Below are 229,565 nucleotides of genomic sequence, written 5' to 3'. Positions count from 1 at the left end.
TGTAGCGCAAAGTGTCAATAAGCAGTGGTGGCAGTGTTCCAATTGTGGTGTTTCTTTTTAATTCGTAGGGAACTGCTCTGTAGCTGCAAGAGAAAAAAGGAGAATGGACTCCACAAAAAATCATGATATATATATATATATATATATATATATATATATATATATATATATATATTTATACATACCAGGATCCTGCAAGCATTGTGGCAAAATAATAATGTAGGATGTACCACTTTCCAAATTATTGTGCAAATTATACTTACGGTAAGTGTCATAAAGATGTAATTAAGCTCATGGATGATAGTGTCGCGGACTCTTTTGATCACTTAAATCAGTTTCAAACACCTATGATAATTAGTTTGCCAAGCGAGTCCAATTAAAGGAAAATTATCAAGCAATATTGGGGAAAAAAAAGGATCTCTCTGCTGCCAAAAAGCTTGAAATAATGCAATGGCTTGGACAAGGTGCGAAAAATTAAAGGGGATATCCGGGACTTTAAAAAAAAATAAAATGTGCCTAAGCACTAATGGGCATGTAGGTGACTATCTGTTTATTGTACCCGGCGCCGGTCATTGACCGCTCCTGCCAGAGATTCAGCTACCTGCTGTCAACAGAGCAGCGGTTTCTCTTCCTGTTGACAGGGTGGGACTACTGGTGTCATGCTGATTGACAGCCAGCTTCCCCCAGTTAGACAGCGAGGAGCTGGCAGTCAATCAGCATGACACCAGTAGTCTCACCCTGTCAACTGGAAAAGAAACTGGCGCTCTGTTAACTTGACGTCATCGCAAGTCTGACCACTCGGCGGAGAACAGCAACAGGCAGGTAAGTAGCTTTTTTTTTTATTTTTATTTAAGTCTTAGAAATCTCCTTCAGGTATGATCATCGTACTGCAAAGAGATTTGTGGCTGATACAAAGTTTTGTGCCAGACAAATTTATTGGATTAAAGGCCCCGTCACACTGGACGATATCGCTAGCGATCCGTGACGTTGCAGCGTCCTGGCTAGCGATATCGTCCAGTGTGACAGGCAGCAGCGATCAGGCCCCTGCTGGGAGATCGCTGGTCGGGGAAGAAAGTCCAGAACTTTATTTCGTCGCTGGACTCCCCGTAGACATCGCTGAATCGGCGTGTGTGACACCGATTCAGCGATGTCTTCGCTGGTAACCAGGGTAAACATCGGGTAACTAAGCGCAGGGCCGCGCTTAGTAACCCAATGTTTACCCTGGTTACCATCGTTAAAGTAAAAAAAAACAACCGCTACATACTTACCTACCGCTGTCTGTCCTTGGCGCTCTGCTTCTCTGGTCTGGCTGTGAGCACAGCGGCCGGAAAGTAGAGCGATGACGTCACCGCTCTGCTTTCCGGCTGCCCGGCGCTCACAGCCAGAGCAGAGAAGCACAGCGCCGGGGACAGAGAGCGGTAGGTAAGTATGTAGCGGTTGTTTTTTTAATTTTAGGATGGTAACCAGGGTAAACATCGGGTTACTAAGCGCGGCCCTGCGCTTAGTTACCCGATGTTTACCCTGGTTACCGGGGACCTCGGGATCGTTGGTCGCTGGAGAGCTGTCTGTGTGACAGCTCTCCAGCGACCAAACAGCGACGCTGCAGCGATTCCGGATCGTTGTCGGTATCGCTGCAGCGTCGCTTAGTGTGACGGTACCTTAAGAGAGCAGCTGCTAAAATACCATTACAAGCCAGCAAGCAGATACTTGAGGCTGCCGTTGCCTCTGGAGTCCCACAAACCACAAGGTGTAGGATCCTCCAGAGGCTTGCATTTGTGCATAGACCTACTATTCGGCCACCCCTAAACAGCGCTCACAAGCAGAAACCATTGCAGTGGGCCCAAACCTCCATGAAGTCTAATTATAAAACAGTCTTGTTTACTGATCAGTGGCCCACAATTCTGGATGGTCCAGATGGATGGAGTAGTGGATGGTTGGTAGATGGCTGTGATGTCAGGAGGAGGTGGCGGAGTCATGCTTTGGGCCAGAATCGTGGGGAGAGAGCTGGTCAGCCCCATGAAGTTAGATGTGAAAGTGATCTATGTGAAGTATATAATAGTGTTCCTGACTGATCACTTTTTTCCATGATTCAAAAAGAAAACGTGTTAACAAAATCATCTCCATGTATGTGACAATGCACCATCTCATGCTGCAAAGAATACCTCTGCATCTTTGGCTGCTACAGGAGAGAAACTCATGGTGTGGCGACCAATCCTCCCTTGACCTCCACCCTGATGAGGTCCTACTCATATTGTGTTTTATGATAACAACTCCCACTAAAAGTATAGAAAATATACACAATCAATGTAAATGGAGATTATCAGCAAGAAACAATACCGCCTTGTAGAAAACAGCATAACACATAAACATTGTAGCAGCATAACTAAAGCGTTGGGTTTCTCCATTCCACCATCCCTCTGATCTCCATTTGCACTTAAACGGGTGGTCACAAACTAACATTTTATTAATCCTAAATGTCTATTTAATGTTATATTCTAATCTCTTCTAATATGTTTTAATTAAGAAGTCCCTACTACTCCCTCACTGTTACCTAATTGCTTTATATTTTTTTATCTTCCTGTTTGATGACACTTCATGTGAGAAACCCCAGTGTATGCAGAATTACTCAAACAAGTCACCATCAGGGAGCTGAGGCTGCAGTCACTTTCACAGTGACGTCACTGCGAGGGCAACATGCTTTTCCTGCATGCCGGATATTCTCCTTATAATGCACACTGACAGTGCCCTTTCTTACCTGCAAGGGAGCGCACTGTCACTGTCCATATTGCACAATGATGATAACAATACTTTGCATAAGTCAGAATTGATAACTGACACATGCTCAGTATATCAGGTACTAGCCCAGCCCCGGAAACGGACGTCACTAATGACGCTTCGTTTCAGCACCCCCTAATGACAGCTCGGGGGTTCTCAAATGAAGCATCGTCAAACATGAAAAAGTTCAGAAAATAAATCTGTAAGCATTGTGAGGGAGCGGGGAGAATTTTTAATTAAAGTATATTTGAAAAGAGATTAGATTATTACATTAAATGGACATGTAGGATTAAAATAAATGTTTCGAACCACCCCTTTTGTCGATCAAGTGGTGTTGTTAATTATCATTCACATTGATTGTATATAATTGTTATACTTTATTGAAAGTTGTTATCATAACACATATTAGGAATATGATAGCTTCCATTATTATGTTGGTGGACTGCAGTGGGTTTCCTCATAATTATCATATTATGGGGACATGTTCCTATAGTGTGTTTTTGACTATGAAAGTCATTTTTGGAACAAGGACAAAAGCTTCAATTTGATGAATTTTAAATGGGTTATTTAATGATAAATGGGAAAAATTGCAAAGCACTTTTAAGAATAAGTAACTTTGATATGTACCTGTTATTAAGCATGCTCTTTGTCCTGAGGAATTTTATGGTTTACCATTCGTTACCTATAGTCGTGGCCAAGTTTTAAGACTAGATATCAGGTGCTTGTGCAAATCCTGACTAATGGCAACCCAAACTGGTCTAATCGGTACTTGGCGTTTATCACAAGTTCTGTGATTTTGTTTGTTCAGACTAAAAGATCTAAAAATAAAGAAGCAGCAAACTTTGTAAAAAATCTAAATATGTGCCATTCTCAAAACTTTGGGTCATGACCGTAGGATAGTTGTTTCCAAGACGAGCAGCGCAGCGATTGTAATGCTCTTTGCTGGCTGCTTTGAAGTTGGCCAGATTGCCATTTCCGACCAACTTCAATTCCCCAGTTCAGAACAAGTGTGTTGTTTATAAAAAAAAATAAAAAAGTTCCTGTGCTGAGATAATTGTATAAATGTGCCCCTGCTGTGTACTGTGTAATGGCTGTGTCTGACAATGCAGAGCTGCTCCAGGTCATTGTCAGTGCATACCACAGCTCAGAGACTGGGTTGGAGGTGGAATAATTCACTTATAATAAGAAGGTATACAGATAGAAAGCAGCAGCTATGAGCCCCTGAAGTTTTGATGTAACACATTTCCCTGCCCGGGGTAACACATTTCTCTGTTTTATCACAGGAGTGAGTGCTTCTACCCCTGTTACCAGTCCTGTGAACTAATCCTAAATGAAGTCTGTGACTGCAGCTCACGGCCGCTATGTCAGTGATTTGATTTATGAATGATGAGCACTGACTGCTGGCATGGCAGAAACACTCACTCTTGTGACAAAACAGGCAGGGAAATGTGTTACCTCAGAAAGTGACATCTGCAAGCCCGTGCTGTTTCATATGTATACTCTCATACTCTCATCATAAGTGCATTATTTCTCCTGCAGCCCACTACCAGAGATGTGGTATGCAGTGACAATGAACTGGAGCAGCTGTGCATGGTCAGACACAGCCATTACAGAGTACATAGCACGGGCACATGATAAGATTAACTTTGCTCAGTAAAATTAATTTAACCTATATAATTGATTAAAATGTATTTTGTTTATTGCACAACCTCTTTTAAAGGGTTGTTCTTATATTCTACCAGCTTGCTTGTTGGGAGGCAACGCACTTCTGAATGATTGACAGTTCAGACTAGTGGTATTGTCACACTGCTGTCTTGAACTGCTCTTCAATGCTGCTAACAGAGGCAGTTTTACTTCAGCAGCATGAGGTCACTCATTTCCCTTGATGTTTTGTCACAGGAGTGAATGTTTTTGCCACACCAGCTCTCTAAGCTCATCATAAGTCAAGTAAGTGTCATAGCGGCTCCACGGCTGTGAGCGGCTGCCACTGGCTTGATTCATGACGAAGTGACTGATGATGTGGCAGAAAAACTCACTCCTGTGATAACACAAGGAAATGTTACCCCAGGCAGGGAAATATGTTGCCACAGAAAGCAGCAGCTCCGAGCTCCTGTTTTTTAGTCTGTATTAGTGTTCAGCCACCTCCCTAGAGTTCGGGTTCGGTTCGTCGAACAGGGAGGTGTTCGCCGAACTGTTCGACAAACACCGTCGAACCCAGTTGAAACCAGGCAAACACAAACACATAGAAAACACCTTAAAAGGTGTCCAAAAGCTGACAAACTGCTCAGAAGACACAACAAACACATGGAAAAGTCACAACTACTATAGTCATGCGAAAAGAAAAGAGGTGGAGGAGGAAAAGGAGGAGGAGACACAGATATAGGCATGTCATGCCCTTCTAAAATCAAGAAAGGCTGGAGTAAAAATCTAAAATCACTCTACCAACACCCAGACGTCTTGACAAAAAGAATAAATATCTTTAGGTAGAATGGCGGCGGGTCCATTTAGAACACTTTCCTTAGAAGACATAGTGGTACCCCCGTTGGGAGTTGTGCCAAAAAATTAACCCAATACATTCAGACTAATCCACCATTTGTCATATCCAAGGGGCAGGTCAGTAAACGACAACATTGACGCGGAACCAAGTACAGTACTATATACTGTACCTCCTTTGATGAGGCAATCATCAAGAAGTTGGTAAGGTGCACCCTAATGGCCAAAACAGACATTTTGGGGGGTGTTCCGGTTACTACCTGTGCCTCCGAATAGTGTCCTCCCATTGGGCTGCTTCTGTGAAGGAGCATACTACATAGATCGTTTGCCCATGGGGTGCTCCATATCCTGCTCACTATTTGAGGCATTTAGTTGCTTCCTCAAATGTGTCATCATGGACGTTTGTAAGGCGGCACATATTATCCATTACCTCGACGACTTATGCCTGGGCCCAAAAGATTCGCCACAGTGTGAAAACACGCGGTAGTCCACCTGTGAGAAGGAGAGAGCTAGAGGGAGAGTGGACACCCCAGAGCCTAGGGGTTAGATTGAGAAAGAAAGAAGGCGGTGTAGCTTGCTTCATGGGTGGGGTACTCTGCTGAGTAGCAGAAATTGCTACCAGGCCCAAAAGGATTTCCTGGGCCATATGCCGTAAAAAAATACTACTTAGGTAAACAGGCGGTGTAGCTTGCTTCATGGGTGGGGTACGCTGCTGAGTAGCACTAAATTCTACTAGGCCAAAAAGGATTTCCTGGGCTAGATGCCATTACAAAACAGTTAGGTAAACAGGCGGTGTAGCTTGCTTCATGGGTGGGGTATGCTGCTGAGTAGCACTAAATTCTACTAGGCCCAAAAGGATTTCCTGGGCTAGATGCCGTTAAAAAATAGTACTTAGGTAAACAGGCGGTGTAGCTTGCTTCATGGGTGGGGTACTCTGTTGAGTAGCACAAAATGCTATTAGGTACAAAACGATTTCCTGGGCTAGATGCAGTTAAAAATTTGTAATTAGATCAATATGCGGTGTTGGTTGCTTCATGGGTGGGGTACTCTGCTGAGTAGCACAAAATGCTATTAGGTACAAAACGATTTCCTGGGCTAGATGCAGTTAAAAATTTGTAATTAGATCAACAGGCGGTGTTGGTTGCTTCATGGGTGGGGTACACTGCTGAGTATCACTAAATTCTACTAGTCCCAAAAGGATTTCCTGGGCTAGATGCCGTTACAAAATAGTAGTTAGGTAAACAGGCGGTGTAGCTTGCTTCATGGGTGGGGTACGCTGCTGAGTATCACTAAATTCTACTAGGCCCAAAAGGATTTCCTGGGCTAGATGCCGTTACAAAATAGTAGTTAGGTAAACAGGCGGTGTAGCTTACTTCATGGGTGGGGTACGCTGCTGAGTATAACTAAATTCTACTAGGCCCAAACGGATTTCCTGGGCTAGATGCCATTAAAAAATAGTACTTGGGTAAACAGGCGGTGCAGCTTGCTTCATGGGTGGGGTACTCTGCTGTTAGGTACAAAACAATTTCCTGGGCTAGATGCCGTTAAAAAATAGTACTTAGGTAAACAGGCGGTGTAGCTTGCTTCATGGGTGAAGTACGCTGCTGAGTAGCACCTAATTCTATTAGGCCCAAAAGGATTTTCTGGGCTACATGCCGTTAAAAATAGTACTTAGGTAAACAGGCGGTGGGTCCCTGGGCTACACTGAAGCTTTGGAGCAGACCTCTGAATCCCAGGCCATAGTATGAGGAAACAACTCTGCAGATGACCCCATCCACCTGGAATTGACGATGGCAACACCATGTAAAACTCCACAAGGGGACTAAATAAGAGTCTCTTTTTTTTCCAAAAATTCAGCCACAGACACCACTTAAGTGGCATCAATTTCGCCAGAGTTTATTACAATGGTTTGTGAGGTGATTTTCAAAAATCATCAAGCTTTTTAGTCTCCCCAAGATGACACAGGGGTAGAAAAGTCCTTGCAGATCCAGGACCTTGGAGATATGATCCCTTCCGCATACGACTCCTATTCCTCCTCCTCCTCTTGTTCCACCACCTGACTCCGAACACTGTGTAAGGTGTGCTCCAGCATGTAAATCACTGGAATGGTCATGCTGATAATGGCATCGTCAGCACTAAACATCTTCGTTGCTATTTCAAAACTGTGCAGAAGGGTGCATAGGTCCCTGATCTGAGACCACTCCTGCAGCGTGATTTGCCCCACCTCTTGATCTCATTGGCCCAGGCTGTACGTCATAACGTATTGCACCTGCAACGTGCAGAGTTGAATTCCACCGTGTGGGCACATCGCATTTCAGCCAGTGAACTGGCAAGCCCATCGACTTCTGTAGAGATGCAAGTCGTTGAGCTGCGGGATGCGAACGGCGGAAGTGAGTACACAGCGACCGTGCCCTCTGCAGAAGCCCATCTAGTCCGGGATAATGGGATAAAAATTGCTGTATAACCAGGTTCAAAACGTGAGACATAGAAGGCACGTGTGTGACATTGCCCCGACGAAGGGCCGCACCCAGGTTTTGCAGCATTGTCGCACACAGGCTTCCCTGGCTGCAGGTTTAGTGGAGACAAGGATTGATGGAACTCGGTCTCCAGAGCTGACCACAACTCTGCTGTGTGACTCACATTTCCCAGACATTTCAATGTAAACACTGCCTGATGCCGTTGAGCCCTGGTGACAGCATAGTGAGGAGGTGTGCAGGATTCCTTCTGCGCAGTTACAACGCGGGTGGCATTACCAGACAGGCTTTGGGTGCAAGTGGAGGACCGAAAGGAGTTTGAGGAGGCAGAAGCAGTGGAGGAACTTCTAGATACAGAGGATCAACGAGCAACTCGTGGAGACGGCAAGACTTGGACAGCAGCCCCTTCTAATGTCGCCGTAGTTACCCAGTGCCCAGTTACCGACATGTAATGCCCCTGTCCATGTCTACTCGTCCAAGTGTTTGTGGTGGAATGCACCCTGTCACACACAGAGTTTATCAAGGAAGCGGTGATGTTGTGTGCGACATGCTGGTGTAGCGCAGGCACAGCTTTCTTTGAGAAGTAGTGGCGACTGGGCATCTGGTACTGGGGCACTGCGACGGACATAAGATCTCAAAAATCCTCTCTGTCCACCAGGTGGAAAGACAGCATTTCTGTAGCCAATAGCTTGCTGATGGAGAAATTCAACCTCTTAGCTTTGTCATGGCTAGGAGGAAATGGTCTTTTACTTGTCCACATCAGAGGGCTGGCTGCCGTGCTTAGACGGAGTTGAGTAGGATGTCCCCGGCAAACTGCTGGTCTGAGGAAGGTGCAGGCGGAGATGTTATGTTGCCTTGATCAAAATGTGGTGTCGATGTCGGAGAGCGCTCAACACCAGCAGGTCTTTCCACTAGCAAATGTCCTGACGACCTGCCAATCACACTGGCTGTTGCGGGTAAAGAGGTGGAAGGTCTGCATCCAAAACCATGTGCGACTGCTGTCCCCACAGTCACAGAGGATGAAGAGGATGCGGATGCACTTCATGGGGCAGACGGTGGTTGACCCGGCCCACTAGGCCGCATTGTAGCACAGTGAGCTTCCCACTGCAACTTATGCCTCATATCCATGTGACGGTTCATGCATGAAGTACTCAAGCTAGTGATTTTTTGGCCTCTACTGAGATTTTGTTGACAAATCTTACAGACAACATGAGTTGGGTCATCCTTTGTGATGTCAAAAAATGCCCAGGCTATGCAAGGCTTAGAGCCCGTGCGACCTGAAGAGCCACCACGACTTCTGGTCTGAGGCACAGTTGGGGTTGAGGATGCAGTTGTTGACGTGCTTCCAGTACTCCGTCTCTGTCCAGGAAGGCGCACCGTTACCTCGTCGTCAGACTCGTCACTAGCATCCTCCACCTCCTCTGCTGACCTCATGGACTGGGGGATGACAGTAAGTGGGGTCTACAACCTCGTCATCATCATCCTGTGTGTTCTCACACCCGTCGTCCTCAGAGCCAACCTCTTCCTGCCTCGACCGAAAAGTGAAGTTTTCGTTCCAATCCGGTATCTCAGTCTCATCATCATCTTCCTCATTGTCTCCACCAACAGGATTTACAGTTTGGGAGCGAGGGTCTACGTTATGCTCAGAACCTTCTTCATCTGGGCCTGGATCCGACTCACAAAGATTCTGGGCATCAGTGCAGATCATTTCCTCGTCTGGATTCACAAAAGCTCTGGAGCAGACCTCTGATTCCCAGGCTATAGTATGCATGAACAGCTATACAGACTCAACCATGTGTGTTACCCCATGCTCAGACGAGCGGCTGGAGACTTGGGAGCTGTGAGGAAGCAAGTGCGATTGGGGTGACAACTCTGAGGAATGGAGTAGTTGTGATGTTGAAGTTGACATGGAGGAGAGCCCACTTGAACGAGCACTTGATATCCGTTCAAACACCTGCTGTTTTTGTGCCTTATCTGTAATTTTTGGCGATGCTTGTAGCGATGGTCATAAGAAAGGGATCATATCAGATTGTCCACGAAAAGAAGTAGACATCTTACTTTGGCTGGAAGATGGTCTTTCTTCTGCAGATGTTACTGTTGCTTTACCACCTACCCCACAGACACAACCTTTTTTTCCTTTTCCAACACATCTATTCCCCTTTCCACCAGCAGCAGGCCTTTTGCCACTCATTTTAGTGCTTAAAGGGACTCTGTCACCTTAATTTGGAGGGAACAATCTTCAGCCATAGGGGCGGGGTTTTCGGGTGTTTGATTCACCCTTTCCTTACCCGCTGGCTGCATGCTGGCTGCAATATTGGATTGAAGTTCATTCTCTGTCCTCCGTAGTACATGCCTGCACAAGGCAATAGTTTTTGTTTTCTGCCTTTTGGAGTTTTCTTTTTTTTATATATATATTTTTTTTAATTTAACAAAGTAAGGCCATGTTCACACAGTGCGTTTTTTACCGCGGAACCGCGGCGGTTTTGCCGCTGCGGTTCCGCAGCTGTTTTCCATGCAGGGTACAGTACACTGTACCCTATGGAAAACAGGACACACTGTGCACATGGTCCGGAAATTGTTAAAAAAAAGACGCGCTGAATAGCTCCCGGAAAAAAGAAGGAGCATGTCAATTCTTTTTCCGGAGCCGCAGCGGTTCTGCACCCATAGACCTCCATTGTGAGGTCCAAACCGCAGTAAAACCCGCAGATCAAAAATATATCTGCGGGTTTTACTGCGATTTGATGTGCAGAACCGCTGCAGCAGGAAGTGCGGGGAGCGGGCGGAAGTGCGTGGGCGGGAGTGTGGCTGCCCCCCCCGTGTTCCGATCCCGCCTCCCCGTGCTCCGATGCCCCCCCCCAGTGCTCCGATGCCCCCCCCCCAGTGCTCTGATGCCCCCCCCGTGCCCTAATCTCCCCCCCTTATACTCACCCGGCGTCCCGGTGTCCGTCCGGCCGTCTTCTCCCTGGGCGCCGCCATCTTGCAAAATGGCGGGCGCATGCGCAGTGCGCCCGCCGAATCTGCCGGCCGGCAGATTCGTTCCAAAGTGCATTTTGATCACTGAGATATAACCTATCTCAGTGATCAAAATAAAAAAATAGTAAATGACACCCCCCCCCCCCTTTGTCACCCCCATAGGTAGGGACAATAAAAAAAATAAAGAATTTTTTTTTTTTTTTTCACTAAGGTTAGAATAGGGGTAGGGTTAGGGGTAGGGTTAGGGTTTGGCGGTAGGGTTATGGGTAGGGTTAGGGTTAGGGGTAGGGTTAGGGGTAGGGTTAGGGGTAGGGTTAGGGGTAGGGGTAGGGGTAGGGTTAGGGTATTTTCAGCCATTTTAATCCTAAAAAAATTCCTAGAAAACACACAGACTCTGGCTAGAAAACTGCATCAAAAAAACGCATCAAAAAACGCATCAAAAAACGCATCAAAAACGGACCAAAAAAGGACCAAAAAAAGGACCTGCGTTTTCTGCCAAGAGCTGCAGTTTTTTAAAAAACAGTCAGGAAAAAAAAAGGATGGAAATCCTGAACGTGTGAACATACCCTAAATCGAAAACCAATTATTTATGTTTAAAACAAAGCAGATAAAGTGTAAATGAATGCCGTCCATATAGACTGTAAGGCCCTATAGACTGTAAGGCCACCACTTACACTCATGGCCAAAAGTATTAACACCCCTGCAATTCTGTCAGATAATACTCAGTTTCTTCCTGAAAATGATTGCAATCACAAATTCTTTGGTATTATCTTCATTTAATGAAGCAAAAAGCAAAACATTGATCTTTTCACACACAACTCCAAAAATGGGCCAGACAAAAGTATTGGCACCCTCAGCCTAATACTTGGTTGCACAACCTTTAGCCAAAATAACTGCGATGAACCGCTTCCGGTAACCATCAATGAGTTTCTTACAATGCTCTGCTGGAATTTTAGACCATTCTTCTTTGGCAAACTGCTCCAGGTCCCTGATATTTGAAGGGTGCCTTCTCCAAACTGCCATTTTTAGACCTCTCCACAAGTGTTCTATGGGATTCAGGTCTGGATTCCTTAGAAGTCTCCAGTGCTTTCTCTCAAACCATTTTCTAGTGCCTTTTGAAGTGTGTTTTGGGTCATTATCCTGCTGGAAGACCCATGACCCCTGAGGGAGACCCAGCTTTCTCACACTGGGCCCTACAATATGCTGCAAAATTTGTTGGTAGTCTTCAGACTTCATAATGCCATGCACACGGTCAAGCAGTCCAGTGCCAGAGGCAGCAAAGCAACCCCAAAACATCAGGGAACTTCCGCCATGTTTTACTGTAGGGACCGTGTTCTTTTCTTTGAATGCCTCTTTTTTTCTCTCCAGTAAACTCTATGTTGATGCCTTTGCCCAAAAAGCTCTACTTTTGTCTCATCTGACCAGAGAACATTCTTCCAAAACGTTTTAGGCTTTTTCAGGTAAGGCTTCTTTCACACTAGCGTCGGAATCTCCCCGTCGCAATGCGTCGGGGAGAGATTCCGACGCTAGCGTTTGCTGCATTGCACAATGAGTGCAGCGGATGCATTTTTCCGGCGCATCTGCTGCCCCATTGTAAGGTGCGGGGAGGTGGGGGCGGAGTTCCGGCCGCGCATGCGCGGTCGGAAAAAGCGGTCCGTCAGGAGAAAAAAACTTTACATGTAGCGTTTTTTTCTCCCGACGGTCCGCAAAAGCACGACACATCCGTCGCTCGACGGATGCGACGTGTGGCAATCCGTCGCAAATGCGTCATCAATGCAAGTCTATGGGGAAAAAACACATCCTGCAAGCACTTTTGCAGGATGTGTTTTTTCTGCAAAACGACGCATTGTGACGGATTGCAGAAAACGCTAGTGTGAAAGTAGCCTAAGTTTTGGCAAACTCCAGCCTGGCTTTTTTTATGTCTCGGGGTAAGAAGAGGGGTCTTCCTGGGTCTCCTACCATACAGTCCCTTTTCATTCAGACGCTGACGGATAGTACAGGTTGACACTGTTGTACCCTCGGACTGCAGGGCAGCTTGACCTTGTTTGGATGTTAGTCGAGGTTCTTTATCCAACATCCGCACAATCTTGCGTTGAAATCTCTTGTCAATTTTTATTTTCCGTCCACATCTAGGGAGGTTAGCCACAGTGCCATGGGCTTTAAACTTCTTGATGACACTGCGCATGGTAGACACAGGAACATTCAGGTCTTTGGAGATGGACTTGTAGCCTTGAGATTGCTCATGCTTCCTCACAATTTGGTTTCTCAAGTCCTCAGACAGTTCTTTGGTCTTCTTTCTTTTCTCCATTCTCAATGTGGTACACACAAGGACACAGGACAGAGGTTGAGTCAACTTTAATCCATGTCAACTGGCTGCAAGTGTGATTTAGTTATTGCCAATACCTGTTAGGTGCCACAGGTAAGTTACAGGTGCTGTTAATTACACTAATTAGAGAAGCATCACATAATTTTTCAAACAGTGTCAATACTTTTGTCCACCCCCTTTTTTTATGTTTGGTGTGGAATTATATCCAATTTGGCTTTAGGACAATTCTTTTTGTGTTTTTTCATTTAAGACAAATTAAATGAAGATAATAAGACCAAATAATTTGTGTTTGCAATCATTTTCAGGAAGAAACTGAGTATTATCTGACAGAATTGCAAGGGTGTCAATACTTTTGGCCATGACTGTACACTCCTGTTAGGCCACAAAGTCATTCTGTTAAATGCTTTCTCGTCATTTTGAAGATTTTCACTAGGTGTCGTTTTTATTAAGGAGATTTCGGGTTTCCTTCCATGTGTTTTGAGCTGATAGGAAAAAGGAAGTCCGTAGTCGTTTCTGTTCTTCCCCCTGTTCATTTGTGCAAAGGAAATGAGGAGGTTGAGTTGTGTGTTTATTGGTTGACTAGATGAGGATCTCCGTGGCCAGTCCAGATCCTGCGGCAATGTCCACATAGCACTTGTCTAGCTTTCTATCCATATACAAGGCTTGAACCTGTAGTGTCTGATGAGGTGCTACCGACGGCTCTGACAATGCTCCTCTCTGGATTTGTCTTTATCCTTTTGATGGCCCACGCAGGAGCGGTATATCCACTTACTATGGTAGGTTCATCTTTTCTTATGTTGGGAATATTATTTGTGTTCCTAAGTTATTTATGAAGGGGCATGGGCTCTGATTAGCAATGACTGTTGCATTACAGTGTGTTATCTGTGGTGTTACCCAGAACTTGCACCTTGTCAGTATACTTACCTGCTGGGTTCCTCTTTGTTTCCTTGCCACTGTTGTCCATATTCCCTACGATCTCTCGTCAGGTGAGTGGGACAGCAATGCTTAGGGTATATTTCCACATACAGGAAACGCTGCGTTTTTGACACTGCATTGAGCCGTAGCGTCAAAAACGCAGCGTCCGGATGTTACAGCATAGTGGAGGGGATTTCATGAACTCCCATCTCCACTATGCATTAAAAGACGCATGCGGCAGACCCGCGAAAACGGACATGCGGCGCGTCTTTTAAGAATGCAGCATGTCCTTACATTGCAGAAAAAACGCAAGGACAACGCAGGTGACCTGCCAGTGACCTCAGGTGCAGATTTGGTCAGGATTTTACCTGCATAAAATCCTGACCAAATCCTGATGCAATCCTGAACGTGGACACATACCCTTAGGGTAAGTTCACACTAGGCGCTTTTTCAGCATTTTTTTTCGGTAGCAAAACCTGATCTCTTGGCAGAAAAGAAGCTTCAAAAACATGTTTTCCTTTGGTTTTTCTTGCGTCTTTTGCTGCAGTTTTGGCATGCTAGATTTGTCTTTTGTGCATTCTGATAAAGTTTAGTCTTGGGAAAAAAAGTCCTATTCCATAGAATCAGGTTTTGGCACAAAAAAAGCCGCCAAAACCGGATACCTGTATTTTTTCAGCGTTTTTTTCACCACCCATTCAATTCAATGGGTGAAAAACGTTGAAAGAAGTGACATGCTGTAGGTCCAACAAACCATGCAAAGCACAAAATACTGAGGGCAAAAAAACAATGTGTGTGCATGATATTTCTGAAAACTCATAAGCTTTGCTGCTACTGTAAAACGTAGCTGAAAATGAGCATTAAAACCGCAGCAAAAACGTCAAGTGTGAACTTCTTCCTACAGGTAAAATTCACTGAGGCAGACCGGATCGCTGACTTGCTGTCTGACGGCCATATAACCGGAAATGGGATCAGCAAGTAACACTAAATGTCTGGTCATAAAAACCATCTGCATCGTTGCTTCCCATATTCTTATTTGCCTTGGCAGCAGCTGCCTGACACTAATTACTACAAATAAGTTTACTGTTCTCTTTTCCCTTTTCCCTACTATTTTACCTGGTGTTTTTCTTATTTAGGAAGTCATTCTGCCGTGTATCTCCCTTTACATCTAGATAACTTTACATGTGTCAGTGTTGAACCTCTAGCAATTTCTCCACCCGTTAAGAGTATACGGTCTCCTTCATTGTGATAATTACTAGTGATGAGCGAAGGTGATATCTGAGCATTCTCGGGTGCCAACAGAGTGACTTCGGCATTCTCGAAAAATATGTTTGAATCTTCGTGGCTGATCGACAGTCGCGACATATGCCACATTACCTGTTCGACAGCCACAACACATGCAGGAATAGCCTAACAGCCGCCGGGACTCTAACATCCTTTTCGAGCACCCTGAAGTCACTCGGTTAGCACCGAAGCATGCTCAGATAACACCTTACCCAAGCATGTTCGCTCATCACTAATAATAATTACTTTAAACAGTGCAATATCATGCAGAAATTAAAATTTTGCTCTATTATTTTGGCACCCCACCATTATTAGTTACCCTATATGGGTACGTGTTAATAGCCACCCTCCGCTTTCTATAAGCCACTCATCTTTTCTCCCAGTCTGTTTGCTGCTTGGAGAAATCCAGTTTTCCTTCCATCAGAAAACCATGGAGGATCTAGGTCTATAGAAAGCCGTTTATACCAAGGATTTAGAATAAGCAATTAGTGACTTTCTCATAGATAGCGGGGGACTGATCGCTCTCATATCACGTCAGAAATTCTGTTCCCAACTGATAACAGGATTTCTACTCATTGAGCATCTGTCGTTAAAATGAATATATTTTGCATTATATGATGAAAATTTTCGTTTGTATAACTCCTTTTTTGATTTTCCTGAATATCGTCTTGGTTTCTTAATAAGCTCCTCAAGATGTGTACAATCCCCTGTACATGGACAATTCCACAAGTAATACGTTTCCTGAAAGCGCACACACAAGCAGGAACACACGGTACACTCATGCCGAGATAGGGATTTATCTACGTGGTCGTCTTGTGGTTGAGGTTTGCATGGAGCTGTAAAAGGGCTGACTTAGAAGGGTTCAGTGGGAATGTTCAGCTCTTAACTCTGATCCATGTGTAAACCTGTGTAAGGCTATGTTCACATGTCCAGTAGTGATCAGAACGGATCCAGCAGCAATCCGCTGGCAAAAAAAGTTGTCCAAACACAACTTTTTAGTCCATTTTTAAATAACTGGATCTGTTTTTTGTAACATTGAAGTCTAAGGAAAATGGATCCGTTAATCAGCCATCCGGTTTTCTTTCATTTGTAACTGATCCATTTTTTTGCTTACTGGATCCAGAGCTGCTTATCATTTCAATTGACTGTTCAGAGTAAGCTTTCATGTGGGTACATAAGGAATAACACTATTTTTAGCCGTAGCATAATTCCTTCATATGTATCCCTCATTTTTTACCAGTTTTCTCCTGTGCAGACTCTTACATTTTCAGCTGTCTCTGAGCTAGTAGGTATAGACTAGCTGCTATGTTGTTGCAATATGCAGCTCCCACTCTTCCATAAAGACCGCGTCTATGGAGTCTATGGTGTATTGTGGTCATATGGACAGATACTTTTGGTCTCTGTGCTGCCTCTCTGATCAGTGTCCTCCTTTTCCAGGCTGAGAGTTTTGATGGACGGCATGTTTTTTATTTTACCATGTTTTTTTCCACTTAATGATAATGGATTTGATGGTGCTCCGGGGGATCATCAGATATTGGGATTTTTTTTATAGCCTCACTTTGACTTGTACTTCTCAACAACTTTATCCCTGACTTTTTAGGAGATCTCCTTGGTCTTCATGGTGTTTGGTTAGTGGTGCCTCTTGTTCATGGTGTTTGGTAAGCGGTGCCTCTTGTTCATGGTGTTTGGTTAGTGGTGCCTCTTGTTCATGGTGTTTGGTTAGTGGTGCCTCCTGTTCATGGTGTTTGGTTAGTGGTGCCTCTTGTTCATGGTGTTTGGTTAGTGGTGCCTCTTGTTCATGGTGTTTGGTTAGTGGTGCCTCCTGTTCGTGGTGTTTGGATAGTGGTGCCTCTTGTTCATGGTGTTTGGTTAGTGGTGCCTCTTGTTCATGGTGTTTGGTTAGTGGTGCCTCTTGTTCATGGTTTTTGGTTAGTGGTGCCTCTTGTTCATGGTGTTTGATTAGTGGTGCCTCTTGTTCATGGTTTTTGGTTAGTGGTGCCTCTTGTTCATGGTGTTTGGTTAGTGGTGCCTCTTGTTCATGGTGTTTGGTTAGTGGTGCCTCTTGTTCATGGTGCTTGGTTAGTGGTGCCTCTTGTTCATGGTGTTTGGTTAGTGGTGCCTCTTGTTCATGGTGTTTGATTAGTGATGCCTCCTGTTCATGGTATTTGGTTAGTGATGTCTCTTGTTCATGGTGTTTGGTTAGTGATGTCTCTTGTTCATGGTGTTTGGTTAGTGGTGCCTCTTGTTCATGGTGTTTGGTTAGTGGTGCCTCTTGTTCATGGTGTTTGGTTAGTGGTGCCTCTTGTTCATGGTGTTTGGTTAGTGGTGCCTCTTGTTCATGGTGTTTGGTTAGTGGTGCCTCTTGTTCATGGTATTGCAGCCTATGTGGCCTTTCAGAAAAGGTAAAGTGTACATATACTGACATCCGTGTGACACTTAGACGTCCTTTCACTAAGCATGTGACGTATGAAGATAATTGCTTGCATACATTTTTAGGAGCTTCAGAATAAAAGGGGTGAATACATATGCACATTATTAGTTATTTGATCCCATAAATGTAATTTATGCCTTTATTTTTCTTACTTCAGCAACATAGACTCTTTAGAGCTGATGCAGCAGACACAAATCAGATTACAAAAAATATTTTATATTACAGTTTATAATATAACAATCTGTGTTAAAAGCCAAGGGGGTGAATACTTGATGAGATACGGAAGGGGACACAAGGAAGTGTGTGCTAAATAATGCAGCTGACAAATATAGCCCAAAAATTCAAAGTAATCAAACACCCCTAGCTAAAATAGTTATCTCCCCAGATGTATCCCCGCACGAAGCATAAAGGCGAAACGCCTGTCGCGTGGGGTGGATCTCGCATCTCTCTGACCATTTCAGTATTCTCTTAGCAGCAGCTCTCTTGCGAGTACTTGTTCAACGATTATCGGCCAATATAAGAGGGCCTTTGACATAGGTATTATTTTTCGATTTCTCTCCATGTCTGGTGACCTTTTGTAACTACATACAAAAATACTGCTGAATCTGTCATCATCTTTTGAATAATCAGTGATCAGGCAGGATATATAAAACAGAAGTGAATGTGAGAAGTTTAAAAACTTGCAGCAGGAAAGCACAACCATCTTTAAAAACATTAATGTCCCTCAAATTCAGTCCTCAACAATTTCTAACGGGTCATATTTTTCTTGATCTCAGAAATACTGATGATCTCAGGATTTTTTTTTCATCTCAGGAGTGGCAGCGAAACGTTAGAGGGAAACTTGTACCAACTGATCCCATAGTTTTCAACTGGCTCATCAGTTGTGCCCGATCACAAAACTCTGCATTTTGCAATTTTTGATCCGACTCCCCAGTTTGGCAGTGGAAACTGGTAAATAGTAGTTGACCTACAGCACCTGGCAGTAACTACTACACACTGAACGGAACTGGGCAGTTCAGCTCTGTTTAATTCTTACATCTGGCTGCCAGTGTAGCAGAGATCAGCTGATCAGTGGGGGGTGTCGGATATCGGACCCTCAACAATCTGATATTAATTACCTATCCTGGGGACAGGTCATCAATAATACAGCTCTGGCAAAAATTAAGTGACCACCACATCAAAACCCTGTCATGGGCAGCCCAATCTCCAGACCTGAACCCCATTGAAAACCTCTGGAATATAATCAAGAGGATGATGGATAGTCACAAGACTTCAAACAAAGAAGAACTGCTTACATTTTTGCGGCAGAAGCAGTGTGAAAGACTGGTGGAAAGCATGCCAAGACACATGAAACTGTGATTAAAAATAATGGTTATTCCACAAAATATTGATTTCTGAATTCTTCCGGAGTTAAAACATTAGTATTGTTTCTAAATGATTATGAACTTCCACGGTGCTGGAAAACCAGGACACCTTTGTTGGGTCACTGATGGGCTTTCAGAGAGAGCATGCTTCTTTAACATCTCAAATTCCTTAGTTTCTGTACCCCATAGCATCCAAGGGATTAAAGGTAATCTGTCATGTAAATAAAATGCTATTAACCTGCAGATATGGGGTAAATCTGCAGGTTAATAGCGCTCTGAAACTGCCTGGTGCCCACATGGAGAGCCCCGCTGCTGGGAGGAAATAAACTGGATTCGTGCACTGGATGCGTCGTGTTTTGGCGGACCGTCATCTCGAAAAAATGTAATGTTTGTTCGTATGTCGGATCCGCTGTTTCCTACCGTGCATGCACGGCCGGAACTCCGCCCCCTCCTCCCCGGGACTTTACAATGGGCAGCGGATGCGTTGAAAAACTGCATCCGCTGCCCACGTTGTGCCAAATTTTCACAACGTGCATCGGTACGTCCCGCGGACGCTTGGCAACGGACCCGTACCGACGCAAGTGTGAAAGTAGCCTAATACTAAAAGTCCAGGAATTAAGTTAATTTCCTCCTGGCAGCAGGGCTCTCGGTGCGGGCACTGGGCTGTTTGGGAATGCCAGTAACCTGCAGATTAACCCAATATCTGCAGGCTAATAGCATTTTTTTTACATTACAGGTTCCATTTCAGAAATTGGAGACCTAGTTTGTTTTCTGATTAGTGTCTCGATGGCTCAGGCTGTTAACAGCAAATAACACTGAAATCTCCTGCTTAAGTGTCCCAGTTAAAAAAACAAACAAAACATGGTAGATCAGAAGAATTCCCCTAACTTGCCATTATTAAAAGACTATGATATGGTCATTAAGAAGTTCAGTATGTAGCGCATTAGACAAAAACTGGGACTGAGCGCAGCATCAATGATTGGTTGTAAATTATGTTCGAATGCTGTAGTTGAATGAAGGATTGTACAGGTAAGCATGAGATAGTCATAAAAAATTTATCTGATCAGATCTCCGCCTCACATCATACATAACAGTGCTGGATGTTACCATATATGAAAAAAAGTCAAAAAGTTTAAGGTGGCTACTAAGTATATGTAAAGAGCTGGACATATTGCCCCGTTCCACCTTGAAGACATCAGTGCTGTGTACAATGTAAAGTGTAATGTGAATTGTTGTGATGCAAGGTAGTGTTCTGCCCAGAAACAGTCGGTGAGTAGCGTAAGATAGTTAAATGTTGGGACTAGCCCAGAGAAAAAGGGACTATACAGCAGAATCAGAATGGACTTCTTGGTAGTGAGTCAGACAGGGCCTAGCTTGCACCTAGAGCAGACATTTGGTCTGAGTGCTCAGCAGGGCCGCATGCAGTGGGTGTTTTTTGGAAAGAAAGGAGATTGTGACAGAGATAGCGTGATCCTGAAGAACAGACCGAGACACAGAGATGCAGAGAGGAGGACAGTCCCAGCTCAGAGGACTGACCAGAGAGCATTGTGACGAAGTGAGAAGGGTCTGGAGAAGGTACACCTAGCAGCAAGGCCCCGAGTAGCTTACTGCTCTTAAAGGTAACGGGCCAGGATGGAATAGAACGTGAGATGAAATGAGGGCCCTGGGCAAGAGTTCCCTAAGTGTCAGAGAGCTTGAAGCTGATTCCAGCCATATTGACATTATCCATTTAAAAGGGAAAAGGCACAGAACGGCGGGAGGAAAAAAAATACTTTCACAGACCACAGACTGTACTGTTGTGGTGAAGGACATGAGACCAGTGGAGGCAGGAATGTGTGGAGCGGAGGTATTCACGAGACAAGGCTTGGACTGGCCCACAGGAGAATCCTCCGGTAGGCCCCTGGGCAAGAGTGGGCTGCCATCCTCTTATATGGGCAGTACTTAACACCATATACCGTGTATCCGGTACTTATTATCTCCAGAAAATATCATATGCCATAACAATAAAATCACCTGGGTCAAAACAGCTCTGACACATCAAGCTATTGGCTCTGAGGATGTCCTGTTGTATCTAGCAAAATGATAGCAGCCTTGGGAGGTGCGATCTCCATGGATAAGATTTGTCTTTTCAATTGGATTAAGATCTGAGGAGTTTGGAGGTCAAGTCAACACCTTGCACCTTTTATCATGTTCCTCAACAAACTTCCTGGACAATTTTTGTTGCGTGATAGGGGCATTATCTTACTGAAAGATACCACTGGCATTTGACAGTAGGGCTGCTATAAAGGAATGGACTTGGTGTGCAAAAAGTGCAATGTAGTTAGTACATAACAACGAACATATTCATAAATGACAGGACCAAGGACATCTTTCACCACTGGTAAGTAGTGATGAGCGAGTATGCTCGTTACTTGGGTTTCTCAGAGTATGCTACGTCGACATAAACTAAATCTCCGAGCACGCTGAAATACTCGAAGTCCACCCGAGCATGCTCAGAGAAACCCGAGTAAGGAGCATACTCGCTCATCACTACCGGTAAGTGATGCATACGCATTGGCTTTACACATGACACCAGACCACCTTCTACTACCTCATGATCTGGTTCTGAGATTCACATGTCCTTTTAGAGGCGCTCTTGGTGATGAACAGGGGTCAACCTGTTTTACTGGTTGCCTTTCTGTCACCGGCTCTCTTTTTTTGGTCACTTTTTGCAGGTACTAATTGCTTCATATCAAGACCACCCCAAAACAGCTGTTCTTTGGAAATTATCTAACTTGGATACTTTAACCATTTTCTTCTTTCAAGCTCATCAACTTCAAGAGTACCCCAACATAGTCAATAGGGTCTGTTGTGTGCCACAAGCATCTGGCAAGGAGTCCAGCTCCTATGGAGCAGAACAATGCAATAAAATAATATTGTGAACCGAGCTTAAAGCCGGCCATACAGATTAGATGGATACTAGCCAAACGATTCTTCAACCGATCATTTGGCCAACAGCCATCTCAGCTGACATACAAAGGCGCGCTCATTTGGCCAAATGCTCATGTGTTCTCTTTGAGAAAGCTGCTGGCTGACACGTCAGCCAGTGGTAACTTATTTGCAGGAGAGCAATGTGATCGGCAGTCCGAAATTGGACATGCACGATCGACAACTCTCCCAACTCATCAGTTGGCTGGCCCCACCATACATTAGACCATTGGCCGAACCCATCGATATTGGCGGGATCAGCCTATATTAGTGTATGTATGGGAGCCTTAACCTGCTTACGTTTGCATTGCTTCCAATTTTCCCCATATATTCACAGGTTGTATTCTAAAAAATTTAAATGTGGGTAATTCCAGAGGAGGCAACTTACTACTTACAACTTACTACTCACATATTTATGATATATGCTTGGACTTTCGATGTGGACTTTTTACACTGAGATCATCAGTGTGTCTGCTATTGCTGGAAATACTTTTAGATGGGTGCAAACTGTTGTAGGTCATTTCAGGATTGCTATGATCAGAGTTCCTTCAAGCTTATTTTTATTGTATTATATTCACATTCTTTATTACAGGTAAAAAGTAAACGTTGTGATGAGAGAAAAATGCTATTGAGTGAATCCGAATGCATGCCCTGTGCTGTTGCTGACAGGTACTCCTGTCCTAAAGGTACTACAAAGAAAACTTCTGCAACAGGAAATCCTGGATGCAGGTAAGAATACCTAGTGCTACATATAATGGAGATTAAAAGTCAACACACCCAGGTTGAAATGCCAGGGATTTTTTTCATGTTAAAAAAAAAAAAAAAAAAAAAAAAAATCATACCAAGAGAAGAATCATTTCCGAATTAATTCCACCATTAATGTCGCCTATAATATGTACAATTGAATTGAAAAATAAGAATTAAGAACTAAAATGTTGTTGCATAAATATTCACATCGTTAAACTAATACTTCATTGAAGTACCCTTTGAATTTGTGATAGACTCCTACCCAAAACTGCTGAATGGCACATCTAGAAATGACAACCTATGCCCACTCTTCCTTGCAGTAGCGCTCCAAACCTGTCGGCGCCCTCTTCAGGTCTCCCACAGATTTTAAATTGGATTTAGGTCTGCTCTCTGGCTGGGTCATTCCAAAAACTTTATTCTTCTTCTGGTGAAGTCATTCTTTCATTTATTTGGAGAAATGCTTAGGGATGATGTCATGCTGAAAGTGATCTTAAGCCCTTTAGCAGATGCCTAAAGGTTTTGTTGCAAAATGTACCTCATTGTTACTGTTTATAATTTTCTTCACCCTGACTAAAGCCCCAGTTACAGCTGCCGAAAAACAGCCCCAAAGGATAATACCTCCACCATGCTTCATTGTGGGTATGGTGTTATTTTGATGCACAGTGTTGGCTTTGTGCCAATCATACCTTTTGGAATTATGGCCAAAAAAGTTCAACCTTGGTTTCCTCAAACCATAGCACTTTTTCTTCACGTGCTTTTTGCAGACTTGATAAAGATTTTGGCAAAACACAGCCAGTCTTGGATGCTTTTCTTTGTGAAAAAAGGCCACCCTACCCCACAGGCCAGACATGGAAAATATGGGAGATTGTTGTCACAAGCGGTACATAATCATTACTTGCCAGAAGTACATGCAGCTCTTGTAAAGTTGCTGTAGGCTTCTTGACTGCCTCCCAGTCCAATTTTCTCCTTGTCTTTCATCAGTTTTTGAGGGACGTCCAGTTCTAGGTAATGTTGCTATTGTGCCATATTTAAGCTACTTCTTGATGACAGTCTTCATAGTTTTCACTTGTATATCTCACACCTTGGAAAAATGTTGTACCCTTTTCCTGACTGATACCTTTCAACAATGAGATCCATTGCTGTGTTGTAAGCTGATTGCTGACCATGGATTTTACTGTGAAGTGCAGCTAAAAAAAAGTCATTAAAATCCTACTGGAACAGCTACATTTTATATGAAGATAATCAGAATCACTGTAAATGATGGCAGCTGAAAATGATTTCATTTTTTCTAAATGGCTTTGTACCAATTTATGGGTGACATTAAAGGTAGCAAAAGTTCTGAAATGATTCTTCTTGGTGTAATGACCAGAGGTCCGAATAAGATCCAGTGAGTCACAAACCAAGACCAAGGCAGAAATCTCCAACGGTATTTACTCAAAGGCAAATTAATCAAGGTAATATGGAGAATATTAAGGCAGATGCACCCCAAAGATACACTAATTCAGCAGCAGCTGAAATCACTGTGCCACTCCAAGGTCTCCTGAGAACTGTGTACTACAACAGACTAGTAAGAAATTTACCTAACAGGCAACTAAAAACAGGAACAAGTGTAAATTGAATGTAGTGTTATTAAGGGAGCCCCTGGAATGGCACATTGAGTATAACTTACACAACTCTAATATAAGATACACCTCTAAAGTAACAATTTTACACTCTGAGCAGAGATACCCGGGTATCTATAACTATGGTACCGTATCCTGAAATGGATTTCCTCTCAGGCAGGAATCCGCACAGGCTGCAGCCAATCCTTATCTTCAGCGCCAATAAGTTACAGCAAGCTCCTCTTGTCTTGTCGGCCGATGCCGAGCCCAAACGCCGGGGACTTAGTTAGTGGTCTCACGATGTAGTCTCTGCTTCTGTAGCTCCTAGGAATGCTTCCACGACAATCCGTCCGTCTCTGTATCAGCAGTCTGTCCAGACTTGTTCCTCCACTCAATGCACAGGGAATCCACAGACTTCCAAATTCGTACTGGGTTCTTAGCAAAGTCTCCGTCTTTACTTAGTTAAAGGGTTAGCTCCTCTCCAGGAAACGTTAGCAACACAAGTCTCTCACAGAGTTAAACAAAAGGTTAGCTCTTCTCCAGGGGAACGTTAGCCACACAAGTCTCTCACAGAGTTAAACAAAAGGTTAGCTCTTCTCCAGGGGAACGTTAGCAACAAAAAGTCTCTCAAAAGCTTCTTTTCCTCCAAAAACACTTGCAGTAAATCCACACAGTCTCTTTTTAAGATCTCACAGCAGCTTCTCCTTTTCTTCCCGCCTTTTCTCTCTCAGCTCTCACTTCTCACTTTCACTTTACACTCGAGACACTAGACCCCACCCCGCAGCACACATTGTCTCTGGGAGGTCTGTCCTCTGCTGCAACAGGCAAAAACCACAGGGTCCTAGTGCCCTCTCAGTGGGACTACAGTTCACCCTCTTACATGCCACCCCACTAGAGGTTGGCGTCCTCGACATACCTTCCCACTCAAATTCATCTTGAGCATATCGCTGAGGCGGTATTCCTGCCGTAGATCGTGTAGTTCTCCTGAGTCCTACATCAACAGGTGCGACCTTAGAGGGAGCTAGAGTCTCTTCCGTGGTCGTGTTAGTGGCCGTAAGTGGAGTTGTCTCCTCCTGCGGCTCGATGTCCTGTGATACAGCGTCAGGACCAAGCAGTTGACCTGATGCACTCTCCTCAACAACATCCTCCATATCCCCAACATTCTCATCACCCGAGGCCAGATCGGTCACAGGGGGCAAATAAGCAGGCGCAGGAGTAAACACACCATCAAACTCAAGATCATTCAGAGCTTCCGCCCCTTGGAACATGGCCTCTGGCTCTAGGGGAGTAGGCGCCGAATCTTCAAACCAGCACCGTTGTAACATGTTACGATGCAAATTACGGGTTGGCCCCCCTGTCCCCACCGGTTTGACCTCGTACACTGGAATCTCAGGGTTCACCTGTTTTTTTATCAGATACGGTATCGCCTCCCATCGGTCACTCAGCTTTCCTGACCGTCGTTTTGTCCTCACCAACACTCTGTCCCCCGGAGAGAACAGCTCTGTTTGTACAGGTCGCGTGTCCTTATGGACCACCTGTCGAAGGCGGTCGCCCACCACCTGATGCACCACCCTCAACCGCCGCCGATGCTCTCGTACCCACTCGGATGCAGTCCGAAGGGGGGCGGAGGAGGGATCTGGCATGTTCAAATCCTCAATGTCTCGGCCAGGTCTACCAAACATCAACATGTGTGGTGAGTAACCAGTAGTACTGTGCACCCTGTTATTGTAAGCCCACATCAATTCGGGGAGATACTCAGGCCAGCATGTCTGTTGCTGACTCTCTAAGGACCTCAACATTTGCAACAGGGTCCGATTAAAACGCTCACACGCCCCGTTACCCTGAGGGTGGTAAGGCGTTGTTCTCGACTGCTCGATACCATAGAGCTGGTGCAACTCTTTCATCAGCGTCCCCTGAAAGCAGGCCCCTTGATCTGAATGTATTCTCTGCGGACACCCGAACACTTGGAAGAAATGTCGGCACACTGCCTCAGCCGCCGACTTGGCCGTCTGATCTCTTGTCGGCACCGCTACAGCATACTTGGTAAAGTGATCTGTCATCACCAGGCAATAGGAGTACCCTGACGTAGAGTACCCTATCAACACGTAGTCAATCATGAGTAGCTCCAGTGGAGCTGAAGTCTTAATAGACTGTGTGGGAGCCCGCTGCTCAGGGCTTTTGTTGAGCCCACAAATTCGGCACTGCCGACATGCGTCGGCCACCATCCCTCCCAACTCAGGGCAGTAGAGGACTCGCTGCAACCACTGAAGTGTCTTTTCACTTCCAAAATGGGCCCCCTTCTCATGCGCCTCACGAGCGACCACCGGCCCCATCCCCACAGGAATTATCAGTTGGTACCGATGCTGCAGCTCCGATGGCAGGTACACCTTACGATACAAAAGACCTTGCTCCACACACAATTTATCCCATTGTCGAAGGAGTTTCATTCCTTCCATGGACAACTGAGCCTTGTCCTCTGCACTGGGCCAGGCCTTGTTTTGTACCCAACGGCGCACAAGTACAATGTCCGGACACTCATCCTGGACTCTTGTCCAATCTGAGGGTGTTTTACCCAGTACACAGGGCATCCCGGTGGCCACCCCACTTGAGTGTACCACACTTTGGAAGATAGGTATCTGCCCCAAAGCTGGAGTTTCAGTGTCCTCAAGTTGTTCGTCAACATCTTCCCCGGATGACCCAAGGGGCACCCTTGACAATGCATCTGCATTGCCGTTCTCTCGACCAGAGCGAAATTTAATGCGGTAATTGAACTTGGCCAGTCTGGCGACCCACCGCTGCTCCAACGCCCCCAGTTTTGCATTCTCTAAGTGAGCTAGCGGGTTGTTATCTGTCATGACTAGCACCTCAGCTCCTGTTAGATACTCGGCGAAGCGTTCTGTCATTGCCCACACCAGGGCCAGCAATTCCAGCCGGAATGAGCTGTAGTTAGCCGGATTTCGCTCGGAGTCTCTTAAAGATCTGCTGCCATAAGAAATCACTCGTTCTCGGCCGTCCTGCACCTGTGCTAGTACTGCCCCCAACCCATGAAGACTACCATCGGTATACAACAAAAAAGGGGTGTCAAACCGGGCGTAGGCCAGCAATGGGGCACTCGTTAGGGCGGTTTTCACTCCATCAAATGCCTTTTTCTGTAGGGGCCCCCATGGAATGGGGCGATTTCGAGGACCCAGCGCTGTCCCTCTCAAAAGTTCATTCAAGGGACTCACCACTTGTGAGAATTTAGGCACAAACCGCCGATAGTATCCTGCTAGGCCCAGGAAGGCCCGCACTTCTCGCAGGTCACAAGGAGGTGGCCACTCTTGTACTGCCTTAATCTTACTGGCTAAAGGTAGTACCCCGTCCGGGGTCACCAGATGCCCCAAATATTCAATCTGGTTTCGTAACAGTTGACATTTTTTTGGCTTTATTTTCAGGCCGTAGCTCTTGAGCCGCCAGAGAACTTGACGCAGCTTCTCCAGATGATCTTCAAATGAGGTTCCGAACACCACAATGTCGTCTAGATATATCAGGACTGATTCAAAATTTAGATCGCCCAAGCAATGTTCCATCAGGCGTTGGAAGGTTCCTGGGGCGGTAGCGAGGCCAAAGGGCATCCGGTTGAACTCAAAGAGCCCCATTGGCAAGACAAACGCCGTCTTGGCCCGATCTTTTTCAGCCATTGGGACCTGCCAGTACCCGCTTGCCAAATCCAACGTTGAGAAATACTTGGCCCGACCCAGGGCCGACAGGGATTCTTCAATACGGGGTAAAGGATATGCGTCCCGTACGGTGTGGGCATTCAATTTCCGATAGTCCACACAAAATCGGAGTGTCCCATCCTTCTTGCGGACCAAGACTACAGGGGCCGCCCAGGGACTCCGGCTCTCTCGGATCACTTGGTTGTCCAGCATACTGGCCACCATGCTCTTCACCTCTTGATAGAGCGCCGGAGGAATTTGACGATATCTTTCTCTAATGGGTGGAGTATCCCCCGTTGGAATCTCATGCTCAATCGTCTGGGTACACCCAAAGTCCTCTCCATGTCGGGAAAATGTCTCTTGATGTTCCCACAAAACTCTCTCCAACCGCTCCAACTGCACGGGGGTCAGCTTCTCCCGATCCACTCCCATCTGCTCCATGATCACATGAACATTCCATTCCTCCGTAGGAGGTTCAGTCCGGCCTACCTCGACCGCGAATGTCCAGGATGACTGTTGGTCTGGTCGCAATTCGAACCCTGCATTTTCCGGCACCTTCTCTGCCGGCACGAACAGTTCAGCCAGTATGGTCCCAGCGGGAATTGCAACAGCTTCATCTAAAACATTGATGCATCGGACCGGCACTCGTCCATTCTTCACAATCGCCAAAGACCGGGCCACATGTACCTTGGCAAATGAGGAACCCTCTCGGGCGGGCTCAAGTAGCACTTCAAGCCCATTCAATCTCTGTGCAGCTCCCACAGGCAGCATTAAGAGTTCCTCTTGTCTGGGTCCCAGCAGGATCGGGGCCCTCGAAGTCACTCGGACCCGGCCCACCCGGCCACCTGGGACCGCACTTTTCAGCAAGTCGCAACTCAGCACTAGACGGTGTAGAATTCTCTGTGTGGGTCGGTGTCTTGTCGCACGGGCCCAGTATCGGGGTCCTTCACTGGCATACATCTGGTGATTCAAATCTCGCAGCACGTTCATTCCGAGCGTCACTTCCATCCCTCTTCTAGGGGGGTGATCCACCAGTACTACCCCTTTCTGCCCCAGCTCTTGACCAAACATTTTTAGTTGCATCCACACGATCCCTTTGACTGACAATTGACCATTATTTGCAGCGGTCAGTCGTATCACTCGGCCATCCTCTGGAATCACTAGTCGACTGAAGTATCTCTCATATACTTCTAGAGGCATTATAGTACATTCGGATCCCGTGTCAACTAAGCACCTCATCTTCCGCCCTTCAAACTCTGCTTCTATCACTGGACTACATGCAAACAAATCTTGTTCATTCCGTCGAGGGCTTTGTGTGGGTGGGGCCGCTGCTGCTTGCCCTCTCATGGCAGCGGCCGGAAGTTTAAAGCCGGCGACGGGGTTTCTGGGGCTGTAAGCACCCGGCAGTAACGCGAGATGTGTCCCTGGCGGCCACACTTCCAGCAGGTGATTGTTCCTCGTGGGCGAGGGCTTGACTCATTCTGATAGGACGACCTGGCCATTTGCGGGGTCACCGTTCCAGGGGGTGGGGCAGGAGGTTCCCGCGAGGGGGTAGAGGCGGGATCAACTGTCAGTTGAGACAATTTCAGCTTCAACTCCTTCACCTCAGCACGCAAAGCTTGTACCACGCTTACCAGCCCCTCTCCCCCCGACCCTGATGACACACCTTCCTCCAGCTGGGCACTGTTCACTGACCCCTCGGGAACATAGGCTGATTTCTCTTCCCTTTCCACTGCAGCTCGGTAAATCTGCCAGAAAGATAACTCTGGTGCAACCCGGGCCATTTCCAACAGCTTGTCCCGGAGAAGTCTATGGGCTAAACCGGTGATGAATTGGTCCCGGAGCAAGCGGTCTACCTCCCGGAACGCCCCCATGGCCCCCGGGTCTAGTCGCTGCATCTCATTCAACATCTCTTGTAAAATATTAGAGTACTGCATCAGGGACTCACACTCTCTCTGGGGACGATTAAAGAATAGGGACCGAAGCTGGGCCACACGCGCTCGGCCCCCCAAACTCCCCTCTAACAGTTCCAAAATCTTTTCTAATGTATCCCTCTCTGATTCTGGGCGCACCATCACCATACGCCTAATATCACCCTCCAGTGCATTTAATGCCAGCTCAGCGCGTAACGCGGGGGTCAAATTACACATGCGCAGAATACTCCGGATTCTCTCAGCCCAATCTTGCAACGCCATATTGCGCCCATCGTATTTCGGCATGTGCTGAAGTAAAGCTCCTACAGGCACATACCCTCCCGGAGTCGCAGCGGCTGCCAGGGGAACCCCAACCCCCGAGGAGGATGCGGATACAGCGGGGTCATTTCCACCCTCGCCTCCGTCCATGACAAACACTGGATCCTGCCGACTACGCCAAAAATGTAATGACCAGAGGTCCGAATAAGATCCAGTGAGTCACAAACCAAGACCAAGGCAGAAATCTCCAACGGTATTTACTCAAAGGCAAATTAATCAAGGTAATATGGAGAATATTAAGGCAGATGCACCCCAAAGATACACTAATTCAGCAGCAGCTGAAATCACTGTGCCACTCCAAGGTCTCCTGAGAACTGTGTACTACAACAGACTAGTAAGAAATTTACCTAACAGGCAACTAAAAACAGGAACAAGTGTAAATTGAATGTAGTGTTATTAAGGGAGCCCCTGGAATGGCACATTGAGTATAACTTACACAACTCTAATATAAGATACACCTCTAAAGTAACAATTTTACACTCTGAGCAGAGATACCCGGGTATCTATAACTATGGTACCGTATCCTGAAATGGATTTCCTCTCAGGCAGGAATCCGCACAGGCTGCAGCCAATCCTTATCTTCAGCGCCAATAAGTTACAGCAAGCTCCTCTTGTCTTGTCGGCCGATGCCGAGCCCAAACGCCGGGGACTTAGTTAGTGGTCTCACGATGTAGTCTCTGCTTCTGTAGCTCCTAGGAATGCTTCCACGACAATCCGTCCGTCTCTGTATCAGCAGTCTGTCCAGACTTGTTCCTCCACTCAATGCACAGGGAATCCACAGACTTCCAAATTCGTACTGGGTTCTTAGCAAAGTCTCCGTCTTTACTTAGTTAAAGGGTTAGCTCCTCTCCAGGAAACGTTAGCAACACAAGTCTCTCACAGAGTTAAACAAAAGGTTAGCTCTTCTCCAGGGGAACGTTAGCCACACAAGTCTCTCACAGAGTTAAACAAAAGGTTAGCTCTTCTCCAGGGGAACGTTAGCAACAAAAAGTCTCTCAAAAGCTTCTTTTCCTCCAAAAACACTTGCAGTAAATCCACACAGTCTCTTTTTAAGATCTCACAGCAGCTTCTCCTTTTCTTCCCGCCTTTTCTCTCTCAGCTCTCACTTCTCACTTTCACTTTACACTCGAGACACTAGACCCCACCCCGCAGCACACATTGTCTCTGGGAGGTCTGTCCTCTGCTGCAACAGGCAAAAACCACAGGGTCCTAGTGCCCTCTCAGTGGGACTACAGTTCACCCTCTTACATTGGCATGATTTTTTTCTACATGATTGAAAAATTTATTTTTAACACTGGTGTGTAGACTTTTGCATCCACATTTTATAACGGTTGTAACCTGGCTCTGGTTACTGCCATATTGGGGCCGGTGACCTCATGTGTACAGATTTCTGCCTGCTTGTATTTGCAAGCGGCAGGTTTTGCGCTTCAAATAGAACAGGTACACGATGCATTCTGCTAGCCCGATATCTGCACATGTGATGTCCCCAACCTTACCTCCTAACACGGAAATGAACGAAGCCGGATTAACCCTTTGAATTCCAAAAGAAGACAACCCCGAGACACATTTTTCAGCTGAAAATTGTTTAATCGCTGCAGGTATCTGGACTGCAGTTACTTCATATAAATTATGTCTGCTTGGGTCATAGATATTCGGTGAATATGGGCGGAGTGGTCCTATCAATGCAGGGCTGTAGCCACATGTGCCAGACCATTGTTATTCAACCTCAATGCTGCAAAGGATACTGGGGCACTTCATGTATCGGTACGTACCCTTATCTCCTTCGCAAAATGTAACAGAGCTAACAAATAATTTTGCTACCAAGTATTGTTTTAATCGAAATTATCATTCTTTGAGTTTCAGATATTTGTATGGAGCATTGCGGCTTTAAGTCTCCTCATCTCGGCATGCTTAGCATGTCAATCTCCGCAAGGAGAACCGATACTTCTTGGATAAGTCGGATGCCTCTCACAGCCAAACCAGATCTCCGCTTTGCACTGACGAGGGGCAGTACCCCGAAACACAGTGTCTGCAAATTGAGATTCTGGTTTGGCTATTATCCTAAGTCATGTGACAAGGCTCGTTAAAGGGTCAACATCGGCTTGTAGGATTCCTACCTTCCGATAGGTGGCACTAGAGTTCTAGTTCTCTTCTTCTCTGAAGAGACAATTTGCTTAATTAGCATATTACCCAGAGGAACATTGCGGCTTTAAGTCTCCTCATCTAGGCATGCTTAGCATGTCAATATCCGCAAGGAACATGTTCATCCAACATCTCATCTAGACGGTCAAACCTAGTACATTTTTTGGGAGGAAGAGGCTTCAGGAAACGCTATTTTTTTTTTTGTTTTTTTTTCTGAAGCATCTTTTTTTTCCAACATAAGAAAACCATCAGCTCACCAGACAAGTAACGGCTTCATCCAGGGTGATCGGCAGCTTGAGCAGAGCTTGTCAATATAATCGAGTCGGAGAAAAGCAGGCACCCCGTCCTTCTTGAGAAAACTTTTGTTTCTTGTAACTTTATTCCATAGGTGCTAAAACCACTGAACACCCATCCTCAAACATCTGACGCGTTTTGGAATTCACCTTTCTTATTCATAATAAGGAGGCTTGCTTCTGAAATGTGTTAGATGATTGAGGATTTGTTTTAGGGTTTTTTTACACTTATGGAATAAAGTTACAATAAACACAGAGTTTTCTCAAGAAGGATGAAGTTCTTGATTTTTTTTTTCTTTTTTTTCTTTAGCGTTTCTTTTTTTGGAGAAGATGGATTAGTTTCTTGAGCACTTTTTTGGGCGTTTTTGATCCTTGACTTTAGCATTATTCCAGTATTTCTGTTGCATCTTTTTACTTACATTTTCCGGTCATTCTTTTTTTTTAACTCTAGTCAACAATGAAGAAACCGCTAAACACTCAAAATAAGACGCTCGGGTGTATTCCGAGACATCCCATTGACTTCGATTGTGGAGTACAGAGCATCTTCAGCGCAGAAAACTGCTGGAGGATGATCGGGTTACTACTTTTAACCGCTTGGCGTCTTTAGAGACCTGAAGCAGTCAGAAGACGTTCAAAAGTCTGATCATACGAAAAGAGAGTCATATCTACATAGATATGCAATGTTCATTCTTTTGAGCATTTTCTGAGCATTTTTTCAGACTCTTTCTGGAGCGGAATATGCCTGAAAAAGACGTCGTGTGCACGTACCCTTAGACTGGTTTCACATTTCCGGCTTTTGCTGTCAGAGTACGGATCACAATGACCTGGTTTTTGACCCAACAGTCGTTTAGGTATATAATATATCATTACGTTGAGTTCGGGTCTGGAGACCCACAGCTGGTCTGGACAATGCTTTTTTTTTTTTTTTAACGTCAGATTGAGATATGATTTTCAGAAATAGGAGGAAAAATATGAATACAATGCTGAAAATCTGCATCTCTCCTAACCTATTGTCATGTAAAACGTTCACAGAATGTCCTGGAGGAGCTCTAAACCCATGCAAAGGTCATGGGACGTGCATGGATGGACTGCAAGGAAATGGGACATGTATATGTAATGTAAGTGCAAGCATCTGGGGAAGAGACCTGCTTCCTATAATATTAAAATGGCAAATATTCATTTTTTGGGCCATGCATAAGTAGATGAGGCATTTGCAGTAGCTTATGCCGGTAATCATGTTAATGCAAGGAAGTAAACTCTATAATGGGATATACAATAGACAATCACAATTATCTATTATGGTCATCGGTGGATTTTTTCCTTCATGGTCCCAAAAATCTAGGGATTCTGTTTGCATTAAGAGCAAAACTTCTTAGATTTTTAAGACACTGGATGATAAATCTTATATAGCTGTTGTCAGGGTCACGTAAAGACCCTCTAAGTTAATTTTTGGCAAATGATCTAATGTGTATGGGCAGAGAAAAGAGACTGCAGCACTCTAGAAAATGTAAGTCCTGTTTGTACTCTGACATGTTGCAACGTTTCATCCCCTCTTCAGGGATCTTTATCAGACAATGTACAAAATTTCCTAATGCAACACATTTATATTGTATAGCCATGACATTATGGCTTCCACTTCTGAGTGCTGCAGTCTCTCCATTTTTGCTGTACTAAGGGTTCAATCATTCTTACAGAATCTATCCCATTTCAAAGACAATGGACTTTTGAAAACCAACCGTGAATGATGTGACTTGGATGACTAGTCCAGGAGGCGGGTCCTCAGCGGCTTTTCTCTGCCGCGCTCCCCTTGACTGACAGGTCTTCCCTTATACACAGAGACATGAGGAGAGATCAGTCAGTCTAGTGGAACAGGACGAGTTAAAGATGTGAGGAATCTGATGCTTGGATTAGTCATCCCAGACATATCATACCTGGCCGGCGCTCAAAACTATGGTTTTACGAAAAATGACGGGACTACGAACGTAAACTTCTGCAATGATGGAGCCGTTATCCGATTAATGCTACCCGTGGTTTGGGTAACAATCTGTTGTTTCCTTTACAGGAAGGATTCTCTGGTTTCTCTTGCGATGAATGCTCCGACCCCTTTCTGTACGGAGCAAACTGTAATGTTGGTAAGTCACTGCACAATGCTGTGCTAGTATTATTCTGCCTATTAAAGGGAACTTGTGAGATTTAGGCTGCCCGTAGTTTAAGGGGGTTCATCAAGTGCTTCGGAGAACTATGTGTCTTGGATGACTTGTCTGATGCAAATCCCCTCCGCCCTGACCCGTGTGACTGACAGGTCTTTCCCTATGTGTGTTTCGGGCTGCGTGAATCTTATGGCAGCTTCCTTTTAATATCAAACTTTATGACAGTAGTTTTCGTTACCAAATTTATCCAGATCTATTAAACTGTGACATGTTTTTGATACAGCCTGTCCGTGCAAACATGGAGTTTGTAAAAATGGAATTTCCGGGGATGGAAGCTGTATCTGTGAAGCCGGTTATATGGGCTTGACATGCGAATTAGGTAAGAAAACTATTAATTAATCTAGATGAAAATATATCTAATTTGCGCGCCTATTGTCTAATTGTCAAAAACTGTATGGAAACCTTATTGATAAAAATAATTTAATTTCTGTAGAATCCTTATCATGCCAAGAAAAGAACTGTGGTCCAAATGCCCGCTGTGTGGAGTCGGCAGAATTGCTTAAATGTGATTGTATGCCTGGGTACTACAGGAAGGGCAGCACCTGCGAGGGTGAGTTGTCTTCTCCACCTCTGTTAAGCGAAAAGCTTCTAAACCAACGTTGATAAAAGTGTGATCATGTTCATAGTTAGTTGTTGAGGGTCAAAAGTCCATCAAGTCCAACCTATAATCTTAACCCGAGTATCCAAAGAAAGGAAAGTCCCCAAGAAGCGGATGATAATTTCCCCAGCATCCTTCCAAATATAGCATCTACTAAATCTCAGGATCAAAATCAAATTTCCAGAAATCTAGTAACAAGAAAACCTGTCTGATATTGAAAAAAAAGACATCTAGGTCCTCTGAGACTGTATGCAGTGAATCGGAGAGTTTCGTAGTCTCTCTGCTCGTACAGTAAAAAACCCCTGTCCTAGATCATGGTGAAACCTTCTATTCACTAGATGTAGAGGATGCCCAGTAGCTTCACTTGAATTGTAAAATCTCCATTGGAACTCCCAACCATCACATGTCGTAATTTTAGTAGTCTTTTAATGTGGCCAAAGGACATTTTGGGCTCCCCTAAGCTCCAGGGCCCTAGTGCGGTTGCAACTCCTGCACCTTCTATCGTTACACCCCTGAGGATGCCTTCTTGTCGTCATTGCACAGCGCTATATTGTTTTCTTCCGCGAGCAATCCGTAAATCTGAAGAAGGTCTTATCGTTAAACAGAAAGATCTTTTTTTGTTTGGATCTCTCCACAATGAAAAAAGAATTTGCAATATATTTTTCAGTGTGAAATTCTTTCTCCGTATTAGATTGGGGTTAGGATCCTACTAGTGCACCTGTAGTGGCAGGAGTGCCATGTTCTTTAAAAATGTATAATCCAACCTAGTGTTATATATATAGATGGATAGCCAATAGTGATGAGCGGACACCCTTGGATAAGGTGTTATCAGAGCATGGACGGGTGCTAACTGTCACAAAATAGCTGTCAGGTGACCCTGGACCAGGGGCTCCTTCCCTGTCCCTAACACTAGGAGGGGCCCTAGCTCGCCCTGCTCCCCGGGATATTTCAGATGGTGAAGATGCCGGGGCCTCCGCCTTTGCTTTATCTCCTGAGTTAGCCCTCTGTATGTTCTCTTCCCCCACCCGGGGAAGAGGGGGCGCTACTGTGCACCAACCCGACAAACAAGGCAACACAGACAAGGGTTAACAGAAAACTCCAGGCATACAAAATATTTACTCACATATAACAGCGGAATGCACCGGGGTGTGGAGGTAGGGGAATAAACCAAAATAGAGAAGGATAAGGAATCACCACTTATACAAACCAAGCAACAGTCACTAATAGCTCCTCCAACTCTCCTTCTCATATGTGCTCCTCTACCTCTGTTAGTCATGCGGCAAATGCTAGCTCTGACAATAATTATTAACAGAGCCCAGATTATAAAGGGGAAGGCTAGCTGAGCACAGCTGTGAGCACAGGGATTTCCAATATGGCCGATTAACCCTCGTTCAGCCAGAAGGAATAAATACCTTTAAAATGAGGGAGAAGTGCTTCTTCTCAGTGCTGCAGTAGGAGCAATCAGATGCTGTGATTGCATAACAAATAGCAAATCCATGCACGTGTTGTGGCTGTCGAACAGCTGCGAGACATGCAGCCGCGGGGACTAAAACATATTATTTGGGCACGCTGAAGTCACTCTGTTAGGCTAGGTTCACATTGCGTTAGTGCAATCCGTTTAGCGCATATGCTAACGGATTGCGCTAACGCAATGTCCAAAAAGGGATTGTGTTTAGCGATCCCGCTAGTGCAGATGCCCGATCTGCGCTAGCGAAGAACGGACCCTGAACACTGCAAGCAGCGTTCGAGGTCCGTCCGAAAATAACAGGACATCGCTGACGCATGCCAAAAAAGGCATACCTTAGCAATGCGTTAGTACATTGCGGTCAATGGGTGCACTAACGGATCCGTTACATAGCGTTAATTGCGCCATGTAACGGATTCCGTTAGCGGACACCCACTAACGCAATGTGAACCTAGCCTTAGCACCCGAGCATGCTTGGGTAACGCCTTATCCGACCACGTTCTCTCATCACTATTTGCATCATTAAGTGATGGGTCCCATCTCCTTTTACTATGGGGCCCAATGACTACACCCCTGCTGCATACGATGAGCATGTAAATAAATAATCTGTTACTGGTATATACTGTAGGTCCAGAAATATTTGAACAGTGATTTCAGCTCTGCAGTAGTGATGAGCGCGTGTACTCGTTGCTCGGGTTTTCCCAAGCACGCTCGGATGGTCTCCAAGTATTTGTAACTGCTCGGAGATTTAGTTTTTGTTGACGCAGCTGTATTTTTAATTTGAAATGAAACAGGTGAGATGCAATTGAAGAGCAGACTTTCAGGTTTTATTAAAACGGTTGAACAAAAATATCCTGTGAAACATTTAAGAATTGCAACCATTTTTCTACAAATATATACCCAAAAAACCTGGGAGCAGTATATTAATATTCCACGATAAGAAGAGATTCAATCAATAGTAACCCCTTTGCGACATGTGCCGTACATGTACTGGGCTTGTCATGTCTTCTCTCTTGATGTGGGCTCCGGTGCTGAGCGCACATCTTTCCCGACAATGTCGACTGTTTTGAACAGCTGACATGTGCCTCTAACAGCCGCAGGTGGAATCACAATCCACCCGCGGCTGTTAACCTGTTAAATGCTGCTGTCCATCTGCTGGAAATCTCGCCCATCTGTGACCACGTCACGTGTTCGTGGGTCACCGATGGGTTGGCATGACAATCAGGTCTCCAGCAGACCTCTATGGTTGTCATAACTGGATTGCTATGAGCACCGCCCAATGTTCGGCGCTCCTAGCAAGTGAGCATTTCTGATACATACAAGCGATATGATCATCGCTTGTATGTAGCAGAGCCGATGGGACAGCTGCAGCTTCTAATCTCCCATGGTGACTATTGAAGCATGCACAGTGTAAAAAAAAAAAAAAGGGTTTAAAAATATAAAAAAAAAATAAATACATAAAAGTTCAAATCACCCCCCTTTTGTCCATTCAAAATAAAACAAACAAAGAAAATCAAACATAAACATATTTGGTATCGCTGCATTCAGAATTGCCGGATCTATTAAGCTATAAAAAGAATTAATCCTTGGGGAAAAAAAAAGTCAAAACACTACAATTACCGTATATAGCTGAGATTTTCAGCCCAAATTTTTGGGCTGAAAGTGCCCCTCTCGGCGTATACTCGAGTCAAGGTGGGTGGCAGGGTCGGTGGGTGAGGGCGATGAGGCATACTTACCTGCTTCCAGCGATTCTGGCGCTCCCCGCCTGTCCCACGGTGTTATGTTTGCTAATGACAGGTGTTATGAAGGCAATCCAGAAACACAGTGTGCTTAGCGATCAGAGCGCACACAGTGATCTGACAAATACCCAAAAATACAAGAACGAGCTCTGAGACGTGGAAACTCTGTAGACTGCACACCTGATCCTATCCTAAACACAACTAAAAGCGGCTGTGGATTGCGCCTAACAACTACCTAGGCAACTCGGCACAGCCTAAGAAACTAGCTAGCCTGAAGATAGAAAAATAGGCCTGACTTGCCCCAGAGAAATTCCCCAAAGGAAAAGGCAGCCCCCCACATATAATGACTGTGAGTAAGATGAAAAGACAAAACGTAGGGATGAAATAGATTCAGCAAAGTGGGGCCCGATATTCTAGGACAGAGCGAGGACAGTAAAGCGAACTTTGCAGTCTACAAAAAACCCTAAAGCAAAACCACGCAAAGGGGGCAAAAAAAACCCACCGTGCCGAACTAACGGCACGGCGGTACACCCTTTGCGTCTCAGAGCTTCCAGCAAAACAAAAGACAAGCTGGACAGAAAAAAAGCAACAAAAAAGCAAAAAGCACTTAGCTATACAGAGCAGCAGGTCACAGGAACAATCAGGAGAAGCTCAGATCCAACACTGAAACATTGACAAGGAGCAAGGATAGCAGCATCAGGCGGAGTTAAGTAATGAAGCAGTTAACGAGCTCACCAGAACACCTGAGGGAGGAAGCTCAGAAGCTGCAGTACCACTTGTGACCACAGGAGTGAATTCAGCCACAGAATTCACAACACACGGTCTCCGGTGCTGCAGTTCTTCCACTGTTCAGCGGTCACGTGGGACCGCTCATTAGAGAAATGAATATGTGGCTCCACCTCCCATAGGGGTGGAGCCGCATATTCATTTCTCTAATCAGCGGTGCCGGTGACCGCTGATAGAGGAAGAGGCTGCGGCACCGAAGACAGCTGTCCGGGAGAAGGAGCCGGACGCCGGGACCAGGTAAGTATCGCATATTCACCTGTCCACGATCCAGCCGCCGGGCGCCGCTCCATCTTCCTGGCGTCTCTCCGCTCTGACTGTGCAGGTCAGAGGGCGCGATGACGCATATAGTGTGCGCGGTGCCCTCTGCCTGATCAGTCAGTGCGCAGAGACGCCGGGACCGGACGCTGGGAGCTGCAAGCAAGAGAGGTGAGTATGGCTTTTTTTTTTTTATTGCAGCAGCAGCAGCAATGGCACAGATTTATGTGGAGCATCTATGGGGCAATATGAACGGTGCAGAGCACTATATGGCAGCTATGGGGCAATATGAACGGTGCAGAGCACTATATGGCAGCTATGGTGCAATATGAACGGTGCAGAGCACTATATGGCAGCTATGGGGCAATATGAACGGTGCAGAGCACTATATGGCACAGCTATGGGGAAATATGAACGGCGCAGAGCACTATATGGCAGCTATGGTGCAATATAAACGGTGCAGAGCACTATATGGCACAGCTATGGGGAAATATGAACGGTGCAGAGCACTATATTGCACAGCTATGGGGCAATAATGAACATGCAGAGCACTATATGGCACAGCTATGGGGAAATATGAACGGCGCAGAGCACTATATGGCAGCTATGGGGCAATATGAACGGTGCAGGGCACTATATGGCAGCTATGGGGCAATATGAACGGTGCAGAGCACTATATGGCACAGCTATGGGGCAGTATGAACGGTGCAGAGCACTATATGGCACAGCTATGGGGAAATATGAACGGCGCAGAGCACTATATGGCACAGCTATGGGGAAATATGAACGGTGCAGAGCACTATATGGCACAGCTATGGGGCAATAATGAACATGTAGAGCTCTATATGGCACAGCTATGGGGAAATAATGAACGGTGCAGAGCACTATATGGCACAGCTATGGGGCAATAATGAACGGTGCAGAGCACTAAATGGCAGAGCTATGGGGCAATAATGAACGGTGCAGAGCACTATATGGCACAGCTATGGGTAAATATGAACGGTGCAGAGCACTATATGGCACAGCTATGGGGAAATATGAACGGTGCAGAGCACTATATGGCACAACTATGGGGAAATATGAACGGTGCAGAGCACTATATGGCAGAGCAATGGGGCAATAATGAACGGTGCAGAGCACTATATGGCACAGCTATGGGGAAATATGAACAGCGCAGAGCACTATATGGCACAGCTATGGGGAAATATGAACGGTGCAGAGCACTATATGGCACAGCTATGGGGCAATAATGAACGGTGCAGAGCACTATATGGCAGAGCTATGGGGAAATAATGAACAGTGCAGAGCACTATATGGCACAGCTATGGGGAAATAATGAACGGTGCAGAGCACTATATGGCACATCTATGGGGAAATAATGATCTATTTTTATTTTTGAAATTCACCGGTAAATGCTGCATTTCCACCCTAGGCTTATACTCGAGTCAATAAGTTTTCCCAGTTTTTGTGGCAAAATTAGGGGGGTCGGCTTATACTCGGGTCGGCTTATACTCGAGTATATACGGTACTTTTTTTGGTAGCCGCAACATTGCATTAAAATGCAATAACAGGTGATCAAAAGATCGTATACACACGAAAATGGTATTATTAATAACATCAGCTCAGCATGCAAAAAATAAGCCCTCACCCGGCCCCAGGCCCTGAAAAATAGAGACGCTACGTTTCTCAGAAAATGATGCAATTTTTTTTTCTTTTTAACAAAGATGGAATTGTTTTTTCACCACTTAAATAAAAAGTAACCTCAACATGTTTGGTGTCTACGAGCTCGTAATGACCTGGAGAATCATAATGGAAGGTCAGTTTTAGCATTTGGTAAACATGGTAAAAAATAATGCAAAAAACATTTGTGGAATGGCACTTTTTTGCAGTTTCACACAACATGGAATTTTTTTCCTGTTTTCGAGTACATAATGTGGTAGAACCAATGCTTTTGTTCAAAAGTACAACTTGTCCCGCAAAAAACAAGCCCTCACATGGCAATATTGACGGAACAATAAAAAAGTTATGGCTCTGGGAAGAAGGGGAGCGAAAAACAGAAACGCAAAAACGAACAAGGGCTCCGTCATGAAGGGGGGTAGACAAAAAAATATTTTTTACTGAGTTAATACATAAAACCAAGCATAAAACAGGGAAAGCCTCCAAATGGACACACAAATGCCTGAAGAACCAATAATGTAGTGCAGAGATCCACCGAAGGAGATAGCCACAGGTATTAAATCCTAAAGTGCCAGTGCTGTGCTATAAATATAGGGTATAGTGGGACTCAGCCTGGAACTTCTTAAGTGGCACATTCTTTATAGGCAAACTACTTTCTCATATACATTGATTTATATGTATGACACTCTGAGGTTGGTGTGGAGGATCTCCTTAGATTAGCTCTACAGTGGGTACGGAAAGTATACAGACCCCTTTAAATATTTCACCTTTTGTTTCATTGCAGCCATTTGATAAATTCAAAAAAGTTCATTTTTTTCTCATTTATGTACACTCTGCACCCCATCTTGACTGAAAAAAAACCTAAATGTAGTAATTTTTGCTAATTTATTTAAAAAGAAAAACTGAAATATCACATGGTCATAAATATTCAGACCCTTTGATCAGACACTCATATTTAAGTCACATGCTGTCCATTTCCTTGTGATCCTCCTTGAGATGGTTCTACTCCTTCATTGGAGTCCAGCTGTGTTTAATTAAACTGATAGGACTTGATTTGGAAAGGCGCACACCTGTCTATATAAGACATCACAGCTCACAGTGCATGTCAGACCAAATGAGAATCATGAGGTCAAAGGAACTGGCCAAGGAGCTCAGAGACAGAATTGTGGCAAGGCACAGATCTAGCCAAGGTTACAACAGAATGTCTGCAGTACTCAAGGTTCCTAAGAGCACAGTGGCCTCCATAATCCTTAAATGGAAGAAGTTTGGGACCACCAGACGTCTTCCTAGCCCTGGCCGTCCAGCCAAACTGAGCAATTGTGGGAGAAGAGCCTTGGTGAGAGAGATAAAGAAGACCCCAAGATCACAGTGGCTGAACTCCAGAGATGCAGTAGGGAGGTGGGAGAAAGTTCCACAAATTCAACTATCACTGCAGCCCTCCACCAGTCAGGCCTTTATGGCAGAGTGGCCCGACGGAAGCCTCTCCTCAGTGCAAGATATACAGTTATATGAAAAAGTTTGGGCACCCCTATTAATCTTAAGCTTAATGTTTTATAAAAATTGTTTTTTTTTGCAACAGCTATTTCAGTTTCATATATCTAATAACTGTTGGACACAGTAATGTTTCTGCCTTGAAATGAGGTTTATTGTACTAACAGAAAATGTGCAATCTGCATTCAAACAAAATTTGACAGGTGCATAAGTATGGGCACCCTTATCATTTTCTTGTTTTAAATACTCCTACCTACTTTTTACTGACTTACTAAAGCACTGTTTTTGGTTTTCTAACCTCATTGAGCCTTGAACTTCATAGCCAGGTGTATGCAATCATGAGAAAAGCTACTTAAAGTGGCCACTTGCAAGTTGTTCTCCTGTTTGAATCTCCTCTGAAGAGTGGCATCATGGGCTCCTCAAAACAACTGTCTAATGATCTGAAAACAAAGATTATTCAACATAGTTGTTCAGGGGAAGGATACAAAAAGCTGTCTCAGAGATTTAACCTGTCAATTTCCACTGTGGGGAACATAGTAAGGAAATGGAAGAACACAGGTACAGTTCTTGTTAAGGCCAGAAGTGGCAGGCCAAGAAAAACATCAGAAAGGCAGAGAAGAAGAATGGTGAGATCAGTCAAGGACAATCCTCAGACCATCTCCAGAGAGCTGCAGCATCAACTTGCTGCAGATGGTGTCACTGTGCATCGGTCAACTATACAACGCACTTTGCACAAGGAGAAGCTGTATGGGAGAGTGATGTGAAAGAAGACGTTTCTGCAAGCACGCCACAAACAGAGTCGGCTGAGGTATGCAAAAGCACATTTGGAGAACCAATTTCTTTTTGGAAGAAGGTCCTGTGGACTGATGAAACCAAGATTGAGTTGTTCGGTCATACAAAAAGGCGTTATGCATGGCGGCCAAAAAACACAGCATTCCAAGAAAAACACTTGATACCCACAGTAAAATTTGGTGGAGGTTCCATCATGCTTTGGGGCTGTGTGGCCAATGCCGGCACCGGGAATATTGTTAAAATTGAGGGACGCATGGATTTCTCTCAGTATCAGCAGATTCTTGACAATAATGTTCATGAATCAGTGACAAAGTTGAAGTTACGCAGGGGATGGATCTTTCAGCAAGACAATGATCCAAAACACCGCTCCAAATCTACTCAGGCATTCATGCAGAGGAACAATTACACTGTTCTGGAATGGCCATCCCAGTCCCCAGACCTGAATATCATTGAACATCTGTGGGATCATTTGAAGAGGTCTGTCCATGCTCGGTGACCATCAAACTTAACTGAACTGGAATTGTTTTGTAAAGAGGAATGGTCAAAAATACCTTCATCCAGGATCCAGGAACTCATTAAAAGCTACAAGAAGCAACTAGAGGCTGTTATTTTTGCAAAAGGAGGATCTACTAAATATTAATGTCACTTTTCTGGTGGGGTGCCCATACTTATGCACCTGTCAAATTTTGTTTGAATGCAGATTGCACATTTTCTGTTAGTACAATAAACCTCATTTCAAGGCAGAAACATTACTGTGTCCAACAGTTATTAGATATATGAAACTGAAATAGCTGTTGCAAAAAAAAAACAATTTTTATAAAACATTAAGCTTAAGATTAATAGGGGTGCCCAAACTTTTTCATATAACTGTATAAAAGCCCGCATAGAGTTTGCTAAAAAGCACATGAAGGACTCCCAGACTATGAGAAATAAGATTCTCTGGTCTGATGAGACGAAGATATGCCCTTTTGGTGATAATTCTAAGTGGTGTGTGGAGAAAACCAGGCACTGCTCATCACCTGCCCAATACAATCCCAACAGTGAAACATGGTGGTGGCACTATTATGCTATGGGGGTGATTTTCAGCTGCAGGGACAGGACGACTGGTTGCCATTGAAGGAAACATGAATGCGGCCAAGTACAGAGATATCCTGGATGAATACCTCTTCCAGAGTGCTCTGGACCTCATGCTTGGCCGAAGGTTCACCTTCCAACAAGACAATGACCCTAAGCACACAGCTAAAATAACAAAGGAGCGCTTCAGAACAACTGTGACAATTTTTGACTGGCCCAGCCAGAGCCCTGACCTAAACCCATTGGAGCATCTCTGGAGAGACATAAAAATGGCTGTCCACCAATGTCCACCATCCAACGTGACGGAACTGGAGAGGATCTGCAAGGAAGAATTGCAGAAGATCCCCAAATCCAGCTGTGAAAAACTTGTTGCATCATTCCCAAGAAGACTCATGGCTGTACTATTTCAAAAGTGTGCCTCTACTCAATACTGAGCAAAGGGTCTGAACACTTATGACCATGTGATATTTCAGTTTTTCTTTTTAATAAATTTGCAAAAATTTCTACATTTCTGTTTTTTTCAGTCAAAATGGAGTGCAGAGTGCACATTAATGAGAAAAAAATGAACTTTTCTGAATTTACCAAATGGCTGCAATGAAACAAAGAGTGAAAAATGTAAAGGAGTCTGAATACTTTCCGTTCCGTACCCACGGTAGGTGTAGAAATAACTATACCCTAGATTTATAGCACAGCACTGGCACTTTAGGATTTAATACCTGGGGCTATCTCCTTGGGTGGATCTCTGCAATACATCTGCGTGTTCTTCACTTGGGTGGATGTTTGGAAGGGATTTTTCTTCAGCATTGAAAGGACTTTGCGATAATCCACCACTGTTGTCTTCCATGGACATCCAGGCATTTTCGAGTTCCCAAGCTCACCAGGGCATTGTTTTTTTTGTTTTTCTTTTGCAGAATGTACCAAACTGTTGATTTGGCCACTTCTAACTATTCTGCTATCTCTCTGATAGATTTATTTTTTTCAGCCTAATGATGGTCTGTTTCTCTTCGATTGATATCTTCTTTGACCGCATGTCGTGGGTTCACAGCAACAGCTTTCAAATGCAAATGCCACACCTGGAATCCGTTCCATACCTTGTACCTGCTTAATTGATGATTTCTTAATGAGGGAATAGCCCACGCAGCCCATTAGAAATCTTTTGAGATAATTGTATAATTGCCTTTAGACCCTTTGAGAAGAGGCAGCTGCATATTAAAGAGCAGTAATTCCTAAACCCTTACTCCAATTAGGATGAGAATACCCACAAATTAAACCTGAGCATCTGCACTTAAGCCCATATTGGTTATATAACGTTACCTTGAATATGTTTTGGCAGACAGCCTAATGCCAAAACCTGTCACTGTGCAAATATTTCTGGACTTAACTGTAAGTACTCACACCGGGTCTAATATGTAAAAGCTAGTTCAGAGTAGATCTGAAAGTGCAAATATTCCCAAATTTAAAAAAAAAAGCAGATTTGCAGTAACATTTGCTTTCTTTTAATAGCCAAGGACCCATGTAGACCTTCACCATGTAGTCCGTATGCTGTGTGCAAATCAACTGGGCCTCAACAGTACACATGTGAATGTAGAAAAGATTATTATGGCGATGGGAAAACGTGCCTCGCTTATAATCCATGTTCTTTTAACAATGGAGGGTGCCCTGAAAATTCAACAAAATGTGTATATAGAAGCCCTGGCAAGGTAAGTATTAATGACCATTTTCTTTAATCTTTTACACATATCATGCCATATTTAAAGGGAACCTGCTGTGTGATTCACCCTGCCTGAATAATCAGCGGCACGAGTCCGAGTCATTTATTCTAGCTGTGTATGTTTCACTCTGAAATTCTGCAATGTTTCAGGACAAACATACTTTGAAAAGCCTTCTGGGAACCATGTGTCTCAGATGACCAGTTCAAGGCCAGTCCTGGCGACAACTTCCCTTCCCATCTGCCAGTCTAAGGAAGGCCACCGGGGACCTATCTTATAAAAGGCATCCGAGACACATAGTCCCTGGCCGGCCTTTCAAAGAATGTTCATCCTGAAACGCTGCAGCGTTTCAGTAAGGCTACATTCACACATCTGTTTTATCCATCCGTGTGCTCTTTTTTTTTTTTTTCATTTCTGATAGAGATTCGTTGATCCATAAACACAACTTTATTAAAAACGGACTCCTGTCTCCAGTCCATGAGACTCGGAGCAGGTCCTTTTCTTATCCTGACCCTTTTCTGACCATTAAAGTTTATAGGAATCTGTGAGATATGGATGAAAAATGGAAGATATCAGTGTTCCACTTGTGTTTAATTCATTTTTAACTGATCCATTACTAAGAGTCAATGCATAATAATTAAAAAAAAAAAGAAATAGTATTCCTGTTTCGGTTTTTAAACATGGACACACGCGAGAAAAATGTTTAAGAAATAAAAAATAAATGCATGTGTGTGAATGTAGCAAAAAACACACACAGCTACAATGAGGTATCCAGTGTCTGATTCATGCTGTCCTTGATTAATGGCTTCAGCATCGATGTCAAAACAGACAGTGCGAGATGCCTTAGGCCAGTGATTGGCTGCCTCGGTTATTGGCTGTAGATTTGCTGTGTCAAAATGCAGTGGTGGATGAGTAAAGTTAATTTTCAAAGACCGTCTAAAGAGTGAGAGGAGAGCCCTTGAGTCCAAGTGTATTCAATCTATCCTCACCCTGACTGGCTGATAGCTCCTCACTGCCCCTCCTCCCTGCTGCTGCAATGATCTCACACTACTCAGTACAAGCTGCGGCTGTTAGTAAGGCTGGCTGGTCAGAGATTGAATGCACATGGATTCACGAGCTCTCTCTCTATAGCTTTTTGTTTTCTCCATTCTAGAATGAGTCTTTTGGTATAAAATGGGAGCATGAGGACTATTGATACTTGGTAGATGTAAGACAGAGGATTTAAAAAAAAAAAACCAAAAAAAAAAAACTTACTCTCTTCACGCATAAAAATGAAAATGCTGGCCACACTGAAAAAGAGATGAAACGAATGACTATTGATTATCAGCACGTTGAGAATTGTCCCCTACATTGGCGTAATGGGCTATAGAATGAAATATGCTGTGACATTGCTTTTCTTTGTACTAACTATAAGTAATTACCAGTCTTTTTGCAGTTGTTTGCCCGGAATGATAACCCGAAATGTTTCTATGGGGTGTTATTCACCTTTCGTTTGTCGCATTTCAACATGCGGTAAAAGTGCACTGTGTGAAGAAGTATCTCCCGGAGTGCACAGGTAAGTCTATTGGTAATGGATAACAACCGTTTACTATTTGCTAGGCCTGACTGTAATGTTTTGTATCTAGGATTTGATTAAATTAGTTAATGAGCAGTTTAACAATGTCACCTTAAAGTATATCTGTGCCTTCTGTAGTAGTTCAACTAACGTGTCTGTATACGGAGTTGGAAATAGGCACACCGTCTCTTTAAATCTTTGATTGGTTTATTATTATGCGGCATAATCCAACAAGAAGGAAAAATAAACACAACCTTTCAGGCAAAAACAGGAGAACAAAAAAAAAACAAAAAACAAAATGCTGCAACACAGTCCATACGTATGCGGTTAACATCCCGCTCTGGAGCACGACAGGTTCAGTCTTTCTTCAGGACACAAAAACCACTGGAGAACCTCTCTCTGTTCTTGCTGACCAGAGACTGCCTCTAGAGCCCAGTTATTTAAACCCCAGACCATGTGACTAAACACATGACTGTGACATCACACAGGTCCTGCCAGCACACGGCGGTGCCAGGCTGCTGATGGAGATAAGGTGGACATCCTCCCACCCACTCTATGGATGTCCACATAAAATGCAGCCCATTTATGCAACTTAGCCTCAAAACCTCAACACCCAGTGTGCTGGAGGAAAATATTCTGGGTTTCACATCACTGACTCCACCAAGCTTAGTGACATACATCTCCCCTCCAGTACTCTACCAGTGTATTTGTCACACTTCACACAAAATCTGCAGAGAAATACGGTAGATTTACCAGCCTTTTTACCCCACAAAAAGTTAAAACTTACTTTGGTGCACACATATCAGTCTAATTTATCTTGGAATTGTCCAGGTTCTCATGCACTGTAACTTTGTCCACTCTGCCAGCACTAAATGTCCTAGAACTTCCTTCCCCCTTACTTCCCAGCATTCATAGCTCCTGCCATTGTCCAATGGCCTAAATTGAAAGCTCCTGCTCTCCTGTATGTGGTTTGACAGACAGGAGAGCAGGAGCCGAGATACAGAGTCCTTCCCCCATTTTCTGTAAATTGTCCAAGTGGTAGATATGTAAACTTTCTGGCTGAATTGAACTTGGGGTATAGTAGTTCGGCTCCAGATACTATTGATGACCAAGGACAGACCAGTTCAGCAGTTAGAGCAGTTTGCAGCATCCCCCAATTCCATTTTTTTCAGTAATACACCAAATAATTCCGTGTTATAGGTGCATTATATTGATAGCCTCTGTAAAAAAAAATAATAATAAAAATAAAAAAGGTGAAATAAATGTAATAACTTTGTTAATTGTACAAACTTCAAGTGAATGAAATAAGAAATTCTGTGTTCCATAGGTGTGTTTGTCACGAAGGAGAGATTGGTGATGGCAAAAACTGCTATGGAAACCTTTTATATGAGATGCAGAAGCTGAATATCGATGATCTGAAAATGAGGAAGCAGCCGGGTGCACTGAGACTTTTTGGTGAGGCTAAATTCGACGGGTTTACCTTCTTGCGCCATGTGGGTCCAGTATGCAAGTATATGGCTTTAACCCTTTCCCGATGTGGCCAATTTCGGTTTTATTTTTTTGCATTGTTTTGCTCCCCTTATTCCAAGAGTCATAACTTTTTTTTATTTTTCCATTGACATAGCCATATGAGGGTTTGGTTTTTGCCAAACGAGTTGTACTTTTAAATAACGCTATCCATTTTATCATGTGATGTACTGGAAAGCGGGAGAAAAAATTCCAGTGTCGCAAAATGGCAAAAAAGCGCAAATCCACAGTTGTTTTTTTTAATTTTTATTTACAGGGTTCATTTTACAGTAAAAATGACCGATCAGTATGATTATCTAGGTCCGTTTGACTACACAGATACCAAACATGTATAGTTTTTATTTCACTTAAGTGGTGAAAACAATCCATACATTTGTAAAAAAAATATATAAATACGTTTTTTTGATTATGTCGCCATTTTCCAAGAGCCGTCACCTTTTCAATTATTGGGATCTGGAGCTGTGTGAGGAATAATTTTTTTGTGCCCCCAGCTGATATTTTCATTGATATCACTTTGGCGTAGATACGTTGTTTTGATCGCCTGTTACTACATTTTTTGTGTTGTTGTGGTGGCTGAAAAACCTCAATTTTGGCATTTTTATTTTTTTCTCTGTACGCCATTTACCTATCGGATTAATTTATTTTATATTTTCATAGATTGGATTTTTACGAAAGCAGCGATACCAAATATGTGTAATCTTTAATTACAATAATTTTTAATGGGGGAAAAAGGAGGGTGATTCACAAACATTTTGTTTTACTTCTTACTGTATTCGTTAGTCCCCTTAGGGGACTTGAATCTGCGATTGTCTGATCGCTTGTGTTATCTACAGCATTGCTGTAGATAGCAAATATCACGGTCTCCTATAGTTGCCAAGCACAAGCTGGTTTTTAAATGACAGTCTTCAATAGAATCCCTTTTGCCATGGAAGCCTATCCGTGCCACACGATCATGTCACGGGCACACCAATGGAAGCAGTGAATGAGTCGCTGCCCCACTGATGTGTGTTAAATGCCGCTGTCATAGATTAAAAGTGCTATTTAAAAGGTTAACCTCTGCGGGCAGAGCTCCTCTCCACCCATGGCTGTTAGAAGCACATGATGGCTGAATAATACAGCCATCATCTGCTGGGAAATATACAAAATCAGTATGCGATCCCACTTCAAAGTCAGGGAGTTGGCATATGACGTACCAGTATGTTATATGACGGTAAGGGGATAATAAAGCGTTTGAAGGGAGAGGTAATATTTTTCTTAATTGACCGGGTATGTTTACTTCTCAAGTTTCTTAATAGAGTAACATATAAAAAGTGTCAAATACTTTCCCGTGTGACAAAAATTTTGGATAATCTTTTCTTATGAATCTTCGTTGTGCCATTTCTCTGTTATTCCACTGGGTGTTACTAGTTCCCTGGTATAGGGGTGTGTCCCTACAGTGTGATTGTCAGCCCTGATTGGACAGTGTCAAAGTGTGCAGGGACACACCCTCAACTGGTACCACCTAGTTGTAAATGTATTCACAAACCTCTAGGAGGACTAACAGAGGAACGTTTTAAGGAAAGATTCTCCAGAATTACCGTACTAGAACTTAGTAAATTAGATAAGGTTCTCTTTAAATTCCTGAGTGGTGTTCTCTGGGCTATGGTTGCATGAATTGCTTCCCTGGGGTCCCCTGATGAAGCCACAGCGAAACGTGCCTTGGGTGTTTGGTGGATGAGCCCTTTTGTTATTGTATACTTATTTTAATTATTTGTGGGTTTATTATTTATTGGCACTCTTTGTGCAGACACTGTTTGATAATCATATCTAACCATATATTATTGATTGAATATTTGAGTACTATTCAATATTACAATTAATATAACAATTTGTGTTCTGTACCAATTATCTTGGGGTTCTCAGTATGGCTCACCCACCAATTTTAACCTTTGTTTGCATTGCTGGATCTATTGGTTTTTAATATTTGAATAAAGTTTTTTTCTTCTTTTGATAACTGGTTTATTTCCCTTTGTCCTGGCACCCATTCTTCTCCTTCGGTCATCTTTATTGCATTGGTGCCTTCTGGGGACATGAATACCTATCACCTTTCAGGTTCACAATTTTTAGTCCTTATCTTATATTTTATTCATGCATTATAAATATTGGGATATGCAATGTCCTGTAATAAAAAGCGATATCATGCTGTTCTTCAAGCACCACCTTTGTTAATACGGAGCTTATGTTCTCTTGCTTCTGTTTGATAGAGGAGGGGTGTGGATTGAGTTTGCGAAAATATGGTCCATTCACAGTGTTTGTTCCCCTTATAAAGCAACGTCACATGAACGTAAGTACAGACGGTACAATTGGTGACCTTATTGTAGAATATTTGTCCTTACGGCGCGGGTTACACATGGAGATTTTGGTGTTACAATCCAATATTGCATCTAATGGTTGTGAATGGAGTGGCCTTGTGACCCGCAATGCAACTGTCGCAGAACATCCAACAATCTTGGGGGGGTTTTGCCGCAAGATTTTACCCCATTGACTTTAATATAAGTTTAATTGTACAAATATTTGGACTAAATACATTTCAAAATATTGAGTACCTGCACACAATAGTGTGATTTTATGACAAAAATGTATTTCTGGAAATAAAGGTGATCTTGACATTTTAATAACCACTTATAATTTTTCATTTATTTTTCCTTTTCATTGTTCATTCTTCTGTATTTGATTTGCAACCTGTGACTTACATGTGACGCGTCTGTAATTTTATCTATTTTTTTTTTTCTCAGCTCAAAACTTGTCACAAGTGGAATCTCACACCCTTCCACTATCCCTCTTACAGAGAAAGCACAAGATCTCTCTCTTCCCTCTAATCCAGCACTACCGCGTAATAAATGGTAACACCATTACCGTTCGGTGACAGTTTAATAAAGAACGTGACAGCTCTGGATTAGTGCAAAGGAGCGAGACTCCCCCCTTTGACTGCAAGAGGGGCAGTTGAGGGTTGTGTGATCACGTTCTACGTGCCGGGATCCCACAATACAGAAGTTTGGAGTCAACTTTTGCTAGAAAGTTGGGCTCTTTCTGGGAGGCCCTTTGGTGGCGGACATTAGGGACCCTTCTGAGCACTTTACCTAATAGGTGATTCTTTGTAGTAGCATACACTCTGAATGTCCACTTTATTAGAGACACTTGCCCTTTAAAGATCAGAGCTTTCCAGTAGGGAAATTAGACCCGTGATCATAGGTGTAGCCTAAAATCAAGTAAGCAAGTTGTCCGCTGATCAGTTTCTGTGTGAATTCACATTTTAACGAGGAAGTCTAGTGATATGAACAACTCTGAACAAGTATTTCTGAAACAGCCAACCTTATAGGGTTTTCTCAGTAAATGGCGGTCAGAGTATTTCTATAATGGTGTGACCGGGGAAGAACATGCAGGTAACGAGGACCCTGTGGATATAAAGGACTCATCGAGGAAAAGGCAGCCCACCACTGATGTCCTTCCTACCTGGGCAGCAGGCTGGGTATGTCCCCCTGACTAAAACTGGCAGAAGAGTATTTTACCTCAGTATTTGATCAGTGGTTTACCTCAGTGTTTTAGTATTTTACCTCAATATTTGGTCAGTATTTTACCTCAGTGTTTGGTCAATATTTTACCTCAGTATTTAATCAGTATTTTACCTCAGTGTTTTAGTATTTTACCTCAGTGTTTGGTCAGTATTTTATCTGTGTTTGATCAGTATTTTATTTCTAGGTTCTTCAAAGTAGCCACCTTTTGCTTTGATGACTGCTTTGCACATTCTTGGCATTCTCTTGATGAGCTTCAAGAGGTAGTCACCGGGAATGGTTTTCTCTTCACAGGGGTGCCATGTCAGGTTTAATAAGTGGGATTTCTTGCCTTATAAATGGGGTTGGGACCATCAGTTGTGTTGTGCAGAAGTCTGGTGGATACACAGCTGATAGTCCTACTGAATAGACTGTTAGCTGCTTTTTTCTTGCCATAATACAAATTCTAAGTAAAGAAAAACGAGTGGCCTCATTACTTTAAGAAATGAAGGTCAGTCAGTCCAAAAAATTGGGAAAACTTTGAAAGGGTCCCCAAGTGCAGTGGCAAAAACCATCAAGCGCTACAAAAAACTGGCTCACATGAGAACCGCCCCAGGAAAGGAAGACCAAGAGTCACCTCTGCTTCTGAGGATACGTTTATCCGAGTCACCAGCCTCAGAAATTGCAGGTTAACAGCAGCTCAGATTAGAGACCAGGTCAATGCCACACAGAGTTCTAGCAGCAGACACATCTCTACAACAACTGTTAAGAGGAGACTTTGTGCAGCAGGCCTTCATGGTAAAATAGCTGCTAGGAAACCACTGCTAAGGACAGGCAACAAGCAGAAGAGACTTGTTTGGGCTAAAGAACACAAGGAATGGACATTAGACCAGTGGAAATCTGTGCTTTGGTCTGATGAGTTCAAATTTGAGATCTTTGGTTCCAACCACCATGTCTTTGTGCGACGCAGAAAAGGTGAACGGATGGACTCTACATGCCTGGTTCCCACCATGAAGCATGGAGGAGGACATGTGATGGGGTGGGGGTGCTTTGCTGTTGACGCTGTGGGGGATTTATTCCGAATTGAAGGCATACTGAACCACCATGGCTACCACAGCATCTTGCAGCGGCATGCTATTCCATCCGGTTTGCGTTTAGTTGGACCATCATTTATTTTTCACCTCCAGGCTGTGTAAGGGCTATTTGACCAAGAAGGAGAGTGATGGGGTGCTACGCCAGATGACCTGGCCTCCACAGTCACCAGACCTGAACCCAATCGAGATGGTTTGGGGTGAGCTGCACCGCAGAGTGAAGGCAAAAGGGCCAACAAGTGCTAAGCATCTCGGGGAACTCTTTCAAGATTGTTGGAAGACCATTCCCGGTGACTACCTCTTGAAGCTCATCAAGAGAATGCCAAGCGTGTGCAAAGCAGTCATGAAAGCAAAAGGTGGCTACTTTGAAGAACCTAGAATATAAGACACAATTTCAGTTGTTTCACACTTTTTTGTTAAGTATATCATTCCACATGTGTTAAATGATAGTTTTGATGCCTTCAGTGTGTGAAAAATCTTTAAATGAGGTGTGTCCAAACTTTTGGTCCATACTGTATATATATTATATACAGTATAATATTTGTGTGTAAATTTATGTTCTTTATATATTTTTCACTGTTTTTTTTTTTTTACATATTTTATTAGTCCCCCTAGGGGACATGAACCTGTGATTGCTTGGGCAATACTGTAGAATTGCAGAACATTGTAAAATTTCTCCTCTCTGAGGAAGCCTAGCCACTGACTGTACTTCAGAACTTTACAAACATGGCAGAGACAGGCTGCCTAATTATTCTGCACACCTCGATAAAGGGTGTTGATATCCTGAGGGCCCTTTCTCACTGCATTCTTCTCCACGTTTAGTGGTCCCCTCAGGGCTTGCGTTCGAACCCCCACAAAACGGGATTCAGGCACGTGCGCTGACAGGGCTGTGGCCTATAATGGTGCCAACGAAGTCAACATGTGTTCTGTCATGCTTCGATTTTGGGCATATACGTAGCCCATAGTATGCGTCTGGCTGTCCGCCTCCAGTAGGCACGCCTGAAAATGAGGCACCACAGTGCACACGTTAGCTCAGTCCGCACCATTATAGTCAATGGCCCCTTCGGCACATACACCCGTATCCCGTTTTGTGGGGGAGGGATTTTGAAGGTAAGCCCTGACAGGACCAAGGACATAGGACAAAGCAAGCACCTATGGGTAACACTCTACCTCATTCCCAAATTTACATCACCTGGTCTGCTTCATCCAATAAGCATTCAGGTTTATACAGCTTGGAGTTGGAAAATCTGCATAAAAATGATGATATGGTCAAATTACTCAATTGCCTAACAATTCTGCACATGAAGGAGACGTAAAGCAGTACGGGCATGATGACATCCTGTTATATCAAATAGCACTGGTCTGTGCGCGTCGGGGCTGTTGCCCTGCTAATCACAACGTTTCTTGGCTTATGCCGTTTTAATTAATATAATCCTGTTTTTTTTAGTCTTTATTAGTAATGATGAGCGAACGTGCTGGGATAAGGTGTTATGTGAGCATGCTCGGGTGTTAACCGAGTGTCTTCGTTTAGTTATTAGTCCATATGGCCAAATTGAGAATATTCTTATTTTCAGGAAACGGAAGCCAAACAGTTATGTAAAGTTCACATCATTCCTGGCCAGTACATGGCAAGAGATTTAACGAAAATTGGCAATCTGTGGACAATAAGTGGGGAAACGTTGGAGTTTTCGCAATTGGTAAGAAACTGTGTCAAACCGTGCAGGAGAAGTAAATGTAACTGTATATTGGGGGAAATTCTAGAAGGGTTTCAGTACCAATCAATGTTTGGTCCGGATCCATACCATTGCACCAATAGAAGTCAATGGGGCCATGTTATCTCTGCATACAAGAAGAATTTCAAGTCTGTGTAGGTATTTTATACATTTAACACTTATACTGTTGTTGTTTTTTTATCTTTTATTGAAGGATTTTATGAAATCCTCTGAACCTGCCAAAACCTATACATTTGTAAAAAAGGACTTACCAGCCATCAATGGTGTTTTCCACGTTATTGATAAACTTATAACAAGCCCCGCTGTGGAGACCATTGGAAACCCACAGGTAACTGACTCTACTTTATAATTTCGTTAGATCAATCGTACAGATTTCATTTTTTTTTTCTTAATAAATGGATAAAATTATTCCATTTCGCCTCCACATTCAGTGCATGGATCAGTTTTGGCAAACCTAGGGATAGCAAAAAGAATCTGAGGTACAATGTAACGCCGGAAAAAGTTTAAGAACTTTTTTTTGCTTTCTTCATAATTCCGTTTTAAAATCCCCAGCAGATGTGAAGTACAAAATAGTTAAAGGGATTGTACATCATGGGGACATTTTTTTTTATTACTTAAAGAGGTTGTCCACTACTTTCCATAGGATAGGTCATCAATGTCTTATCGGTCGGGGTGCGACCTCCAGCCAATCAGCTGTTATCGTTGTCGGTGCGACTGCAATTGCTCTTTTACGGAGCTGCACAGCTCCATCAACTGTATAGTGGCCGCGGCTGGGTACTGCATATCCGCCCTCTATTCAGATCAATATGGCTACTTTCACACACCAGGTTTTCAGCGTCAGGCTCAATCCGGCTAATTTTCAAAAAACCGGATCAGGCGAATGTTGCCGCCGGATACGTTTTTTTTCCCATAGACTTGTATTAGTGGCGGATTGTGCCTGATGACCTTGCGTTTCATCCGCTTTTCGCCGGATCTGGCAAATCTGCCGTTTCCGGTTTCTTTAAAAAACGTCCATAGCAACGTTTTTTGTCTCTGGCGAAAAGGCCGGCTCTTCCGGCTGTTTGCTAGAATGGAAGTCTATGGGAGCCGGAAGATGCCAGATCCGGAAAATGACGGATTCCGTTTTTTTAAACTGAGCATGCTCCAATTTTTTTTTTTTATCCAATAATCTAGATGTGCTAGCCGGATCCGTCGCATCACTTTTCTTACAATCTGCGCCGGATCCAGTTTTTCCAACATTCGCCGGATTGTGCCTGTTGCAAAAAACCTGATGTGTGAAAGTAGCCTTAGGGACGGCTTTGCAGTACCTGGCCGCGGCCACTATTCCGCCGATGGAGCTGCGCTGTGCAGCTTTAACTGAGCAGTTTCAGCCAACACGAAGAACAGCTGATCGGCTGGGGTGCCGCCGGGTGTCACATTATGTGAGTAGCTGTTACTTTTAATATTACAACATTTAAAAAGGGGTCATCTTTGTAGTGGACAATCCCTTCTATTTTGTGTTTCTCATCTGCTGTGGATTTTAAAATAGATTTAGGAATAAAGCTAAAGGATTTCTTTCTACTTTATCCGGTGCTAGATTGTGCCCTTCATTTTTGTGGTTATTATGCATGTAAAAGCAAGAATTTGACTTTTTTATTTTGCTGAATTTGCCACTCAAAATAAGCTGACCATTGTCTTGCTTTCTACATGTCGGCTTTGCTGTGTAGACTAGGACAGAGTTGGCACAGGATGGTCGGATTTAATTATAGAGACATTGCTTTCTTTAATAGCAACTTTGTTACGGAGATGCAGAAAGATTCAATATGTGTGGCATGAGAAATCACAAGTTTATATGAATTTGGCCTTACGGCGGCGGCATCATGGATAAAATTTTGGGAAAAAGTGAACAATGTGAATTCCTAATCAGCACTGAGGATACAATATCTGCCTCCTGTTAATTTATGTGGATATGCTTCGGGTGGACGTACCCTAATCCAGCTGTGTGTACAACATAGTAAGTCATAAAATGAATGTTGGGATGATCTGTGTGATCTAAACTCCTCCGTTTCTGTTTCCACCTTTTTTTTCTAGATGACAATAGGTGACATTCTTGCCACAACAGAAATATTTAGTAGATTCCAAACGATGTTGGAGGTAAGATATGTGACTATTTCAGCAACTGGACTATGCCTAGATCACATTACTTTCTTGCCTATAAAAATAAGGCAAATAAAGAACACACTCAATATGGATGGTGCACAATAAAAAAAAAAATCCTATTAAATCATTTTTTTATCAATGTATAAGTGTTACTAAAACGCATTTTTTTGAAAAAATCGTGTTAGAAAAGTATATACCGTAGTATTGCAGTATACAGAACAAATCACGGTCTCCTATGAAGCTCAGTCTTTGGCATTTCCCCCTTGTTTGTGAAACTATTAAATATTCTAAAAAAAAAAGTTTTGTGTTTTAAATAAAAACTGTAAAAAAAAATCCCAGTTTTCACTATGAAAGGGTGGGGGAAAAATTGACCCTCAAAAGACACATGCTTATTATCTCTGCATCCATAGCGACCTGCACTAAAAAACGCTATACGGTAATTACTTATACCACGTGATGATCAGTGAAAAAAAATATGACCGAATTACCACGCAAAAAAAAAAAAATGCTGTGTGCATCCTACATCCTACAGCTCCTTATCCCCCCCCCCCCCAAAAAAAAAAAAAAAAAAAAAAACACTCTCATGGCTATCATTATATGGAAAACAAAATTAATTTAAACAAAACTTCTAAAAAACACAGATTTTTTTTGTGCATTTGTTGTAAATTATAAAATAATCACTGTAGTGCTATAGAGCCATACTCTAAATTTATATAATTATTATTTCAACTTCTAATGAAAAGATTTTATTGATCTATAGTATTGATAGGTCATGAGTATAAACATAAAGGACGGACCCTTTAATTTTGCATTTATAAAGCTAAAGTATTTAAAAATTGATGGAAATGTGCCCGAAAATGTCATAATGTAAAGATATTCCATATATGTAATTCTTTTATTTCTATGTGCAGAACTGTGATCTTCCTCCGATATTACATGGACCCGGATCCTTCACTGCATTTGTTCCAACTAACGAAGCTGTGGATTCTTTAAGAGACGGACGGTTAATCTATCTCTTCACTGAGGTAGGAAGCTGTTTCTGGATGCTTGAAAGTCTGGTTGTGATAGTGATTTATTTTGGGCAAGGATAAAGGGGCTTTCTAGGATCCTCTAGTAGTGACTTTTTCCTAAGAGAGTCCTCCGATATGTGATCGGTGGGTTCCACCTTGAGTAGCGGCTCCGTGACACGTGTCCTTGTACAGTGTCTGGTACTGTAGTTCAGAACTGTTCACCTAAGAGGGCTGCTGTGCAATCAAGACATTTATGGTATTGCTGTGAATGGTGGGGATCCTTGAGGTGGTACACTAATTACACACTTGATATATATGTATAACTCATAAAAAACCTTTGAAGGGAATCTGTCAGCAATTTTTTGCTACCTCACCTAAGGGCAGCATAATGTAGCTAAAGAGACCCTGAATCCAACGATGTATCACTTAGATTACTGAGTGCAGCGGTTCTGACACAATCAGACTTTTTAGATTTAGCAATGAAGCAGGGTTGAGAAAGCTAACCCCGCCCACACTACAGCTAACCCCACCCACACCATAGCTAACTCCATCCACACCACAGCTAACCCCGCCCACACTACAGCTAACCCCACCCACACCACAGCTAACTCCATCCACACTACAGCTAACCCCGCCCACACTACAGCTAACCCCACCCACACTACAGCTAACTCCATCCACACCACAGCTAACCCCGCCCACACTACAGCTAACCCCACCCACACCACAGCTAACCCCGCCCACACTATAGCTAACCCCACCCACACCACAGCTAACTCCATCCACACCACAGCTAACCCCGCCCACACTACAGCTAACCCCACCCACACCACAGCTAACTCCATCCACACCACAGCTAACCCCGCCCACACCATGCTTTCTGTGTATTTAATCTATAGACAGTGAGTTGCTTATCACAGAAGGGGGCGGAGTCGGACTAGGGCTCACGTGCTTCTGTAGTCCCAGCAATGATAATCACAATAAGTAAAGAACACCACACAGCCGGATATGTGACACATCATTGAATTCTGTTTTAACTCCTACCTCTTTGTACCTCAGGTTACGAAGCAAAATTGTGCTGATCGTTTCCCTGCACTAAAGAAGTGTTTTAATTTATTTACAGGCAAAACACAAATTGTTGGAGCTGGTTAAATACCATATTTCATCTGTGGCTGCTGTAAGTAAATGAATCCAATATTTTCACACTTTTCACCCAGGAAGCCTATTTTCACCTTCCTGACCGGGCCAATTTCAATTTCAATTCTTAGCAGTGTCACTTTATGAGGTAATGACTCTGGAACGCTTAAACATATCCTAGTGATTCTGAGATTGTTTTTTTTTGTGACGCATTGTACTTTATGGTAGTGATAAAATTTGTTTGATACGACTTGCGCTTATTTGTAAAAATATCAAAAATGTAGAAGATTTCACAATTTTCAAAGTTTTACTTTTTATGCCCCTAAACCAGAGAGTTATGTCCCACAAAATAATTAATAAATACCATTTCCCATATGTCTGCTTTACATCAGCCACGCCACATTGATGCAGTAATTGCAATAGGAGCCCCGACCAAGTATTGAGCGCATTTACTGAACATACATTTCAGTAGGCCAACATTTCAGATTTTAAAATCATTTTTCAAGCTGTTGTTATAAAGTATTCTAATTTACTGAGATAATGACTTTTGGGTTTTCATTGGCTGTAAGCCATAATCCTCAACATTAACAGAAATAAACACTTGGAATAGATCACTCTGTAATGACTCTATATAATATATGAGTTTCACTTTTTGTATTGAAGAACTAAAATAAATTAACTTTTTGATGATATTCTAATTTTGTGAGATGTACCTGTATTTCTATAAAACCAGGCAAATTGTCTCTTCAAAGAGGACGAGGACTAGAACTATAGTGCCACCTATTGGAAGCAGCGATGCTAAAAGTAAGTATCGACCCTCTAACGAGCCTTGTCACATGACTTCAGATTAAAAAAACAAAATTCCAATTTGCAGACACACTGCCCTCGTCAATGCAAAGTGTGAAATCTGGTTTGGCTGGGTGACTGTTAGGATTGCTACTTCTAATAGGTGGCACTAGAGTTCTAGTCCTCTTCCTCTCTGAAGAGACAATTTGTATATTTTCAGAGGAACATTGCACAGGATAAAAGTCTCCTCACCATGGCATATCAGGCTTGACATGTCACTCTACGCAAGGAGAAACGTTACCCCTTGGATACTGGTCAGACACCTTTCACCTAGGCAAACCAGATCTCACACTTTGCACTGACGAGGGGCAGTACCCCGAAACATAGTGTCTGCAAGTTGAGATTTTGGTTTTGACTTTTATCCTAAGTCATGTGTCAAGGCTCGTTATTGACTTTTAGGATTGCTACTTCCAATAGGTGGCACTAGAGTTCTAGTCCTCTTCCTCTCTGATGTGTCAATTTGCATATTTCCCAGAGGAGCATTGCAAGACTTAAGTCTCCTCACCTTGTCATATGAAACCACGAGCGTTCTTGCAGCCATTTACTGCTTCTTATTGCCTCTTTTTTTCAGGTTACTGTAGACAGACTTATCACCATGCCCCAAGTTATGACTTCTTCAAATGAAGTGATTAAGATCAATGTGACGGAAAATGTAAGTAGCAAGTGCTTCATTTATTGCGTTTTTATGTCTTTTATTTTATTTAAAATTGTAGGTGCACAAACTGAAACCATAGCTTGTGCGTCAGTTCGTAACACGCAGGCAAGAACTGCACAGCAAGAATTGAGCTTAGATTTACCATGGATTGCTGCCTTTATGCTGTTTCCATCATTGGCTTCATGTGTTTTTGCTTCAAAACATGCGACCCACAGTAAGGAAGCATTGGGCGGAACCACATGCCAAAAATCACATATCATTTTACTATCCCTGCTCCACCGATTCTGGAACAGGTTTTCGTTCTCTTCTGCACCCCTCCATTCCAAAGTCCCTCCCACGAAAAAAGTTGTAAATTTTCCCTTTAACAACTGGGCGTATACTACAGAACTCCTTAATGGGCGTGGCCATGTTTTGATTGGTTCACACCAGAGAAGAAAATGCAGACGCCCACAAAGAACTTCTGTGGTATACACCCAGTTGGCTGAAGAGAAAATATGCATCTTTATTTTCGGGGGACATAACATTGGAACAGAGAGGCTCAGAAGAAAAAGAAAATATGTTCCTGAGTCAGTGGAGCAATTGGAGGAGGTGCACAGTTTAAATTAAAAAAATCAAATAAAAAAATGGAGTGCCCTGTAATGATTTATTATGAAGTCCCTCACTCTTTTTATCATTAGTATTTAGTTCTGGTCTTTGATCATTTTTCTTTATCTAGCAATGAATATCAATAATCCTGGTGCAGAGATTACTAGGAAAATTCTATATATTTTAGTATTTTCAATGTACAACTGTGTTTTTAAAACTGTAAGAAGCAAATCAGCATCAGAAACTGCTTTTAGACCCCCATACACATTAGATAAAGGTCGGCTGTACCTGCCAATATGGATGATTTTGGTTGACACTCTAATTTGTATGGAGCAACGGAAACTGGTTTGTCTAGGGAGATGTTGATCGGGCAGATAAGATTTTGGACTGCCGTTGTGGGTGCATCTGCGATGCATGATGCGCATCGTTAAACGACCACTGTTGGTAACATATTTGCCTCCGGTCTCTGGTCGTTTAATAGCCTGTTTGCAGTGGCAGACTGTTGTTCAGATGTGCACTGAATGGTCAGTAGTAGAGCGTTCAGTGCACATGTGCTGCCGAGAATGAGAATCTTTTAGTAAAACAAAATGATTATTTCACCCCACAAATGAGCATCTTGCTTGTTCGGCTTGTGATCAGCAGCAAGTTCGATTATCAGGAAACTAGCGTTCCTAGGAAAGCTCCTTCATGAAAAACATGCAGTGTAAATGCCCCTTTTGGGTACATTATCACTCCACAGATTTGTTGCAGAAATTTGTGTGACTGCTCCATTCATGTAACAATATTTGCACTTATGTCACATGTATAGAACAGATTTTCATTTGGATAACGTTCAACAAATTTGGTAATATACCCTGAATTATGTCTTCGATGTGAGCATTCAAGGAGTCAAAGCTCCATATCTTGGCTTTCCACGCCTTTGTGGAAATGTTTGCTGTCATTTGTGTATCCCCAGTCCTCCGTCCTGCGCTCCGTCTCCTCCGTCCTGCGCTCCGTCTCCTCCGTCCTGCGCTCCGTCTCCTCCGTCCAGCGCTCCGTTTCCTCCGTCCTGCGCTCCGTCTCCTCCGTCCTGCGCTCCGTCTCCTCCGTCCTGCGCTCCGTCTCCTCCGTCCTGCGCTCCGTCTCCTCCGTCCTGCGCTCCGTCTCCTCCGTCCTGCGCTCCGTCTCCTCCGTCCTGCGCTCCGTCTCCTCCGTCCTGCGCTCCGTCTCCTCCGTCCTGCGCTCCGTCTCCTCCGTCCTGCGTTCCGTCTCCTCCGTCCTGCGTTCCGTCTCCTCCGTCCTGCGCTCCGTCTCCTCCGTCCTGCGCTCCGTCCCCTCCGTGCTGCCCTCCGTCCTGCGCTCCGTCCCCTCCGTCCTGCGCTCCGTCTCCTCCGTCCTGCGCTCCGTCCCCTCCGTCCTGCGCTCCGTCTCCTCCGTCCTGCGCTCCGTCTCCTCCGTCCAGCGCAGCAGTGAGTAAACATGTGCAGTGAGTAAACATGTGGACTTATTTCTTATCTTATTAGGGCAGGATTCTGTTTGGAAATAAAGGAATCCCACTTATGCACAGTGATATTGTTGCTTCTAATGGGATTATCCACGTTCTGGATGGGATTTTCATTCCTTCTACTATATTGCCAATTCTGCCAGCTAGATGCAATGAGACCGTGGAAGAAGTTGTACAGGTAGTCGCATGTTTCTCTTTCCATTGTTACAATTATAAGCTTCTATGACCTTTAACCAACGATCACTGAGAGGTTCCTCATAGGAGGAACATTTTCCTTATATGTATGAATATATCTTCCCTTCCTATGTCCTACGTACCAGATCTGCGGCACATTTAATGCCTAGCACAATGTAGTACTATATGTTCTGTGCTGCCTTTTGCCTAGTCATATGTTCTTCTCCTTTGGACACATGATGGGGGCAGCTCCCTTTATGTTTTTAGTGGGGTTTTTTTGTTTTCTTGATTTGTGATCCCATGTAAATGCCTCTTTATAATGTCTTGAACAGACTACATGTTCCACATGTGATTCCATACTGCCCTGTCCGGATGGCAGCACTGACCAGGTAAAAAGAACTTTTATGCAGTAAGATTTATTTTTTTTACTGTAAACGTGAAGTTAGAATTTACTTACTTGAGTCTCTTATGCCCTTAGGGAACCATTGATAGAGGATGTCTGTATGAAGACCATGGTACCATCACAAAAGGCTGTGCCAGAAACTGCAGCCGCTCTCGTATTGTAAGTATTGCGATGATACGTAACAGGTTTTCACTGAACACCTTTATTACCGCTCCGCAGGATGGGTGATAGCTTACTGATCGGCGGGTGACCAACTGCTGGTACCTGCACCGATCGGCACAATGGGGAATCTCTATCCTGACTGGGCACATAAAAGACCCAGAAAAGAAAAGATAGATACAGAAATAACTGGGGGAGACAGAGAAAAATAGAGACAGAAAGAAGCAGAAAAAATGTATAGACAGGTAGAGAAAAAGATAGAAGTTGTGAGACAGAGGAGGGACACAGCAAAAAAATACAGAGAAAAGAACAAAGGAAATGAGAGGAGAGAAAGAAAAAGAGAGAGGCTATCTTTGCACAGACGTTTGTGTTTTTATTTGAGAGGGGTTTTTTTTAAGGCAGATCTGCTGGAAAATCCACAATGCATTTTTTCCTGAACTGGTTTTGAAAAACACCCGGTGGACAAAAAAAAGGATCCTGGAGAAAATCTCTCCAAACTAGAAAATGTCAGTTCAAAAGCCTCCAGAAACGATTTAGGCCACGTGCACACGTTGCAGATTACTCTGCGGATTTTTCTGGACTGATTTTGGTAAATCCGCAGGTAACCCGCACTGCACATTTCCTGTGGAATTACAGCCGATTTACCACAATTTTTTTGCGGATTTTGTGCAGATTTCACCTGCAGTTTTACACTTGCGGATTCCTATTATGGAGCAGGTGTAAACCGCTGTGGAATCCGCACAAAGAATTGACATGCTGCGGAATAAACAACTATACGTTTCCGCACGTATTTTTCCACAGCATGTGCACTGCGGATTTTGTTTTCCATAGGTTTACATGGTACTGTAAATGCATGGAAAACTGCAGCGAATCCGGTGTGGATCCGCAGCAAAATCCACAACGTGTGCACATGGCCTGAGGGGTAAAACTATTCAAAAACTCTTCTGGGAGAAGAAAAACTCCTTAACAAAAGAGGCGTTTCCTAAAGCAGCGTCCGCTTGGAAAACTCGTAGTTCTTGAACGCCTCCGATAGAGAGAGTTAAAGTAATCACAAGATGGAAAAAGAGTGAGACACATAAAATGAGAGCGTGATTGAGAAAGAGAGGCATACAAAGAAAGAGAGTTGTAGAGAAAGACAATGAGAAAATAAGGGATAGATATAGAGGGGGTAGAAAAAGTTGGTGTTCAGTATTTGTCAAATCCAGGAGAGGGTGAAAAATACAGAAGTGGTGACGTGTTTCTATTATACTTTAACTCATTGTTCCCCTCCTGGTTTTGGCTTCCAAATGCTGAGGTAAAAAACTCCCCAAATACTGATGTAAAATACTGACCAAATACTGAACGTGTGAACCTGGCCTTAGGCAAACCTACAACCAGATACAACTATACTAATGGATTTATGTGGGTTCTTTTAGGTGAATGGATGCTGCAAGGGGTTTTATGGTCCTGACTGCAAGCCGTGCACTGGTGGATTCTCAAATCCATGCTATGGACGAGGACGTGTAAGTATGTTCCTGCTTGGTTTTCTGACACCAGGTGCTCAAATCGTTATTGCATTTGCGCCTGTTTTTTTACAATTATACTCTGCAAAGAAAAAAAAAATAATTGGACAAATACGCTATGTGGCCAATATATGAACATGATATGTCAGCCCACTGCGAGTAATAAATAGGGATTTTTGTGTACTCACCATAAAATCCTTTTCTCCGAGCCATTCTTTGGGGGACACAGACCGTGGGTGTATGCTGCTGCCACTAGGTGGCTGACACTAAGTGATACAAGGAATGTTAGCTCCTCCCCTGCAGTATCCACCCTCCTGCTGGCTCTCCGCTAACCAGTTCGGAGCAAAAGCAGTAAGAGATCAATAGCAACATATGCGCGTATAGCATGTCATATTATATATGAGAGTATAGCATGTCCGATTATAAAACAAGCCTAAGCTAATAACAAGGTGGGAGCGGTGTCCCCCAATGAATGGCTCGGAGAAAATGATTTTACGCTGAGTACACAAAAATCCCTATTTCTCCTTCGCCTCATTGGGGGACACAGACCGTGGGACGTCCCAAAGCAGTCCTTGGGTGGGGACAACATCAGATCAGGCCCTGTGTAACCGCTACTTACAAGTGCGCCACCGCGGCCTGCAGAGTCCGCCTGCCCAGACTCACATCTGTGGAAGTGTGGGAATTATAATGCTTCAAGAATGCATGCGGACTGGACAAATCCGCAAGGTTGCAGGCATGCTTTGCCCACGCCTGGTGCCTAGAACCCTCGATAGACAGGGAGATAGGCTGACATTTAATACGGAAGGACTCCTGGATGGTGAAACGAATCCACCAGGCTAACATGGCCGATGAAACGGCTAAACTCTTACTGTAAACGTCAGGAAGCCTTCCTCTTACCATCAGGAAGCCCAAATAAAGCGTCCAACCTTCGGAAGGACGCCGTCCTCGAGACGTACCTACTCAGAGCACTCACTTCGTCCAGAATATGGGGAACTCATTCCATTTTGTGGACTGGTGCCGAAAGAGATGAGGGAAGAACCATGCCCTCATAACAGTGGGAATACATTACCACCTTGGTAACAAGGGACGGGGATGGCCTGAGGACAACCTTGCCTTGAAGGTAATAAGGGAAAAAAGTCTGAAAGAACAGAGCAGCTAGCTCCGAAGACTCGTCAGGATGAGGATATCGCAGAGAAAAAAGGGGCGACCTTCCCTGATAGTAAAGTCTGTCCGGATCAAAATGAGTCTACTGTAAGACTCCCAGGACCATTTAGGTCCCAATGATCTAACGGTATGCAATAGGGAAGCACTACGTGTGAAAACTCCCTGCGAGAAAGTCCCTACTTGCAGTTTTGTTGCAATAGGGAGAAAGATATTAGCTCCGCAAACAAAAAAACTGACGTGGTTCAGTGCGGATCTCCGAGGATCACTGGGGCCCTTTCTGCTTCCGAAAGTAGTGGAAGGGAAGTTATGGAAACTGGTACCACAGAAGAACCAGAGCATGCAGTGCGATGGCTTTTGGATATCGAGGCCGAACCACGAACTCGAGTACATTGGCGTTCAGTCTGGACGCCATCCGATCTACAGCTGAAGATCTCCAGTGAAGGCACAGCTGATGGAAGACTTTCGGGTGAAGTTCCCACTCACTTGAGGCGTAACCCTGACGGCTGAATATGTTTGCCGCCCAGAGTTCTACTCCTGGGATATGTACTGCCGAGATCACTGAATGATAGATCTCGGCCCATCAGAGAATGTGAGGTACCTCGGCCATGGCGCCTGATCGTGGGTACCTGCTAGATGATTGACGTATGGCACAGCCATGGCATTATCCAATTGAATTCGGATGGGGTGACCCGCCAGGAGGCAATGGACCTGCTGTAAGACTACTGTTCGGATCTCCAGAGCAATGATCGGGAGAAGAAGACTGGCATTGGTAGTTACTAATAACCATTGAACCGAGAGAAAGGCCCTGGATGAAGAAGGAGCTCAGAGACTACTGTCTGAAAGTCTGTTTGACTTGCTGAAAATGAGCGGAGCGAAGGAAACTGCTTCCATTGTCGTCACCATTTTTCCTCAGAACCCTCCTAGCAAATTGAATGAAATGAGGGAATGAGTGATCAAGTGCGCAAGCTCCCTGTTGAAGGGCCATGACCTTGTCTCGAGGGAGAATTACCATCCTTCTGGAAGTGTGCAGGATCATCCTCAAAAAGGATATCTGCTGGGCTGGAAATGAGGAGAACTTGTCTAAGTTTAGCTGCCAGCCCAGGTGAGAGGGTATCGCAAGAGATATAGACGACTCAGCGCAGTCCTGGAAGAGCAGCTAGACAGTCGACCAAACAGGGCAGGACAACCACATCTCTAGGTTGCAAGAGGAACATGACAGCCGCCATGACCCCTGAGAATACCACACCTCTGGGTGTGGTAGCAAGACCAAAGGACAAGGTTGTGACTTGAAAATGCTGTTCACGAATGGAAAAGCAAAGGAATTTTTGAAGAGGGGAAAAATAGGAATGTGAGGGTAAGCATCCCGAATGTCGATGGATGCCAGTAACTCCACCTTTTTCTGTTAAAGTAATGGCTTAGCGGAGAAACTCCATTCGAAGGAGGACCTTGTCAAAGGTTGTTAGAAGTTTGAGGTCCAGGATCGGTCTTACTTTTCGTTCCCCTTTTTGGAACCAAGATCCCTTGGATCTAGACGGTCCTGGACAACCCTTCCACTGCCGGTTGGGTCTGTAGGAAACATACGAACCTTTGTTAGTCTCCCGCTCAAAAGATTTGATTGGCCAGTTGTACTGTCTTCGGGAAAAGGTTACTGGTGTGAATCAAAGTAGTTAAGGTCTCCAACCAGGAGACCATTGCTCTAGCAATCCATGCGGTGGCTAGGGAGGGTAGAGTGCTGAACCCAAAGCCGCAAGACGGAACAAACCAGATTTGCTATGACAGTCCGTGGTATTTTTAATTGATGATACATCAGGCAGGCATACTGGTAGGTATACCACAGGAGATTCTACCTGGTTAATATGCCAAGTGGCAGAATGCGCGGCTGCATCCAGCAGGTCATCGTCTCTTGCCATCGCCGCTCTCTGACAGTGCAGAGTTAAAAATTAGGAACCCTCGATCCATCATCCTCGTAACAGGGAAGTGGAAAGGGATCGTCCGCCTTCTTGCATCATCTGCTAAATAGTGGTGATGCAGAGGGGGGTGCTCGGATGCCAAAAAGGGTGCCTCTGTACATCCACAGAGTTCAGGTCTCCGGGTGGACAAGACAGGCTGACTGGCGTTAGGCCTGGATGCAGAAGAGGATACATGGAGGCGACAATCCATTTGCTCGTTTGTTGAAGGTGTGGGGAGATCGGTGCCCTTTAAAGGACCCGTTGCCTTTAAAAATCAGACCAGGCATGGCATCCCACGTAGAGGCTTCTGTCCAGTGAGTCGCTTATCCGGACTGAATGGCAAATGCTCTGCGAGGGAGTTTAGTCTCTTTATGAGGGACACTGCGTAGTCTAGAGCAGAACCGGAGTCCTCGTCAATGTACAGAGATGGAGATGATATAAATAGGCAAGTTCATCCTTTTCTGAAGCTCTGGCAAGTCCAGATCCAAGACATTATCCGATCCATATTCAGAGTCTTGTTCTCAGCAAATCATTGGGGAGAGAGATCAGGAAATGAAAACTTTCGTTTTCTAGATGCCTGTACGTTTCTAGACACCTGTACGTTTCTAGAATACTTGCGGCCCCTGCTAGCCGACGGCTCCCATGTAGGAGAGTGACCATGTATATCGATCCTGCGAGCACTCCGAGCCACAGAGGGATCACGGAGGGATTCAATCTCTTGGTCAGAGAAACCATGGATTGCGGTCAGTGACGAAGTCAACTGAGGGAACTAGGTACTCTGGGATAAACTGGGATCAGCGGCAGAGAGCTCCTGAGCTCATTTAGGGTGACCGGCTTCGGATTGGTCATGTGCCTTTAAGAACAGGGAATACTGGTCATGTGCCTTTAAGACCAGGGAATACCGGTCATGTGCCTTTTAGACCAGGGAATACTGGTCAAGTGCCTTTAAGACCAGGGAATACCGGTCATGTGCCTTTTAGACCAGGGAATACTGGTCATGTGCCTTTTAGACCAGGGAATACTGGTCAAGTGCCTTTAAGATCAGGGAATACTGGTCATGTGCCTTTAAGACCAGGGAATACTGGTCATGTGCCTTTTAGACCAGGGAATACTGGTCATGTGCCTTTAAGACCAGGGAATACTGGTCATGTGTCTTTAAGACCAGGGTGTTGCAGAGTCGTTGTGCCCCTTTAATCTAAAGTTGTCGCCCCTGTTTGAGCCGGCCAGGTGGACCAAGATGGCCACCGGGAGTTGCAGAGATGATAAAATCTCGCAGAAAGCGAGAAGCGCCAATTCGGGGGGCGGAGCCACAGGCACGATGTGGGCGGAGCCTCAAGACTTCCATGGATAGGCCCAAGCCAGGGCCAAAATTTCTGCTGCCGGCGTGAGCGATACCAGCGGTAGAAGTGAGGGGAGTTGTAGTGGCTGAGAAAACTGAGCTCTTCCATGCCAGGTGAGAAGCGCCATAGTATGGGTGCGGCTTCAGGGGTGCAGCCTACACATTGGCCGAAGCCGGAGGCTACATTTTTGCAGCCGGCCGGAGCGTTACCTGAGGGAGGTTGGCCACAGGAAAGCCTGAGGCTGCTTCTCCGCATGTGAATATCCCTCTGCAGAGGCCCACCGCTGACTGGATCCACTCACCATTGGTGCACGTCCCGGCATGGAGCCACCACGAATTACTGCGTTTCAGCGCTGAGTATTGTTCTGCTGCAGGTCAGGTATTGTAGCGTGGACGGTGCAGGGATAGAGGGATAAACCTCAATCCATCATCCCTTTGCTAGGGATGTGGAGAGGGACCATCCGCCTCCTTGTGCCATCCGCTTTAACAGTGGTGGTATAGTGGGGGCTGGTCGGACGCCAAAGAGAGGGGCCTCTGTACATCCACGGAGTTCAGCCCCCCGGTGGACCGGGCCAGTTGTCCGGCATTAGGCCTGGCTGCAAAAGAGGGTACGTGGAGGCGACACTCCATGTGCTTGTCTGTTGATGGTGCAGGGAGATCGGTGCCCTTGAAGGGGCCCATAGCCCCTAAGAATCAGCCCAGGCTTGGCATCCCACATCGCAGGAGAGGATACGGAGAGGCGACATTCTCCGTGCTTGCCTGTTGATGGTTCGGGGAGATCGGAACCTTAAAAGGATCCGTCGCCCCATTCATCCATGGAAAAAAATAAAATCAAAAGATAAAAATAAAATAAAGAGTTTTGGGTCTGAATAGCAGACCCGTCCATGTGCCTCCTACGGACACTAAGCAAGAACTGGTTAGCAGAGAGCCAGCAGGAGGTGTATACTGCAGGGGAGGAGCAGAGAGCCAGCAGGAGGGTGTATACTGCAGGGGAGGAGCGAACTTTCTTTGTATCACTTAGTGTCAGCCTCCTAGTGGCAGCAGCATATATCCACGGTCGGTGTCCCCCAATGAGGCGAAGGAGAAATACATGTTCTCCAATATTGCTGTACACGTCAAAACATGTAAAGGTACTCAGTGTTTCTTGATCAAAGAGTGCAACAGCCTTCCAACCACGTAAAGGTGACTTTTTTTCTATGGTTGGTCCCTAACCACTAAACAGTTGTGGCCAAAAGTATTGACACCCCTGCAATTCTGTCAGAAAATGATTGCAAACACAAATTCTTTGTTATTATTATCTTCATTTTATTTGTCTTAAATGAAAAAACACAAAAAGAATTTTCCTAAAGCCAAATTGGTTATAAATCCTCAACAAACATAAAAAAGGGGGTGGACAAAAGTATTGGCACTGTTTGAAAAATTATGTGATGCTTCTCTAATTAGTGTAATTAACAGCACCTGTAACTTACCTGTGGCACCTAACAGGTATTGGCAATAACTAAATCACACTTGCAGCCAGTTGACATGGATTAAAGTTGACTCAACCTCTGTCCTGTGTCCTTGTGTGTACCACATTGAGCATGGAGAAAAGAAAGAAGACCAAAGAACTGTCTGAGGACTTGAGAAACCAAATTGTGAGGAAGCATGAGCAATCTCAAGGCTACAAGTCCATCTCCAAAGACCTGAATGTTCCTGTGTCTACCGTGCGCAGTGTCATCAAGAAGTTTAACCCTCCGTCACATACAACTGATCTGACAGGCGCTTCTCTTTTACTTTCATTTCTCCTTCCTCACCAGATTGTGAGGAAACCCCCTCCCTCCAGGTAGTCTCCTGTCTCTTGAAGGTCTGTGAAACCTGATATCACAGTTGGATTTCAGAGCTTCAGGGGAGAGGATATAGCTGCACAGATCTCTCAGGCTCATTGTATGTGAATACGCCACATTCAGTAAGGTTGGTATTTTATGTTTTTATTCATCACAATAGTTTATTTAGCTTGTTTTGTGAATGTATAGCACAAAATGTGAGGATATTTCATAGAAATAAGGGAGATTTTATAAAAGAAAGTGTGCTGCTCAGGCATATACAGTAGTTCCCTAACATATTCCTTCTCTTGCTTCAGATTATCTGCTGAAATGGAGAGGAAAATGTACAATTTATCCAAACAACTTGATGTTGAGGAAGTAACAAACATGCTGTTAGATGATAGAGACCTCACACTGAATGAGGATTTAGGAGAGGAAAGTGAGATTGATTCTCATGATGAGGTGGAATAATGTGTCTTGGATTCTGAAACAGAGCAAGATGGTTACAGTGGTGAGGATGAAGAAGTTGGATCATATTATATTGGAAAAGATAAATGTCATAAAGCAATTTGCCTGACACATGCAAAAATGGTGTGTAATTCTTGCTATTTGCTCTGCAAGTGTGACTTTTCTGGGGAAACCTCAGCATCTACTTCTGATTGAATATGTTTTTAATAGTACTTAAGGTACCTTAAAATTAAGTTTGTGTTCAAAAATTTTCTTTGTACATTTTTTTGAGAGAGTCGCACTGGGGACTATTTGGCGGGAGTTTTGAAAAGTTTGTATTTCATAGTTATTAGTTTTATGTTAAGTAAATGTTTTTTTTTGCAACTGATTATGTGTAGTCTCTTTTATTACATCCCTATGAAGGTCACTGATCACTTTTAGAGCACTGAAATTGCAAACATTAGATATTATAGGTATTTTTCCAGCAGGCGCCTGACAGGCACATTGTATGTGAACTCGTTAGTCCGAATATTGTATGTGACGGAGGGTTAAAGCCCATGGCACTGTGGCTAACCTCCCTAGATGTGGACGGAAAAGAAAAATTGACAAGAGATTTCAACTCAAGATTGTGCGGATGTTGGATAAAGAACCTCGACTAACATCCAAACAAGTTCAAGCTGCCCTGCAGTCCGAGGGTACAAAGTGTCAACCCATACTATCCGTTGGCGTCTGAATGAAAAGGGACTGTATGGTAGGAGACCCAGGAAGACCCCACTTCTTACCCCAAGACATCAAAAAGCCAGGCTGGAGTTTGCCAAAACTTACCTGAAAAAGCCTAAAACGATTTGGAAGAATGTTCTCTGGTCAGATGAGACAAAAGTAGAGCATATTGGGCAAAGGCATCAACATAGAGTTTACAGGAGAAAAAAAGAGGCATTCAAAGAAAAGAACACGATCCCTACAGTCAAACATGGAGGAGGTTCACTGATTTTTTTTTTTTTGGTTGCTTTGCTGCCACTGGCACTGGACTGCGTGACCGTGTGCATGGCATTATGAAGTCTGAAGACTACCAACAAACTTTGCAGCATAATGTAGGGCCCAGTGTGAGAAAGCTGGGTCTCCCTCAGAGGTCATGGGTCTTCCAGCAGGACAATGACCCAAAACACACTTTAAAAAGCACTAGAAAATGGTTTGAGAGAAAGTACTGGAGACTTCTAAGGTGACCAGCAATGAGTCCAGACCTGAATCCCATAGAACACTTGTGGAGAGATCTAAAAATGGCAGTTTGGAGAAGGCACCCTTCAAATATCAGGGACCTGGAGCAGTTTGCCAAAGAAGAATGGTCTCAAATTCCAGCAGAGCATTGTAAGAAACTCATTGATGGTTACCGGAAGCGGTTGGTCGCAGTTATTTTGGCTAAAGGTTGTGCAACCAAGTATTAGGCTGAGGGTGCCAATACTTTTGTCTGGCCCATTTTTGGAGTTTTGCGTGAAATTATCAATGTTTTGCTTTTTGCTTCATTCTCTTTTGTGTTTTTTTCATTTAAGACAAATTAAATGAAGATAATAATACCAAAGAATTTGTGATTGCAATCATTTTCAGGAAGAAACTGAGTATTATCTGACAGAATTGCAGGGGTGTCAATACTTTTGGCCACAACTGTATATCCTACCTCTCCATGTTTCAAATCAGCCTCATGTGAATAGGCAGAAAAAATAAAATGTACTTTAGTAGTCCCACCTGGAGTAATTGCATATATGCCTGAAATTTTGCGCATACTTATGCAGATCTTTAGAACTTTTCTCACTACACTGTATGTTGTTCTTCTTTTCCAAAACAAACCTTAAGTCCATTTTTGCCCTTGATCACACTTTACCGCTTTCCCATACAGTGCAATGATGGTGTCAGTGGGAACGGGAAGTGCGTGTGTTATCATAAGTATAAAGGACTTGCATGTCATATCTGCACTGAACCTAACAAACATGGCGATGACTGTGAGGAAGGTGAGTGAGCAGAGGAAATGTTAAACATGATATACATCAAACACAGCACCTTCGTTCAAAGGGTTTTTCCACTTTCACAAAAGTGGTGCCCAAGCGATTGTACAGGCAGACAGTAGTCTCCTTCCTAGTGTCCAGTGCCGGTTCTGTACCGCTGCTCTGGTCCATATGTTTTGACTGCAGCATGGATGTCACAAGCACAGTACAGAGCAGCATGGTGGCTCAGTGGTTAGCACTGTTGCTTTGCAGCACTGGGGTCCTGGGTTCAAATCCCACCAAGGACAACATCTACAAGCAGTTTGTATGTTCTCCCCGTGTTTGCGTGGATTTCCACTGGGTTCTCCGGTTTCTTTCCACTCTCCAAACACATACTGATAGGGAATTTAGATTGTGAGCCCCAATGGGGACAGTGATGATATCTGTAAAGTGCTGTGAGTCCTCATTAATTGATAACTTTTAATGGCTAACTGAAAAGATGGTAACGATTTCTATCTACTGGCTAACACGGTACAAAGATATAAATCTTTCCTATAAAGTGCTGTGGAATTAATGGCGCTATATAAGTGAGTAAAATAAATAAATAAATGCACAAGACCGCTGCAGTCAGTCACTGCGCTTACCACATTTTGAGAGCTATAATTTTTATCCATATTTTGGTCCACAGAGTCATGTGAGGTCTTGTTTTTTGCGGGACGAGTTGACGTTTTTATTGGTAACATTTTCGGGCACGTGACTTTTTTTTATTACTTTTTATTCCAATTTTTGTGAGGCAGAATGACCAAAAACCAGCTATTCATGAATTTCTTTTTTTTGGGGGGGCGCTTATACCGTTCTGCGTTTAATAAAATGGATAAAGCAGTTTTATTCTTCGGGTCAGTACGATTACAGCGATACCTCATTTATATCATTTTTTTAATGTTTTGGAGCTTTTATACGATAAAAACTATTTTATAGAAAAAATAATTATATTTGCATCGCTTTATTCTGAGGACTATAACTTTTTTATTTTATTGCTGATGATGCTGTATGGCGGCTCGTTTTTTGCGGGACAGGATGACGTTTTCAGTGGTACCATGGTTATTTATATCCGTATTTTTGATCGCGTGTTATTCCACTTTTTGTTCGGCGGTATGATAATAAAGCGTTGTTTTTTTGCCTCGTTTTTTTTTTTTTCTTTTTACGGTGTTCACTGAAGGGGTTAACTAGTGGGACAGTTTTATAGATTGGGTCATTATGGACGCAGCGATACTAAATATGTGTACTTTTATTTTTATTTTTTTTTTAGATATAGAAATGTATTTATTGGAACAATATTTTTTTATTATTATTATTTATTTAGGAATTTATTTATTTTTTTTACACATGTAAATTTTTTTTTTTTTACTTTGCCCCAAAGGGGAACATGACAGTAAAGTGACAGATCGCTGTTCTGACACTTTGCAGAGCACTGTGTCAGATCAGCGATCTGACAGGCACTGCAGCGACGCTTGCAAGCGCTTGCTCTGAGCAGGCGCTTGTAAGCCACCTCCCTGCAAGACCCGGATGCAGCCCCGTGTGTTATGATGAGGTAATTCAGTACCACAATGGACATAGAAGTCAGAGCACATACAGTGATCTGACAATAACCCAAAAACATAGAACAAGCTCTGAGACGTGGGAACTCTGCTGACCGCAATCCCTAATCCTCTCCAACAACACTAGAGGCAGCCGTGGATTGCGCCTAACGCTCCCTATGCAACTCGGCACAGCCTGAGAAACTAGCTAGCCTGAAGATAGAAAATAAGCCTACCTTGCCTCAGAGAAATACCCCAAAGGAAAAGGCAGCCCCCACATATAATGACTGTGAGTTAAGATGAACAGACAAACATAGAGATGAAATAGATTTAGCAAAGTGAGGCCCGACTTACTAAACAGAGCGAGGATAGGAAAGGTAACTTTGCGGTCAACACAAAACCCTACAACAACCACGCAAAGGGGGCAAAAAGACCCTCCGTACCGAACTAACGGCACGGAGGTACACCCTCTGCGTCCCAGAGCTACCAGCAAGCAAGAAAAAACAAATAGACAAGCTGGACAGAAAAAAAACAGCAAACAAAATAGCAAAGCAGAACTTAGCTATGCAGAGCAGCAGGCCACAGGAACGATCCAGGAGGAAACAGGTCCAATACTAGAACATTGACTGGAGACCAGGATCAAAGCACTAGGTGGAGTTAAATAGAGCAGCACCTAACGACTTCACCACATCACCTGAGGAAGGAAACTCAGAAGCCGCAGTACCACTCTCCTCCACCAACGGAAGCTCACAGAGAGAATCAGCCGAAGTACCACTTGTGACCACAGGAGGGAGCTCTGCCACAGAATTCACAACAGTACCCCCCCTTGAGGAGGGGTCACCGAACCCTCACCAGAGCCCCCAGGACGACCAGGATGAGCCATATGAAAGGCACGAACAAGATCGGGAGCATGGACATCAGAGGCAAAGACCCAGGAATTATCTTCCTGAGCATAACCCTTTCACTTAACCAGATACTGGAGTTTCCGTCTTGAAAGGCGAGAATCCAAAATCTTCTCCACAATATACTCCAACTCCCCCTCCACCAAAACCGGGGCAGGAGGATCAACAGATGGAACCATAGGTGCCACGTATCTCCGCAACAATGACCTATGGAATACGTTATGTATGGAAAAAGAATCTGGAAGGGTCAGACGAAAAGACACAGGATTAAGAACCTCAGAAATCCTATACGGACCAATGAAACGAGGTTTAAACTTAGGAGAGGAAACCTTCATAGGAGTATGACGAGAAGATAACCAAACCAAATCCCCAACACAAAGTCGGGGACCCACACAGCGTCTGCGATTAGCGAAACGTTGAGCCTTCTCCTGGGACAAGGTCAAATTGTCCACTACATGAGTCCAAATCTGCTGCAACCTGTCCACCACAGTATCCACACCAGGACAGTCCGAAGACTCAACCTGCCCTGAAGAGAAACGAGGATGGAACCCAGAGTTGCAGAAAAACGGCTAAACCAAGGTAGCCGAGCTGGCCCGATTATTGAGGGCGAACTCAGCCAAAGGCAAAAAGGACACCCAGTCATCCTGATCAGCAGAAACAAAGCATCTCAGATATGTTTCCAAGGTCTGATTGGTTCGTTCGGTCTGGCCATTAGTCTGAGGATGGAAAGCCGAGGAAAAAGACAAGTCAATGCCCATCCTACCACAAAAGGCTCGCCAAAACCTCGAAACAAACTGGGAACCTCTGTCAGAAACGATATTCTCTGGAATGCCATGTAAACGAACCACATGCTGGAAGAACAATGGCACCAAATCAGAGGAGGAAGGCAATTTAGACAAGGGTACCAAATGGACCATCTTAGAGAAGCGATCACAGACCACCCAAATGACTGACATCTTTTGAGAGACGGGAAGATCTGAAATAAAATCCATAGAGATATGTGTCGAAGGCCTCTTCGGGACCGGCAAGGGCAAAAGCAACCCACTGGCACGAGAACAGCAGGGCTTAGCCCGAGCACAAATCCCACAGGTCTGCACAAAAGAACGCACATCCCGCGACAGAGATGGCCACCAAAAGGATCTAGCCACCAACTCTCTGGTACCAAAGATTCCAGGATGACCAGCCAACACCGAACAATGAACCTCAGAGATAACTTTATTCGTCCACCTATCAGGGACAAACAGTTTCTCTGCTGGGCAACGATCAGGTTTATTAGCCTGAAATTTTTGCAGCACCCGCCGCAAATCAGGGGAGATGGCAGACACAATTACTCCCTCTTTGAGGATACCCGCCGGCTCAGATAAACCCGGAGAGTCGGGCACAAAACTCCTAGACAGAGCATCCGCCTTTACATTTTTAGAGCCCGGAAGGTACGAAATCTCAAAGTCAAAACGGGCAAAAAACAGCGACCAACGAACCTGTCTAGGATTCAACCGCTTGGCAGATTCGAGATAAGTCAAGTTCTTATGATCAGTCAAGACCACCACGCGATGCTTAGCTCCTTCAAGCCAATGACGCCACTCCTCGAATGCCCACTTCATGGCCAGCAACTGCCCACATCATAATTTCGCTCAGTAGGCGAAAACTTCCTGGAAAAGAAGGCGCATGGTTTCATCACCGAGCAATCAGAACTTCTTTGCGACAAAACAGCCCCTGCTCCAATCTCAGAAGCATCAACCTCGACCTGGAATGGAAGCGAAACATCTGGTTGACACAACACAGGGGCAGAAGAAAAACGACGCTTCAACTCTTGAAAAGCTTCCACAGCAGCAGAAGACCAATTGACCACATCAGCACCCTTCTTGGTCAAATCGGTCAATGGTTTAGCAATACTGGAAAAATTGCAGATGAAGCGACGATAAAAATTAGCAAAGCCCAGGAACTTTTGCAGACTTTTCAGTGATGTCGGCTGAGTCCAATCATGGATGGCTTGGACCTTAACAGGGTCCATCTCGATAGTAGAAGGGGAAAAGATGAACCCCAAAAATGAAACCTTCTGTACACCAAAGAGACACTTTGATCCCTTCACAAACAAAGAATTAGCACGCAGGACCTGAAACACCGTTCTGACCTGCTTCACATGAGACTCCCAATCATCCGAGAAGATCAAAATGTCATCCAAGTACACAATCAGGAATTTATCCAGGTACTCTCGGAAGATGTCATGCATAAAGGACTGAAACACTGATGGAGCATTGGCAAGTCCGAATGGCATTACTAGATACTCAAAATGGCCCTCGGGCGTATTAAATGCAGTTTTCCATTCATCGCCTCGCTTAATACGCACAAGATTATACGCACCACGAAGATCTATCTTGGTGAACCAACTGGCCCCCTTAATCCGAGCAAACAAATCAGATAACAACGGCAAGGGGTACTGAAATTTAACCGTGATCTTATTTAGAAGGCGGTAATCTATACAAGGTCTCAGCGAACCATCCTTCTTGGCTACAAAAAAGAACCCTGCTCCCAATGGCGACGATGATGGGCGAATATGCCCCTTCTCCAAGGACTCCTTCACATAACTCCGCATAGCGGCGTGCTCAGGCACAGACATATTAAACAGTCGACCTTTTGGGAATTTACTACCAGGAATCAAATCGATAGCACAATCACAATCCCTATGCGGAGGTAGGGCATCGGACTTGGGCTCATCAAATACATCCCGGTAATCAGACAAGAACTCTTGAACCTCAGAAGGGGTGGATGACGAAATAGTCAGAAATGGGACATCACCATGTACCCCCTTACAACCCCAGCTGAACACAGACATGGATTTCCAATCTAATACTGGATTATGGACTTGTAGCCATGGCAACCCCAACACGACCACATCATGCAGATTATGCAACACCAGAAAGCGAATAACCTCCTGATGTGCAGGAGCCATGTACATGGTCAGCTGGGTCCAGTACTGAGGCTTATTCTTGGCCAAAGGCGTAGCATCAATTCCTCTCAATGGAATAGGACACTGCAAGGGCTCCAAGAAAAACCCACAACGCCTAGCATACTCCAAGTCCATCAAATTCAGGGCAGCGCCTGAATCCACAAATGCCATGACAGAATACGATGACAAAGAGCAGATCAAGGTAACGGACAAAAGAAATTTTGACTGTACCGTACCAATGGTGGCAGACCTAGCGAACCGCTTAGTGCGCTTATGACAATCAGAGATAGCATGAGTGGAATCACCACAGTAGAAACACAGCCCATTCAGACGTCTGTGTTCTTGCCGTTCAACTCTGGTCAAAGTCCTATCGCACTGCATAGGCTCAGGTTTAAGCTCAGGTAATACCGCCAAATGGTGCACAGATTTACGGTCACGCAAGCGTCGACCGATCTGAGTTGCCAAAGACATAGACTCATTCAAACCAGCAGGCATAGGAAATCCCACCATGACATCCTTAAGGGCTTCAGAGAGACCCTTTCTGAAAATAGCTGCGAGCGCACCTTCATTCCATTGAGTGAGTACGGACCACTTTCTAAATTTCTGACAATATACCTCTATATCATCCTGAGCCTGACACAGAGCCAGCAAATTCTTCTCTGCCTGATCCACTGAATTAGGTTCATCGTACAGCAATCCGAGCGCCAGGAAAAACACATCGATATTACTTAATGCAGGATCTCCTGGCGCAAGAGAAAATGCCCAGTCCTGAGGGTCGCCACGTAAAAAAGAAATAATGATCAAAACTTGTTGAACTAGGTCACCAGAGGAGCGAGGTTTCAAGGCCAGAAATAGTTTACAATTATTTTTGAAACTCAGAAATTTAGTTCTATCTCCAAAAAACAAATCAGGAATAGGAATTCTTGGTTCTAACATAGATTTCTGATCAATAGTGTCTTGAATCTTTTGTACTCTTGCCGAGAGCTGATCCACACATGAAGACAGACCTTTAATGTCCATCGCTACACCTGTGTACTGAACCACCCAAATGTCTAGGGGAAAAAAAAGGCAAAACACAGTGCAGAGAAAAAAAAATGGTCTCAGAACTTCTTTTTTCCCTCTATTGAGAATCATTAGTATTTTTGGCCTCCAGTACTGTTATGATGAGGTAATTCAGTACCACAATGGACATAGAAGTCAGAGCACATACAGTGATCTGACAATAACCCAAAAACATAGAACAAGCTCTGAGACGTGGGAACTCTGCTGACCGCAATCCCTAATCCTCTCCAACAACACTAGAGGCAGCCGTGGATTGCGCCTAACGCTCCCTATGCAACTCGGCACAGCCTGAGAAACTAGCTAGCCTGAAGATAGAAAATAAGCCTACCTTGCCTCAGAGAAATACCCCAAAGGAAAAGGCAGCCCCCACATATAATGACTGTGAGTTAAGATGAACAGACAAACGTAGAGATGAAATAGATTTAGCAAAGTGAGGCCCGACTTACTAAACAGAGCGAGGATAGGAAAGGTAACTTTGCGGTCAACACAAAACCCTACAACAACCACGCAAAGGGGGCAAAAAGACCCTCCGTACCGAACTAACGGCACGGAGGTACACCCTCTGCGTCCCAGAGCTACCAGCAAGCAAGAAAAAACAAATAGACAAGCTGGACAGAAAAAAACAGCAAACAAAATAGCAAAGCAGAACTTAGCTATGCAGAGCAGCAGGCCACAGGAACGATCCAGGAGGAAACAGGTCCAATACTAGAACATTGACTGGAGGCCAGGATCAAAGCACTAGGTGGAGTTAAATAGAGCAGCACCTAACGACTTCACCACAACACCTGAGGAAGGAAACTCAGAAGCCGCAGTACCACTCTCCTCCACCAACGGAAGCTCACAGAGAGAATCAGCCGAAGTACCACTTGTGACCACAGGAGGGAGCTCTGCCACAGAATTCACAACACCCGTGGCCATTTTGGATCCGGGGCCTGCAGGGAGAGGAAGATAGGAGACCCTCGGAGCAACACAATCACATCGCGTTGCTCCGAGGGTCTCAGGGAAGCACGTAGGAAGCCCCCTCCCTGCGCAATGCTTCCCTATACAGCCGGAACACTGCGATCATGTTTGATCGCGGTGTGCTGGGGGTTAATGTGCCAGGGGTGGTCCGTGACCGTTCCTGACACATAGTGCCAGATGTCAGCTGCGATAGTCAGCTGACACCCGGCCGCGATCGACCACGCTCCCCCCGTGAGCGCGGCTGATCGCTCTGGACGTACTATTCCGTCCTTGGGAAGTAGTGCCCACCCCACATGGACGGAATAGTACGTCCAATGGTAGAAAGGGGTTAATACAGAGCAGTCATATTATACAGCACTGTGTACTTACTATTGCTCATTTTGCCTTTCTACCCAGCTAATTCTTCTTTTTTTTCTATTAGGTCTATGACATCATGTGATTAAAAACTGACTAACTGAATCCTTCTAAGCCCTTTGTAGAAATAGGAAGTCTCTTTTCCCTGCGTGAGTCATAAGTTGCTGCAAAAGTCCCTGACAGGGGTGAGGAGGAGGAAGCAGCTGGGTCATGAGTTGAAGAGGGAAATAATAAATTCAGGGACAAGAGACTTTCTTTTTCTACATATAATAGTGGAAAGAGAAGAATTAGCTGGTAGAAAGGCAAAATGAGTAATTGTAAGTACACAGGGCTATATAATATGAGGATTACAATATACACTGTTAAAAAAAAAAATTAAGGAAACACTAAAATCCCAAATCCTAGATATCACTGAATGAAATATTCCAGTTGCAAATCTTTATTCATTACATAGTGGAATGTGTTGAGAACAATCTATATATATAATTGTCTAAGGGTTTTTCCGTCTGTCTGTCTGTCTTTCTGTCTGCCTGTCTGTCTGTCCTGGAAATCCCGCGTCTCTGATTGGTCGAGGCCGCCAGGCGACGGGCACAGCGACGATTATGTCATAATGGTTGCCATGGCGACGATGATGTCATAAAGGTTGCCTCGACCAATCAGCGACGGGCACAGTCTGCCGCGAATTCTGGAATCATCATTGTCCATATACTATGGGGACATTCATATTCTAGAATACCCGATGCGTTAGAATCGGGCCACAATCTAGTAAAACATAAAAAGGATAATTGTAAATCAAAATTAATATCCCACGGAGGTCTGGAGTTGGAATGATGCTCAAAATCAAAGTGGAAAATTAGATTACAGGCTGATCCAACTTCAGTGGAAATGCCTCATGACAAAGAAATTATAGTGCGTGTGGCCTCCACGTGCCTGTATGACCTCCCTACAATGTCTGGACATGAATGGTCTCCTGAGGGTTCTCCTCCCTAGACATGGATTTAAAGCATCTGCCAACTCCTGGACAGTCTGTGTTGCAACGTGATGTTGGTGGATGGAACAAGACATGGTGTCACAGATGTGGTCAATTGGATTCAGGTCTGTGGAACGGGCGGGGCAGTCCATAGCATCAATGCCTTCATCATTCAATTGACACACTCCAGCCAAATGAAGTCTGGCATTGTCATGCATCAGAAGGAACCCAGGGCCATCCGCACCAGCATAGGGTCTCACAAGGGGTCTGAGGATCTCCTCCTGGTACCTGATGGCAGTCAGGGTAACTCTAGCTAGCACATGGAGAAGGAAATGCCTCCCCACACCATTTTTTTTTAAATCACATTTTCTTATTGATTTTTATAAAGATTTACAAAAAGGAAGAAACAACAACAACCAGACAAACATTAGAGAAACACAGTTCTCCACCCCCCCAACCTTAAGAAGCATTGAACATGAGTTATTTATACATCTTGGCTCTGCAAAACCAGCATAATTAGAAAAATAAATATTTGAATATAGTAACAATAGTCAACCCAGTTACATATAACTTGCGGAAATACTAATAACATTTTAATTAGTTTTCAAACAAGTTTAATTTGTGGCATCAGATAAACATAACTCAAAGCAAACCGAGGTGAAATCTCCTCAGTTCCTTGTATGTCAAACCAGAGCCTTCAATCCATAGACCCCATATCTTGTCAATCTTAGAGGATAGCATCTCTTTTTAGGTATATGGCCTCCCCACACCATTATTGCATTACTGATCCACTGCTAAACCGGTCATGTAGGAGGATGCTGCAGGCAGTAGAACAATCTCCACGGTGTCTCCACGTCTGTCACATGTGCTCAGTGTGAACCTGCTTTCATCTGTAAAGAGCACAGGGTGCCAATGTCGACTCTGACAATCTTGGTGTTCTCTGCAAATGCCAATTGCCATGCACAGTCTTGGGCTGTAAGCTCAACACCCCCTTATGGACGTCGGGCCACGAGGAGTCTGTTTTTGATAGATTGAGCAGACACATGGATGTTGGCGTCCTGCTGGAGGTCATTTTGCAAGGCTCTGGCAGTGCTGCTCCTGTTCCTCCTTGCACAAAGGACTGGGTAATGGCCCTGCTGCTGGGTTGTTGCCCTTCTACGGCCCCCTCCACATCTCCTGGTAACTTCTGAATGCTCTGGGCACTGTGCTGACAGACATACATACCCTTCTTACCACTGCTTGCATTGATGGGACATCCTGGATGAGCTGCACTACCTGAGCAACTTCTGCGGGTTGTAGTCATCGCTTCATGCTACTATACAGTACCTCTAGGGGTGAGGGCAATGAAAAAATGCAAAAAGTGACCAAAACAGCAGCCAAAAAGGATGAGAACATAGAAATGATCTGTGGTCACCCACTGCAGAACCACTCATTTATAGGGTGTCTCTTTCCATTAAAGCCAGCATGTTTATGGTTATGTATTAAAATAATTCTAAAATTATTTCTGTGATGTTATATATTTAGCAACCAAAATATCATTGCACCTTTATTTTTGGGGGGATTTTTTATTTTATAGAGTGCCGGTGTGTGCATGGAATCTGTGACAATCGTCCGGGGAGCCGCGGAGTTTGTCAAGGGGGCCGCTGTACGGAGGGTTATACTGGAGAATTTTGCGACAAGCTTTCTGCACCATGTGCATCTTTAAACTTGACGCAATACTGCCATATAAATGCAGTGTGTGTAACTACAGACAACTATACAAGGTAATGCCAGGGATTTATCAATGTGTCCTCCTTTGCGTTAAAGGGGTTGTCTTAGTTTCTTTAGGCTGTGGCTACACATTGACATTGGCCGCAGCACCTGGCTCGTGATCCAGGTTCGCTCTGTGCCGCTGCTACATTGCAACACAATGCAAGTGAATGGAGTCGCGTTGCGATTCCAAGGGTACACTGCCTAACAGAAGTTATGTCGCTTATCCATGTTAGGTAAATAAAAGCTTATAACCTGACGTTAAATTCATCCATTGGTTGTATAAATTATTCTTTTGAAAGCTGAAACCCTCCGCATTGTGGTTTAGGTTAAGAAAATAAATTGGCATCAATGCAGAAATATTGATCAGTTAATGGGCACAGAATGGTCAGATTTTGGCAAGACAAAAGTTTTGTTGCCTGGTCATATAATGCACCCAATCCTAGTTTACATCCTCACCTGTGCTCAGTAAATGATCAGTTCATTAGTGTGTGTGTATAAAAAGAAACCCAGCTCCCAAGAACTTCAGTTGAACTGCAACTTGAGCTCTGACAACATGACAAAAATCCACCCTGCGACCAAAGCCTTGATTATCAAGAGGCTGAAGACCAGATCCACTGCAGAGGTGGTTGGCACCTTTAATGTGTCTTAGCGTCAAGTACAAAGATTTAAAAAAAGATTTGAAGAGACTGGAGATGTGTTTGACAAGCCCAGGTCCGGCAGACCCCACAAGACAACTGCTCAGGAGGAATGCTTGTTGGTTAGAAAATCCAAAGCAAGCCCCTCTTCCACTGCAGCAGAACTCCAACAGGCCTGGTCACCTCAAGTCCCTGTGTCAACTAGAACAGTTTGTAGGATTCTGTCTCGAAATGGTCTCCATGGTCGAATTGGTGCCTAGAAGCCAGCACTAAACAAAAGGCAAATAAAAAACCGTGTGGCATTTGCAAAGTCCCACAGCCTACTAAACAGATGGACGCTGGAAAAGTGGCAGAAGGTGGATTTCTCTGATGAATCTTCAGTAGAATTACACCACATCGGCCGCAAATACTGCAGGAGACCTACTGGAGCCCGTATGGATCCAAAATACACCCAGAAAACAGTTAAATTTGGTTGTGGAAAGATCATGGTCTGGGGTTACATTCAGTATAGGGGTGTGAGAAACATTTGCAAGGTGGAAGGCAATATCAATAGCCTAAAATATCAAGAAGTATTAGCTACCTCTTATATTCCAAATCATAAAAGGGGTCAAATTCTGCAGCAGGATGGTGCTCCATCTCATACATCCATCTCTACAACAAAGTTCCTCCAGGTAAAAAAGACCAAGGTGCTCAAGGACTGGCCAGCCCAGTCACCAGACATGAACATCATTGAGCATGTTTGGGGTAGGATGAAAGAAGAAGCTTGGAAGACAAAACCAAAGAATCTAGATGAACTCTGGGAGGCATGTAAGAATGCATTCTTTGCTATTCCTGATGGCTTCATTAATAAATTGTATGAATCATTGTTGAACCGCATGGATGCAGTCCTTCAAGCTCATGGAAGTCACACAAAATATTAAATATGACTCTAATAGCACCATAACTTCATGCACCAATATTATGCAACATATATTTGTATTTTAGGTTAATTATTTGTTTGAATATCACATTACTTTCTGTGGGCGACAAAACTTTTGTCTTGCCAAAATCTGACCATTCTGTGTCCATTAACTGATCGATATTTCTGCATTGATGCCAAGTTATTTTCTTAACCTAAACCACATTTTGGAGGGTTTCAGCTTTCAAAAGAATAATTTATACAGCCAATGGATGAATTTAACGTCAGGTTATAAGCTTTTATTTACATAACATGGATAAGCGACATAACTTCTATCAGGGAGTGTACTGCGAAACGCAAGTACAAAAAATCCCACAAGATTGGAATTCTTGACACTTGCTTGTAGCTGTACCATCAACTCACCCCATTCACTTGTGATGTAGCAGGGGAATCGAGCGAACCTTGACCATGAGATGGGTGTTATAGCCAAAGTCCAATGGTTGTGTTGTGACCTTGGTCCAATAGTTTGTAATAGGACACATGCTTGGGCTGTTCTCTCCCATTTTTGGGACTCACAACTAACAGATATTTGTGATATCGCCTATCATCAGGCTACAGTCCGAATGCTTGTCTGTGTTTCATTTGTCTTTCAGCTGTCTCTGTGACAATGGATATGAAGGCGATGGAACGTTTTGTCAACCAATAGATGAATGCAGAATGCCAGACAGAGGGGGTTGTTCAGAAAATGTAAGTACACCTCTTATCTTGTGAAGTTTCATATTCTGGTAATGTAATGTGATCCCATTCACCACAATTAAGCATACATACCAATATTCAGATAGTTGCGGAATATTTTGGTATCCACACTCATTCTCTAGGAAATATTTGGAATTGCTTATAACGTCCTTGTAATGCAAATTTTCAGAACTTGCTGGACATTATTGTATTTTATTACATGTTTGTATCTAGATGTATGTTATCTTATGCTGATCACCATTTGATTGTTTTCATCACTAACTTTTATTCCCAGGTATTTTATCTAGAATGTATTTATAGAATGTTAGATAGGTTCTAGGTGAGATATTATTTTTCTTCCTAGTTAGTTATTGTCTGTTTAAAAAAATATTTAAAATGTGCTTAAAAAGGACCCATCACTTTCCATGATTATGCATTTTTTTGCCTTGGTGTAAATGTAGCAGTTTTCCTGAGTCTGGTGATGTTCTTCTTTTGTTCCTGCATCTCTCCACTCCACTAAGATATGGCCCTCTCTTCCCTGTATATCAATTCTCCGATTTCACACTATATACACATGGTCATGATAAAGCATCACTTTTATTTCAACTCATCTCAAAAATCTCAAAAGTGATAAGAATATATAAAAACATATATAACAGACCACTATATATGTCTGGGAATGTGCCGTGCAAAAAAGGGGCTCAAATAACCCTGATAAATATCTGTATTGTCCCTATCTTGCCATAGAGGTTGGCACCCTACCCAGTACGCAAACGGAGTGCCTGCCCCACGACAGCTTTCCTGGACAAAAATGTAATACTAAATAACTTGCGAGGATGAACCATATATGCAGGTGTGTATATTAAGTAAATTTTTAAATACAAAACACAAAGTTTCATTGGTGTCCTGTGTCTTCATCAATAGGCCTAATGGATTGATCCAAAAGTTTCCTATATATAACATGCTTGGCTGCAGGTCAATGATAAATGCAGTTGTTCCCCATAGTGTGTTATGGTAATAAATACATGGATAAGTCACTGATGAATCTCATTCCAAAGTATGCATTATTTTCAACGCTTTTCCCCTAAATAAGTTCATCAGAAGAACATACTTAGTGTCACTAGACCTACCTTTGTATTGTCCGGCGACATCAAGCCCCCGGCTTAGTAATAAAGAGGCGTCTATAAGACCCCTATCCATTACTAATCCTATAGTTATATTGTAAATAAACATAGTCAGAATTAAGTACTTTATATGAAATAAAAAAACACATTTTTTACTTTTTTATTTAAAAAAAAAAAGTTATACTCCTCTAATGCCCATTTCATTGAAGCCATTGTTTCGTGTAAAAAACATAAAATAAAAAACAACAAAAATACTCACCTAATGCCCATTTCATTGAAGCCATGGTCCCCTGTAAAAAGAAAAAAAACAACAAAAACATATCTCTCACCTGTCCATCGTTCTGTCCCGCACTGTAATCAATGTCTGGGATAAATAGTTTCAACCGAGACAGTGCCAAGATCTGACTGTCCAGGCTGAGAACCACTGATGAATGAGCTGCTGTGAGCACAGCCTCAGTGACTAGTGGTGATGTCACTGGGTCACAGGTCACTGAGGCTGTGTTCCCAGCCAGGCCAATGAACTGCAGTGACCTCAGTGAGATCACCGCTTGCACTGTGAGAAATTTCTCACTGTGAACTCGCTGAGCTCAGTGCTGCACCATGAGACTTTTTCTCACTGTACTAGCGGTGATCTCACTTTGGTCATCGAAGTTCAGGGGTCCCGGCTGGGAATGCAGCCTCAGTGGCCTGCAGTAACATCGACGATGTCACCGCTAGTTACTGAGGCTGAGCTCGCAAGGTGTAGTAGTCTCATCAGGCAACGCCTATGGCTGCCTTCACACTAGCAGTATTTGGTCAGTATTTCACATCAGTATTTGTAAGCCAAAACCAGGAGTGGGTGATAAATACAGAAGTGGTGCATATGTTTCTGTTATACTTTTCCTCTATTTGTTCCACTCCTTGTTTTGGCTTACAAATACTGATGTAAAATACTGACCAAATACTGCTAGTGTGATGGCAGCCTATGACTCTAGGTAAACATTTTACCTCCGGTCACAGCTGCGGTCACTCTGTCATGTGACAGCGTGGAAGCCGCAGTTCTCTGACTGGCGGTAACGATTTTACCCCCGATTAGAGGAAATGTTTGCTGCGCTGTCATGCACATGACATAGTGGCAAACACTGGATGCTCGGTCCCCTTATTCATGTGAATGGCGTTAGGGTTTGGGTATTGTTCTGGTTCCTGAACCCAACTATTTTTTAACTGTTTGGTGAACCCGCTGCACCCGAACATCCAGGGTTTGCCCATCACTACTCCTGATTAACCTATTTAGGAGAAACGGGTGGAGAATAAGGCATACTCTGGAATGAAAGTCATCTGTGATTTATCCATGTATTTATTAGCATGACACGCCATGCCTGGGGAACAAGTGCATTTATTATTGACCTGCAATCAAGCACATTAGCACATGTGGTGTTAAGTTTTTGTCTGGCTGTTAGTACTTTTGTCCGGTGATAGGACCCTATAGGGACAGTGAGGGAAAGCCGTCATGGAGCGGAGGTGCTGTATGTGTTCTGTGTAGGGTGCCAACCTCCGCGGCAAGGCAGGGACAATACAGATCATTATCAGGGTTATTGGAGCCCCTATTTTTCATGGGACGTTCCCAGACATATTTATTGGCCTGTTATATATAAAAACATTTACTTTTCCCTTTTGAGATTTTAATGCGTTGAAATAAGAGATGTTTTATCATGACCATTTATACAGTATATAGTGTGAAGTCGGTGAATTTGATTAATATTCGTTTTACATCTATACTCTGCGACTTCCTCTCTTCATTGAATGTAAATCTTATCTCGTTATCCAACTGGACGTGGTCCTCCAATAAGACACCCATTGAGAAGAGTTGAGATCCACGCCGTTTAGGTGAAAAAACAGCTATATATACAAGGAAGAGGGGCAATATCTCTAGAATTGAGAGGCGCAGGAGCAAAAGGAAAATGTCAGATTCAGATTTTTTTGTGTTTTTTGACACTAGGTAGAAAAAAATACATATTTATTACAAATAACAGGTTCTCTTTAATAAAGTTATTCAAGTAACTTATATAGTTCACATCTGAATGGTGCCTCTATCTACAGCCACTAGCTCGGGTGCCGTGTGCGTAACATTGAATGGCTCTGTGTGTGACATTGAATGGCGCTGGGTGTGACGTTGAATGGCTCTGTGTGTGACGTTGAATGGCGCTGGGTGTGACGTTGAATGGCTCTGTGTGTGACATTGAATGGCGGTGGGCGTGACGTTGAATGGCGCTGGGTGTGACGTTGAATGGCTGTGTGTGACATTGAATGGCGGTGGGTGTGACGTTGAATGGCGCTGGGCGTGACATTGAATGGCGCTGGGTGTGACGTTGAATGGCTCTGTGTGTGACATTGAATGGCGGTGGGTGTGACGTTGAATGGCGCTGGGCGTGACGTTGAATGGCGCTGGGTGTGACGTTGAATGGCTCTGGGTGTGACCGTTCCTGTTTGACTGCTCAGTTCAATAGCGAAGTCAGTCCCATTCTCTTTCTATACATTGGTTGTGATAGAGACGGGGACTGTCTTAGATATTGAAATCAGCAGCCAACTCCCCGAAATCAGCAGCCATCCCACTCCTCACAGGGAATTGGTAATGTGCTGACACAAGAAAAGCTGTCTTGTCAGAGACAAACCGGAAGGCCACCACCCAAGACTGGAGAGCAGGGCATCTTTCGGGGCAGGTGCTCCTAACCTGCATGGCCAAGAAATGCCACCTTTACACTGAGGCACATATAACAGCAATATTTTTAGGTGGACAAGCCCATTAACAAATGTTCCGTTTGATATACATATGTCCTAGATGTCAGCTCAAGATGAAGTATATTTGCAGTCCTATAGAACCCCATGTGTAGGACCCCCAACCCTATAGATAGGACTTTTGGGTATGTCATTCATTCATCTCGTAACACATTCTACTTTGGGGGTATGAATGATGTGATTTTATTCTTATGGAAATTTATATCATACATGTTTTTTTCTTGAGACACACCGACGTAATAGATGTAATACTTTCAGGCTATCTGCACCATTGCACCCACTGGAGGGGCCACATGTCAGTGCAATCCAGGCTGGACTGGAGATGGCATAGAGTGTATTCCCATTGACAACTGTGTCCTGGAAAACAGAGGCGACTGCCATGTTAATGCTGATTGCAAATTTACCCAACCGGGACAGGTAAAGATCACACCTGTATCGTTCTGTTACTGTGAGCTAATCTTACCTGTAACCTCTTCTGTTTTCTCTTACTATTCTTAAACGCACCGGACAACTTGGCTTCTTACACAGCTCATAGATGTTGTACTATTTCCGACCACCATTGCATATCCCGTAAAGGAAAATATGCGTGACAGGAGACTGGGTAATCCTGTTCTACTGATGAGGGATAACATCCATGCAATTATTGGCTGGAATGTTCTTTGAGAGGAACCATCGAAGAAAAGATCTGAAAGGCCAAGAAAAACACTAAAGTGGACAGCAGGAAAAGCAAACTCCCTTCCCTGCCAAGGACATGGAGGCCATGCAGAATATTATAGCACCTTGATGAAGCTCCGCCTGAAATCATGGAGAGATTATTGGCACAACGAGGGATTCAGATCAGACTCAGATGAAAATTCCTTCGTTGTTGAATCTCCATTATACAACGTGTTTTAGGGCTCATTCAGGCCTCTGAATAAAGTATAGAAAGAAATACAGGGGCCATAGGCCCAGTCAGCTCACCAACAGACCACAGGAGCACGTGAACCCGTCCTGACCCAGACATAGCAGCAGCTTGAAGACGTAAGAAATGTGAAGATTGTTCCAGCTCCTTTTCGATTAAAAGTCCTTTATTGATCCATATCCTTAAAAATCATCCCTGCACAAAAGGGAATGTGAACTGCGACAAAATCCTGCTAATAGCAACGCGTTTCGATCTAAAAGATCTTCATCGTGGCTATGGATCAATAAAGGACTTTTAATCGAAAAGGAGCTGGAACAATCTTCACATTTCTTACGCCTCTGAATAAAGTGACTGAGATGCTATGTGCGCCTTTTTGCTGCTTGCCCTCTTTAAAGGACATGAAGACTCATTTGGCCATCTTTTAGAATAGTGGTGCTCTGGTTTTCAAAGGCCAGTCAAGTTTTTCCTCACCAAACTCCCTCACCCACCATGTGTTAATATAGACTTTACTTTGTGCGCTGGGCACAGTCATGTGGAATAGTGATGAGCGACTGTGCTTGGATAAGGTGTGGCGCTAACAGTGTCTTTGGCTTGCTTGAAAAATATGTCCGAGTCTCAGCGGCTGGATGTCTCGCGGCTGTTCGACAGCCACAACACGTGGGGACTACCTGTTTGTTAGGCAATAATCCCTGCATGTGTTGCCCCGTGACATGCATGCGTGGGGACTCAAACATATGTGGCATCAGTACTATTGGGGCTGGAATTTTTCAGTCCGAACCTGTGTTCTTTTTACTTTAATTTCTACATTATTGCTGCAGGTTCTCGGTCAAGACGCTAACAGACTGATATATTGTTTATTACGTTTCTTCCTTTACAGTTGCTTGCTCCTAATGGTTAAAGATTCTCTTGAGCCCCATCCCTTACTAGTAAGGGCAGGTTTCCAACACTTATGGGGGTGTTTTACTGGTTCACAGTTAGGGGAGTCGGAGAAGGGGGTTGAATGCTTCTGAACCAACAATGCTTTTAAGAGCCAGAAGAACGGCTAACTCGCAAGGATCATCCTCTTACAAGGGTGTACTTAAAGATGGGTACTATGATTGATGTTATTTCTTGGAATACTGGTGGGTTGGGCAATAATTCCAAAAGATTTGTGATCCTTGAATACATCAAAAGATTCAACCCCTATAATGCCGTATATCTGCCCCCAAACCGATCTGCAAGATAAGAAAAAGACCTTTAATTACACTCCCTTCTGGGGCGGTCCGGTCCAAGGGGTGTCGATATTCTTGGTCTGGAACCAACCTTCTTCTTGCGATGCTGTCCTCCTTCTTGCATCGTGGGGATGACGCATTCCTACATCATCCACACAGTCTCCCCAACATCACGCTCCTGCGCAGGCGTACCCCTCTGTCTTGACTAGGGCAGAGTAAAGTACTGCAGTGCGCTTGTGCCGGGGCTCTTAGACATTTTTTGGTTCCGGACTTCCAACAGGCTTCTGGACTATGTTGTACAAGCAAAAGCAACTCGAGGACACATTTCATTAATGTAAACATCTTTGCTATCTAATATTTTAAGATATACCATGGTTTTGATCAGGCCTACATGGGAAAGGGATATAGGGCATATTTCCTCTGAAGAATAGGAAGATATTTTGTAATCTCCTGGCAGCATGGTGGCTCAGTGGTTAGTACAGCAGCCTTGCAGTGCTGGGGTCCTGGGTTCAAATCCCCCAAGGACAATCTGCAAGGAGTTTGTATGTTCTCCCCGTGTTTGCGTGGGTTTCCTCCAGGTACTCCGGTTTCCTCCCACATTCCAAAGTCATACTGATAGGGAATTTAGATTGTGAGCCCCATTGGGGACAGCGATTGTGTGCAAAACTAAAGCGCTGCGGAATATGTTAGCGCTATCTAAAAAAAATATAATAATGTGGCACAGAAGAACACAATTATTTCTTATCCATTTCTTGTCCAACACTCCACCTACAATAGAGGAGGGCGTAAAGTGCCTACTGTCCTAATGGAGAAAAAGGTTGATCTTAAAGGGACCCGGTCACCTCAAATTGGCGGGATATTTAAATGACTTTTTACCTGTCCGATGGGCGGCGTTTCATCTTCATTTCTCCACCTCATCCATCCCTGTTGTCCGCAATATGTTAGTGAATTAGAGTACTTGTGCTCCATAGTTGGCGCGTGCGCAATGCAATCTTCGGTCGCGCATGCGCAGTATGCTTTGCCCAACTATGGGCAAAGCCGAAAAGCATTACTGCGCATGCGCCCGCGCACTATGTCCTGGAAGTATTTTGCTGTGTTGCGAACCTTTTTTTCTGCAGCTTCTTTCCTGCCAAGAGATCAGGTTTTGCTGCAGAAAAAAAAACTCTGAAAAAAAACGCCTAGTGTGAACTTAACTTAATCCCTCCAATAAAAAGTTTTGCAAAAAAAGTAAACAGAACACGTTAGTTGATTTTTTTTTTCTTTTTGTTTGTGCATAGAATGACTGTGTTTGCAAGAAAGGTTACACCGGTGATGGCTTCTCCTGTGACCCCGTTAACGTATGTTTGGAAAACAATGGCGGCTGTCACCAAATGGTTGGTAACGTCAATGGTAAAAAACTAAAATGCAATTACTATTCATGCCGCACCCCGGCTAGTTTCTACTAAAATGGGAAGGAGCATTAAAGTGAGCAGCGTGTCACTGCAGCTTCTGTTGGTCATCTCCTCACATTCAGGATGGTTCAGCCTTTTATAAAAAAAAATCTCCTATGCCACTTTTTTCACATATAGTAGCATTATAGAGCGGTCACCAAAAGCTTTCAAATATGAGATGTTTAGGAGTATTCCCATTTCCAATAACCTATCCCAAAATGTAGTAGGTGTAGTAATAATAATATTTGCAAATACCTCCAATTAGGAATGTAGTATAGTTCTTCTGATTCACTACGTTGCTTACCTCTTGAGCAGGGCATTGTAGTAGCTGAAGTATCCATGCTTATGACCACTGAAATAGTGACAGTCAGTTAGCAGTTAATGGTTGTAGGCATCATGGATTCCTAAGCTACTGTAATGCCCTGCACATGAGATAAGTGGCATAGCTAATCAGAAAAACTACACTACAGGTCAAATGGAAATATTTGCTGATGTTATTATTATTTCACCCACTACACATTGAGATAGGATCTGTAAATAGCTGCTTGCAGTGCAGAAGATGAGGACACAGCGGTAACTTAACCAAAGATTGGTTATTCTTCTAACACAGTAATTTAAATGATTAGCATTCAAAATTAAACCAGGGTAGCAGATTATTAGAGATCAATAAAGTGTTTTGTAATCTACGTCTTCAGATAGAAGCAGCATTCACAGTTATAACAATTAAACCTATTATACAAAGCACTGAACATTTACGATAGATACAAGCATCTCTACTCTGGTTCTGTGGTGTGTCACATTCAGATATTTATCTGCCACTGAATGTTCCCGGTCACTTTGGTGGTAGTGACACACGCTGTCCAGGCCCTAACGGGAGTCTATACTGATACACTAGGGTTAGGCCGCAAGTCCTACCTTGGTGGGTCGCCGCTAGCGCACGTTGCACTGGCTGCCTTGGTTCTCTGAAGCGCAGCCCCGGTCCACTGTGTATTATTATACTTCTGCAGATCTCACTAATGTTCCTCTAACATTACCTCCTTGCTTCTCTTGACTCTGATCTTGCTCAATCCGTTCTGGCCCCGATCACTTACCTCTGTTCCCGGTCTCTCGGTCCTTTAATCCGATCTGGTCACTCTATTCCAACCTTGCTGCACCACACGTCCATTCTGCTACAGCTTCCGACGCCGACTCTTCCTCTTCACTGCCCTCCTGGGTCTTTTATAATTACTAACAGCGCCACATCTATCACTTGACCTGGTGTCTCCTCCAATTTCTTCCCTCAGGGAACATACACTTCACTCTTCGGTTCCTACTAATGTCATTCTCTCTGCTTTCTCTTTTTCTATTATCTTTTGACCAGCAGATGACAGTGTTAACTTGCCGACACTCGACTAGGCTTTAACTGTGTGAGTCTTCTCACTTGTCCATTTCCTTAGGCTACGTTCACATTTGCGTTGTGCGATGCTGCGTCGGCGACGCAACGCACGCTAAAACGCATAGTTTTGCAACGCATGCGTCCTTTTTTGCCGAATTTTGGACGCAAAAAAAAATGCATCTTGCTGCGTCCTCTGCGCCCTAACTCTTGCAGCAAAAAAACCGCATTCATCGCAAAACGCATGCAAACGCATGTCCATGCGCCCCCATGTTAAATATAGGGGCGCATGCGTCGCCGCGGCTGCGCCCGACGCAGCCCGGCAGAACGCAAATGTGAACGTAGCCTTACAGATCTTGGAGATGGCAATAGCCTTTTAAACCATTTCTGGGTTACATAATCTAGTCCATTAATGTCCATAATTATCGCTCATCTTAGGCTACCTGCATGCCAACTTCTGGAGGAGAGAGAACGTGTCTGTGCCCCAGTGGTTTTGGGGGGGATGGAATCACGTGTTATGCAGATGTAATAATGGTAAGTATATACAATTAATGTAGCTGGGTAACCTGTGAGACTACTTATATCGTGTCATTGTTTTGTGTATACTGAGACATAAGGGCGCATTTACACGTCCGTATAAATCAGACCACAGTGCACAGACTGGCCGCCCTTCTCCCTACCTGAGAGTGACAACTGCATAGAAATAAATGAAGCGGTCATGCTCGGATAGGGAGAGGGTGGTCAGTCCATGCATTATGGTCTAATCTTGCTCTGATTTAATACAGCCATCTAGCTGCGCCCTAAAATTGTATGTATTGCACTAACCTCTTACTCTGACTGCAGACTTGTGAGTCCTCACATCGAGCACAGCGCATGCTGTCAGGATTCTCTGGTGCAGTCACCGGGAGCGGGCAGTCCTTGACCACAAGTATGCGGTTGGCATCCTTCAGCCACATTCCAACTAGATGTGTCCAGCCTCACTCCATTCACTAGTATTGAGCGAAGCCGTGCACGTCTAGTCGGCAGGTGACTGCATGTGTGCAAATCTCATCCTTGTGGTCACGTGCCCTCCCGCTTCAATCTTGGACAATCCCTTTAACAAGGATCGTTTAGGGTATGTGATTCATCTGCTGCAAAAACTAGTGTTGGCAGGAAAAATGCACGTTTTTTATGCTTTTTGGATCCTTTTTTACATCTGTTTTTTTCCCCATTCATTTGAACGGCTGACAAATCCTGTAAAAACGCTGGAAGAATTGACATGCTACAGATTTGGAAAAAATTCTTGGAAAAGTCAAATCTGCAAGAAAAAAGCATGCGCAGGAGATTTCAGAAATCTCATTCACTTTGCTGGTACTGTAAAATGTTGGGGGCTTTTTTTCCCCCTGAAAAACCATGCCGAAAACGCAACGTATGATTATAAAGAAAGCTGGAAGGATGAAGAGCACAATAGGGTTTTATCTGGGTTAAAAAGATCAAAGGCAGAGAAAATGCTCACCTGGTGGAGTTGTGAAAGTCACGACCCCTGAGTTAGTATGGAAAGGTGTAGGCTGCCGCAGATCCACGATGGTGTATCATGTAGAAGCTGGAGAAAAGTGGGGGTAAATTCACGCGGCCAACGGAATCAAATGCAGAGAACATGGAAATTCAAATGCGGCTTTTATTCAATGCGTTTCGCAGCACATCTGCTTCTTCTCAGGACAAGTAACACAGATAAAAGTACAGCTCACGAGATATGAGTATAAGCCGGCAAATAAAAACGCAAGGTATGAACAAGCCCTTATTCTGAGAATCTGTAGATGTCGGGGCAGTATAATCGCAACCAATGAGGAAGGAAAGGTATGTCCTAACAATATACTATTACTTCCTATGGTGGGAAAACCTTTTTTTTTAGAAATGATAAGATGAGCAGAACTGAACTGTCCTTGTCGTGCCTCTTTTAATTCATAACATTATCCCACTGGCAGACACAAACAGAAAAGGGCCCATGTGCAAGGACAATTTATGGGCCCTTTACCATCCAAAACCTCATCAATATGCAGAATTCCACCTGCTTTGGAAGTAGAAATGGCCCCCTTACTTTTTGGGCCCCCGTGTGTCTGCACATGTAGCACTAGTGATATGTCCGCCCCTGCATTATCCTGTTGGCTTTTGCAGCAGCTGACTGACATTGTGCTGACGCTTAGGCTGGATTCATACATCTGGGTTTCGCCGTCCGTAACTCGGATCAGGCAGCGTGGACTGACCACCGGCTTCATGTCCCAAACTCAACAGCCTCATTTGTGCCCATGAGACTGTCGAGTTCTGCTAATGAGATCCACTGCCAGTCCACACATCGTGGTCCAAATACGGGCCACAAAACATGGATGTATGAATCAGTCTGTGACATGCAGATATACCCAGATCCTTCTATGTCAAGAACTGCATGAGTTCACAAACGGTGTAATTCATTAGTAGACCTTTGTATGCTTTGTTAAAGGGGTTATTCACCTTTTGGGACAATTTATTATTATTTTTTCCTAAATGCATGTACATTGGATTAAAAAAAAAAATAAAATTTTGCAATTGGGTTTCCCTAAAACTTTTGCACCTTTTGCCTTATATAGCCTCTGTGTTGCATTGTCTATTGCCGACTAGAGAATGAGCAAACTGAGTTTGTAACTCTTCCTTTTCTTTTTCTGACCTGCTCTCAGCTGATTTATGACCACATTAAAGTTGAATATGCAATGAAAAATAAGAGTCTGTAAAAGCCAAAAGGTGCAACATTTTTTAATAACATTCTGTTGTAAAAATAGGGGGAGGGGGAAGTTGGCTTCGAATACATGCATTTATGTAAAAATAAATAGGTAAATGCTCCCAAAGGTAGACAACCTAAATTGTGTGCTGTAGAAGCTGACATAATATTAGTAATTAATAATGATAAATCATATATATGTCCTTATATTTTAGGAACTATTCGGCATCCCAGAGGTAAACATCTTCAGTGAATGGATCAAGGTATGTTCTGCTGCGTTTTGATATGTAGATGTGTAATGAAGTCCATCAACACCGACAGGTTTCTGCACCCGTTGTAAGGACTGCGGGGAGTCTGCTCATGAGTGTTAAGAGTCTTCCCGTCCGCTTCATTGGGGGACACAGGAACCAAGGACCAGTAGCCTGGTGGAGAGGAGTCAGATATGTATTCTTAGTGTCAGCCTGTAGGTGGCAGTATGGACGCTCATGGTTCCTGTGTCCCCCATTGAAGGCTACAAGAAAGAAAGTTTATGCAGAGCACCAAAAATCTTTATATTCTAACATTAAAAGTGATCACCTATCTGGGGGATAGGGTACAACATGCAGATTGGTGGGGACCACTGTGACTCCCACCGCTCATGGGAACAGGGCTCTGAAATGTCCTGCTGGAATAGAGGTGTCCAGATACTCGGCAACTGCTTCCTTCATTGTCTACGGGACAGTTGGATCTGAATAAGTACAATGGCTGTATCCAACAATCCCAAGAAGTCCACCAGGGTCTTCTCCACCGTGATCTCGATAGTATGAACTTATCGGGTCGCTGGTCTTCCTCTTCACCTTGTTCCTTCCGTTCGTCCCCCCATGATGTCTTGCTCCAGTGATTGTTCCCTTTGTGTGATGTTTCCAAAGTAGGCAAGTGGTAGCTTGGTGATCCTTGCTCCCAGGGACATGTCAGGCTTGATTTGCTCCTAGCAGCTGCCATGTTTGCTCTTTGCACCTGGTCTTTCTTCACATTTATGACAAGATTGCTCTGTTTCTTCCTTCCTTTCAGAACTCTGAAGTCTCCATTTCCCGGACGAGTAATGTCACCGCTTTAGTCCCTTCTAATGCAGCAATTGGCGCGTTTCCTGCCAGTGCTAGAAAATTTTGGATGGACAAGTTGCCTTTTCTGGTCAGGTAAAAAGAAAAATCTTTGGGTTTCCTGGTATTTTAACTTTTTTTATTTTTATAGTCTGGCTGTTCAGGCCACATGCCAGATCGTATTCACTTTAGCGACTTTAGGGAATATTAACACGAGCCCCAGTCATGTCAGGACAATCCCACAAAAATATCGAAGGTTTAGATGCACTGGGCGACATCTGACTACCGGACGACAGGCCATCGCCTCTTCAGTGAATGTCCTCTTTTTTTTCTCATTGCGGTATTTGGTGATTGGGTTAATTCATTTAATATTTGATACATTAGACTTGGCAGAAATATGATATTTTTTTTAAACTATTTTAAAGGGGGGAAAAAGGTGTATGATTTAAACATTTTTTTTTTTACTTTTTTTTAATGCTATTTATCTGTTGAACCTGTGATTGCCCAATCTCTTAGACTACTTAATACAATACATATTGTATATAATATTGTATATAATAATACAATATTGCAGTATATTGGGTAAATCGTGCTCTCCTCTGAAGTGCAGCATGCGGCTCATACAGAGACTGACAGCAGCGTTTAAATGGTGATTATCTGCAGCCAGAACTCTGCTCCAGTTGAAGCTGTCAGAGACAGATGTTGGCTGTCTAATACAGCCTGCATCAGCCTCATGTGAAGGAAGGTCGCTCCTGAGCCCCTCCACTTGTGGTCCCCCCCTAGCACAAACTTATAGTCACATCCATATTCCCAAGGGGGTAAGAGAGTAATCATCATTTTAATTTTTTATTTCGTAAACTCAACTTTGTAATATGATATCAGAGAAATCTTGATTCTTTCTCTGCTTGTCACCTGCATGAAGATGAAGTGAAGATTTTCCCTTTTCTGAAGTTGTAGTTTGTTAGTTGGTGCTCATAAGATTCTATGGAGGGGGTAGAAACGGCAGGAGATAGAGGCAGTCACAGAGATTCCGCTGCCAGTTCTCCATAGAGTTTTATGAGCACCAACTGTCATCTTCTCTCTGGGAAGGTCTGTATTCACTATAGACAGATTTTACCCGTGAATTGAAAATTTTGAGAAGGAGAAAAAAAACGATTTCTCTGATAAGATACATTATATTCTATTTTTGCCCACTATTGATTTATGAAGAGTAATTAAAACGACTGTTACTCTTTTCATGCTTTATTTTCTGTAGATTTTTGTGGCCAAAAACATCTTAGGGTATGTGTCCACGTTCAGGATTGCATCAGGATTTGGTCAGGATTTTTCATCAGTATTTGTAAGCCAAAACCAGGAGTGGAACAATTAGAGGAAAAGTATAATAGAAACATATGCTCCACTTTTGCATTTATCACCCACTCCTGGTTTTGGCTTAGGCTAGGGTCACATTGCGTTAGCGCAACCCGCTAGCGCTAAACGGATTGCACTAACGCAATGTTTTTAACGGGGTCGCGGTAACGTCCCCGCTCTCGCAGATCCCCGATCTGCAAGAGCGGGGAACGGACGGCGGGCGCGCCTCGGACGCTGCAAGCAGCGTTCCCATTGCCGTGAATTGGCGCGCTAACGGACGCGTTGCACGGCATTAATTTCGCCGTGCAACGCTGTCCATTAGCGCGTTCCCATTAACGCAATGGGAACCTAGCCTTACAAATACTGATGAAAAATCCTGACCAAATCCTGATGCAGTCCTGAACGTGGACACATACCCTTAGGCGTGCGTTGGATTCCTTCCCAGTTGCTAATTGTCCCGTTCATGTTCTGACTGTCGCAGCTTTTCCTTTATTTAAATGGAAAAAAAAATCTAATTATGGCAGGGCGCACTTTCTGCGAGGAGCCTTCACATCCGAGCAACTAAAGGAACAAGTTGGTGAAGAACTGGATACAATCGAACCAAGGACAAAGTGCGAGATTGGTATTACAAGAGGCGTAAGTCTGTCTCATTTAATGACCCAGTTATCCAAAAGATACATTATAATAACTACCAGCAAAAATATTTCATGTTCATTCACTAACTCAACATTGTATATTCTTTATTTCAGAACCTAACCGTTAATAATGCCAGTATCATTGTCCATAACATTCCAGCTTCCAATGGATATATCTTCATTATCAACCAGGTTAGTGATTATCATTCTGCAATGTTCATGAACCATATGACTATTCTTGTTATAGGAGAGATGTTTCACAATTACATATATATTATATAGATTGTAAAAGAATGATATTTACAATTTATATGCGGTTACAAAATAATATTGTGAGGCCCTCTGACATTTACGCACATATCTGGTGTTCAAAGTGTACAGCAATGTGCACGTCCACCCAAAGAGATGAATGAACATGCTCACACATTCCTCCCACGGCCCGGTCTCCACATAGTGATCCTAGGTTCACTAAAGTGTAGCCATTAGAAAGAGATTTTTATCCTGCAGTGCCATCTGCAGTGGGAAAGGCAGTTTAGCTGGAAAGCTTCCTACAGCAAGATAAATGGGAAGGGAATTTAACAATAGCTGCCAGAGGGGGAAGGACACCTCCCTGAAGAACAAAGAAAAAAAAATACATATACAGTTAGGTCCATATATATTTGGACAGAGACAACATTTTTCTAATTTTGGTTATAGACATTACCACAATGAATTTGAAACAAAACCATTCAGATGCAGTCGAAGGTCAGACTTTCAGCTTTCATTTGAGGGTATCCACATTAAAATTGGATGAAGGGTTTAGGAGTTTCAGCTCCTTAACATGTGCCGCCCTGTTTTTAAAGGGACCAAAAGTAATTGGACAGATTAAATAATTTTAAATAAAATGTTCATTTTTAGTACTTGGTTGAAAACCCTTTGTTGGCAATGACTGCCTGAAGTGTTGAACTCATGGACATCACCAGACGCTGTGTTTCCTCCTTTTTGATGCTCTGCCCAGGCCTTCACTGCGGTGGTTTTCAGTTGCTGTTTGTTTGTGGACCTTTCTGTCTGAAGTTTAGTCTTGAGTGAAATGCTGCTCAATTGGGTTTTGTTTAAAATTCATTGTGGTAATGTCTATAACCAAAATTAGAAAGATGTCTCTGTCCAAATATATATGGACTTGCATATGTATATGTGTATATTATTTTAATATCAAATGTTCTGAAAAGCTTTCAATAGCCATTTTTAGTCATAAAAATAACACATTATATATATATATAGAGAGAGAGAGAGAGAGAGATATTATATATATATATATATATATATATATATATATATATGTGTGTTATTTATAATATATATAATAGTCTTATAGTCTTTATAAAATGATGCCAAGTTGTTTTTTTTATACAGTTCCTTTTTACACTCGTGTTTTCATAGTTAGAGACTACAAACCAAAGCCCTGTGTGGTTTCCATCCGTTCCTTACTTTTTATGAACATTTATTTTTCACTAAGGACATTTCTGAGGCAGTAATTTAACAATGTCTATAAACATGGACATGCCTTTTTTAAGTTTTTCTGCAATTTATTACAAAATAAAACATATGATAGCATTTGCAGCAATCATGCTAATGAGATGTGTATTTTCGGTCTGCTTATGTTCCTGTATAGTACTTGATTTTTGAGTTAATGATGTAATGGACAAAAAAAAATTAAAAACCTTTTTGCATCCCCAGGTTTTGATCCCACCACTGGGAGCCATACCACCAGCACGGCCAGGTCTTAACAAAACTCTAGAACAAGTTCCTGCATTTGAGAAGTTTAAGCAGGCGATCCAGGTAAGATAATCTGCTGCAAAAGACAGAACAATGGCTCTGACAGATGGGAAGGTGGAGGAAATGGATGACAGGTGACTACCAAAGGAAAGAGGCCAAGAGCTTTTGGATGCTAAACATGAATGATCGGAAGTTGAGATTTCCAGGATGTGACACGTGATACTGGATGTTTCCTGCGAGGAAGTGCAGGGTTACTTGTACTAAGACAGCAGTGATTGTACATTCTGACACTAAGCTTCAACTAAGGAATTCGGATATAATGAATGAGTGGTCCACTTTATACAATCTTGGTGTTTTGAAGGGTTTCCTAAAAGTATCAGGATTGCAATATTTTAATCTGTTACTGGGTCTTAAGGAAAATTTTGTAAAAAAGTGTGAAATTTCCCTACAGCACCAGATTCATTTTAAAGGGAACCTGTCAGCAGCAGGTTTTTGCTACCTCATCTGAGAGCAGTATAAAGTAGGCAAAGAGAAGCTGAATCCAATGAGGTATCACTTAGGTTACTGGGGGCAGCTGTTCTGACTCAATCAAAGCTTTTAGATTTAGAATGAAGCAAAGCTGATAAAGCTAGCCACACCCACACCACAGCTAACCCCGCCCACAACAGGCCCTGTATGTACAAAGTCCATGGACAGTGAGCTGCTTATCTGCTTATCACCGGAGGGGGCGTTGCCAGACTAGTGTAGTCTGTAAATCTCTTAGCGATAAATCCTTCACAGTTTGTAAACAACAGCACAGACTTTGACAAGTGACACATCCCTGAATTCTGTGTTTCAGCCTCTATCTCCTGCTGTCTTCAGATTATATAGCAAAAACCTGCTGACAGATTCTCTTTATGTGTTGCAATGAATTAAAAGGGTCGTCTAGGCTAATGATATTGATGAACTATCCCTAGGATAGGTCATCCACCTCAAATCAGCGTGGGTCTGACACCCAATACTGCCACCAATCCGCTTTTATCAGTTCTGGTGGCATCCAGATCTAATCATTGAATTCAGCTAAATAACACGGCTCCATTGATTGTTTAGTGGCCGCCGCTAAGAGAGTTCATCAATATTATAAGCCCAGACAACCCCTTTAACGAAACAACTTTTAAAATATAATATACCTACTATACACAACATTTATAAAATGGTGGCCACACTTTTGAAGGAGCTTTCACACAATGGGCATTTATTACCTATACATAGGATAGATGATAAATGTTTGATTGCTCGGAGCCCCCAGAGATCACAAGAACAGTTGTCCGAAGCCCCCCGTTCCTCCACCTGCAGTTGCGCCTCGGTAGCTGCATTTGATGATCATGGAGCTGATGGAAACGGATGAGAGGTGCAATTGGTTTGGGGGACAAGATGCATTCTCAACCGCTGGTCCCTTAAATCTCCGGCCCACTGGGGTCTATGATGAGGAACTGGGAGCCCAGGAGCCCTATTCTAGTGATCCTGTGGATAGGTGATAATGGTTCATTGTGGCACTTGTCCTTCAATCAGTCAGTAAACGCAATATTTGATGACTATTCACTCCCAAGTCCAATCTCAGAAGCCTAGCACTAAAGGTGCCGTTACACTAAACGACTTACCAACGATCACGACCAGCGATATGACCTGGCCGTGATTGTTGGTAAGTCGTTGTGTGGTCGCTGGAGAGCTGTCACACAGACAGCTCTCCAGCGACCAACGATGCCGAAGTCCCCGGGTAACCAGGGTAAACATCGGGTTACTAAGCGCAGGGCCGCGCTTAGTAACCCGATATTTACCCTGGTTACCATTGTAAATGTAAAAAAAAAAAAAAAAAACACTACATACTCACATTCCGGTGTCTGTCACGTCCCCCCGCCATCAGCTTCCTGCACTGACTGTGAGCGCCGGCCGTAAAGCACAGCGGTGACGTCACCGCTGTGCTCTGCTTTACGGCCGGCGCTCACAGTCAGTGCGGGAAGCTGACGGCAAGGGACGTGACAGACACCGGAATGTGAGTATGTAGTGTTTTTTTTTTTTTTTTTTTACATTTACAATGGTAACCAGGGTAAATATCGGGTTACTAAGCGCAGCCCTGCGCTTAGTAACCCGATGTTTACCCTGGTTACAAGTGAAGACATCGCTGGATCGGTGTCACACATGCCGATTCAGCGATGTCAGCGGGTGATCCAGCGACGAAATAAAGTTCTGGCCTTCTAGCTCCGACCAGCGATGTCACAGCAGGATCCTGATCGCTGCTGCGTGTCAAACACAACGATATCGCTATCCAGGACGCTGCAACGTCACGGATCGCTATCGTTATCGTTCTAAAGTTGCTCAGTGTGAAGGTACCTTAAGACTGAGAATCCAGTAAAGCTCTACATACATTATTACAGCCGAATACTTCTGGCATAGGGCACACACGATATTAATGGGGAAGTAATAGTACGTTAATACTGAACAACAATCTCTCTTCTTTATGCAGGAAACAGAATTAATTAAAGAAATTGAATCCAACAAACAGAAGTACACGGTTTTTGTGCCGAACAACTTTGCAATGACAGAGTTTTACAATCAGTCTGGATTTTCCTCTTTGGTAAGAGTTTGGTAACTGAAACCTGTGTATATAGCCTAATAAATCTAGATAAACTGAAAGGGAAGAATGTCAGAAACTTTTACTCCTCCCCCCAAAACCATCACCATGTCTGTTGTAGGGATTCAAGCTCTCTGGTAGGCATTAGGTAGCATTCACACAGACAATGCAGTTTTGGTCCAAGCATGTGCAGTTTTTATTGCTTTCCACAAATTGCACTAAAAGAAACTCGTAAACATAAATCCCTAGCCTTGTCCTGGCACTAACTAAACAGAACAGACCCTGGCTACTCATACATGGCTGAGCTAGCCCCAGCCCGGTCAAACACAACAGCTATTGTCCATAGCAATCACTGATACTTGTAGTTCTCTATACACGGCCTGGGCAAACTTTTATCAGACAAGGATTCTGTTCTGACTCTCTCTTCGGCTCCAAAACACATCCAGTCTGGTCAGCTTCCCTGAGAACAGCCAGTCTAGTTATATGCAGGGTTAGCCACGTGATTTAATCAGAACCTGTAAAGCTAGGATTTAATCCTAGCCTACCTGGCTTTGCTACATTGTGTAGCCCTTTAAACGATAAATAAATTGATCTCTTGATGACCCCAAAGTGATGTTCCAGCAGTGATAAATCCTGTTTTATAGTTCTATATGCGTGTGTGGAAGTGCATTGGGACGTGATGATGCACTTACAGCGTCTGAGCCTCACGCCATATTTCCTGCCCAGCGCCACTTTTTTCTGGTGAATTGACAGGTCGTTTTGCTGTGGTACACAGCCACAAGGGTTTGGTAGTACTAGGTAGGGAATACAGCAAAAGCTAAGAAGGCGTCCCTGCACAATTTTCGCCCAGCTCTGACACAGTAGGTGGGACGGGAACATGGCGACTACTGCAACCCCACCCACAAGATTACGACTAGACATTTCAAGACTGGAATGATGTCACTGCCGGAGGTAATTTTATTTTCTGAATGTTTTTTTTTTTTTTCAGAATGCCAGCACAATAAAATATCACGTTATACTTGGAGAGAAACTATCACCTTCAGACATAAGAAATGGGATGCACAGGAGCAGCATGCTGGGATTGTCTTACTGGCTGATGTTTTACAAAAGGTACAACCAGGTACAGTGCGCTCATCTTATAGGTTTCTATCAATTACTGATTTACACATGTAATAAAATCATTGAAGTAGCACTTCAGGTTTGTTTTTTTTAAATTCAGCCTGTCTTTAGCTTCTCAATAAATGTTGGTTAACGAGATTTATCTTATTTAGTTATCCTTTTGGAAATTTGTGGTATATTTCTGTTAAGATAAGTCGTATTATTACATCGTGGCTCCCTGGGAAAGACATGTTTGTATGTTCTCTGAACATCACAATAATCAATTCTTTCTGTATGATGAAATTGTATGCACTGTAGTTCTTTATGGTGGGATGAGTGGAGCCGAAGCTTCTATCACAGATAAAGATGATGACTGCACAGTGCTTGTCACACAGCTGTAATGTGGTTGATCACAGTTTGGCCTCCCTGATTGCATATTTGTAATCATTTAGTTTATTTAGGAGGCTATAGAGGGAAAGATGATCACAATGTCATCCCAGTAGGCAGAGACGGTACTGGCTCTAGCGAGCTCATCATGCGGTGCTGTTATGATGCATCATGGGATTGATAGCAGGGCATAGAGGAATAACATGCCCAATGAAAGTTAGGAATGAAAATGGAGGCTTAAAGGAAGGAATCAGATCAATCTACATAAAATAAGTTCTTTGTAAGGCTTCTTTCACATTTCCGTCAGTGGTCGGCCGTCACAAAGCGTCGGCGCGGCGTACCGACGGACGTTTGGGAAATCGTTGCAGCGGATGCAGTGTTTCAACGGTCCGCCGTCCGGAATGCTAAAGTCTAAAATCCCGGGGGGGGAGAGAGAGATTTCCTGCCGGGCATGCGCAGTAGGAAACACAGGATCCAACGTACAGAAAAACGTTCCCTTGAACGTTTTTAGCTGACGACGTTCCGCCAAAATGCGCAGGATCCAGTGCACGACGGACATAACGTGTGCCCATACGTCGCTAATACAAGTCAATGGCAAAAAAACAGGATCCTGCATACAAATTTGCAGGACCCTGATTTTTCACAAACCGGCGTATTTCGACGTGTGGAGGAAGACGGAAATGTGAAAGAAGCCTAAGTAACCCCTCAAACAACATTAGGGTATGTTCACACACGGTTGTTATGATGCATTTTTTTTTTCTGCATGAAAAATGCAAGATGTGGCGAGAAAACTGCATCACAAATTCTGTGCATTTTTTATGCAGTTTTTTTATGTGTTTTTGTTGAGATTTGGCGGAAAGCCATTTTGATCTTAATGGGTGAAACTGCAGTAAAAACACTGAAAAAAAGTCGGAGAAAGCGCTGAGAAAACGCTCAAAAGAATCGTCCTATTAATTTGTAAGGGAAAACGACTTTCTGAGCATATGTTCAGACTTTTGGGCGTCTTTTAAATGCTTCAGAGTTTCAAAAGCACGAAGTTGTTAAAAGAAGTGAGCCGATCATTCTTCAGGCGTTTTCCTTTAAGAAGAAGGTGATCGATATTTGACAATAGAAGTCAATAAGACACCTGGAAACCTTTTTGATTTTTTTTTCCTGTTTTTGCCACATACAGTTTGTTTAATTTATTGATTTTAGTGATGAGCGAATGTGCTCAAATAAGGTGTTATCTGAGCATGCTCAGGTGCTAACCGAGTGTCTTCGGCATGCTTGAAAAATATGTTAGAGTCCTGTGGCTGCATGTCTCACGGCTGTTAGACAGCTGCAACACATGCAGGGACTGTCTGTTTGTCAGGCAATAACCCCTACATGTGTTGCAGGTGTCGAACAGCCACGCGATGTGCAGCCGAGGGGACTTGAACGTAATATCCGAGCATGTCGAAGACACTTGATTAGCACACAAGCATGCTCAGATAACACTTTATCCAAGCATGTTCGCTCATCACTAACTGCTTTATGAATTTCAAAAAAGTCACGATACGGCAGTAAAAATAAGCCAAAAACCCCCGAAACAACCAAAGGTGCTAAAATAAGACACTTTTGGTTTACAGAACCCAAAGAGAAAATGAGCAGTTCCTAAAGCATCTTTTACTTGGAAAAAGGATGATTTTCACTGCTGAAAAAAATGCAGTGTGGACTTGTCCTTAGTTGACCATAGGTTGATGTCAGGACTCACTAGATCACCAATGATCCTGTATAGATCACATAAGAAAGATGGAGTTCTATAGCACTGATTGATGGTTTTCTACATCTGACAGGTACAATGCATATACAGGAATTTCCATATGGTCTGCAGTGACCTGATAACGTCTTCAGCCGTACAGTCAGCATGTGATGTAGACACTTAATCTGCGTTTCCTTTCCGAACAGACATTCGTTCATGATGTTCCTCTGGACGGCAGCTTTTTTGAAACAGACCATGGAATGCTGATGGGAATATCCGAGGTGATAGAAATCCTGAAGAATCGCTGTGATTATACCGAAGACACTGTGAAAAAGGTTTGATTACGTGAATTATTAGCGCTGAAACAAAATATTCCACTTTCTAAATCTCTGGGAATTCCTGTATTCTGTTTAAAAGGGAATCTGTCAGCAGGTTTTGCTATAGAATCCTTGAGCAGCACTATATAGGGGCTGAGACCCTGATTTCAGTGATGTATCACGTACTGGATTGCATGCTGTAGATGTAGTAGTGGTCAGAATGCTGAGCTGTGTCTAACCCCTGATTGGCTGCTTCCTGTGTACATTGTCAACAAGCTGCCAATCAGTGATGGGGGCGGGGTTATATAGTGCAGATGGACTGCCTGGCACGAGACTCCTAGTCCTTTAGTGATAATCTCCTGGTGATAAAACACTGATTATATTGAAACTACAGCAAGCTGCTGAGCATGTGACACATCCCTGGAATCAGGGTCTCAGCCCCTTCATTATGCTGCTCTCAGATGAAATAGCAAACACCTACTGATGGATCACCTTTAATATGTTCTTACACTCTGGACAACTCTATAGGAAAGCTGATCATTGATGGTGGGATCTTCTGTGATCAGCTCATATCACTAAGGGAATCTCTTCATCAGTGATAATTTGACTATAGTTACCGTACATAGGTTGAAATCAAGTTCAGCCTTTCTCCACCAATTATACATTTTGACAGTAAATTATCTGTAACCCACAATCTTACATGTACTGAGGAAATCATCCAGCGCTTTTTTAAAAGCTATTATAGTGTCTGCCATTTACCTCTTGTGGTCGGCATTCCACAGTCTGACTGCTCTAACTGTAAATAACCCTCTCCTACTTAGCTGCCAGAATCTCCTTTCCTCCACCTGTAATGAGTGTCTCCTGGTCCTCAGTATGGGCTTTGAAAGGTGATCCATTTTTATTTAGGCTAGAAATACATGGATTTTTGTCAAATATTTTGTCCTACGTTTACTAAAGTCGGTACCGCTCTAAAGAGAAAAAAAATAGTTGGCGTGAAAGGAGCACGTCTTTTGATAAATGTTAACTTTTCAGACTGTCTACAAGTCAGAAAATCAAATCTAAATCTGTAGGGAGCAGGTGCAGATTTCACCCCAAAATTTGCACATTTTCATGATTAACAGTAATCTGAAAAGAATGACAAATTATTTTTCAAATTTTCAATTTGTGGATAAAATCTGTATTCAGTGTCGACAGTATTTTACACTACGGAAATAGATGACGGTTAATACCGGTAAGATTCTGTGTAGCGGGAAGTGGGAGGAGCTAGAGGCAGAGCTCCTCCCTCCTTGTGACCCCTCCCCTTTACATAGAATCTCATCAGTACCAACTGTCCTCTGAGCTTTCTCACTCTAACTACACTCGTGCTCCTTTTAGACAAAATAGAACACAGCAGCACATGTGCATGAATCTAGGCCATGTGAAAAAACAAAAAAAATAAAAAAAAACATTCAAAATAGATTATACTTTTCAAAAATATAAAAAAAATTAAAAAAAATTTACTTTTTTTTTTTTTTTTTACAAAACTTACAGTAATAGATGAAAATGAAGGTTCTTAGTGCATAAATTGGCCAATTCATGTATGCCCATCAACCACGGCAAGGTGACCTCCCTTTGATGGGTCCTACTCTGCTGTAACCTTTTAGTAGCGTATTTATACAGTGATTATGACAAAACTTTTCAAAGTACGTACACCAGCCCCATCAAGTTTTAGATATACATTTATTATTATACAATCTGGCGACAGATCTGCTTTCATCTTTAGCATTAATATAAATACAGTAGATCGTATACTTACCATATTTAGGGTAGGAGGAAGGAGGAGCTCTGCCTCTAGCTCCTCCCTCCATAGAAGCTTATCAGCACCAACTGTCATCTCCTATTTCAGTAATGTAAAAAAATGAAAGATCAGTTCTGGCAGAGAGAGACCTTTTCATGTGTACTATTGATTTCTGAAATAAAAATTGAAGTGACGGTTACTCTTTAAAAGAGAAAACCTTCCATATAACTTTTCAGATTTGGGTGATGAAGAAAGTTATAAATGTGTGTGCAAATTTGGCATCTGCCGTGATTTGCAAATTTTTTGAGGCACATGATAGAATACGGTATAAATTCTTTACCTGAATGACAACCATGGTACGATGGTTTTTCTTGTTTTTGTAACAGCAAAAATGTGGCGCTTGCGATAAAGGAATTCAATGTTCACAAGACACCGTTCTTAAGGTAAGCTGCGGTTAGCCAAACTATATACTGTTAGGATCTGGTAGATCGCCACAAATGCATTGCCGTACTATCATATGGCAGTCATCAGAGGAGATCTCCTGCTCGGGTTCCTCCGTTATGAGTCTTGGGGAATTCCAGCTTTGGAGGAATCTGCATGACCATGTAAAACATTAAAGAGGTCGTCCACTACTTTTACACTGATGACACCCGTCATCCCAGCGAATCAGCTGCTATCGGCGGCGGCGGCCACAAATACTCACTTGCGGAGCTGTCCGTCTTCTGATAGTGGTGCGCCGCAGGGTACTATTGATTTCCATAGGAGGCAGATGTGCAGTACCCAGCTTCGGCCACTACCAGAAGACGGAGCAGCTCAGCAAGTACGGTAAGTACTTCCGTCCAGTGGCTGCCGCAGACACCGGAAACAGCTGATCGGCGGGGGTGCCGGGTGTTGGACCCCGGCAGATCAGACATTGATAACCTGTCCTACGGATAGGTATTCAATGTAGGAGTAGTGGACAACCTCTTTAATGTAATTCCCATCATTTCGGAATATCATTTATGTCACTTATCAATAACTAAGCGCCTAGAGTTTACGCTGAAGGGAATAACTACTGTCTGTTTTTGGCATAGGAACCCTTGGGCCGTGGGTCAGGGGGCTGTGTATATAAAAGAAGAGCCAGATTTGTGCTTGGTTGCATGTTCAGCTGCGTTTCTTCATCAGTTGTAAGTACCGTTCATCATCTGTCCTTCCCTGTACTGTATGTATAGCCTTCGAAGATTTATCATAATCCAAATCGCCATCACATTTAGTAATGTAATCGTACGTACGCCAAATCTAACTGGTGACCGGCGGCATCGGTATCTAACGAGGCAATATGATTAAAAATCATTAACCTCCATCTCAAATTAATTTCCATTATAGGATCCATCTAAAGCCTCGTTCAGACGTCCGTGTACGGTCCGTGATGCAAGGACTGGTCGCGGGTTTCCTGACCTTTAACTTGACAGCGTCATCTTTTCCTACGAGGCTGTCAGTAGACCCGGACGCAGTCCGTGCATAACGGTCCGTACACGGACGTCGGAACAAGGCTTTAGACTTAGATCCCACGGTGCATATTTGGCATATTTTTTTAATTTGCTGATTTTTGTACCAATTAGCTAATTTAGTCTACTTGCTTTTTTTATGCTTATTTTTATTTATTTTATTTGTGTTTTTATTGCGGTTTTGTCTCTTTTTGGTATGTGAAGTTTTAATTTTTTTTTTTTGGAAACTGTTTTGTTTAATAAAGTCATGTGCACGTTTCATGCATTTTTACTGCCCTTATGCTGCAGAAACACAAGAAAAATGCATATATATATATATATATGATATATATATATGCGTTTTTCTTGTGTTTCTGCAGCATAAGGGCAGTAAAAATGCATGAAACATTTATATATATATATATGTAATATATATATATATATATATATATATATATATATATATATATATATATGTGTGTAATATATATATATATATATGTAATATATATATATATATATATATATATATATATATATATTTATCTATCCTCTCAATAATGTAAAGGGCTACGGAATATGTTGGCGCTATATAAATAAAATTATTATTATCTGTGGATTTTCCCGCTAGCCATTCACATCTATGGTGAAAATCCACAAAGAATACACGTATTTACCGCATGAGAAATCGACATGCTGCAGATTTCAAAATCGCACAGCGTAAAAAATACCACGATGGCCATAAGATTCATATAAATCTCATCCACTTTGCTAGAACTTTGCTCGCGCCTTTTCCGCAAGCAAAAGAGTTTTAGAAAAAAATGTAACATTTATGCACCATGGGAATTTTGCCGAAGGACTCATTCAGAGATATTTTTTTTTTTTTATGCAAGTCTTAATGTCGTTAGTGTGTTTCATCAGTAATTTTAACATGTAAAAAAAATAAATACGGTAAATAAATTACAAAGTGTCTCCTGTGTGTTACTATGTCCATCACGGACAGCACACGGATTGTACACTGACGCCATCCATCCGTGATTTACATGGACCCATACACTTGTGTAGATACTTTGGATCTGTGACGCGGATCAAAAACAGACGTCTCCATGATTATTTAGCGGATATATGGTCCACAAAAAAATAGACCTGTGCACAGCTACTTACACTATAATGGGTATGGGTTCTATCTGTGTAAACCACGGGTAAAGCACATATGTGCAAAACGGATGTCTGAATGAGCCCTAGAATTGACTTCTGGTAGCAGTAATATCCATCTGGCATAAATGGGCCAGCTTGGTGGTTCACGCTACTTATTAGGCTTTGTTCCCCTGTTTCTAGGAGCTTCAGTGTTGTGAAGGGTATTATGGGCACCAGTGTCTGGTATGTCCAGGTGGAATGGACAACGTCTGCTCAAATAATGGAAAGTGCCAAGATCGGATCAATGGAAGTGGAGAATGTATATGCAAAGAAGGTTTTCATGGAACGGCTTGTGAAACCTGTGAGGCTGGAAGATATGGAAAAGACTGCAAATCAGGTGATTTTGCCTTTCGAAGAAAAAATCTAAAAAATAAGTATTGACGATGTCTTATGGCACTGATGATTTGTCACTACTTGCAAGCATGTCCCAGACAACAGAAATGCTTAGCTTAGGTAAGGTGCACACTAGGTCTGTTCCCTTAGCCTTAAATATTCAACAGCGGCTTTTCCCAATGCACTTTCATGAGCAAGACTAAGCAAACCCTCTTAGATTTCTATCGTTCTACAAACCAGGACCTAATAATAAAAAAATCTGTTCAGAAGGACTTAAAATTAGGTTTCTATAATCTCAGATGAACAACACATGACAAAGTACGCTGTATCATTACTGATTTAAGAAAAACTGGGCCAAAATGAAGAAGCAGTGTGTTAACAAATTTAAGTACACTCTTAATACTTTCATTGTAATTAACAAGGCAGGTAGCAGCTCGGTGTCGCTAAACAAATGCCTTTAATTAATTGTTCATCAGCAAGTGTCACTGACTCAATAAAAGCAGAAGTTTGGGCAGTTTGCTGGGCTGGAGCATTCAGGCTTTTGTTAACACACTGCCAAGGAGGAAAGACAACAACAAATATCTTAGATAAGTTATTGCTGCCCTTCAATCTGAGAAGAATTATAATGCTGTTTCCAAACAATTTGGAATCTATTATTCATTCTATAGTGAGAAAGATTCTTCACAAGTGTAAAAACATTCTAGACCGTTGACAATTATTATTATTATTATACATTTTATAGCACCATTTATTCCATGGCGCTTTACATGTGAACGGGGCAAATATAGACAAGTACAATAAACATGAATAAAACAAGGCCCACACAAGTACAGGAGGAGAGAGGACCCTGCTTGCGAGGGCTCACAGTCTATAGCGGGTGGGTGGGGATACACTAGGAGAGAGTAGAGCTGGTCATGCAGTGGTTCAGTAGACAGAGGATCACTGCAGGCTGTAGGCTTGTCAGAAGAGGTGGTTCTTCAGGCTACTTTTGAAAGTTTTCGTGGTAGGCGAGAGCCTGTGTTGGGGTAGAGAGTTCCAGAGTATAGGGGAAGCACGGGAGAAGTCTTGTATGCAATTGTGGGAGGAAGGGTAGAGAAGGAGATCATGAGAGGATCGAAGGTTGCGTGTAGGTAGGTACCGGGAGACGAGGTCACAGATGTGTGGAGGAGACAATATTCCCAAGAGTGGACAATGGTAGAGGGGAGATTATTTGGGCTTGCTGTTAGAATCTGTTTTGTTTTTGACCATCTGCCATCTTGTTGTGGTTTTCTGGCTGCTGGTCTTTTTCCCCTGCTGCTGGGTTGTCTTAGGTCAGGTGATTGTATCACCCTTTATTTCCCAGCACCTGCCTCCCAATCCTTGCTGGACAACAGTGTTAATCTGCTAGAGTTCTGGCTAGGTGCTTTGATAGCTTTCTGTGTTGGATTTTATGGAGTTCTGGGACCTCTGGTTCTACTATCCTTAGTTTCTGTTTTCAGTTGGTATCTGCAGCCTTCTCTGTATTTTCTATTAGGAGGTGACCTGTTTTTATACCCAGTCCTTAGTTCTTTTAGGGTACCCCTTCCCCTTATCTATAGGTCTTCGCCTGAGTTTAACCTATGATCGTCGGTGGCTCTATTCGCTAGGAATGGGTCGCCCACTCCATCGTAGGGTATCAGCCTAGTCTCAGTGCAGGGTCAGTTTTCCCCCTTCTATCCTAGTTCTGTGTTGCAGTTCCGTAACACTTGCTTTGCAATCACAGGACCTGGGTATCTTCCAGTCATTAAGTCAACCATGAACTCCTCTATGTACCAAGGTTTTCTAGTGTCAAATATGAAGTCATCAAAAGCTAAAACTTCATCAAATGTAGGTCATGCAACAGGGCAGTGATCCTGTGCACAGCAGCAACTTTACATCTGAATGGTTGAAAAAGAAAAGAATGAAAGTGTTGCAATGGCCCGTAAAAGTCCAGACCTCAACCTAAGTGAAATGCCATGACGGGACCTTAAGAGCTGAACTATTTTAATGGCACATGCAACATTCTTGAACACTGACAAATAACAGAAAAGTTAATTGGTGACATTTTTTTTTTACTTACAGAATGTGATTGTGTTCATGGAAAATGTAATGATGGACTGAATGGAGATGGATTCTGCCAGTGTGACAAAGGCTGGACTGGTTATACTTGTGAAATCGGTAAGTATATCACAAGGTTTTGTAGATGTGCAAACAGCATATAGGCTCGCTAGTGCCACCTATTGGAAGCAGGAATCCCATAAGTCAATGTTAACCCTTTAAAGAGCATTGCAACATGTATATAAGAATGAACCAGAAGCTTCACTTTGCAGACAGCTGCTGTTTTGGGAGTTTTTGCCTCTCATCGGTGCAAAGTTGGAGAATGATTGGGTGAAAAGCCTTCAACAAGTGAGTTTAAGGCAGTGGGGGTAAATATATAAAGTTTCATGCAATAGGGATTAAAGAGTAACATTTCATGTAATGCTTCCTGGGAAATATTACCTGCAAATAGTCAATTCAGAAAGCGAGAAGGATCTCTAGTACCACAAAAATGTGTCACATAGGGACTGTGGACACCTACCCGATCCCTCAAACTAGGGTCCGCCCTAGGCTATCCCTGTCCCCTTGATTACCCTGGAAGGTGGAGATGCTGGGGTCACTTACCTTGCTGTGCTCCTCTCTTAAAAAAGAAAGAAATGTCCAGCTTCACCGAGTCCGTAAAAAAGCGATTTCTTTATTAACAAACTTTAAACATGGAGGATACAGACTTCAGCACAACCATATGGGTAAGAATCTCAACGCGTTTCTGGAGACTAGGCTCCCTTAATCATGACCATGATTAAGGGAGCCTAGTCTCCAGAAACGCGTTGAGATTCTTACCCATATGGTTGTGCTGAAGTCTGTATCCTCCATGTTTAAAGTTTGTTAATAAAGAAATCGCTTTTTTACGGACTCGGTGAAGCTGGACATTTCTTTCTTTTTTGGATCTTGCAAGCCTGGACACAGCGGGTCCGTGCTGCCGAGGTTTGGTTGCTGAATTACGGGTGAGCTGGTTTATGTTCCTTCTTACTAAGCTCCTCTCTTAACCCTCATCTGTTCCCTCCACCACCCAGGGAGGTGTGAGGCCGAAGTATATAGGATTACACTAACTAGACTGACGGGTAGAAAGACAGGGATAAACGAAAACTACAATCCTACAAAAACACTCGCACAACTACAGAATGTGAAACGGGAGAAATAGGAAGGATAAACCAAATGGCAAAGGATGAGGATAAGATTGAAAACCAATTCCATACAGCAATCTCCTGAAAAACTCTCCGCCCACCTACTCCAAACACTGAACTTCTCCTTCATCACCAAACCAGGAAGTGTGAACTATCACTGGCAATTCCCAAATACCAGTGTTGAGCATATATACCAGAGGGGAGTGGCCAACACAGAACAGCTGAGACAATTCGGGATGTAGAACTCCAGGACATCAACTCAACTGAATAAACTTTGCAATGACAGAGCAACAAAAACCTGCACTGTTTAATAGGATGGTAAAGCAGTTCTAATCAGGGCAGGAGTTTATTTAACCAGACGGTGGTCTCTTCTGGCCCTTCCACAGTATCCCCATGACAAAATCTCTGTAGCTTCAAAATGTTAGGGTTTGTAAACCTATGCTTGTATATCAGGATGTCGCCTGAATAGAAATGTCCTAATATACGTGTATTTGTATTCCTTGCAGGGAAACTGGAGTAGGATTGCAAAGAAAAAATCTCTGTATTTTCTTCATAGTTTGTTATTGTTAAAGGCAGCAGTTCTGATGTTAGGAATATATTAGTGAATAGTTTTTTTTCTGCATTCATGAATCTGCATTTTATCCACTCATTGTTCCTTACTTGAAATGTTATATGTTGATATTAATTCTTTATTTGCTTTTTAGATCTCAAAACAGATTTGTGCAATGGCAGCTGCAGCATTTATGCCAAGTAAGTAGGTAATGATAAAAGCGTGTACCAGTACTGGAAACTGTGTGTTATTGGTGCTTGCCGCACATGAGCTATTGGGAATCGGCAGGTACAGGGATGGTGCAGAAGTGTAACAACATTTTAACCCCTTTTGAATGTAGGAAATCATAGTATGTTCTAATTCTGGCCCAAATGTATGGATCAGGCTCAGAAAGGTGCACCATGCCCGGGAGACGTCGGCTGTGCAGCACATCCAGCATCTGCTCGTACCAGAAACAAGGTCCGAGTGCTGCTGTTTATTTAAATGCAGCGGCACTCACCGACAGATGATGCCGGTGCACACATGCTCTGACTTCTATCAGCCCCCCTGTGACACAATCATGGGTTATCGATGTATTAGCAGGATATTTGGAGGCCTCCTGATAGCCCCCATAACTGTCATCTTAGTCCTCCTGTAAAACTGGAGCTGGGCTTCATATTAGAACATCATTTTCTCTACATAATGAAATACTAGCAATCAAACAATTGCAGGTTGAATACCCCAAAAGAAACTAAAAAAAAAGGAAAAATTAATTAAAAATAAATAAAAATAAATATTTTACTAAATTGAAAAGTTCACTACCTTTTTTCTCAGTTTTTTTTTTAAATATTGATAAATGTATTTATTACTCATCTATCAATGTGTAAAATGAATTAACCTGCACAATGAATGCTGTAAAGTGAAAACCAAATGAAACTACAGTACATAATTACAGTTCTTCAGTCGCCAAACCCTCCCTAAAAAAAATGCAGTTGAAATAAAAATGTAAGCTTGCCATGCAAAATTACAAGCCCCCACACAGGTCCACCAATAGAAAGGTTATAGGTCTCAGAAAGCCACATTTTTTTAAAATTTTCCCCCAAAAAATTACCATTTAAAAAAATAATAATAATTCTGTGCGAGTTTATTATTGCTGTAATTTTACTAACCTTTAAAATCATGTTGTTGGTCATTTTTTTCTGCACATTGAACCCCATATAAACAAAACCAAACAATGGCAATTTCTATAATTTATACCGTATTTATTTTTTTACTTCACTTTATTTCAAAACACTTGGAATGTTTCCCCATATTCAGAACGTTATATGGTAAAGTCAATGTTGTCATTCAAAACTACAATTAATCTCATGGCTATGTCGATGGGAAAAAGCTATGGTTCTTGGAAAAAGGGAAAATAAAAATTAATATTGGCTCCGGCGGAAAGGGGATAATATTGTATAAATAGATCTATATGACTGTACATATAAATACCGCACTTATATCAGATATGTAGATACCTGCAGCGTGAAATCATTACCCACAAAGGTATTTAGTAGTTTGAGGCTGCACCCTCAACAGGCTTTCTTTAGGCTATACTGCTGATCATTAATCATTGCCATATTAACTGATCACATCCTTGCTTCAAGATTTTAGTAAGGAATTATCTTTTTTTTTTAACAGCTGCATTCCAAATACTACAAACTCAACTGCAAAATGCTCGTGCCTTGCTGGTTTTGCAGGAAATGGGACACATTGTACAGGTATGTTCACAGTGCATTGGTATGTTCGCAGGGCGCAGGTATGTTCGCAGGGCGCAGGTATTTTCGCAGGTATGTTCGCAGGTGCAGGTATGTTGACAAGGCGCAGGTATGTTCGCAAGGCATAGGTATTTTCGCAGGTATGTTCACAGGGCGCAGGTATTTTCGCAGGTATGTTCGCAGATATGTTCGCAGGTGCAGGTATGTTGACAAGGCGCATGTATGTTCGCAAGGCGCAGGTATGTTCGCAGGGCATAGGTATTTTCGCAGGTATGTTCACAAGGCGCAGGTATGTTCGCAGGGCGCAGGTATGTTCGCAAGGCGCAAGTATGTTCGCAGGGCGCAGGTATGTTCGCAGGGCGCAGGTATGTTCGCAAGGCGCAGGTATGTTCGCAGGGCGCAGGTATGTTCGCAGGTATGTTCGCAGGGCGCAGGTATGTTCGCAGGGCGCAGGTATGTTCGCAGGGCGCAGGTATGTTCACAAGGCGCAGGTATGTTCGCAGGGCGTAGGTATTTTTGCAGGTATGTTCGCAGGGCGCAGGTATGTTCGCAGGGTGCAGGTATGTTCGCGAGGCGCAGGTATGTTCGCAAGGCGCAGGTATGTTTGCGGGGCGCAGGTATGTTTGCGAGGTGCAGGTACAGTTAGGGCCAGAAATATTTGGACAGTGACACAAGTTTTGTTATTTTAGCTGTTTACAAAAACATGTTCAGAAATACAATTATATATATAATATGGGCTGAAAGTGCACACTCCCAGCTGCAATATGATAGTTTCCACATCCAAATCGGAGAAAGGGTTTAGGAATCATAGCTCTGTAATGCATAGCGTCCTCTTTTTCAAGGGACCAAAAGTAATTGGACAATGGACTCTAAGGGCTGCAATTAACTCTGAAGGCGTCTCCCTCGTTAACCTGTAATCAATGAAGTAGTTAAAAGGTCAGGGGTGGATTCCAGGTGTGTGGTTTTGCATTTGGAAGCTGTTGCTGTGAGCAGACAACATGCGGTCAAAGGAACTCTCAATTGAGGTGAAGCAGAACATCCTGAGGCTGAAAAAAAAAGAAAAAATCCATCAGAGAGATAGCAGACATGCTTGGAGTAGCAAAATCAACAGTTGGGTACATTCTGAGAAAAAAGGAATTGACTGGTGAGCTTGGGAACTCAAAAAGGCCTGGGCGTCCACGGATGACAACAGTGGTGGATGATCGCCGCATACTTAATTTGGTGAAGAAGAACCCGTTCACAACATCAACTGAAGTCCAGAACACTCTCAGTGAAGTAGGTGTATCTGTCTCTAAGTCAACAGTAAAGAGAAGACTCCATGACAGTAAATACAAAGGGTTCACATCTAGATGCAAACCATTCATCAATAACAAAAATAGACAGGCCAGAGTTAAATTTGCAGAAAAACACCTCAAGAAGCCAGCTCAGTTCTGGAAAAGTATTCTATGGACAGATGAGACAAAGATCAACCTGTACCAGAATGATGGGAAGAAAAAAGTTTGGAGAAGAAAGGGAACGGCACATGATCCAAGGCACACCACATCCTCTGTAAAACATGGTGGAGGCAACGTGATGGCATGGGCATGCATGGCTTTCAATGGCACTGGGTCACTTGTGTTTATTGATGACATAAGAGCAGACAAGAGTAGCCGGATGAATTCTGAAGTGTACCGGGATATACTTTCAGCCCAGATTCAGCCAAATGCTGCAAAGTTGATTGGACGGCGCTTCATAGTACAGATGGACAATGACCCCAAGCATACAGCCAAAGCTACCCAGGAGTTCATGAGTGCCAAAAAGTGGAACATTCTGCAATGGACAAGTCAATCTCCAGATCTAAACCCAATTGAGCATGCATTTCACTTGCTCAAATCCAGACTTAAGACGGAAAGACCCACAAACAAGCAAGACCTGAAGGCTGCGGCTGTAAAGGCCTGGCAAAGCATTAAGAAGGAGGAAACCCAGCGTTTGGTGATGTCCATGGGTTCCAGACTTAAGGCAGTGATTGCCTCCAAAGGATTTGCAACAAAATATTGAAAATAAAAATATTTTGTTTGGGTTATGTTTATTTGTCCAATTACTTTTGACCTCCTAAAATGTGGAGTGTTTGTAAAGAAATGTGTACAATTCCTACATTTTCTATCAGATATTTTTGTTCAACCCTTCAAATTAAACGTTACAATCTGCACTTGAATTCTGTTGTAGAGGTTTCATTTCAAATCCAATGTGGTGGCATGCAGAGGCGTAGCTAGAGCTTTTGCCGCCCGGGGCTGTTCCCGAGTTTGGCGCCCCCCCCCCCCCCCCCCCCGGCTCAATACACACAAAGGTTACCAAAAACGGTTTTCCTGTTTTGTAGAACTTAAACTGGGCCTAATGGTGTCACCCCCACATGCCACACCTGTGACTTAATACCACCACACCATGACCAGGCCACATAGTGACCGAATAATACTACATACAAGGGACAAATACCACAACACCATTTCCAGACCACATATTACCACCACATAGTGACTGAATACTACAATACTGATCAGTAATAAAAAAAAAACCACAATACTATCACCATAAGTGCCAGTATTCACAGGAGATCTGTACTTAGTATGCAGTGTCTGTGTAGAGGTAATACAGAGATCACTGGTGACATTATACACAGGACCTCTATATAGTATACAGTGTATAGTGTCAGTGTATAGGTAACACTGACTCACCAGTGACGTCTCTAGGTGAAGTCCTTCATCTTTCAGCCAGCACAGACCGCCATCATTCCTTCCAGCCAGGACTCGTTTCTGCAGGAAATAACACAGTTATCTCGAGCTCCGCTTGCAGAACACATTACTTAATTTTTCACAACTTCTACATTACACCACATGAAGAAAAAAAGGTGATATAGTGTCACTCTGCACAGTAACAGGACCGCCCCCCCATTTAAAACAGTATACTCAAAAAATAAAATAAATACATCACTGCAGTAATAATATCCCTTAATTAGCCCCTATGGTAATAATATTCCCTACCCTGGCCCCGTTTCTCATTCCTGGCTCCAGCCATATGTTCTCGCATCCTGCCCTCATGAGTATCCATTCTACCCCATATGATCTCCCCATCCTGCCCCACCAGTCTCCATCGTATCCGTCCTGCCCCATGATCCAATCCTGCCCCGTGTCTCCAATCATGCCCCGTATCTACATTCTGCCCATGCCTCAAGTCCTGCCCCCAGTGTGTCCAGCATATTACCCCCAGTGTGTCCAGCAATCTGCCCCAGTATGTCCAGCACTGCCCCCAGTGTGTCCAGCAATCTGCCCCAGTGTCCAGCCTTTCCCCAGTGTGTCCAGCAGTCTGCCCCAGTGTGTCCAGCATATTACCCCCAGTGTGTCCAGCATATTACCCCCAGTGTGTCCAGCAATCTGCCCCAGTGTCCAGCATTGCCCCAGTGTGTCCAGAAGTCTGCCCCAGGGTCTCCAGCATTGCCTCAATGTGTCCAGAAATCTGCCCCAGGGTCTCCAGTATTGCCCCAGTGTGTCCAGCAATCTGCCCCATGGTCTCTTGTATTGCCCCAGTGTGTCCAGCATTCTGCCCCATGGTCTCCAGTATTGCCCCGGTGTATCCAGCAATCTGCCCCATGGTCTCCTGTATTGCCCCAGTGTGTCCAGCATTCTGCCCTATGGTCTCCAGTATTGCCCCGGTGTGTCCAGCAATCTGCCCCATGGTCTCCAGTATTGCCCCAGTATGTCCAGAAGTCTGCCCAGGGTCTCCAGCATTGCCTCAATGTGTCCTGAAATCTGCCCCATGGTCTCCAGTATTCAGTGTGTCCAGCAATCTGCCCCATAGTCTCCTGTATTGCCCCAGTGTGTCCAGCATTCTGCCCCATGGTCTCCAGTATTGCCCCGGTGTGTCCAGCAATCTGCCCCATGGTCTCCAGTATTGCCCCAGTATGTCCAGAAGTCTGCCCCAGGGTCTCCAGCATTGCCTCAATGTGTCCTGAAATCTGCCCCATGGTCTCCTGTATTGCCCCAGTGTGTCCAGCATTCTGCCCCATGGTCTCCAGTATTTCCCCAGTGTGTCCAGCATTCTGCCCCATGGTCTCCTGTATTTCCCCAGTGTGTCCAGCATTCTGCCCCATGGTCTCCTGTATTTCCCCAGTGTGTCCAGCATTCTGCCCCATGGTCTCCTGTATTGCCCCAGTGTGTCCAGCATTCTGCCACATGGTCTCCTGTATTGCCCCAGTGTGTCCAGCAATCTGCCCCATGGTCTCCAGTATTGCCCCAGTGTGTCCAGCAATCTGCCCCATAGTCTCCTGTATTGCCCCAGTGTGTCCAGCAATCTGCCCCATGGTCTCATGTATTGCCCCAGTGTGTCCAGCAATCTGCCCCATGGTCTCCTGTATTGCCCCAGTGTGTCCAGCAATCTGCCCCATAGTCTCCTGTACTGCCCCAGTGTGTCCAGCATTCTGCCCCATGGTCTCCAGTACTGCCCCAGTGTGTCCAGCAATCTGCCCCATGGTCTCCAGTATTGCCCCAGTGTGTCCAGCAATCTGCCCCATGGTCTCCAGTATTGCCCCAGTGTGTCCAGCAATCTGCCCCATAGTCTCCTGTACTGCCCCAGTGTGTCCAGCATTCTGCCCCATGGTCTCCAGTACTGCCCCAGTGTGTCCAGCAATCTGCCCCATGGTCTCCAGTATTGCCCCAGTGTGTCCAGCAATCTGCCCCATGGTCTCCAGTATTGCCCCAGTGTGTCCAGCAATCTGCCCCATAGTCTCCTGTATTGCCCCAGTGTGTCCAGCAATCTGCCCCATGGTCTCATGTATTGCCCCAGTGTGTCCAGCAATCTGCCCCATGGTCTCCTGTATTGCCCCAGTGTGTCCAGCAATCTGCCCCATAGTCTCCTGTACTGCCCCAGTGTGTCCAGCATTCTGCCCCATGGTCTCCAGTACTGCCCCAGTGTGTCCAGCAATCTGCCCCATGGTCTCCAGTATTGCCCCAGTGTGTCCAGCATTGCCCCAGCCCCAGACAGTCAGACATAAAGAAAAAAAAAAAAGTAAAATCCTCACCTCTCCCGTTCCTAGCGCAGGTCTGGTGCAGTCAGCGTCTCTCCGGCTCTGCGACGCTCAGGACAGAGAGGCAGAGCGGCGCGCACAGTAGTGACGTCATCGCGCCCTCTGCTCTGAGACGTCGCAGAGTCAGAGGACGCTGCAGCTGCCGGCGCCGCAGGAACCAGGAGAGGTGAGTATAGAGCGGGGGGCGGGGGCGGGGGCGGGACCCGGGGGTGGGGGGAGCTGGCCCTGGTCGTGGCGGCGGACGGCGCCGCCCGAAGATTTAAAGGGGCGTCTTTTTTTTTTTTTTTTTTTTTTTTTTTCTTCTGCAGCGCCGGCCGCCCCCTGCATTGTGCCGCCCGGGGCGGACCGCCCCCCCCGCACCCCCCTTCCTACGCCACTGGTGGCATGCAGAGCCCAACTCGCGAAAATTGTGTCACTGTCCAAATATTTCTGGCCCTAACTGTATGTTTGCGAGGTGCAGGTATGTTCGCGGGGCGCAGGTATGTTCGCAAGGCGCAGGTATGTTTGCGGGGCGCAGGTATGTTTGCGGGGCGCAGGTATGTTTGCGGGGCGCAGGTATGTTTGCGGGGCGCAGGTATGTTTGCGGGGCGCAGGTATGTTTGCGGGGCGCAGGTATGTTTGCGGGGCGCAGGCATGTTTGCGGGGCGCAGGCATGTTTGCGGGGCGCAGGCATGTTTGCGGGGCGCAGGTATGTTTGCGGGGCGCAGGTATGTTTGCGGGGCGCAGGTATGTTTGCGGGGCGCAGGTATGTTTGCGGGGCGCAGGTATGTTTGCGGGGCGCAGGTATGTTTGCGGGGCGCAGGTATGTTTGCGGGGCGCAGGTATGTTTGCGGGGCGCAGGTATGTTTGCGGGGCGCAGGCATGTTTGCGGGGCGCAGGCATGTTTGCGGGGCGCAGGTATGTTCACATTGGTACAGGTATGATCTCATTGGTACAGCAATGAGTACATTTCACAGGTACAATCACATTGCACAGGTATGATCAGAGCTCTGTATTATAATCCACCAACCTGACTATTCAGGTGACTAGTTAATAACTGACATATAATGGTCAATAAAAAATATCTCATCCTAAAGTGGCATCATAGTAACTATCACAATGAACCAGAGCAGGACAATAACATGAATTAGGTCAAAACCATCTGCACCTATGGACCAGTTTTTCTCATATGCAAAAGTAAAATAGATGTTTCCCAAGCATCGTTCTAGCAAGCAGAAAGAACTCTGATAGAATCCTTTTGCTTCTAGGTTTTTTTGGACTCAATCACCTGAATGGGCGAGTTTGGTTTGTCTGGACCAGGCTCGGATATTGCTCTATTTTTTATGCCATTTATGACTATTTCAGTGTAGCACATGATGCTTTTCTTGTGATTTCAGAAGTAGATCCCTGCACCGTGAACAATGGGGGATGCTCAAAGTACGCAAACTGCTCTAGAGCTGCCTTGGGACAGGCGCGTTGTACCTGTATTGATGGCTACAATGGAGATGGGGTCATCTGTTTTGGTGAGAGACACAGATTTAGATTCTTCTTCTTGGTCATCTTTGTAGATTGTGAGCCCTCGCGGGCAGGGTCTTCTCTCCTCCTGTACCAGTCGTGACTTGTATGGATTAAGATTCTTTTACTTGATTTTTATTATGCATACCCCTCCCCACATGTAAAGTGCTATGGAATAAATGGCGCTATAATAATAGTAATGTTTGTGGTCTTAGCATGTAAATAAGTTTGATATATTATACATGATATAGAAACATGTCTTCTTATACTGGGGAGGTCCTAAAGTGCAATAGGACACATATAGCTTAGGTAAATGTAGTTTTATTTATTTTCTTATGAAGCCTCTAATATATTGCAGTTATATTATACTTGTGTACTTACAATTGCTTATTTTGCCTTTCTATCCAGATAATTCTTCTCTTTTCCATTAGGTCTATTACATCATGTAATTAAAAACTGACTAGCTGATTCTTTCTAAGCTCTATGTAGAAACAGGAGGTCAATTTTTCCTGTATGAGTCATGAGTCACTGCAAAAGTCTATGGCAGGGGGAAGCAGCTGGGTCAGAAGTTACAGAGGAAAATGATAAATGCGGGGACAAGAGACTTCCTGTTTCTAAATAGAGCAGAGAAAAGAGAAGAATTATCAGGGTAGAAAGGGAAATTGAGCAATTGTAAGTACACAGTGCTGTATAATATACCGTAATGACTCCAATATAGTAAGAGGATGAAAACTTTGATGGGAGGAGGAGGAGTGCTTTTTTAAGTGGATTGTGACGGACAAATGAACCACCATGGTGGTGGCTTTATTGTCCTACACTACTAGATAGGAGAGCATAATCTGTTGTTTTTTTGTAACATAACTATTTTGCCTTTTTTCCCCCATTTTAATATAGAAATTAATGCATGCCTGAAAAATAATGGTGGCTGTCATTACAATGCAGAATGTATCAAAACTGGGCCGAACATGGTAAATATCCATCCTTAAATTTACTGATAATTATCTAAATGTTTTTGTAGAAATATTCATTTGTTGTATGTTTTGTTTTTTTTGTAAATTTAGGACAATATTGTTTTTAAATGAATATTGCATTGTTATTATTTTTATTATTTTAGTAACGTTTGTGTCCCATGAATGAACTTTATCATTAATAACTTATATTCTCATATTATGAAAAAAAGCGACCAGGGAATACTGGTCACGTGCCTTTAAGACCAGGGAATGCTGGACCTGTGCCTTTAAGACCAGGGAATACTGGTCATGTGCCTTTAATACCAGGGTCATGCCTTTATCATGCCATTGCAGAGTCGTTGTGCCTCTTTAATACAAAGTCGTCGCCCCTGTGTGAGCTGGCCGCGTGTACCAAGATGGCCACTGCAGAGGTGATAAAATCTCGCAGAGAGCGAGAAGCGCCAAATTGGGGGGCGGAGCCACAGGTACGATGTGGGTGGAGCCTCGAGACTTCCATGACTAGGCCCAAGCCGGGGCCTAAATTTCTGCATCCGGCGGGAGTGATACCAGCGGTACAAGTGAGGGGCGTTGCAGTGGCCGAGAAAATTGAGCGCTTCCGTGCCAGGCGAGAAGCGCCAGAAAAGCGGGCAGAGCCATCTTAGGGCGCCATAGTGCGCTTCCTGGGTGCGGCCCACACATAGGCCTAAGCCGGGGGCTACATTTTTGCAGCCGGCCGGAGCATTATCTCAGGGAGGTGGGCCACAGGGAAGCCTGAGACTGCCTGTGAGTATGTGAATATCCCGCTGCAGAGGTCCACCGCTGACTAGATCCACTCACTGTCGGTGCGCGTCCCGGCATAGAGCCGCCACGGATGACTACAGGTCAGGTATTGCAGCGTGGACGGTGCAGGGATAGAGGGATAAACCTCAATCCATCATCCGTTTGTTAGGGAGGTGGAGAGGAACCGTCCGCCTCCTTGTGCCATCCGCTTTCATAGTGGTGGGACAGTGGGGGCTGTTTGGACGCCATAGAGAGGGGCCTCTGTACATCAACGGAGTTCAGTCCGTGGCCAGTTGTCCGGCAATAGGCCTGGCTCCAGGAGAGAATACATGGAGGCGACACTCCATTTGCTCGCCTGCTGCTGGTGTGGGGAGATCGATACCATGAAGGAACCGTCGCCCCTGAAGTGAGCTCAGGCATGGCTTCCCACGTCGCAGGAGAGGGTACGGGGAGGTATACTCGCCGTGCTCGCCTGTTGATGATTCGGGGGAGATCGGAACTTTGAAAGGAACCGTCGCCTCCTTCACTCCGTTAATTAAAAAATACAAATTTACAGAAGAGTAAAAAAATAAAATAAAAACGTTGGGGTGTGAACCAGACCCATGTGCCTCCTACAGACACTAAGCAAGAACTGGTTAGCTGAGAGCCAGCAGGAGGGTGTATACTGCAGGGGAGGAGCCGAGAGCCAGCAGGAGGGTGTATACTGCAGGGGAGGAGCTGAAAGTCAGCAGGAGGGTGTATACTGCAGGGAAGGAGCTTAGAGCCAGCAGGAGGTGTATACTGCAGGGGAGGAGCTGAGAGCCAGCAGGAGGTGTATACTGCAGGGGAGGAGCTGAGAGCCAGCAGGAGGGTGTATACTGCAGGGGAAGAGCTGAGAGCCAGCAGGAGGGTGTATACTGCAGGGGAGGAGCTGAGAGCCAGCAGGAGGGTGTATACTGCAGGGGAGGAGCTGAGAGCCAGCAGGAGGGTGTATACTGCAGGGGAGGAGCTGAGAGCCAGCAGGAGGGTGTATACTGCAGGGGAGGAGCCGAGAGCCAGCAGGAGGGTGTATACTGCAGGGGAAGAGCTGAGAGCCAGCAGGAGGTGTATACTGCAGGGGAGGAGCTGAGAGCCAGCAGGAGGGTGTATACTGCAGGGGAGGAGCTGAGAGCCAGCAGGAGGGTGTATACTGCAGGGGAGGAGCTGAGAGCCAGCAGGAGGGTGTATACTGCAGGGGAGGAGCTGAGAGCCAGCAGGAGGGTGTATACTGCAGGGGAGGAGCCGAGAGCCAGCAGGAGGGTGTATACTGCAGGGGAGGAGCCGAGAGCCAGCAGGAGGGTGTATACTGCAGGGGAGGAGCCGAGAGCCAGCAGGAGGGTGTATACTGCAGGGGAGGAGCCGAGAGCCAGCAGGAGGTGTATACTGCAGGGGAGGAGCCGAGAGCCAGCAGGAGGGTGTATACTGCAGGGGAGGAGCCGAGAGCCAGCAGGAGGGTGTATACTGCAGGGGAGGAGCCGAGAGCCAGCAGGAGGGTGTATACTGCAGGGGAGGAGCCGAGAGCCAGCAGGAGGGTGTATACTGCAGGGGAGGAGCCGAGAGCCGGCAGGAGGGTGTATACTGCAGGGGAGGAGCCGAGAGCCGGCAGGAGCGTGTATACTGCAGGGGAGGAGCCGAGAGCCGGCAGGAGCGTGTATACTGCAGGGGAGGAGCCGAGAGCCGGCAGGAGGGTGTATACTGCAGGGGAGGAGCTGAGAGCCGGCAGGAGGGTGTATACTGCAGGGGAGGAGCTGAGAGCCAGCAGGAGGGTGTATACTGCAGGGGAGGAGCTGAGAGCCAGCAGGAGGGTGTATACTGCAGGGGAGGAGCTGAGAGCCAGCAGGAGGGTGTATACTGCAGGGGAGGAGCTGAGAGCCAGCAGGAGGGTGTATACTGCAGGGGAGGAGCCGAGAGCCAGCAGGAGGGTGTATACTGCAGGGGAGGAGCCGAGAGCCAGCAGGAGGGTGTATACTGCAGGGGAGGAGCCGAGAGCCAGCAGGAGGGTGTATACTGCAGGGGAGGAGCCGAGAGCCAGCAGGAGGGTGTATACTGCAGGGGAGGAGCCGAGAGCCAGCAGGAGGGTGTATACTGCAGGGGAGGAGCTGAGAGCCAGCAGGAGGGTGTATACTGCATGGGAGGAGCTGAGAGCCAGCAGGAGGGTGTATACTGCAGGGGAGGAGCCGAGAGCCAGCAGGAGGGTGTATACTGCAGGGGAGGAGCCGAGAGCCAGCAGGAGGGTGTATACTGCAGGGGAGGAGCCGAGAGCCAGCAGGAGGGTGTATACTGCAGGGGAGGAGCCGAGAGCCAGCAGGAGGGTGTATACTGCAGGGGAGGAGCTGAGAGCCAGCAGGAGGGTGTATACTGCAGGGGAGGAGCTGAGAGCCAGCAGGAGGGTGTATACTGCAGGGGAGGAGCTGAGAGCCAGCAGGAGGTGTATACTGCAGGGGAGGAGCTAACTTTCTTTGCATCACTTAGTGTAAGCCTCCTATTGGCAGCAGCGTACACCCACGGGCTGTGTCCCCCTATGAGGCGAAGGAGAAAAAGCAGTATCATAGTCTTTCTATTTATTTATTTTATTATTTTATTGATCTTTTATGATGGTACTAAAAGATTCTTTCCATATCTCATCAATGTGCAGAAGAAATCCCATATGTACTAATGGTGATGTGTCTGGTTGTGTGTTTCCTTATTTGTGAATGATACCGAAATATTTAAATACCATACATTTTTTATGTACCGTGATTTTTCTTCTTACGCTCTTTGCAGGTTGCTTGTAATTGTCGTCCAGGGTACAAAGGAGATGGCGTAACGCTTTGTACAGGAATCGACATTTGCAAAGAGGTTTGATATTCACTTATTACTTATCACTAGAGACGAGCGAATCAGTTAAAGGCTAATGAAATTTGCCTCAAATTTGTAAAAAATTTTGGATTTTTACCACTACGGAATTTTTTGGTGATTTTTCTTTGAGCGAATTCAAGAAAATAGCATCCGCCGCTGTTGTGTTGCAAGTCCAAGTACAGACTTCCCGGAAGTAATAATTAGTGAAAATGATTAAAAAAATAATGTTGGGGAACCCCAGAGCATAATAAATGTAGTGTAAAAGAAAAAAACTAATATTCACCTCGACTTCACGTGTCCTAACACTACAACTCCCCATCCAGTTTTTAGCGCAACTCCCTCTGGTGTCTTTTTTTCCTTGCAATGCCCGCTTCCTGCTACTTCCCTCTGGGCTTCTAATGTCGAGTACGCCTCTGACATCACAACGTGTTGCCTGGGGCTCTTGTGTAATGGATGTTGTGACGTCAAAAGCCTACTTGGCGATGGAAGCCCCGATGCCGAGGGGATAATGCAGGAACAAGACGTCATATATGGTGTCGGAGGAAAAAAATGACGGGGGGGAAGCTGCATGGAATCTCAGAAGGTGCTGCAAAAGCAGGAAAGTAAGAGCGGCAAGGTGAGTTTTATTATAATTTTTTGCATTTATAGAGGTCTAGGGGCTCTCTAACTTTTTAAAAAATATTTTTCAATAGTTATTTCTTCTGGGAAGTCTGCATATGGACTTTCATTTTAACAGCGGATCTCAGGTTAAAAAGGAAATCTGGGGATTTAAAAAAACGAGCTGAAGACCATATATTATAAAGTAAGAAACTAAGCAATAGTCACATCTTCAAGTCCCAGCTGTGATGACTTTATCTATCATTTATGTGACCGCTGCAATCAATCACTGTCCTCAGTGGTGACACTTGGATGCACGAGACATGATCGCTCATTGGCTGCAGTGGTTATGTGAATGATGGACATGTCATTGTTGATGGATGGGTAGGGACCACCACAATGGTTGGGTCTTTAATAGGTATATATTGGCTAATTTTATGATTGTATAACTTTTCCTACTATTTTTTTTTACCTTTTTTAATTGCGTAAAACGTGTACTTTTTCATGTAATAAAAAGGAGAGGGTGCTTTATTACTAGGATTGTCTGGCTAAGACCAAATATAGACAACTGTATGTCATGGTCCAAGTAGGACTGCAAATTCAGGAGTGACCCCAGGTCCACTGCCCCGAGCTAGGCGGCCTTATGTTGTATCTGCCTATGAGGCTGTTGAATTCGAGTCAGGAGATCCGCCGTCAGTCTGGGAATCGCGATCTGTACTGAGACTGGGATATACGGATGTCTGAATTCAACCTAAAGGGGTTGCCTTATAGGACAACACTTGTGCACGAAGACCTATGAGGCACAGTATGCAAACTGCCTCTTCAGAGAGGAAGAGGACTCGAACTGTATAGTGCCACCTATTGGAAGTAGTAATCCTAACAGTCAACATAAACCCTTTAATGATCCTTGTCATATGACTTAGGATAAAAGCCAAACCAGAATCTCAATTTGGAGGCACTGTGTTTTGGGGTGTTGCCCCTCATCAATGCAAAGTATTTGTTTTGGCTGGGTGAGGCTTCTGACTGGGATCTTAGGGGTAACGTGTCTCTTTGGGGAGAGTGACATGCCTGGTTTGGCATGCCAGTGTGAGGAGATTACTGACGTGGCTAATAGACGGGTTCCTGCAAATCGATTTGCACCAACTCTATATACTATCCAATATGATCTCATTCACTCACGCATTTTATTTATACATCTTTTCTTTCTTCGCAGAATAATGGAGGATGTGGGCAATATGCGATATGCAGTTACACTGGCCCAGGAAAACGTTCCTGCAGATGTTATTTAGAGTTTTTTGGAGACGGCTTCAACTGCACAGGAAAGATTGCTCAGGTTCTCTACCAAATTTATCTAGATGGCAGATTGTCACCTTTTCCGTTGTTCTGTTGTTGTCTACCTTTTATTGCAGGTAGTGTAGCCATAGGGTGTGCAAAGGTAGCAGCACCAGCTGGACCCTGGTGACCTAGTGGCCTATGGCATCTAACGCACATAAGTAACATGCCATTACTAGAACTGCCCAGTTATAGATTTTTATTGTGACCCAAGATCTTCAAATTACACTCATAAGCACATAACATCATATTACACCAGAACCCGGCATATGACACATGTAAGTCACAACTCGCACATCAGGAAGGGTGAAATGGTTGGGTTGCTGGTGCATGCTTCCATTGGCGCCCCAATACCCAATTACAGGTCTGCTGAAGACCCCCGTTTCTGCCATCCAGACACTTATCTGAAGCCCAGCCTTTTGCTTCATAGGAAAACATCACTTTCTCTATATCATGTAATACTGTTGTACTGCAACATATAGGAGAAGCGAGTAAATTATTGCAGGCTCACATTTCCCCCAGGTGAGTAAAAAGGATAAAAAAAGATGTTTTTAGAAATATTTAAACAAATTAAAATTAAATCAAAATTGTAATTATTCCCCTTCTTTTTAACATCTTACCACCTATGCCTGTAAAAATCCGGTTGATCAAAATATAAAATGAATTAACTCTTGTAATAAACAACCTAGTGGTCATTCATCAGTCATCGCACCTCCCTAAAAAAATGTATAAAAAGCAATCAAGACCTTGTATGCGCGCAAAAATCGTATCAATAAAATTGCAAATAAATAAAAAAAAAACTGAAAAATAAGCCTTCACACAGGTCAATCTATGGGAAAATAAAAAAGTTATGGGTTTCATTAAATGATTACAAAAGTATATTTGTGTGCTAGGGTCAGGTTATTTTTGCATGTAACAGTGGGCCCCAAGAATCAATCAATGTTACTGGTGGGCCTTGGCCAACCCAATTTAACACTGGTCCTAAGGATTCATTTTCATTATCAAGCTCTTTAAAATGAGTGGGTTCTTAGTTCTAGTTTCATATCTCAATATTTTAGGGTCTACTTATCTGAAAAGGTCCTATAAATTATATTGAAGGGGACATATTTGATGAGGTGTTGAGTAAATTACATAATTTTGAGCCCAAAGTCCTGGATTACCCCACATAACCACAAGCTGTGAGCCAGATCTGCTGGGTTTTTGAAGTGGGAACGTGCTCCTGTTGCCATATCAAATTTTTAATATTGTTTGGAGCCTTTTCTTGGAAGTCTGTATTTTCCTACTAAACCTGAATGATTAAGGGGATGTGTAATTTTCACGTAGTTATCATGTGTAAGTAATAAATTGGAAGGCTTTTCCAGATAATTGCCCTGCAGACATCATGGCTATGCTTCCTTACCATGATTATCATAATCATATATTAATATAATATTTTCTAGGTGCTTCAGTATATTACAGAATCCTATGTTTTCCAGCCTCTTCTCCGGGTCAGTAATATTATTGCACAATACAAACGGACAGTAAACAATTAGGAAACATATTGTAATTTGTGACTTTTGTCATTTTTTGCATAGAGTAATTTTGCTCCAGTAGGAGACGGACCTTTTACTGCATTTGTCCCACAGAACCAGGTTCTTGCAAACAGCACCGAGGTAAGAACTGTACAGTTGCAGGATTTTATTTCTACTTCTCCTGGTGGGTAGTTTGTGCAGATGGATTCACTAGACTCTGTCCAGGGGTCAGTAATCTGTGGCCATTGGATGGGAGTCCTGAGAAATGCCCCCTACGTTCCCAGCATCCACGGCTCTTCTTTTCGATTAACGTGTATCATGATGTCGCGACAGGACAGCTAATCAACAGAAGAGCCACGGATGGGACAGTTCTCAGGGCTCCCAAATGATGACCACAGATTACCGACGTGCAAATATTGCAAATCGATTCGCACCAACTCTACTAATGAGCACTTGAAAAACGGTATCAACAAAGGGTATTGTTTCCTGGACCTAAAATGTTCCCATAGTCTGGTTGTCCTAAATCAGAATTTTCTCTATCGCCTCATTGGGGGACACAGGAACCATGGGTGTATGCTGCTGCCACTAGGAGGCTGACACTATGCAGATAAAAAAGTTAGCTCCTCCTCTGCAGTGTACACCCCACCGACAGGAAGTAGGATATTCAGTTTAGCTTAGTGTCAGTAGGAGGTGGACACGGGTCTTTTATTAGACCCTTATCTACCTCAATGTGCGTTGTTCCTTTTCAGGTACCACGGAGGGATACAGGGTGAACAGTCACACCTGTACTCCCACAAAGAGACTATGAGTACGGCGTGTACTGCCACCCCGTATCCTCATACGTCTAGTCGGCGGGACCCCAGCCCCTAACACAGAAGCGTGTTCAGGTGATACGGACCTGGTCCTGCCTTCGTCGCCCACCCACTCGCTCACCAGAGCCTGTCGGTCTGAGGAGATGAGGACGTCTCACATCGCAGGATTTCGGACGTCTGATCCATGCTGGACGGGGAGGTACTTTTTTTTCTCCCCAGGTTCTGACGAAGTCAGGAAGAAGATAAGAAGAAAGATCCTTTATTTCTTTCTTACCTGCGGCCCCCCTTAAGCCATCCGTTCTGTAATTTTACAGAGGTTTTTAACTTCGGAGGCTTTCCGTGCCTTTGCCGATGGTAGTGGGGGCACCGGGTATCCCACCGCGGCGTTTTGAGGCCTCTGCGCCCCCCCCCCATGCTTGGCGGTCACTTGCTGCAAATCTAGGTCCCGGCTTTTCTCGGGCCTAGTTACAGCGCTGGCTCCGCCCCCATCCTCAACATTCGGGCGGGCTTTTCTCCCACCTGACTCTGTCTGTACCCATTCCTGTGCAGGGCAGCTAGCTCCGCCCACTACTCCCAGCCGCCCAATCGGCCTGGGATTGCTGCCATCTTGCTGGGCAGCGTTCTCCTCCAGACCCAGTGCCTATTCCCGCGCCCCCTTCCGACCTCTGAGAGCGGGTCCTTTCCCACCAGCGTGCGTTTTCACTGGCACAGGTCCCCGCCTCCATCTTCCTGCTGGTGCCCTGGACCTGTGCCCCGATGCCTGTCGCAGCTACAGCCTGGGAGCAGACTACAGGATACTACACCTGCTGTGAGTAGCACTGCTTAGCAGTCTGGCACTCCTCTCTGCATCTCTCCTGTTCCCCTCAGCTTCTGGCATTCTTTAGTAGGTCTGCTTACCATGCCTAATCCTAAAGGGGAGCGTTATCATCCTCCTGCTCCCTCTTCCTCCTCTACTCCTGTCAGACACTTTGTGTGCTCTCTGGGAAATGGCAGGCTCCCTTTAGGTTAGTCCTCTTCCCTCTCTCAGAGCTGCAGAATCTCCACTGTTCCCATCCCCCAGGAGTCCCCTCCTACCCCGGGTGAGCCCGAGACCCCTATCTCTGGGCGGTTTTCCTTTCTGTCGCAGTCTGTAGCGGACCTCACCAGGGTGTCACAGACCCTGGTGTCCGTGCTTGACAAATTGTCCCTTCCAGCTTCCGCAGTTGCCAGTGGGTCACAGGATTCTCCGCCCGACCCCTTTTCAACACAGGCTGCAAGAGATCCAGACAGGAGTGTCATTCTAAGTCTTTTTCCTGCTCCACCTCGCCCTCCGGTTTGGCACGGCGAGATCCCTCTTCCAGATCCTTCTCTCCTGAGTCAGGTGAGGCATCCTCGGTCGCGTTTTTCAGAGGATGATTCAGACTTGGATTCAGTACAGGCCTTTAACAAGAGAGATATGGTACAGAGTCTTCTTGTTGTGGTCACCAGACCTTTGGCATCACAGATACCTCTATAGAACCTGCAGATTAGGTGGTTTCGTTTAGACGGTCAAAACCAACTTCCAAGGTCTTTGCCCCACACAGTGAATATGTGGAGGTACTTGCCAGGGAAAGGGTGAATCCTACCAGACGCTTTCAGAGAGGGAAGCGTCTCGGCATCCTATATCCCTTCTCCCCTGAGCTCACCGCTAACTGGTCTTCCCTGGCAGTGGACCCGCCAGTTTCCAGACTGCCCATCCACACGGTCCTCCAGCTCTCTAATGCAGCATCCCTCAAGGATTCCAATAATAGATTTATAGAATTGCTGGCAAAGTCAGCCTTTGAGGTGGTTCCTCCTGCATTGTACCGGGCCTCTGCCTCTACCTTGGTCTCAAGGGCCATAGCTAGAGGGGCCTAACAGCTTCGTAAGGACATCCTGGCCGGAACACCTCTGGGGGAAATAGCCGACCTTGCGGACCAGATTTCCTATGCATGGAAATATTTGATATCTGCCTCCCTAGATGCTGTGTATTGTGCAACTAAAGCGTCCAGCAATATGGTGGCCATCCGGCAGAATATTTGACTCAAGGTATGGCAGGCGGACTTGTCGTCAAAGAAGTCCATTTCCAGCCTCCCCTTCCAGGGGGCCCGTCTGTTTGGATCCAATCTGGATCAAATTATTAAGAATGTCACGGAGAGGCACGAGTTACCTCCTTCTTTAGCCCAACCCTCGCCAGCCTCCCCTGAAAAGGCAGTTCCGCTCCGTTTGGTCCTTTTGTGCCATTTTGCGGTGACGGAAGATTCTGCTGGCCAGCACAGACCGCAGACTCGCCAGGTTTATAAAAAAAAAAAAAAGGGGGCTTCCTTCAAGTCCACCCCTTCCAGGCGTTCCCAAAACTCCCATGGTAGGTCTGCCAGGTCCAGACCCGGCAGATCTTCCTCGGTACGACTCGTGTCAAGAGCCCAGCATTTCTCCCAGGTTGGACGGGCGTTTTCTATTTTTCAGGGACGTTTGGGCTTGCCTCGGCGGAGAATGCCTAGGTCAAGGAGGTGGTATCCTCAGGATACAAGTTAGGGGTTGCTTCGTGGCCCCGGGATCGCTTCTTCAAATCCCGCCCTCCAAAAGATCCTGCTCTGTTCCCAGGTTTCTTTGCGTCCATCCCTCTCTACTTAGTTCGGGGGTTATCGTTTCCGTCTCAGAGCGGGAACGCTTCACAGGTTTCTATTCAAACCTGTTTGTAGTGCCGAAGAAGGGCGGTGTGGTTCGGCCCATCCTAGATCTGAAGTCAGTGAACAGAAGGGTTCGCCTGCGGCATTTCAGGATGAAGTCCCTCCGTTCAGTAATTGCTTCCATGTAACCGCTGGAATTCCTGTGCTCCACAGATATCAAGACGCCTATCTCCATGTTTCTGATTTTCCCAGCACTCCAGAGGTTCCTGCGTTTCGTGGTGCAGAAGAATCATTTCCAGTTTGTCGCTCTGCCCTTCGGTCTCGCGACCGTTCCCAGGGTCTTCACAAAGATCATGGCGACATTGATGGTCATTTTGAGGCTCAGGGGCTCATTCCGTACCTTGAAGACATTCTCATCAAGGCTCTGTTTTTTTTCTCAGGCCCAGGAGAGTTTGCCCATCGTCCTCGACTCCCTGTCTCGTTTCGGGTGCCTGGTCAACAGAACAAAGTCTTGCCTTGTCCTGATTCAGCACCTTGTCTTCTTAGGCATGCTGTTCTACACATGTCAGTTGAGGGTTTTTTTTCTCAGGGCCTCGCGGCAAGGAGAGGCGAGCAATTCTCCAGGAGTTCGCTCTCTGCAAGGCCCTCGTCTTCCTTCCTTCCGTTCAGCAATGAAGGTTCTGGGACGAATGGTAGCAGCGTCGGAAGCGATCCATTTTGCGCAATTCCATTCGAGACCACTTCAGGCCATCCTTTTTCAGTGGGACTGGTCTGTGCTGTCTCTCTATCGTCCGATTCGGCTCTCCGTAGTCAAATGGTCTCTCAGCTGGTGGCTGTCATCCCCTCTTTTTCTTCAGGGCCAGTCCTTTCTTCCCACCCATTGACAGGTGGTGTCGACGGACGCAAGCTTTCCGCCTGGGGTGCGGTTTTTCGCCATCCGTCAGTGTATAGGGCGTTGGTCGGAGCAAGAGTCCTCTCTGCCGATCAACATCCTTGAGATGAGAGCCATCCTTCTGTTTCTCCGTCACTGGGAAAGACTTCTCTGAGGTCTGTCAGTCAGAGTCCAAACGTCCAGTCTCTTGGCAATGGCGGAGGTATCCAAGATCCTCCTCTAGGCAGAGGCGACGTTCTGGCAATATCCGCAGTGCATTTTCCCGGCATGGACAACTGGGCCGCTGTTTCTCTCAGCCACGAGGGCCTCGCGGCAGGAGAGTGGTCCCTGCTTCAGGAGGCCTTCCATCAAATTTGCCTTTGATGGGGAACTCCGGACGTGGATCTCATTGCATTCCGAATGATTAGGAAGGTTCCACAGTTAATTTCCAGATCCTTTGATCCTCTCGCAGTGGACGCCGATGCTTCAGCCATTCCTGGGTCACAATTCGTACTTCCCTATCTGTTTCCTCTCCTTCCCAATCTGTTGAAGAAGATCAATACGGAGGGGGTGCCTGTCACTCTGATTGCACCGGATTGACCCAGAAGGCTCTGGTTCGTGGAGGCTCCCAATCAGGCCACATCTTCTGTCCACAGGACCGTTCTCCCACCAGAGTTCTCGGTCGCTCAATTTAACAGCGTTGCTGTTGAAACCACGATTCCTGAGAGCGTCTGGTTTCTCTCATCGGGTGATACGCACCATGATCCAGGCTAGGGAGTCGTTGTCTTCCAGGTTCTATTTCTGGACCTGGAAAGCCTATTTTGACTAGTGTGAGTACCATTACGTTCCGCCACTGACCCTGTCTCTTCCTTCCATGTTGGCTTTCTCCAGGTGGGACTTGATGCTGGCCTTGCCCTTAGTTTTCTAAAGGGCCAGGTATCAGTCCTTTCCATTCTATTTCAGAAGTCTTTAACCTCCCGTTCTCAGGTCAGAACTTTTCTTCAAGGTAGTGAAGCATGCTGCTTCCCCGTTCCGGTCTCCCGTGGATCCCTGGGACCTCAATCTCATTCTGGAGGCTCAGTGGGGTTTCTCCCTTTGAACCTCTCCACCAGGCTCACGGTCTGTTCCGTTCGGGAAGGTGGCGTTTTTTGGTGGCCATCACTTCCATTAGATGCGTCTTGGAGTTGGCGACTCATTCCAGTCGCCCCCATATCTTGGTTTTTCAACATGATAAGGTGGTTTTGTGGCCTCCGCCTTCTTTTCTTGCCAGGGTGGTGACCTTTCACTTCAATGATCGTGCTTCCCTCCTTTTGTCCTGCTCCTGCTCATTCTCTGGAGCGTTTGCGGATCAGGCTAGACCTGGTCAGGGCGGTGAGGATCTTTGTATAGGACCGTCTCCTTTAGGAAGACAGACCGTTTGTCATTCCAGATAGTGCGCGAAGAGGCCTACCGGCCTCCAAGGCTACGATTGCTCGCTGGATTGGAACCGCTATTCTGGAGGCTTACCGGGTTAACAGAGTGCCTCCTCCTGGGATAAAGGCTCACCCTACCCGGGAAGTGGGCGCCTCCTGAGCCGTACACCATGGGGCATCCGCCCTACATCTTTGCAAAGCGGCAACCTGGTCTTCCACACATTTGCCAAATTTTATAAGGTCCATACCAATGCTTCGGCAGATGCCAGTCTAGGCAGAAGGCTCTTGCAGGCGGCAGTGGTGTTCTCCATCCTGAATGGAGTTTTCTGCTCGTCCCTCCCCAGGGACTGCTTTGGGACGTCCCATGGTTCCTGTGTCCCCCAATGAGGCGATAGAGAAAACAGGATTTTTTGGTTGCTTACCATAAAATCTGTTTCTTGGAGCCTTCACTGGGGGACACAGCACCCTCCCAAGATGAACAGCTCTGTTTATTATGTTATATTGCTTCTCCTACTGCTTTTTCACTACCTGAATATCCTACTTCCTGTCGGTGGGGTGTAGACTGCAGAAGAGGAGTTAACTTTTTTATTTGCATAGTGGCAGCCTCCTAGTGGCAGCCGCATACACCCATGGTTCCTGTGTCCTCCAATGAAGGCTCCGAGAAACATATTTTACAGTAAGCAACCAAAAAATCCTGTTTTAACTCCTATTCCCAATTATCTGCATGGGTATATATGCCGGCGATCACCTGACAAAAACAAGCAAAATGCTCATTCATTAAAGGGAACCTGTCACCCCCGTTTTTTGAGATTGAGATATAAATACTGTTAAATAGGGCCTGCGCTGTGTGTTACTATAGTGTATGTAGTGTACCCTGATTCCCCACCTATGCTGAGAAATACATTACCAAAGTCGCTGTTTTCGCCTGTCAATCAGGCTGGTCTGGTCAGGTGGGCGTGGTGACATCGCTCTTTTCTTCCCCAGCTTTCCGTTGGTGGCGTAGTGGTGTGCGCATGTCCAAGTTCCGAATTCCCTGCGCGAACGTGAAGAAACAGTGCGCGATCTGCGCTGTTATCCCTTTCATCGGTGGGGGGCGGCCATCTTCCTGGGGCCGCGCGTGCGCAGATGGAGTGCTCTGCTGCACGGGGCTTCAGGAAAATGGCCGCGGGATGCCGCGCGTGCGCAGCAGAGATCGCGGCGGCCATTTTCCCAAAGCCGAGTTTGCATCTCGGCCGCCCCCACCGATGAAAGGGATAACAGCGCAGATCGCGCGGTTTCTTCACGTGCGCGCAGGGAATTTGGAACTTGGACATGCGCACACCACTACGCCACCAACGGAAAGCTGGGGAAGAAAAGAGCGATGTCAGCACGCCCACCTGACCAGACCAGCCTGATTGACAGGCGAAAACAGCGACTTTGGTAATGTATTTCTCAGCATAGCTGGGGAATCAGGGTACACTACATACACTATAGTAACGCACAGCGCAGGCCCTATTTAACAGTATTTATATCTCAATCTCAAAAAACGGGGTGACAGGTTCCCTTTAAGTGATCGGATCATTTATGCCAGCAAAAAAAATCATTCTTATTGGCAAAACGTCGTCCCACATAAACGGTAGATTTGCTGCCAATAACATGATACAGTATGGAGACAGTGATTGTTCTGTTCCCATCATTGTTTATAGGCCTCTGTAATCAGGTTGGTCATTAAGCACTAATTGATTTTGTTTTTTAATCAATACATTTTTATTGAAGTTTGTAAATATAATATAGAGAGAAAAATAACTGTGATACATTCACTTGTTACATTATACAACAAAGAAAGAAGTAATTATACTCCGTTAACATTCTAACAAACAGACAAAAAAAACTTAGTGGGGGGGTTGGGGGGGCGGGGGGGAGGTGGGTTGGGGAAGACCAGAGAAGAAATCATATTTCGTCCATTCCCCGTTGGGTAGTTCAATCAGAATTCTGAGAATCAGAGTTTGTCATCCGAGATACGGGTATGGCGAAAGGGGTATGGTTTGCATATTCTGCCCATGGAAGCCAAATAGGTTCAAATTTACGCACTTTGTCTGTGAGTATAGCCGATAGTTTTTCGTTTATCATGTACCAAGAAAGACATGATTTAACTCCAGATAGATCTAAGTTTGTTTTTTTCCATGTCGATGCTATAGTTTGTTTAGCCGCCAAAAATATAAATGTAATGAGGGCTCGGGAGTATTTAGGAATATTTGGGATATGCTTATTTAATAAGGCTTCCCAAGGGTTTTTCTTGAGGTTAACATTTGTTATAGAGAGGATCAGGTGATATATCCTGGTCCAAAACCTACGTACGGTTGGACATAGCCACCAGATATGAAGCATATCTCCTATAGAGTTACAACCTCTAAAACAATTTGGGGAGTAGTTAGCGACTGCCTTTGCTACCCTGGCTGGGGTCAAGTACCATCTAGTCAGCACTTTGTAATTAGTTTCCAACATGAGGGTATTTAGCATTCCTCCAGTGGAGGAGGACCAAATTTGGGCCCATTCTGAGTCTGTCAGGGTAGAACCAATATCTGACTCCCAGCGAAATGTATAGCCTAGGCATCGCCTGTGGACCGATGAGTTTATGTGTGAATAAATAAGAGATATAATGCCTGGAGCATGTGGGTCTTGGCGGCATCTCAGTTCAAAGGGGAGTAAGGAGGGATAGAGTTTTTTAATAGAGATTGGACAAAGTTTTTAAGTTGTAAATAGCGGAATATTTCTCCAGGAGGGAGGTGATATTTTTCGCTCAGAACCGAAAATGGAACGATCAAATCTACATTGAAAAGGTGATGAACCCTTGTTATTCCCGCTGCAACCCACAGGCGAAAGTTCCTGAGCTAATCCACGCCTGGGAGAAACTGGGTGTTCAGAGTAGGCATGGTACAGAGTCAATTGACCCAATTGGGCTGCTTGGTAATATTTAGAGAGGTTTGGCACCCCCAACCCTCCCTTTAGGCGGTGGCGGTAAAGGGTGGCTCTATTTACTCTGGGGAGGCCACCCCTCCAAACAAAGGTATTAACTGCTCACTGAGCTATTTTAAGATATTGGGTAGGGACTGGGACTGGCAGGACTCAAAATAGATAAAGCAGTTTAGGGAGGATGGTCATCTTTAATGCACGCACTCGGCCAAGCCAGGAGAGATGCAGTTTACCCCATGATTGTAGTATTAAACGGATTTTACGGAGCATATAAGGGTAATTAGCAGTATATAAGGAGTTATAATCTGGAGTTAGTCTCACTCCCAAGTAGTCCAAGTGGTTGGTGGTCCATTGAAATGAAAAATCGTGTTTTAGTTGTGCGATAGGATAAGAGGGGAGAGATATATTCATAGCATAAGATTTAGAGGGATTGATTTGTAGGCCAGAAATATGCTCAAAGTTGCTAAGAGTTTGAAGTAGGGCTGGGAGGGATGACTGGGAAGTCGTTAAAAGAAGCAGTATGTCATCAGTGAACAAAAAAAGTTTATGGGGGACTGAAGCTATGTTGACTCCCTGAATGTTTGAGTTGAGTCGAAGATGTATCGCTAGGGGTTCGAATGCGAGAAGGAATAACAAAGGTGATAAGGGACACCCTTGGCGGGTGCCTCTATGAATAGAGAAGTGTGTGGAGGAGAAGCCATTGTACCGTACATATGCCGATGGGGAACTATATAGAGCATGAATCCATGAGAGGAAGTGATCAGGGAATCCCCATCTTTGCAGGACCGCAAACAAATAAGGCCAAAAAATAGTCAAAGGCTTTTTTGATGTCAAGCCATAATAACATGCTTGGTATATTACGCTGTTTGCAGTGATGCAACAGATGAGAGACCCTTCTTATATTGTCCGATGCTTGTCTATTAGGTACAAAACCCACCTGATGTCTATGTATTAAGGTTCCCAGGCCTGAATTTAGACGTTGAGATAAAATTTTGGCTAATATTTTAAGATCTGTGTTGATTAGGGATATTGGTCTACAGTTGGACCATAGTAATTGATCGGAGTTGGGCTTTGGTATCATAGACACAGCTGCTATCAAAGATGCCTCTCCTGGTTTATTGCCATCTCTCAGGGAGTTGAAATAGTTGGTGAGATGGGGAATTAGGAGTGAGGCATATTTCTTGTAGTATAAGGCCGTAAATCCGTCCGGGCCAGGTTTTTTTTTACTAAAGGTACCTTCACACATAACGATATTGTTAACGATATCGTTGCTTTTTGTGACGTAGCAACGATATCGTTAATGAAATCGTTATGTGTGACAGCGACCAACGATCAGGCCCCTGCTGGGAGATCGTTGGTCGCTGAATAAAGTCCAGAACTTTGTTTCGTCGCTGGACTCCTGCTGACATCGCTGGATCGGCGTGTGTGACACCGATCCAGCGATGTCTTCACTGGTAACCAGGGTAAACATCGGGTAACTAAGCGCAGGGCCGCGCTTAGTAACCCGATGTTTACCCTGGTTACCATCCTAAAAGTAAAAAACAAACAAACAGTACATACTTACCTACAGCCGTCTGTCCTCCAGCGCTGTGCTCTGCTCTCCTCCTGCACTGGCTGTGAGCGTCGGTCAGCCGGAAAGCAGAGCGGTGACGTCACCGCTCTGCTTTCCGGCCGCTGTGCTCACAGCCAGTACAGGAGGAGTGCAGAGCACAGCGCTGGAGGACAGACGGCTGTAGGTAAGTATGTACTGTTTGTTTTTTTTTACTTTTAGGATGGTAACCAGGGTAAACATCGGGTTACTAAGCGCGGCCCTGCGCTTAGTTACCCGATGTTTACCCTGGTTACCGGCATCGTTGGTCGCTGGAGAGCGGTCTGTGTGACAGCTCTCCAGCGACCAAACAGCGACGCTGCAGCGATCCGGATCTTTGTCGGTATCGCTGCAGCGTCGCTTAATGTTTAGGAGCCTTTACTTTCAATTGCTGGATGGCCCATTCTGTCGTTAGGTGAAGTAGTTTGGTTTAACAAATCAATCAGGTTCGAACCAAGAACTGGGAGAGGAATAGAATCTAAGAAGGCGTCCAGTTCATCTGAATTTACAGTGGTAGTGGCGCTATATAATTGTTTTAGCTTCTGCTGAAACTGTTGAGTAATCCGTTGCGGGTTGGATGTAATTCCTGAGGTTGTACGTAGGCGTATCGGGGACGAGGTTGGGGTAGACATTTTAACCGATGTGCTAAATTGGAGTTGTTTTTATTATTGAGAGCATAGAACCGTTGTTGAGACCAGCGTATAGCTCGGTCTGTGTTTTCGGATAGGCATAGATCGAGTTCTGTTCAAGCATGAGAGAGGTCTTTGTATGTGGTAAGTGAGGGTGAGCTCTTCAACTGAGTCTCCAGCACAGATACGCTTTCCTCCAATTCAGCTATCCTCGCACCTCTGTCTTTTTTTTTACGAGAGGCCTCTTGAATACAGAAACCTCTCAGTACTGCTTTATGGGCTTCCTATAAGGAAATTGGTGAAGAAGCTGATTGGAGGTTCAAAGAGAAATATTCTTCGAGGTGGTTTTTGAGCGGTTTCAGGGTTGGAGAGCAGGGAATCATTCAAAGTCTAATTAAATGAGCGAGGTTTAGGATGTAGTGTAGAACATGTGAGTTGAATTGGGGAATGATCAGACCATGGGGTGGAGAGAATGGAGATGTTTGAGACATTTGGGATAAAGGGTGGATGGACAAAGATGTGATCTAGTCTAGTATAAACTAAATGACGTGGGGAAAAATACGTATAGTCTTTATCCAAAGGATGCATGTCCACCCAGTGATATTGAGAAAGAAGTTTGTTAAGAGAGGTCGAGTCCGCCGAGGGATATGACGATGGGGGTGTAGGAGATTATGTATTGGTAGACCTATCAAGGCCAGATTTAAGTATGCAGTTGGAATCGCCTTATAATATCGTGGTTCCTTGAGCATGTTCGGAGACTAATTTGCATAATCGAGAGAAGAAAGCAGTTTGGTGGGTGTTAGGGGCATAGTATGAAACAATGGTTACCTGTTAATCTGAAATGGAACCTGTTATTAAGTATCGACCTTCTTTGTCGGCAACTGACGATTTAAAGACAAAAGGGACAGACCTTTTAAAACAAATGGCAACGCCTTTAGTTTTGTTCGGGTCGTTAGCTAAGTAAAATAGCGGATATGAGGCAGACAGAAACTTTGGATAGGAGCTGGCCGAGAAGTGCGTCTCCTGGAGGCAGACCACGTCAGCCCGTTGAGACCTATAATAGCGAAAGGCCTTGGTAGGTTTGTGCGGGGAATTGAGGCCCCGCACATTGTGAGAAATGATCGTTAGCGGCATGGTAAAGAGACTTTAGGTTTGCTTATGATGGCTATCGGTCGTGGCTTAGGGCAGGAAATGTAAGAGCCTCTTTGGCTTGGGTAAAGTAAAAACTTTTCGCTCGGGTGGAATATGGAAAAGAAGTATTGGGTGGTTGGGGCATCACATGTAAGGTGGGTCGGGTACAACAGGAATGTAGGGATAAAACGTGAAACTACAACATTGGCTAAGCACGACGTGCTGAGCAGCAGTGTATAGAGACACTGTAGGGACATATGGATTAGTCAGGGACAACGTGGTTTTTAGAGTATAACTAGTATATATGGGCGTATAGGTAGGGTGGGATGGGTAAGGGAGAGCTGGGTATGTAGAACGCCGGTATAACTTAACATAGTACTGGGTCAACATTTTAGCTCCAAATTGAGCTAACTTCATGTAGGTAACCGTAAGGAGAGATGGTTCAACCATTCTAAAAATACTATATTCACTGTGTAGCATATATTCAACAATTATAACATGAAATTAGGGATAAAACATTGATGCATAGTGAAAGGAATAAACCTCCACGAGTACTTGTGGTAAATAGGGTAACCTGTCAAGTCTTGAATTCGGATAAGTGTCCAGTTGAGGTCGCGTGCTCTGGAGAGTCCTAAGAAAGAAACTAAAAAGTCAATCTGAAATCGTAATATGTACAGTAAATAGTATGCATCAGTAACTTAGGCCCGTATGATCTGTCCAACTGTAAAAAATTAGAAAGGTTTAGGTTAACAGTTTCGCCAAAGGTCCCTAAGACAACATGCAGAAATTGCCTTGGTATGATTCCGAGCTCCAGATAGAGCTATAATAATTATAATGTCTCAAGAAGGGGCCGGTGAAGCTTGTGGTTCAGGACGACTGCCCCCAGACTGTGACAATGATGATGATGACGGTGGGGTGCGCGAGGGGGGATTCATGAGCTGCAATTTGGTGAGGCAGCGGTTTGCGCCCTCAGGAGAAAGGACCGTGTGAACCACTTCACAATGGGTAAACATCAGCTTAAAGGGGAATCACCAACGGTACTTAATATTTTTAGAACGAAGAACTTCTAGATAGGGCCTCATTGCACGTCTTTTAGCAATAGTAGTAGGAGCCAAGTCTGGGAACAGTTCGTAGGGGTGACCCTGGAAGACCAATGAAGCTGCTTTTCTTGCTGCCTGGGAAAGTTGGTCTTTAGTTTTGTAAAAGTGCAGCTTTAATATTATGTCTCTCGGAGGGCCATCAGGTTTCCTTTTACTTAATGCTCTGTGAATGCGGTCCATCTCAAGACGTTCGATAGAAATGCCAGGTAGAAGTTCTTGGAACAGAGCTGTCGCCGTAGACTGGAGGTCTGTAATGGACTCAGGCAAACCTCTGATTCTAATGTTGCTTCTGCGGGCTCTATTCTTGAAGTCCTCCAGCTTGTTATTGAGGGTATAATTCTCGACATGGAGCGACTTAATATCTTTTTCATGAGTGGCAAGATTAGCGAGAGTAGAGTCCATTTTATCCTCCAAGTCAGAGGTACGAAAGCCCAGCTCCCTAATCTCTTTAGTTAAGTCTTTAGTCAATTTATCAGACATTTTGGATAACTCCGTATGTAAAATAGACTGAAACTGTGAGAGTAGGGCAGCATGATCTGGAGTTGGAGTGTTTGGGATCCTGGTAGTAGAGGCTGGAATCATTTCAGACTCTGTTCCATAGAATATATTGAGCACTCAAGGAAGAATGACACTGTTCACGTGGGTGACAGAATAACATTTCACCATATCAGGCGGTTTATTGTTCTTACATGGTTTTATAGGTGCATACAGAAAAGAAAAGGGGTGGTTAGTTCATTAACATACAAATAAGCTGCTATATTATTGGTTGTAGGAATACATGAAATATTCTGGCTAAGGCCTACCTAGCAACAAGCTGATTTATCACTCTGAAAGTAGCTGTCACTTTTTTCCTGCTATTTCAGCAAAAATCTAGACATCAGCTTAAGACACCTGGTGTTGGTTCCTGTTTTTGGTGTCTAGAAAGTACCAAGGAACTGTCTGGTGTGAGCTGGTCTGGCTCATGGGGTCAAGTTAAGCAATTGATTATAATAATATATTAGCTGTGGGTATATATGAGTTTATATGCAAGTGAGATCTATATGAAATATATATACCGTATATTTCCATCACAATGGTCTACTGATAATCCTAACTCTACTATTTGCCCAGCACTGTATTAGGCTACTTTCACACTAGCGTCGGAATCTCCCCGTCGCCGTTTGATGCGCCGCACAACGGGTGCAGCGGATGCATTTCTCCGGCGCATCCGCTGCCCCATTGTGAGGTGCGGTCGGAAAAAGTGGTTCGTCGGCTGCGAAAAACGTTACATTTAACGTTTTTTGCTCCCGGCGGACCGCCACAACACGGCGCAACCGTCGCACGACGGTTGCTATGTCTGGCAATGCGTCGTTAATGTTAATCTATGGGGCAAAAACGCATCCTGCAAACAACTTTGCAGGATGCGTTTTTTGCCATAAACTACGCATTGCGATGTATTGCAAAAAACGCCAGTGTGAAAGTAGCCTAAGTTAATTATTTGCTCAGATATCCTACTAGAAATCTCACAGACAGCCAAATCCATCAATTGTCCTAAATATTTGGGGTTTCTCCAGTCTCTTCCCCAACGGCAGATGCCAGGGGAGATGAGAATCAGGTGGTTGGATTTCAAGCAATAAGCCTCCACTGAAGATTTCTGGCAGTATCTTTCTCCCCTCTATCCATCCAGACGACATAAATACTTAACATGTATGTTGGGGGTGCGTCGGCGAAATAGCTGATAGCTGAATTACTGTATAACCAGCCTTGTACAATGCTTATTGCTGGTAGAAAGTGTTTCTAGCAATGGTGCGTGTAATTCGGTGACTTGCAGATCTATGTTGTACCTATTCTGCCAAACAGAGCTTCAATTATTTTGTTTAGTCTTCTGCACATTTTAATGAGACACCCAATGATCATGAATTATCCGCGTCCTCGGCGTCTGATCATCGCGTTGCGCTGCCGTGTTACTACAGGAGAGAAACTGTTGTGCTGTATATCATATTTCAGATTGCAGAGTGGACGAAAAATAATCTTCTGATCCATTTACTCCGACATCACATAGTAAGCTGTCAAAAGCTTCTTAGTGACGACCTTCAAAAAATATCATCTTTAACTACAATTCCTGGTGGTACCATAAGATTTTCTACAAAGAATGTAAGTAAAGTAATAATAAACCTATGGTAATAAAGTTAATAATAATAAAGTGATGTTTCTGCATCTTCTGTGCAACCAACAATAAACCACATTCATGCTGTGTTTTATCACCTTTCATGAAGAGAGTGAGAGCGATTGTGCCTTGGATGTGGATATTTGGGATTAGATGTTGTCATTTAACAGCCGTGGACTCTTACATGGGAAGTATAAGTGACAAAGCAGAGGTTATAGAAGGAAAACATTGCAACATTCTTGATGAAACCCAATTGCAAAAATGATTTTTGGCCCCAAGAACATGCAATTAAGTAAGAAATAAAAAAGTTCCCAAAGGTGCACAACCACTTTGTCATCTATACATACTAATGTGGTCCAAACCCAAAGGTTAGACATGTTGGATTAGTGAGCCCCTTTGTTGTTTTTCTGGGATACAAGCTGCCACCAGAAGTGTCAGGCAGTGGCTTACTCAATCTCTGTCGGCTAAGCCAAGCATGCATGTGTTTGAGGGAGTCTGGATAGACCGCAATCAGCCATTGCTATCTAAGGTGTAACCTCACTCATGGGAGCACCCAGATCCTGAAACAAACCATTACAGTCTAGCTGTGGCTGGTTTCCCATATAAAAGCATAGTGCTTGCAAGCTCTTTTCTATCGATCTTGTATGCGCTGACCAGATTGCTGAATCCGACCTCCAGATAAAACAACCTCTTTTACTATCGTATTGTATTGCAGTCCAATACAACACATTGGATCACATGCAACGTTGTGGAGTGCAGAATGATATCAGTCAGACGTACAGTTCAGTGAAAAGATTTGCAGGTCTCTGGTCCGGCGTCCACATTGGTACTCAGTGGCAGTCTGACCAAGTTAGTGCAAACTTCTTCAGCCACCATTTGTATTTTGGCATGACGTCATGTGAGGGTTAGTCACTAGACGTCAGGTATGATGCACGTTGTGGGATCTTGTAATCACAAGAGGCGACCAGGATGCTGACCTTCGAGTTCTGGCAGAGGATGAACCCAGCACTACTTGGTCTAGCTGCCACAGAGTACCGACATGCTGGACCACGATTTGCAAACTTTTTTGCTGATCTTGAGTCATAGGTGCTACATAAATTCTCAGGATAGTTTAACCTTAAAGGGTTTGTCCGGTTTTAAGTTACAAGTCTACAGACACTCTGTGATGGCAGACTTGTGAATCTTCACATTACCCACACTGCGCACAAAGAGGATTCTCCAGTGCCAGTGCTGGAAGCAGTCATGTTACCAAAAGTATGTGATTTGCATATTTCCGGCCACATTCCGACAAGACTGAATCCTGCCTCACTCAATACACTTTCCTTGAGCAAGGCTGGATACAGTCTAGTCTGCTTGTGACCGCAAGTATGCAAATCACATACTTGCAGTCATGCTCCCTGCGCAGGCAGTGGAAAACCCTCCAAGTGCACGCAATGTGAGGATTCAGAAGTCTGCAGTCACATATAGCGACTGTAGACTTGTAGCTTAAGACCGGACAATGCCATTAAAGAGCAATGAAACGGCACATGTTTGGTGTAGGCTCATTTACTTCACTCCTGATTTTCCTTAATATAATTTCCTTGAGACTTGCACTAATACACAAGTTTATTGAAATTCTTTTTTTATTATTTTTAGGGTGAAGTGTACTTAAATGATTTTGTAAGAATAACGAAGAGTGATATAATAGCAACAAATGGAGTCATTCACATTATTGACCAGGTTTTGATCCCAGAAGTTCCTATGAACAGTAGTTTAAATATGGTAAGTATATGATCTACTCTATTTATATTAATACTAAAGATGAAAGCGGATCTGTCACCAGATTGTACATTATAAATGTATATCTAAGATTTGATGGGGCTGGTGTACGTAGTCTGAAAAGTTTGGTCATAATCACTGTATAAATATGCTATTAAAATGAGCATGAGTGCAGTTAAAGAGAATGACAGTTGGTACTGATGAGATTCTATGTAGAGGGGAGGGGTCACGAGGAGGGAGGAGCTCTGCCTCTGGCTCTGGCTCCTCCCCCTCACCGCTACGTAGAATCTTATCAGTACCAACTGTCATCTCCTATCTCAGTAATGTAACGTTCCTTCTTCACTGAATACAGATTTTAGCCATGAATTATGAATTTTGAGAATGAATGATCTGTTCAGGAGGAGAATGATAATATTTATTATTCTATTGATTTATGAAATAAAAATTAAAATGACGGTTACACTTTAAGGTGCATTTGCAATGAAAGATTATCGTGAATGTCCCTAGGAACGCTCTTTTGACAATAATCTAGAAGTGTAAACTGACGAGAAGCTTGTTCGTAAGGTGAAATGATGTTTTGTGCTGAACAAAAGATCATTGTTCTCAGGAGCACATTGCCTGTGTAAACAGAACCTGTGCTGACGAGAAAAAAGGCAGCCTAAACTCACTGGATGATCTATATTATGGGTCTTTCAAGGAGCATCTGAGGCCGGGTTGTCCTCTCATAAGTCAGACATTTCTTATTTTATCCTGTGGTTGGGGGGTTTGATCTCTCTGTTAAAGCAAGGAATCTGCAGCTCTATATCAGACAAACAGTTAGTTTGGCAGCTTTGTAGATGACTGGGTATAAATGTTAACTTGTAGGATATGGTGTATATTGTGTTTGAATATTTTTAATTAATTTATCTGCAGTTAAATATAACCGAAGTTGCGGATTTCTACGGGTATTCGAAATTTATCCAACTTTTGCAGGTAATCCTTGCTTTATTTAGAGTTTTTTTTTAATTATTTTTTCATAATGTACTCAATTCAGAATATTTTGTTTGACGAGTGATGTAAATGAAACCATAATGCTCGCCTGCAGCGATGGATTGTATAGGTCTGTAGAGACAAAAAATGAGGGCACTACTATAAATATAAGTAAATGGGATCACTGACCACGCGCTAAAGAAATATGAGCAAACAAAGAAAGTAACCTGTAAAGGCAAGGATCACCATTGAATATACAAGATTTAACAAAATTATCTTTATTCAAAATTAGACAAGCAAAACAAGTCGTGATTTAAAAACAATAAAAAAACCCAAAGGTTTTTAGTTTAACAACAACACGGAAGGTCATGTAAGTACCCTCCAGACGCCTCCACTATGTGCTCCGGGAGTGTGCTGAGGTCAGGCACACTATACAAAAAAAAAAACATATAAACAGTACAAAGTATGCAAAGCTCAAAAAAACTCCAAAATTACAAAATATGAAAATACATCCTTTGACTGTAAATAATTGAACCCCTTTAACGGGAATATAATAATTCCTGAGAATGGAAAGAGTAAGGAAGTATCCCTATAAAGGGAAATAATAAACACAAGTCAGAGAGAAAGAAGAAAGGGCCAATAAATAAGGCTGTATAAGACCTGTTGGAATCTAAGAAGAAGGGTCACCCGGTCACATCATAGAGGAGAGGGATTGTATAGGTCTATGTGCCTTAAAGGGTATTTCTCAGCCGCTGCATTCAGTCTTCATTGGAGCACACGGAGAACCATGGGATAGTCTTCTGCCTCCTAGAGGCTGACATTATTACTACATTCTAAATAAAAATTGGCTCCTCCCCAGCAGACTATACGTCGCCTACTTGCCGCAGGCTCCCTCAGTTTTGTGTAGTGTCAGTTGGAGCCAAGGTCTGTCCCATACCGGTCCTAGTCGTTAACCGTCTCTATTTTTTCAGCTGGATCTTGTTTAGGGTAACGGGGTTTAATTCTGCGCTCTGTTTCACCCACGCATACTCTCGCGGCAGTATGGCTGGACCAGAATACTTTAACACTGTCAGAGGTCAAGTACTGGGTTAATGGTCTGTAAGCCATCCAGCTCCTGCCCACCCACCCCACATAGCGTGCATTTGGCATGGAGCAGAAGACTAGTTTCGGATCTGTAGCACAGGTGAATATAGCCCTGTTGCGACTCTGTGTGACTCCACCTCCTCTCCCCCTCCCTCATTTTTTTTCCTTCCCCCAGTCTCTGTCTTATAGGGTAGTTTGGGAAAGCGGGAAAAGCTAGAACTGGGGCTGGTGATTTGGAGGCTCGGCTCGGCGCTGTAATGCCCGGCTGCCAGGTCCTGTCAGTGGCTCGGAGTTCTGCTGCGCTGCCACATGTGCTAGACAATTCGCTGCTGTGTGGCGTGTCATTTCGGTCTGCCCTGCTGGTCTTCAGAGATTGCCCCCTACTCTTTCTGTGCTGAGTTCGTAAGATTACCTCGGTCAGGTGGCGTGGACTGCGTGGCGGCCATTGCTTGATAGTGCTGCCTATGCCCTGCTGTGGCGGTCCTGTGCCTCTGGAAATACTGCAGCGCTGTGGCAGCGCTGTAGTTAATCCTTGGGCGTCCTGCTGGCCATTGGGATTCTCCATCGTGCCATGGTCAATCCGTGCCGCCACTGAGCCCAGCCAATAGCGTGTTCGATGGTCATATGCGTTAACTTATCCGCAGCGCTTCCCAGAACCCACCCCATTAGCCTCACCCCTTTTTATTCCGACAGTGCTATACCGCACGGCAGTATTTTGAATACAGCGCCTGTATGGGATCCTTAGTTGCATCGTCCTGTTTCTGGCACTCACCAGAGCACAATGGACCCCAGTGACAGGGGTGCTCTTCTGGGACCGCAGAAAGGGTAGGGTATTGACATCTGGAGGCTGATATATAGTTATTTTCAGTAACTTTTCTTAAAGCACTGCTCACTGTCGTTTTTTCAACCGCTCTCTGGCACTTATAATGTCTAAAGATGACCGTGAATGCCCATCAGCGCAGCCCGCACTAGTCACTTATTGTGCATGTTTAGCCTGCAATAATAAGTTTTCCACTGAGCGATCGGTGACCTACTGTACCCTCCTGTACACCTCCACCTCCCTCCCTGATTACATCTGCTCAAGGAACCTCTGTAGTGTCAGAAGAGACTTGGGCTTGTGATCAAGCCCAGTCAGTAGCCAAACTATCCAGGGTGTCCAGGATGCTGGTTCCTGTTGTAGAGCATTTGCCAATGGCAGTTGTCATCCCAGTGGCTCCATCCACTGCTGTGAGTGAGTTGGACTCTCCTGCCACACCACACCAGTATGGCCGGTCTCGACCGAGATCCAAGCCGCCTCGCTTTACCTCATCCTCCATGTCTACCTCTCTGGGAATACAGCCAAGATCTTTCTCCCTCTCTCAGGAAGTACACTCTACCCCCCCCCCCCCACGCTCTGACTCTAGTTCCAGCTCAGAGTTTGCGTTAGACCCAGTGGAGGGAAATGGTGGAAAGTCTGGTGTCTGCTGTTGACTCCTCTCAAGGGGTGATGTCAGATGACCCCCACCCTCCACTGAAACAGAGTTCTTTAGCAGAGACATGTGCGTGGCTAGGTCTTTTTCTAGCTATGAAGAATTTGGGGAAGTCCTACAGAAGGAATGGGAACACCCTGAACATTCAGGAACCCAGTCAAATTGAGGTGGTATACACAATTCCAGTGAAGTTGGTGGCATCCTGATCCGCTCTGCCTGTGATAGATACTCCCATATCTCATCTATGTAGGAGAACTACCTTACCTTTTGCTGAAGTAGTGGCACTTAGAGATCACACAGGCAAATGTATAGAGTCTGTTTCAAAGTCCGCCTTTGAAGCAGCGGGCTTTGCCCTCTACCTTGCTTTTGCTGCTGTTTGGGTATCCAAGGCAGTTACTGCTTGGTCAAAACATTTATGGTGCGGTATTCTGGCTGGTTCCCATGAGGCAGAGCTAGCTGATATTGCAAACCAGATCACGCAGGAAGGCAGCAGATATTTATGTTCGGCACCATTAGATACGGTTGATTGCTCTGCCCAGGTGGCTAACAATTATGTGGCCATTCCTCATCGTATCTTATGGCTCAAAGTATAGAGAGCAGATTTGGCTTTGAAAAAGTCTCTTACCGATTTATCATTCTAGGATTCACACCTCTTCAGTACTAAATTGGACACGATGATTGCTGACGCCAGAAGTGGCAGAAGCACCCTGCTTCCCCAGGCCAGGGCCCATACGTCCATTTAGAAGATGGGGGGGGGGGAAGGGGCTTTACAGTTCTGCCTCTTTCATCAGTTTCCAGCATCGGAGGTTTCTGGCTATCAGGTAAGATCCAGTGACTCCCAGAGGTCAAGGATGTCATCCTTTAAATCTACTCCCGCTGGGCGTTTCTTTGGTTCAGGTGGTAAACCCTCTGGTTCAAGAGGCAGTACAGGAGTTAACATCTGATGAGCGACCCCCACTCAAGGATTTTTCTCGGGTGGGTGGCCGCCTCCTACTCTTCAAGGAGGCTTGACTGGGGGAAGTCATTGATATATGGATCAGAGAGGTCATCTCTTCTCGCTACTGGATAGAGTTTGGCGCTCTTCCGCAAAATAGTTGTCCCCCCATATCTCCCAGTATAAGAGCCAGTTTCAATGAAGCTATAGCATCCCTGCTTCAAGCAGGATAATCATGAGGGTTCCTCCTGCAGAACTCTTCAGAGAGGTCTACTCCAACCTATTCGTCATCCCCAAAAAGGATGGTTCGATACAACCCCTTCTGGATCTGAGACGACTGAACAAATGGGGGCGGCTGTGTCACTTCAGGATGGAGTTGCTCTGGTAAATTGTGGCATCTATGGAAGTGGGGAGTTTGATAGACATTCAGGATGCCTATGTTCATGTATCTATCTTTCCAGCTCATCAACAATTTCTTCTCTTTGCAGTCAACCAGGATCACTTTCAGTTCAGGGCCCTTCCATTTGGGCTGCAAGGGTGCCAAGGGTGTTTACAAAGGTTCTGGCCCCAGTTATGGCTTCACTCTGGACCAGGGGGCTGGTTGATATTCTGATCAAGGCGCCTTATTTTCCCAGAATCTGGAGAGTTGGCAGATTGTTCTAGATTCTCTGGAACAATTTGGTTGGAGTGTCAACAGGGCAGTGTCCGCTTTCATTCCAACATGGTGGCTTTGGTTTCTAGAGATGATATTCAACATGGTTCAAGTGCTAATCTTCCTTTCCAAGGGTAGAGACTAGCAATCCTCTGCCCAAATTCTGAAATAGCCAAATAGATATTCTCCCTGGTTTTGCATGAGAGTTTTGGGGAAAATGGTAGTCCTGTTTCCACAATTTAATTCAAGGCCCCTACAGAACACACTGTTGGCCTTTTGAGACAGGTCAATTCAATTAATCTCTACACCATTCAGTCTTTCGGATGGTGGTTGATGTTACCCCTATTAATACATGGTCACGTATTCCGCCTCAACTAGTGGCAAGTTTTGACCACGGATCCCAGAGTTTTCAGATGAGGGCTCACCTTGCTCCATGGACATATCATTGGTGCAACATCTGTGGCCGCACGAGGTTCCAAGTGGTAAGGGGTTTCATTTCTACCTCCAAAGCAGGTGCAATTTTGCTTTTTTAGTAAGTCTTGAGCTGCAAATGGCCCATATATTGTTCTTGCACAGGGGCTCTTTTCTGTCTGTGTCTACCAATGACCTAGTTATAGGTATGCCCATCAGGATCCAGTCAAACAATGCCATGGCAGTGGCCTATATCCACCGTCTAGGAGCGATGTCAGAGGTGGAAAAGATACTGAAAGATTCCTCTGATCTCAGCAGTTCATATACACAGAGTGGACAAGTGGGTGGCAGACTTCTTGAGCCATCAGCAGGCAGAGGCAGGTGACTGGGCTGTTCATCCAGATGTGTTTGAGCAGATTTGCCATCAGTTGGTCACCAGATGTAGGTCTGTTGGCCACCAGATTGCACCACAAGTTACCAAGATTTGTAACAAGATCTCGGGATCCTCAGACAGTTGCTGCTGATGCATTGGCAATTTCCTGGTTCAAGTTCTCCCTTCCTTACCTATTTCCTCCTTTACCTTTTCTGTCCAGACCTCTCAAGAAAGTCAAGCCAGAGGTGATTCCAGTTCCAGTTATTCTCATCGTACCAGACTGGTGCTGGAGGACCTGGTACGCGGACGTGATAAAACGTTTGGCTGATGTCCCTTGGACTCTTCCTCACCGTCTAGATCTTCTGTCTCAGGGTCCATACTACCGCCAGAATTTACAGTTACTCAATTTAGCTGTTGAAGCCGTGATTCTGAGGGCAGATTTGTCAGAATCAGTCATCCAAGCTATCATAGGGACACAGAAGCCCTCCTCGCTGCCCATCTATCACCGCACTTGGAAGACCTGCTTTCGCTGGTGTGAGTCCTCGGGATTTTTCTCAAATGTCCTTTTCTCTGCCTGTACTGCTCTCCTTCTTGCAATTGGAGGTTGTAGTCAGGGTTGGTGCTTAGTTCTGTCAAGGGATAAGTTTCCATCTTGTCTGTTTTATTTCAGAGAGATGTGGCCTCTAGACCACAGATCCAGGACCTTTCTTCAGAAAGTAGCACACTAGACCACCCTATCACCCCCTTGATTTGTGGGACCTTAATCTAGTCTCGGAGGCTCTTCAGTCTCCACCTTTTGAGCCCTTCAGACAGACTCCGTGCTTTGTTTTGCTTATAAGGTAGCTTCCCTTATAGCCATCACCTCTATTAGGTGAATATCGTAGCTTGTGGCTCATTCTTGTCAAGCTCCTTACCTTATCCTGCACCAGGATAAGGTAGTGTTGAGACCTGTTCCATCCATCCTCCCTAAGGTGATTTTGTCTTTTCATCTTAACAAGAACATTGTTTTGCTTTCCTTTTGTCCTGCACTTTCTTATCCCATTGAGAAGGCTCTGCATAAAATAGATGTTATCAGGACTGTATGGTGATATTTATCAGCAACCACTCCATTTAGAAGGTGAGATTACTTGTTTGTCATACCAGAGGGCCCTCACAGGGGTCTGGCCACCTCTAAGGGTACCGTCTCACAGTGGCACTTTTGTCGCTACGACGGTACGATTCGTGACGTTCCAGCGATATCCATACGATATCGCTGTGTCTGACACGCAGCAGCGATCAGGGATCCTGCTGAGAATCGTACGTCGTAGCAGATCGTTTGGAACATTCTTTCGTCGCTGGATCTCCCGCTGACATCGCTAGATCGGTGTGTGTGTGACACCGATCTAGCGATGCGTTCGCTTGTAACCAGGGTAAACATCGGGTTACTAAGCGCAGGGCCGCACTTAGTAACCCGATGTTTACCCTGGTTACCAGCGTAAATGTAAAAAAAAAAAAAACAGTACATACTTACATTCCGGTGTCTGTCCCTTGCCGTCTGCTTCCCGCACTGACTGACTGCCGGCCGTAAAGTGAAAGCAGAGCACAGCGGTGACGTCACCGCTCTGCTTTCCGGCCGCTGGGCTTACACAGAGCAGAGAAGCAGAGCGCCGAGGGACAGACAGCGGAAGGTAAGTATGAAGTGTTTTTTTTTTTTTTTACTTTTACGCTGGTAACCAGGGTAAACATCGGGTTACTAAGCGTGGCCCTGCGCTTAGTAACCCGATGTTTACCCTGGTTACCAGTGAAGACATCGCTGAATCGGTGTCACACACGCCGATTCAGCGATGTCTACAGGGAGTCCAGCGACCAAATAAAGTGCTGGACTTTCTGCAGCGACCAACGACATCACAGCAGGATTCTGATCACTGCTGCGTGTCAAACTGAACGATATCGCTAGCCAGAACGCTGCAACGTCACGGATCGCTAGCGATATCGTTCAGTGTGACGGTACCTTTAGGGTTAAGGTGAACTCTACGCTTCCTGGGAGGTTCGCCACCAGGCATCGGTCTTCCAACTCTATAAGGGTACCGTCACACTAAAACGACGCTGCAGCGATATGACAACGATGTCGATTGCTGCAGCGTCGCTGTGTGGTCGCTGGAGAGCTGTCACACAGACAGCTCTCCAGCGACCAACGATCCCGAAGTCCCCTGGTAACCAGGGTAAACATCGGGTTACTAAGCACAGGGCCGCGCTTAGTAACCCGATGTTTACCCTGGTTACAAACGTAAACGTAAAAAAACAAACACTACATACTTACATTCCTGTCGCGTCCCTCGGCGCTGTGCTTCTCTGCACTGACAGTGAGCGCCGGACAGCCAGAAAGCAGAGCGGTGACGTCACCGCTGTACTTTACGGCTGGCCGGCGCTCACCAGTCAGTGCGGGAAGCTGAAGGCGAGGGACATGACCAGACACCGGGAATGTAAGTATGTAGTGTTTTTTTTTTTACATTTACACTGGTAACCAGGGCAAATATCGGGTTACTAAGCGCGGCCCTGCGCTTAGTAATCCAATGTTTACCCTGGTTACCAGTGAAGACATCGCTGAATCGGCGTCACACACGCCGATTCAGCGATGTCAGCGGGAGATCCAGCGACAAAATAAAGTTTCAAACGTTCTGCTACAATGTACGATTCTCAGCGGGGTCCCTGATCGCAGTAGCGTGTCAGACACAGCGAGATCGTAAGGATATCGCTGGAACGTCACGGATCGTGCCGTCCTAGCGATCAAAGTGCCACTGTGTGACGGTACCCTAAAGCAGCTACTTGGTCATCAGTACAATACTGTACCTTCTCCAAGTTTTACAGGGTCCACACATGTGTTTCTGCAGATGTAAGTCTTGATAAGAAGATTTTGCAGTCGCTAGTTGCTCAGGCTTCAGCCTGAGCAAGAGTGAAGAATTTGGCGGTAACATTCTATTATTTATTTTCCCACCCCAGGGACAGCTTTAGAATGTCCAATGGTTCTCTGTGTCCCTCAATGAAGCAGCTGAGAAATTAAGATTTTTGGTACTCAACGTAAAATTTGTTTCTCTGTTGTCTTCATTGGGGGACACAGCACCCACCCTAAGTTTCCCAGTTGGGCATGCCTTTATGTAGTGTTCCACTCTCAGGGTGTAATTGAATTATTTTTTCAAATGCATTAGGTTTTTTGTTTCTCCTAGTACATAGGACAAGTTGTGATGCACAGATCAATTATGTACATGCCTACCTGACATGTTGAAAATGCTGCCGGTAACATGGCAAGGTTGGCAGCGCAGGTGCATTACATATATAGGGTTTTTTTTCAGTGAGAAATATCAGTTTAACTTGCACTGATTCATATCTCGGCTTAATCTGAGCTTCTGAGTCAGGTAGGCGGAGCTGATCACATGGCACTACTAAAGGGAAGATCAAAAAAAAATTTTATCGCCTCTCATTGGGGGACACAGGAACCATGGTGTATGCTGCTGCCACTAGGAGGCTGACACTATGCAAATAAAAAAGTTAGCTCCTCCTCTGCAGCCCACCGACTGGCATTATACTCTTCAGTTTAGCTTAGTGTCAGTAGGAGGTGGACACGGGTCTTTCATTAGACCCTTATCTACCTCAATGTGCGTCGTTTTCTTTACAGGTTTCCTTGCAGGGATACAGGGTGAGCAGTCACACCTGTAGTCCCACAATACGGACTATGAGTACGGCGTGTACTGCCACCCCGTATCCTCATAGATCCCTCTCCAGGACCAAGATCCTAGCACACAAGCGTGCTCAAAAGTCCGGTCCTGGTTCCGACCCCCACCCACTCGCCCACCAGAGCCTGTCGGTCGGCGGAGACGAGGACGTCCATTAGCCCCTGGACGTCTCACCCCCTTTTAAGGTTAGTACCGGCGTGGGATGTTTTTAGGTGAGTATTCTCCCCCTTCCCATCCCAGATCTTTGATAGGGGGGTTCTTGTTTGGGGCTCCCTGTCGACCGCTTTCCCGGCCATCGTCTGTATCTTCCACGATGGCGCGGCCGGTATTCCGTCTTTCTCAGTGCCCCTTTGACCACTTTCTCGGAGCTACAGACCGGCGCTGCAGTTTTTCTTCTCTGGGCACATCCTCAGCGGGGCAGCCCTGCAGGCGGTCGCGCCGCTTCTCGCTGCGGTGCATTGTGCTGGCGCCGCAGGAGGTTGTTATCTGCGGCCCCTTCTGCGACGCAGCCCTGCAGGCGGTCGCGCCGCTTCTCGCTGCGGCGCATTGTTCTGGCGCCGCAGGAGGTTGTTATCTGCGGCCCCTTCTGCGCAGCCCTGCAGGCGGTCGCGCTGCTTTCCCCTGCGGCGCATCGCCCTGGCGCCGCAGGAGGGTGTTTTTTCTGCGGCGTCCTTCAGCGGCGCAGCCTAGCAGGCCGCGGCTCCTGCGGCTCAGCCTTCCTCTCGCCGCATTGTTCCGGCGCGCTATTTCGGCGCCGCGGCTTCTTTTCTCGGCCACCGGTGCCTAATTTAGGCCCCGGCTACTGCCGGGGCCTACTTCCGATTTTTCGGCCTCTCCATTTCCGCTCCTGCAGGCGGGCTTTTTTCCCGCCCGACATTCTGCGCCCTGCCCACCGGCGCCTCTGCGTCTGGCTCCACCCCCCCTTCCTCGTGGGTCTTTCGGCCGGTCTGCACCGCTTCTCAATCCTGGCCAGAGCAGCAGCAGCCTCGCAGTGCCTCACACAGCGCGCCACGCTCCTTCACTCGTCTTCTGTGGCTCAGCATCGCAGAATCAGCTCCTCAGGGAAGTTCTCCGCGAGGACAAGTGGGACATCTTCCAGGACCGGGTCCGTGAGTAGCTGCACTGCAGACTGACACCCTTCTCTGCCCCTCTGTCCCCTAACCCACTGGCATCTTCAGGGATCTCTCAAAATGTCTTCTAAAGGGGGCCGCTCTCGCCCCCCTACTTCTTCATCTTCTGCCTTAGTCACGTACTTTGCATGTTCGTCCTGTAACAGCAAACTTCCCTCAGGTCAGTCCTCCCCGCTGTGTCAGTCCTGCAGCAACCCGATTGTTCCCACTGCCCAGGATCCCCCGGCTGTTCCGCCCGAGAGTGATCCCCCCATCCCAGGCTGGGCCGCCTCTCTGTCCCAATCGGTGGCCGATTTAACACGAGTATCTCAAACCTTGGTGTCCGCGCTGGATCGGTTACCCCTGCAGACCCCTGCCGTGGCCAGCGGGTCGCAGGAACCGCCACCCGAGACCTCCTTGCCAAGCTACAAAAGGTCCAGACAGGAACGTCGGTCTGAGTCCTCTTCGCGTTCCATCTCGCCGCCCGGCCCTCCCCTGCGGTTGGTGTCGCACCGATCCTCCTCCCCTGAGTCAGGCGAGGCTTTATTGGATGCGCCCTCAGAGGAGATTTCGGAGCTGGATCCTAGCCAAATCGCCACCATGAGTGAGTCGGTCCAGAACCTCATTCGGGCTATAAACCAAACCTGTGGCATTAAGGTTCCCTCTACGGAACCCGCAGATCAGGCGGTTTCGTTTAGACGGGCCAAACCACCTTCAAAATTTTTCGCTCCTCATCCTGAATTCGAGGAAATCTTGGCCAGAGAGAGAGAGAATCCGACCAGACGTTTTCAGAGGGGAAAACGCCTGGGGGTGTTATATCCTTTTTCACCAGAACTTACCGCCAATTGGACGGTCTCCCCCTCGGTGGATCCCCCTGTTTCCAGGTTGTCCACCAACACGGTGCCACTGTCCGGCGGAGCATCTCTGAAGGATTCTAACGACAGAGTTATAGAATCCTTCGCGAAATCGGCCTTTGAAGCGGCTTCAGCAGCGCTATGTCCAGCTTTTGCTTCCACTTGGGCTTCAAAATCCATCTCAAAATGGGCCAAGGATCTACGGCGAGGTATCCTGGACGGGGCTCCTCCCGCGCAATTAGCGGAACTTGCCAACCAGATTTCCCACGCTGGTGAATACCTGGTTTCCGCATCCCTGGATGTCGCGTCTTGTGCGGCTCAGGCTTCCAGCAATGCCGTTGCCATCCGCCGGACCGTTTGGCTCAAGGCCTGGCAGGCGGACTTGTCATCCAAAAAGTCCCTCACTAGTCTGCCCTTCCAGGGCTCTCGTCTCTTTGGTTCCCAGCTGGACCAGATCATTAAGGACGCCACTGGGGGCACAAGCTCCCTTCTCCCCCAGGCTAAACCTCGTCGCCCTCCTCCTAGACGGCAGTTTCGCTCGTTTCGGCCTTTTCGTTGCTTCGCTGCATCAAACTCTTTTTCCCAGCAGCAACAGAGGCCACAGGCACGTCAAGAGAAGAAGGCGGTGTCCTTCAGGCCCACTCCGTCCTGGCGTCCTCGCTATTCCCAGGGTAGATCGTCCAGGCCCAGGACTGGAAGATCCACTTCCGCATGACTCTCGGCAAGACTCCAGCCCAACTTCCAGGTTGGGGGGCCGTCTTCTCCGTTTCAGGGACGTCTGGATTTCCGCAGTAGAGGATGCATGGGTCAGGGAAGTTGTATCCTCGGGATACAAAATAGAGTTCGCCTCCCGACCCAGAGATCGTTTCTTCCAATCTCGTCCTCCAAAAGATCCCGCTCTGGTTCCGGGCTTCTTCGCAGCCATCGCTTCTCTGCTCAGATCCGGGGTAATCGTTCCCGTCCCAGAAAAGGAACGGTACACGGGTTTCTACTCGAACCTCTTTGTGGTACCGAAAAAAGACGTCAAGGTTCGTCCCATTCTGGACCTCAAATTGCTGAACAGGAGGGTTCGCCTGAGACAATTCAGGATGGAATCCCTTCGTTCAGTAATTGCTTCCATGGAGGCTCAGGAATTTCTATGCTCTATAGATATCCAGGACGCCTACCTACATGTTCCAATATTTCCCGGACATCACCGTTTCCTGCGCTTCGCAGTGCAACAAGATCATTTTCAGTTCGTCGCCCTGCCGTTCGGTCTCGCAACCGCGCCAAGGGTGTTCACGAAAATCATGGCAGCGCTGATGGCCATTTTGAGAGTCAGAGGCTTGGTCCTGTTTCCATACCTCGACGACATCCTCATCAAGGCTCCGTCCTTTGCTCAGGCCCACGAAAGCTTGTCCATTGTTCTCGACACCTTATCCCGTTTCGGATGGCTGGTCAACCGGAAGAAGTCCTGCCTTATTCCTTCTCAGCGCATCATCTTTCTGGGCATGCTCTTCGACACTCGTCAGTCCAGAGTCTTCCTTCCCAAGGACAAGAGATCCACCCTTTGTCGGGACATACTCTTGCTCCAGGGTCCTCGGCCTCCCTCCCTCAGATCGGCCATGAAGGTTCTGGGGAGGATGGTAGCTACCTTGGAAGCGATTCCCTTCGCCCAATTCCATTCTCGACCCCTTCAGCAAGCCATTCTGTCTCAGTGGGACAGGTCGGTCTTCTCCCTGGATCGGCCGATCAGACTCTCCTTTCGGGTCAAGCGGTCTCTCAACTGGTGGCTGACGTCTCCTCTCATCTCCCAGGGCAGGTCCTTCCTTCCGGTTCACTGGCAGGTGGTGACAACGGATGCCAGCCTGATCGGCTGGGGTGCGGTTTTTCGCCACCTGACGGTTCAGGGCCGTTGGTCGCCGCAGGAGTCTGCTCTGCCGATCAACGTCCTCGAAATTCGGGCCATCTTTTTGTCCCTCCGCCATTGGGAAAGGATCCTCAAGGGCCTTCCAGTCCGGATCCAGATGGACAACGCCACGGCTGTGGCATATGTCAACCATCAGGGGGGGACTTGGAGCTCCTTGGCCCTTGCCGAGGTATCCAAGATCCTCCTTTGGGCAGAGGCAACGGTTCCGGTGATATCCGCGGTGCATATCCCCGGCGTGGAAAACTGGGCCGCCGACTTCCTCAGCCGCGAGGGTCTCGCGGCAGGGGAATGGTCCCTGCATCCGGAGGTCTTCCATCAGATTTGTCTTCGATGGGGAACTCCGGATGTGGATCTCACGGCGTCTCGAATCAACAGGAAGGTTCCGCAATTCGTCTCCAGGTCACTCGATCCTCTCGCAGTGGGCGTCGATGCTCTGGCCATTCCTTGGTCACAGTTCAAGCTGCCCTACCTGTTCCCACCCCTTCCATTACTGCCCAAACTGTTGAAGATCAAAGCGGAAGGGGTGCCGGTCATCCTGATCGCCCCGGATTGGCCCAGGAGAGCTTGGTTTGCGGAGCTCGTCAACCTTCTCGCGGACGCTCCCTGGCGCCTTCCAGACAGGCCCGATCTGCTGTCCCAGGGTCCGATCTGCCACCCGAATTCTCGGTCGCTCAGTTTAACGGCGTGGCTGTTGAGACCGCGGTTCTAAGAGCGTCCGGCCTTTCGGACCGGGTGATTCACACCATGATTCAGGCTCGGAAGCCTTCGTCTTCCAGGATCTACTACCGCACCTGGAAGGCCTACTTCCGTTGGTGCGAGTCCAACCGCGTTCCGCCTATGGTTTTTTCCCTGCCTTCTCTTTTGGCCTTCCTTCAGGCAGGGCTGGATTCGGGCCTGGCTCTTAGTTCCCTGAAGGGCCAGGTCTCTGCGCTTTCCATCCTCTTTCAGAAGTCCTTGGCCTCTCGGCCACAGGTTAAGACCTTCTTTCAGGGGGTAGCCCACGCCGTCCCGCCGTACAGGGCACCTGTGGAGGCATGGGACCTAAACCTAGTGCTGGACGTTTTGAAGGTTTCTCCCTTTGAGCCTCTTAGGGAGATTCCTCTATCAGTTTTATCTTGGAAGGTGGCCTTTCTGGTGGCCATCACGTCCATTCGCCGAGTTTCCGAGCTGGCGGCACTGTCTTGCCGCCCCCCGTTTTTGGTCATTCACCAGGACAAGGTGGTTTTCCGACCCCCACCTTCTTTTCTTCCTAAGGTGGTTTCCACCTTCCACCTCAACGAGGACATCGTTCTACCTTCCTTTTTGTCCAGCTCCGACTCATCCTCTGGAGCGATCGTTGAACAAGCTAGACCTCGTCAGGGCAGTGAGGATTTATCTGGATAGAACATCCTCTTTCCGGAAGACTGATTCCTTTTTCGTCATTCCTGATGGCACGCTGTTGTGAATTCTGTGGCTGAATTCACTCCTGTGGTCACAAGTGGTACTGCAGCTTCTGAGCTTCCTCCCTCAGGTGTTCTGGTGAGCTCGTTAACTGCTTCATTACTTAACTCCGCCTGATGCTGCTATCCTTGCTCCTTGTCAATGTTTCAGTGTTGGATCTGAGCTTCTCCTGATTGTTCCTGTGACCTGCTGCTCTGTATAGCTAAGTGCTTTTTGCTTTTTTGTTGCTTTTTTTTCTGTCCAGCTTGTCTTTTGTTTTGCTGGAAGCTCTGAGACGCAAAGGGTGTACCGCCGTGCCGTTAGTTCGGCACGGTGGGTTTTTTTTGCCCCCTTTGCGTGGTTTTGCTTTAGGGTTTTTTGTAGACTGCAAAGTTCGCTTTACTGTCCTCGCTCTGTCCTAGAATATCGGGCCCCACTTTGCTGAATCTATTTCATCCCTACGTTTTGTCTTTTCATCTTACTCACAGTCATTATATGTGGGGGGCTGCCTTTTCCTTTGGGGAATTTCTCTGGGGCAAGTCAGGCCTATTTTTCTATCTTCAGGCTAGCTAGTTTCTTAGGCTGTGCCGAGTTGCCTAGGTAGTTGTTAGGCGCAATCCACAGCCGCTTTTAGTTGTGTTTAGGATAGGATCAGGTGTGCAGTCTACAGAGTTTCCACGTCTCAGAGCTCGTTCTTGTATTTTTGGGTATTTGTCAGATCACTGTGTGCGCTCTGATCGCTAAGCACACTGTGTTTCTGGATTGCCTTCATAACACCTGTCATTAGCAAACATAACAGCACGCGCAGAGGCCAGCCGGCTTCTAAAGCGACTATTGCTCGATGGATCAGAATGGCAATTTTGGAGGCTTACCGGGTCAAGAACAGAGTGCCCCCTCCTGGGATTAAGGCTCACTCTACCCGGGCAGTCGGCACCTCCTGGGCGGTGCACCACAGGGCTTCCGCCCTACAGCTTTGCAAAGCGGCAACTTGGTCTTCCATCCACACGTTCGCCAAATTTTACAAGGTCCATACCTATGCATCGGCGGATGCCAGCCTAGGCAGAAGGATCCTGCAGGCGGCAGTGGTGAGTCCTCTGACCTGATGGAAGTCTGTTTTTTTCCCGCCCTTGGGACTGCTTTGGGACGTCCCATGGTTCCTGTGTCCCCCAATGAGAGGCGATAAAGAAAACAGGATTTTTGGTTGCTTACCGTAAAATCTGTTTCTTGAAGCCTCCATTGGGGGACACAGCTCCCTCCCAATGTTTTCTGTTGTTATCTGTTCTATGACTGTTCTCACGTTACAGTTCTCAAGTTTGTGGTTATGGTTTTTCAACCTTGTTTCATTATCTCCTACTGCTTTCTCACTAACTGAAGAGTATAATGCCAGTCGGTGGGGTGTACACTGCAGAGGAGGAGCTAACTTTTTTATTTGCATAGTGTCAGCCTCCTAGTGGCAGCAGCATACACCATGGTTCCTGTGTCCCCCAATGGAGGCTTCAAGAAACAGATTTTACGGTAAGCAACCAAAAATCCTGTTTTTATGTTTGTCTATTATAATTTTTTTATTATTTTGATAGGATTCGAATCTGATGTCTACTGTTCTGGATAAAATCCACCAACCAATCACAATGTTGTGGCCTACAGATAAAGCCTTTGATTCTCTTCCCAAAGAACGAAAAATATGGCTGTATCATGAAGAACACCGAGACAAGCTGGAGGCTTATCTAAAAGTTCATATTATCAGGGATTCAAAGGTAGACATCTTGTGTCATATACCTGATGATGACTTGTCAATTCTTTCTGAGCTTCACACAATTTACAATAGAGTCAGATTAACAGATAACACAAGACTTACAGATTTCTGACTTTCTATATTTCTTAAAGGGAATCCATCAATAACATACACAAACTTTTATTTGGGCATCCCTGAAACACTGAATTCATCAACACCTTTATATCTTCTACAGGTCCTTCTCAAAAAATTAGCATATAGTGTTAAATTTCATTATTTACCATAATGTAATGATTACAATTAAACTTTCATATATTATAGATTCATTATCCACCAACTGAAATTTGTCAGGTCTTTTATTGTTTTAATACTGATGATTTTGGCATACAACTCCTGATAACCCAAAAAACCTGTCTCAATAAATTAGCATATGAAGAAAAGGTTCTCTAAACGACCTATTACCCTAATCTTCACAATCAACTAATTAACTCTAAACACATGCAAAAGATACCTGAGGCTTTTATAAACTCCCTGCCTGGTTCATTACTCAAAACCCCCATCATGGGTAAGACTAGCGACCTGACAGATGTCAAGAAGGCCATCATTGACACCCTCAAGCAAGAGGGTAAGACCCAGAAAGAAATTTCTCAACAAATAGGCTGTTCCCAGAGTGCTGTATCAAGGCACCTCAATGGTAAGTCTGTTGGAAGGAAACAATGTGGCAGAAAACGCTGTACAACGAGAAGAGGAGACCGGACCCTGAGGAAGATTGTGGAGAAGGACCGATTCCAGACCTTGGGGAACCTGAGGAAGCAGTGGACTGAGTCTGGTGTGGAAACATCCAGAGCCACCGTGCACAGGCGTGTGCAGGAAATGGGCTACAGGTGCCGCATTCCCCAGGTAAAGCCACTTTTGAACCATAAACAGCGGCAGAGGCGCCTGACCTGGGCTACAGAGAAGCAGCACTGGACTGTTGCTAAGTGGTCCCAAGTACTTTTTTCTGATGAAAGCAAATTTTGCATGTCATTCGGAAATCAAGGTGCCAGAGTCTGGAGGAAGACTGGGGAGAAGGAAATGCCAAAATGCCTGAAGTCCAGTGTCAAGTACCCACAGTCAGTGATGGTGTGGGGTGCCATGTCAGCTGCTGGTGTTGGTCCACTGTGTTTCATCAAGGGCAGGGTCAATGCAGCTAGCTATCAGGAGATTTTGGAGCACTTCATGCTTCCATCGGCTGAAATGCTTTATGGAGATGAAGATTTCATTTTTCAGCACGACCTGGCACCTGCTCACAGTGCCAAAACCACTGGTAAATGGTTTACTGACCATGGTATTACTGTGCTCAATTGGCCTGCCAACTCTCCTGACCTGAACCCCATAGAGAATCTGTGGGATATTGTGAAGAGAAAGTTGAGAGACGCAAGACCCAACACTCTGGATGAGCTTAAGGCCGCTATTGAAGCATCCTGGGCCTCCATAACATCTCAGCAGTGTCACAGGCTGATTGCCTCCATGCCTTGCCGCATTGAAGCAGTCATTTCTGCCAAAGGATTCCCGACCAAGTATTGAGTGCATAACTGAACATTATTATTTGATGGTTTTTTTGTTTGTTATTAAAAAACACTTTTATTTGATTGGATGGGTGAAATATGCTAATTTATTGAGACAGGTTTTTTGGGTTATCAGGAGTTGTATGCCAAAATCATCAGTATTAAAACAATAAAAGACCTGACAAATTTCAGTTGGTGGATAATGAATCTATAATATATGAAAGTTTTATTGTAATCATTACATTATGGTAAATAATGAAATTTAACACTATATGCTAATTTTTTGAGAAGGACCTGTATTTGTTGCTGCATTGCCAAGAAATCAGTGTTTTAATTCAAATGCAAATTGAGTTAAGTGCTCTAGGTGTGACTAAGCACTATCCAAACTTTTGCCTCCCGAGTTGTAATCTACCCAGCACCTGCCTCTTTGGTTTAATTTATTTCTCACTGTCTGATTTCATTGCCTGGTGTGTGATGTCACACAGACCGTGAACTATCAATGGAGCTATAGAGGCTGGTGGTATGTGGGAAAACAACCTCTTGAGGCAGTAACACAGGAAGTGCTCTGTCACGGCCAGAGCACTTAACGCCTTATTTATATTTGTTAAAATGCTAATTTCTTGGGAATGCAGCAACATATAGATGATATAAAATTGTTGATGGATTTAGCTTTCAGAGTCCTGCATGTCAATATAAGCAGTTTGTGGGGTTGTTCCTATTGATTCCCTTTAAATAGTTTTATTCTAGCCAACTGTTAGGACTACTATTTCTTACACAGCAATGTTTTTGACCACTTTAGTAGAATGGTACGCAGTCCCATTCACTTGAATGTAGTTTTGGCGCAGTTGTTTGCACAGCACGTGACTGGCAAAGTATCCATCAGCAGAATAACTATAGTGGGTGTAGGGCTTGCAGTTGCACCCAGGTCCTGGAGCCTAGGGAGGCCCAAAAAGACCACTTTGGCCCAAATAAGGCTGGGTTCACATTGCGTTAATGGGAAAGCGCTAACGGACAGCGTTGCACGGCGAAATTAACGCCGTGCAACGCGTCCGTTAGCGCGCCCATTCACAGCAATGGGAACGCGCAGCACTAGCGTGTGCCATGTTCGGCACGCGCTATGCGACGCGCCGGTGTTTCCTGGCGCGCCGCGGACGCTGCTTGCAGCGTCCGAGGCGCGCCCGCGGTCCGTTCCCCGCTCTCGCAGATCGGGGATCTGCGAGAGCGGGGATGTTACCGCGACCCCGGGACGCGGCCCCATTAAAAACATTGCGTTAGCGCAACCCGCTAGCGCTAAACGGGTTGCACTAACGCAATATGAACCTAGCCTAAGGAGACAAAAGAATGGAGGTAGTGGAAATGATGTGCATGGCCTCATTATGGGGTGTATTGATGAGCTGTAAGAGTTCTATTTTAGGCCATTATAAGGAACATACGAGTTGGGGGCGTGGCCTGAACGTCCATGTGAGCGGACGTGTGACAGAGCGCTCCCGCTGCTAACGCTCAATTTATCCTTATAAGCCGCAGCTGAGCGGCGATTCAAGGCGCTTACCGGCTGCAGGAAAGTCCCGGGAGTGCGGCGGTGAATAGAGGCGGCCTCGAGGTCAATAAATATGACCAGGAGGAGGCAAAGAGATGCAGGAGCCGGCGAGGCTGGGATCAGCCAAGATGGCGCCGACGCCAGAGAGAAGGCGGAGAAGGACAACGCGGCATGCCAGAAGAGAATGTCGGCGGCGGCAAAGCTCCAGCAGTTTGCTAGAGTGGAGGCCGCAGGGAACACAGGAAAAGCAGAGGAGGATGCCGGAGCAGACACAGACACAGAAGGAGAGGAGGAAAGCCCAGCAGAGGAGCAGGAGGTACAACAGGGGAGCAGGGATGGTGACATGGCGGTGGTAGTAGGGGGATCTGAAGATAAGGAGTCAGGAGCAGAGCCCACCCTTAGAGATGTCTTTGCACTGGTATCATCCTGCAAACAATCCCTGACCCAGCAGATACAGGAGGTCAAGGGGGATACAGCCCAGATAAATGCAGCCCTGCAGAAGATTGACAAACGTGTGGGGGCTGTGGAGGAAAGAGTGAGCACGGCAGAAGACCATATAGTGCAGCTGCAGAAAGCGGAGAGGAAGTTTACTCAGGCAATATCGGAGCTGGCTGCAAAAAATGAGGATCTGGAGAACAGGTCCAGAAGAAATAACATTCGTATAGTGGGTGTCCCTGAAAAAATTGAGGGGAGGAATCCCACGGAGTATATTGAAAGCTGGCTCCTTGAGACCTTTGGTGATGCAGCACTGACAAAAGTATTTGCGGTAGAAAGAGCCCACAGGGTCCCACCGAAACCACCTGTCCCTGGAGCAAATCCCCGTACCATGCTTGCCAAAATCCTAAACTACAGAGACAGAGACATTATCCTTAGGAAAGCTAGAGACATGACGGATCTGACAATTGGAGGTCAAAGAGTTGCTATTTACCCTGACTATTCCGCCCTGGTACAGAAACAACGGATGATGTTCACGGGTATCAAGAGACGGCTGAGAGAACTGGGAGTGCAATACTCCATGATGTTTCCGGCACGACTGAGAGTGGTAGCGCTGGATAAGATTCATTTTTTCCAGACGCCGGAGGACGCTACCCAGTGGATAGATCTTAATGCTAAAAAGCTTAAAGGGAAAGGAGATTGAAAATGTGGGGTGGGTTAGTCGGGAGGTATTTTAATTCTTTCAAAAAGGGGAAAAAGAGATGGACTGACAGTACACTGGTAATTGAAATGTGAAGGTTGGAGGGTGGAGCTGGGTATTATTCAGGGAATGTACTGGGTGTGCTGATGCGGCGGAGAAGTACGAGGGAGGAAGGGTGTGCAGCGTACTAAAAGTTTATTTAGTTTCTTGCAGTTGTAATTTAATACAGGTTGAATTATATTGTTCTTCTAAGAATTGCGCCGAATTCTGTTATAAACGGTAGCGGGAGGCGGAAGGAGAAGGTTACGTTAACAAGAGTGTTCGCAATGGGTGATGGTGCCCCACTCTTGATAAGAGGCAGAATGTATAGTATTGGGGGGTGTGGGGGAGGGGGGGTAGGGGTAAGGGTGGGGAGGGAAGTTAGACAGCTCAGAACGGGGAGTAAAGACATAACTAAAGATGATGAGTCACATAATAGGGGACCGCTTTAAGATTTTGAGTTGGAATGTGAGAGGTCTGGCGGATAAATCTAGGAGAGCTGCGAGCTTGCAGTATGCGAAGGATCAGCGGGCTTCTATGATATGCTTGCTAGAGACGCACTTGATACAGGAGAAAGTGGACGTACTGAATAGACGTTGGATACAGAAAGGGTATCATTCTACCTTTTCGACGTACTCAAGAGGTGTGTCAGTGTTGGTGCCGGTGGGAGTGCAGTATGAAGAGGTGAAAGTATGCGTGGATGCTGAGGGTCAGTATGTGGTGATACAATGTATATTGTATGGAGTGAGATTGTGTGTGGCGGCAATGTATATTCCACCTCCATATTCAAGTAAGAAGATCAGGGAGGTGTTGGAGAGGGTGGAACGATGGGAACCACTACCACTCTTAATTATTGGGGATTTGAACAATATCTGTGATGACTTTTGGGATAAAAATAAGAACACCCAGAACAGGTCGGAGGGGCACACTACAACATTTGGTACCTATGTGCGTGAAATAGGCATGATTGATCTATGGAGAGTTAGACATGTTGGGGAGAGAGGATACTCGTGCTACTCGCCGGCTCATGCTACGCTATCCAGAATTGATATGGCGCTGGGTAACCGCCTGTTGGACACAATGGTGGGAGAGGTGCGTTATCTGCCGAGGGCCCTTTCGGATCACAGTCCAATTGAGGTGGAGGTTAGGTTGTTGGGGACACGGACCGCAAGTGGGAGAGAATGGAAGATCCATCCTAACTGGTTACAGAGTATTGATTTGGACGGTATAGGGAAGGAGGTGACGGAATTCTTTGCTTTAAATGATGGGAGTACAGATGCTCTAACTGTTTGGGATGCAATGAAAGCGTACCTGAGAGGGTTACTATTTAGAGACATTAGTAGGTGTAAGAGGAGGACAAGGGAGGCGGAGAGAGTGGCGATGGAGGAGCTGAAAGCCGCAGAGGACGAGATGGTAGTGCTGGGGACTTCTGAGGCAGAGAAAAGGTTGAGAACAGCGCAAAATTGTATGGAAAAGATTCTGCTGGGAAAAGCTGAAAGGAAGCGGGAGTTTCAGAGGGTGGCTTATTTTCAGGAGGGAGAAACAGTGGGACACATGCTATCGGTGGTAGCCGCGGCTCAGCGTGGTACCTCGTATGTACATTCGTTGGTTTCAGATGGGGGGAGCAGGGTATCTGAAACACCTGAAATTATAAAGGTCTTTGCGGACTTTTACGCGGACTTATATTCCTCCAGGGTCAATGAGTCAGCCGGAGATACGGAGACTTTCCTTGAGAGTCTGGGTCTTCCGAAATTGAGTGAGGAGGATGGGGTGAGCCTCGATGCCCCTATCACCGAGGAGGAACTGAGTCGGGCGCTGAAGTTTATGGCTAATGGGAAGGCACCTGGGGTTGATGGGTTACCAGCTGAAATCTATAAAAGTTTGGAGGAAGTGCTGATTCCCAGATTAAAGTTAGTACTGGAGGAGGCTGGACGCCAAGGGTATCTCCCAGCATCTATGAGGGAGGCTATTATAGTGGTTATTCCGAAGGAGGATAAGGATCTGGGGAAGCCTGAGTCATATCGACCAATCTCTCTGTTAACCATCGATGTCAAACTCTTGGCCAAGGTGTTAGCTACCCGTTTGTCCAGCGTCATTGCTAGCCTTGTACATCCGGATCAGTCTGGTTTTATGCCTGACAGGTCTACAGCGGTTAATCTGCGGAGGCTGCATATGAACCTACAGCTGAAGTCTGACAACTGTGGCCGAAGGGTTATTGCATCCTTGGATGCCCATAAGGCGTTTGACAGTGTGGAGTGGGGATATCTCTGGCGGGTGTTGAAGTGTATGGGTATTGGTCCGCAATTTGTGGCATGGACTCAACTGTTATATTCACTACCAACAGCTAGAATTAGAGTGAATGGGGAACTTTCTCAGCCTATAAAGTTGGCCAGAGGTACGAGGCAGGGTTGCCCACTGTCGCCCCTTCTGTTTGCCTTAGCTGTGGAGCCACTGGCCGCTAAGATCCGACAATCGGATGAGGTTCCTGGGTTCAGATATGGGAGTGTTGAGGAGAAGATCGCGTTATATGCAGATGACATCTTACTGTTCCTGGCGGACCCGGATGAAGCCTTGAATGGGGCTATCGAGATCATTGGGAAATTTGGAGCCTTGTCGGGATTGAGGATAAATTGGGATAAATCGGTCCTCTTCGAGGTGGATGGGGTGGAGGAGAGCAGAAGTGAGCCATTGGGAGAGGGGCGGCTTAAGGTGGCATCCCTTTTCAAATACCTGGGAATATGGATCTCGATGCCAGTTACAGAGTTTTTGTATAGGAATTTGACTCCTCTCATGGGCGCCCTTAAAGCAAAAGTGGATGCGTGGAATAAATTACACCTATCGGTGGTGGGTAGGGTTAATCTCATTAAAATGGTTCTGATGCCCAAATTACTTTACGTCCTACATAATGCGCCAGTTTGGATTCCACGTGGGAAATTCCGGCAGATTAATGCTCTTTTTAGAAGCCTGATATGGGGGAGGCGGTACCCACGTATTCGCCTGGAGACGCTTCAGCGACCCAAGGAAGATGGAGGATTGGCTTTACCCAATCCTGAGTTATATTTTCTTGCAGCCCAGAGCCAGCATTTGAAGGGCTGGGCGCGGGGAGCGTCTACCAGTGCGGTACAACACTTGATGGAGAGGGTGACAAACCGAAGACCGGTGGCGCAGTGTCTGGAGGATGGCTCCTTGGGAGTATTGGGGAAATTATACCCAACTATGTTTTTGATACATAAATTATGGACCAGACTGCGACATATTCGGGGGGTTACGGGGCTGACTAAATTTACACCGATATGGCTTAATAATAATTTGGTTGAGTTTGCGGCTCTTGGAGTGCTGGCGGAGTGGCAGGCCAAAGGAATCCACTTGGTGGCTCAGATAATTCAACAACAAGGATTAAAGTCCTTTTCGCAGCTGCAGGGGAAGTTTGGATTGAGACCGACTGGGGAGTATCAATATGCTCAGATGAAACATGCCTTTAAAGCGCAAAACAAGGGCGGTGGTATTGAGATCCAGGAGGACATAGTTCTGGAATACGTATGTGGGGAAGGGTCCACAAGGGGAGTCATTACCACCCTTTATAAGGATCTTCTACATGCATATTTACTAGACTTCCCTCTAAAAGCGAGAGCGAAATGGGAAAGAGATTTAGGCCCAATGGAGGATGAAACCTGGGAGTCGGTGTTGGAGTGGGTTCCACGAGTGTCACTGAGCGAGCCGTATAGACTATCGCAGCTGTACATCTTGCACAGAGTCTATAAATCACCGGAAGTGTTGCACAGAGCGGGGTTGCGTGCTGACTCTGAATGCCCGAGATGTAAGACTGAGAATGCAGGAATATACCACATGATGTGGACATGTCCAAGACTGGTTGCTTTCTGGTTGGTGGTAATGAGCCGTGTGGAAGGGGCGTATAAATGCAGAGTGCCGAGAGATCCGATAGTGTGTATACTGGGACATGTAGAGGAAATTAGAGTGGATAACACCTGGAAGATAGCAATAGCTAGGCTATTATATATGGCAAGGAAGGTAATAGCAAGGAACTGGATCAAGGATGAGCCGCCTACAAGGGGTGAATTCCTGAAATATGTTAAACATGGTCTCAATTTGGAAAAGGGGGTATACAAAAGACGTGGGAAAATAGAAACGTTTGATAAAATGTGGTCTCCGTGGCTCGAGCTGGGATAGTAGGTATGGGAAATGGGAGGATGAGGGCCTCTGAAAGGAAGAGAGTGCTAAAGAACAAGCGGACATAAGTGATTCAAATGGCTCAAAGAGCCATCAATACTGGTAACAAAGTATAACTGGGTATGAGCTGTCAGGGGAGGGGGAGGTTTGGGTTTTGTTGGGATTGTTGGGGGTTTGGAAAATGTAAAAATTTTGTAATATACTGGAAAATGCATAAATTGTATTGTTCATATTCGCTTTCAATAAAAATCTATTTAAAAAAAAAAAAAAAAAAGGAACATACGAGTTGTTCTGAAAAATGAATGTGTAAATTAAAAAATAAATATGGTCATCATCACTGTTCATCTGAAGCACTTTCTGCATGATTCTGAAGCAGTCAGTTGTGTAGAAATTCAGCAGGAGTATGACTGGTTTACCCTCTGCTGGTCAGTTCCATCTTCATCTGGTGTACAAAAATAAACAAGCTAAAGTTAGGGCTTAGCTAATTTTTGGAGGTTTCTGCAGCAGTCAGTTGTCTTATAGCCTACTGACGAGGAGGAGGAGGAGGATCGGCTGATTCCCTTGGCATTACGGAGATTTCTTTATATTTTTCAATTGTTGTGTGTTTGCCATTTTGCATTAAGCTATTTTTGGAATTTGCAACAATTTTATTTTGCCTTCTTTATCTGCATTGCCCTAGATTTTGGCAGCAAATCTACCTGGCAGTGGATCTCGTAGGACACTTCATGGTTCAATGGTTTCCTTTGAGTGCAGCTCAACCAACATTGTGAGTATCCATTCACAGGGAATTTCAACAGAATACAAATGTAAAATAATGCAAATTTATTTACCTGAAATCTTTGCTTCTGGGAGTCCATGGGTAGAACCGCAATGGGGTAAATATATACATCTCTCAAGGCCAAAGGATAGGACCATTAGCAGTCATAAAATTAACAGCAGGCATTTGCTCTTTATAAGACCAAGCCACTCAGTAAAGCCCTACATGCACATTAGACTAATGTCGTAATCTATCCATATAATCATCTAAGGTCCACTTCCGTCTGTTTGTCTGTCACAGAAATCCCATGTGCTGATTGGTCGCAGCCGGCTGGGCGCGACCAATCAGCGACAGGCACAGTCCGGCCGCGAATTGGCCCCTCCCTACTCCTCTCCAGTCAGTGCCCCCTCCTTACTCCACTCCAGTCAGCGCCCACATAGCATTTTAGCAGTCTGCTAAATGGACTGCAGTACACCGCGGTGTAACGCAGTCCGTTAACGCTGCCATTAACCCTGTTTGACCAACTTTTTACTATTGATGCTGCCTAATAATTAAAAAAACAAAACATTATATTCTCACCTTCCGGTGTCCGTGGCAGCCTTTCCCACTTCTCGCGATGCTCCGGCCCCAAGAATGCATTGCGGCAATGACCCGTGATGACTTAGCTATATACTACGTGGCTGTGTTATATACTACATAGCTGTGCTATATACTATGTGGCTGTGCAATATACTACGTCACTGTGCTATATACTACGTGGCTGTGCTATATACTACGTGCCTGTGCGATATAGTACGTGGCGGTGCTATATACTACGTGACTGCTATATACTACGTGGCTGTGCTATATACTACGTGGGCTGTGTTATATGCTACGTGGCCTGTGAGACTCTTTCGCCCGGGGCCCTCAAAAACCTGGAGTTGGCCCTGGCTTCACTGATTGGTTGCGGCCGGCCGCGAACAATCAGCGACAGACGCAGTCCGCCCGCAAATTGGCGTGGGATCCGGCCGAATCCTGTGTATTCATTGCATTATTCTGAAACCTTCATAAATAAACTACATACATATTCTAGAATACCCGATGCGTTAGAATCAGGCCACCATCTAGTTTCTAATAATCTATTATATAAAACAAAAGATATGTGTATATATACGTGTGTGTGTGTATATATATTTATATGTATAATATTATATACAGTGGATTTAAAATGTCTACATGCTCCTGTGAAAATGTCAGGTTTTTGTCACATAAAAAAAAATCATACCAGAAGGATAATTTCAGAACTTTTTCCACCTTTTGATGTCCATCAAAATTTGTATAAATCCGTTGAGGAATAAACTGAAATCATTTTGAGGGCAAAATAAATTTAAAAAAAAATGTGGTTGCATATATGTGAACGCCCTCTTACAATTGGGGATATGGTTGTGTTCAGAATTAAGTACCGTATTTGTAAGCCAAAACCAGGAGCAGAACAATCAGAAGAGAAGTATAATAGAAACAAGTGGCCTTAGGTTCATGTTAAATAGTCAGTACACAGCTCTCGGTGGGTCCCTGACCTTAAAGTCGTGGTACCATACTCCAACCCACCATGGAGTATGGTACCATCAGGGCTAGCGAACTGGTACCCTGCAGAACCTGTGCAGCAAAACAGAACCCCCCATGATTCCAGGCCACACCATCCCACAGGCACATCATCACAGCAACAATGGTCAACGCATAGTGAAAGGAGCTAAGAAAGAAAAAACTTCACCTTCCAAATGTTCTTAAATTGTGAATTGAGAGCAAAAATAGGTGGAGCCCATCTTGCAGTCTCCTACTAGTTAAAAATGCCTTGGTCAAATGGGAAGAGTGAAACAAAAGAAGGGAGGGCGTCTTGGACATCCCTCAAAAATGTATGAACAGACAAGCAGAAAATTGGTCCCGGAGGCTGCCACGAGGCCTACGGCAACATTAAAGGAGCTGCAGGAATTTATGGCAAGTACTGATTGTGTACTGCATGTGACAATGTTTCAGTGGGGTAGGGTGGAAAAATGGAAGTCTTTTCTTACAAATTCGTTATACCAAGAAACAGAAAGATGATCGGCACAGAGCTTCACTATAGCGCAATTGGAGATTCGCTTAAACGATCTGTTTCAGAAGGACAGATGAGGTCTCCCTTGCTTTGAGCTGCGGGTGGTGCTATGCAATCGTCAGAGTTTTGTACAAGACCATATAATGAGAAGAAAAATGATGCAGCACTCACCCTTGCGCTTCTTCCAAGTGTGCTCTTTATTCAGCAAAACATACTATACATAGTATGAACCGGCATACGCAGTCATCTGTGAGGGAGCGGGAGTGAGGAGAGACCGGACGACAGCTGTTTCGCGCTACGGCGCTTCTACAGGTCCATGCTTCTACAGGAGCATGGACCTGTAGAAGCGCCGTAGCGCGAAACAGCTGTCGTCCGGTCTCTCCTCACTCCCGCTCCCTCACAGATCACTGCGTATGCCGGTTCATACTATGTATAGTATGTTTTGCTGAATAAAGAGCACACTTGGAAGAAGCGCAAGGGTGAGTGCTGCATCATTTTTCTTCTCATTATATTTTCTTACAAATAAAAACATCCAAGCCCCACTATGTTTTGTCAAAACCTAGATCAAGTCTGTCAAAAGTATGTGCTATTGTCTGATGAGACCAAGGTTGTACTGTTTGGCCATAATTCCAAAAGGGGGAAAAAACAACATTGCATTACAAAAAAAATAACATTCCCACAGTGAAGCATGGTGGAGGCAATATCATGCTTTGGCTAAGTTTTTTGGCAGCTGGAGCTATGACTGTAGTCAAGGTGGACGGAATTATGAATTGTTCCAAATTTCAGTCAATTTTACAACAAAATCTTAAGGCCGCTGCTAAAAAACTGAAGAGGAATTTCACCTTTCAGCACAACAAACTACGCAATCCTCCAAATCCTGTAGATTCAGCAAAAGAATGGCTTCACCAGAAGAGGTTTAGAGTTTAGAATTGCCCAGCCAGAACCCAGACCTGAATCCAATTGAATATCTATGGGATACCTGAAGAGGGCACTGTACACAAAAGGTGTCCCCACAATCTGACAGATTTGTAGCGCTACTGCAAGGAAAAGTGGGCAAAGACTGCCAATTCTAGATGTTCCATGCAGGTAGACCCCTACAAAAAAAAGACACTGCTGCAATTAATTCAAATGGTACTTCCACAAAATATTTGTTCAAGTCCAGAGTCACATTAGTGTATAGCATCTGATGCGATATGTTAATGACACTCGGCACAAACATCCGAGTGCAGTACGATGTTTACCGCGAACCCTTTGACACGCTATGATTGTTTTCTCATACTGAATCGGCATGAGAAAATAATCACAGATCTGAGCTGTCCCATAGTGTAACACTGGTCCGAGTGCTATGCAATGCTTTATCGCATAGCACTCAGCCGTGTTATACGCTGGTGGGAGTGAGCCCTAAGGATGTGAAGATTTCAGTTTATTTTAACAGTTGAAACGTTCAGGGCCGACATCTGCCCCCGGCACACCTAGCTAAGTGCCAAGGCCCTGATCAGGTGGCACTAGCACCGGGGCCCCACAGTATGAAGCAAAATATGGGGCCCATTACTCTGTATGGAGCAAAATATGGGGCTCATTATACTGTATGGAGCAATATATGGGGCCCATTATTCTGTATGGAGCAATATATGGGGCCCATTATTCTGTATGGAGCGCTATGTGGTGCCCATAATACTGTATGGAGCGCTATACTGTCCGGTTTCTGACCTATTGTAGAATTTACAATAGGTATCACTTATGTATTGTAAGAAGTAAATGAAATCTTTGGCATTTATATCTATATCTCTCTGCCGTATCTGTGCATCATTCATTGTGGTATGTGCTAACGGGGCCCACAGAGACTTTTTTTGCCCGAGCCCAGGCCACCGGATGATATTCAGATTGTGGGAGATATTACACAGTTCTGAAATTCTTCTTAGTATGATTTATTTACTGGACATGGAAAAATAAAACTGACATTTTAACAAAGGCGTGTAGACTTTAGACCCACTGTGTGCGCCCACAAACATATATTATTTTATGACTGTAAAAAAACAGTATTTGAACAAATCCGTATGTAGGTTGCATCCATCATGACTATTTCTTTTTATGTTGCAGGGGGAAATTCTGGTGAATGATAATAATGCTAAAATCATTCAAAGAGACATGGAGTTTGCTGGTGGAATTGCACATGGCATTGATCAGTTGTTGGAGCCGCCCAATCTTGGTGCTCGCTGTGATGAATTCACAGAATTTAAGTCTCCGGTAAGTAACAAAGTCAATGAATCTGGAAATCTAACTTCCGTCTCGATACAGAGATTTTAAGAGCAGACGTCTTGAATCCTGGTTGCATGCGTTTTTTAAAACTATAAATGTGTTGCGTCTATGGCACGTGTGCTGGGAAGAAAATTGGTGCGTGTGTAATACAAGCCACCAGGACACATCTACTGCGCATGTGATGGGAACGAGATCGGTGCAAGTGCAACAGGAGCTAAATAACGCTTGCACCAAGAAACATCTACTTCACACTTGCTAGGTAGAGGATTTAAGCAGGCTTGGACTGGCCCACAGGAGAACAGGAAAATCCTCCGGTGGGCCTCTGTGGAAGAATGAGCCACCATCGTCTTATATGAGCAGTACTTGGTGTTATATACTTGAATCACTATGTACAGACACATTCATTTCACAATCTACCCAGTTCATTGTTATATAAACTTTGTGGACAGCCCCTTTAATGAGAATCAATACACTGAACTCTGGTACAATTGAGATGGAAGGTTGGAAGATCTACAAGCTTGTCTCTATTATAATAATAATAAGTTTGATGGCTCCCCATGAATATGTTTTAGTTTGGATATGTTTATCCTGAAGGTATTAATGCATATAATGTTCGCCCCCACCCCCCATTTGCTAAAGGTGTGAAATATTTGAAAAACTAAAAAAAAAAAATTTTTTATAAAGTCACTGGTATGATGGCAAATGAGATATTACAGAGAATATTTTTTAACTGTATGATGGGAGATTTTGACTAATGATTGAGATGTAATTTGTTGTGATTTTTTCTCTGCTGACAATAGTTTTCGTGGCGTTCGTGCTCCATTTGTGGCTTTGAGCCTCCCTGCCCATATGGAACAAGTGACAGGGTGAGTATGAAGTTACACAGTATTATGGTGAAAGGTATTCTAAAAAGTTTTAATTTACTTAATATCCCCACTTCTGTTCATTGGATATGAGCCAATCCATGCCTGGCTTGATTTAATAGATGACTTGCCAATAAATCCTATAAAAGTAGGACCAGGAGGCATATAATTTTACATCTCCTAACAGCCTGCCTTATTTTTCTTGGTGGAGTCGCAGACCGCAAAACAGGCTTTTTTCACGTCGCGTATTTGCAGCCTTTTTTGTATGTTTTTTAATGCATAAACCCCGATCAGCTGAAAGTGTAATGTTGAAAATTCCAAAACCTACAGGAAAAAGTATGCCAGTACAAGGAAACACCAGTAAGTGGTAAGTATTTATTAATGGAGACAAAAAGAGACCACAAAAATATAAAAACAATTAAAATAGTCAATACGCTGTATGTACGAAACCAGACAATACAGCTAATGTGTCACGATTCAACTGACGAGTGACCTGGGACCAAGGGCATCTTTCCTGGCCCTAACACTAGGGGGCACCCTAGCTCCCCATGATACTTCAGATGGCGAAGACGCCTGGGCCTCCACCCTTGCCTTATCTCCTAGAACAGCACTCTGTTCTCCTCCCCCACCCGGGGAAGAGAGGGGCTACTGTGCACCACAGTACACCAACTCGACAGACAGGGTGACAAAGACAGGGGTAAACTGAAAACTGCGCGCACACAAAATATACACTCACATATAACAGAGGTATACACCAGGGTGTGTAGGGAGGGGGAAGAAAGTATGACAGGGAAGTATAAGCAATTTATAAGCATACAAACCAGACAACAGTCACTAATAAACTCCTCCAGGTCTCCTTCTCAAAACCAACTTCTCCCACTCCAAGATCATGTAGCAATTGCTAACACTGACGATAACTTGGTAATTGAGCCCAGATTTTATAGGGGAATGGAGTGGCTAACCGAGCACAGCTGAATGTAGGAATTTTCCAATATGGCCCATTAATCCATGTACTGCTGGAAGAAATAAACATGTTTAATACAATGGAGAAGAGCTTCTCAGCATAGTAGGAGCAACCAGACGCCATGGTCTTCTAGCTCCGCTCCGTTGCGGTAACCCTGTGACATAATGTCTATCCTCATCTCCCTATACAATAATAGAGTACAAGATGGAATATATAATAAACGTAATGTATCAGCATGAAGCGATGGTTAGAAAGGATAATCTAGCATTAATATAAAAAATAAAGTGTGTAAAGTGTGCAAACAGAAATAAAGACAAGCAAATGTTAGTGACACCAAAGAATATTGTATCATGATATACTGCCAGCACAACCTAACCATGAATTCAAATGGACAAAAAGGTGACATTGAAAAAAATAACATTATATGAAGACCAAAACCTGTGTAGTGTACAACTAAACGAGCAAGACTACAAAGCAATACAAATAGTAGGTAAACAGATGGCTCCTAGAAGGCGGGAACTCCATTAATCAACAAGGTTTATTACACTTCTGTGTATTGTAGTATTACAGGTCCCACTGAGGGCTCCAACATAGCAAAAATAATAAAAATAAAATTAAAACTAATCAATCCGAACAAAAAGCTTTGCCACAGTAAAAGGGAGAAAACAATAAATAAAAAATGTAAATTACAAAAGAAACTGCTCAGGATTGAACATGGCACAGATATGTTAACACAGAGCTGAACTGACAGTGGCGTTCACTTGTGCCATCCACAAGCTCATGTGCCAATATGGTAACTGTAAAGCGCTGCAGAATATGTTAGCGCTATATAAAAATAAAGATTATTATTATTATACGGATTTGTGTGTGTTTTTGTAAGCTCAATAAAGATATGCAAAAAAATGGTGGTCATTTTTTGTTCAACCTCTTCATTTACATACTCCATTGAAGAATAATGTTTACACACACAGACAGATGATAGATAACAGATAGATCTATCATATCTATTGTATCTGTCTATTGCATCTGTTATCCATCTATAAATAATAATAATAATAATAAAAAAAAAAAAAAACGGGGAAAATAATGGCGTGGGCTCCCGCGCAATTTTCTGCACCAGAGGGGAAAAGCCGATGGCCGGGTACCAATATTTGTAGCCTGGGAAGGGGTTAATACCCATGGCCCCTCTCTAGGCTATGAATATCAGCCCGCAGCTGTCTGCGTAGCCTTTACTGACTATTAAATTAGGGGGACCCGCCCAAAAAAGACGTGTGGTCCCCCTATATTTTATAGCCAGAAAGGCTACATAGACAGCTGCGGGCTGATATTCATAGCCTAGAGAGGGGTCATGGTTACTGGCCCCCCCAGCTACAAATACCAGCCCCCAGCCGCCCCATAAATGGCGTATCTGTTAGATGCGCCAATTCCGGCACTTAGCCCCTCTCTTCCCACTCCCCTGTAGCAGTGGGATATGGGGTAATAAGAGGTTAGTCACCTTGCTATTGTAAGGTGACATTAAGCCTTGTTAATAATGGAGAGGCGTCAATAAGACGCCTATCCATTACTAATCCTATAGTAGAGAAAGGGTTAAAAATAAAGACACAGCCAGAAAAAAAGTATTTTAATATTCTTAATTTAACCATACTTACCATACGCGATCACCTGCAAAAAAATTAAAAATAATAAACCAGCCGTATACTACCTTTCCGCCGTAGTCCAATTAATAACGAGTGTCCCACGACGATCTCCCCTATAGAACAGTGACATTGGGTGATGTCACTGCTCTATAGGGCCTCCAGTGACACACTGACAGGAGACAATGGCTCCTGCAGTGCATCACTGAAGAGGTTACCTGAGTTCAGGGTCTCACTTTATGGCAAAGCTGCATGGGAATTTTCCCACACAGCAGTGCCACAAGTGAGAGTAGGGACTATTTCTCACAGAGGCAGAGAAATACATTGCTGAAGGATACCTTCCTTCATTGTATTCCTGGAGCCCCTGGAGAGCGGTCGCATCAGATGATGTGGCTGCTCTCCACGGGAGATCGTCGTGGGACACTCGTTTTAATTGGATTTCTGCGGATCAGGGAGTATATTGTTTATTATTTTAATAGTTTTTACAGGTGACACTGGCTTCGGGGATCAAGGTGAAAAGGTGATGGTGAGTATGTACTCTGTTATATGTACTGTATGTCTATATGTATGTTGTATGTAGTGTATGTGTGTTGTATGGTGTATGTTGTATGTACTGTATGCTGCATGTCGCATGATGCATGTATGGTGCATGTCGCATGGTGTATGTTGAATGTCGCATGGTCATGTTGAATGTCGCATGGTGCATGTTGTATGTTGCATGGTGCATGTCGCATGGTGCATGTTGTATGTCGCATGGTGCATGTTGTATGTCGCATGGTGCATGAGGTATGTCGCATGGTGCATGTTGTATGTCGGTCGCATAGTGCATGTTGTATGTCGCATGGTGTATGTTGTGTGTTGTATGTGCACACAGTCTAGATGAGTCCAGCTCTGCTACATCTGGCAGCACGGTGGCGCAGTGGTTAGCACTACAGCCTTGCAGCGCTGGGGTCCTGGGTTCTAATCCCACCCAGGACAACATCTGCAAAGAGTTTGTATGTTCTCTCCGTGTTTGCGTGGGTTTCCTCCGGGCACTCCGGTTTCCTCCCACATTCCAAAGACATACTGATAGGAATTCTAGATTGTGAGCCCAATCGGGGACAGTGATGATAATGTGTGCAAACTGTAAAGCGCTGCGGAATATGTTAGCGCTATATAAAAATAAAGATTATTATTATTATTATCTGGATGCCTGACATCCAGATGTAGCAAAGCCTGTAGATGATCGCCCGAGATAACTCTCCAGCGATCACCTACACTACAGCGCTCTCACAAACAGCTGTTTGTGAGAACCAGACTAGTGACCTGAGATAACCCCCGGTCACGTGCACAGCAGCTCTCGCGATAAGATAAGTTATCGCGAGAACTGCAGTGGACGAGGGACTTCCGGCTGCGGGATAGGTGAGCCCGCATGTAAATTAGGAGACATTATACATGGCTAGGAAGGTAATCGCTCGAAATTGGATTAGGGAAGAACCGCCGTCAAGAGGAGAGTTCCTCCAGTATGTGAAGCAGGGCCTGACACTGGAAAAGGGGTTTTATAAAAAAAGAGGGAAAATCGAAATGTTCAATAAAATGTGGTCTCCGTGGATTGCTATGGGATAGGGGTATTATAGAGGGAGAGTTAATTAAGGTTCCTAATTAATGGTAATGTTAAATGTGGCTTATATTATTGGCCGAGGGATTAGATAGTATATTGGTCTAATGATGGAAGTGCTAAGCAAGGTGAGCTGCTTTGTTGGGTGGGGTTGGGGGGTGGTGGGATTGAAGGGGAATGTTTGAAGGGGGGAAAAAAAGCTTTGTATTGAAAATAAGAACGTAACATGTCATTTATCTTGTTATTCTTAATAAAAATTTATTTGAATAAAAAAAAAAAAATTAGGAGACATGCGTAGTAAGCTGCATTTACGCAGTTACTATGCATGTGACTAATCGTTAGATGCGATTTTACCGCATCTAATGATTGTCTATGGGCACGGCGACGGAGTGTCGCAGCATTATAAACAGACATGCTGCGTTCTGAAAAGATGCGCCACATATCCGTTTACGCGGGTCTGCCTCCTGCGTGTTTTACCGCATAGTGGAGATGGGATTTCATGAAATCCCCTCCACTATGCTGTAACATCTGGACGCTGCGTGTTTGATGCTGCGGCTCTACGCAGCATCAAACACGCAGCGGTTCCTGACCGTGGAAACATACCCTTAAGTCACTTGAGAAACAAAATCATAGATCGTGCACTAAATCTTAGTAGAGGTGGTGACTGAATCCGGTTACTTAGGGTATGTTTCCAAGTTCAGGAAACGCTGATGCGACCGCTCTCCAGGAATACAATGAAGGAAGGTACCCTTCAGCAATGTATTCCTCCGCCTCTGTGAGAAATAGTCCCTACTCTCACTTGTGGCACTGCTGTGTGGGAAAATTTCCACGCAGCTTTGCCATAAAGTGAGACCCTGAACTCAGGTAACCTCTTCAGTGATGCACTGTAGGAGCCATTGTCTCCTGTCAGTGTGTCACTGGAGGCCCTATAGAGCAGTGACATCACCCGATGTCACTGTTCTATATGGGAGATCGTTGTGGGACACTCGTTATTAATTGGACTTTGGCGGAAAGGTAGTATACGGCTGGTTTATTATTTTTAATTTTTTGCAGGTGATCGAGTATGGTAAGTATGGTGAAATTAAGAATATTAAAATACTTTTTTCTGTCTGTCTTTTTATTTTTAACCATTTCACTACTATAGGATTAGTAATGGATAGGCGTCTTCTTGACGCCTCTCCATTATTAACCGGGCTTAATGTCACCTTACAATAGCAAGGTGACATTAACCCCTTATTACCCCATATCCCACTGCTACAGGGGAGTGGGAAGAGAGGGGCTAAGTGCCGGAATTGGCGCATCTAACAGATGCACCATTTATGGGGTGGCTGGGGGCTGGTATTTGTAGCCGGGGGGGCCAATAACCATGGCCCCTCTCTAGGCTATGAATATCAGCCCGCAGCTGTCTGAGTAGCCTTTCTGGCTATAAAATATAGGGGGACCCTACGTCATTTTTTTTGGGGGGGTCCCCCTAATTTAATAGCCAGTAAATGCTACGCAGACAGCTATGGGCTGATATTCATAGCCTAGAGAGGGTCAATGGGTATTAAAGCTCTTCCCAGGCTACAAATATTGGCCCCCGGCCGTCGGCTTTCCCCCTCTGGCGCAGAAAATTGCACGGGAGCCCACGCCATTTTTTTCCCGTTTTTTTAATTATTTATAGATCTGATAGATACGATAAATAGATACAATCGATCTATCTATTATCTATCTATCATCTATCTGTTATCTATCATCTGTCTGCGTGTGTGTAAACATTATTCTTCAATGGAGTATGTAAATGAAGAGGTTGGACAAGAAATGACATCACCACTTTTTTTATATATCTTTATTGAGCTTACAAAAACACACACAAATCTGCATTAAAAAACGCATAAAAAAACGCAGGTGACCTGGCAGTGACCTCAGGGGCAGATTTGGTGCAGATTTTACCTGCGTCAAATCCTGATGCAATCCTGAACGTGGAAACATACCCTTATACTATGGGTATTCTCCACAAAATGTCTGTCTATAGGCAGTTCCATGATCTTTGTTCATATAATACTTTTGTGTTTTCCAATCTGTGATTTAGCCTCTTCACACTGTATAATAGCATCCACCGTAATCCCCTCACTAGCCCTCAAACTGTATAATGGCCCCTGTATTACCTACCATGCTGCATAATGGCCCTCAGATTAGCCCCCAAACGGTATAATTGCCCCAAATTGTATAATAGCTCCTACATTAGCTTCAACACTGTATAATGGCCCCCACATTATCCTCTAAACTGAATAATGGCCTTCACAGTAAGCCCCAAACTGTATAATGGTCTTCACATTAGCCCCCAAACTGTATAATTACCCCTGCATTAGCCTTTAAACTGTATAATGGCCTTCACTTTAGCCCCCAAACTGTATATTTGCCCCCCAATTGTATAATGGTCCCTACATTAGCTTCCGTACGGTTTAATGCCCCCCGCATTAGTCCCCAAACTATATAATGGCCCCTGTATTAGCTTCCACCCTGCATAATTACCCCCACACTGTATAAGCCCCACATATTAGCCCCAAACTGTATAATGGTTCAATACTGTATAATGGGCCCCACATTAACCCCCAAACTGTATAATGCCTCCCACACTTTATAAGGGCCCCCACAGTAGTCCCTATCATGTATGTGCCCCCCATGTTGTTCGAGGGTCCCCCATTGTTAATGATGCTCTCACATGTTTTAATTAAAATAAAAAAACTCTATATACTCACCTTATCAAGGATCCTGATGAGTCCTCCAGTGGGGCTCGGGAGGACCAACACGCTGTCATAGTGCCAAGGCATGCACAGGACATCAGGGTCCCGGGGCGATGAAGTCTTTGCATCGGGACTTTGACATAAAGCAGTCTACAGAATGGAGAGCGGTAGAGCAGGGAGACACGCTCCCTGCTCTACCATGGGACTTTACTGTATCGGCGTGCGTAGTTAAGGTGCTCTGAGAATGGGGACTGGGGCAACCGCACCCTCTGCCCCCCGGGGGGCTACGCCACTGCACAGGAGGTTCAATAGAAGAACCCTGGCTGGTCGTGCCTAGTCATCCATCATTGTAGCACTGTAGTTTTCATTCACCATCTATGTATTGAGCCGTTACACCAGGAGGTATAAAGTGTCACAAATATTGGATTATAAAATAGTGGAAAATGTGGGTGATTTGCTCTGCTGGTTTCGTTTCCAAAATAAAAGTCCAATATGCGGTGTCAGGGTGTCAATGCGGTTTTATGCTCAGCGCTTCTCAATGTGGACCACCTTCTCCTTCAGGAGGACCACAACGGTTGTGCAGCACACAACCTCACAAGGTGAGCAGTCACCGCTTTGATTCCTGCACTGGTATATTGGATAAAACCATATCATGCCTTGTCCTCCAGCCTATTCAGCAAATATTGGATTATGACATTTTTTTTACTTTTTCTTTCAGGGAGAGATAGAATATTGCTTAAGATATACCAGGCTTTCTCTACGTAGACAAAGACCTTACTCGCCTTACTCGCTATATACTCCTAATTTGTATCCTATGGGACAGTTAAACGGGTGCAGGAGACCGTGTTATACGATATCATGGAAACCCCGATGCTGTAAAAATCATTACGGAATAGATTGTCATGGTAAGGATATACAAGGGTTGTCTATTCCTAGGCAACACCTTCTTGAATGCTGAAGTGACCTATAAAAAAATAAAAAGTAATAAACACACCTCCAAAACCAGCGCCGCTCCAGCAATGTCGGTGCTATGTATTATGTCACGTGAGCACTGCAGCCTGACAGCCCTATCTGACAGCAGCGGGTAGGCTGGAACCCATCAGTGGCCTCTGATAGGCTGCAGTGTTCACATGACATAAGTGTTACGCAAGCACTGGGAGGAGCTGCACCGGCGTCACTGGAAGGAGTATATGATCTCGCCTGAGCACACCCGCGGTTCAGCTTACGGCTGCCGTCACACTATCAGTATTTGGTCATCATTTTACATCAGTATTTGTAGCCAAAACCAAATGTTTCTGTTATACTTTTCCTCTATTTGTTCCACTCCTGGTTTTGGCTTACAAATACTGATGTAAAATACTGACCAAATACTGCCAGTGTGACGGCAGCCTAACAGGTATCCTGCCTCCGTAAGGGGCGGTAACCCCCAATAAAAATGGCACGGTCAGTATCATAATCACGGTCTCCGTTCTGCAGAAACTGAAATTAATCAGATACACTAAGTAGGTTGGGGGGAGAGGGCGGTTGTCCTAGCCACAAAAGTCTATAGGGGCAAAAAAAAAAAAAAAATCTCCCACCATCACAATGAACAGTGCTTCTTTTTGTAATGCTATTGTGAGTGTACACCCAGCACTGCCTATGCAGAGCGCAGAAGTCTAGATGAGTAGGTCATCCGCTGCTCACTGTTCAGCTAGAGAACAAGCTGACAAAGCTTAGTGTAGTGAAATGAGTCTTATCTCAGTTGCTGCCTATGCAGAGTGCAACAAACTATGACAAACTCATCTGGATTTGCTGCACTCTGCAACAGCAGCAACGCAGAAGAAAGAACATCATCAATGAAAGAGAGCATTGAATCATGTATACTGAGAGCTGCTTTTACATTTTGTCACACTTTTTCTATTCCTAACTAAGACTAGGGTTAGGCTTAGCGCGAAGGTTACTCTTAGGGCTAGAATTATGGAAAGGGTAAGAGTAATACAGTATTCTTTTTGCTAACAATTTTAATTAAAAAATCTAAAAATAATACAATAACTAATTAATAGTTTTTTTTATTTTTTATTAATTTGTTTGATTTTGATAAAAAGTTGAAAAAAAAACTAAACGGTCAAAGCACAAACTAATATGACATCAGCATTTTCCTCAAATTACAACACATGTACTTGGGGAATAAGGGGTTCAGTCCTGGACTGGTGGCAGTGACTTGGGGAGGGCTCATGGTTGATGGGCTGGGGGCGGAATCTAGTTGCATTGCTCTGGGTGCTGGCACTCTGCACCACTGCCCACCTTCCTCACCACTGCCCACCTTCTTCACCACTGCCCACCTTCCTCACCACTGCCCACCTTCTTCACCACTGCCCACCTTCCTCACCACTGCCCACCTTCCTCACCACTGCCCACCTTCACCACTGCCCACCTTCTTCACCACTGCCCACCTTCTTCACCACTGCCCACCTTCTTCACCACTGCCCACCTTCTTCACCACTGCCCACCTTCTTCACCACTGCCCACCTTCCTCACCACTGCCCACCTTCCTCACCACTGCCCACCTTCTTCACCACTGCCCACCTTCCTCACCACTGCCCACCTTCCTCACCACTGCCCACCTTCCTCACCACTGCCCACCTTCCTCACCACTGCCCACCTTCTTCACCACTGCCCACCTTCCTCACCACTGCCCACCTTCTTCACCACTGCCCACCTTCCTCACCACTGCCCACCTTCCTCACCACTGCCCACCTTCACCACTGCCCACCTTCTTCACCACTGCCAACCTTCTTCACCACTGCCCACCTTCTTCACCACTGCCCACCTTCTTCACCACTGCCCACCTTCCTCACCACTGCCCACCTTCCTCACCACTGCCCACCTTCTTCACCACTGCCCACCTTCTTCACCACTGCCCACCTTCCTCACCACTGCCCACCTTCTTCACCACTGCCAACCTTCTTCACCACTGCCCACCTTCTTCACCACTGCCCACCTTCTTCACCACTGCCCACCTTCTTCACCACTGCCCACCTTCCTCACCACTGCCCAACTTCCTCACCACTGCCCACCTTCCTCACCACTGCCCACCTTCCTCACCGGTTACTCACTGCACTGGTATATCCTGGAGTGAGCAGTGTCTGCAGAAAGAGCTCCGGCACCAGTGAGGGAGGCGACGGCGTACATATATTATTCCAGTTTCTGCAGAATGGAGGCAGCAATTAGAACTCTAAAGGTTGCAGTTTTTATAGGGACTGTATACCTACACGGCTATGTACTTAGCTTATACTGCCAGTTTGGGCTTACAGACTCGTTTTGATTGATTTACGTCATATTCAGTTCACACCATGCCTGTCCCCCACATAAGGTAATTAACCAATGCATCAATCATTCATTGTTTTATATGTCATAAAATGACAATTGCCGCATGTCAACGCTCTAACAAATGATTCCATGTTTCAGTGTGTCCTGGTGGGCTGGAGGCTCCATGCAGTAATCATGGAACATGTGCTGATGGCATGGCAGAAAATGGACAGTGTAATTGTACATTAGGATTTAATGGTACGGCTTGTGAGATCTGTGCCCCCAAAAGATATGGCCCAGATTGTAAAGGTACGGATATATTATGAATATTGTGTTTTATAATAAGTTACTTGGTTGCTGCCGTGGTCAGTATTGCCGTGGTCAGTGCTGCTATGGTCGGTGCTGCTGTGGTCAGTATTGCTGTGGTCGTTGCAGCATATGGACTGAGGCTCCGCACAGCAGGCACACTACAATGACATCTTCGCACCAGCTGCATGGTAGAACAGACAGCCATGTACTCAGTCAGTCATTTATGGATGGAATTAATGTTTTCATAAGTAACTGCATGACGCACTCTTGACTTGACCATATGCACTGTGAGGTGACATGACTGTGTGCCGACCTGCAGATGTATTGTGACAGGTAATAACCCCAGAGGTTTATGGGCCTGTAGAACTTGTGGGGATTTTGGGAATGGTGCGAATAACACCTGAAATGGGGCAGTGCCACCATTATGTGCTATGGAGCCAGGATCTGGGCATCCCATGAAACAAAGTGGACATGATTCTTTGTTAGTAATGGAAGGAACCAAGTAAGACCTACGTAGCACTGATGTAAGACCAGACCTGACTACTGCCTTTGGTAATTGTGGTGCAGCAATGTTCCCCATGATGACATTTGGAGGCCCAGATCCTGCTCCCATCTCAGCATGACTGAGCCTGATATTAAGCTTAGCGTCATGTGTGGAAATTGCATCATTTTTGGAAGATTTTACAAAAAGTACCAAATAGTTATCAAAAATGTTGAAAAAAGAATAACCGAAAAACTTGATTTAAACAATCCACATTCCCTTTAAGGGGAACCTGCCATTACAAGAAAATGCCCCATTTGCTTGTTTTGGCTCTGATTTATGTAAATCATCTCCCCTCCTACGCTTTTTCTTCTTTATTGCCAGTCTTATACAAAATGGTCCCATGGGCAAGCAGAATAGGGCACCGTGCTCATCGTTTTTAGACAGAGATTTCGGTGTGCTAAAAGTTTACACTCAAATAATGCAGAATAATATTAGTAATGATACAAATAATAATACAAGTGCTCACATAATAAAGCCATATAGTGCCCAAAGAAGAAAAACTCAAAATACATGCAAACCTTATCCAAATAATACTACTATACAGCGCCTACATACCACTGCCAGCAATCCCAAACACAATCCTATATTCAGTGCCCTAATAAAACTGCCATTCGTTGTCCAAACCATTGCCTTACAATGTCTGTTTAGTGAAGAGCTCGAAAGCTTATTCCCATCAAAAACCTGCACTTTTTCAATTTACGGTTTGTAAAAAAATTTCAGCCGTTCTTTAGATATTAGCATTTTTATTTTGTTTACAGCTCGTATCCTAGGAAACCGACCACTGCTACTGTCTATAGCTTTTAAGCGCAGGCTGGGATTAGGCGTCCGCTCCAGCCATCCTGGCCGGCTTCAAAACAGTGTTTACAAGCTCGACAGAAAAACACTTGTAAGCACTGCACAAATTCCGCTGTCTAGCAGCGGTGGTCTGTTTCCAAGGTGACAGACTGTAAACAAAAGTATAAATATCTCAAAAATGGATGAAATTATTAGTAAGCAGTAAATCGTAAAAGTGGTTGTTTTTTAAAGCGCTAATTAACGATATCCATCCATGAAGATCTATGAATAACTCTTTATGGTGAAGTCCATTTTGTTCTACGGCAGTGAAAGACGAATGGCGGCGCTCCTGGTGGTCCAGGGCAGTGATGGGTTACATGTTTTACTCTTAATTTGCTTCTGAGAGTTGATGTTGTTTTTCAGAATGTGCCTGCTCTGAGAATGGACAGTGTAACGAAGGAATTTCTGGAGATGGATCTTGTTATTGTGCTGAAGGATGGTCTGGTCAAAAATGTGAAATCAAACTGGGTATTATTTCATTTTACATTTTGAATAATGGAATAATCTGCTAATTATGTATTAATTAGTAAGTTATCGTATTCATACGAGTCCCCGCGGCTCCATGTCTCGCGGCTGTTTGACACCCGAAACACATGCAGGGATTGCTGCGAGACATGGAGCCGCGGGGACTCGAGCATATTGTTCGCGCACGCTGAAGTCACTGTTAGCACGTGCGCAGCAAGCTCAGCTTTGTTTTTGTTTTCCTTTCTCTTCTCCTTCAGGCCTTGCTTTTTTTTAAATTTTCCCCTTTCTACAGGATTTATTTTTGCGGAACCAGTTTTAGTTTTGATTGACACCACTCGTTTTATTATAGAATGTCCTGAAACACGTAAAAAAAAAAATTCTGATTTCTTTTAATTGCTTTTTTTTTTTTAATGGGGTACAACGACTGAAAAATGGGCAGTTCTGGAGTTTTGATTTTATTCACCTTACTGAATGAATTTATATGTTTTATATTTTGATAGGTTACACTTTTACAGACTCAGCAATTATCTTTTTTTAATTTATTTTTTTACTTTAAGATATTGAAAAATCTGAAAATGTTTAAAAACTCGTTTTAATTATTTTTAGTCCCTTAAGTGGACTTGAACCTGTGATGATTTAATCACTTGTTCAATATAATGCAAGCCTGTGAGGCTGAGCAACATCGGAGGAGTAAGATGGCAGAAATGGGGACCTTCAGCAGGTCCCCCAACTGCTGTAGCAACTTATTGGTGCTCTGCAATCCTGTCACTGAGGGCCAATGGGAGCTGGTGGCAATCACATCATATACACAATACGATCAGTGATTGATAGTGACGTTTAAATAATTAAAAAGCAACAAAGTTGCTCTCGTCACAGTTATTACTGGCAGATGCCGGCTGTGTAATACAGCCGACATCTGCCAGGTATGGTGCTGGCTCAACTCCTCTGAGTCCACCTGGTAGTAGTATCTCATCTGTTCATATTACTGTTTTTCAGCAACGACTCCTGTTTGCTCTCCAGAATGTGATGCTAATGCCACATGCAGAGCCAATAATGAATGTGAATGCGACCCCTACTATGAGGGAGATGGAAGGACATGCAGCGGTTTGTACATACAATATATATTCAACATAAAATACTTAAAGGGGTTGTACACATTTAGTAAGCTGTCACCTGTCCACTGGATTGTGGACAACTTCCTGATAACTGGAAGTCTGTCTGCTGGGATCCCCATCTGATTGGAATGGTGGTCGCGCATACACATCTCCACTCCATTCATTCTCAATGGGACCGCCAGAGAAAGCCAGGCGCAGCGCTCCCATTAAGAATGAATGCAGTGGTGTGTGCATGCTCAGCCTCCGCTCCATTCGACGGGGCTAAGGATCGGGAACTCATCACATATCCTATACTTGATGTGCTGTAACAAAGATCTAACTGCACAAAATTGTGTATATGTCAGTGACGTTTGGGCGTTATGTATGTGTGTATATATATACTAGCTATTGAACCCATTCTACGCCCGGGTGGCGAGCATTTATATTGGTATATGGTCTCCATCCTGGTATGTGCTGCTCCATCCTGGGTCCCCATCCTGTCATGCGCTGCTCCATCCTGCGTCCCCATCCTGTCATGCGCTGCTCCATCCTGCGTCCCCATCCTGTCATGCGCTGCTCCATCCTGCGTCCCCATCCTGTCATGCGCTGCTCCCATCCTGCGTCCCCATCCTGTCATGCGCTGCTCCCATCCTGCGTCCCCATCCTGTGATGCGCTGCTCCCATCCTGTGATGCGCTGCTCCCATCCTGCGTCCCCATCCTGTCATGTGCTGCTCCATCCTGCGTCCCCATCCTGTCATGCGCTGCTCCATCCTGCGTCCCCATCCTGTCATGTGCTGCTCCATCCTGCGCCTCCATTCTGTCATGTGCTGCTCCCATCCTGCGTCCCCATCCTGTCATGCGCTGCTCCATCCTGCGTCCCCATCCTGTCATGCGCTGCTCCCATCCTGCGTCCCCATCCTGTCATGTGCTGCTCCATCCTGCGCCTCCATTCTGTCATGTGCTGCTCCCATCCTGCGTCCCCATCCTGTCATGCGCTGCTCCATCCTGCGTCCCCATCCTGTCATGCGCTGCTCCCATCCTACGTCCCCATCCTGTGATGCGCTGCTCCCATCCTGTGATGTGCTGCTCCATCCTGCGTCCCCATCCTGTCATGTGCTGCTCCATCCTGCGTCCCCATCCTGTCATGTGCTGCTCCATCCTGCGTCCCCATCCTGTCATGTGCTGCTCCATCCTGCGTCCCCATCCTGTCATGTGCTGCTCCATCCTGCGTCCCCATCCTGTCATGTGCTGCTCCATCCTGCGTCCCCATCCTGTCATGTGCTGCTCCATCCTGCGTCCCCATCCTTATGTGCTGCTGCATCCTGCGTCCCCATCCTTATGTGCTGCTCCATCCTGCGTCCCCATCCTTATGTGCTGCTCCATCCTGCGTCCCCATCCTTATGTGCTGCTGCATCCTGCGTCCCCATCCTTATGTGCTGCTCCATCCTGCGTCCCCATCCTTATGTGCTGCTCCATCCTGCGTCCCCATCCTTATGTGCTGCTCCATCCTGCGTCCCCATCCTTATGTGCTGCTGCATCCTGCGTCCCCATCCTTATGTGCTGCTGCATCCTGCGTCCCCATCCTTATGTGCTGCTCCATCCTGCGTCCCCATCCTTATGTGCTGCTGCATCCTGCGTCCCCATCCTTATGTGCTGCTGCATCCTGCGTCCCCATCCTTATGTGCTGCTCCATCCTGCGTCCCCATACTGCCTCTGACCCGCTCGGCGCCGAGTGCTGGGGGGCCTGAGCAGGCGGGGACAGCGGCACGCTGTGGGGGTCAGGTGCCGGTATCGCCGCCAGCTCAGGCCCCCCAGCACTTACTATATTCACCTGTCCTGCGTTCCATCGCTGAGCGCCGCCATCTTCCCGGTCTCCTGGCCGTGACTGTTCAGTCAGAGGGCGGCGCCGGCGCGCATTAATGCGCGTCATCGCGCCCTCTGAACTGAAGGTTACAGGCCGAAGACTGGGAAGATGGCGGCGCTCAGCGATGGAACGCAGGACAGGTGAATATGGCCGATACTTACCCTCCTGGTGGTCCCTGCTTCTCTGTTGGAGATCGCGGTGTGCGTTCAGTGTGAACGCATACCGCGATCTCCCGGGAGCGTCACTCTGTGAGGCCCAGACTGCGCCGGCGCTTGCGCCTGCGCAGTCTATAGAGGCTTCGGACAGAGTGACGCTCCCAGCGTTATATTATAGATATATTTAGATTTTATTATTTTTTATAATTTATTTATTTTGAAGCATCGACTATTACCTAATTTTTGGATTCTTATTCATTACAGTAATTGACCAGTGCAGCGATTACAACGGTGGCTGCAGCAGCCATGCCAATTGCTCACAGTTGGGAATAAAGGTCTCCTGTAAGTGTTTTCTGGAATATGAAGGTGACGGTTATGTCTGCACTCCAATCAATCTCTGTGCTAATGGCGACAATGGTGGATGTAGTGAGCACGCAACTTGCATCTATACTGGTCCAGTAAGTGAGCACAACAGTATTCTCCTTCTTTGTTGCTTTCAGATGCTGTCGGCACTGGAGTTAATAAAATTGCCTTTATTTCAGGCAGAACAAAGTATAATAGTGAGATAATAATTCAAACGTAGTGTTTTGGATCACCACCCACTTGTAGTGTGCAGTAATACAACTGCTATTGGGCCAATAAATGCTGCATTACTGACATCAACAGACTGAAAATGCCAAAAAGGCTGGTAGTGACAGTGTGAACAGAGCCCAAGTGTATTCAGCCCTGGATCATCAAATCTGGACACGTTGTATGAGACTTGGCACAGTGTAACGTAGCTGCCAAAACCTAGTGGATGCTTTCCTGAAACGGAAAGTACTTGCAAGCAGCATAATACAAAGAATAGCAGGTTTACCCAGAATCCTTTGCAGTAGGCGGAGATATGCAAATCATCTCTTTCCACCCCAGTCTAATCCACAGCACTTGGAACCGGCAAGCATGCAATGCTGCGGATTAGTTTCTAAATTTACACAGCCAACCAATTCCTACCTGTGGACACGTGTTTCGGGCTTTAGGCCCTCATCAGCACAGGGCTGGAATTGGTTGGCTGTATGGAGTGGGGCTCGGTGAGCAAGCGATACATACATGCTAGCCACCTTAGGGAGAGACCCAAGTTGGGCTAAATGTAGCGGGACGAAAGAGACCGAAAAGCCCTCTACTTAAAGGAAATACATAGTGGATGCTTTCCTGAAACGGAAAGTACTTGCAAGCAGCATAATACAAAGAATAGCAGGTTTACCCAGAATCCTTTGCAGTAGGCGGAGATATGCAAATCATCTCTTTCCACCCCAGTCTAATCCACAGCGCTTGGAATCGACAAGCGTGCAATGCTGCGGATTAGTTTCTAAATTTACACATCCAACCAATTCCTACCCGTGGACACGTGTTTCGGGCTTTAGGCCCTCATCAGCACAGGGCTGGAATTGGTTGGCTGTATGGAGTGGGGCTCTGTGAGCAAGCGATACATATATGCTAGCCCCACTCCATACAGCCAACCAATTCCAGCCCTGTGCTGATGAGGGCCTAAAGCCCGAAACACGTGTCCACAGGTAGGAATTGGTTGGCTGTGTAAATTTAGAAACTAATCCGCAGCATTGCACGCTTGGCGGTTCCAAGCGCTGTGGATTAGACTGGGGTGGAAAGAGATGATTTGCATAGCTCCGCCTACTGCAAAGGATTCTGGGTAAACCTGCTATTCTTTGTATTATGCTGCTTGCAAGTACTTTCCGTTTCAGGAAAGCATCCACTATGTATTTCCTTTAAGTAGAGGGCTTTTCGGTCTCTTTCGTCCCGCTACATTTAGCCCAACTTGGGTCTCTCCCTAAGGTGGCTAGCATATATGTACTGCCAAAACCTAGACATCTGAGCTAATGACCAGGCAAAATATTACGTAGGAAATGGACAATGGGTCCTGGTTTTTTTTCAATATATGTAAAAAACTAATCGGTATTTGCCAAAATCATCTGGGGAAATTCTCAGTGTAGTGTCTCCCCAGTGACTGGATGTCAATGATCTATAAAGAGTAGTACTGAGCGAACATGCTGGGATAAGGTGTTATCTGCGCATGCTCGGGTGCTAACAGAGTTCTGCGACATGCTCGAAAAATATGTTTGAGTCCCTGCGGCTGTAAGTCTGGAGGCTGTTTGACAGCTGCAACACATGTACACACATTTTTTTTAAAGGTGTTGTCCACTATTGGACGACCCTTTTTTTTTCATGGCTCCAAAAACTGCACACATTCCTCCCAAACCAGCACCAGTCCTCGGATTTCTTCACTGTGTTTCCCAGAAGTCATGTGACATAGACAATTGCACTTGACTACTGCAGGCAATCAGTGGCCACTGATTGACTGCAGCGTTCTTTATTACGTCAGAGCAGACTTCTGCTCTTACAGAATACAGAAATCTGCAGCCAATCAGTGGTGACAACATCTGGAAACTTTTTAATTTTTTTGTCTTTTTTTTTTTTTTTTAAGTGAGGAAGAGAACATATAGTGTAATTACATGCCAAGAAGAATAAATACATGAAAGGCTAGATTTCCAAAAAGAACAATTGTGTAAGTACATGAATTATCACTTCAAGGATGTAAGGTGAAAAAGAAAGTACACTACAAAAGCCAGGAAAGAAAGCATGAAACAAGCAACATATGTGAAGGCAACATGTACTTCAATGAGAAAGACAGAATGTAATTAATAAGCAGAAGACCCCAATCAAATCATGAAGCTCTTCTCAATTTTTATGTAATGTAGAGAGAACAGGCAGAAGAAGACAAAAAAAAAATAACAAAAATAAGGGAAAACAGGTTGATTCATCTTAATATATGGAGAATCCACATGTCAGACATCTTTTTTTTTTTTTTGTTTGTTTAATGAAAGGTAAAAAGTATGGCAAAACTCCACTCATGTGGCAAAAAAGTGCAGTATGCCACAAAGGGGCAGTCTTTCATAGGCCATCTCAACAAAGGTGAAGGATGACTAGCAAACCTTCCCCAATCCTGCAAGCTAGAAGGCCAAAGCAAGGGTCCGGATGACCAGCCTTCGGTGAATCTTGGGGATAGCCCATCTTCTTCCTGGTATACATCTGGACTGCCTCCCAAGTGCCAGTCATCAGCCAAACAATCTAGGTCTGTTTCCGTACAACTGGAAAGAGTGAAGGACCTGATGGCCATATATACAAAGCCTAGACTGACTTCCAGAAGGAACGTCACATGAGGGCACCACATCCTAGAATCCTTCTGGTCATACAGTATACAATGGCACAGTGAATGGTTTAAATATAGTTGTGTGCTATAAATACATTGTGGAATTAAAAAAAAAATAATTGCCTAGCCAGAAAGGACCACCATTCAGTGGGGTTCCTACTCCCCGTAAGCTTTGGCCTCCTTGGGCACTTTTGCCCCACAAGCTTTGAGACAACCCAAACCATGGCTTCGTTATAGTGTCCGGGTCAAATAAAGGCAACATGTTGGCCAACCAGTGTATACTCAAAAGCTTCTTGTACCTGTCAATTAGTGTACAGGTCTCTTCTCAGCAGTCCTAGCCACAGCCTCTAAAAGTAGGGCTAGATGGTGCAGACGGCCATCAGGATTGTCAACTGCCACACAAATAGCCACCGCTGGTGGGCAAAGCGTTGTCCGTGTTGCTGCTGCATTCTTGCGCTACCCTAATAAGAACCTACATCTTAGCCTGAAGGATTTCACTAGAGTCATTTGGAAGACCTCCATCCCAAGCCGTAGCGTAAACCTCTCGTTTTTTAGGTCAATTCCGAAACATTTACCAGGGGCTTCCCAGCTACCCCTTACATTTACTAATAAGTGACCGTTCTTGATAAAGAGCCGTGTTCCTGTTCTGCAGTATATGAGAAAACTTCCTTTTCTCGTAGAAAACACGCCGATGTGAGTGTCATAAAGGTTATGTGGGCAATGGAGTCCAGTGTCTAGAAAAAACGATTCCACCGGTGAACCGCTGCCTTGAGGAAAATGGCGGATGTGATTTTGTGGCAACCTGCTTTGATTTGCATTTTGAAGGTACGTAGAAATGCATTTGTTTTAATACAGTTATTATACATCTCGTAGAGAAAAACATAGTTTTTTTCCTTTTTGTCTGATTTCTGCCATTTTACTTACACATAAGTTGTCACTAATGATGAATAACGTCTGAAATTTTGATTACTAGAGAAAACTGCAGGCGTTTTTCACTTGCAGTCACCAAAAGGGAAATATCAATACACATATGAGGAGGCAGAAAACGCGTGTGGGTCAGAGGGAGCCAGCATTGCCACCTTCCAGCAGCTCTCTGCTGCCCAACAGGTACCGCCGTCTCCTTGGTTTATTGCGCCGGGTCACCTGTCGTATGGTATATATTTATTTTTTCTTGTCGTGTCTAATATAATATAGTTGGGTTATCACCGCTGCCTCGTTGGATGGCTCAATAACAGGACAGCGGGTTATCCCACCGTGTATCCAAGCGCAGTTTGTGGGTCAAATCACGTTGGAATAGTCGATTATAAGCTGCGAACAAACACGAGTGAGAAATGGGACGTATATTGTTACCGATTCCAAGGTTGGTACATTTTATAACGTCTTTTACAAGGCCACAAAAGGCCAAGATTTAATGGTTAATATAATACAGGAGTGGCAGAACATGCGCACTCTATGGTTGTGGTTACTTGTCACTGCTATTTGGACATTGTTTTACAGTGCTATCGTCTCTACATGTTTTGTACTTTAGATGACCCTCTTTAAAAAGAACCTGTCGCTTGCTCCAAAAAACTGAACTTAGTATCTTGTAAAAAAAGAAAAAAAAATCACTGAGCTCCTCCAATTCTGCCGCTATTTTGCTCCATTCCATTGCAGAGATATTCATATTTGTTGCTTCTGGAGCTCAAAATATGAAATCTCTGCAGTCGGACCTCTCATATTAATGGGGTTGATTGTATTGAAGAGCCCTTACTGATCAGATGTATAACATTAGAAATCTGACTTCTAGTTGTATAGATTACTGTGCGTAACGTGCTCATAACATTTCTGATTTTGTAGACAACCAATGTGAATGTCCTGATGGCTACGTGGGCGATGGGAGTTTCTGCAATGGAAACCTTTTGCAAGTTTTGGAGGCAAATCCTCGACTGTCAAAATTTTTAACAGTAAGTTAATTTTTCCCATCTATCTAATACATTAAATATCAATGTTTACTATATAAAAAAATCTATGCAACGCAAAGAGATATTATATATATAAGATCTAGAAAACTAAACTGATCCACTCGTCAGCAGGTGCACGCTACCAGAGCCATTACCAGTGGGAAACCATGCTGAGTCCCGATTACACCAGCATTTTAGAGAAAATGTAACCTGGCATTTAGTACTAAGTCACCAATTTACCATTTTTTTGTATTTTTTTTTTTTTTAAAGCACAGGCTTTTTTTTTTAAAGACAAATGTAATATATTTGTATGCTAAAAGAATGACTCTGCCCCTTGCTGGACATTTCTTTTGTTCTACTCCAAAGTAATAGTGCCTAAGTTGAGGCTTTTTTTTTTCACCAAATTTATTATTCCTTCTATGCCAGTTTTTATTGCCAAACTCATGCTGAAATGTAAATCATGCAAGCGTAAGAAATACAAGTGCTTCTCACTAAATTAGAATATCATCAAAAAGTTAATTTCAGTTCTTCAATACAAAACGCCTGACCTTAACCCCATAGAGAATCTATGGAGTATTGTCAAGAGGAAGATGAGAGACACCAGACCCCACAATGCAGACGAGCTGAAGACTGCTATCAAAGCAACCTGGGCTTCTATAACCCCTCAGCAGTGCCACAGGCTGATCGCCTCCATTCCACGCCGCATTGATGCAGTAACTGATGCAAAAGGAGCCCTGACCAAGTATTGAGTGCATTCACTGAACATACATTTCAGTAGGCCAATAAAATAGTAAATAGTTAAATAGACATCTTCCTATGAAGCCCAACTACAGGCTGAGGACTTACTATGGCAGTCAGGGGTCTCCTGAAGACCCCATCACTGCCATGTTAAGCCATCAGCATCCCTCAACAGCATCGCCATTGGGGCTCATGGGAGCCCGTCACTATTTAAATGTCAAATTCAGTAACAGACGTAGTAGCTCCAGCTGCTGGTGTTAGACACATGGCGGCTGGGTGACATACAGCTACTGAGTCTGCGCCATACATGCACACCCAGCATGCGGTGTACAGATTCGTCAGGGTGCACAAACTTGAGCTTTGAAAATTGCATTACAAATAAGCGAACCAGCCTCATCAGGGCTTTAAATTAACGTCTACAGTTAGTATTGTGAAAACTGGTAACTGATTCACATTAAATGGAGTCTGTGGCTCCCAAAATGCTGATACAATCAGAGTTTTTAGACATAGCAGAGCTCAGAAAGCTAACCCTGCCCACACCCCTGATCAATCTGAAATTAAGGAGAGAGAGACCCGGTCTTCTCCTTCCTTTTTTGTGATCACACCCCTGATTAGCTGGTTACTGACAATATACATGGAAAGTTGCTACTGTCAGTAAGCTGCTAATCAGTGCTGGGAGGGGTAGTTGGACTACAATGCACGTGGAAGCTAGTCCGGCAGTGATAATTCTCCAGCTGAAACACTCATTGCATTGAAACCACTCACTGGCTAATAAGTGACACATTGCTGAAATCAGTGTCTCAGCCCTATTTGATGAGGTCCTCAGATTCTCTTTAATTTGGATTTTGGGGGTGACTGATTTCCTTTAAAGGGAACCTGTCACCCCGAAAATCGCGGGTGAGGTAAGCCCACCGGCATCAGGGACATATCTACAGCCCCCGATGTTAAGGCCCCTTCACATTAAGCGACACTGCAGCGATACCGACAACGATCCGGATCGCTGCAGCGTCGCTGTGTGGTCGCTGGAGAGGTTCCAGGGTAAACATTGGGTAACTAAGCGCAGGGCCGCGCTTAGTAACCCGATGTTTACCCTGGTTACCAGCGTAAAAGTAAAAAAAAACAAACACTACATACTTACCTACCGCTGTCTGTCCCCGGCCCTGTGCTTCTCTGCTCTGGCTGTGAGCACAGCGGCCGGAAAGCAGAGCGGTGACGTCACCGCTCTGCTTTCCGGCTGACCGACGCTCACAGCCAGCACAGGAGGAGTGCAGAGCACAGCGCCGGGGACAGACAGCGGTAGGTAAGTATGTAGTGTTTTTTTTTTTTTTTACTTTTACGCTGGTAACCAGGGTAAACATCGGGTTACTAAGCGCGGCCCTGCGCTTAGTTACCCGATGTTTAGCCTGGTTACCAGTGAAGACATCGCTGGATCGGTGTCACACACGCCGATCCAGCGATGTCAGCGGGAGATCCAGCGACGAAATAAAGTTCTGGACTTTGTTCAGCGACCAACGATCTCCCAGCAGGGGCCTGATCGTTGGTCGCTGTCACACATAACGATTTCCTTAACGATATCGTTGCTACGTCACAAAAAGCAACGATATTGTTAACGATATCGTTATGTGTGAAGGTACCTTTACCTGAAAGAGGAGAAAAAGACGTTAGATTATACTTACCCAGGGGCGGTCCCGCTGCTGGTCAGGTCAGATGGGTGTCTCTGGTCCGCTGCGGCGCCTCCCATCTTCTTTCCATGACGTCCTCTTCTGATCTTCAGCCACGGCTCCGGCACAGGCGTACTTTGTCTGCCCTGTTGAGGGCAGAGCAAAGTACTGCAGTGCGCAGGCCTCTCTGACCTTTCCGGCGCCTGCGCACTGCAGTACTTTGTTCTGCCCTCAACAGGGAGCCGTGGATGAAGATCAGAAGAGGACGTCATGGAAAGAAGATGGGAGGCGCCGGAGCAGACCTGAGACACCCATCTGACCTGACCAGCAGTGGGACCGCCCCTGGGTGAGTATAATCTAACGTCTTTTTCTCCTCTTTCAGGTAACATCGGGGGCTTATCTACAGCATTACAGAATGCTGTAGATAAGCCCCTGATGCCGGTGGGCTTACCTCAACCGCGATTTTCGGGGTGACAGGTTCCCTTTAATTAAGAGAATAACTGAATCTACTATTAGCGCCTGACCATAGTGTCTAATAAGAGTCAAAGTCCTCCCAAAGCCATCGGAGGGTCAGGGTGGATATCCAAATATGGCTTCTTAATCAACACATTGTAGTACGAAAACTAAAGGATGTGAAGACTAGTGTAAAGGGGGACGCCAAGAGATCTTCTGTCTCCTTAGAGAATTGTGGTTGTGTCTTTCTAGATGGTTCTTGACTACGGCACCATCAACTCCCAGGGTTCGGCGTTCCTTGGCATCCTATGGAACTATACCTCGTATAAAACCTTATTTGTCCCAGATGACGACAGCTTGGATGATAATGTGGTAAGTCTACACTCGAAATCACAAATCTATGAACAGTGCGGAGGTGTTTTCCACACTTTAGGTGTTTTTTTTTATTGTTTTGAGGGAGTTCTTGACGTTTTTTCTATGCAGTCTAAAGATATAAATTGCTTCTAAAAATAAATAAATAAAAAAAACGCATGATAATCACAGAATTGTTTAAAAGCCACAGTCACATAATATCTCTGCCCGTGCAAAAGGCTCACAAAGTGGTGGAGGAGAGGGCAGGGCACTGACAAGTGAGAACTTTTTTTATTTTTTTTTTTTGCTGGAGCATTTTTAGGAAAAAAAAAAAATACTGGACAATTCTTAAAATGTGCCCCTAGTTATCCACTTTCCAATATCCCTGTGCCAACAGAGTGTTAAAGGGATTTTTAAAGGTTCTGAAAAACCGTTGTCCCCGGGGACAATTCGTTTTGTTGTTATTTTATTTAAATAAACCCCCCAAACTATGCTATAATCATCTTCACTGGGTTGCTTGGTGGTCCCAGGGTCTATATTGTCTGCAGCACTGATGTGATATCATAGCTCAGCGGCTTGTGCCGCATATTCGGGCAGAGCCGCCGAGCTCCGTCTACAGCACTGTTAACATGAGATCAGCACTGTAGGTAAAACTCCCATACTTAGTGGCATGTAAAAGTTTGGGCACCCCTGGTCACATTTACTGTTATTGTGAACAGTTAAGCAACTTGAAAATTAAATTAATCTCTAAAAGGCATAAAGTTAAAGATGACACATTTCCTTTGAATTTTAGGCAAAAAGTTTTTTTTTTGTTTTTTTTCATATTTCACATTTTAAAAATTAAAAAAAGGAAGATGGGCTGATGCAAAAGTTTGGGCAGCCTTGGAGATTTGTGTGCTCACATAACTGACCAAGGTCAAAGTTGTTCAGCTCCAGTTTCTTTCCAGTGTTCAAGGTGGTGGCATGTGGGAAGGATGTGCCGTCACGTCCTGTATGATAAAGGGCCCGACTGTCACTCTGTACGGACCTTTATCCTCAGCAATAGAAAAGGTCCTAGAGTTCAGATCCTCACCAACTATTTTGTGGCCTCTGGTGATAAAATATTTCTCACACCAAATGGAGATTTTTCAGGGGTTCAAAAGCCATTAGTTTTTCAAGTAAAAATCGCTTTAGGAAACAATTCTCTTTTGAGGGTAATTTATTTATTTATTTATTTTTTTGGACAGTGCCTAAGTTTTGAGTGTCAGGTGTAATCCGCCTCAAAAAGACGACGTAGTCTGCACATGCCCTCAAGCAAAAAAAAAAAAAAACTCAACTCCTTTTGTGGATTTCCCACAGAAATGAATTGTAATAATTTACCATTAAAAGTTAAAAAAAAAAAAAAAAAAAAAAGTTTAAACTTTTTTGTAAGTACTTTTTGAGTGAATATATCCATTCTTCGTACTCCATTTTATTAAGCATTTCTATTAATTTGTAGAAATAAATAAAAAATATTGGTTATTTAAGTGTTTTTTTATTGTCATTTTTGTTTTTCCTGATGCATAAAAGCCACAAAACTATTCATAAATTGTAATGCATCTAGCCGCTCATTATGGATTATAGCTGGTATCTGGCTGCAGAAATTTTTTTAAAAAGGCAGTGTTTTCCTGGAAAAGCTATGGGAGCATAAAAACTGTCATGTGCTTTTTCTTTCCTGTTGAATTGTCAATCACATGTGTCCCCCCATCACTGACATAACTGCCCTATTCTTGGTATAGATCAATGTTATATTTAAACATCTATTTACCCTTTTTGATTAAAACCAGGCTACTAATTTTATTTCCAGACTTTAACATGGCGGGACCTGGAGCATCACATGTCTAAACTGAACATATTGGTGCCATACAGAAATCTTACACATGGGAGTACTCTGCTGTCTAATCTAGGCTACAACCTTTCAATTTCACACTCAAATTGCTCCATATCCCAAGTAAGTAACTAGCATAATCATTAAACACTTTTTTGAAATTGTCACCAGGTTTTTGCTACACTTCTGAGTGTAACATAATGATGTGGCTGAGATCCTGATTCCAGGGATGTATCACTTACTGGGCTGCTTGCTGTAGTTTTGATAAAATCACAGCTTTCTCTGCTGCAGATCTAGCAGTGCTCTGAATACTGAGTTCTGTATAACACCACTGATTGGCATACAGTATTGGAGGTGGGGTTATACAGAGCTCATAAATCATTTGGAGGACTACATGGCAGCAGGTTTACTAGTCCTCTAATGATAAAAATCACTTATCATCCGGAGGTTATCAAAACTACAGCAAGCAGCCCAGTAAGTGACATATCGCTAGAATCAGGGTATCTGTCCCTACATCATGCTGTTCTCAGATAAGGTAGCAAAAACCTGAAGACAGATTCCCTTTAAGAGTATAGAAAAAAAATAATATTTAAAATAAAGAATTTTTTTTTATATATATATTTCTGTCTGACTTAACCCCTTAGCCTCTCCCTGTTTAGTGGAGGCTTCGGCGGTGAGCCTGCACCTTTTCCGGCACATGGCAGCTGATCTGATCAGGTGACATGTGCCCAGAACAGCCGCAGGTGCAATCACGATTCACCCGCGGCTGTTAACATGTTAAATGCCGCTGTCAGCGTTTGACATGAAACATGAAAGTGCGTTTATACCTCCTCACATCGGCACCCGTGTCACATGACCGCGGGTGGCCAATGGGTTGGCATGACAACCCGGGGTCAGCAGTAGACCCCTGTGGTTGTCATTGCTGGATTGCTATGAGCGCCGCCTGGTGGTTGGCGCTCATAGCAGGTGAGAATATTTGCTCCATAGAGCAGGACTGCAGCCCTGCTCTATGTAGCAGAGCCGATCGGACAAGTGCAGCTTCAAGTCTCCAATGGAGACTATTGAAGTAAAAAATAAAATAAAAAATAAAAATTCTAATCACCCCCCTTTCACCGCATTCAAAATAAAATAAAAAAAATCAAATATACACATATTTGGTATTGCCACGTTCAGAATCACCCGATCTATCAATAAATAAAAATTAATCCAATCAGTAAACAGTGTAGCGAGACAAAATTTGAAACGTCAGAATTACGTTTTTTTTTTTTGGTCGCCGCGACATTGCAGTAAAATGCAATAATGGGCGATCAAAAGATCGTATCTGCACCAAAATGGTATTATTAAAAATGTCAAATCGGCATTAAAAAAAACCTCACACAACCTGAGATCACAAAAAATGGTGATGCTACGGGTATCAGAAAATGGCAATTTTTTTTTTTTTTTTTTTTTTTTACAAACTTTGGATTTTTTTTTCTTCACTTAGATAAAAAAAAGAACCTAGACATGTTTGGTGTCTATGAATTCGTAATGACCCGGAGAATCAAAATGGCAGGTCAGTTTTAGCATTTAGTGAACCTAGTAAAAAGCCAAATAAAAAACAAGTGTGAGATTGCACTTTTTTTTGCAATTTCACCGCACTTGGAATTTTTTTTCCCATTTTCTAGTATACGACATGGTAAAATCATTAGTGTTGTTCAAAAGTACAACTCATCCCACAAATAACAAGCCCTCACATGGCCATATTGACGGAAAAATAAAAAAACGTTACGGCTCTGGGAAGAAGGGGAGCAAAAAATGAAAATGCAAAACCAAAAATACCCCTGATCTATCATGACCAAGCGCCATAAATTAACAACACTTAAGGTACCTTCACACATAACGATATTGTTAACGATATAGTTGCTATTTGTGACGTAGCAACGATATCGTTAATGAAATCGTTCTGTGTGACAGCGACCAACGATCAGGCCCCTGCTGGGAGATCGTTGGTCGCTGAACAAAGTCCAGAACTTTATTTCGTCGCTGGACTCCCTGGAGACATTGCTGGATCGGTGTGTGTGACACCGATCCAGCGATGTCTTCACTGGTAACCAGGGTAAACATCGGGTAACTAAGCGCAGGGCCGCGCTTAGTAACCCGATGTTTACCCTGGTTACCATCCTAAAAGTAAAAAAAAACAAACACTACATACTTACCTACCGCTGTCTGTCCTCCAGCGCTGCGCTCTGCTCTCCTCCTGTACTGTCTGTGAGCCGAAAGCAGAGCGGTGACGTCACCGCTCTGCTTTCCGGCTCACAGCCAGTACAGGAGGAGAGCAGAGAAGCAGAGCACAGCGCTGGAGGACAGACAGCGTTAGGTAAGTATCTAGTGTTTGTTTTTTTTTACTTTTAGGATGGTAACCAGGGTAAACATCGGGTTACTAAGCGCGGCCCTGCGCTTAGTTACCCGATGTTTACCCTGGTTACCGGCATCGTTGGTCGCTGGAGAGCGGTCTGTGTGACAGCTCTCCAGCGACGCTGCAGCGATCCGAATCGTTGTCGGTATCGCTGCAGCGTCGCTTAGTGTGAAGGGGCCTTTAGCCCTGCACTTTAATTCCATGGCATTGTAAATGGGATTAAAGCCCCTGCAGTCTATCAAGAGCAGGTCCGCTTGTCAGGCACAGCCAGACTCCCTGGGGGGACTCTAGTGGGTAAAACACAGTGCAGTCAGGGGAAAGTAGTTTTCTGAAACTGGAAAACCCCATTTAATTGTGCTCTCCGGCCCGGTCATTATGAGCGAGTGTGAATCTGGCCTTAAATCTTTTTGTCTGTGCTTACACCAAGGTGCTAGCCATCTGTAATCTTATTCCTTCTGCAGTGTCCTAAGGTTGTAAATGACAATGCCATTCTTCAGTGGGACATACCGGCCTTCAATGGAATCATCCACATAATAAAAGGACCACTGCTTGCGCCACCAGTGCAGGTAAAGCGACTCTGGTATTCTACCAACTCATGGTGGTCTTATATCTTACACTGATAAAGAATTGTGGAAACACCAATCTCTTGTATCGTCTTGCCAGGAAATAGCCGTGCCCCAAACCTCTCACCCCGGGACCACCGCTCTGGTCACAATAATGGTCCTGTTGGCCGTGGCTTCAGTGTCTGCTGGTTACATCTACTACAGGAGGAAGACTGAGGGATTTCACTTCAGGCAATTCAAAGTACGTAATGATGTATGACATGAGTTTCCTGACCCGGCTGGATCCACACCGCACACACTTAGAGAAATGGTAAAAATCGATTTGAAGGACTAGTCCAGAGGGAACGTCTACTACCTATAGCCGATGGTCGGGAGCCTCCTAAACCGCCACTTATCTGACTGCATCATCAGCTCTTCTTTTGATTAGCTGGCCTAATGTGTCACGCTGCAACGATGTCACCCCAGACCAGCTAATCAGAAGGAGAGCCATGGATGCTGGGAAGTAAGACGTTTCCCAGAGATCCCATCCGATGGCCACAGATTACTGATGTGGCCTCTGGGCAAAGGTTCTGAAAATGGATTTGTGCCAACTCTATACGCTGTCAAGATACCGTATGATACATATATGGTTTGAAATATCAGATTATCGAATTTTATAACAAAAAATCTAAATATTATTGGACTATATATCCTTCAAAACCGTCACCTTTTCAGGACCCAGTAGACCCCATTGTAAGTCCCTGGGGTCCATTAGGCGCTGATGGTGTCCAGGATTCAGGGTGGGTTTTAGAATGATCAGAGTCGGTCAGAATACAGATTGTTCGCTATGGGCAATGCTACTTTTTGTCTGACTTTGCTTTTAAGCTCGAGTCCTACTGTGTAAAATATTACAGCAATCCAGCAAATAAGATCTCACCCATCATGGACTTCACCCAGTTGTGTATTTGAATTTAGGAAGAAGCAGAAGACGACGATGACGACATAGATTTACAGAATCCACCACTGGTGTCCATCCCTAATCCGGTGTATGGGGCCAGTACCTCCTTCATAGAGCAGCTTGAGGTGAGTAATATAAGTATTATAAGTAATATCCACAGTTAGTGTCCCATATCCTCCAGGTTTAGCCACCAATTCCTCCAATAGGCACCAATTACCTGCAGGTAAAAAACTGTGCGTAATGAGCCCAAAATGAGGAAGAAATAAAGGAAATGGTGCCAGAAGCTCTGGCAGTTGATGTGCTGGTTATGGGTCCCTGGGGGATACTAGATTGGTAGATCCAGTCTAAATTCATAAATATTGTTTGCACAAAAACATTAAAAGGGGCTTTCCAGCTTAAAGGCGTTGTTTGCTATTTAACATTTGATGATCCTTTCCATAGGATAGGTCATCGATATGAGATGAGGTTCAATACCCTGCACCCCCCAATCAGCTGAATCTTTCAGTGGCCAGATCACAGCAGTCCCCATTTATCTCTTATTACTGATCTCGTATAGCGTGCCTATTTTTTGAATAGATTATCAATTGTTAAAGGGAACCTGGCCCCACTTTTTTGGCCCACCAGCTAAAAATATTTAATGGGGTGTTAGCTATGCGTTCCACAACTAGTTCTGAAACCCCCTGACTCCCCATGTATCACCAGTAAAACCCTTTTTATTTGTCCTGTTAGGTATGTTAATCTGTTTGGTCCGGTCCAATGGGCGTTGCCTCTGTTCTGTCACTCCACCCCTCCTCGGCTTGCTGTACGCATTCTTTGCTGTGAATATCACAGATTGCGTACAGATTTCACGCGTGCCCATTGAAATGTGACGACATGCGTGCGCAGTATGCTTTGCCCAACTGAGGGCAAAGCCGAAAATCAGTAATGCGCATGCGCCGACATACGCAGTTGTTTCTTATGTCCCGGAAGTATTTCGAGGCCATGCGCACTACTGATTTTTGGCTTTGCCCTCAGTTCGACAAAGCATACTGCGCAGGCGCGAGGTCACATTTCAATGGGCACGTGCAAAATCTGTATGCGATCTGCGTACAGCAAGTCGAGGAGGGGTGGAGTGACGGAACAGAGGCAACGCCCATCGGACCGGACCGAATAACATACAGCGCGGGACAAATAAAAAAGGTTTTTACTGGTGATGCATGGGGGAGTCAGGGTGTTTCATACCATGATCAGTTGTTAGTGAATGGAGCATACCACTCTTTATTGTCTATGGTTCTGCAACAGGGCTCCTATTGAGGTGAATAGAAGCTCAGCTTCTGTTCCCGGAAGCAGCCACTAAACAGTGCACAGAGCAGTGTCTTTTCAGCTCCATACACTGGTTACATCCAGCCACTAAACAGTGTACAGAGTGATGCTGTTTCAGCTCCATACACTGTATACGGTTTAGTAGCTGGATGAAACCAGTGTATGGAGCTGGAACAGCATCACTGTACACGGTTTAGTGGCTGGATGTAAATGGTGTGTATAGAGCTGAAACAGCACTGCTCTGTATACGGTTTAGTAGCTGGATGTAACCAGAGCAGTGCTGTTTCAGCTCTATACACACCATTTACATCCAGCCACTAAACAGTGTACAGTGATGCTGTTCCAGCTCCATACACTGGTTTCATCCAGCCACTAAACAGTGTACAGAGCGGTGCTGTTCCAGCTCCATACACCATTTACATCCAGGCTTTAAACAGTGTACAGAGCGGTGCTGTTCCAGCTACATACACTATTCACATCCAGCCACTGAACCCAGGGAATGTGTGATATCATGAGTATCAAGTCGTGGACAACCCCCTTAAATACATTTATCAGCTATTTACAGGATAGGTGAAAAATGTCAGCTGCTGTGACTCCAAGAATGGCTGTCCCAAAATCCCCTGTATTAGTGGGACAGATACGTGAACTCGTGACTGGTTATCGCTGTCAATCCCATATACAGTGAATGGTGCAGTGGTAGTGTATTGCCATTAAGACTCCTTGCTCACTGACCCTAGTGGATAGGTGATAAAAGTATTGAGTGAGAAAACTTATGGGACTGTAGCAAGCTTAGTGGTCTGTCAGTGCATGAGCACAAATGGAGATTGTTGCCATTAACACCCAGAGAAAACTTGTAAAAGTAGACCCTTATAACATGTCAATCAGATGTAACATCAGTAATGGTCCGGTAGGCAGTGCCTCTGTCAAGGGCAAGAATTACCTCTGTATATAAAGTGATTTTTGGTGACAACGATGTCTGAACGGTTTTATATTACGTTTATGGTGCGGATTAAAAATATGACTTTGGTTTTGCCAGATTGGCTTTCGTTTGAGATATTAAATAAGTAATTAATCAATTACCGTAGCATTGTAAGCCTGCAAACTGAAATACAAATGCGTCCTGAATATAAGCTGAGACCCCCGATTTTGCCACAAAAAAACTGGGAAATGCAGCAGCTACCGGTAAATTTCAAAAACAAAAATAGATATCAATAAAAGTAAAATTGATTGAGACATCAGTAGGTTAAGTGTTTTTGAATATCCATATTGAATCAGGAGCCCCATATAATGCTCCATACAGTTCATGATTAGTGATGTACTCATTGCTCGGGTTTTCCTGAGCACGCTTGGGTGACCTCCGAGTATTTGACTGCTCGGAGATTTAGTTTTCATCCCGGCAGCTGAATGATTTACAGCTACTAGCCAGCTTGATTACATGTGGGGATTCCCTAGCAACCAGGCAACCCCCACATGTACTCAGCCTGGCTACTAGCTGTAAATCATTCAGCTGCCGGGATGAAAACTAAATCTCCGAGCAGTCATAAATACTCGGAGGTCACCGGAGCAACGAGTACACTCGCTCATCACTAGTCATGATGGGTCCCATAAGATGCTCCATATTAAAATATGCCCCATATAATGTTCCAAAAATGTTAATAATGGCCCCATATTAAAATATGCCCCCATATAATGCTGCATAAAGGTTAATAATGGCTCCATAGAATAATATGCTCCATAAATGTTCATAGTGGCTCCATAAGATGCTCCATATTAAAATATGCCCCATATAATGTTCCAGAAATGTTAATAATGGCCCCATATTAAAATATGCCCCATATAATGCTGCATAAAGGTTAATAATGGCCCCATAAGATGCTGCATATTAAAATATGCCCAATATAATGCTGCATAAAAGTTTAATGATGGCCGCATAAGATGCTCCATAGAATATTATGCCTCATATGCTGCTGCTGCGATAAAAAAAAAAAAAAGAAAAAAAAGAAAGAAATACTCACCTCTCGTCGCTCAGGCCCCCGGAACTTGGGATATTCACCTGTCCCCGTTCCACCGCCAGGCGCCGCTGTGTCTTCCAGGTCTCTGCAGTGACTGTTCAGTCAGAGGGCGCGCACTAACCACGTCATCGCGCCCTCTGACCTGAGCGTTACAGCCAGAGGAAGCGGAAAACAGAGCCTGGCGGTGGAACAGGGACAGGTGAATATCGCATGGCTCACCCTCCCCGTCATACTCACTCTGCCGGCGCGGTCCCTGCTTCTCCGATGCGATGGTCTCTGGCGCTGGTAGCTTGTTCCTGTGTTCAGCGGTCACATGGTACCACTCATTAAAGTAATGAATATGCGCTCCACGTCTGTGGGAGTGGCGTCACATCCATATTTATTACTTTAATGAGCGGTACCACGTGACCGCTGAACACAGGAACAAGCTGCCGGTGTCAGAGACAATCTGAGAAGCAGGGACGTGCAGAGACCGCGCCGGGATGGTGAGTATGATGTGACAGCCGCCACTCCCCCTCCCCCGCCAAGCCCCTGGGACAATGACTCAAGTATAAGTCGAGAGGGGCACTTTTAGACAAAAAAAAAAGGGGCTGAAAATCTCGGCTTATACTCGAGTATGTACGGTAATTATATGGAATATTTCATTACCTAAGACACGGATCCGAGTCAAAAGACCAAAAGCCATCCCATTTATCACATACAAGTCACATTGGAGGAATGCATTATTTTATGTCCAAAACTAGAACCAATTCTGCACCCTCAGAATACCTAAATCCATTAAAAAAAAAAAAACACATTGGCACCTGAATTTATTATTTTTTTTGTGTAGACCTGTGTTATCAGAACCCAATCACAAAAAAGTTACTGTAGCAAGAATGACCGTTGTGGACACCCATTAACGTCTTAATTTTTGTATTTATTCTTTTTTAAGGATCCGTGCGACGATGAATATGAGAGCTCTGACACCTACAACATCCTTCATTAAGCCGCTGATGATAAAACGGACGTAGTTTACATTTTTTTTTTTTCCTGTCTAACGAGATTGTGGACAGGGGATTGTATAGGGAGATCTCCTATGGAATAGAAAATGTATCATTTGAGTTTACATATATAAATATTTGTAAATTAGTCTATGTGTGTATATATCTTACAAATGGCTGACAATGAATTGTGTGATACGGGGATCTACAGTAAGTAAAGTATGAACCCCATAAATACCCCTTTTGGGAGTACCACCCCCGAATGTGCTGCTGTGTGAGTGCGGGGACCTGTTTACAGTATCAATAAAATCCAATGAAAACACATCATGGTGGTGTCTGCGGCTTCAGGACGCATCAACGTTATGTGGCACAGGGCTCGGGTTCAGAAACAACCCTCTATGGCAGCTCTATTCATAAAACGACGCACAATATATGAGCATTACAGTGAAATTCCGCTCTAAGAAGCGTCACATGGAACAGTTATAATTGACGTTATAAACTCACAAAAGCTTAACATAAACCGTAGTTTCTTTCCATATCTTGTTCCTTCTGCAGTTTTAATGAAAAATAAAAAAAAAACTTGGAAGCAACACGATGACAGGAGAACCAGATATCAGAATGTGAACGAGAATCTGTCATCCGTTTTTTGCTACCTAATCTGGGAGCAGCATAATGTAGGGACAGAGACCCCAATTCCAGCCATGTCATAACTTTACAGGTTGCTGAGCTTTTGATTCTCTGCTGCAGATCTAGCAGTACTCTGAATGCTAAGCGCTGTATAACCCCATACCCACCAAAGATTGACAGCTTTCTGTGTATACTGTGCATAGGCAGAAAGCTGCCAATCAGTGGTTGGGGCAGAGTTATACAGAGCTCATGAATAAAGAGGACTACATGGCAGTAGGTTTACTAGTCCTCCAGTAATAAGCTCTTAGGCCTCTTTCACACATCAGTGTCTCCGGTACGTGTACTGACAGTTTTCTCACGTACCGGAGACACTGACACACGCAGACCCATTCAAATGAAGGGGTCTATGCACATGTCTAAACACGGAGACATGTCCGTTTTTCTCCGGCAGCACGGTCCGCAAAGCGTCCCGCACACGTGAACACGGAGAACAGTGTGCACTCTCATCTGTGTGCACGTACCGCCCGCAGGAGAGACAGCGCTACAGTAAGCGCTGTCCCCCCTGCGTGTGGTGCTGAAGTGGGAATTCATTCCTTCTTCCCAGCAGCGTTCGCTGGAGAGAAGGAAAAATCTTTTTCATTCCTCCTCTCCAGCGAACGTTGCTGGGAAGAAGGAATGAATTCTGGATTCAGCACCCAAAGCAGGGGACAGCGCTCAACTGTAGCGCTATCTCTTACACGGTCCGTGTGGTCCTCAGTCGGCACACAGCTGCCACACTGATGTGCTACGTGAGCACACGGACACGGATAATTTCTCTGGTACCAGAATTATCTGGACATGTGAAAGAGGCCTTAATGATAGTTTATAAAATCTATTTTAAGCAGCACACTAAGTGACACATCGCTGGAATCAGGGTCTCGGTCTCTACATTATGCTGCTCTCAGTTTAGGTGGAAAAAACCTGGTAACAGATTCCCTTTAAAGTACATAAGCACAACATTTAACTGGTAAAATCAGTCGACAATGGGGACTGCATACACAGATTGCCGTAGACTTACCTACTTGTTCACTATCCATGTTTTTCTGCTCTTGTATCTTGTAGAATTTGTCAGGACAAAAAATATCTGTCTGAAGAAAAATCTAAATCATTTTTCATCTATATAAGGTTGTCTGCTGAGTCAGTTTTTACATCCATACATTACCTGTATGTTCATTTTTGACCCCTATATGGCATCTGATTTATACATCCTAATAATAAAAATAAAATTCTCAGTTCAGTTAGCGATGCAATCAATAGTCCTGTCTCTGGATGATCTAACCATATTTCCTCTGAAAATCCTGGAAACATTTCAAAGTCTCCGATTCCTGCGGCCGGGATTTGGGCAGCATAAATCTTGAGACAGGTTCTCCTTAAACTTGGAAACAAGAAGTGTCACATATATTTAGACTACATCATGACCGGAAACCTTCAAGGCATGAGACATATACACTATATGCGGTGGAATTGTGATATTAGTTTATTTGATCAGCATCTTTCCGTCCGATTGAATGTTACAAATTTCAAGAAAGTAAAACAGTTTTTGTAAATAATTTCTCAATAAAACAGTGAATGCTTAGGCTCTGTTCATACGCAGCGCTTTTGCAGATGTTTTTTTCTGTAGCCAAAACGCTGTATTCAAAATGTGGATTTCCCTGTTTTTTTTAAGGTTTTGGTGAATAAAACTGCGGTGTTTTTGCACTCTATCATTGCTTTCTATGGGTGTAAAACAATGACAGAAGTGACATGCTGCAGATTTCAAAAAGTCTGCAGTTCTCAAATTTTTTCCCCCCCAAAAAATGTGTGTGCATCAGATTTCTGAAATCTCAAAGCTTTTGCTGGTAATATAAATCACAGCTTCTTCTCTACTCTAAAAAATGCTGCATGTGAACATAGCACTATTACAGAGAATAGAAATACATTTTCTGACTTAAAGGGTATTTGTCCCAAGGTTTTTGCCATTTAATCTGAAAACCGCATACTGTAGGCACAGAGACCTTGATTCCAGTGATGCCACATACTGGGCTGATAACTGTAGTTTTCATAAAATGACTGTTTCCAGCAGCACTTTATCGCTGGTGGATAAGTAAACTTGTTACCATGTCATCCTCCAAAATCACGAGCTCTGTATAATCCCGCTGATTGGCAGCTTTCTGGCTATGCACATCATTAGTGGTGTGGGCGGGGTTACACAGAGCTCAGCATTCAGAGCACTGCTAGATCTGCAGCAGATATGCACATTATGCTAATATCAGATGGGTTAGCAAAAACCTGGTGAGATTCCCTTTAATAAGGGTACTGGGACAGCATGTCATAATACGAGCTGCATAAATTAACCCCATAATGACTGGTCAATTTTCATTTTTGTCAACATATTCTTGCGAGGGTTTGTTTTCTTTGGCAGGATGACATGTAGTTTTGAAAGACTCCATTCACTTTAGCATATAGTGTACAGAAAAATGGGGGAAAAAATTCCAAGTTATGTGAAATGGTGAAAAAAAAATTGTAAATTTAACCATTGGTTTATTTTTTTTAATTTTGTTTTTAAAGCGTTCATTTTGCAATGAAAATGACCTGGAAGTGATTCTTTTATTTAAAAGAAACAAAAAATGGCAGCCGTCCCTAGCAAATATTTTTTTCTAAAAGTAATTTAAAAGTAAATTCTTAAAACTGATTACAGTATGACCGGACTGTAAGGTTGTGTGCACACGTTGCTGATTTTTCGCGATAAAAACGCTATAAAACCGCAAAAAAAGCATACAATATGCATCCCATCATTTTAAATGAATTCTGCATGTTTTGTGCACATGATGCGTTTTTTTTTCCGCAAAAAAAAAAAACGCATCGCAGTAAAAAATGCAGCATGTTCAATAATTTTGCGGGTTTTTTTTTTTTGCAGATTTCCCACTATAAAATGCATTGGGAAATGTCCGGAAAAAAACGCAGCAAAAACGCTCAAAAAACGCATGCAGATTTCTTGCAGAAAATTTCAGGTTTTTCTCAGGAATTTTCTGCAAGAAATCCTGAACGTGTGCACATAGCCTTAAGCATCTGACTCCCCAATAGGAATGAGGTCAGGACCTCCAGGTTGTGGGATCCCAGCATGTTTAGCAGTTTCTTACAACCCCCATCACCCACCGTGATGCCAGTCTTGCCGCTTATCACTATTTGAGCAGCTACTAGTGATGAGCAAGTGTCGAGTATCGCGGGCGCTGGACGGCAATGTTCGAGTCCCCGACTTGTTTACTATGCAAGTAGCCCATGTATTTTTGGTTTTATAATTGTTCTCTTGTTTCTACAAGACTGGGGAGTCCACCACTCCTCTGTGGGTCATTTGCATTGTAGCTGTTCCATCCTGCTTGTCCACATGGATATTTTCTCTCTGAACCCTGCTTATACAGGTACTATACAGATGATCAGGTTTTTAAATACATCAGATAGGGATTATATACATCAGATAGGACTGCTCTATTATGGGTATACCTTGGCGATTGGTGGAGCAGCTTAACATACATTTTTTTTGCAAAAAAACGTATTAACTAAATACCCTGTATTTTTTTCATTTTTTGACTAGCACTTGCTTGTTCACTGTGACTTTTTTACAACAGAGTATTTTTGACCTCTCTGTGCGTTTTTGTGTCTTCAAGTTCTTTGGTGGTGTAAACAGGTTTCTACAGACTTGTTCACTATGCAAGTAGCCCATGTGTTTTTGGTTTTATCACTATTTGAGCAGCTACTAGTGATGAGCAAGTGTCAAGTATCGCGGGCGCTGGAGGGCAATGTTCGAGTCCCCGCACTGCATGTTTTGAACATGCGGCGATTGCCTGCCATACACAGTAATGCAGTAGCCATGTTGGTTACTAGCATTATTGTGATTGGCCGGCCACATAGTCATCGCGTCTTATATGACACCCGGTGACACGATGTTCGGCACACTCTCCTTTGGAAGCAGTTCAGTGAAAGTTGTTATAGGAGGGAGAGCTTAGATTAATGTCCACTCCCCTAAATATTATAAAGTTGCACCCTTTAGGGCCTTTCATATGGCAGTAAAGAGTGTGTTTAACCTTTTATTTTTAAATTTTAAATCATTTAAAAAAATGATATGGGGTTACCCCCATTTTCTATGACTAGCCAAGGTAAAGCAGACAGATGGGAGCTGATATTATCAGGCTGGGAAGGTCCATGTTTATTTAGCCCTTTTCCAGGCTAAAAAACACCAGCTCACAGCTGCCAGATAATTGGTACATCACAATAGATGTAATGCGCCGATTATAGGGTGGCTATGTGCTGGCATTTTTAGGCTGGGAAGGGGCCAATATCAATGGACCTTTCCAGTCTGATAACCTACTTAGAGACATAGCATGAATGACCTGGTACCTAGTGTTAAAGGGACTATCCGGTCTAAAATGACACGTTCACAGTCACTCTGCGAATCACAGCGTGACGTTTGTAACGCTAATGCACTTCACAGTGGCTGAGTCTCGTGGAACGTGAGCCAGGAGTGGCTGCTGCTAAAGCTTTTGGTTCCATAGGTTTTGGATGACAAAACCAGGGATCGTCGGGTGAAGCGCTGGACTGCATCAGAATCTTTTATTTTATTTTTTATAATAAGTTGGTGACCGAGGCAAAGAGTTGGGGAGTGTTTTTTTTTTTTAATAAAGTATTTGTGTGTGTTTTTCTTTTTACTACTGAGAGACACCTCTCCATTACTAACACTGGTGCTTGATGCCAGCTGAGTTTTTGAACAATTCACAGCTGACATCAACCTACTGCAATCTCCTGCTCTGTGGCCTCCCCTCTAACACTCTCGCACCCCTCCAATCTATTCTAAACTCTGCTGCCTGACTAATCCACCTGTCCCCCCGCTATTCCCCGGCCTCTCCCCTCTGTCAATCCCTTCACTGGCTCCCCATTACACAGAGACTCCAGTACACAACCCTAACCATGACATACAAAGCCATCCACAACCTGTGTCCTCCATACACCTGTGACCTCGTCTCCCGGTACTTTCCTGCACGCAACCTCCGATCCTCACAAGATCTCATTCTCTACTCCCCTCTTATCTCCTCTTCCCACAATCGCATACAAGATTTCTCCCACACATCCCCCTATTCTGGGATTTTCTGCCCCAACATATCAGATTCTTGCCTACTGTGGAAACCTTCAAAAAGAACCTGAAGACCCACCTCTTCCGACAAGCCTACAACCTGCAGTGACCACCGATCGACCAAACCGCTGCACGACCAGCTCTACCCTCGCCTAGTGTATCGCCACCCATCCCTTGTAGATTTTGAGCCTTCGCGGGCAGGGTCCTCTCTGATCATGTACCAGTCGTGACTTGTATTGTTTAAGATTGTATTTGTTTTTTATTATGTATACCCCTTTTCACATGTGAAAGTGCCATGGAATAAATGGCGCTATAATTATTATTTATTATTATTATTTATATAGCACCATTGATTCCATGGTGCTGCACATGAGAAGGGGTTACATACAAGTTACAGATATCACATACAGTAAACAAACTAACAATGACAGACTGATACAGAGGGGCGAGGACCCTGCCCTTGCGGGCTTACATTCTACAGGATATAATAATATCCAGGCTATAATAATAAATAATAATAACCAAAATAACCTTAACCAAATTGCCACCGCACCAGGACATCGGGAAGAGGCTGGCAAAGCGCCAGAATTGGTGCCTCTAATGTGATGCGCCAATTCTGGGGCAGCTGGTATTTTTAGGCTAGGAAAGGCCCAATAACTATGGACCTTCCCAGCCTGATACTATCAATTGTCTGCATTAGCTCTGCTGGTTATATAAAATGTAGGGGCAGGGACAAACAACGTTATTTTCATTCATTTATTAGGTTAATAGCTGTAACATTAGGTCAACAATGGGTGCCATTTGTATAATGTATTGTGGTGTTCTGAAATTAGATTTCTATCTAAAAAAGGGTCTTTACAAAGTTTGCAAATCTTTAACACATAAAAATAATTTTCCAAGGCATTTTATTCTGGTATGTGCCGCATGGACACACAACACTGATAACACCAGTACTGGCGGCATCAGGATGTGTGAAGGGGAGCTACAATGAGAGATGGCACAGAGCAGACAAATCAGAAATGATTATTTATATAGCACCATTAATTCCATGGTGCTGTACATGAGAAGGGTATGTACAGGGTTATAGATATCGTTTACAGTAATTACAATGACAGACTGGTACAGGGGGGAGAGGGCCCTGTCCTTGCGGACTTACATTCTACGCTCTGATAGATTTGTAAGTTTTTCACATCAATTTACCTAAGGACTGGGCTAAGGACTTATGGACATTTTCAGCAGCAAAATGTTAGAAAAATAGGGATTTTTGTGTGTACTCACCGTAAAATCCTTTTCTCCGAGCCACTCATTGGGGGACACAGGACCATGGGTTATGCTGCTGTCACTAGGAGGCTGACACTAAGCTGAGACAAAAAAGGGTTAGCTCCTCCCCTGCAGTATACACCCTCATGCTGGCATCCAGAGACCCAGTTAAGTGCAAAAGCAGTAGGATAATGAGAACAATATATCAAAAAAACATTGGAACATAACATGTCAAACAACAGTCAAAGACTAAAAAAAAAGATAACTAGCCGTAAGGCTACCAGGGTGGGTGCTGTGTCCCCCAATGAGTGGCTCGGAGAAAAGGATTTTACGGTGAGTACACACAAAAATCCCTATTTCTCCTTCGCCTCATTGGGGGACACAGGACCATGGGACGTCCCAAAGCAGTCCCTGGGAGGGAAACAATACAACCATAATAACTCCATGTACCGTCTGACTACAGGTGCGCAACGGCCGCTTGCAGGATACGCCTGCCAAGGGCCGCGTCCGCAGAAGATTGGATGTGAACATTGTAATGCTTTGTGAACGTATGTAGGCTGGACCACGTCGCGGCCTTGCAAACCTGCTCCGCTGATGCCTGGTGCCGGATGGCCCAGGAAGCACCCATCGACCGAGTGGAGTGAGCTCTAATCCCCGCCGGGATAGGACTGCCCCTGACCCGATAGGATTCCTGGATAGCAGATCGGATCCATCTGGCTATCGTGGATTTAGACGCAGCCAAACCCTTTCTGTGACCCTCCGGGAGCACGAAAAGGGCGTCCGATTTTCTGAAGTGCGCCGTTCTGGAGATGTACCTCCTGAGGGCCCGTACCACGTCCAGAGTATGGAGAGCTTTCTCGACCCTATGTTTGGGCTGCGGACAAAAGGAGGGAAGAATGATGTCCTCGTTAAGGTGGAAAGCTGAGACCACCTTCGGAAGAAACGCGGGAGAAGGACGTAGGACTACCTTGTCCTGATGAAAGGCAAGGAAAGGTGCCCGGCAGGATAGAGCGGCGAGCTCTGAAACCCTTCTGATGGACGTCACCGCTACCAGGAAGGCAACCTTCCAAGAGAGAACAGAGAGCGGAACGTCTTGAAGGGGTTCGAACGGCGGTTCCTGGAGAACCCCCAAGACCAAGTTGAGATCCCAGGTCTCCAACGGCATCCTGTAGGGAGGAACAACATGGGAGACTCCCTGAATGAAAGTCTTGACCTGAAGGTTGGTGGCGATCCTACGCTGGAACAGCACGGATAAGGCAGAGATCTGACCTTTAAGAGAGCTCAGGGCCAAACCGGAATCCAGACCGGACTGAATGAAATTCAGGATACAAGGGATGGAGAACCTGAGCGGAGGGTGCCCTCGGAGCCTGCACCAGGAGAAGAAGGTCTTCCAGACGCGGTGGTAGATAGAGGCGGAAGACGCCTTGCGAGCACTTAGCATGGTGGGGATGACCTGCTGAGAGAAACCAGCACGAGCTAGAATCCAGGTTTCAACAGCCACGCCGTTAAACGTAGGGCCCCTGAGCTCTGATGGTAGATCGGTCCTTGGCGAAGTAGGTCTGGGCGGTCTGGCAACCGCAAGGGGACGTCGGTTACGAGCTGGACGAGTTCCGCGTACCACGCGCGACGAGGCCAGTCTGGGGCGACCAGAATGACCGGAACTCCCTCCGTCCTGATCTTTCGGATGACCTTCGGCAGTAAGGGAAGAGGAGGAAACACATATGGGAGCTGAAAATGATGCCACGGAGAAATCAGCGCGTCCACTCCTATGGCCTGGGGATCCCGAGATCGAGCAATGAAGTTGTGGACTTTGGCGTTCCATCTGGACGCCATCAGATCCACGTCCGGGGTCCCCCAGCGAAGACAGATCTGGTGAAAAACTTCTGGGTGAAGTTCCCACTCCCCCGAGGCAAGGCCCTGGCGGCTCAGGAAGTCCGCCGCCCAGTTCTCGACTCCCGGAATGTGCACCGCCGAGATGATGGAGTGGTTGGTCTCGGCCCAACGAAGGATGAGGGAGACTTCCTTCATTGCCGCCCTGCTGCGGGTACCCCCCTGGTGGTTGATGTAAGCCACCGCCGTGACGTTGTCCGATTGGACTCGTACTGGGTGACCCGCGAGCAGAGCGTGGAAGTGAATCAGAGCAAGTCTGATAGCACGAATCTCCAGAATGTTGATGGGGAGACTGGATTCCCGAACAGTCCAACGGCCCTGGGCCGAGTGGTGAAGAAACACCGCCCCCCAGCCCAGAAGACTGGCGTCGGTGGTTACCACTAACCAGCGGATCGGGAGGAAGGACTTCCCCTGGCGAAGAGACGGTCCCAGGGTCCACCAAATGAGAGAATGTCTGACCTGTGGGGACAGAGGACAAGGGAGGTCGAGAGAAAAGAGACTCCTGTCCCAGTTGTCCAGCAGAGCCTGTTGCAAAGGGCGGAGATGGAGTTGAGCGAAGGGAACAGCTTCGATTGCCGCAACCATCTTTCCCAGGATCTTCATGGCGAACCGAATGGTTCGCGGGCGAGAATGGCAGAGTGTACGGACTCCCTGTTGGAGCGCTTGGACCTTGGACCGAGGAAGCAAAACCAGCCCCCTTGAAGTGTCCAGGATCATTCCCAGAAAGGAGATCCGACGGGAAGGAACGGGAGATGACTTGTCTAAGTTGATCAGCTAGCCCAGGCGCGAAAGCGAATCCAGGGTAATGTAGACGCTTGACTCGCAGGCCTGAAAAGACGGGCCTTTTATGAGGAGATCGTCTAAGTAAGGTAATACGACGACTCCTCGAGAGTGAAGAATGGCCATGACAGCCGCCATGACCTTGGTGAACACCCTGGGCGCCGTGGCGAGACCGAAGGGTAAGGCCGTGAACTGGAAGTGGTCTTCTCGAATGGCAAAGCGGAGGAACCTCTGATGAGGCGGGAAAATCGGGATGTGAAGATAGGCATCCTTGATGCCTATCGAGGCTAAAAATTCCCCTCTTTCCATGGAGGAGATGACCGATCTGAGCGACTCCATCCTGAAGTGCCGGACTCTCACGCACCTGTTCAGGAGCTTCAGATCCAAAATGGGACGAACTGTCCCGTCCTTCTTTGGCACGACGAAGAGGTTTGAGTAGAAGCCTCTGAACCTCTCGTGTTCCGGGACCGGCACGATGACCCCGCTCTGGCGGAGGGAGTGGATGGCGCAAAGAAGGGCGCGAGACTGAGCTCCCGAACTGGGAAGACGAGAGGGGAAGAACCGAGTTGGAGGGGGAGAGGAGAACTCTATCTTGTAGCCAGATGATACCAGATCTCTGACCCATTCGTCGTGAACGACGGAGAGCCAGGCTTGCTGAAAAAGGAGTAGACGACCGCCTACTCTTCTGGTATCGACTGGCGCCGTTCCCGAGTCATTGAGAAGGGAATCTGGGGGGTCTCGAACCTCTGGTTCGGGGCTGCCTCGGTTTCCCGCGCCAGGAGGGATTAGGTCTGAAGGATGGACGAGCGTCTCTGTCTGCGCGGGCGGAGCGGTCCGATCTGGGAAGGCCAGAGGGATTGGACCAGGCAGAGTTGGTACGAAAAGGCCGAAAACGAAAATAAGGCTGGCGCTGGAAAGCCGCCTTGGGCCTCTGTTGGGGAAGAAACTTGCTCTTTCCCCCTGTGGCGTCGGAAATAAGCTGGTCAAGCTTTTCGCCGAAAAGATGCCCGCTTTGAAAAGGGAGAGAAATCAGGGATTTTTTAGAGGAAGAATCTGCACGCCAATCTCTGAGCCAAAGGGCCCGTCTAATAGCGATGGCGTTGGAAGCCGCCGAAGCAGCGCAATTTGCCGCGTCGAGAGATGCGAACATAACATAATCACTGGCCATGGCTAGCTGCTTAGCCAGGTCCGCCATCTCAGAGGGGAGATCCTGCTCATTAATGGATTTCGCTAGGGCATCCGCCCAGGAAACCATAGCCTTGGACACCCAAGCCGCGGTGAAGGAGGGAGACAGGGACGAGCCAGAGGCTTCGTACACAGAGCGAGCTAGAGAGTCTATCTGGCGTTCGGTGGGGCTCTTAATTGAAGCGCCCTCCGGGACTGAGAGAAGAGTCTTAGAAGCCAGGCGCGAGACCGGCGGATCTACCGTAGGGGGATCCGTCCAGTCTTTCACGAGATCAGCTGAGAAGGGATACTTGGAAACCAAGTCCTTCTTTCCCGTGAAGCGCTTGTCTGGGCGCTCCCTGTGACGCCTGACAATATCCAGGAAGGCTGGATGAGAGGCAAAAGATTTGTGAGAACGCTTGGTTCTGGAAAAGGAGACCGCGTGTTCCGGAGCGGAATTAGAATCGTCATCCACCTTTAGTGCGTGATTGACTGCTACGATGAGGGAGTCAACCGTGGCTCTGAACTCCGGAGCCTCCGGATCCAAAGAAATTTCAGACTCATGTTCAGAGTCCTGAACGCTGCGAGCCCCCAAAGAGGGTGAGCGAGAGGTGGAGCTGCCAGAGTCTGAGTGGCGAGGAGAACGCTCCGGAGAGGTAGTACGGGTCCGTTTTCTGGACGACCGTGCCTCTTTAAGAGGAGAGCGGCCCCTGCTGGCCGACGATTCCCCTGCTATGGAGGGATCTCTTAGCACCTGTAGCGGATTGCCTCGTTCCCCGGGAGGATTTTTAATGGATTTGATGGCGTTAGCTAAAAAATCCACGGACTGAGAAAGAGAGGCGACCCACGGGGGGGGGGGCTAGGTACGCCAGGGTCGGCGGCGGTGGAGGGCTCCTGGGCACATGGGGCATCGCAGGCAGAGCAGAGGGGAGAGCTTTGAGGCCTGGGAAGTGGGGCCTGGCAGGTGGTACACGCAGAAAAAAAGGTTGTATGTACCTTAGAGGATTTTTTAGACCTTGACTGCGACATGATGCTAATGCAGAAAAAATTTACGGGGTCTATATAGGGTAACCAGTGTCTGAGAGGGCGCTGCAGAGGGGAGCTAACGATGTCTCCTTACCCCGGTCCTGTGTCCCGCTATCCAGGAGAGACGAACTGCTGAGATATTCAGTCTGAGAAGAGGAAGCCGGCTGCACGTGGGCCACTGACGCACCAAAGATGCGACAGGCAGGAGCTGCGGCGCTGAGGAGAGGGGCCAAGATGGCCGCCGAGATCAGGAAGAGAAATCTCGGCGGCTGTGAGAAGCGCCAGGAGCGGGGGGCGGCGCCGCTGACACTGACTGGAGTGGGCGGGGCTTAACGGCGGCGACCAGCGGCTAGGCCGAAGCCGGGGGCTAAATTTGCGGCCTCGGCCCGGCGCGCGGTCGCGAGCGCCGGAAAAAGAAAGGGACACCGCCCAAAAAACCTGCAGATGGAGCCCAGGGATGAGGAGCCCTCCTGACCGCTGGCGACCCCCCCCCCAAATCCCCCCACCGGGCACTTACCCTGAAATGGAGGTGAGAGGGTGCCATATGGAGGTGCCATGCATAGGAATGGTGCAGGGGTTGGGAAGCCTTCTATCCACCGACCCCACATGGGGGGTGGAGAGGAACCGTCCACCACCTGAGTCACAAGTCACATTGGTGATGCAGTGTGGTCTGCACGGACGCCACTGGGATAAAGCCACTGTACAGCCGAGGGTAGGACCTGGTGGACAGGGCAGATGTCCGGCAATAAAAAGGCCTGGCTGCAGAGGAGGATACTGGAGGTAGGAACACCAGTGCTCGTCTGTATAACAAAAAGGGGAGATCGGGGCCCATTAGGGGAGAAACCGTCGCCCAAAAAAAGGACAGCTCAGGCAGTGGCTCCCACGACGCAGGAGAGGAT

At 44.9% G+C, this 229,565-nt stretch overlaps 1 protein-coding gene across 1 annotated transcript; it reads left to right on the top strand.

The window, feature by feature from the left end:
• Positions 1-22,597: 22,597 nt before the first annotated feature.
• STAB1 (stabilin 1) lies at positions 22,598-217,098 on the top strand. Its single transcript, XM_069736838.1, has 68 exons — positions 22,598-22,728; positions 31,946-32,061; positions 33,765-33,850; positions 34,795-34,864; positions 35,166-35,261; positions 35,376-35,492; positions 46,323-46,519; positions 47,953-48,083; positions 49,411-49,538; positions 51,854-51,933; positions 55,806-55,928; positions 56,158-56,292; positions 58,035-58,097; positions 59,015-59,128; positions 60,237-60,290; positions 61,668-61,748; positions 63,839-63,997; positions 64,326-64,382; positions 64,472-64,555; positions 65,971-66,057; positions 74,650-74,761; positions 85,083-85,269; positions 87,445-87,538; positions 91,684-91,842; positions 94,815-94,910; positions 96,778-96,873; positions 99,286-99,333; positions 100,121-100,245; positions 102,024-102,135; positions 102,249-102,326; positions 103,851-103,952; positions 106,393-106,503; positions 107,489-107,620; positions 109,912-110,040; positions 112,186-112,242; positions 112,873-112,965; positions 114,604-114,799; positions 116,875-116,970; positions 118,718-118,763; positions 120,223-120,302; positions 126,732-126,857; positions 127,744-127,817; positions 131,361-131,435; positions 133,246-133,365; positions 134,804-134,851; positions 134,939-135,016; positions 149,984-150,130; positions 151,779-151,904; positions 152,814-152,873; positions 168,371-168,547; positions 177,651-177,737; positions 181,900-182,046; positions 182,859-182,924; positions 190,561-190,747; positions 193,290-193,439; positions 195,181-195,285; positions 196,279-196,386; positions 198,661-198,854; positions 202,279-202,423; positions 202,572-202,705; positions 202,793-202,958; positions 203,435-203,541; positions 206,643-206,762; positions 208,567-208,710; positions 211,444-211,548; positions 211,646-211,786; positions 212,500-212,607; positions 216,728-217,098. The coding sequence occupies exons 1-68, from the start codon at positions 22,622-22,624 to the stop codon at positions 216,779-216,781; spliced, it is 7,533 nt and encodes a 2,510-aa protein (XP_069592939.1). The 5' UTR covers positions 22,598-22,621; the 3' UTR covers positions 216,782-217,098.
• Positions 217,099-229,565: the final 12,467 nt, after the last annotated feature.

This window comes from Ranitomeya imitator, chromosome 8, assembly GCF_032444005.1.
Source record: "Ranitomeya imitator isolate aRanImi1 chromosome 8, aRanImi1.pri, whole genome shotgun sequence".
NCBI lineage: Eukaryota > Metazoa > Chordata > Amphibia > Anura > Dendrobatidae > Ranitomeya > Ranitomeya imitator.
The sequence above is the reverse complement of the archived record's forward strand: the minus strand, read 5'-3'. Positions and strand labels throughout refer to the sequence as shown.

Bases quoted from the DNA above. Each gene is read 5' to 3' on its own strand.
- STAB1 (XM_069736838.1), top strand. From the start codon at position 22,622: ATGCTATTGAGTGAATCCGAATGCATGCCCTGTGCTGTTGCTGACAGG. The intron at 64,556-65,970 runs GTAAGTATTGCG...GGGTTCTTTTAG, and splicing joins ACTGCAGCCGCTCTCGTATT to GTGAATGGATGCTGCAAGGG. The intron at 106,504-107,488 runs GTAAGAGTTTGG...TTTTTTTTTCAG, and splicing joins AGTCTGGATTTTCCTCTTTG to AATGCCAGCACAATAAAATA.